Here is a 245145-nt window from a genome sequence, read left to right as displayed (position 1 = left end):
CAGATGGATTAAGTCATGGTTACAAAGTCTGCATCCCAGTTTCAAGAAGCAGGAATACGCATTCATCGCAAAATTATAAATACTTCACACGGCTATAGTCTATGTTTGTTTCTTCGTTGTTTAACTTGGCACTCAGCATTATCCCAGCTAAATGGCGACGGTCTGTAAAATAATCCAGTCTGGACCAGACAATCCAGTGATCTACAGCATTAGCATCGATCTGCGCAATTGGGAATTGATGACATCTGTCAACCAAGTTAGTGGGTCTGTACATGTAGAAGCACCTTTATGGATTGATAGTCATACGAGTATTAAAATATTTAGGAAGAATGGTATGTTTCCTCATTTGTAGCACCCTGGAAGAAAGCCGAAAATGGTATACATTCGTGAAAAATAGACTGCGTAAAGACACACAATACTAAACAAGTATTTTATTTCATCAAAACACACATCAACTGTTTTCGGTTGTTAATTTCGTTTACTACATCACAAACCGACATTTTAGCACCACCTCCTTCACATGAAGTCCACTGAAATCTTGATAAAGCATATGCACAGCGAAATAATCTTTGAAATCAAAAGATAACCCGAGTTGCAAGATTTATAATTGATAAGAATCACGTACGAGCAATGAATCATATCCTTGAAATATATTATGATATAAAAGTAGAAAATAAAACCATTATATGTATTAGTTTGCTGTTGAACACTACTCTCGGCAAGGCTCAGCTCTTTGAGGGGTCCGGGTTCATTTCCCTATATAGGTACAAAGTGTTAAGCCCATTCCTAATGTTCCCAGCCTTAATGTTGCTGGGATGTTGCTAAAGACGGCGTTATACTGAACTGATAAAAAGAACAGTAATTATAAACGACTAGTTGTGTTTATGTTACCATATCGACCAGGCTGGTGCGGGAATGGATGCATCGTGTAATGAGTATAATTAATTCGTGTCTCAACAGACTGTAATCATGTCATATCTATTTTTAACAGGGGACTGAATGTTCAGTACAAAAATACATGTGTACATATTAGGACGTGCGGACAAGACGCCAACCTGGATTTCGGGGCAGACACTCGTTTCTTATATTACCCATTTGGACATGGGTATAAATATCAACAGCATATGTGCATCGATTTTAGCATTTGTGATCCCATGACGTATATCAACCATGTCAGCGAGCCTGAACATCCGGTACCGTTAGTCGCCCTTACAAGCGCTGGTTACAGAACTGGGTGCCGTTGTTCAAAACAACCATAGCGCTAAGACTACCTTTTGTCTACATTAAAGGTATTGGTGTGAAGGTAATTGTAGATGGGATGGATAAGAAAACGTTTAAAAGTGATAGAATTTGAAGGAAATTTCAAACTGTTATTGACCAGTGGCAGTCTAAGTAAACTTATCCTCAGTACTTTTCGTTACGAAATACACTGAGACTAAGTTTACTTAGACTGTGACCAGTGGAAGAACAGTGCAACTGGTCTTCAGAAACACATGCTTGTCATAAGGTGCAACTAACGGGATCGGGTGGTAAGGCTCGATGACTTGGTTGACACATGTCATCGTGTCCCACTGTATTGTCAGACTGGATTATTACATACTGTCGTTATATATATATAGCTGGAAAATTGCTGAGTGCAACGTTAAACAACCAACCAATCAAACATTGATGTTCATTGTTACTGGGCACTATTCTGTCTTGCATCATGCTCTTTAAGCTGACTTAGTTCCAACACCAGACTGGCTTGTCAAGGAACAGACATGCCTTGGGAATCTACATTTCTCTGAATTAAAAACAATACATGATACCGTTTACCTTAGGAAAGAAAGGAAGAAAAAAAACATACTTGACTCTACGAGTTGTTTTTTTTCTGTAATTGCTCCTCTTTGAGAACTGATTTACCGAAAGCTTTCAGATGGTGTTATTTTACAGAAATATCATTTCAACCAAATGAACCAATGCTGAAATTCGTAAACACAAACTTCATCCACAAAATCAGTATTGTTCGAAATTACATGCGTACCATATAATCCCTACATACAGCATAAAATACGTTCATAATCTTATAATCCTGGAAGGATTTATGTGTGAGGGCCACTACCCTTCGAAGGTTTTGAGCATGCATAAGTTGTCTCCCCTTAATCAAAGAGCGTGACGAACCGTCCACCCGTGTGCGAGAAGGCAGGTTGAGAACGAACTACCTGCAGTTGATCAGATTCGTGTTGGCAGGGTTTTGCTAGCTGCAAGTTCACAGCGCGTGAGTCTGACAGGTAACATTAACACCTGTGGTTGATTACAGACGCTTCTTGCCTGATTCCAAGTTCCGTGCCTTTTTCCCATCGAGGTTGTTTGGGCCATGACAACCCGCTACTTGAATAGATAATGCCGATTTCGATTGCCTTGCACTAAACACCGTGCATGTGTTCACTGAGGTATGTCGTAGTTTATCGAACGATCGATTTTGTTTGGACAGTTTTAAAATGATGATTACATTATGTTTTAGATTTGACAATGGTTCTTTTCGTGAAATCTCAGCTGGCAATATAGAATCCGTAGCTGTGAAAACGTTTCACCAAAATTACTTACACATCAGTAACTTGCCAATGTAAACCAACCTTGTCAGTCTTCAGATGATTAATGAATTATTAATCATGTGGTTGCTGTTTACTATGAATAATGTATTTATATGTACCTATATAATATCATCGAGGGTTTAACTGGAATATGTGTAGCCTAGCAAGCTTGTGGCATTTGAAAGGCAAAGTCGCTCTCATGTTACCAGAACGGATTTTGCCTGACATTGCCTACTGCTTGTTAATTTTAAGTCAGTCCACATATCCAATAACAGTGCTTATAATGACTGATCGAGATTCTACTCATACAGTTTTTTCTATACTTGGAGCTGATAATTTTTGTAAGGCCAGTAAGAAACCATTTAGAATCCCACTGTGAGTTCTTTTTATGAACTTCTTCATACAAAAGGCACATGTTCAGTTCCTCTTGTGGAGAGACAGTTTGAACGCCTTTTGAGACTCTTTCATCATGTTTTTATTGGGATATTTCTTGTTCCATATATTATTGTTTTTTAAATATTTCATTTCTTGCATAATTTCAAAAGAAGAAATTGTTGTTTTTGCTGCACTCAACAGTGTTCAAGCTATATGGTGAGGGTCTGTAAATATCTGAGTCTGGATCAGACAATCCAGTGATCAGCATCAATGGCATTGATCTATGCAACTGGGTTATAAAGACATATGTCCCAACCAGGTCAGCAAGTCGATCAACCAATCTTGTCAGTCACTTTTAAAACAACCACAGGTTTCTGAAGACCAGTTCCAACACGGATCTGCACCGATATTTATGTTATGTGCTTGTGGAGATCTGGGATAGTATAGAACATCAGCCAACCATACATATCATAAATGGTGCTGAACTCTTTCATCAGGCTGGTCACCGTCACTGACTTGATAAATGTGTGCCATATGCATTGTGTCCCTATTGCATAGATCTATGCTCATGATTTTAATCATTGGACTATTTGGTCCAGAATCATTTGTTAACAGACCATCATTACATACCTGGAATATTGCTGAGTGCGACTTTAAACAACAAACAAACACCATGTTAAGTAGAAGCATTCACACTCACTCTTGTGAAGTAAATTATTTTCCTGATTATAGTTTCTGATATAATTTATGTCAACAATATGTTTCATTGTTCAATAACTGTTGTATTATTTAATTGCTGAAAAAGAGTGAAGTAAATTTGTGTTACTTTGTACCAGCTTTTAACATTTGTTTATACTTTTAGCTTCAGTATATATGAAGATAATGAGACGATAGTGTTACAGACTTGCAACATAGTGAAACCGTCTGCCTAGCAACAAAAAAATCTCCTGGCTATCTTATATGAAAATAAATGTCATTTAAAGTTTGCAATAATGTTCTAAATAGTTGCAGCAAGACAGCTCCAACAAATCTTAAATGATTTAAAAACAAAAAGTAGGAAAACTACTGAACCATTTTTGTAAAATCCATACCCAGTCTGTGTCCAGTCTGTGTCATGTACACCTGCAAGTACAGTGCGTGAACAACAGCTGTCCCTCAGCTAGCAAAACTGTAGTTGTACTAAAAGTTCCAAAGTGACTTGACCCGTGAAGGTCCCGGGGTAGAAAAGGTCTTCAGCAACCCATGCTTGCCATAAAAAGCGACTATGCTTGTAAGAAGCGACTAACGGGATCAGGTGGTCAGGCTCGCTGACTTGGTTGACACATGTCATCGGTTCCCAATTGTGGAGATAGATGCTCATGTTGTTGATCACTGGATTGTCTGGTCCAGACTCGATTATTTACAGACCGCCGCTATATATCTGAAATATTGCTGTGTGTGACGTAAAACTAAATTCACTGACTCACTCCTAAGTGACTTACTGGGACCCTTGATTGTTTACCAGTGATCTGCTGCAGCAAACGTCTTTGTTGATTTAAGCCGCAAGAAATGATGGCCCCCATCTGCTGATCGATTGAATCATAAAAAACAACAGGATTAGTATCAGCAGATCTAAATATTTATTTGCAATATGGTATACAGTAGTGATACTTTTGTTAAAAAAATTGGAGGAATTATTAACTTTCTTGTCATTTAGCTGGTGTAATTTAAAATGGTCCTGGCTTCCAGCCCACCTTGCCAGCAGTATTTTGAGTCCGTGCATGTCACACATACATATTAATTTATTCAGGGAGCAAGTGAGTGACTTCAGTTTTATGCCTCGCTCAGCAATGTCACAGCTATATGATGGTTGTCTGAATAATGGAGTCTATACCAGACAATCCAGTGATCAAAAGTATGAGCACTGATCTATGCAGTTTGGATAGGATGATGTGTCAACTATGTCATCGAGTCTGACCACCCAATCCTGTTAGTTGCCTCTTACGACAAGCATGGTCACCTTTTATGGCCTTTTATGGCAAGCATGGTTTGCTGAAGGCCTATTCTGATCACCTAATCCTGTTAGTCTCTTCTTACGACATAAAAATTAAAATCTTCTGATTCTTTCATGCCCTGTATGATTTGGAACTATGACAGAATCTGTAATTGCTTATGAAAAATTACTAAAAGCAAACATTTGCTTCAGGTAAGCCTTATGCATAGCTCAACTATTTCTAGTTAATCAGTTAATTAAATTATTATGCTTATAGAAAACACATTAAAAGCACCTCCATTCAAATGTCAGTGAAAACATATTGAATGTAATATATTAAAGATTTTAATCTATTGAATTTGTGAAGAAAACATGACGTTTGGTCGGAATTATTAAATAAATGCCTGTAGCTGCATTAAGTCGTCATCATTATCACAACTACAGTAGTGTGTGAAGCTTCTGATGACAGCCCACGTGGATAATACAAAGTATTTCTAAACAAGCCAGCCACACCTTTGCTTTGGATTAGAGAGCTCAGAGTTCTCCAATTAAATAGCAGAGATAGAGATAAGGAGACTAACTGATGTCTACTAATGAGATCAATAGCTAGTGTTTATTGTGCTTTATAACTAACCCTTTCACTTGTAGCATTCCTTCAAAATGTTTAGTAATCCTTTCAGCTGTAGCATTCATTAACAGCGTTTACTAACCCCTTCAGTTGTAGCATTCATTGACAGCGTTTACTAACCCTTTCAGTTGTAGCATTCATTGACAGCGTTTACTAACCCTTTCAGTTGTAGCATTCATTAACAGTGTTTGCTAACCCTTTCAGTTGTAGCATTCATTGACAGCGTTTACTAACCCTTTCAGCTGTAGGATTCATTAACAGCGTTTACTAACCCTTTCAGCTGTAGCATTCATTGACAGTGTTTACTAAATCTTTCAGCTGTAGCATTCATTGACAGCATTCACTAACCCTTTCGGTTGTAGCATTCATTAACAGCGTTTACTAAATCTTTCAGCTGTAGCATTCATTGACAGTGTTTACTAACCCTTCCAGCTGTAGCATTCATTGACAGCATTCACTAACCCTTTCAGCAGTAGCATTCATTGACAGCGTTTACTGAATCTTTCAGCTGTAGCATTCATTGACAGCGTTTTCTAAATCATTCAGCTGTAGCATTCATTGACAGTGTTTACTAACCCTTCCAGCTGTAGCATTCATTGACAGCATTCACTAACCCTTTCAGCAGTAGCATTCATTGACAGCGTTTACTGAATCTTTCAGCTGTAGCATTCATTGACAGCGTTTACTAAATCATTCAGCTGTAGCATTCATTGACAGCGTTTACTAACCCTTCCAGCTGTAGCATTCATTGACAGCATTCACTAACCCTTTCAGCTGTAGCATTCATTGACAGCGTTTACTAAATCTTTCAGCTGTAGCATTCATTGACAGCGTTTACTAAATCTTTCAGCTGTAGCATTCATGGACAGCGTTTACTGAATCTTTCAGCTGTAGCATTCATTGACAGCGTTTACTAAATCTTTCAGTTGTAGCATTCATTGACAGCGTTTACTAACCCTTTCAGTTGTAGCATTCATTGACAGCGTTTACTAACCCTTTCAGTTGTAGCATTCATTAACAGTGTTTGCTAACCCTTTCAGTTGTAGCATTCATTGACAGCGTTTACTAACCCTTTCAGCTGTAGGATTCATTAACAGTGTTTACTAACCCTTTCAGCTGTAGCATTCATTGACAGTGTTTACTAAATCTTTCAGCTGTAGCATTCATTGACAGCATTCACTAACCCTTTCAGCTGTAGCATTCATTAACAGCGTTTACTAAATCTTTCAGCTGTAGCATTCATTGACAGTGTTTACTAACCCTTTCAGCTGTAGCATTCATTGACAGCATTCACTAACCCTTTCAGCAGTAGCATTCATTGACAGCGTTTACTGAATCTTTCAGCTGTAGCATTCATTGACAGCGTTTACTAAATCATTCAGCTGTAGCATTCATTGACAGCGTTTACTAACCCTTCCAGCTGTAGCATTCATTGACAGCATTCACTAACCCTTTCAGCTGTAGCATTCATTGACAGCGTTTACTAAATCTTTCAGCTGTAGCATTCATTGACAGCGTTTACTAAATCTTTCAGCTGTAGCATTGATTGACAGCGTTTACTAACCCTTTCAGCTGTAGCATTCATTGACAGCGTTTACTAAATCTTTCAGCTGTAGCATTCATTGACAGCATTTACTAACCCTTTCAGCTGTAGCATTCATTGACAGCGTTTACTAACCCTTTCAGCTGTAGCATTCATTGACAGCGTTTACTACCCCTTTCAGTTGTAGCATTCATTGACAGCGTTTACTAACCCTTTCAGCTGTAGCATTCATTGACAGCATTCACTAATCCTTTCAGCTGTAGCATTCATTGACAGCGTTTACTAACCCTTTCAGTTGTAGCATTCATTGACAGCGTTTACTAACCCTTTCAGCTGTAGCATTCATTGACAGCGTTTACTAACCCTTTCAGCTGTAGCATTCATTGACAGCATTCACTAACCCTTTCAGCTGTAGCATTCATTGACAGCGTTTACTAACCCTTTCAGCTGTAGCATTCATTGACAGTGTTTACTAACCCTTCCAGCTGTAGCATTCATTGACAGCATTCACTAACCCTTTCAGCAGTAGCATTCATTGACAGCGTTTACTAAATCATTCAGCTGTAGCATTCATTGACAGCGTTTACTAACCCTTCCAGCTGTAGCATTCATTGACAGCATTCACTAACCCTTTCAGCTGTAGCATTCATTGACAGCGTTTACTAAATCTTTCAGCTGTAGCATTCATTGACAGTGTTTACTAAATCTTTCAGCTGTAGCATTCATTGACAGCGTTTACTAAATCTTTCAGCTGTAGCATTCATTGACAGCGTTTACTAAATCTTTCAGCTGTAGCATTCATTAACAGCATTTACTAACCCTTTCAGCTGTAGGATTCATTGACAGCGTTTACTAACCCTTTCAGCTGTAGCATTCATTAACAGCGTTTACTACCCCTTTCAGCTGTAGCATTCATTGACAGCATTCACTAACCCTTTCGGTTGTAGCATTCATTGACAGCGTTTACTAAATCTTTTAGCTGTAGCATTCATTAACAGCATTTACTAACCCTTTCAGCTGTAGCATTCATTGACAGCATTCACTAACCCTTTCAGCTGTAGCATTCATTGACAGCGTTTACTAAATCTTTCAACAGTAGCATTCATTGACAGCGTTTACTAAATCTTTCAGCTGTAGCATTCATTGACAGCGTTTACTAACCCTTTCAGCTGTAGCATTCATTGACAGGATTCACTAACCCTTTCAGCTGTAGCATTCATTGACAGCGTTTACTAACCCTTTCAGTTGTAGCATTCATTAACAGTGTTTGCTAACCCTTTCAGTTGTAGCATTGATTGACAGCGTTTACTAACCCTTTCAGCTGTAGGATTCATTAACAGCGTTTACTAACCCTTTCAGCTGTAGCATTCATTGACAGTGTTTACTAAATCTTTCAGCTGTAGCATTCATTGACAGCATTCACTAACCCTTTCAGCTGTAGCATTCATTAACAGCGTTTACTAAATCTTTCAGCTGTAGCATTCATTGACAGTGTTTACTAACCCTTCCAGCTGTAGCATTCATTGACAGCATTCACTAACCCTTTCAGCAGTAGCATTCATTGACAGCGTTTACTGAATCTTTCAGCTGTAGCATTCATTGACAGCGTTTACTAAATCATTCAGCTGTAGCATTCATTGACAGCGTTTACTAACCCTTCCAGCTGTAGCATTCATTGACAGCATTCACTAACCCTTTCAGCTGTAGCATTCATTAACAGCGTTTACTAAATCTTTCAGCTGTAGCATTCATTGACAGTGTTTACTAACCCTTCCAGCTGTAGCATTCATTGACAGCATTCACTAACCCTTTCAGCAGTAGCATTCATTGACAGCGTTTACTGAATCTTTCAGCTGTAGCATTCATTGACAGCGTTTACTAAATCTTTCAGCTGTAGCATTCATTGACAGCGTTTACTAAATCTTTCAGCTGTAGCATTCATGGACAGCGTTTACTGAATCTTTCAGCTGTAGCATTCATTGACAGCGTTTACTAAATCTTTCAGTTGTAGCATTCATTGACAGCGTTTACTAACCCTTTCAGTTGTAGCATTCATTGACAGCGTTTACTAACCCTTTCAGTTGTAGCATTCATTAACAGTGTTTGCTAACCCTTTCAGTTGTAGCATTCATTGACAGCGTTTACTAACCCTTTCAGCTGTAGGATTCATTAACAGTGTTTACTAAGTCTTTCAGCTGTAGCATTCATTGACAGTGTTTACTAAATCTTTCAGCTGTAGCATTCATTGACAGCATTCACTAACCCTTTCAGCTGTAGCATTCATTAACAGCGTTTACTAAATCTTTCAGCTGTAGCATTCATTGAGAGTGTTTACTAACCCTTCCAGCTGTAGCATTCATTGACAGCATTCACTAACCCTTTCAGCAGTAGCATTCATTGACAGCGTTTACTGAATCTTTCAGCTGTAGCATTCATTGACAGTGTTTACTAAATCATTCAGCTGTAGCATTCATTGACAGCGTTTACTAACCCTTCCAGCTGTAGCATTCATTGACAGCATTCACTAACCCTTTCAGCTGTAGCATTCATTGACAGCGTTTACTAAATTATTTCAGCTGTAGCATTCATTGACAGCGTTTACTAAATCTTTCAGCTGTAGCATTCATTGACAGCGTTTACTGAATCTTTCAGCTGTAGCATTCATTGACAGCGTTTACTAAATCTTTCAGCTGTAGCATTCATTGACAGCATTTACTAAGCCTTTCAGCTGTAGCATTCATTGACAGCGTTTACTAACCCTTTCAGCTGTAGCATTCATTGACAGCGTTTACTACCCCTTTCAGTTGTAGCATTCATTGACAGCGTTTACTAACCCTTTCAGCTGTAGCATTCATTGACAGCATTCACTAATCCTTTCAGCTGTAGCATTCATTGACAGCGTTTACTAACCCTTTCAGCTGTAGCATTCATTGACAGCGTTTACTAACCCTTTCAGCTGTAGCATTCATTGACAGCGTTTACTAACCCTTTCAGCTGTAGCATTCATTGACAGCATTCACTAACCCTTTCAGCTGTAGCATTCATTGACAGCATTTACTAAATCTTTCAGCTGTAGCATTCATTAACAGCATTTACTAACCCTTTCAGCTGTAGCATTCATTGACAGCGTTTACTAACCCTTTCAGCTGTAGCATTCATTAACAGCGTTTACTACCCCTTTCAGCTGTAGCATTCATTGACAGGATTCACTAACCCTTTCGGTTGTAGCATTCTTTGACAGCGTTTACTAAATCTTTTAGCTGTAGCATTCATTAACAGCATTTACTAACCCTTTCAGCTGTAGCATTCATTGACAGCATTCACTAACCCTTTCAGCTGTAGCATTCATTGACAGCGTTTACTAAATCTTTCAACAGTAGCATTCATTGACAGCGTTTACTAAATCTTTGAGCTGTAGCATTGATTGACAGCGTTTACTAACCCTTTCAGCTGTAGCATTCATTGACAGCATTCACTAACCCTTTCAGCTGTAGCATTCATTGACAGCGTTTACTACCCCTTTCAGCTGTAGCATTCATTGACAGCATTCACTGACCCTTTCGGTTGTAGCATTCATTGACAGCGTTTACTAAGTCTTTTAGCTGTAGCATTCATTAACAGCATTTACTAACCCTTTCAGCTGTAGCATTCATTGACAGCGTTCACTAACCCTTTCAGCTGTAGCATTCATTGACAGCGTTTACTAAATCTTTCAACAGTAGCATTCATTGACAGCGTTTACTAAATCTTTGAGCTGTAGCATTCATTGACAGCGTTTACTAACCCTTTCAGCTGTAGCATTCATTGACAGCATTCACTAACCCTTTCAGCTGTAGCATTCATTGACAGCGTTTACTAAATCTTTCAACAGTAGCATTCATTGACAGCGTTTACTAAATCTTTGAGCTGTAGCATTGATTGACAGCGTTTACTAACCCTTTCAGCTGTAGCATTCATTGACAGCATTCACTAACCCTTTCAGCTGTAGCATTCATTGACAGCGTTTACTACCCCTTTCAGCTGTAGCATTCATTGACAGCGTTTACTAACCCTTTCAGTTGTAGCAGGAGTCTTAGTTTTCATTATTAATCTCACTTATATCATTCCCTTGGCGGTGACTAAGGGATCACTGGATTGTGTGGTCCATAACTGATTATTTACTGTCCTGTAGCTGTAATGATGCTGAGTGCAGTGTAAAACTAAACTGACTCACTCGTTCAGTCGGCTCAAGTGTGAAACTGCTCATGTGGGTTTTAGTGTTAACTAACTCACTCTACTGTGAAAGTATTTGAGGCATGTTTTGATATACTTACGTATCCTAAGGAATTTATGATATATTTTTATCCAGAATGATGTCAGTCACCAACTTTCTCATCATGTTTGCAAATTGCATCGATATCTAAATCAGAATTGTCCATCACCACCATTTGTAGTATGAATACAGCTTTAGATAAAAAGTACTATCTCATCTCAGAGCACTTGGCAAACATGTCAATGAATGTCTGATTAGGTTTTAGCTTAAGTGAAAAAAGCCCCAAATATAATGAAATTTGTACTTATTTAACCAAATATAGCAAAATACACAGACAAATATAATGTATATATTTGAAAATGTTTTAAAGCTTTATTTATAAGCAATAACATTTCATGATTTTACAATGTCAAGTGGATACAAATACCAGGGTGATAGGGTTGAAAATGTTAGTATGTAATAGCATTACCACAGTTGTCATAAGTGTTAAAGACTGTATATAAAGGTAGGAATGATTATTGCATTAAACAGGTATGCCAGAAATATACTAGGAGCGAAATATTTATCACGATACATAGTGACAGAACAGCTTATTGAATATACAGGTATACCGGAAATACATGGCAGTCCTACAAGCAATAGAAGAAACATTGCATCAAGTTATATGGTTCCAAGTACATTGTCACCTTTCACAAAGCAGTCTCAGCATTAAGACCTTCATTGACAGTTCAGGTGTTGGGGAACAAGTCCACAGATACAATACACTTGAGTTGGTCTACCCAAACACGATGTTTTGACTTCAGATACATTCTAACCAGACATCTGGACAAGCAATCACCAGAAGTTGCCAGTCAACATTTTTTGACAGTGGATACGTCATGACATGTTAGCTATGACGAGGCTAAGGACAGAGATGAACTAACTCCCAATGTTGTATTCAAATCACAACATCATATTCATAACTACAGGCAAGGTTTTTCTATGTTGCATGCTGTGATTTCATGCAGATAAAATATTAAGTCCATTATAAATGGGTTTAGTAGATAAGTTGGTAAAACTCATATATTTCACTCTCTTTCTATGAATAGTTATTATTAGTTTTAACTATATGTTACTATTATTACTAATTTTAACTGGAATTATTGCTAATTTCAACTGTTATCAGTCGGCTGCTTAAAAATAATTAAATGTTTCTCTGGCACCTTTTTTTCAAAAGTGATGAGGGTGGTAGGACTTTATTTTTATGTTTTGATAGAAAAAGTTATTTTTATTTCTTTTCAATCAGAAATACAGCTTGGGAAGTTTAGCATGTGTAAGAGTTGTACATTCAGTCCCACTCGTTCTTACAGACACTCATTTTTACAGTGGACAATTGGATGGTCGCAACATGGCCAAGTCATAATTATATTTTTTAAATGATGATAAAAAATTGTTATGCACACAAATAAAAGTGATGCGCTGATGGACGAGAAATATCTGTTTTTCTGTTTAACCTTACTAATTCATTATCAGTTCATGATGTAGTTAAACAAAAATTATATTAGATAAAAAGTTAAGTGAGATAAAATATAATCAGACTATCTGATAAGCATGTTTTGAAAGTTTACAAGGACAACCCAGCACTCACTTACTGAGTATTTGCTGCAATGGTTTAAATACATCTCTATCCATGAGCTGACTTTGCTGAAAAAGTGTATCAGTGTACTGCTTACAATGTTCTTGGTTTTCAGTCCATACCTCAAAATACAGTACTCACCGGGTATGTCACTTTATGTATGTGCAAGACGAATGTGTTTTGGCAGAATATTGGTACAAGATATAATTCTGATACAGTGCCTTATTTATATCAAATGCAAAGCACATGCTTAAGTTTTTTCAGGGTGCATGTATTTTGTGACAGTTGTTGAAATGAAAAACTATCGATGCATCAATAGTATGTGTGGCTGTCAATAGTTTAGTGATTGACATCCGTTGATAAATGTGCTGCACCAAATACAGGATGTTTGGCATGTTGAGTTTATGTTTTAACTGTTTATTTAATCTGGATTTCTTGTCAGTTATCAAAAGAGATTGAAACTACTTCAAGTTGCTTTTATTTTATATAAACTCTACATTCATTTGGGAAATGACTTCAAATGAGACAAATCAAGGAGAAAAAAAAATACTATTGCAGTAATGTTCTAATAGTATGTCACAATAGACTGTCGCCATCACAATGATATTCGTCAATAGGTTATCACTATGGCAGTAGTTGTCTTCCCTTGAAAAGTCACCCCTAGGTACTCGTAATGAAATAGAACTGATGATCAACGTTTCTTGATAGTGTGGGGCGTTGGTTGAGTGGCATATTTAGGAGTTGGAACTTGGGAGTCATATAGAATAAGTGTATATTGATGACAACTTCTTTAATACTAGAACTCGACGTTTCGATACAGGTTCATGTATCGTTTTCAAGTTTTCATTTACACTTGAAAACGATATAAGAACCTGAATCAAAACATCGTATTAAAGTTGTGGGGGGCGGTGGGGTAGCCTAGTGGTTAACACGTTCGCTTGTCATGCCGAAGACCTGGGTTCGATTCCCCACACGGGTACAATGAGTGAAGCCCATTTCCTGGTGTAAAACTAAACTAACTCACTCACTCACTCACTCACTTCTTGACTGTGTTGCAATGTTTTGGCGCACATTGTAACATTGTCATTATCCAGGACACCCCGACACTACTGCAGTGTTTAATTTAACACAATGAAAGCATACAATCAGAAGTGATCCATGAAGGTCCCGGGGCTGAATAGGCCTTCAGCAACCCATGCTTTCCATGAAAGACGACTATGTTTGTCGTAAGAGGTGACTAACGTGATCTGGTGGTTAAGCTCACTGGCTTGGTTGGCACATGTCATCGGTTCCCAATAGTGCAGATTGATGCTCATGCTGATGATCACTGGATTGTCTGGTCTAGACTTGATTATTTAGAGACCACCGCCATATAGCTGGAATATTGCAGAGAGCGGCGTAAAACTAGACTCACTCCCTCACTCACTACAATCAAAAGTAGAAAAGATGTGTTTATGTCCTCAAGGCCATCTCATAACTCATCACATGACTTTTGTATCCATACAAAGCCATAATTGTGTTTGGCCATCCTATGCCTACATAACAAGAAAAATTACATTTGATTACTTTGGACATTTCCCCAAATATTTGAATAGCATGAAAATGAATTTTCAAAGTGTCTCAGAATAAATACAAATTTGTGAGTTGTTATCCCCAGTTTCTTGTCTTGTCAGCAAATTTGTTATCTCCAGTTTCTTGTCTTGTCAGCAAATTTGTTATCCCCAGTTTTTTGTCTCGTCTCATGTTGTGGGTTTCTATCAAGTTTGTCGGAGCCTGACATCATCATATTGCTCTTAAACATTGATTGTAACGGAAAGCAAGTGCTAGAAATTTGATGTACATTTTGTTTGATTGTGTGAAAAAAGCAAGTCTTGGTATGGTTAAACACTTGATATTCCAAGGTAGAATTGCTCTCCAGTATTCTAAATTTGTCATAAGAAAAGATCTGGTGATCAGGTTCAATGACTTGGTTGATTGTGATTCAGTATTACTGTAGATGAGCCCCCAGCAGGCCTTACTTGTGCTGTATGACCATCAGAAATTCTGCAATGATGTATAGTCTGTTTGCAGTGAAAACATACCAGTGAATTTCACTTTAAACAAAAAGTAAATCAAATAGCGTGAAATGGAGATTGCAAATCCTCATAGTTTTACCCTGCCCAAACTACCTCTACTAAGACCAAAGGGGACAGGATCAGAATTGGATGAGACGCTGTGACCTGGCTCATGGTGTCAAAGATCATTGTTCTGGTTTTGAATCTTTGGTTTGTGTCGTCCACTTTTGATCTTAAGGGCCAGTATGGCATGCTCACTCAGATACTGTACCACCATATGGTGCCAAACTTGACTCACACACTCAGTGTCAATATCACATCACTTTGTTCAATCATTGGGGAAGAAATGTTTCTCACTGTTAATGGTGCAAACTTCATTCACTCACATTATTTATTCATTTACGACTGAAGAAGCATGCCTGACATGGTTTCGTATTTCAATCTGTTGATCGGCAGATTTGTATGACCCACAAAGCCCATGAATGGATAGATCCATCGATGTTGAATCAATTTGTGTTCCCCCTCGGTGAAGGCATCGTCAGCATCGTCAGCATCATGGTGGTTAATGAGCAACATGCACGTCTCCCATTGATCTATTCGTAAAGAAAGCATGGTTTTGTTATAGAGGGGCAGTGTGCCTTGACTTTGGCTGTATCTCGGCTGACGTGGATTTGGCACAATGTCAGCCTAACATATGATGGTTGTCGATCGTGGAGTGCCAGGTAGGAGGTTCAGTTGTTCTGCATCGCTGCTGATGTATTTATGTATGGAGACAGGAGTGTCAGGTGTATTGCCAGGTAGATACAGCAGGATATAAATAGAACAATGTCAAGACCTGGTTTGCACTTATTGCTGTGGTTGTGTTGGATGGAACAAGTCAGATTTGGTACCTAGTGTGTTTCCTAGTGTGTATGATCATCCAACTGACTATTGAGGTATAGATGGGCCAGCTCGTACCATGATGGTGGGATACCATGTCAGCATCTAGTTAAACGGGACTGTTGTCACCATGTTCATACTGAGCCCAAGGGAGACTGTTGTCTTCACATTATATTGAGTTAAACTGGTGAGTTTAGTTTTATGTTGCTTTTTAGAAATATTCAAACAATATCACAGGTGGTGAAGGCTTTAACCACTAGGTTACCCCACGACCCCACATTGAGTTAAAGGCCGACTGTTGTCTTCATATAAGCATTGAGTTAAAGGGAGACTTGCCTTCACTTCCACAGCAAGTGTTGTCTTCACATTCACATCGAATTAAAGGAGACTGTTGTCTTCTTATTCGCATAAAGTAAAAGGTAGATTTTTGTCTTCATATTCATGGTGAATTAAAGGGAAATTGTTGTCTTCACATTTGCAGTGAGTTAAAAGGAAACTGCTGTCTTCACATTTACAGGGACTTAAAGGGGGCTGTTGTCTTCACATTTACATGTAGTTAAAGGAGGACTGTTGTCTTTATGGTCACCATATCAAGTTAAAGCAGGAATGTTGTCTTCAAGGTAGTACCATTCAAAAACAGTGATCCTAGCACAGTTGTTGTTTTAAGCCTGTGGCATATGTTTATAGGATATATGTGTTGATCACTGGATTGTCTGGTCCAGACTTCCAGTCCCCAGCCCTGAGGCTAGCTACCATATAATTTATTCCAAAAGAATTATGTATATATATTCCAGTGTTACATTAAAAACCTCACAAGAATTAAGGATGCATTGCATTGAATCAACACTCACCCTCTAAAAGCCAAACATTATTTTAGGTGAATTCCATAGAGTTCTTTGTTTGGAAGCTGTTCACCTCAAAGTTTCAGGTATTGATTTCAGGCAAGTAGCAACAAGTCTTTTATTGCATCAGTAGAAGCTAGAGTGAGTGCATATGCCCAGTATATACTAAATGGACCAAAATGTTGTCGAAAACATATGGCATATGTTAATATATGGAGAAGATGAAAATATTAATGCATTTACAGTCTGTTTGATTCCATTTGAGACTGATGAATTGCTCACTAATACAAAATCTAAAAATTGCACTTTTTGCTATTTTGTACGACTGGGCCTCTTGCTGGTAGAACAGCCAGGTAATCAGCAAAGATGTTGCTGAAGATGGAGTCATCTCAAAAGTCTTTATCTGGTTACCACTTGAGATGTTCAGTGGGAGTCAGTGTTGCCACTTTCAGAAGACGTTGTTGTCCGAATTGGTGTCGCTGTCGTCAGAGTCTACCCTGATGACGTCTACCTTAGCGTTGTGTGATAATCTCAGTGTTTCAGGTACTGCAATCACGAATATCTGGTTTGCTGAGCAAATCACACGTGTCAATTTCACACCTGCACCTTGCCCACCTGGCTGTTCTACCAGCAAGAGGCCCCCCTCGTAAAGTATAGCGAAAGGTGACAAGAAAGTTGTGATCGTTTGTTAAAATTTTTTTATTCGGGTGTCCCAAATTATGAGACACATCATAAGAGTTGGTCTGCCGATTTCATGTGGCTGTGCAAAATTTGGTTTTGTTGCAATTATTATATTTTGTGTTAGTGAGCAATTCATCGGTCTCAAATGGAATCAAACGGACTGTAGCTAAAACAAAATGTATTAAGTCCATGTATACATTATACAGGCAGTTTGCACACAGTTGGAGAGTGTTTGGTGTATATTTATACTATTTTCAGCCCCAGTGTGAGATGTTTTATTTTGTAACTCTGTGTGTGTATGACGGGTGGAGATCTTCCTGTACTGCACCCTATTCCAATACCGACAACCACTGGATATGACAGCTGATTGCTAACATTGACGCATGGTGGTAGGAATCTGTTTCACCAGTTCTAATGTACCCATAAGTCATGGGTAGTGATGTATGTCCACTTCTACCTGTCTCCTTCCCTGAAGAACTATCGCAATCAATATTTATGATGTGAGTGACCTTTTCTGTTTCATGGCAATGCATTAGGACTATGGGGCCAGGACATACATAGCTCAGAAAATGGGTTGTTTAGTTTTTATCAAGGGTCAATTGCACGGGTAGTGATAATTCACTCTGTCACAGTACATACACATAGGTCATTGCTCCATGCTTTCTGCTAGTGATCTTACGTTAAACATGAATGTCAGTTTCTGACTGATTGAGACCCCAAATACCCTCACGCCTATTCTTGGTGCCCCAGCTATGATATTGTTGAAATATTGCACAATGTTTAGTGAAACAATGCTCACTCACACATTCTAATATACCCTCAAGCACATTTCTGATGTCCCCTGCCATGATATTGTTGGAATATTGCTAAAAATATTGGAGTAAACCTGTATTCTCTCACTCACTCTAATATACCCCTGTAACATGTAAGGTACATGTCTTATGTCCCCTCTTGACTGCCAAACTGCTGCATTACATTGCTACACACTTCAGTTTTCTATTGTGATCTGATAATGTGACATGACCTTCTGATGTTAAGAACATTTTCATAATGAAATGGGTCTTAGAGTACTAATAAGGAGTGTGGAATATTGTCTACCATTCCCTTGGTGACGCAGCTTGATGTGTGCTCTGTCTTTTAATATTCTCCCTTCTTGGGGGCTGTAAATTTAACTAACACTAGAAAGCGTAATTCACTACCCCCTTTAGCCTTTACTTGAATATATGTGAATTGGATGGACAATACAATGATTGATATCATGAGCACATGTTGATGTGCAATGATCTCAGTCATATGGTCTGCATCATGTTTGATGTCTGGAAAACAGTATACTGTATTGAAAACGATTGTATGTCCCAGCAAATTTTTGGTATTGGCTGAAAGTAGGATGTAACCTCACTACTTGCAAATCTTTGAGAAGCCCATGGTTGTGTTTGCAGCATTAATACGGGTTTGTAGTTGCTCACTCTCTTGTAAGTGATACCACTAGTTTGTCTGACCCAGACGCATACGCAGACGTGACACAACTCTAAAAGTCAAGGGCAAGGGTACATAAAATGGAGTCAGTGATATGATGGATCGTCACTTCTAACATCAAAAAGTGTGTGGTTATGAAAGGACAATTGAGTAGCCAAGTGGTTGAAGTGTTCTCTCGTGATCATTGCCTGAAGACATGGGTTTGATTGTGATTTAGACAATAGACGATTGTAACATATGTGATATTAGACTTTATCAGCACACCTCTTATATTGGTACCAGAGCTCAGATTAGACTAACAGTTGTCAGCTACCTTCTTGTGGAAGCCGTGATGGCTGAGTGGGTTAGATGTCTGACTTTGTGTGCTGGCGATATAAGTATTTATTATATGAGAATCTGTGCTTCTAAAAGTATGATACATGTTACTGTTAAATGCAGATTTGAACCTAGCTCACTCACTCACTCACATCAGGGGGTTTCAGTAGGGTAGCCTAGTGATTAAGGCTTCCACTCATTACTCTGAGGACCTGGGTTAATTCCCCACATGGGCACAATGTATGAAGCCATTTCTGGTGTCAATGACCATTATATTGCTGAAAGATTGCTAAAAGTGGCTCAAAACCAAACTCACTCACTCACAAACAACAGGCAGGCGCTACAAAGCTGTAACAGCTTTGTTACAGGGCAAGTGTTCTCATTCAGGAGCTCATTTTGTGGAAAACCATCAATACAAACATCAAAAACCGCTTGACACAAGCTACCAGTGATAGAACTCCCCAATATATATTATATGTAGTGATTATTACCTCAAGTGCTAGTGTGTAAAACCCGTGAGGTATGAAGACGATGATCAACATAAGCACCTGTATCATGAGTTTACGAAGTGACAACCCAGGAATCTACACACTTGCGTTATTGACACAGTCCATATTAGCTAGGTCGGTGACACTTGTAGTGATATAAGAGTTTATGTGAGCGACAAGTGTTTGCTTACATCCTTGCCGCTTGGTTAGTGTCGAGTACGACCTGAGAAGCAGTCCGGGACCTGGTCTCATTTTGAAGGTATGGCTCAAGTGGTGAGGGTAAACGTGTCAGGCCAGCCAAAGCATCTATCTGTTTCTCATTGCCAAAGTATCGGTTAGGTGGCCTAGCAGTTAATGTGTTTGCAGTTCATGTTCTAGGCCTGGTTTTTATTCCCAACATGGGTACAATGTGTGAAGCCCATTTGTGTCCCTAGTTGAAGTGATATTGCTGGAATATTGGGGATGCCTTGATACATTGAGGCATCGATACTTTTTCTAAGATGATTATGTTATCGATACATTCAAAATTGATTATAATTATAAAATATTAATGTAACTAAATTTACACAGTAATGCCATGAAAATAGGTATCATGATATGTATTAAATCGTCATATGGTTATCGTGACACGTAACGATTCATGAAGCTTACGTATTTTGACATCCCAACTAACTCACTCACTCACTCACCCACCCATGTACTCACTCACCCACCCATGTACTCACTCACTTACACAGCTTCACTTCAGAGCTTCTCACTTTTGGCTGAGGGAAATTTGAAAACTGAGCTTGTTTGAAACTACACTTGAGAGAAATAAACACTTTGGGTTGTATTCTTCAAGGTTCACATTGCCTGGAATTGTCTTTTAGAAGAACTAATGCACAAAATTAGTCAAGGGATGCCCATGTCTTCCATGTTTCTTCAGTTCCCAATCATGCAGACTGATGCTCATGCTGTTGATCACTGAATTGTCTGGGCCAGACTTGATTATTTACAGATCACTACCATATGCTTGCTCACTCACTCACTCACTCACTCACTCACTCACTCACTCACTCACTCACTCACTCACTCACTCACTCACTCACTCACTCACTTCCATAATTACCTAAAATATTACCAAAAAGGCTATTAACACAAACTCAGTGACTCAAATTGAGGCTAAAGTTTCAAGTTAAGATAAGATATAAACATGCTGAAAGGCAACTGGCAACAAAGATTGTTCTCTTGAATATTCATTAAAAATGTCTGGCGGGCATTAAACAGTTAAACACAATGTGAACAATTTTCTTTCTACCTGTGAGATGAACATTTCAACTAATAAGCATGAGCGTAGCATTCAGACACCTTTGCTGTGTATCTCATTTGTTACTAGTAGCCAAGATGTCTGTAAGCCGTAGGCTCAGCTCAAAGGTAGCTAATAGGACAGTCCGTACCAAAATGGTTCACCTTGTCCAAACTTTTTAAATGCTCTGATATATACATAAAAACGTCACAGTATTTAGAAAGCAAAACTTTATGAATGCCTAACACATAAAGACATATATTTGTAGACCAAACAGACAGTTATTGTCAGTGGGATAGGTCTGTTCAATAAACCGCTATGCCCTGCAATGCCAATATGTAAGTACATATAGCAAGTTTATTTCCTATTCAGGGATAGTAAATAGCCTCTATTATAAGTATGAATCTCATTGCTATCTTGCCGATATCGCTCAGTAACATCAATAATAAATCAGTTTCTTTCAGGTTACATTAAGTTGAGATATAGGAGGGGAGGTTTATATAGCTTGAGTCAAACTGACATTGTCATTGACATGGGAGATTTCAATGTGTGCCTCTCTGATGTTATGATCATATTCAGGTCGTACATTGTCCATAACTAGTACATATTTCACATATATTGAAATTAATAATGACATATAAGCACATATACAGGTTAGAAAAGGGTAGATTAAGAGTTGTTGATAAGAAACTTATTATTAGTGTAGATTAAATGAAACAGTCATAAATACTTTATAAATGAAACTATTATTAGTTACTGGCTTATAGTTCTGTGAAAATCCAGGTTAGAATTGATCTTAGGTATCCCATGCTGGTTGTAATAGGCGACTATGGGTTTAGGTGGTCAGGCTCGCGGACATATATGCCATTAGTCCTATCCTAAGGACAGAGGTACATGCTCATGCTATTGATCATTGGGTTGTCTGGTCCAGACTCCATTATTTACAGATTGCCGCATTATTGCTGGAATATTGCTGAGTGCTGCATAAATCTAAACTGTCTCACTATTAGCTAAAGTTTATCAGCCTTACTGCACATTAACCTAAATTTACAAGGATCAAGACTTACTGATGTGTAGTGTCAGAAAGCCACATTTGTTTAGTTGAAGAGCAAATAATTGGATGTCTAATTTTGAGTTATACCCGTTGCCCATTAAAGGTCATGGACCTAGTATTGTATTTCAAGAGTTTCTTTCTTTGGAATGGAGAATATATATCAGGTCATGGCCATGCTTCTTTCACCTACCACTTTATCGCTTGTGTTTATCAAAGTAAGAATGGAATACTTATTTGCAATGCTATAAATGGTTGTGTTTACGTTCTATAATGTTTAGGTGGACAAAAACATATGCTATAAATTGTTATAAATGCTGTATGTTTTTTCTCTTGGAACTGTGTATGTATGCATGCATGTTTTGTCAGAAACTGACTGAAATGTTTGATCAGTTTGTTTAAGAAGTTGATTTAGATATTATATTCGTTTTGCATTTGTAACATTGTGTTCATTTATTTCATTCTCGGATTGTGTTTCTTTCTGGCTGACCTGAAAAATGCCATATGTGTCATGGACAACAGAATAACAATTAAAAGTTAACAAATTCCAAAAAGACAGATTGTGAGAACATATAGCTTTCATTTTTCACAACAGCCTTTGTGATTTCAGGTTTGTACAAACCTGTAAATGAAATAGTTTAACCCCTGAAACGTAGATGAATATTGCACAGACCCTCATTTCTATGCCTACAATTACGTCATGGAGATGCACCGCTCTGATTGGTTGAAATTTCGTTTGAGGCTGAGAATTGTGCACTGTTGAAAAAAAGGTCGATTTAAGTTAATTAAAGGTTGAAGTGAGTAGTTTTAATGATGGGGTTTCATTTATAGCGATGTCCGCAAGTGATTTTGTATTTGTACCCTACTAGAGTATATGTGATCTTTAAAAGTTAACAAATTCCAAGAAGACAGAGAATGTGACAGTAATATTTTCATGTCCCTTCAGTAGTGTAACAGTCTTATGAAAAATGATAATATTCAAATGCTACAACTGATTTGTTTTACAACAACCAGAAACCGATTGCCCAGCATAATAGATTTTGTTGGAGAGTAATTGTCTTTGGGATGGGGGTGTTTCTGTTGATGACTTAATATACAAGTATTTATGACACAAGAACAGAATAAGAGATGATATTGCACTGCAGAAATGACATACATTCCTGTGTTTATCACACCTACTCAGTGTTTGACACTGTATCAGATTACTAGAATGCTGATAGTGACATACACCTCTCACATTCATAAACATCGACACAAATACATTCCTGTGTAATCCTAGCAGGAATGTATCTCAGGCGTCCTCTATTCTTCAACTATTTCTGTCCCCATGTACATTTCATGCCTCTCATGCCTTGTACATCTCACGGGTAGTATACTTCATACCATGTAAATTTCACACCTTGTACATTTCATAGTAAGTGCGTTTTATACCGTGTACATTTCATACCTTATATTTCTCACAGACTGTACAGTTCATGCCTGTACATTTCATACCTGTACATTTCAAGACTAAGTTCATGCCTTGTATCTCTCACTGCTATAATATTTCTTCTACATCTCATAGTCTGTACATTTCATAGTAAGTACATTTTATGCCATGTATATTTCATACCTTGTATTTCTCACAGACTTTAGAGTTCATTTTCTTGTACATTTCATACCTTGTTATGTTGGTTATAAGATTAATATGACTGTTTTCATGGAAAATGTGTAACCATGTATGGCATAGTGTTGTCAATAACAGCGGCTAGACTGTATATTACAGACAGCTTCCACATCAGCTGTATATCTGGTGGTGGCCATGGATAGCACGCACATGGATTTCAGACATCAGTTGTGAATTGTGTGCTTGTGAGACAGGTGATAATGTCATTATCAGAGGCATGGTGTCTTCAGCTGGTTTTCACGTGTGTGAAGCTAAGCTGAGCCATCATATCTACTGGCAAGCTGGAGAGTTGTTCCAGTTGATCAATTAATTGATGATATACTGGTTGTGGTGTCTAAACTAGGACTCCATTGTGAAATCTGTGGTTGTCTGTAAGACATTAGATATCTGGAAATCTCTGGCAAAACATTATATGTGCAGCATAAAATACTTCATTTATCCAGAAGTCTGGCGTCCTGACCCGGAAACTGAAATTCAGGAAAAGGAAAATACATTCTAAGTATTGTGTCCCACTTACCGAACAAGCATGCTTGATGATGCTTCTTTTAGTGGCATTTTAGAAGTTAGTGTGATGAAGATGAAGACTACTGTGGATAGACAACTATTTTCTTGCAGTGTATGTGATGTGTGGTCTAGATTCTAACACCATTATCAAGCAAAAAATGCAAAACATATGCACAAGGAGAAAAATATGCATGGCGCGGAGTTTATACAATAGAGGAGGTTGATGTATGAACTCACATCCCTGCCATGCCGGAGATAAGAATTGAACCGTGCCATTTCAACCTTAGCTGTGCCATTTGTGCGATGGCAATAATAATTTCGATCCCTGTTCACCATCCACACTTAGGCATCTGATCTTGTAACCTATTTTCTTAGTTGTATTCAAAATCGTATTCAGTATTGCTTTCATTTTTTGGGGTAAAATCATAACTGATAACCAACTCACAGTTCTTTACTCCAACCATCTGCACATGACTGACATTTTGAGTGAGTGAATTCAGTTTTATGCTGCCTTAGGCAATATTCCAGCAACATCTTGATGGGGACACCAGACACAGGCCTCACCGACTTACATTTAGAAGAAAACAAACCTTATTTGATAAATGGATGAAGTATCTTAAATGTTTCCTAAACGGTAATAACTTATAGTTGTTGATATTTCGTTGAAATATAGTAAAGTTCACTGCAACTAAAATAACATGATCATATGGAATATATTATTCTTGATATAAAATTAGCTTGTATAAATGGACATTAAAACTACTTTGACAAAGATTGGGTTAAGGGTTATCATCTAGAAAGACAGAAAAAATTTGCTTCCTACACTGATCTCATGTGGGGAATCTAACCCGGGTCTTCGACGTGACATCACAGGACGCTTTAACAACAAGGTTACCACTGCCCTGTTATACAGATTGTAGGACATGCCTCAAAGAATATTTTTTTGCCTCTGTCATGTTATCAGATAAACACATTATTTAGATCACCGATGTTACAGCACCAAAGATATTGAGTGGCTTAAAACATGCAAAAATGAGTTAAACCCTTAGATAAACACAATCCTGGGGCCTGAATTATCTCCCCTGATCTCCTAGTGGGTCATTGTTCTGGAATTGCTGCAAGGCAAACTTAGAGTGTTTTGCACTCCATGAGATTTTATCAACATAGTATATTCACAGCACAAATACCAACGTGGGATTTGTTCTACAGATTAGCTAAGTTAATCCACTTGAAACCTGGCCAATTTACGCCCTATGATGTAGGCCTATCAGCTGCCATGTAATTTCATAACGTGTTGACTTGACTGGGTGGAGAGCTAGATCTTTGGAAATCCACAAAGGGCACCAATAAAGTATGTATGTAGCAATGTTCCTAATGAAGAACAACCTAAGTGGTTGGCTGGTATGTGTAGAAAGTTTCTTCCATGGTGTCTCTCCTGGGTTGTATATGCTGTTCTTTGCTCTTCTTTGCAAAGATGTAGTGCATATTCCATGCTAAGATATCTCATAAACTCACCTCCTTCCATGCTAAGATATGCCATAGTATCAACTCCCTCCATGCTAAGATATCTCATGGTGTCAATTCCTTCTGTGCTAAGATATCTCATGGTATCAACTCCCCTCCATGCTATGATATCTCATTGTGTGAATTCCTTCCATGCTAAGATATGTCATGGTATCAACTCCCTCCATGCTAAGATATCTCATGGTGTCAATTCCTTCCATGCTAAGAGTAAGATATCTTATATTATCAACTTGATCTGTGATACAACATCTCATGGTATTAATTCTTTCCATGCTGAGATATCTCATTGTGTCTAATCCTTCCAAGTTAAGATCTCTCATGTTATCACCTCCTTCCATGATAAAATGTCTTATGTTGTCACCTCCCTCCATACTAAGATGTCTCATCTTCTCACCCCACTTCCATTACAAGCTGTCACATAGCATCACCTCCTTCTATACAAAGGTGTCTCATGTTATCACCAGGTTCCATGTTACGATATCTAATAGCATCACCTCCTTCCAAATTAAGATGTGTCACAGTGTCACCTCCCTCCAAACTAAGATGTCTCATAGTGTCACCTCCCTCCTAAAGAAGATGTTTCATAGTGTCACCTCCCTCCAAACTAAGATGTCTCATAGTGTCACCTCCCTCCAAAAGAAGATGTCTCATAGTGTCACCTCCCTCCAAACTAAGATGTCTCACCTTCCTCCAACTAAGATGTCTCATGTTGTCACTTCATTCCAAACTAAGATGTCTCATAGTGTCACCTCCCTCTAAACTAAGATGTCTTTTAAAAGCCATTTACGTCCAAGTTAAGATGTCTGATGTTATCAATGCCTCTATACAAAGATGTCTCAGGTTATTTCATGCCCTTTTTGCCACACTAAGATGTCTCAAACTGCCCTGTACCTCAAAGAAATGTCTCTTGCTGACTCATTGATGCATTATTGCTAAAAGTATTATCACACACTCTCCAGTGGAATAACATCAGACCTGTATAAACATTTGGGTCTTTGCTGCAGTCACCAGGCCAAATATTCACCTTTTAGTAAGATTTAGGCAAGAAATTATTTCCATTAACCCATGCTTGTTGTAGGAGCTGACTGTCAGGATCAGGATGACTGACACATCATCGTATCCCAGTTGCGTAGACTGATGCTCGTGGTGTTGATCACTGGATTGTCTGATCCAAACGACCCGTACAGGTCCCGGGGTCGAATAGGCCTTGAGCAACCCCTGCTTGCCATTAAAGGCGACTCAGCTTGTCATAAGAGGCGACTAACGGCATCGGGTGGTCAGACTCGCTGACTTTGTTGACACGTCATCGGTTCCCAATTACGCAGATCGATGCTCATGTTGTTGATCACTGGATTGTCTGGTCCAGACTCGATTATTTACAGACCGCTGCCATATAGCTGGAATATTGCTGAGTGTGGCGTAAAACTAAAACTCACTCACTCACTCACTGATCCAAACTCTGTTATTTACAGACTGCAACCTAGCTAGGATATTGCTGAGTGTGGTGTAAAACTAAACTCACTCACTCATCAGGCACAGAGCAGGTCCTGATAAATCCAGCTAATACTAATAGCAGTACCAATTACAAGTCGGGTGCAGTGTTGCAGATAAGCCCCACAAGCCATGTGTTGGGGACTGAACCTCCTTACACAACCCAGCTATGTACTTGCCTAAATATTATTGCATGTTAAATGGAATGGACTTATATTCAGTTTATGAAGATCTCTTTGATATGTAAGATTGTATCAACAGGAGAAATACATTGCAACTGATGAAGAAGATCAACCATCCGTGACTGGCTCGGATATCGATTCTGTTAGAATTATGCAAGCTGACTGTTCCATTGCCATTATGTAAGCACAGAGCATGACATGTCAGTGCAGCAGCAAGACGGTAGTAGCTGGTGAGTTCTTATTGGAAGTATAAGTCTATTTTTGTGCTGACTTGTTCACTAAACACGGCACTAAAGAATGTCAAGTTAAAGGCATGTTTTGTAGGTGAATTGAAATGTACTTGCATGGTTGCTGTGAAGAGGGAAAGCACTTGGTGGCTTGTTACTTTTGAAAGAGCTTTTTTGCCTGTCTCGATACATTTATCGAGGAAAGGAATTGAAAGGAATTCCTTGATCAGTTTTTAGACAACATGATATTATCGGCAAGATTGTCTGATGATCAGTTTAATTTAAAACTGAGGTAGTTATTTTAGTATTTTCTTGAACAAATAACAATTCCAACATACATCAATCATATAGAAAAATGCTTGCATTATCAATCACTTGATTGTCTGGTCATGATTACCGGTAACATAAATGAATATTGCTGAATGTAAATTTAAGAGACATCAAATTCCAAAGTGCTTAATTTCCCAAAAGCCTACATAACTTGAAGCTTTCTACTTGTAATGAATAATGATCCATGATATGGTTCTAATAGGAAGAAATCATGCCTATAACAAATGTTCGATTCCCTACAAGTAAAATACGTGAAGCCCATCACAGGAGTCCTCCGCCATAATGGAATATTGCTGGAATATTGCTGAAAGTGGTGTAAAACTAAACTCATCCACCCACTCATATAGGGAAAACCTCCTCATTGCTTCAAATAGTGTTTCCGTCATTCGTCTTAGGTTAGAAAGTCCTACAGAGAACAGTGTCGACTTATGCCATATACACTATCAACTGCCTCTTTAAAGTGATATATCGTGGTCCGCCTTGTCAATATACCCATTCATGATCATAGTTGTACACACATACAAATGTCGTATGTCAAATAAGTCTTTATGACATGGATTCCTGATTTGTTCATGCTGAGTTGCATTCCTTCACGGGTTTAGGAAGTTGGAATCCTGTTTACTTGGTTTGAATGTAAGGTTTAGTGCACGCTTTTCAATGAAAAATGTCAGTGTTGGGTAGGTGCCAGATTGACTTGACTGACTGGTTGTACACTTTGAAAGAAGGTATAAATACACATGACTGACTTGAGAATACGGGGGTGGAACAGTATAGGTTGTAGGATGCTTACACCTGATTAACTTATGAAGTTTGTCATTTCTGAATATCTTTGTGAAGATGGGATCATGTTTGAGTTAGGTGAGTATGATGGACTTGATTGATACGAACAGGATGGTTTGATATTCACTGTTCAGGGGATAGACAGCACCTTGATGGTGAGAGACCTTGAACCCATAGAGTGGGTACCCAGGAAGATCTGGGTTAGGATTGATCTTCAGAAACCCATGCTTGTGCTGTAAAAGCCAGCTAACAGGATCAGGTGGTCAGGCTTGCTGAGTTGGTTTGCTCATGTCGTACCCCATTTGCGTAGATCGATGTTCGTGCTGATGATCCCTGGATTGTCTGGCCCAGATGCGATTTTTTGCAGACTAGAATTCTCCTCAACTGCAGGCTTCACTGATGAATTGTGGGATGGTCAGGTAGTCTAGTGTCATGCTGGAGCCCATGTGATGTCATTCCTGTTTCTGCTCGCTCACTCACTCACCGTGAAATATCATGGCAGGGGAATTGAGCCAAGCATCCTTCTGTCCACTAGACTCCCCCTCCCAGTCTTCACTTGAAAAATCATCAATAATAATAACTTGCTGTGACCAGTTTTGTGTACAGATATCTGTTTCATGATCTTTAAAGCAGTCTTCCATGCCATGTTTGTAAATAGTTGACAGCTACAAAGCTATTTGTAGACATAGCAGCTGTATCTGTTGCGCTCCATAACCCCTATCCCACAACAACCAAGTATGCAGGGGTATTATTTCTTCTCTCAGGTAGAAGAATTCCCTTCACCAAGCACAAAGTGATATGTATGCATATTCTGAGCCTAAGCTTCAGTCTGCCGAGGGTGAGGCTAGGTTAGTCTGTCATACAAACAAATCCAAGAAAGCCCATGCAAGTCTAGATTATGTGGCAAGACCGGATTCCCACAATTTCAGCCTGAAGGCTCCTTTTCATCATATTTTGTTTTGTATTATGAACTGTTTTTCTGCAAAATATGTTCACTTTAGAGACTAGTTGTTAGTCTGTCTAAGCTTGGTGTGCTTGTGTATCAGTCGTGCAAAGTATTGTGTATCTGAGTATCAAGTGTCACTTATGAAGATCCCAATTAGAACTGATCTTCGATAACCCATTCTTGTCTTAAAAGGTTACAAACGGGATCGGGGGTCATGCTTGCTGACTTGGTTGACACATGTCATTGTTCCCAATTGTGTAAATCAATGGTCATGGTGTTGATCACTAGATTGTCAGGTCCAGATGCGATTATTTACAGACTGCTACCATATAGCAGGATTATTGCCAAGTGTGGCATTAAACAACAAACCAATAGTTTAATCACATCAATCAAATGAAGTCTATAGACCTGTATGTAGCAAAAATGTATTTTGTACAAAATGGTGGTACATTAACAAGAGGCAGAAGGTGCAATTAAGGCACAATTAATTCATAATAAGGAAGATTACAAAGAATGGCATCTTAAATATATTACTCATGTAATTGCAAGGTTTCAGTTTTAGAAGTCAAAGTAAACTTAGCCCCAGTGTTATTCGTTACACTCCTACACTGGGTTTAACAAAACCTAGTAGGAGGTTGCGTCAGGCAACCTTTGAGCGACCTATGACCGTCCAATCGAATGCGATACGGCTAAACAGATTAAACTGATCAGACAATGGCTACTGTTTAGGGTTTGATGGGACTTACAAAATACACCGGTCACTGACAAGTGATCTCTCAAGAAACCAAAATTCTCATAAAACACTGGTATTTGACCTGCTGTATTTTCCTTTTTTGATTTGTGCTGACATATTGCCGCAAGCTGACATCCTTGAATATTGCCTGAAACACCATTTTCAGCAACTGTTTATGCACTATTGTGCATTGCCTGTATGTGATCATGGGGAAAATAGCACTTGGAATCATTCGGCAAACCTTTGAATTTGCAAAAGTTCAAAAGGTGCAAATGTCCAGTTTTGGGATTTGGTGCCTAATGTGCTCTGATTGGTCAAACTCAAAAGTTAACGGACGCAACCTCCTATTATGTTTTGTTAGACCCCGTGTAATGAATAACACTGGGGTTAAGTTTACTTAGACTGTGTTTGAAGTTTGCAGTAATCTTTCAAGATACTGAGTCCAAAATGTTGTGACAGCCTGTCTTCCTGAACCATGTCTTATTTAGGTCTTTGTTGTCATAAGAAGGTGAATCATCAGGTTTTCTGTCAGCTCAAATGATGGGCTCGCTTTGTGGTATACGCTGATGATTGCTATCCCCAAACCCATTGTACATACAATATGTGAAGATTTCTGGTGCTCTCTGCTATCATGCTGTTTGAATACTGCAAAACATGTCTCTCACACTTGAAGATGAAACAGGACCTCATGATGGGACTACCTGCATCTTCCTGTAGTGTTTTCCTGGATGAGGGGGTAACTGAGTGGTTAGAGCATCTGCTTGTTCTGCGAAAGATCCAGGCTTGATTTCCCATATGGCTACAGTGTGTGAAGCTCATTTCTGGTGCCTTCTGTCATGGTATAGCTGGAATATCACTAAAAGTGAGTGAAAACCAAACTCTCCCTCCCTCTAGTGTTTTCTGTATCAGCATGAGAATGATATTTTATTTGTGGCTCACATGGTATGAATTTATACATCATGTCAAAGACCCTGCCCTGTTTCCCCATGGGTACGATGTGTGAAGTCTGATTCTGCTGTCACCTGCTGTGATATTGCAAGAATAGTGTTAAAAGTGGTGTAAAACAATGCTCACTCACTCCCCTTCCTGATGTGGTATTGCTGTGTAAAGGTTCTGTCAATATAAGCTGGTCAGCTCCAGAGCATTTTCTCTAGTTCACTGTTACAATCAGCTTGTTACAATCAAAATCTGCTTCTTGCATGTACAATAATGTAAATTAACTCTGTTTGGATAATGGCACTTCATTAAGCCTATTATGACTGTGCTGCACTTGACCCTGTCCAGCTGACATTAGGTGATGGATGGTGTATAGTTTATAGAGCAGTGCTCACAGTTGAAGCTGACTGGACAAGGAAGTACCTGATTGTTTGAGGAGTCACAGGTACCCTTTGTCTTAAGACAGTAACAAGGTCTTAATTTCGGGTCAATACATTTACTATTGCAATATGGATCATAATCATATAACAACAGTTGCTGGAGTTAAACATACTGGCATGATCATAGAAAATTTATAGCTGCAGGTCATGGATAGAGGCAATCTTTATAAATCCATAAGAGGTTCTTGTTCAACAGGCAGTATATGTTTCCAGTGCACCAGGCATTGCACAGTTCAAGCAGACTTTGAACAGTTTTAGTTCAGCAGGCAGCTGACAGTTCTTATGCACCAGGCCATACACAGTTCAAGTGTGTCAGGCTTTTGACAGGTCTAGTCCAGCAGGCAGTGGACTGTCTTAGTGTGTCAGTCCATACACAGTTCAAATGTGTCAGGCTAAAATTGGACAGGTCTAGTTCAACAAGCAGTAGACTGTGGTAGTGCACCTGTATACACACAGTTTAAGTGTGACAGACTTTGGACAGGTCTAGTTCAACAAGCAGTGGACTGTGGTAGTGCACCTGTATACACACAGTTCAAGTGTGTCAGACTTTGGACAGGTCTAGTTTGACAAGCAGTGGACTGTGGTAGTGCACCTGTATACACACAGTTCAAGTATGTCAGACTTTGGACAGGTCTAGTTTGACAAGCAGTGGACTGTGGTAGTGCACCTGTATACACACAGTTCAAGTGTGTCAGACTTTGGACAGGTCTAGTTCAACAAGCAGTGGACTGTGGTAGTGCACCTGTATACACACAGTTCAAGTGTGTCAGACTTTGGACAGGTCTAGTTTGACAAGCAGTGGACTGTGGTAGTGCACCTGTATACACACAGTTCAAGTATGTCAGACTTTGGACAGGTCTAGTTTGACAAGCAGTGGACTTTGGTAGTGCACCAGTCCATACACAGTTCAAGTGTGCCAGGGTTGTACAGGTCTAGTTCAACAGGAAGTGGAATGTTGTAGAGCATTGGGCCATACACAGTTCAAGTGTGTCAGGGTTTGGACAGGTCTAGTGCAAGAGGAAGTGGAATGTTCTAGGTCATCAGACCATACACAGTTCAAGTGTGTCAGGGTTTGGAAAGGTCCTGTTCAACAGGGAGTGGAATGTTGTAGAGCATTGGGCCATACACAGTTCAAGTGTGTCAGGGTTTGGACAGTTGCAGTTCAGCAGAAAGCGGACAGAATCTGTGCCCCAGGTCATGCAGTGTTTCACTCCATCAAAGCGTGGACTATTCCAGTTAATCATTTATGTGATCATTCATAGAGAAAGTTGGCATTATAAAACATCAACAACCCCATGGAGACACAAGGAATAGAATGAGTCCCCAACTGGTCGTGAAAGAACCAAATAGATCAGTGCATGGGGCTTGACGACCTGGCTGGTTAGATACCCTGACATTGCACAATGTCAAGTAATATCACTCTCTCATCGTCTGGTGCTATTAACAGACTACTGCCATGCATGAATATGGTGCAGATTGTGGCCTTTAGCTTCAAAGTAAACAGCCATCACAGCAACTCACACCTACAAAACCACAGCCACAAACTATAAAGGTTAATGGCCAATAAATGATTACTGACTTGTGTTTATTCCATACCATTTCAACAAAGTAATTAGTTCATTTCGATCCATTCTTGACATGGTTTGCCTGCTAAATCAGATCAGATCTGATCAGATCACCTGGAAGGTGCATGTAGACCATCATCAATCCCAGATTCTTTGAAGATCAAAGGACCACCTGTCAATAATGTCGCAGTTCCTCTGAGGCCGTTTATTCTTATTATCACATAAGGCCACACCGACACTAATACAGTGGCTTCCCATGCTGTTAACACAGACGAGGGCTGTTGACATATAGTGGTATATAAATACATAGCATTCCTCCTACAAAGGTATGGGCTTCAGCTGTCTGATCAGCTGCTTGATTGACAGATATTGACCAGAATGTATGATCAGGACAATCTGTTGTTGGATGGCGAAGGTGGAGGCTCATGGTGATATTGATTGCATGAAATTGACGACTTGTGGGAAAGTGATGAATGTGATTGATTCTGTTATTGACAAAGGTAGGTTTATATTTCAGTATTGACATGGGTGGTATATTTTGTTATTTACATGGGGTAGTGTATATTTGACTATTGGCCTGTGTTTATGAGTATATTTAGCTTTTGACATGCAGTTGTGTGTATATTTAATTGTACCATGGGTTAAGACTTTTGTAATGAGGTGGCTTGTATAATATGTTTTGTTGCTGACAAAGATTGTTTGAAGTTGTTATGTATATGTTGGTGTATTTTATTTTTGCAGAAGAAAGAGCATAATATATTCATAGCTATATGTTTGTAATATTGATGTTGGTTTGTGTATTGATAATTGTGAACATGTGTTAAATTTGTGTGTATATTTTGATAATGACTTGGATTTGTAGGATACATTTTGATATTGACTTCATAAAGTTTGTGATAAACATTTTGATATTGACATTATAAGTTTTGTGATATATGTATTGTTTGATATTGACATTATAAGATTTGTGATATACATTTTGATTTTGACATTATCTTAAGTTTGTGATATACATTCAGTGTTGATATGAAAGGTTTTTGGTATTCAATTTACTATTGACATTATAAGGTTTGTGATAAACATTTTGATACTGACATTATAAGATTTGTGATACATAGTTTTTACTGACATTTAAGGTTTGTGATAAACATTTTGTTATTGACATTATAAGATTTGTGATACATAGTTTTTACTGACATTTAAGGTTTGTGACAAACATTTTGATATTGACATTATAAGATTTGTGATTCATAGTTTTTACTGACATTTAAGGTTTGTGACAAACATTTTGATATTGGCATTATAAGGTTTGTGATACATACGTTTCACTGACATTTAAGGTTTGTGATAAACATTTTGCTAGTGAGATTATAATCATTGTGGTATACATTTTAATATTGATGTTTCGTGTGTGTTCGTTACATACATGTGTGTATATTTAGAAAATGATGAATGTACAGTTGCCCACATGGGTACAATATAAGTTGTTCAGTGGTCGTTATAGGGCCATGGCCTGAGGTCATGTACCCTTGAGGTTTGTTTATGTTCCCCGAGCCCGCAGGCACCTAGGTTCGGGTCCTGAGGTGGGCACATTTGTGTAGTATCGTCGGATAACATACATTCATCCACATTGTCTTAGTTCATCCAGCTCTTCACTGGGTACCTGTGAGGATATGCTGGCAATATGAGTGTTTAGTTCATACTGCCTAACAGGCAGCATGGCTGTTTGATCCCCAGGGAGTTGAAAAAGTATCTGAATGTACAATAGTGTCCTATGATCGGTGATAGTAATGTACGTAGCACCATGAGCAGGCAACATGCCTGGATATGAGCTCCATGTAATTTCTGTTACAATTATATGTTGCTGTGACAGCGAAATGTTGGAATAGAGTCCATGGCCTTAGAGTGATGCAGGTCTCAGATTTTACCACTGTCTGAAACCCACAAGCACATGATTTATTAATTCAGTGTTAAGCAGCTGTATGGTATGGTTTATCAAGCTGACATTGGAAACACACTAGCACGTACACGTTGGTACTGCTTGCTATGAAGTGAATATGACATCAACAAATAATAGTGAGTGAGGGAGTTTAGTTTCACATCACCCTTAGGAATATTCCAGCAATATCACAGCAAGGGACACCAGAAAACGGCAACCATGTGGAGAATCAAACCCGATGTCCGGAATGTTCATCATGACCAGCTAATGCTTTTACCATAAGCCTACCCTGTTTAAATGCCCCTGTACATACCAACAGACATTAGGATAGGATATATGGCTAGGTGTTGAAATGCCTGATTGATTGCTAAGTACAAGAAATGTATGTTCCAACATTCATAAGTCATTCAGAGTTTAAAGACCCAGCATAAGATTAACATCAGCAGGATCAAATGTGTGCCACTAGACATAAATCTTGTAAACTTGCCAAGAATGGCCAGTTCTGATTTGACCACAACTTTGCACGCCACTGGACAAAGGTACCCTGTATTTTGTAGCTATACAGATGATTGGTATGATTGTGTATACATAAACTGTAGTTATACATACGAGGGAAATGGTTTATGTCAGTATTAGTAGAACCATGGTATTTTGCCTTTGGTTTAGTATACCTTAATAAAATAAAAACATTTTGGTATATTTTTGGTTTGCGTACCATTAAACCTTTTCTAAAATGTATAGGAAATTGAATCGTTTTGTCAAAATCCATGCATTTCTTTGCTTGATTATGGCCACTACTTTCCTGAAGTAAGTTGTCTTGTACCAAACTGATGGCCTTGTACCATGAAACATACCTTACCATGGTATTGGGTACCTGTGAGGATATGCTGGCAATATGAGTGTTTAGTTCATACTGCCTAACAGGCAGCATGGCTGTTTGATCCCCAGGGAGTTGAAAAAGTATCTGAATGTACAATAGTGTTCTATGATCGGTGATAGTAATGTACCATGTAGCACCATGAGCAGGCAATATGCCTGGATATGAGCTCCATGTAATTTCTGTTACAATTATATGTTGCTGTGACAGCGAAATGTTGGAATAGAGTCCATGGCCTTAGAGTGATGCAGGTCTCAGATTTTACCACCGTTTGAAACCCACAAGCACATGATTTATTAATTCAGTGTTAAGCAGCTGTATGGTATGGTTTATCAAGCTGGCATTGGAAACACACTAGCACGTACACGTTGGTACTGCTTGCTATGAAGTGAATATGACATCAACAAATAATAGTGAGTGAGGGAGTTTAGTTTCACATCACCCTTAGGAATATTCCAGCAATATCACAGCAAGGGACACCAGAAAACGGCAACCATGTGGAGAATCAAACACGATGTCCGGAATGTTCATCATGACCAGCTAATGCTTTTACCATAAGCCTACCCTGTTTAAATGCCCCTGTACATACCAACAGACATTAGGATATATGGCTAGGTGTTGAAATGCCTGATTGATTGCTAAGTAAAGTACAAGAAATGTATGTTCCAACATTCATAAGTCATTCAGAGTTTAAAGATCCAGCATAAGATTAACATCAGCAGGATCAAATGTGTGCCACTAGACATAAATCTTGTAAACTTGCCAAGAATGGCCAGTTCTGATTTGACCACAACTTTGCACGCCACTGGACAAAGGTACCCTGTATTTTGTAGCTATACAGATGATTGGTATGATTGTGTATACATAAACTGTAGTTATACATACGAGGGAAATGGTTTATGTCAGTATTAGTAGAACCATGGTATTTTGCCTTCGGTTTAGTATACCTTAATAAAATAGAAACATTTTGGTATATTTTTGGTTTGCGTACCATTAAACCTTTTCTAAAATGTATAGGATCGTTTTGTCAAAATCCATGCATTTCTTTGCTTGATTATGGCCACTATTTTCCTGAAGTAAGTTGTCTTGTACCAAACTGATGGCCTTGTACCATGAAACATACCTTACCATGATATTGGGTACTGTTACCCCCCATTATATGCTCAGTGCCCATTGCAAATAGACAAATCTTAGAGAACTTTTTCATTAAGTACATTGGTGTGTGTCTTAGGCATGGTCAATTTGTGTTTTTCTTTAAAGCAGTTGATTAACCTTTATGATCCGATTGGTATGTTCTTGAAGTCATTGTCATGTTTTTTCTGAAAATAATGGACATTGCAGTAGGAATTTTTTTTCATATAGGTCCATGGCTATTTATCGATGATATCTTATTTTTGATATTTTCTTAAATTTATTCCCTTGACCACTTGTATGATGGTAAAAAAATAGCTCTGACTAAATTGGTTGGTCCACTCAGTTTGGATATGATGACATGTGTCCACCATGCTTGTGAGCCAGACCTCCCTATCCCTATATTTGTGCCTTTTATGAAAAGCATGGGTTGCTAAAGACCAAGTTCAGTTCAGATTGAAGATATTGTTAAAAGGAATACTTCTGGTTCATGATTCATGGAATTATGACAGGCCAAGTAGCTGGAGCATAGGACAGGGGTTTCAGTTTTTAAATTGTTTCCAAACTCCACTGGACACAGGCCTAGTATACTTTCAAAATCCATTTGACCAAATACTGATTTCACTTGACCTCAGTTAACATTTGGGTTTCTCTTGCAGATAATCTTTATCAGTTTTAAACAACAGAAAATCATCATCTAAATACATATATCAAAACATTTCAGCAGTTTGGCACTATTCTACCACAGTAAACGTTAATGTTTACTTGACGACCAGAGAGTTCTACTTGACTCATGCACTGGGTAATAGTTTTTTTGACTTATGAATAGGATCAGTGTCTATTTGAAGTGTGTGTTAAACATTTAGAAGTCTAAAGAACATAGATTCATGCATGAACAAGTCGTCATGATAGTATAAAGTCAAATTTCTTAGTCAGTTTTGAGCTGGTGCAGGGGCCAGAAGAAGTGATGTCCATGGAAATGACAAAAAGCTTGTTAACCATAACAAAAGTCATGTATTCAGTGTCTGTGCTGTTCAGATAGGAGCAAGTCATGTAGTCAGTGTCTGTGCTGTTCAGATAGGAGCAAGTCATGTATTCAGCGTCTGTGGTGTTCAGATAGGAGCAAGTCATGTATTGAGCGTCTGTGCTGTTCAGATAGGAGCAAGTCATGTATTCAGTGTTTGAGCTGTTCAGATAGGAGCAAGTCATGTATTCAGTGTCTGAGCTGTTCAGATAGGAGCAAGTCATGTATTCAGTGTTTGAGCTGTTCAGATAGGAGCAAGTCATGTATTCAGTGTTTGAGCTGTTCAGATAGGAGCAAGTCATGTATTCAGTGTCTGAGCTGTTCAGATAGGAGCAAGTCATGTATTCAGTGTCTGAGCTGTTCAGATAGGAGCAAGTCATGTATTCAATGTCTATGCTGTTCAGATAGGAGCAAGTCATGTATTCAGTGTCTGAGCTGTTCAGATAGGAGCAAGTCATGTATTCAGTGTCTGAGCTGTTCAGATAGGAGCAAGTCATGTATTCAGTGTTTGAGCTGTTCAGATAGGAGCAAGTCATGTATTCAGTGTTTGAGCTGTTCAGATAGGAGCAAGTCATGTATTCAGTGTCTGAGCTGTTCAGATAGGAGCAAGTCATGTATTCAATGTCTATGCTGTTCAGATAGGAGCAAGTCATGTATTCAGTGTCTGAGCTGTTCAGATAGGAGCAAGTCATGTATTCAGTGTTTGAGCTGTTCAGATAGGAGCAAGTCATGTATTCAGTGTCTGAGCTGTTCAGATAGGAGCAAGTCATGTATTCAATGTCTATGCTGTTCAGATAGGAGCAAGTCATGTATTCAGTGTCTGAGCTGTTCAGATAGGAGCAAGTCATGTATTCAGTGTCTGAGCTGTTCAGATAGGAGCAAGTCATGTATTCAATGTCTATGCTGTTCAGATAGGAGCAAGTCATGTATTCAGTGTTTGAGCTGTTCAGATAGGAGCAAGTCATGTATTCAGTGTTTGAGCTGTTCAGATAGGAGCAAGTCATGTATTCAGTGTCTGAGCTGTTCAGATAGGAGCAAGTCATGTATTCAGTGTCTGAGCTGTTCAGATAGGAGCAAGTCATGTATTCAATGTCTATGCTGTTCAGATAGGAGCAAGTCATGTATTCAGTGTCTGAGCTGTTCAGATAGGAGCAAGTCATGTATTCAATGTCTATGCTGTTCAGATAGGAGCAAGTCATGTATTCAGTGTCTGAGCTGTTCAGATAGGAGCAAGTCATGTATTCAGTGTCTGAGCTGTTCAGATAGGAGCAAGTCATGTATTCAATGTCTATGCTGTTCAGATAGGAGCAAGTCATGTATTCAGTGTCTGAGCTGTTCAGATAGGAGCAAGTCATGTATTCAATGTCTATGCTGTTCAGATAGGAGCAAGTCATGTATTCAGTGTCTGAGCTGTTCAGATAGGAGCATGAGGCAGTAGGGTAACCAAGTGGCTAAATGGATGATGTTCATGATGCTGAACACACAGGTTTGATTTCCACATTGGTGCAGTGTGTGAAGCCCACTTCTGGTGTCCCCAGCTGTGATGTTGCTGGAATATTGCAACGTAAAAACATTCTCACTCACTCAGGAGCATAGCAAATGTTATTTTATAGCTTGCTTATATGCACATTTTCTTTGCATCTGTATGTTAAAAATAAAAAAATACTTATATGCTAAAACATGATTTCTTTGTGGTGTTACTTGAGAAAATCGATTGATTGATACAAGAAAACACAAGTACTTTTGGTAGATCATGAAATTATAATTCTGAAATTAGGACTTATAATTATAACTCAAAGGTCAGCCATTTTGCATTATAATGTCAGGGTCAGTTGGGTATTTGTCATTTTGTTGTAAGTGTTTCTTTGTTGTGAAGGGTGGTGGAGTAGCCTTGTGGTTAAGGTGTTTACTCATCACACTGAAGGCCTGGGCTTGATTCCCCACATAGGTACAGTGTGTGAAGCCCAATTCTTGTGTCCCCTGCTGTGATATTTGCTAAAAGCAGCATGAAACTTAACTCACTCACTCACTCTTTATCATGAGTGGAAACAATGATTATGGGTTTGAATCTTAGATTTCACCTTATTATGTTTTTTTGGTTTCTAAGGCACTAAACGTGTGAACTTCACTGATGTGGCAGTCCTGCTTTACTTCTGACTTTCAAACTGACATGCTGTGATGCTACTGAAAAGTACTGAACCAAAAAAGAAACACATTTTAAAAAAAATTGAAATCTCATGAAAGTAAGTGTTCATGCTTATATTGTCTATTTAAAAACTTGACAAAAAGCCAGAGTTGTGTTTCTTTTGCTGTTCAGTATACTTACTAGGAGGACTTCAAACCTGAACATACTTACTCACTCATTGTCATGTACCATATTTTCCAGATGTGGAAGATCTTACCAGAATGTTGACCTCCTGAAGTCCCAGTATCTGCTACAAGAAGATGGGTTAAAATGTGTGGGAGCAATAACTGAATCACAGCTCTTTCCATCTCACTGCCATCAAATATGGCTGTGAATGACAAACAACACCTGTTCAACAGAAAGGTTCCAAAACAGAAAATCCAAAAGACTTGAAAAGTCATCAACTGCAGTAATGGTTTAAGTCTTACCAACTCTTTGAATGTTCCGTCCAAGGTTATTCCGTCCATAGAGCCAGATTGTACTTCCTGGATCCTTTGACCTTCTGACCTTTTGACCTTCTGTGATGCTATGTAAACCCTAATCCTAGAAATGGAATCAAGATCAAATTCAAGAGAAGTACCCAAACATCCATCAACAATGACATCTGAAAAGATGTTGTCCAAATCCCTGTCCTTGGAGTCCTCCATCCCAAGTATGGAAAAGCCTCTCCTCACACGTGGAGATGCTGTGTATGCTTCTGATTCAGAAGATGACATCAGTGAGGAAAACTTACCTGATCCAAAGTTGTTGTTTCGGAGGAACAGTGATGTGAGGAAGTGTGTCAGTGTTCGGAAACCTTTACGGAATGATTCCAAAAATGCTCTTCAAAACAGAGAAGCTTTTAGGAGACAGAGAAGGTTTTCAAGTCCAGTCAACTCCTTTGATTTAAACAAATCCTTCAATTTTGGGTCTGATTATCCTAAAGACAAATTGGAAAGTGCTAAAGGTGTTCCAGGGGTCATTGAGGGCAAAACTCTCAGTGCTCAAGGAGAGAAACAGGCAGATGTGAAAAAGACACATGTGTCTGCTGATTCCATTGTGACAGTTAAACAGAACAAAGACTCTGTACCTGGGAAGACGATACCAGTTGGACCAACTCCAGACTCTCCAGGAGACCTTGTAAAAAAAGCGGAAATTCCTATCTTTCCTAACCAGGTGGAAAATGGTAAAAGAATGTCCCGTGTTGAAGTGCTTCTGAGTAACAGCTTGTTTAAGAAACATTTATCAAATCATGCTGATATTTTACAAAAACATACCTTGTCAAGGCAGTATGGTTTGCGAAAAACTGTGTCGAACATTGATATTTCTTGTTTACAACTTGGTCAGTCTATTCTGTCCAGTGTTGACAATCAAATGCAAGATTCTGAAAAACTGGAATCTGGAAAGGAGAGCACAGATTCCAAAAATGATGCCAATTCCCCAAGTGCTGTTCTCTCACGGCGATTGACAAAGCAAATGCGAAGGACATCTATGTCAAGTCTAGACATATCCACAATTGGAGATTTTCTTAGTTCATCACAGCCAAATTTCAAAGAAGGACCCAGTAAGAGGAAAAAAGTTAACATCCCAACATTTGAAGAATTTCGTAAACTTCGAAGCTTTGTCTCCAATAATCGGCGAGGAGGTGCACAAATATCCGAGCCACAAAACCTCTTGTCTTCCATAACTGGTGATGATGTTTCTGGTGCTGAGAGTGTACGAGGGTTGGATACGATAACAGAGGACGATCCATCTGAACAAGAGCAAGACCAGAACAAGTCTATGTCAAATCTTGCCAAAACGTTAGCTCAAATGAAACTGAATAAAAGTGTGCCAGTTGCCGTGAGTAATGAAAGTTGTGACAAAAACATGGAAGAGAAAGTGTCCCAAAGTGATATGAATTGTGATATAAGGACTTCGAGAGATGAGAAAGAGTTGACAGAAGAGTCTTTGAAATCTCAGGTACTTGTTTCATCAGGGATGCCAGCTTGTGCAATACAGGGAGGTAACTCTGGGGATACTAACCTGTTGGATTACCAGGATGTGCAATTGGATGAAGATGTCTTTTTGGAGGTGAGATAGAGCTCAATATCCCTTGCTTGTTGAGGTTTTTGGAAGTGGTTTAGGTAGTCAAGCAGATAGACTGTTAACTCATCATGCCAAAGTCTTGGGTTTGATTCCCCACATGGATGCAATGTGCCAAACCCATTTCTAATGTCCTTTGTATTGATATATATGAAAATTTGGTAAAATTTGCTTGATATGACACCTTGAATGTTTGAAAGGTTTTGTTGAAATTCCTCTGATAGTTCTAAGTAATGTGTGTATTTATGTTTGTATTATTTTCAAATGTGTACTAGATCTGTACTAGAAGCTGAGTATAAAAATGATATGTATGTAATACATTTAAGAATGATAATCATCATGATGAGATGCTAGATACTTAAGCCGTAAACTGATCAGTGTGTATCATGTACCTGCCTTGAAGGCTAAACACATTGTAAATGCATGCAAACATTATAAGTGTTATTGTATCTATATTGTATTTTCAAAGAGTAATTCAAATCAGTGGCAGAAAACTTACTGAATACTGGTTGAAGCAGCCTTCTAATCACCATGCATCTGCTTCCACTGTCTGCCCAACTTAAAATCATTGATGATATCTCAAAAATATAATGCTGAAACATTGTTGTTATCACTGGTTATGTTATACAAAATATCTATTTTCTGACTAGTTCCTCATTATGACAGATCTGTGTTATTTGTCCAATTACAATCAATTAATTAATCATTTGCCAGTATTCCAGGAATTTATCCATAAAGGTCTGGGTTAAAATTGATCTTCAGTAACGTATGCTTGTTTTAAGAGGCGGCTAACGGGATCAGGTGGTCAGGCTTGCTGACTTGGTTGACACATGTTATTGCATCCCAATTGTGCAGATCAGTGCTCATGCTGTTGATCACTGGACTTTCTGGTACAAACTCCATTTACAGACTGTCGTCATTTAGCTGGAATATTGCTAAGTGCAACATAAAACTCAACTCACTCACTTACCCACTTACTTTAAGGAAGTGTATTTTTGCGATGTGACTTATTGTACATTCTTATCCCTACTTCATATAATTCCTGGGTATGGTTGTTTGTAGACAGAAATGGCAGTCTGTGGAGTAGTCTATGGATTTTTGCTTAGTTTTATTAATTTCAGTAGGTAAAGGTTGCTTTTCAGTGTATGAAATAAGATATTGTAAAGAAAACAATGGACATATAAGGTGGTGAACAACAGTACTAATAAGTCTTCATGATTATGTGTACTGTAGACTTCTTGAAATCCATAAAGGGTCGACTGGGTCAGCTGATGGTTAAAGTCTTTGCTCACCGTGACGAGGATTGAGTTCGATTCCTCACATGGTTACAATGTTTTGAGCTAAATAACATTCAAATGTCTGATTTCCATTCCATTCTAAATATGGAGCACCTTTAGAAACCAGCTCCAAAACTTCTTGTTAGGATGTTAACCTTAACCCTAACCCTAACTTAACCCTAATGATCTTCAATTATGTAAAAGAGTATTATGACAGGTCAAAGTTTGTCGTTCTGTGTTGTAAAGGCAGGCCTTAAATATTTTGAGTTAACGAGTTTAGTTTTATGCCGCACTATATTCCAGCTATATAGTGGCAGTGAGTAAATAATCGAACCTGGACCAGACGATACAGTGATCATCGATCTGTACATTTGTCAACCAAGTCAGCAAGTCTGACCACCCAATACGGTTAGTTACCTCTTACGACAAGCAGAAGTTGTCTTTTGTGGCCAGCTTGGGTTGCTGAAGACCTATTCTACACAGGATCTTCGTGGGTCTGAAAAATATTTTGGCAAAGTTTTGGATTTACAATTTGAAATCAGAGGAAAATGACATTCTTGAATATGAAACAGATGGCTAAGAGTTAGATTGGCTGCACTTCCCCATGGCCATGTGATTTATTTTGTTCTCATTTGAGCCAGAGGTAGATTATTTTGACTGATGAAGTCATTTCATACATTCAGAAGATTCAGCTGTCTTTGCTTTGCTTTACAGAACACAGATGCAATAGACCTTGCACAATCATTTTCAAGGAGGCAGCAATCACAAGTCAAAAAGCAGTCACAAGCAGGAAAGCAATCGCAAGAAGAGAAACAGTCTCAGAAGGGGAATTTTCAATCAGGGATACAGTCAGATTCAAGGGAACAGTCACAATCTCGGACACAGTCATTTGAAATCATATTAGCCAATAAGGATGTGAGGAGTAAAGTCAAGCCAGAAAAACACACGGAAAATGTAAGTAGCACAATGCTGTGAAATGTCAGGTCATCTGTTTGGTTATAGGGTTCCAGAAGAACTAGAGAAGTCCTTAGTTCTCTGTGCATTGTTGGAAGAGTTGTGAGGATATCATGTATGATGTGTCAATGGCTCTGAAACTGTGCCTCTTTCATCGATCATCATCTCAACCATGGTTTGTCTGGGCCAGACTTAATTGCAGACCCTGGTGTAACTGACATATTGTGTCTGGTCTAGAATACCACTGTCACTCACACTCAGTCACACTCAGTGATTCTTTAAGGCGCGCTGGTTAAAAAATGTTTGTTCGTTCCTCCAGAGACCTTGGTAGTAGTCATGTGAAGTAATGCTGCATTTTATTGTCTATAACGTCACTTCACTTAAATTTTATTCATAGTTCTGTGCTGCTTTACTGTGACAGATGTTTGATAAAATTCTGATGTGCAAAGCCCATTTCTGGTGTTTCTCACCCTGATTTTGCTGGATAATTGCTAAAAGCAGTGTAAAACCAAACAAACTTGCACTCCCCTTCTACGAAAGACTATTTGTGCTTTGTTATTTTAGTGTTGTACACTCATGCACCAGTGATGTGATTCTTCACAGTTTGTTGGACTGGAAATGGTTTCCCAATCTTGACAATGCTTCATACTGCCTTATATGATACTGCCTTTTAACAAAGCTATTTGTGGACAAGTGTTTCCCATATGAGGAGTGCCCTTAATGTCTTAAAATGTTTCAAATGATCCTGGGATTGATGTTTTACTGGGAAATCAAAGCAACAGTACAATGTTTGTATGGCCAATGTGAAAAGGGAGGGTACTGGCTGATGATGATTTAGTACAAGAACAGATGCTGTATACTACATGCATACTGTTTGATGATTTGTTGACTAATGACTTCCTCTCCAAGATCCGGGATGTTTACTCAGGGTATAAATCACAGCTTGTCATTGTCCACGTCCTAGTTGTCAGCCAGGTGATATGTGACTGGTCTGCAGCAACCGTGCTTGTCATAAGAGGTTAAGACATTGTTGTCATCATTTCCCAATTGTGTAGGGTGATGCTTGTGATATTTATCACTAGATTGTCTGGACCAGACTAAGTTAATTTCAGAACGCTGCCATATAGCTGGAACATTGTTAATTGTGTCACTAAACAAACAAACAAGCAAGCAAACAAACAAAAAACAGCAGTAACTGGACAGTGCTTATTCAAAGAATTTTTCTGTTCCTGTTTTTGCTAGGATAAAACCACTCCAGTTAGAGTGAGTGAGTTGGGTTATACATTGCGTGTCAGTATTCCAGTAATATCATGATGAAGGACACCAGAAACAGGCTTCACGCATTGTACCATTTAGGGTATGAAACACGGGTCTTTGACGTGACAAGTCAACACTTTAACCACAAGACTACCCAACCACCCCCACTCCAGTTAGTTTGTAGTTTCATTGATATTAGTATGAGTTCAGGGAAACAATTTCTTATATCTAACACCCTCTAAATGTAGGGCATTATACATTATACAGCTCCAGATAATTTTTCCCTGGCATATTTACTCCCTGGCCCATACATTTTGTATACTCTCACTAGTTTACAGAATTTAGAACTTTTACAAAGAGATTCTTATCTTTATTGGGTAATTAGCACTTTTAAATATATAAATGTAAATGCTTCTCAATAAATCCTTATGCATTTTTGTACTTCAAGATTTGTAATTAATTGAGTAAATGTGATTTTTCTTGAGTAAAATATCTGGAGCTCTGATTATATGAGGAAGAATACTTGTAAGATTTATGGAAAAACAGAAAAAAAGTTGTGTGATTAAGAAATCAAGTACAGCTTTAATGTTTTGAGGATTGGTTTGTTTTGTGGAGGATGTTCTCAAAAGCTTTGCTACAAGTCATTAAGCTTTTACAGACATTGACAGCTTCGTGAACATTTTATGACAGGTCTTGGGTCGTCTTGGGGATTAATAAAAAGATTGTTGTTTTGGTGGGAATAAAGTCATTGTTTCATAAAGTGCAGAATGGAGAGAAATGAATGTCATGTACATGATCTGGTGACTTGAATGTCTCAAGTGTTGATCCTGTGACACTATGTCATGGATTAATTTATGAATGTATCCCGACAGTCGACTAGGGCGGACAGTTACGTCAGGTCACCTGACACCTGCACATGGGGCAAGGAACGTGGCAGTCATGTCACAACCCCTGCGCCACTGACGCAATACCTTCATGTTCGATAAACATTATTGAAGGCTTTGTGGGAAGCGTACAGTTCCAAGTCAGACGTCACTGGCTGGGTATTATTATTGATGTTTCGCAATTAACTGTCAATCTGGTTGGACAAAAAAAATAATAAGGTTTTCAGCAGTTTATTCTGGATTTTGATTTTTTTATCCTGTTGAAAGTGTGTATTAATTGTTTTTGGAATGTAACTTTTGTAGGATGTTGGTCTTGAAATTGAGTTTTGCTCTTGCTGATGGTGTAGGCGATGTTTTAGCACATTGAGTTGTTTTCTTCCCTTATCTGTTAAAGGTATTTGATGGGTACATCTGTACTCATGCACAAGTTGGATTGAGATGGATTAAGGATAGGACTTGATTCACGGACACCTGTAACTGTACGTCCTCCATCCTTCAGCATGTGCTTCCATGGTAGAATAACCCTGCCTCATAGAAGTGGTGGTGTTAGGTCTTGTCCATAGAGCTCATGTCACAGATCAGTTGAAGTTATGCATCTTCAGGTGCAGGGGAGTCCTTGGATGAGTGGCTCATTTGGTAGCTTGACACTTGAGAGTTTCAAGGACCTCAGTGTTGCCACACAATGAAACACTTGTAATACATGTGGTTTCACCTTAGGCAAATGAGCCTGTTCAAAATTGCCTCTGTTCACCAAGCAGAAAATGGGTACCCGGTGGGCCACACAGAAGGCTTGGGTTATCCAGGGTAATAATCTGCTAGTATTTGGGGCATTCACTAGTATGTGGAAACAGGCTGTTTGACAGTTGCCGTGACACATCCTGATGAAGTATATAGATATATGTGACAATTGCTGTCATATGTCCTTATCAAATCCAGAGATTGGTGTGACATTCGTCGTGACAATTGCTACGACACATCCTGATGAAGTATATAGATATATGTGACAATTGCTGTCATATGTCCTGATAAAATCCAGAGATTGGTGTGACATTCGTCGTGACAATTGCTACGACACATCCTGATGAAGTATATAGATATATGTGACAATTGCTGTCATATGTCCTTATCAAATCCAGAGATTGGTGTGACATTCGTCGTGACAATTGCTACGACACATCCTGATGAAGTATATAGATATATGTGACAATTGCTGTCATATGTCCTGATAAAATCCAGAGATTGGTGTGACATTCGTCGTGACAATTGCTACGACACATCCTGATGAAGTATATAGATATATGTGACAATTGCTGTCATATGTCCTTATCAAATCCAGAGATTGGTGTGACATTCGTCGTGACAATTGCTACGACACATCCTGATGAAGTATATAGATATATGTGACAATTGCTGTCATATGTCCTGATAAAATCCAGAGATTGGTGTGACATTCGTCGTGACAATTGCTACGACACATCCTGATGAAGTATATAGATATATGTGACAATTGCTGTCATATGTCCTTATCAAATCCAGAGATTGGTGTGACATTCGTCGTGACAATTGCTACGACACATCCTGATGAAGTATATAGATATATGTGACAATTGCTGTCATATGTCCTGATAAAATCCAGAGATTGGTGTGACATTCGTCGTGACAATTGCTACGACACATCCTGATGAAGTATATAGATATATGTGACAATTGCTGTCATATGTCCTTATCAAATCCAGAGATTGGTGTGACATTCGTCGTGACAATTGCTACGACACATCCTGATGAAGTATATAGATATATGTGACAATTGCTGTCATATGTCCTGATAAAATCCAGAGATTGGTGTGACATTCGTCGTGACAATTGCTACGACACACCCCAGTGTGTGACAACTGTTAGGACACACCCTGATGAAGTAAACATATCTGTGTGACAATTGTTATGACACATCCTGATGAAGTATATAGATCTGTGTGACAATTGGCCTGATATACGCTGATGAAGTCATAAGATTTGTGTGGTAATTGTATCGTGACATGCCCCTTTGAAGTCAGTGTGACAACTGTATATTGACACACCCTGATCAAGTCAATATGTGTGACACTTGTCATGACATGCCCTGATGAAGTCAGTAGATCTATGTGACAAATGTCATGAAATGCCCTGATGGATTCAATGCACCAATGTGACAATTGTCATGACTTGCCCTGATGGAGTCAATACACCAGTGTGACAATTGTCAAGACATGCCCCGATGGATTCAGGTGCACCGGTGTGACAATTGTCATGACTTGCCCTGATGGAGTCAATACACCAGTGTGACAATTGTCATGACTTGCCCCGATGGATTTAATACACCAGTGTGACAGTTGTCATGACTTGCCCTGATGGAGTCAGTACACCAGTGTGACAATTGTCATGACTTGCCCCGATGGATTCAGTGCACCAGTATGACAATTGTTTTTTCATGCACATATGTTGTTAATAGTCAAGACGTCACTTGGCCTGTGTGACGATTGTCGTGACATACAGTCTGCATGATGATTCAGTTTTATCATGTAAATCCATCCTGTCAAAGTTATTTGGGTGGCCTATTTAATCACCATCCCATCAATAATGATTTGCAGTTAACACCATACACTGTCTTCTCCTGCGTGATCACAGTCGTGTGATGCCCGCAGGTTTCTATCTAAAATAGTCTTCCATGGGTTCACCAGAAGTGTAGTGGGTTGATCAGATAATAACAGAAAGATGTATTTTATCAGTGTACATGATTCCGATAAGATTTCATGATAACAGAAGGTAACTACAAAGATATTGGTCTGAAATGTAGATGTAAGTGCGTCATTGATGAACACGAATGGGACTTTTCAAATCTGGGTTGGAAGCACATAAGCATAAGCCCTGACAAGTAATATTACAAGCAGACGACGTAAATCTTTTGTTGCACGAAAAGATGCATGTGATCTACATAGCGGCTACTGTAGTAATACTGTTGGATTGATTTGGACTCACGTGTGTACTGGTTCATTACTATATGTAGCAGTGTACTGATCTGACACATCTGGCCCAGTTCTTTAAGATGGTTCAATACAGGCATGGGGCTAGATTTTCGAAGCTCTCTTAGTGTTAAGATAGTCGTGGTGCCATAGATTAACATTAACTTACGACTATCTTAGCACTAAGAGAGCTTAAAAAATCTAGTTCCTGGTAGCTGTGACTTTGAGGCTTGTTAGCTCTGTAAGTGTACCCATGGGTTTTAATAAAGTGGTTATCACCACAAGCTTTCATCAGTGAGTGAGTTACCTTTATGCTGCATCACAAAACCAGACATGGATTTCACACACTGTACCCATGTGGGGAATCAAGCCAAGGTTTTTGATGTGACAAACGATACAGCATCACTGTATGCATTTAGGATAAGGTGATGTGGTAATCAAGTCAGTGAACCTGACTTCATCTCACTGCCTTTTTGGTGTAGTGTTAAGAGTTGTGAGTGGAAGCTCACGGGTTCGATCACTAGCCAGGTCATACCTAAAAACAACATTAAATCATGGTACTTGTTGGTCCCTGCCTGCTGCTTGGCAGTAATGGGTACAACAAGGACTGGCTGGCTCGGAGTTAGTATAATGTGTCTGAGTGTGGTGTGCATGCTTAACTGGTATATTATTGAGCTGGCGTAATAGATATACGATGGAAGCTGTCTAAACCGGCACTGATTGGAACTGAAGGAATAATCCAGTTTAGACAAGGTGCTGAATTGCAGAGCTGATGGTAAATGTACAGCCATGAATCGGGCTTAGATTGTATGCTGGTATTGACAGCTTGCTGGATTGGACAGATGCCGGTTTTGACAGCATCCACTGTACTTGGGTCTGGGCTAGTACAAGCAGCCATACATACACATGCATACACGTAATCATATGAGTGAAATATTCTGAAGTACAACATTAAACCCCATTTCACCTCATGTCGCCTCTGCATCACATTTCATTCCTGAAAAATACTTGTCTTATTTCTTTTTTCAGGTGCAGTCAGTGTTACGATCTACTTCTGATGTCTCCATGTTATCTGAGGGACACAAGAAGCGGCGGGAGAGAAGACAGCGCCCCTACAAGAGTGAGCCTTTTGCTGAAGCCGAAACCTTTGGGAGTATGACCCCTGGCTACAGACATGGTAAGGTGCTACTGATGCTGGGAATGGTCTTCCCAATAACTTAGCGCCCGCTCGTGCGTCAACGGCACCATTATCCGTAAGTCAGTGTTAGACATGATTGTGAAGATCTTGGCCCTTATTCTTGAAATAGTACGTCCATAGCCCCAAGAATTCTTAACTTTGGTCGTAGCTGATGTGTGAAGAATGGGCTTGAAGGGTTACAGATTTATTGAGAATAGCTAGCTTGGGTTAGAACTGATCTTCAACTAGGCTGAGTTAGAATTGATCTTCAGCAATTCATACAGTGGAATCTGGTCAGACTCGCTGAAATGGTTGACCTGTGGCATTATTGAGCATTGTACAGATTGATGCTCATGCTGTTGAGCAGTGGATTGCCTTGTCCAGACCTGCTACCGTATAGCTGAAGTATTACTTAACACTCTGATTGCCACCACAAGTATACCCGCAGTGTCGCAGTGTTTGACTCTGTTAGGAATGAGTTACCTCTTAGCTACATCAATGGTACAGTCACCCCTCACCATAACGCGGGTCTTGGGGTCCTGCGCTATTAGACATCCGCGTTATAGTACCTATTACATGATGTGGAACAAAGGCCAAGTGAGATCGTATTTTCCAAGGACATAACAAAACTGCTATTTCGTGAATTGTGTCCAGTCAAAAATATAGCATATCGTTGAAGGTGAAAATAAACAAACTTTGAAAATGAAAACTTATATATGTAGGGGAAAATTGCAACCAAAAATCACTAGACATGATAATTTAATTGTTGTTCCTGTTATGCTACCTGTTATCAAAGACGTATATTCACGTGAATATACATCTTTGCTGTTTTTCAACTAAGCCGGAAATAGCGATCAGCTGTGCACAGATGTTTTGGTCCAACGTACCGGTGATTCATGTGAAAACGATCCCATAATATTACATCAAAGAACTTCTATTCCATTATCAGAATATTTTACATATGAAGCAGTTACTGTAACATTATTTTACATTGCTATCTGGCTAGTATATAATGCATGTTTTCTGCAACCATATTTAATATAACAATGAACACATGTCATTGCCAATCTGGATACGTTTTAAGTAGGAGACAGTTTGACAAGTCACCGCCGACTTCCTGCGGTACTTGCAACTCTGATTGTAAAAAAACCCAAAATGTTGGCCATTTAGTTGTTGAAAATGATTTCAATGAATAAATAACGTGGGTCTCGGACTGTAATCTGTTTGTGATTGCTAAGAATAACATGAAATTGGTGCTATCGCGGTAGGCGCAAAAAACGGACCCTCAACAATGTGGTGAGAGGAAGTTGTATGCGTATGGAATGAGGTAATGCCACTCTCTTACGGTGTTTCGGTTGTTGTTGTCAACAATTTTAATAAATAAAATTTGGATTGAATTCAATCAAATAAAATGTGGTTTCTGACACCACACGTTTTGGGATGAATGTGTTTTACCGAGCTAGAGCATGGTGTGTTGCATTATAGCACACATTATAAGTACTCGCCGTAACTCGACTGATGGCGTATCTTGTCTTTCATAAGTTACTGCTACGATGTTGGTATGATTATTATTGAGAAAACCCTGCATGATCTAAGCAACTGAAACACAATGAATATGTACGATAAACACTGTCAGTTGCCATCTGCACTGAATTTCACTAGTTCACGTAATTTATAAGAGCGCAGCAGTGGATTTGCTGATGAACTAATTTCGGGAAGGGGTGTGATTGCAGTTCAACCTTTTTTATGGGAGCCACGGATTACCCCGCAGTTTAACTGAATCCGCAGTATCACGAAGCGCGTTATAGCGAGGGACGGCTTTATTTTTAAAAAAGTTTCACATGTTGGCAAACAAGCATGAGAAACAATCATCTCTGGCAGAAACAAAGAACACCAGGAGTTGTTTCGTTTTTGTGCCTAGTTTGCCAACACGTGAAACTAGTTTTATAATACCCACCTTTGCCGCTAAGGGATAACTCGTAGTGGTTAATTTGACCCAAATTACGAGTAAACTTGTGATTATAAGGCAGGCAGCATGTTATACAACAAACAAATGTTGTTAACTCATTAAGGCTGAGAGATACATATGTGCGGTAAATTGATTCGCTTCTCATAGCAAGAGCCGCATATGGGGTGAATAAAAACACTGCTCATGGTCGTCTGCAGAAAGCACCTCTCATTCAGCAAGGGACTCACATGTGCATTTTACATTTTAAATTCGTACTGTATGTGTTATTTCAATCAGTTTGATAGTACTGATCAAAGATGACATTTTCTTACGAGAGAGGTTACCGTCTGTGTTAATCAGAAGAAGTATTAAAGTGTTTTGATAGCACTTGCTAGGAATGTCATAGGCTTATACAGGTAAATGAACATGTGTCTCCGAGAAAGGGGATTATGAGATGTTGTTACAGGAGGTAAGTGTTTCTTACTTGTCATTGGGAGTGAATACGAAAATACTATTTTTGCACATTGATTGAATTAACAGTGACAAGATTACTGAGCCTTCTTCTAAATTAAATCATTCATCCATTCGTTGTAATAGTTTATGTAATGAATCGTAGACATAAATAGCAATAATGTATTAGACCCATGTTTATATAGATTTGAAATGAACCACGTTACTAATTTAGACCTATCTCAGTTGTGACTATTGATTTTTCATAATTCTAAAGTTAATAATAATACATAATTGAATGTGAAGTGATAACTCTTGCATCAACTCAAAATATATATATTACACATAAACCATACAAAGATAACTACTGAAGCATTTTGTGCAAGTTGTTGAAAGTTTTATGTTGATTTGAAATGTGACTTTTCAATGCACTTTACATAAGCATTGTATAAGAAACATTTGTATTTGACCTCTGTAATTATCCAGTGTAATTATCACGTGTATCAGATCCATCGTCAATAAAAGGAGGATAATGTATCAATTACGGAATTGATACACATATGTATAATCGTTCAATCAGACAATTGTAATGAAATACTTGAACACCTCTTTCAACCTCAAAATAAGAGCCTGTGGCAGAGTGCATGTCCAGTTAAAGTTCTGTCCTGTGACAAGTGTAAAACAAGCTAATGTGTTGTTGTATCATTGGACAAGGTATTTTATGGAGTCACGCCTATTATGAATCGCGTGTCCATCTTCATGAATATTTGGGGGGATTCACCTCAAACGTATACATTATGATAAATCAGTGTCACTTTTTGAATTCTATAATACATGTACTTCAGTTAGGATATTCATTCGTAACAATGTGCAGATTATATTTAAATGTTCAGCGAGCCATTATATTTGATATACTAGTAGTATGCGCAAAATGTATATGCAAATAAATACTATCTCTACTCAATTGTTGAATTGGGTTATCCGAGGTAATAATGATCGTATTGTAGTGCTCTGAGTGCTTTAAGGAAAAATAAACTCATCAAAGAGCTTGTTAGTCGTGTGTGTACATTTCATGCATCCTTACAATTATGTCTGTCCATGATGCACAAACTTTTTCGGGATAGCTAGAGTTGTTAAAGCCGAAATCCAGCATATCGATTGGTGAACGATCTGGCAAATGATCAGTCTGTATCCAAGCTGTCTAGTGACCAAACATGCTCTCCAGAAATTTAGCCCACACCCCATCACCAGCCATTTCTTCTGTGACAGGCATCTCTTGATGCGATTGGTCATAGATAAAACAAATCAGTCACTACACTGAACAGTTGAGATACAAAATGTTCTATTCGGGAACTTTGAAGATGCCCCATCCCATGATCCTTTGTCTTATTTATGTGCAAGAAAAAGTAGTATACAATATATATACATGCATGTTCGTATTATAATGTATATTTTCTGCGTTAAATCTAGATGAACCAAAGTGACAAAATTTGAATCTGCTCCATATAAGTCACAGACTAGCTTTAATTAGTACTATACACTAGCAATGTATCAGCGAAAACGCTTCTTTCACAGAAGATTATTAAATTCCTCTTTACTGCCACTGACATAGATGTTTTGTAACCTCACACAATGATATGAGAGGGACGAATTGTTTAAGTATGTCTCATGTCTTACATGCAAAGAATACATATATGTATGTTAAGAAAATACATACGTAAACGCCACCAAAGGTCTACATGAGAAAGTGCAATAAATTAATGTAAAACGTTACATATGATATGTATTCACACCTGCTTTCTTTGAACACATATCTTTACAACACAGTTAAACAGTTAAACAATCAGGACTTGCTCGTATGTCGAGACAGTTTCCTGTAATCTCCGAAACCTGCCAGGGATATCAGGCGTAAGTAGCCCTAATTAGTCTTGCCACAGCTCGCCAGGCAATCAGCATGGGGTTCCAGGTGTTGAGCACTGAAGTGGCTCTTGGCCTTAATGAGTTAAACATCATTGCTACAGGATGATTTAAGTATTACAATCCACAATATTACTGTTGTTTCTTTGTGACAAAAATGTGGCCCCAAGCTGAAACCTGAACCATTTGTCCTCAAGTCTGTTAATGAACTTTACATTTTCTTTGTGCATATTTTATGGAATATGACAATACAAATGGGCTCTTTACAGTACAAATGGGGTGTTATTATTTGATTATTCCAGTAAATATCTTTGCTTGCGTCATGACCATTAATTTGATGACATCATCATATATTTGACTTATTTTTTCCATCAATTAAGTTTGGTAATATACTCAAAACTGCAAAAGCCCTCATTTTGCAGGCCTTCTGTTGATTTGTGCAATTCTTACATTAGTGTGAAAATGATATTTGGGATTCATCACAAAGCTACTTACATGGGAAATATCAATCGCATCAGGTCAAAATACTGATTTTCTAAGACATTGTTAATATTGTTAATATTACCCTTATTTCAATACATTTGCAGTGAATCATCCATATTGTAAATGTCATACAAATTGGATGGATTTGAAATATACTTTTTTCTCTTAAAGTTTGAATACAGTTTCTCTGCCAAACTTATATTGCTACACATATGTTGAATATTGTTAAGACAATTTTGGTTTTGTGACAGTGATTTTATGTATTAGTATTTTGAATTGATACCACCAGCTATGATTCAGAATGAAGACCTTTTCTAAAAATATTAGCTGCTGAGGTGGTGTGTCCATTAAATACTCTTTTTAAAAAAGAAGTGAACTGAAACTTGATTTGATTTACCTAAATGAAATATATTTTTGGGTGTCATCTCTGACTGTGAGTATATAATCTCACACATTTGAGAACAACACCGTAACAACTTGACAGAGGTTGACACTCTACTGTTTTTGTTGTTTGTTAAACGCTGCCCTCGGCAATATTCCAGCGATGTGGCAGCAGTTTGTAAATATTCGTGTCTGGACCAGACAATCCAGTGATAAACAGCATGAGTATCAGTCTATGTAAATGGCATGCGATGACATGTGTCACTGAAGTCAGCAAGTCTGATCACCTGTTCCTGTTACTTGCCTGTTATGACAAGCAGGTTGCTAAAGACAAATTCTACCAAGGATCTTGATGGATGGGGATACTCTACAGGTGAAGCCATAGTGTCTAATAGGTGCTGATGACAGTGGACACAAAAAATGTAATTCAGGAGGAAGTTGGTAGAGACGGACAAATTAACACAGATTGGTAATGTGTAAAAGGAAGATGAGGATAATTTGCACTAGTTGGTAATAGAGAAAAACAATTGGAAGTTGTATTGATAACCCAGATGGATTGCAACACAAATAATTAAATTATGTCCTGGATGCTACACAGATATATTTCATCTCTAGACAGATATCTCTCTCTTTTAGGAGGGTGGTGGGTAGTCTAGTGATTAAAGCGTTTGCTTGTCACTCCAAAGACCATGATTCAGTTCCCTACATGGGTACGATGTGTGAAACTCATTTCTGTGTCTCAGCCATGATGTTGCTGGAATATTTCTGGAACAAACGGCATAAAACCAAACTCGTTTACTCACTCACACTCTTTTTTTTGGTGTATGTTATTTCCAACGCACCCATTTCTGTATAAATATCCCACCCTGTCAGTCCTGTATGGTCTAGATTAATCAGTTTGCCCATCAAGCAGAATTTGGACACTCACATGCTTTGAGTGAGCGAGTTTAGTTTTACGCCGCAATATTCCAGCCATATGGCAGCGGTCTGTAAATAATCGAGTCTGGACCAGACAATCCAGTGACCAACAACATTAGCAATGATATGTGCAACTGGGAACCAATGATATCCGTCAACCAAGTATGATCACTCCGATCCTGTTGGTCGCCTCTTACAACAAGCCTAGTCACCTTTTATGGCAAGCATGGGTTGCTGAAGGCCTATTCTACCCTGGAACCTTAAGGGCTCCATATGCTTTAAAAATAAGAATGTACTTAAGTTAGAAAAATTATGTTTTCATAATATTTATATCATATAAACTCTCCAGAAAGCATCTAAATTATTCCTTGATGCTCTTTCAGACTCATAGGAAGTACTCATATCAGCAGCGTTTGAAATAACTGTTGATACCAACAGTGATTGTTATGATATGAAATATTGTGATGCATCCCTAAATGGGCCCCTTTGAGTTAATGATGTTCGCGCATGCGTAGTGTATGGTTCCGTCATTAAAAGTTATCTAAACAAGAAGCACGTTGTTGGTCATCTGTCCCGGTATTATTACACTGGTGTCAGAAGTAAAAAGAAGATTAACATCGCCAATTAGCAAACTCACATTCGGGTTTGCTAACTTTCAAAGGGTTTGAAGTGTTTCGCCGATATTGCCTCTGCTTTGTAGGTGCACTACTGTGCGATCTACGCGAGATTTCGCTGCCGGGCGGTTCAGCTTACCACTGAAAAATCGTTTGACATTTTATGTGCTATAATCTTCGCCCCATAGTTTTTCTAAGCTTTGGCATTGAAGAGATATAGTTTTTCGTTGTGTATTGCTGGTTGTTGAGCCCGCGTAACTTCGCGCATCAACTGGCCTAGTCCTGTTTTGTCGTCTGCTAGCCGATCGTTTTGTCCACTCTCTGTGTTGTTGCCTATTGAAACATGTGTCCTTGTCTAGTTTTTTGAGTGTATTTTCTGATGATTTTGCATAAACCTTACATGACACATAACCTTTCATTCAGATTTCTCAGATTTTCGCTTAGTATCATTAATTTCTGGCAAGGCGTCTGTGCTGTTGAACATCTGTCATCACAGTATCCGGCCAGACGGGCGTGTTTGTTTCTGCACATCCATGCTATTGCCCATTGATTTGACAGGTTGCCTTGTCATATTGTGCCAAACTTGCTGGTAAGGTTGTTTCTGTTTGTAATTCCATCAGCTAGGCTTATGTAATATGTTATTATGTGATAGTTGGCACGATCTAGCTGTTTTAGTTAAAGTTGACCTACTTTAGTCACAGAATTTCACTTCTGCAACTGGATGTGTTTGTTTCTGCACCTTCATTCTTAAACCTGAGGAGGCTGGATTTTGACTTAATTACTGTGCCTCAGAAGTTCCACCGTAGTGGACACTGGGATTCACTGCGAATCCTTCAATAACTGTAAAGAGTTGTTTAAGGTGTGATTCACTGCGAATCACATGACAAGCTGAATGAGTGAGCGAGAGTTAGTGAAATTCATAGAAAGACACCCATTGAATGTGCCGGATTCGTCCTCTCCATTTATTCCAGTTCTTGTATCAGATAGTAAAGGACTGTATTTGAAAACTGCTGGTCCACTCAAGTGTTTAAATTTGCAATTTGTATGTGTGAGAGGGGGGACAACTGCAGATCTGGTTAGATGTCTTCGTCAAGAGTTGAGGCAAATCGTGGACACCTTTGAAAAACAACCTTATGTTTATTGGTGGACAGGAACCTGCGATATAACTGAGAAACTCCATGGTCGACTGCAAATAAGAAATTCAGAGAGAGAGACATGGCACAATTTTCGTAGAAAACTGAAGGAGGCTAGAGACATCATACTGGCCCTGGACGGAAGAATTAAAGTCATTGGAATTCCCACGTATTCCTTTTCTGCATACTGTGCAAGTGCACATCTGAAACATCCAGAAAGTGCAAATCTTCACGAGTTGGACCTTGAAGTTCAACATCAAGTTCATGAACTAAACATATACATTGAACATTTCAATAAGAAGCTAGGACGCTCCACACTGAAATTTGATGCAGATCTCTTAAAAACAAAACCAGGAAAGAGTCGTTACAATTTTAATCTTCTTCGTGACGGCATTCATCCAGGAGAACTTTTGTCAAGAAAGTGGCTTCACAAACTACAGTTGGACATTGTGAACGATTTATTCAGGGATAGAAGTTCTTCTGTCCTATCCATTGCTGCCGATCCTCAGGAAGTACTTGCCTTACGGTAACAGTCATGGACATGGGAGAGCCAGGGGGAGCTGAGGGAACTCATAAAATTAAAGATTCCAAGAACCAAGAGGATGCACAAGCATCCCTACAAGGAATGTTGGAGCTTGGTCAACAGACTGCCACATTAGTTGGGCTGATTAATGACCAGAGGCAGCAAATAAACGACCTACTTAGTATGAACAAAAGGCTGGTTTCGGAGTCGCAGAGAGACAGAGATCGCGACAGAGATTGTTTCACTTCGACACCGTATAGGGATCCTGAAAGTGAACGTGAGAACATGATGGCATCTTATGAGGACTCAAGCCCATTCGGAGAAGACCGGCGAAGGCAAGATTTTAGCAGGCAGGCACGGACTCTTCAAAATAACAGACACACTTTTGATAGATCCATGGGAAATTCACATGGGAACAATAGTTCCTTCTTTCAGGATACTCAACGCCCGAAAATGGCTTGCTTTGATGGAACCGATGATTGGGAAGGATTTATTTTACCATTTGAGCGAATGAGCCGTCGAAATGGGTGGTCAGATATCGAACGTCTGGATCGACTCCATAGCTGTCTAAGGAAGTCTGCAGCAAAGTTTGCCTATACCTTACCAGAAGAAGTTTTGGAGGATTACCATAAACTGAAAGAACAGTTGAAAGGGAGATTTGGAAGGGATGAACCACCTTCAACTTTAAGGAAGAAGTTGTCTGAACTTCGACAAAAGAATGAAACAATTGATGAATTCGCAGAATCTGTTAGGCGTCTGGCTGCAAAAGCATTCCCCTCCGTGCCATTAGCAATGCAAGAAGAATTGGCTGCAGAGGCCTTCCTAAAAGGAATTAGCAACACACGTATTGCATTTGAGGTTATGAATAAAGAACCAAAGTCTGTCTCGGAAGCTTTAGAACTAGTAACAACCCTTGAGCACAATTATAAAGCCACAGTAGGACGGGACTCAGAGGGAAAACAAAGTAGACGAGTGTCTTGGGACACCGCAAGCACAGGGGAGAAAGCGGTTACTACCTTAACTGAGAATAAATTCGAGGAAGTGATGAAACGAATGGAGAAAAGCATTTCAGACCTCACACTGGCTATAAAAGGAAAGATCCACGATGAGCAGATTGAAAGGGAGAAGTCAAAGGACTTAAGGTGCTACAAATGTAATCAGTCTGGACATTTCCAACGAGACTGCCACTTAAGCAGGTCACCCAGTCCTAGTCCAGCACGAAGGCGCTGGTCACCATCTCCAAACTACCGCAGGTCTAGGAGCAATAGTCCTGTCGAAAGCCCTTCAAAAATCAAAAGGCTGTCAGGCAACGGGAGTACCATGCTAGTTGATGTCACAGTGAATGGGAAAATATGCTCAGCTGTCGTGGATACTGGAGCTGATTGTACAGTGCTTTCTCAATCATTTGCAAAGAAACTCGGTCTTCAGCCAGGTAGTGAAGAAGTACAACTCTTAAATGCCCAAACAGGTAGGAGCATGACCGCTATTGGAGGTATGACCACTTTGATCAAGCTTGGATCTGAAGAGGTGGAGTGGCAGGTTTGCATTGCACCTATTAGTGACACGATGTTAATAGGAATGGATCTTCTTCGGCACCTGAATGCGATAGTTCTGACCAGAGATGGAGACTTGGTGATAAATGGGTCAAGAGTTGAAGGGAAGTCGCGGGGAGAAGGAACAGAATTTCGAGCAGCAAGAGTTAAGCTAGTAGCAAATGAAATCATCCCACCTAGATGCGAAAAAGTTGTTTTGGGAAGGATAACAGATCCTAGTCCATCAACTCTAGGTGTTCTTGATCCGAGTGATCTGCAAGATGATGTCCATGCTGGGTCAAGTCTGGTGTATATGGACAATGTGATACCAGTGCGAGTACTAAATGTAGCAGAGAAGGATGTAAAATTATCGAAGGGAACACTGCTTGGTAAGATAACTGAAGCAGAACAAATTTCATCAAGCAGCAAGCTCAGTGGAACAGTAAGAAGAGTGGAAACATCAGCACCCAAACAAAAACTGCCCCAGCTTCTGGATGACCTGTTCCAGAAAGCATCAGCTGATCTGACCACAGTCGAAGCGAAGCAATTCAGAAGTCTCCTCTTGAAGCATCACGAGGTCTTTGCAAAGGACGACATGGATCTAGGAACCTTTTCAGAGGTTAAACACACAATTGAAACAGGGTCAGCTACTCCAATACGCCAGCCTGTACGCAGGACACCAATTGGATTCCAAGAAGAAGAACGAGCGCACTTACAGCTTCTGCTGGACTCCGGTGTCGTTGAACCATCCAGGTCAGAATGGGCATCCCCTGTGGTCCTTGTGAGAAAAAAAGATGGAGGAGTAAGGTGGTGTATCGATTATAGGAAGCTGAATGACAGGACAGTCAAGGACGCGTACCCTCTGCCTAAAATCGAGGAGTGCCTGGACACACTTGGACAAGCAACCTTATTCTCCACCTTGGATCTTCAAAGTGGGTATCACCAAATAGAACTTGCCAGTGAAGACAAGAACAAAACAGCCTTCATCACAAAGTTTGGCCTATACCAATACACTCGCATGCCTTTTGGTCTGTGTTCAGCTCCGAGCACTTTTCAGCGTGCAATGGAACTAGTTTTTCAAGGCATTCAATGGGAATATGTGTTGATATATTTGGACGACATCATTGTCATCAGTGGCAGTGTTTTAGAACACATTCAACGTCTGGATGAGGTCCTTACCAGATTGAACAGGGTTGGATTGAAGCTGAAGCCAAGAAAATGCCACCTCATGCAAACTAGAGTGTTGTTCCTCGGACACGTGATCAGCTCTTCAGGGGTTGAAACAAACCCGGAGCTTACCAAAACTATCAGATCGTGGCCGGAACCTACCCGTGAGAAAGAGCTCTCTGCATTCTTGGGCCTAACCAACTATTACAGGAAATTTATAAAAGGTTATGCCAACATTGCCCAGCCATTGTATAATCTCCTAAAGAAAGGGACCAAGTTCATTTGGAATAGCACAGCACAAGCTGCTTTCGAAGAACTTCGAGAAAAACTGACCAACCCTCCAGTCCTGGCATTCCCTAAGTCAGAAGGCACCTTCATCCTTGATACAGATGCATCAAATGATGCGATAGGTGCAGTGTTATCCCAGGTACAAGAAAATGAATGCAAGGTGATAGCCTATGCCAGCAGGACACTTGGAACAACACAGCGGCGATACTGTGTAACAAGACGGGAATTACTAGCGGTGGTAGCATTCATCCACTATTTCCGCCACTATCTCCTTGGACGTGAGTTTTTGTTGCGAACTGACCATGCAAGCTTGGCCTGGCTATTTCGATTCAAATCACCAGAAGGTCAACTTGCCAGGTGGCTAGAGGAATTGAGCCAATATCAGTTCATAATAGAACATAGAAAGGGCACTAACCATTCCAATGCAGATGCACTGTCACGCCAAAAAACATCAGTGGGTTCATGCAACTGCTACGATATTGGCACTAAACTGGTAGATTTACCATGTGGCGGATGCAATCATTGCCAGAAGAGACACACAGAATGGGAAAAATTTCAGGAAGATGTAGACGACATAGTCCCTTTGGCCATAAGACATGTCGAACTAAGGGAATCTAAAGACACTGAAGAAAAGACAGATGGGTTCAATTCTCTCACAGTAGAGGAGATCAAGAAAGAACAAAAGAAGGATCCAGATCTCCAGGAAGTGTACCATTGGCTTACCACCGGTACAGTGGTGCCACAAGAAATGATGTTCAGTGAGAGTCCAGCACTGCGCAGATATTGGCTATTCCGGAATCAGCTGAAGCTCCGCGATGATATCATTTACTACCAATGGGAAGGTTCTAGTGCACATGATTGGTCACTGCGGCTGATTGTGCCAGAAACACTGAAGAAGAGAGTCCTTAGTGTGAACCATGATGCCCTTTATGCAGGCCACCCAGGAAGCAGTAGAATGCTTGAACGGTTAAAGCTGCGATACTATTGGCACAATATGGCTGATGATGTGGAACAGTATGTTCTCAAATGTGCAACCTGCTGTGCTCAGAAGAAAAGTTGCAAGGCAGCAAGAGCCCCCCTGAAATCATACCAGGCTGGCACTCCCATGGACAGAATCCACATTGACATTCTCGGTCCTTTTCCAAAATCGGAAAGTGGCAACAAGTACATTCTGGTTCTAACTGACCAATTCTCCAAGTGGGCTGAAGCCTATGCGATTTCTGATCAAGAGGCAAAGACAACTGCACAGAAAGTTGTGGAAGAGTTCATTTGTAGATTTGGGACACCGGGAGAAATACATACCGATCAAGGGAAAAACTTTGACAGCAAGCTGTTTCGGGAAACCTGCACTCTGCTCCAAGTTTCAAAGACCAGGACCACTCCGTACTATCCGGCTTCAAATGGGGCAGTAGAAAGACTCAATAGGACTGTACTACAAATGATCCGCTGCTTTGTGAACACGGGTCAAACAAACTGGGATGCCTACCTACCTCTGCTGATGGCAGCATATCGTAGCACACCACATTCTTCTACTCGCATGACGCCGAACTTAGTCATGCTTGGCCGCGAGGTGAGCACCCCTTTTGATGTCCAGTCAGGCGACTTAATAGATTTCACTAACCTGCCGGACTATGTACAGGAACTACAAGCCAAAATGAAACTTGTGCACAGCGAAACTAGGAAAAACCTCAAGAGAGCCTGTAAGAGGCAAAAGCGCCTGTTTGATTTAAGAGTCAACAAGTCTCAATATGCCGTTGGGGATGTTGTGATGATCATTGACACAGCTAGAAAGAAAGGGAAGTCCCCTAAGTTACAACCGCAGTGGATTGGGCCCTGCCTTGTCACAAAGAGATTTGGTGATGTCTTGTTCGAAGTTCGTTGCCAGAAGAAATCGCGGGTTGTTCACCACAACAAACTGAAGTCCTGTTTGGCTGAGACCCTTCCTACCTGGCTGACCCGATGCAGGAGAAAGCTTACTGACCAAGGTACACTGGAGGATACTGTGGTAGAGGAGTACCAGTGTCCGACAACCCCAGAATTGAACTCAGACCAGGAGTCACTGCGACTTCCTGTGCCTGGAGTTTTAGAGAGAGCATCAAGACAGAGGCATGCAAACATCGAAAAGGAGGAGACATCCACAGAGCCGGAACTACATCCTTTGACCATGGAGTCATCCAGCAGTGAAGATGCAGAGGATCCGACAGGCGAGTTGGAAGTCCAGTCACAGCGACTGACTTTCCCAAAGAAAACCATGACTGATCAGTTGTCAACAGCTACCTACAGAACTGATGGTCGTCCGAAACGAATCACAAAGCCACCAGTGAAATTGAACCTGTGAAATGACTTTCTCTTACAAAAAAAAAAAGGGGGATAGTGTGATGCATCCCTAAATGGGCCCCTTTGAGTTAATGATGTTCGCGCATGCGTAGTGTATGGTTCCGTCATTAAAAGTTATCTAAACAAGAAGCACGTTGTTGGTCATCTGTCCCGGTATTATTACAATATAAAAAAAACAACTAATTCTTGCATTATTGGTCAGTAAAACGTTTATTGGATAATATTCTCACCAAACATACATTTTACATCAGAGATGGTAACTGCCAGTTGTCTTGTAATCTAAGCTGCCGGGATTAGGAACCCATCATGGGAGCTCGGCTTACTTAAGAAACATGCCATTTGCACAATGATTTTACGTTACAGGTTAGGGTCTCAGCTTATCTTTGCTCGTCATGTCGAAATCCCAGGTTCAATTCGCCACATGGGTACAATGTGTGAAGCCCATTTTCTGGTGTCCGCTGTGATGTTGCTGGAATAATGCTAAAAAGCGGCGTGAAACTAACCTCACTCACTCACTCTGCTTATCTACAGTGATATAAGGTAGATCATCAATTCTGATTATGGTAGATAATGTGGTGACATGCAAGTACTGCTAAAACTGAGCAATTAAGCAGTTCCAGTAGTAGGAAATATGACATGGTTGATCCAAAGACAATATTAGTTACACTGTGTGTATGGGACAAGAAGACTTTTGTAAATTCTGTATTTCCTAAGGCTGTGGAATTTACAAGGGCTTTACAGTCCCATACACCCTTCCAGAACACTCTGTGACAAATTTATTACACTTAAGATCTTTTAATTTAGCTTATCTTTAAACAACAACATTGAACCTTAGAATGAGATGAAACACATATTGCCATGATTTTTCCTGAATGGCCATAAAGAGAGATAACTCGGGATGGCTTAGTTTGCGATAAAAATGATTGAAATTGAGGTTTTGTAAATGAGAAGTGAAATACAGAAAGATATTATTTTGGGGATGTAATTATTGACATAAATAATAAGAAGTTATGGCAACAAGTTTATTGTTCTGTTAAACTCATAACTGAATACGCCAGCTCTACTTTTTCAAAGCAAACAGGCTTTTAACCGCCACAGTGCATCTGAGGACAAGGTCATTTGTACGACCCAGTGTCATGTGACATTTTTTGACAAATCTGCTGACATGGTTTTGCATGCTAATAGCCAATCAAAATTCGATAAATATATCTGAAGGGTAAGAATGTTCTGTAAACACTCTGTACTTATAGGGCACTTTAATATGGCCGCAAGTAATCCTATCATACATCTTTAAAATATTTCAGTCTCTACTATAAACAATATAAATATCAAGGTCCTATGGATATGTGATAGTCTCATGATCATCCTACCTGAAGTTCGTCTGAAGGACATGTTCGTGATCAGATATACGGAGATTGAAAGAACTTGGCCTATGACACAGTCAGATTCTGTTATTGTACGATTTCACTGACCTTGTATGTTTTCACCCACCCAGAAATGTGAGACAAGACATGAAAATGGTGCCACACGTCATAACATTTTCTGTCATGTATTCACGGCATGACAATGTGGCATGTCAACCTTGTTTCTTATTTATTGACAACCAAGGAAGCCTTTGTAAATTGGTCAGTGTTTCAGATTGTCTTCTGTGATTGTATGGGCTTTCAGCGAGACTTTTGTGATATACTACCCATGAAAAGTTTAGATGCTTTGCTATAAATGTAGCAACTTACTTCAGTCAACTGTTCGAAACTAGATTTTGCAAAATATTCCATACTGTTTAAAGTTATTGTTAACACATGAACTGATGTATTGTAAACAAATCTGGCTGTGCCTTTCTCTGCACTCCTCCCTCGTAATGAACAGTGAACTGTGTCAGTACTTTAATGATAGTTTGTTAAACAACTTTCTTATTATGAGGACTAAACTTCTGCCAAAACCTCACAGAGTTGGTATGATACTCTGATTATGATCAGCGTTTCACCGAGCATGTTATGTTTTTCAGTTTTCGAGCTAGACAGCAATTCATCAGTCCACTTTTGAGCCAAACAGACTATAAACATATGAGTTTTCTCACAAAACATTTTGGTCAAGTCCTGTTTTATTACAACCATCCCCTAAGTCAATGATTCTATCCCTTTCTCTGCACCATGGCTTTAAAATGTACCAGAAACCCGACTGCCCACAATACTCCGGAAATTGTAATTACCATCTTTGGCTTGGCAATGACAGCAGGAAAAATGTAACTTTTCAATAATTGTAATTAAACTCAATGATCAAACACATCCGACACATCCGAAGAAATTATCTTTCCACACCCAAAATACACTTGAGACTAATCACTGCTGCAGGATGTTAAAAAAATTCAACTATACTGAACATCATTGAAAACGCACCACCTGTAAATTTTGAAATAAGGCAATAGAATCTTTTGGAAATGGAAAATTAATGGTGGGAATTTTGATAATAACACACTAGATCGTAAATAACGCTCTACAGTAAAAAACGGATCGTTCGAACACATCATCGAACACATCACATGAAAACAACAAAATTCATGCACATCACACACGAAGGGCACAAATTGCATGCAGAAAGCATGCTGTTCAGGGGTATAAATGACCTTCGGCACAAAACCGTTCTCATTTTCGCAGTACTTTCGTAAGTAAAGTTTTTTCGCCATGCCAAGATTGTCACCAGAGGAACGAGAACAGGCCTTGGGTATGTTGCAGGTCGGCGCTTCAAGCAGAAACATTGCACGACGATTTGGGTGTCATCATTCGACCATTCTGAGGCTTGCTAACAGATACCAACAAACAGGAACCAGCAGGGACCGGCAACGCCCAGGTCAGGCACGTGTTACCACCCCTCGTCAAGATCGAGACATTGTACGGCGCCATATTCGGGATCGAACCTTGCCCGCTGCCAGAACCGCCAACGCTGTCCAGGGTCGACGTGGTTTGATCAGCGCTTCCACCGTCCGACGCCGTCTCCGTGCGGCAGGGTTACGTTGTCGACGCCCTTACGTTGGACCCATCCTGACTGACAGGCATCGCCGTGAACGCCGACAATGGGCTGAACAGCATCGTGTGTGGTTGTTACGACGTTGGCATGGTGTGGTGTTCTCCGACGAGTCGCGTTTTCACTTGCGAAATGCTGACGGGCGTCTACGGGTATGGCGTCGACGGGGTGAACGTTATCATCAGGATTGTGTTGTGCAAACCGATCGGTGGGGTGGAGGCAGCATTATGGTGTGGGGAGGGATAAGTTATCACCACAGAACCGATTGTTTGTCGTGGCAGAGTGAATGCCGTTTACTACCGTGACAGCATTCTTCAGAACAACGTCGTTCCCTTCTTTCACCAGCATCAAGATCTGCACACATTTCAACATGACAATGCACGAGCCCACACTGCACGTGTTTCGATACAGTATCTGGCTAACAACAACATTCCTCTACTTCATTGGCCTGCATTGTCACCAGATTTGTCACCCATCGAACACTTGTGGGATTACATCGGCCAACGCCTCACACGTCGTCCGCAGATCAACAACCTTGGGGAACTCGACAATGCCTTGCAACAAGAGTGGAATGCAGTGCCTCAGGACTTTATTCAGAGACTTATCCGTTCAATGAGGAGACGTTGCACAGCTTGTGTTGCTGCTAACGGGGGTACCACGGAATGGTACTTTAGATGCCACGATATTCAAATATGCAACGTGAACGTCCCGTTGGCATGATGCAAGCGAGAAGATCAGTTATTGACGCTGCAAAAGCAATGGGATGCAGCTGTCATACTGTGTATGACTTGCAAGGTTGTTTACAACAAACTGGCACCACTCCTGATTGCACAAGGTCGGGATGCCCACGTGTGAACCACTAGCAGAAGACCGTCAAATTGTCTTACTTCACCTACGTGACAGATATCTGCCTGCTACATGAACCAGGACCATGATGTCCTCACAGACCATTTAAAATCGGTTGCTGGCTGCCAATCTCCATTCTCAATGTCCATATCGTGGGCCAATATGGACGCCTTTCCATCAACGTTAATGTCTGCTGTAGGCCCAACATCACCAATGATGGACCCAGAGAGACTGGAATCGAGTCATCTTTAGCGTTGAATCCAGGTTTACCCTCAGATTTGCTGATACAGGCATAGAGTCTGGAGACGACGTTGTGAATGGTATGCCAAATGTTGTGTACAGGAAGTCGACAGGTTCGGGGGTGGAAGTTGCATGAAGGGGGGTGCTTTCTGTTCCCTACATCTCGTCATCTGTGGAAGCCTCAAAGCTGCTGCTTAACGCCACCAGGTGCTCACCCCAGAACTCATTCCTTTCATGGCAGCTCATGGCCCAGATCTACAGTTCCAGCATGATAATGCTCAGCCGTATACCATGATGTTGACATGAAATTTCCTTCAAAACGCTGGAATCAATGTCATGGACTGGCCATCGAGGTCCCCTGACCTTAATCCAATAGAGCATGTTTGGGATGCACTTACGAGAAGGCTTTGTGGTCTTAGGAACCAACCTCAGAATTTGCAGGAACTTGGCGCTGCCTTGCAAGAACAATGGCACAGAATCCCCAACCACGTGTTCACAAGCCTCGGGCAGTCGATGAGGAGATGGTGTTTGGCAGTGGTGAATGCACGGGGCGGCCATACACAATACTGAACTGAGAAATTTTGAATTTTTATTCTTGTGACTAGACATTCTGTATACCCATGTTTTGGAATGGTGGTGTAGCCTAATGGAACTAATTGTGGCACTGTCAGTGTATTGAATATATCACACAGATCTCAGCAATGAAATAATAACAATTTAACCATCTTACCATCTCTTGTCCATTTATAGTGCCCTGAAGAAAGAATGTCAAGTTTCTTTTTTGACTCAGTATATCTGTACGCACATAAGCATAGGTCATGGTTGTAAAAGTGACAGAACTAAATGCTTAAAACTGTGGTCAGTTTTGAATATTGGATGGATCTGCTTTTATAAACATAAACATCTTGCACTATTTCAGCCAATATAGTTTAGCTGAACCCATAGCTGGCTGGTCACATTGCAGTGTATTAAGCATGTTTATACAGCAAACTGACTTTTGGTGGTATTTAATTTGTTGTATACTATTTCAAAAGAAGGTAAATGTTACACTTCATTCATGAATCAATGGTGCATGTCATTGTACCCTATTTCATTAATTGATGCTCATGACATCAATCACCAGACTGGCACTTGACCCAGTTATATATAGCTATGATGTAGTTTGAACATAACCAAAGGCAAGAAAGAAAAACTGCTGTGTTATCAAAAATGTTTTATGACTTCTAGTACACACTGTGTGTACACGTGAATGTGGAAAGGTTGGTCACAGGCTGTTGTCAAAGTGACAACCCGACCTGTGTCATTGCCAAATGATGTACTACTTACTGTAAAAAATTAACGACTTTAAAATTGTTAAAATTTAAACACGCACACTGACAATGTGACTGTTTGAAGAGCACACGTTTTATATCCACGTGACAAACAGGACATGGAGTGCTTTGACATGTTATCCTCTTTGGTGGTTGGCATATTGTGAATCAATTAGTCTCAGCTTTCTTCTGAAGCTTAGTTCATGCTGGATTCTTTGCAACAGACCACGCTGAGTCAGGCAATCAAATAACCAGTCAAATGATTGTAGCTGATGAACTAGTTTTTCAGCATCTTCGTTTTACTGAAAAGTGCAGAACAAGTATAAAAAAATTATTGATAAGGTTCTGTTTTGAGAGTTTTGTTTATGAGGCATTTTCAATATATTTTGTGCAATTGAATTCCAGACAAATTTTACTGTCATTCAGACATTCTTTTTGATACATTTTTGGAAAAAAACAATTATGTATGGGTGTTTCATTTGTTCATTCACACACAAACATTAAGACTCATTTTTAGTGTGTATCTTAAAGACTCCTTTTATTCTTTTGTGTCTTTCAGAGAAAAAGTTCAGAAAAGTGTTTAGTTGTAGTTATCTCTGAAAATATGTGATCATTTAGTTAGTGAGTTTAGATTTAGAGAGTTCGGTTCTACGTTCCTTTTAACAATATTCAAGCAGTATCTTGGAGTAGGACACAAGAAAAAGGCTTTACTCATTTTTCCCATGTGGGGAATCTAACCTCGGTCTTCGGCGTGATGAGTGAATGCTTTAACCGCTAGGCTACCCTACCTCCCCTAGCACTTCATCAGAGAATGTTTAACACAGGAATGTTAAAGTGCAGCATATGAAAATATGTCCAATGCTTTAACAACGAGGCTACAACATTTATTATCTTACTTTCATGTAAAATATGTTAATTTCATTAGTGAATGATGCTATAACAAGTTTCCATGTCATCCTTGAGTGTGATAACTGGAAAATTAGAGTCATCAGATGATGACAAATCCCCCTAGCACCCCCATATTGGAAAAAAACCCAAATCATCTGACAGTTACTTAAAGTCCAGCTTGATGTTTATTAGACTAAGTCAAAATTGTTTCCATAGAAATCATGAAAAATATAAATGCCCAAAACCTTTAAATAGCAAAAGGCACCACTTCAGGATCTCACTCGCATATCTGCAAGTTTTGCTGAAAGATATTAAGAAATTTTCGAGTTATGCTCCAGAAACAAAGCCCAACCCTCCCTTTTGAGAATAACTGTGAATCATTTTGATGGAAACCAGGAAAAAGTAAAAAATGTATACAATCAGCAGTAAGCATAATTCACTTCTTCAAGATCTGATTCACATATCTGCCAAGTTTAGCTGAAACATAGTAAGAAATTTTCAAGTTGTGCTCTAAAAATGAAGCCCATCTCTCCCTTTTGAGACAAACTTTGAGTCGGTTCATGGAAACCAAGAAAAATAAAAATGACAAAAATCAGTAAATAGCAAAACGCACCACTTCAAAGTCTGTCTCACATATCTGCAAAGTCTTGTTGAAAGATATTGAATGGTTTTCAAGTTATACTCCGGAAATGAAGCCAACCCCCCTCCTTTCCATGGAAACTGATAAAAATAAAAATGACAAAAATCTGTAAATGGCCAGAGGCACTAATTGAGGTTCTGTTTGTTATATCAACCAATTTTTGTGGAAAAAATATTAAACGGTTTGGGAGTTTGCTCTGAAAACAAATGGAAGGACGGATAAGGCGTTGACTATATCCCCCTGCATTAAATGCAGGGGAACAAAAAAAATACTACTCATAGCCATGGTAACTGCCAAACTCTCCTGCCGAGAAGCTGTATCGCTAGCAATCATATGATGTCATAATTTGATGTATGCAGTGCCTGGTCTTGGAAAACTATTTGATAAGTTGTTTTTGAGTTCACTATAAGAGGATATATTTCACCGACTTTCACTGCTTTATTTAAACTATCTTAAATATTAAATCTTTTGCACACTTAACTTCAACATAATTAACAGTTTTATGCTTTTCAGAATTCCTTCACTGATTTTAGAAATCCAGTTGAGAGACAGAAGCTATTTTGTTTACATGTCATATAGTCGGCTGCGATCTTCAAAACAAATGATATTTTTACCGTCTAACAATTGGCAGTAAGATAAATACGTTGTATGTTTCTCCCTTGGGTAATACGGTCTGATATATGCCTTTTTGTAGCAGTGTTATCCCTTGCCTACTGGCTTAGGTGACACTGCTACAAAGTGGCGTACATCAGACTGTGTTACCTTGAGAGAAGTACACAGCATAGTATACCATTTTCAAGTTATTGTTGTATGTGTCTCTGTGTCGTAGGTGGGCGTGGACCCCTCCAGTCTACTCCTCAGAAAGATGTACTCTCACTGCCAGGAAGTGTGTCTGGCTTATCAGACACACCCAGCTACCCTAGTCTGGAGGAGCTTCAGGAAGGGGATGCAACCGAGGTAGGAGTAAGTTCTTCATAGATTTTGTATCTGAGTGCTCCATGTTCATTTCATAAACCAATATGTTGAAAGATCTGCAACATGTACATTTAAAAATGGAAATGTTTTTTACTAAAAAAGGTATTTAGAAGAGAAATAGGTACATTTATATAGTTTCTTTAGCACTGTCATCTTTTATGATAAACTGTGTGAAGTTACTGAGTTCTCATTCATATGAATGTTGTTTATAACATCGTTTCACTCACTCACTCACTCACTCACTCACTCACTCACTCACTCACTCACTCACTCACTCACTGCATCTACCCATGGAAATCTGAGTTAGATTGATCATGTTTATCGTAAGAGGTGCCTAACAGGATCATGGGTCAGGCTCACTGACATGGTTGACTCATGCCATAGTTTCCCTGTTGTGTGGAACGATGCTCATGCTGTTGGTCACTAGATTGTCTGCTCCAGATTCAGTAATTCACAGGCCAATGCCATGTAGCTGGAATATTGCTGACTGTCGCGTAAAATGCACGACCCACACATGCACACAGGCACACACTCACTCACCCAAACTATCCCCCAACCCCCCATCCACTCACTCACTGCTGGCTTGATCTTTCAGCTTGAGAGTGACACCTCCTCTGAAGGGACATCCAAGACACGAAGCAATGTCAGCACTACCAGCAATGACAGTGGGGTAATAGGTGGCGCTGATGGGTCACATGACCTCTCGTTTGAAATCTCTGTTGACAGCCCAAATAGCAGCCTCAACAATCTGTTTCCCAGATTTGACCGTGCTAGCATTTATTCAGACAATGAAGTGAAGAAGAAACAACGACACTCAAGTAGTCCACAGGCTGGTGAGACTGAGGTAGGTCAAGGTCATTGAATGTCAAGGTCATTGAATGTCAAGATTGACCAGACGAGTATGACGAGCATGGGGTTCTGAAGACCAGTTCTAACCCAGATCTTTTCCGACATTTAAAATAAAGGAGGTATGTTAACCATTAACCATACTTTGATTTATGTGTCTGAATCAAAGTGAGACACATGCATACCCAGCTTAGAGTTGGTCTCCAGCAACCTATGCTTGTTGCAAGAGTGGACTGAGTGGTCAGGGTCACTGGATGAGCACTCACACTGACACGTCATTGTATTCCATTTGCATAGATTGATGCTCATGATGTTGATCACTGGATTGGCTGGTCCAGATAATCAGCAGACCGCCATCATATAGCTTGAATATTTTGGAGTGTGGTATTAAACAACAAACCAGTGAATCAATGATTTTGCTTCATTTCTACACCAAATCACACTGCATGTGTTGGAGGTAATTAAGTCACAAGGTTTTCACACAAAACTCTAACTGATTATATAGATACAGACATGACCTGTAAAGTTTTTGGGGATTCAGCCTTGGCAACCATTATTTTACACAGATCATATGGGACTGCTGGTTTATATAGCCTTTACCTTTTACCAAGTATAATTTCTATTGTAAATCTGTCATGAATGAACATTTCCTATGAATATTTATATATTTTCAGAGTATATTGCAAATCTGTAATAAAATGCTTCAAAGAAATGTTGATTTCTGTATAATGAGATGTATATACAAAGTATTTTCATTTAAAATCTCAAATATTGGGTCAAAGTGATCTGTTGAAGCATACAAGAGGGATTCTACAGAATATTGTTTCTGTGAGTACTTGGGAGGAAACTGAACATAATAAATCATTGATCACTGAAGTGAGGAACATTTTTATAATTATAGCAATAATATCAGACATCCTCAAAAGTTTTACAGTCACCACATCCTGATGATTCACTAAAGTGAAGTTTAAACAACTCATGGTACAATAATGTGTATAATCTTGAATTGTAATCCTTCTAATTTGTTGGATAACAGAAAAGGACCATACATTTTGTTAGTACAAGATGAATCATTAAATTTATAGGGTAAAGTGACTTTGTTATCCACAGTCATTGAACAAAAGCACCTAGACTTAGTCTTATCATTCATGATATTTCCTTGTATAGGGACTAATGATCTTTGAGACAGTCTTCAAGGAGACCGAAAATACGTCTGATATGTAAACATCCACATGTAAATCAGTGATGAAAAGGAAGTTATCAAAGCAACCAATGAGAGGGGATGTTATGATTTTTCAATTTACATCCAACCACAATTCATGTTTCAAAGAGGAATATAACACAATCTGTCTCGCTGCTGCTTCTGCATGGTGGTAGAAGAGCACTTGATGCAAGGCATCCAGGAGTGTGTTCATAAATTTTCAAGACTTCCATCCTCTCTTTTTAGAGAAAGGAATATTTCTGTTTAATGCTTTGGATGATGAGATATCCTCCCTTCCCTACATGTGTCTCTTTTATTCTTGTCCTATTAAATGTTACACTCTTAAGTGCAGATCATTGCATGTTTTTATGAAATTTTCAAGATCACATTGTAGGATTTTACATCAATAGAAGGTCAAGGTCCCCTTGGTGTTTTCCTGATTCAAAAACGTTCCCAGCACTGCTTAGATAGAAATTTTGGTCCTCGGAGGTCAAGGTCACTGTACTGTTTTCAGATTGAAAAGATTCCCAGCAGTTCTTAAATAGACTAGGTTTTTAGATCCTCACAGTCAGGTCAGGTCACCTTGCTGTTTTCAAATAAAAAGCACTCCCAAAAGTGCTTAAAAAAGCAGGTGACATCTATTCAACCCAAAATAGGCAGTAATTCATCCACAAAGAGTTTAAGATGATAAAACATGAATGAAAATACAAGGTTTGCCATAGCGACAAGGAATATCTCTTGATACTGACATTAAGAGACAGCCATGACAATTAGACAAACATTCTGAGCCAGTTCTTGACTGAGTTTTTGAAAGGGCTTGAAATGTTAGGAATCAATATGGATGTGAACATTGCATCAATATTGTTTAATTCACTGGGAACAATGTTTCACTGTTGTGGTGTATCAGACATGTAGCCACTGTAAGTCACATTCGTGATGTACAGATTATGTCTGTTGTAAGTCAAGGCTGTGATATATCAGACATGTCTGTTGTAAGTCAGGGCTGTGATATATGTCATGTGTCTGTTGAACATGACTGTTCTATATAGTCAGGGCTCTCATTTAAAGGAAATGTCACTAAATACAGAGGTTACTCTTACAAAATACCATGGTTATAAAGTGCAGGATACATTTAAACTTTCAAATGTCATTAATTCTGAAAGATGCCATTCTGTTAGATACTCTCTCAAACATTTCAAAAAGGTATGACACATATAAATTTGTGCCAGTGTCAAGCTGACTTGACTGTGGCGTGGGACATCATGACACTGCTCCTACTCAATCACATGTTTTTGTCAACATTTTAAATATCGACGATGGATTTTGAATGCGACTGACCAATATAGGAGTTACTCTGGATAGTTGCGCATAGCATGCACATTGACAGCATCATGTGGTAATGTAAAACCGGGCAGCAGTAGACAGATTGTGATATTGGCTTGTCTAGCTATCAATGGCCAGTAACTCATAGCAAATGAAACTAATCTCCCCATCATCGTAGATTTTTCAGCTGGTGCAAGTGTAATTTTGATGGGCAGTTATAATTCTGTGTGGGCTCTTTTAAAAGCATAGCTGTTTTGGGAGTTTGTGAATGACGAGTGTGCGTTGTTAGTTACGAAGCTTACAATCACATTAATGTCTTGTCGCAGCTGTTTGTTTGCGTTATGGTTGTCGTCTGACCTTGGATTCATGATTCTTGATCACGGAAGTCTGGGGGTGTTCATTACCAGCATGGATGATCTGTGTTGTACAGTGCTAACCAGGTAGATAATCTGATGGCCCTGGGACAGTTGCCAACCTCTCAATACAATTCTTTGTCTTAGAGACCTTTTGATAGGCCGACACAACGGGCATCATCTCTTTCATCACTCTTATTTAGTACCCAAGTACTCAAAGCTTATCTCCCCACAAAGACCCAAGTACCCAATGTTTGTCTCCCTCTGAGGAACCCAGTATCCTGTTTGTCTTGCCATAAGGACCCCAGTACTCAGTGTTTGTCTCCCCATGAGGACCCCAGCACCCTATGTTTGTCTCCCCATGAGGACCCAAGTACCCAATGTTTGTCTCCACATGACGACCCAGCACCCTATGTTTGTCTACCCACAAGGATCCCAGCACCTTATGTATCTCCCCATGAGGATCCCAGCACCCTATGTTTGTCTCCCCATGAGGACCCCAGTACCCATTGTTTGTCTCCCCATGAGGACCCCAGCACCCTATGTTTGTTTCCCCATGAGAACCCCAACACCCTATGTTTGTCTCCCCATGAGGACCCCAGCACCCTATGTTTGTCTCCCCATGAGGACTCCAGTGGCCAATGTTTGTCTCCCTCTGAGGAACCCATCACCCATGAAATGAAGCATTGTAATGCACCACATAATTCTGTTGAATTTCTTGATGTCAGTTATCCTCTCAATACAATGACCCACTTTTTTTTTTTAATCATGATCATATTTCAAGCAGCATTTATTCAAACCCAATCACTCCTCGATTAAGGCTTTGTTAATGTTGTTTGATAAAGTAATATCATTTCTTAAAGCAGTGTTGTTTAACAAAGAAAGTTTCTCTTTGTTCCCTGATGTTATGACGTGTTTGATGTTGCTTGATATCCTGTAAACACTCTATGGCCATTACGTCTGACTCATCAGACCACAACATCTCAGTATGTCTGAAATTACACATCTTCACACAATGCACAACTATTTATAGGAAAAGTACCATCCAGACCTCTGAGGACTTTGATGTTGCGTTCAGCAGGTGTTTAGGCATGGCATACGTTTAACCTGCGTTCCACGTTAATGAACATATCATGTTTTGTTGGGGGATAGATTGATCATATCCTGTCACTGTTTGAAGTGTGCCATTAAGACCAAGTCAGTATATAGATTACTAACCTATTTTTATTTGATTACCACTGCAATAACTGCTGGAGTTATGTCATGGTGACTGGACAGTCGAAACAAAACCCGATTCTGGGAAACATAATTTGAGGGGTTTCTTTGATGGATTTGTTTGATACTCATAAAGCATTCTATATATGTGTGTCCTTTATGTCCATGGTTTGGGTTTGTTGTTTTGTTTTGTGTGTTGCCATGGTGTTAAGCACACGAGATGTAGCTGATTTATGTTAGAAATTTGAGCAGTACATCGTCCATGGTCACGTGGTAAGGTCATCTGGCATCATGGGATGTTGATTTATGGTTCAGTGAAGTGACAGTATAGATGTGCTGGTATTGTGGGAATCTGGAAAACCATTGTTTGATAGCATGAGCACTGATTATGCTTTCACAATAGGCAGATTAAATGTTCGGGCTGTTTTGTCAACAGTTCTCACAGGCAGACAAACTTTGGTTGCTGGTTTCCTCAAGGAGGCGGCAAAGATTGGATGCTAGGGTCCTCATGGGGAGACAACCATTAGGTGTTTGGGCCCTCATGGACAGGCAAACATTGGGTGCTGGGGTCCTTGTGGGGAGACAAACATTGAGTGCGGGCTTCATAAAGGAGGAAACAAACATTATGTGCTGGATTCATAAGGGAGGAGGCAAACATTGGGTGCTGGGTTCCTAAAGGACGAGACAAACATTGGGTGCTGGGTTCATAAAGGAGGAATCAAACATTGGGTGCCGGGTTCATAAAGGAGACAAACATTGGGTGCTGGGTTCATAAAGGAGGAGACAAACATTGGGTGCTGGGGTCTTGATGAGGAGGCAAACATTGGGTGCAAGGGCCCTCATGGAGAGACAAACAGTGTTAACTCGTCAAGACAAATGTGTCATTCACTCAAAATGTATTAAATATCTGCAAAACTGAAATCTTTGAAGCAGAGGTGACCTGATGGTTCTAGCTTTCTTATAATCCTATCAAAGATCACCACTCTGGTCCACTAACAGAGGGAGTGGCACCATAACATTCAGTAATGAGCCGATAAACTTGGTACGTGATCTCTACTAAGATGATGTAGAGTGGGGGGAAACAGACTGTCATGCAGAGGACAGAAGATGGCTTGTTTTGATGCAATCTCCATGTTAATTGATTGCTGGGCTAATTGACGCAATTCCGTTCTTGAAGAGCTTTGTTGATGCTACAGCACTGATCATGTACCTTGGGCATCAGAGTTGATGTTTGGCTGGAGAGGCTTTCAAGTTATTACCATTGAAGCCATCATGTGTGTTGACTAGGACCACTGGATTTGGTTTTATTTTTCTGGATGTATTGATCTTAACAGAATTACAAATGGATTAAAATTATTTTTTTCTTTCTTTCGTTAGAATCTCATAAATACAATTTACAAGTGTGTATGGGAGTGTATTGGAGATTATAGGGCACAGATGAAGTCATGAATGATATTGCGCAGATGAAATAATGAATAATATGGCATATATGAAGTACTGAATAATACGGCATAGATGAAGTCATGAATGATATGGTGCAGATGAAGTCATGAATGATATGGTGCAGATGAAGTCATGAATGATATGGCATAGATGAAGTAATGAATGATATGGCATAGATGAAGTCATGAATAATATGGCATAGATGAAGTAATGAATAATATGGCATAGATGAAGTAATGAATGATATGGCATAGATGAAGTAATGAATGATATGGCATAGATGAAGTAATGAATGATATGGCATAGATGAAGTCATGAATAATATGGCATAGATGAAGTAATGAATGATATGGCATATATGAAGTACTGAATAATACGGCATAGATGAAGTCATGAATGATATGGTGCAGATGAAGTCATGAATGATATGGTGCAGATGAAGTCATGAATGATATGGTGCAGATGAAGTCATGAATGATATGGTGCAGATGAAGTCATGAATGATATGGTGCAGATGAAGTAATGAATGATATGGCATAGATGAAGTAATGAATGATATGGCATAGATGAAGTCATGAATGATATGGTGCAGATGAAGTCATGAATGATATGGTGCAGATGAAGTCATGAATGATATGGTGCAGATGAAGTAATGAATGATATGGCATAGATGAAGTCATGAATGATATGGTGCAGATGAAGTAATGAATGATATGGCATAGATGAAGTAATGAATGATATGGCATAGATGAAGTCATGAATAATATGGCATAGATGAAGTAATGAATGATATGGCATAGATGAAGTAATGAATGATATGGCATAGATGAAGTAATGAATAATATGGTGCAGATGAAATCATGGATGATGTGGCATAGATCATTAAGGATAGGGCATAGATCAAACCCTGAAAGCTAGGACATAGATAAAATCATGAATGATAGAGCATAGATCAAATCCTGAAAGCTAGGACATAGATAAAATCATGAATGATAGAGCATAGATCAAATCCTGAACGCTAGGACATAGATAAAATCATGAATGATAGAGCATAGATCAAATCCTGAACGCTAGGACATAGATCAAATCCTGAACACTAGGACATAGATAAAATCATGAATGATAGAGCATAGATCAAATCATTAAGGATAGATCAAATAATTAATGATATGGCACAGATGAAGTAAATTCGGATGTGGCATATATTATCATGAAAGAGAGGTCATGATGTGACAAAGATCAAATGATAAAAGATAGGGCATGGAACAAATCATGAATGATGTCGTGTAGATCAAATCATGAATGATATTGCATAGATCACATGATGAATGAAATAGCATTAATCAAATCATGAATGATAGTACATGGATCCTACAAAAGAAAAATAAATCTTCATGTTCACAGTATAGGCTTCAAAACGCAAAGCTGTGGTTACTACAAAAATCAAATACCTTTTGGAGATGCATTTTGTACAGGAAAGATGACAACTTCACAAAGAAAATAATATGCCTTGGATGTAATCTTTTAGGAATATAATGAGTTTTGAAATTTGCTTAGCCATCTTATTTTGGGTGCACACTTCATGTTAGCTTACAAACCTTCTGTGCTTTTGTTCAGTGCCTGTCACATGTTGAAGTGAAAATTTACAATGTACAACAATGTATAAGTAAGTTTCATTGATAGACTATTGTTTGGCATTTCTTTAATTCAGATAACAAGCCCATTCTAAACCTGTGCTGCTTCATTCAGTCTAATAGGTTCTTGTTTTGTTTGTACAGTAATAGAACCATCCTAGATCTATCTCCTGTTGTCTCACGGTGTGTGTTTGGTTCCAAATCCAATTTAGCTAGGTTATATCTACAGGTAATGTAGGTGCACAGTGAAAAGAGTGTATGTTTATCTGCCAGTTAGATCAAGTTCTATGATAAAGCATTGCTTCCATTAACTAGTGGAGGAAGGGGGTTGAGGATGGCAGTGGGGTCCAATGGCTGTTATCTGGTTCTATCAAGGGAATAAAATCACAGACAGACAGACAGACAAACATTATTCAGAACTCAGCAGAAATTGAGCATGGTTAAGCATGCTCATCCACCTCTTACCATGGTAGACCATGGTAGACCATGGTCACTGCAAAGACAAGAACGTTTTTAAGCCACATATTACCTTCTTATACTGTACAGAGAGGTTATACTCACGCTAATATCCTACCCAATCTGTGTGTGTGGAGGAAACAAAAATAGTTGAAAAAATGTAATGCATGTATTTTGTTTTCAACTTTCTCATTTAGTTACCAAGTTAATGAGCAATTTGAGTTGAGTGAGAGGTGAAATTTTGTTCTTGACACAAAGTTTCCAGATCTGTGTTAAATGATCAGAATATTTACCAGCTGATTTTCTTTAATGGCACAAAATAACAATCAGGATGAATGGTTTTCCAAATACCCATGATGAAATGTCCTACATTGTAGTTCCATGCTTTTAGTCCCTGTTTCAAGATACACAAAATATCCAAATAATCCCTTTATTGATATTAACGGTCAGATATAGGACTCTCTTGACATAATAATTTAATATGAGTGAAAATTGAAATGTTCCAATAATGTACAGAGTGTAATTAACTTACAGTTGTCAGGTTCGAGTTCAGAGTGACACTTGACGTCATATTATCTCAAGAAATGGGGATATAATTGTTTGACATGTGTTGAATTACACTTTTGTTGTTGCACTGCTTCCTGATTAACACTAATACAGGGATTGTACGGTATATGACGTCAAGAAAATATGATTGAGAAATTCATCAAAAGCATTTGAAATTATGTTTCTTGCCACTGTGGGTGGACATTTTTCTGCCGGAACAAGGCAAAGAATTTCAGGGTAAATATTGCACAAGTTAATTTCCCTTAATTAGAGACTGTTCATAATATGTGATAAAATATCGATGGTTGTGTATTTGTGATGTTATCTGTGACAAATAACTGACCTATTCAATCATCTATGTAGGGTGATGAGGTAGCCTAGTGGTGGAAGTGTTTGCATGTCATGCTGAAGATCCGGGTTTGATTGCTCTCATGCTTTGCCTATTTGATGTAGCTGATTGTTTATGAAGATCTGGGTTCGATTGCTCTCATGCTTTGCCTATTTCATGTAGCTGATTGTTTATGTCTCCACCTGATATTGCTGGAATATTGGTAAAAGTGGCATAGAACCAATCTGCCCCAGCTGAAATGGCACCATGGTTGACCACATTTGGTAAATGGCACCACAGTTTACCATGGTAACCATGGTCTGTGAACCATGGTTTACCATGGTTTACCATAGTATACCATGGTGTTTTATATGCTGTAAGTGGTCACTCCCCCAGTATTCTGCCATCAACTTGGCATATAGTCTGTTCCATAGTAATTTTAGACAACAGAGACCAACTTTGTCTGCTTGAAGGTTCTGATGACTATATGACATACCATGCAAAGACCTGTTTTGCCTTTGTTCATGGTGTAGAACATGATCCTTTACACAAGAAAGTTTTATCGGAGAAAATGGGGTGGAGGGGTAGTCTAGTACTTAAAGCATTTGCTCTTCACACCAAAGACCTGGGTTCAATTCCCCACATCTGTACAATGTGTGAAGCCCATTTTTGGTGTCCCCTGCTGTGAATATTGCTAAAAGCAGCATAAAACCTCAATTACTCATTCCAAGAAAATGACTTGCCAGCTTTTGATTCAAAGTATTGAGAGACCATTCTTTCATGATGAACAAAATAAAGTTTAACGGAAATGTTGAAATAAAGTTTAATGGCAAGGTTATGTTTGTGTGTGATCTTTCAAAACTGACAATTGAAACTATGAGTAGAATCAAGTCTCTTACTCTTAAAATAGAAAATAATGCCATTAGTGCAGGTCAGAAATGGGGTTGAAGAATTTTTGTGAATTTTAGAATATCATTTTCATTGAATACAGCACTTTTAACACTTAGTGTACCAAGGTGAAAATGGTCCCGAGCACTTGGTTGTCTGTTTTTTAAAAGTGGTGAAATTAGAGTTAAAATTAGCACTCATGGCCTGAGCCTTTGATAAATTTTGTCATAGATGGTTGTTGATGTCACTTCCTCTTCCTTGTTGGAATCATGTTATAAATTCATGACTGAACTGTCATTAGTTACTTGTACATTGTAAACCTCCAGGACATTACATGGTGCCGTGAGAGGGTTACCATGGATACGAATATCATGGTACTCAAAACTCACTGGAAATGTAATTTGTTTTGATAACATTTGATGATCGTGATAAACAATCTTCCGCCATGAAATCCTTGAGGACCATCTGATTGTGTTCATTCGATAAATTGTATCCGGCTACATGTGTTTGTTTCTCTTATTGTTTGTAATAAGGAAATATGCCTTCATGCAATTCATGCATCTGAGATAAAAAGGATACAGTTTAAATATTACTGATAGCTGACTCATGGTTTTGTGGTCATGCTTTTACATGTTGATTAAAATGTGCATTGCCTGTTTTCTGCGTTAGAACATTTTCAAACATACTTAGGCCAAATTAAAGCAATATCTTATGGGTCTGATTGCACATCTTTAATGTTAAGGGATGTTTTTGGACATTTTTTTTAGAGGTAAAGTACAAGCTAATAGGGCATTTATCAATGTGTTATTTTTTGTTCAATCAAACTTCTGGTCGTCATGTTGACTTTCCAATTAGAATGATTGATGTCCTTCAGTGCCTTGAAAAAACAATAGTATCTGAAAGCTTATTTTATCAATACCACTACAAAATTCAAGAATTCATGGGGTGGTTGGGTAATTGAAACCACGACATTTCTAAGCCTTAACCAAAAAATGATAATTTTAAAATAAATTACTATTCATTTTGACTTTAAGTAAAATGGTAGATCAGAAATTTAATTGTGCTTGAAACGTTTTTTACTTTACTTTTTACTGAAACTTAGGAAACTTCAACATGAATGTAAGTTGTGAATCAGGTCTGTTTTATTGTCAGTGCGAGAGAGTACATTTTTGTCTATTTCTAGCAAAGAGATAATAATCAGAATACCATGATAGATATATTGAAGTTCTGTTGTGACCACTAGTCTACCCCACCACCCCCCGATTCTCTATTTGCGGACAGTGTGTGAAGCTCATTCCATGATATTGCTGGAAAATTGCTAAAAGTGGCACTCACTCACTCACTCACTCACTCGCAATAGACACGCTGCTACTTGGAATCCCTGCTGCCAGTCTCAGAGTCCATTGTGTGATGTAGGCTTGGGTGAATCAATACAATGCAGCCTTAGACCAGAGAGAAATCCACAATGGTCTGAGGCAAAGATTTACCTGATATTTTTATCAATGAAGTCCCCTGTGGGCTAGGGACATTGCATGATTGTCATCTATAAGAAGCGGATTGTATATGGAATTAATTGAGAACAGTGCTAAGGTACATTGATTGAGCTAAATTTAAGCAGTCTTTCAGCTTCCCAAATAGATGATGGAATTTATTTGTAGTGTTCTAAACATAATAATCTGATAGATGATGAGAATTATCTATTTTAGTGAGTTTTAATACATTCTTTTCTTACTTATTTATCAAATAAGAATTGCTTCTTTGAGCCAGTATTGCCTGTTTTTAACATTACAGTGGGTCAGTGGGGTAGCCTAGTGGTTAAAGCCATGAAATTGCTGGAATATTGCTAAAATCAGTGTAAAACCCACTCACTCACTCTTACCATCAAAACGTCACAATACCAGTTTGGACAAAATCTGACCTCAACCACTCAAGCCCAGAACTGCCTGGCCCACCCTTGTTTCTGTTCTAGAAGCCTCCATATAGCTTGAATATAACCAGCTGTCAATTGAAGCAACATTCACTTTCTAACCAAAGATCAGAGGTGTGACTGTCAGAAATGTTTGTTTATGAAGTCAGTGATACAATAATCTCAGTGAAAATATTGTTTTGTTGAAGGTCCCATGCTGTTCTGCCCATCATTACCTAGGACTGTGGGCCATGCAAATAGTTCAACTCACAAATCATTCTGTTAACAGATTCTACGGCCAATTTATGATATTGCGAAATGTTTGTAAGAGCTCATAGCATCCGTAAACATTGGTTAAGGGATTGACAAATTGGTTGGCTGACCAAATATTAGTTGTCAATGAGACATTGTTGGCTTAGGTCAGGGGATATTGATGTTTTCTCACCATTATCTATCACTAGCCGAAGAAACAGGCCTTACCCTCACCAGTCGGGATGTGTATTGATTTGTGCCTGATTCTTGCTTGATTGGTACTTAGATGATAATCTAGGATTTGTATTTGAATGCTTGCAAATCGTTATCCATAGTGTTCAATCAGCACGTGCACTATAGAGCAGATATTCACGTGTGGAATAAATGGAAGAGATATTCTTTTGTGTTAGGCTTTTATGGGTCCATTGTGAGATTTTCTTGTCATGTAGAATTTTAGAAAATTGTTTGTTTCTGATAAGTGCATAAATCAATGCTTTGGTTCAATCTGAGTTTTTTCTTTGAAAATGTTGGGCGATGAATATGGGTTGAGCATTGATCTTCACTCATGCTTGTTGTAAGAGACGTCTAACGAGATCAAGTGGTCCAGACTTGATTATTGACAGACCGCTGCCATATAGCTAGAATATTGCTGAGTGGTGTAGAACTAAATTCACTCACTCACTATGTGGTGCAATAGTCCAGTGTATATATTCTAGCAATATCATGGCAGGGGACAACAGAAATGAACTTCACACATTGTACCCACGTAGGGAATCAAACTCGGGTCTTTGGTGTGACTTTAGCGACCAGTTTACCCATTCGGCTACACCTCTGCCCCTATATAGCACTCATGGACACACACATCTAAATGTTTCTGGGATGTGTAGGACTAACAGTGGATGTGTGTGTGTGTGTGTGGATGGGGGTTGGTGGGTGTTTGGGTGAGTGAGTGAGTGAGTGAGAGAGTGAGTGAGAGAGTGAGTGAGGTAGGGGACAAAAGGAACCGTGTGGTCACTTGCCCAACATTGAATGAATATTCTATCTCACAGTCCCTGTACCACTGTCCAATCAGCCATTTCTGCAGTGCCTAAGCCTTAAATGAAGCAAGTCTAGATTTGCTCAGATATAGGTTCTGAATCTCTCATCTTACTGAAGAAATTTTTACTATAAAGGGAACTATTTGTTTCTTTCAAAGCCATACATATTCAGAGACGAAGCTTAAGTCAACAATTATGTTAGGGGGGTTTGCTGTTTTAAACAGATCTTGTTCTTGTGTTAAAAACATCATCCTTGTTTAGTGTTTTTTTGTCCTCAGAAAACCTAAAGGCAGGAGTGAAAAAAAAAAAAAATAAAATCACCAATCAAAGTAATATTTGTTCTAAATAAGTAATGTATTTCACTTTTAGCAGTTATTGAAGTGTGTATGGGGAAAAGAACAGTCTAAAAATTATTTTTCTTGTAAGTTTACATTTTTGGCCAATAGATCCATTAAGATGTACTTTTTTGAGTGGGTATAATTCAGTTTTTTTGTAATTCTTGAAAAAATATGGCATGTGGATCTGTAAAACAAGAAATGTAATTGGTCAGGTCTGACTACAAGTAAATAGTTTTAATGATTCAGATTTCAATCATTGCATCCCCCCATAGAATTTTTTATCACAACTTATTGAATTTTTTTCTCAATTTGTATGCATTTTACTCATAATGTTAGGCCTACAGCAAGACATTTCCTTTCATGAATACAATTATTTTCTTAAATTGAATTTTGTATTTTAAATTTCTTTAAAAATTTAAGTAATAGTAAAGTATTTTTTGCAAACTTGATCGTTTTTATTCCAATAAATCAACTCATGCTTATTCCTATAACTCAAAAAATCAACACAAGTGCCAAGGATTTCGTAACTCTGCAGTGAACAGACGTCAATTTCTCAATGAAAGCACTTGATACAGAGAAATTAGATGAAGTGTGTCTACAGCCCCTTCATCTGCAGAGTCAATAGCAACAGGCCCAGCACGCGTAGTCCGTTGACTGCACCAATCAGAAAATCAGCTGATTGTTGCGACTATAGAAACCCAAGGTACCAGTGGCATGTGTTCCCAAGCAGATCGGCACCTGACGTCATTAGGATCACGATCTGGATGCTAGGCAGTGCGCTGCTGCCAGGTGGCAACAAGAACTCTGTCAATACTGACTCACTTCGTGGAGACCAGGGACAGAGAACAGAAACATTCTCTCCGATTCTTGGTAGGGGACCTGACAATCTGTTTCCATATTCTATCATGGGGATTATGGTAACTGCCAAAGATATGGTGAGGACGTTCTTTCGTTTTCATGTTTTTTCATATTGTTTTCTGTGAATTCCATCTTGTTTAGGTTTTAGATAAGGTTTCTGTTTAAATAGATATACAATCAATGTATTTTATGATTCAATTTTATTAATGTTTAGTAATGATTTTTATTACAGTAGAAATACAATGAATGTATTTTATGATTCAATTTTGTTAGACAATGTTTTTTTTTGTTAAGATAGACACACAATTGGTGCCAATTAGTTTTTACCTGCAAAACTTTTGTTGTCTTTATAGATGCTTATTTTGATAATGAGAAATGTTAAGTAACAATTAGTAATTATGTCTAGTAATGATTTTTTTTGTAATAATTGATTTTTGTTGATTAATATATGAAGAAATGAATAGTTATGAACTACTTCAGTTTAAGTGTGACAAATGATCAAATGTTTTCTTAGCATGTATTGTCAATTTAATTAATTTTAGATCCCAAAAATCAGTTAAATTCAGATTCATCCTTAAATGAGGTAGGGTTTAAAATATGGGATGTATATATATGTTTGTTTAAATTGTCACTGAAAACGAATCTTGTAAATGTCTGTTTTATGAGAAGAAAATGTAAAAAATAACATTTTGTCAATGTTATGTAAAGGAAATAAATTTGACAAACTTCAGAGACAATTAGGTTTAAGAAACATGTATTCAGTGGCAGATATTTTTTGTTGTTGAATATTTATTATGGTTGAAATCTTTTTAAAAAGATGAAGACATACAAAATCAATGTATATATTTAGACTATATTACTAATTGTACTGACTATGCTTGTCGGAAGAGGCAACTAATGGGATCGGGTGGTCAGCCTCACATGTCATCAGTTCCCAGTTGCACAGATTGATGCTCATGCTGTTGATCACTGGATTGTCTAGTCCAGACTGGATTATTTACTGACAGCTACCATATAGCTGGAATATTGTTGAGTACAGTGTAAAAATAAACTCACTCACTCTACTCTACTCTACTCTACTCTACTCTACTCTACTCTACTCTACTCTACTCTACTCTACTCTACTCTACTCTACTCTACTCTACTCTACTCTACTCTACTCTACTCTACTCTACTCTATCGTGTACAGAGTATTCCAATACCCATAAGTGCTTATTACATTCATATACGCAGATGTTACAGCTCTTATTTACATAAGGCATGTCAAGGTTGATTATGGAACTTTTTATACAAGAGGGACCATAACAATGTTTCAATTATCAGGTATTATTGGCTCTTACTAATAGCGCAGCAGGTGTTTTAGTTAGCATAGTTCTTTTGGCTCAAAGGAAATTTAAGTAGCAGGGGGTCATTCTGTCCTTTGCTCTACCTGCTTGCAAGATGAGTTCAATTAAGGTGTTTTCAATTATTCAAACAAGCAACCTTAAAATAGATCTTTCTTTACAGCACCGACTGTGATTCAGCCATTCTTGTAACATCAACAGACTTGTTGGAGTTCTAGGGAGCATTAAAAAAAACAGGACTTAACATCACAGTTTGTGATATATGATCACTACTGCTTTCAGCTCATGAATTTAAATGAAACGTTTTGTTGTGGAATGATTGTGGAGTCTGATAATGAGATTTGTTTGAACTTAGGAGTCTTGATAATATGTCATTTTTGTGTGTTTTTTTTCTGACGCTGAATTAGTTCTTTGGGTGTTGAGCAGTCAAGTGACCCCAGAGCGAGTCTGGCTCATTGTCTCAATATGAGCACTGACTGGTAGACCAGGTGTTATTGCTGAGTTTCATAAAGACATCTGGTTATTTTTGTTCGTTGTTCAACACGGCACTTCGCAATATTCCAGCTAAGTGGTGGTGAAGAAGCGTGTCTGCACCAGACAATCCAGTGATCAACTTCATGAGCATCAGTTGCATCAGACCAAAGCTCATTATGTTGATCACTGGATTGTCTGGTCCAGACTGGATTCTTCATTGATATATAGTTGGAATATTGTGGTAAACAACAAACAAACATGATCTGATGTTTTTATGAAAATGAACCTGTTTATTCAGAATTACTTTAGAGTATTTCCTCCCTCCCCAAGCATGTAATTTATGATAATTAAGGGAAAAGGGTACAGTGTGTAGTCCAGTGTCTAAGATGTCTGTTTGTCAACTCGTTTGATTCCCTACATGGGTGCAGTGGTTGAAACGCTAAACATCAAACTAAATGTGGTTGGCCTACCATAGCAATGGGGTTGTGGGGTAGCATAGTGGTTAAAGCATTCACTCATCATTCACTATCACTACAGCAGTGTAAATACACAGCTAGTTTACTCATTCTTTAGTGAACACTTTTTGTTTTGGGCAAATAGTTTATCAGGAACGAACTTTGATGAATTTGAAAGGACAGATGTGAAGATCTGATCTTGTGAGGCAGTGTGTGTTCATCTCTTGAGAGTGTCTAGTGTGTGAAAGACTTGTGTAAGGCTGTGCCTGAAGGCTGTCTCGACATTCTCTGTGATATACGGGGCCTGACAGCAGGATACGATGATGACATTCTATAACACTCATTGGCAGGGATTGTATTGGTTGTGGATGTATGCATGTTGGGCTCCTGCTGGGGATGGTGATGTTGTTGTTGATGATGGTAAATGATAACAGTGATGTTGCTTATGGTAGTGGTTGTGGCTGTAATGATGATGATGATGATGATGATGATGATGTGATAATATGATTGTTGTGTTGGTCCACCTCTAAATGCTGATGAAAGACATCGGCAATGACAATTTTGATAATGATGATGGAGATGTTGCTTTGATATGATTATGATGATTGCGGTGGTGTTGGTGTTGGTGATGATGATGATGATGATGATGATGATGATGATGATGATGATATTGATGATGATGATGATGATGATGCCGACCTTAGTAATAAAGACGATGAGTCACGCACTTGCCATACAGCCCGTCTACATTTCTCAGTGGTTCATTATCAGTCAGTGCTGCACATCAATCAAACTGCCCTCAAGTCAAGAAAACACTCCAGAAGAATCTCCTGTTTTTTCAGTCTCACAGTGAACATTCACTGACAACCAGTCTGTCCATGTCCGACATATTGATTCATTTCACTAACCTTGCTTCAAGTTTTCCATTCATTAAATCCATCGGGAGTTGACTCACACCAACTGAAATGATATATTCCAGTTGAATAGGTTTCCTAGACACAGTTCAGCTGGCTTTACTACTTGTGGAAGAACAGGAAATCGTATGTCTTGGGGTAATCATTTGGAGGTAAAGACTTTCAGGAAGGGACATGTCTGTTAAGGAAAGTTGGGTGCATAGATGATGCTGGTATTTTTAGATTGACTTCACCTTTCTGGTTCAAATCTTGCAATCGATGATTCCACAATGTATGTAACACAGATCTTAAAGAAAATGTAAGACCCTTTTTGGAGTTATTCCCTAATGAAATTAATTAAGAATGATTTAAGTGTTTTTATCAGACTGCACTTACAATGAAGTTTAACAAGGAATCAAAGATCAATACAACTGGACTGTTATTTAACCAACAAACAAAAATTCTATTGTAATGATTATATTTGAAAGTATTATACTGTATTGTCATAAGTGTCATTGTAACTATAACCCAAAATAGTTAAACGATGGAGGGTTTAAGGGAAAATAAATAATTAAAAAAACAAACAATATGTACATTCTGTCGAGGCCAAAGTGTTGACATAAATCAGCAGTTAGGGTTAATATATAATTCTAGAATTATATTTTTCTATTTAAATTTTTGAAAGAATAATTGCTTCAGCTGAAGCAGGACATTTGAGTGGGACATTGAGAGAGGACATTTTAGTGGAACACTGAAGCAGGGCATTTGAGTGGGACATTGAAAAATGACTTTTAGTGGGATATTGAAGCAGGACCTTTGAGTCGGACATTGAGAGACATTGAACCAGGGCATTTGAGTGGGACTTTGGAAAAGAATAATTTTCATTTGAATGGGACGTTGAAACAGGACATTTGACTGGGACATTGAAGCAGGACATTTGAGCTGGATGTTGAAAAAGGGCAACTGAGTAGGACACTGAAGTTAGGAAGTAAACGCCTTCATATGCATTGTACCTGTTTTCCATGACTTAGAAGACGATCTGGGCCTTACTAGATTTTGTCAAAGCTAAGTGCCATTCCTTAACATTAACTTACTACAACTATCTTAGCACTAAGATCAAGGGCTTTGAAAATCTAGGCTTAGGACAAGAGTGATTCATAATTCTGCTTTCTTTTAATACTCCCAGAAGTTGAACAGAAAATTCCAAAGCCTGACAAATTTGTCTGAAATAGGATTACAGTGAATAGTATGGTGAAAACAATGTTTATGAAGTCAGATTGCAATCAATCATATGATTTCATTGGTCGGTTGCAATCCTACTGCCTCTGAGGACAGAACAGCTCTTGGCTGATGCTGGATGACTTCAGTCAGATTCTGGGCTCTGGTCCAGGTTGTATTTAGACCACCTCATCTATTTCAGGTGTCTAATGCTAAGCTTTGCCTGGCAATATGACATGTACGATTGGACAGGAATGGTTGCCATTATCAAATCAATTTCAGTCTCTTTATGAGGTTTTGATTGCAATATAATCTGCCTACATGGCCAAAGATGCCCGGAAACATTGAAGGAAAGTGGAGGTAGTTTGATAGGACAGCAAGACAGAAATAGTAATCAAATCATCAAGTTAAAATGATGGCGGAACGTTTGTCTGGTCAGGTGACCTTGGCCTGCATTCATCTATCTGAAATGGATGCAATTATTGTAAGTGCAGAAAGTTGCAAATCGTTTGGATGTATTTATTCAATAGATGTGCCTCCCCAAAGGAAATTCTGCTACAGTAATGATATACATGATGCCAGGCTTGTAAACGTGACTTACTGGGGATGAGAGATCTTACCATTGCTTGCTGAATCACTCTGGGCTTTGGCCCCATATTATGAGGCAACTGACCCAGTCGACTGACCTAGGCAATTTGACTACCATGCCTAAAATGCATTTCTTTAGATTGCCTCTTCAAATGATAATCCTAATTACTTGTTAATCAATCGGGGCATTCATTGGGCCCTAATGCTTATACCATCTGAAGATCCAAGTTCGATTCCCCATATGACTACAATGTGTGAAGCCCATTTCTGTCTCCTGCTATGATATTGCTGGAATAGTGCTAGAAACAACATAAACTATACTGCTAAATTTTCACTCAAGGTCTGTGTTGCAATTTCTAAACCAAGGCAGGTAAAAGATTTTGAATTCAGTGGATTTGGATGACTTATGATTTAGGGGGAAACAACTATTATGGGATAGTGATGCTCTGTGCAGTCTATTGAAACATACCATTGCGATAGTGATAGTCTATTGAAACATACCATTGCGATAGTTACTAAATAGTCTATTGAAACATACCATTGCGATAGTGATAGTCTATTGAAACATACCATTGCGATAGTGATAGTCTATTGAAACATACCATTGCGATAGTGATAGTCTATTGAAACATACCATTGCGATAGTTACTAAATAGTCTATTGAAACATGGCAATAGTCTGTAATTATAGTCGAATGTCTTATTGCAATAGTGATAGTCTATTGCAACCAACTGTTTAAATGCTGTTGCAGTAGTTTTATCTTCTTGAATTGTCTAATTTTAAGTTATTACCCAATGCTAAGTAATAACCCTGTCTTGATTATCCCTTTGGTTTAAAGGGAAAACAGGTTTGAAAATTATGTCATTGGACCATAAGTGATGACAGGAGGTGTTAAAAAATGCACGAGTCTCTAAATAAATCCCTAAAGGAAACACTTACAGTTACACAAGAAGGTGGATTCAGAGTCATGAGACTGAGCGTAAAATCCTTGGCTTAGATTTTTGAATCTGTCTTAGCACTCAGATGGTCGTAAATTGATTTTAATGTATGGCATTTATGACTATATTAGTGCTAAGAAAGCTGAAAAAATCAAGGCCATGATTGATTATTATGGTTAAAAAATTACAAGGACACAATGTTCAGTGAATGATTTGTTTGTCACAATGATCAACCTTGTGGCTGTCAATAGGTTGGACCCACCATAACTCTTGGTGCTAAAAGGTTCAGATATGATGTGACAAGCAAATGTGGTCAGCTCAAACTCGGTCAGAGAACAGCCATATGAATTGTCACAGATCTGGTCAGTGACAGCAACAGAGTGCTTGATGCTGTGATAATTGATTAGAATACTCTATGTGACATCAGAAGTACAGCAGGACATGCAGAAGTGTATTCCTTGTACTCAGTATAATTACAAGGTCATGGCAAATAGATAAAGGATTATAATCTTTAGAAATGAGGTCATTTGTCTTGACTAATAGCCTACTTGATATTTTTAAGTGAAATTCATCTCCAGTGGTTATATAAAAATAAAAATAAAAATATTACATTTATTTTCAACCTTAATGTTATGGGTGTGTAACAGAAATTCTCTGAAATTGGATAGCACACATCACATGCTGGGTTGTGTTGTCAAAGTAGTGTATTTCCAGGATGGTCATAATTCTATATGTCAGGAATAGGTTTTGATATTTCTAGGTAGAATTAAGCTGAACTGCTTGTATAAAATTTCGGATTAAGTGTGTTTGTTTCAGCCTTTACATAAGAGTTGGAAAACCACGCTGAAACTTGATACCACACATCACAAGCTAGATGTTGTTGTCAAACGACATTCTTTAAGTTCCATATTTCAGGTATAGACTGCCAGAAATCGTATCGCTGAGACAGTATTCTGTTACGGACTCTGATGACTGTATAATCACCGGGCACATTTCTAAGAATTACTGGAATATCAAAGGGTCACATGCTATGGCAACTGATTGTATTCCCTGTAACACTGGCCCCATCATGGCTTCACATTTCTCACCTCGGCTCTGATTTGGTGAAAACACTAATAACACAAAGGAGCTTTAGGTTTCACCTTGTTGGATTGGTCTTTGGCACTAGTAACAGTTTGTGACTAGGCTATTTCAAGATACTTTTGATAGCTCAGGTTTTGTCCTTGATCACACTGTGTTCTTAACCTCTGAACCTTTATACTATCAGCTAACGTATGTGGGTCTTTTGAAAAGGACTTATTTAGACGTGTGTTTGGGACTTTTCAAGTTATTCAAATAACACTTATATTTTCTGCATGTATGTTGATGACAGTAATATATGCGTCAGTTACAAGCCAAGGAATATAGTTGTATTGGTTTAAAGATCAACAGTGTGAAGAAATTGTGAGGAGAGAGTTTAGCCCTTTTAATGGTTTAACAATCTGAAAATATTCTTAATTAGGTGTTAAAACTGATTTGTGGATATAAAGGTTTTGTAACGTTTAGCTAAAATCAATAAAAGATATATGTCCCTCCAAATTTCATTTTTCATCAGTCAAATGTACAAAATCATTCATATTTATAACACACCTTTCAAATCCTCTATGTACACATAATGCTATTTGATTATTGTTGTAATCATTCTCAGTATATCATACATAGATATTTATTGGAGAGCAAAGTTTTATTAATTGTTTTAAAATTGAAAACACGATTTTTCATAGATTAGGGGATGACATTACAATTGTAATCCCATTCACCAAACATATTCCAGCAAAATCTTCATGCATCTAAGTCAATAAGGAGGAAGGGATGAAAGACCTAATTAGGCTTCTGATTTCATTTGAGTTAGGAAGCAGCTGGGTTTGCCTAATGGATCATAATTCCCAGCAGGTTAAGTAATCACAACAATAGAGGAAATGAAGACTGGCATGAAACCGATTGTTGGAAGCAGCATTTGAAATCTAATGAATTAACGCAATTTGAAAGATTATCGCTGAGTCCCATTTTAACATTCACATACAGAATCATATTGAAAAATTCTACTTGTTTATTCTTAAGATATAAATGTTCTAAGGTTATTATTAAATTGTTTTGTGGAAAATGTGTTAGAAATGAAGCATTACAACTTAATGTTATGTGAATATCACATTGTGTGATTGAATGTTATGTGAATATCACATTGTGTGATTGAATGTTATGTGAATGTCACAGAATGTGTGATTAAATGTTATGTGAATGTGACATTGTATGGTGATCTGTTATGTGAATATCACATTGTGTGATTGAATGTTATGTGAATGTCACATTGTGTGATTGAATGTTATGTGAATGTGACATTGTGTGATTGAATGTTATGTGAATGTCACAGAATGTGTGATTAAATGTTATGTGAATGTGACATTGTATGGTGATCTGTTATGTGAATATCACATTGTGTGATTGAATGTTATGTGAATGTCACAGAATGTGTGATTAAATGTTATGTGAATGTGACATTGTATGGTGATCTGTTATGTGAATATCACATTGTGTGATTGAATGTTATGTGAATGTCACATTGTGTGATTGAATGTTATGTGAATGTGACATTGTGTGATTGAATGTTATGTGAATGTCACAGAATGTGTGATTAAATGTTATGTGAATGTGACATTGTATGGTGATCTGTTATGTGAATATCACATTGTGTGATTGAATGTTATGTGAATGTCACAGAATGTGTGATTAAATGTTATGTGAATGTCACATTGTGTTGTGATATGTTATTTGAATGTCACATTGTGTGATGAAATGTTATGTGAATATCACATTATGTGATCAAATCTTATGTCAGTTCCACATTGTGTGATGAACTGTTATGTAAATGTCACATGTATGATTAAATGTTATGTAAATGTCTCATTGTGTGATCAAATGTGATGTGAACATCACACAATACATGTAATGCTATAATGTGACTATCACTTGTGTAGATCTCCCATTATTATTATGTTGCGTAAGTCGCGCAAATGCTTCTGGCAGTTTTGAACATTTACAAGACGTGAATCAACTCATCAAATCAGTCGGGCATTAAGGCTGCAGCATTGTATTAATTCTAATGGGATTTCCAAGACAGTATTGCAACATTACTACCATGATATCCCTGCCATTTATTTCATTTCCGCTGAGTCATCCTTATCAAAACCATTGCCATTGGCGCTTTTCTTTGACTTCCTCCCCTGTCAGAGCAGTGTCAAAGATAATCATGTAAAAAATTAGGGCAAAGACAGTGCCTTATGAAGATCGTTGACCCATTTCCTGTCTTGCCTCTAAGTATGTCTCGTAATTATCTGCTGGAATTGTTTCATAAATGTAGAATTTGTAAAGGTACAACTGTGTTGACTGTATAGAGTTTATGTTATTAAACATGTGACTGTATAGGGACTATGTTATTTAACATGTGACTGTATAGAGGTTATGTTATTTAACATGTGACTGTATAGGGACTATGTTATTTAACATGTGACTGTATAGAGGTTATGTTATTTAACATGTGACTGTATAGGGACTATGTTATTAAACATGTGACTGTATAGGGACTATGTTATTTAACATGTGACTGTATAGGGACTATGTTATGAAACGTGACTGCTGAGTGTTTTGTCCATGATGGCAATTGTTCTTTAAGATGAAACAAATTATAATGGTTGTAAAAGGTCTGTGTTTCTTGGAAATTACCATGAAAACAGTTCTTTGAAGAGTTTCTCAATAGAACTTAGGAGGCTAATTATGATTTGGTTCAAATCTAAATAGAGCATTTCTCAACAAACGTTTTTGTTTGAGGTAAGGGTCAAGTGTGTGACTTCAGTTTCTTTTTTCACCAAAATCTTTGGAAAGGTTGAGGTAAAGTAACCTTTGAATATCAGGCTCTCAGTCACATTAAAATGAAGAAAAAACATTAAGTGTAGATGTGATAGTCTCTCCGTACTGGATTACTCTGCCTTTGCAGCATAAACCTGGTAATGTCTAAAGAGACTGGGTATTATAATGAGACTAGAATGGTGCTTAAATGCTGGGCATTATAAGATTTGTGCCGTTGTGGCATGATGAAGATTGGGCATTATAAAACCTGTGGCATTGTGGCATTATGAATGTTGAGCATTATAAAATTTGTGGCATTGTGTCAACTAATGTATTATAAAACTGATAGCATTAGAAAATTTATAGCAGTGTGGCAGTTGTGGCGTAAGAAAATGTATGGCAATATGTCATCAGAGGCATTTTAACAAGTTTAGCATTAGAAAACTTGTAGTGTAGTAGTTGTGGTATTTTAAAACCTGTAAATATTGAGCATGATAAAAATTGTACCATTGTGTGAAAAGTGAAGTGGAAAACACTATCCAGAACATAATAACATTTGTAGCGGGAATTGATTGGTCAACATCTAACATGAATGGAAAAAAAAACTAACAATTTTTTCAAGTCATGTTGCATTCAGTACACTAGAGTGAAATCGTCTGTTAGGCAAACCATAAAAAGCGACTATACTTGTCGTAAGAGGCAACTAACGGGATCGGGTGGTCAGACTCGCTGACGTTGTTGACACATGTCATCAGTTCTCAGTTGCGCAGATCGATGCTTATGTAGTTGATCACTGGATTGTTTGGTCCAGGCTCTTTATTATTTACAGACCACCGCCATATAGCTGGAATGTTGTTGAGTGTGGCATAAAACTAAACTCAGTCACGCACTCACTCTGTTAGGCAAAAGCATTCTGTTAGCACACTAAGTTTCTCAGTAACAGGATAGGATGTTTCCAAACCATGTCTCTGGATTCTGCTTCCAATTGGACATTACAGTTCTGACATCGTCTGTCTCCAGCCACAGATCAGGGTCATTTAGAATGGTAAAAAATGTCCAGGTTCTGAAAGTCTGGGAAGAACTCCTGAACTCGAGGTGTATAGAATGTATGTCGCATGTGTAACCGATGTCTTACAACCATGGTTTCCGGGAAATGTCATTCTCTGCGGAAGTCATTTTTTTTCTGAAACAGAAGTGACAGTTCAGGAAGCTGAATTCTTTCTAATAGCTTACTATTATCTATGACCTCAGTAAATAGTAACTTTTATGTCATGGATTACTGTAAGAGACTTCTGGCTTTATTGATACACAAAGCAGCTATATAGTTTCCAACTGAGGTATCCATGGAGATCCGGGTTGGTACTGAGTTTTGTTAGTGTAACAGGTGACTAACTGGATCAGGTGGTCAGACTTGGTTGATTCACGTTATCGTTTCCTAGTTGTGATCGATACTCATGATGCTGTCATTGGATTGTCTGATCCAGATATGATTATTTACAAACACCTTTCACTGAGTGTTAAATAATTAACAAACATACAAGACTGCTGATGCTAAATTTAATATTGATGATTTTTGTGATGGTAGTGATGACAATGGTAGGATGATGATGATGATGATGATGATGATGAGGAGGAGGAGGAGGACCTGTTCTACTGATTAATTCAGTGATGGATAAATGGTTCCAGCACTGCATGGCGCTGATGACATAAAACTTCTTAATCAGGGAATATTTCTGATAACCAGTGTCACTTGACTCGGCATGGAGTAGAATTAGGTATTGGTAAAGGAAATGATAGATTAATTCTGAAGTCATACATCAACTGTCATGCCTTAACTCTTCCATCAGAGGAAATTTTGACAATGCAAGGTAAAGTTTTAGTAGCAAATCCTTCCTTCCACAGCTCGTTCATTGGCAGTTCTCTGACCAATATGTAACAATGATGATTTTTAGAGTTGGTCTTCAGTGACCCATGCTTGTCATTAGTGGTGACCAATGGGATCAGGTGGTCAAACTCAATGACTTGGTTGACCCATGTCCATCAGTTCCCAAATGTGAGATTGATGCTCATGATGTTGATCACTGGATTGCCTCGTCCAGACTCAATTATACAGGTAATATCATGCGCAACTCAGATACATTGGGCTGAGCATGACATTTTCTTCCAAACTGACATGATTTCGACATTTTAGACATGGCAGCCTTTGAGACTTTGGATTTGGAAGGATGAAGTGGAACTGGAAATAAAGCATAGATTTCAAATGAATAGGCTGAGAGGATAAATTTGTTCAAAATGAATTTATATTGTCAGTCAAATGTATCTGGGATGGTGGGGTAGCCTAGTGGTTAAAGCATCCCCTCATCACACACGCCAAAAGACCCGGGTTCAATTTCTCACAGGGGTCCAGTGTGTGGTGTATCCTACCGTGATATCGCTGGTATATTGCTAAATGCAGCAAAAACTAAACTCAGTCACTGAAATGTATCTGCTAGTGCTATACGTATTACCAGATTAATGTTGGAATTTCTGCAAATATACAACATTTATCTCTGAATTCCATGTTTTGCGTCAGATTTGTTTATATTGGTCTGTTTGCCTTACCTCCATGAAAATCTGTGTCTTCTGTTTAGAGGTCTCTGTCTGGGTAGACAGTAATTATGCAGGCTTGTAAGGAAGCGGTCACTTTTTTTCACGTTGGATGACCAAACACGTGACAAGGACATGTTTTCCGTGGTCGATACTGACGTCAATTGTTCAAGGTTGTGAGCAGCAATTATTTTGTATCTACAACAGTGGATGATTTCCTAAGCTTGCTATGTAATGTTTGGATTTGTGGACATGATTAATGAGATGCTGCTTCACCTCTGATCTTACAGGCCTTTATGTAAATCTTTTTGCTATCCTCCCAGAATAGGGAATAACTGCGTGATTTCTTTGGATGAAAACAGAAACTTTGAGATAGGTGATCATGTGAGTCTAATATTTGTGGTGAGTCTAATATTAGTGCTGAACAGGAGAAGTGCTAATTAGGCTTTGACTTCTGCTTGAGAGCGGATCCAGCCCAGACTGGTTGGAGTCCCTAAAAAGGAGGTAACTCTAACCCAAATATTTCATTACACTTGAAGACAAATTTGATGGTATATTGAACAGCAAAGAATGCAACCTATAAAAAAATGAGATCTCAAGAAAATGTTCATTTTTATGTCTTCTATTTAAAAACTTGAGAAAATACCCCCAGAGTTGCATTTCTTTTGCTGTTCAGTATATTTTCACAACATCTTGCACAGTTCATCATTACAGGATAGTTATAATGGTAGAGACCTGAAAGCCATTTTCATCACAACATATCAAAGAGATAAATACTTTCTTTGGAGCATTTTGTTGCAATTGCACAAACCTTAGACATCATAAATCTCTGTGCAAACTAATAAATACGTTTTTCGTTTTGGATTTGAGGCATCTCTAAACCAGGCTTTTAAGTCAAGAATGTGTGAACATGGTCACTGACTCTACTGGGGTTGAAGACAGTGCCCCTTTGCTCTCTTCCTCTAATCCTCGGTCTTAATGTCTCTGATCAGCTGACTGAAAATGATAGTATTTTCCTTCTGTTTTCCAGAATATTCCTTGCCCTGACTGCAACCCCCGAGCGATGCCTGTCCTGCTGGCCCCGAATGAACATGTGCCTCCCCCATGCCCCTGTTGCCTCAACATGCGCAGCGAGAGGAGGGAGACAATACAGGAAATAGTGGAGACTGAAATCAGCTATGGAAGAGATCTGAAGATTCTCAGAGATGTATGTCCTGATATTTTTCCACTGATTAAATTGATGATGATGATGATGATGATGATGATGATGATGATGATGATGATGATGATGATGATTGTACACATATATTTAGAATATTGACCCTGATGATGTCTGTTTCCAGGAGTTCTACACACCAATGAAGCAGAATGCCATGCTGACAAGTGACCAGCTAGACGTGGTGTTTGCCAACCTGCATGAGCTGATCCAGGTTAACGAGCAGTTCCTACACAAACTGCAGAACGAGGTGGCCACTGCTGCCAACAACAACGAGGAGGTAGGAATATCACCAACACCATAATAATTTGAAGAAGAAGTCCCAATTCAGTGTGACACAGGTCTTACCTGATCGAAGAATATTGTTGGTGCTCACAAACTAGTCATAAAATATAGAATTCAAACTCACAACTAGCAGATCTTGTGGGTTAGTAGGTTTAGTTTTATACTATGAACAGTTTGTTGTAGTTTCAACCAAGACAACATCATTGGTTCAAATTAGATGATAACACTACTCTGTTCTTTATCATTCATATAAAACTGCTAAATGTATTTAAGAAGTGAATGATTAGCTGCAAATTTCGGATTTGAACACCATATTTAGAATTTCCTGACACACTTTTTGGACACAAGTGAATTGATGAGCCACAGATGCTTAGGCCAATAATTACTACAATCACAAGTGGAAGTAATGCCTTGTTACATGCTGAGAAATGTACTTTAACATTTGTGACATTGATTATCCATTCAGTGACAATAAACAACAGACTGATTACTATTTCTGTTATCCTTACAGGTGAAATCTTTTTCCATACTGGGAGTTAATTCCAATTTACTAACAAACAAGAAATAGGGAAACTACTTATGTAAAGCTGGTTATATAAGACCCAGATGTCTGGTGTAATGGTTTTCATCTTATATAATCCTCTGGATAGGATCTCATTAGTAGACTCTTCATTGTACAGAACTGTGTCGCCCGCTCCTAACCATTTATACTGTGTTTAGCATGCAAATCCCACAGGTTGCTTTCTCTTGCCCATTCTATCCATGGTGTGCCATGGTTTCATTTTCTGGCTGGCTGTTAGCAAGACTAACTAACTTAGCTGTGTGAAGTGAATCTGATTGGCTTCTGTCTGCTGTAATTCATCTATGATTTTCTTTCAGCCATACACTATGTCAGGAATTTGTCCACACATTTTAAGGTCATTCACATATAAATCAGGGCGGAGGGATGCTCTTGTGGTACAGCATTCTCTTGTCATGTGGAAAACATAGTTTAAAACCCCACATGGGTGCTATGTGTAAAGCCCATTTCTGGTGTCCCTGGCGTGATATTGCTGGAATATTGCTAAGAGCAGCGTAAAACGCAACTAACTCACTCTCTGAAAAAGGTGGATAGGCTGTTACCACACAATCATCATACAGTGGTTGGGTACCCGGTAGGATGAGACTGAATGCAGAACCTTAAAACACCAAGGAGGGTGTTATGAATGAAAAAATGAATGTACATTCATCCACTGAGTGAAATACACGTGCATTATGTGTACAGACGTTATTATCATAGCTGATCAGTCAATCAAGTCCCTGTTTCACAAAGCTCTCAGATGCTTGAGATCTCTGAAGTTTTTGTGTAGCATTCATACTTCCCATACTGTAGCACTGACTTATGATAGTTGTAGCACTACGAGAGCTTTGTGAAATGGGCACTTTGACAAACATGAAATTTCATGAGTTCTGCCAAAAGAGAAATCTTGTACACTGAAATATGAAGTGGTAAAGATTTCAGGTTTAGAAAATGAAATAAGTATCACCCATGCAATGTGCCCAGTTGTCAAGAGAGTGAGTGACTCAGGCCTTCCTCGGAGCTGCTGTGTAGTATGTTAATACTATGGCACTGAATTGATAACAGTAATTGGATTGTCGCCTACTTTACTTATCTATTTCAAACACTGACCTAGCTGTGAGAAACTGGGACTGTCACACAGTATATTTAGAGGTCTTTAATGGCAACATTAACGTTGGTAATCATAAAATTACAGGGGCATAGGTTAGAAAGTCATTTACGGTGTCACAATTTGCTGTGCAGAGTCAGAGCCCTTAGGGGTATCTGCATCCAATGATCATGAAGTGGGTATTTATATAATGCTTCAAGCTTTAGTTCATCATGTCTCAAGACGCAGTTTCATATTACTCCATGTAGGTAGAATGTGTGAGACCTAATTCTAGTGCCCTCTGATATCTCTTTTATTAAATAAGCGTAAACCTTCGCTTTACCTGCTCAAGTAGTTCCAGCTAAGTTTCAAAGCTATTACGTCATGAGGTGTGAAAAATATGTCAGTATTGCCTTGCATTATGATAGCATTAAAAAGCAGTCATCATTAACTGATGACATCAGAGAGAGTGATTTACAGAGCATGGTCTTATGCCGCTTTCAGCAGTGTTTCAGCAGTGTTTCAGCAATGTTTCTGCAATGTTTCTGCAATACCATGGTGGTGATACCAGAATTAAGCTTACACAGTTTGCTTATGTGGAAAATGGAACCCGCGTCTTCAGCACGGCAAGCGATTGCTTTAACCACTAGGCTAGACATCGGGAGCAGAAAAATATCCATGTTGTGTTTTCGCAGTGTAATGGAAACTAAAAAACAATTACCGCTCTGCACGAATCATATTTTATTAAATATAACTGGTTGTTGTTTTGCTGTGTTTACATGTCATTATAGACAGGTTTGGCAGATCTGTTTTTGTAAATGTATGGAAGGGACAATGATTTCATTGATTTGAATCTGATTGGTAGAGGAGAATAACAAGGTCGTGTAATGGACACTTAGTCTTAGAATAATGGGTTGGAGTAATGAAGCATGTGGTTTGGGCTTAATGACTCTTAATGTCGCTTTGAACGGTGTTTCAGCTGAATCACAGCTTGTCAGCTTAATGTTAGACCACCGCTTAATCAGAGTGACATATAATTTTGATAAATACAAACAATTCCTTTTAAATTGAAAAAGGAACTCCAGTGAGAAGGGAGATTTAGAACTTGAAGAAATCTAGACTTCATTTAGGGCTTTAGCAGTGCATAAAGAACTTGGCGGAAGGGAAAACGATGTGGTTCAGGGATGATGAGACAGACTAGCTTGATTTGGAAGGACAAGGTGTGATTCAAGTCTTATCCTGACATCTCTTTGGTGATGACATTCTTAACACTGGCAAATTGGACTTAAAAATGTTGATCAAAGACTCCTGTCACATGTAAGGGACACAACTCTGTGCAGTGCCTTTCAGGACCATATGACAACAGACAACCATTTACATTCTTTGAGAGGCTTTTTAAAAGCTGTATAGGTGAAAGAAATCTGAGTTCTGTGGATAGTAGACTTCTTAAAGGGGCACTGATGCGGAGCACTTTCCGTGGACTGGTGTAAACTTTTGTTATTGTTTTTCTCCCGTGAGTACCCGGATGATATCCCAGAATTCGTAACTGGTTCGTGACCTCTGCTGCGCAGTCCGTAAGCGCAATTGATAGTTTAATAATAGACAGATCAACTGAGGTGAAGTCATTTGTACTTCATTACAAATGTATTATGAAAACAAATGAAACACTTTGAAGGTTAATCATCTGCCAGTGGTAGAAATGGTAAAAAACTATTAGGACGGAAAAATAACGAAGCCAATGTACGTCTCTATATTTTGTCTCATAACCCTAATTAGTTTATTGTCATATTTGTATGATTCTGAAAATTAATAAAAGAACACACGATTTGCTTATACTCATAGTAAATTTCTAACATAACAGCAACATTTATACATTGTATAGATTGCCAATGTGGATCCTATTTCACACACATACGCGATCTAGTGTGTTTTTTCTGTCATACAGATTCTGCTGAATGCTACAACAAATAAATTAAAACAAAATGCAAATAATGAATGTAAAACGGACTAATTTTATAGCAACAATGTCAGGCTACTATACCTTGTTCAGGAATGTATCCATCAATATCCATATAAAAGAAATCGTATTCCATTCATCTGCAGCTGGTAAATAATCCTGCTCTGCGTCGCGTGTCTTACAACTGTCTCATTTGCGAAAAAGTAACACATCGTTTCACGTCTTTCGTTGGTGAAAACTAGATAAACCTCTCATTGGTCTCCCAAGATAGCACACCTGGCAACTAATTGTATGATGTCCACAATTCTAAGTAATTTAGTTGACCAATATTGAGCAATCAATCAATCAACGCAAGGGTGGTTAATTCTTTGAAGGGAGGATGTTGTTTTTGCACTCACACTTTACGACAGGGTGTAGTCATCTACACACACTGCCTTTTGACAAATCCGCTAGAAGATAAAAGTAATTAATCAATCAGTGTGTTATCGGTTAATCCTTTGATCGATGTTTGTTTTTGTAACTCAGCTGATAAACCCTCTTGCATCACTTACATGCACATATTACATAACATACAATACATTTGCCATTACAGACCTTAATTTATAATGTTGAGTATTTACTCCAGACAGGAGAAATGCCAAATGGGAACCTTTGTTGAGTAACCGAAGTGGTGTCGCTACTAATTATACCTGTTATAAATTCATGAATTGACCATCAAGAGAATGATGACAAATAACACGTGTAGGTTTACACCATCAAACGTGAGTTACAGCAAGGAAGATGTAATCTCTGTGTCGCATGCAGCCTGAAAACACTTATGGGCCGAAACTGTTTTGAGGATACCAACGGAATTTCGTTACATAAGGAATACACACAGGCATTTGCTGTGTACTTTGGTAAATAAGTGAAATAAGTTTTTTTTTACGTAAGACAATTTTCAGATTTCTCTACCAAAGCCAAGGTCATTGTTTTTTTGTTTATGAATTCAAATAAATCAACTGTGTGTTTTATTATCATAAATAATAAACCATTGTAGCTACCATAGCTACCAAAATTTACGTATGCTATTTGCTATCACAGCTCAACCAACACTAAAAACTACCTAAATATAAAGCTTTGCAATCTTCCGTACTGAAACAAATGGCTTGCTACGTGCCTGTAGACATCATATTTTCATGTAACATGATTAAATATCGAGGTTAAAAACACAGAAATAGGATCAAATTGGATCAGTAAGTATACCATCCAAGCATCCGAAAAGAACTACACTGCTGGGATATATGGTTACGATCAGACAAGGAATACCATGGATATTTTTAAACAAATGGCATGTGATGGGCATCCGGCCTCCTGACTGTTTAAGTGAAGAAATTTTGCTAATATGGACAGGAGCCCAGTTCCTTTGTCTGTCACGGTCGAAGGAGTGGGCGCTGACCAATTTGCGGTCTGCTTTCGTAATTAGACCGTTGGCGAGAAGCATTATTCGCTCCGCATCAGTGCCCCTTTAATTGCAATAAGTGTGACGTTTTGGTGTAGGTACTAATGTCGTTATCAAGCAAGTTAGTACCTGCACTAAAATGAAGACGTTTACTATCCATAGAACTTGGTTTTCCTTGACCACATTTTACTTGAATTAGATGAATTCCTTGATTTGAATGCAGTTGTTATGTAGACAAGCTTACATGATTTGAACCGTCAGGAGTCATGGCCATTTAGACTTTTAATAGGGTGAGTAGATAAGATTTATCCTGTAGTTATAGTAGGAGGTAGTGAATATGATTTTGTGCATTTTGGAAATATGCAAAGTCAGCTGACTTAGGTCAGGTTCAAACATTACATTTGGATTAAATAGATAGGAATATTCATGATGTCCCCATCTTTTACAATCAGTTTCAATAAATTGGAAGAGGGATATATTTGACATCCTTGTCTCCATCAGTGTTATATCAACAGCATTCACTCCCAGAATGATATTTCATACATTGAAATGTCGCGTTCGATCGACATCCAAAGAAGCTTCATATGGGATGTCAGGAAATCACCAATAACAAGACTCGCAGGAAATTGGCAGTAACATAACATGCTATATATAGATATGCCAAGGTCCTCAAAAGCTTCCGATTTATTGATTCTGATTTGTTGTGATGATATTCTAAGCTGTATCCGAACTATTTATAGTATCCCCTGGGGATTTATATAAGTTTCATGAATGATGGGATACAGGGGACAGATGTACTGAAATTATTCATTGCGGGCTGGTAGACTACTGAGGGCGTCTCAGGAGACAAATCAATTTGTCCAGTAAATACGACTAGAAGAGAATGCACCAAATGAATCTCATCAGGATAGGTTTTCTAATTTACATGCATCAGTTGTTTGTGTCTTGGGCATGGGAAATCTTACTTGTAATGGGACTAGAACATGACATGGACATGTTAATGTGAGACATGACAAATAGTCATGACAAATATACTGGGGAAAAGAATGTTTGAGAGATATTGGGCATGTATACGCAACACATGCAGGACATAACCAGGACACATGTAGGACACATGCAGGAAGTGTTCAAGACACATTCAAAACGCATGTAGAACATAGCTGGCAAGACACATGCAGGAAGTGTTCAAGACATGCCTGGCAAGACACATTGTCAAACATACAGGACATATGCCAGACACATATAGGACACATATAAGACACCAGGCATCAAACATACAGGACACATGCCAGATGCATACAGGACAAATGCAAGACACAGGCATCAAGCATGTAGCACACATGCAAGACACAGGCATGAAACATACAGGACACTTGAAAGACACACACAGGATCTATGCAAGACACAGACATCAAACATACAGGACAAATGCAATACACAGGCATCAAACATGTAGCACACATGCAACACACAGGCATCAAACATGTAACACACATGCAACACAGTCATGAAACATACAGGACACATGCCAGACACACACAGTACACATGCAAGACACATGCATCAAACATACAGGACACATGCTAGATGCATGGGGCACACATGCAAGACATAGGCATCAAACATACAGGACACATGCCAGACGCATGCGGGAAACAAACAGGACATATGCCAGACACATGCAGAACACATGCAAGACATGCATGAAACATACAGGATGCCTGCAACACACTAGGCATGAAACATACAGGACACATGCAAGACACTTCTTGAGTCAGTACTTCAGATAATAGGTTGAATAAAACTGACAGACATTAAACAACAACAAACAGAAAAAGGATAAATATTTCACAAATTATCACTAATGACACTATCTGTGACAGCAGGTGACAGCTGTCCATCACTCCACAGCAACATCAGGGTGAGTCAGTGTAGGTGTAAAGTGCCCCACACTGGTAAGGGTGCATGTTGTTGACTGGGAGAATGAAGGATTAGATGGGTACAATCTGATATATATTGACTGAGAAGTATTACTGGAAACTGTGATAAGTGAAGGAAGCTCTGTCATCAGCAGTCTGAGCTGATTGAGTGGGGCTTAAACAAGATAAGTTGTAGTAATTCCACATCAGTCTGGATTATAAAGGGCCTGGTTGCAGTGTGTCACTGTATCTTGGGTGGAGTCAGGATTAGACAAGATTAAGGAAGAAACAGATAGGCTCACTTAGATGGATTGATTGATGTGTTTGCCACGTAAATATGTTTTTGTAAAATTTATATGGAAATAGAAATTTGGTGTGCACATTATATTTGAGCTCACCTTTTTGTGAACACTATTTCATGGTGATTCATAAACACATGCTCTGGCATCGTATCACAATTACTGGATTGTCGGGTTCCAACTCACCAAACAATGTCTTTTAGCTCTAATACTGATGAAACAAATATTGGCTCATGATATAGACAGAATTGTGCAGTCAACCCTGCTGTTGGCAGACATTTCTTATTAATATTGAAAGGGTTTTGTGACTTCTATTTACAACATGAAGGGAAGGTTTTCTGCATGTTATACTTGTTACTTAGCAGATCTATAACAGTAAACATCGGATAATTGCTACAAGTGTTTCTGTTGGGAAGGTTTCCCGTGGATATCCTTAAGGGATCTAAATGTTCTTTTTTTTTGTAAAATCTAACGTCAATGTCTGGACTTTTCATAGGGATTAATCATGGCTTACTCAGGTGCTCATATTCATCTTCAAGTCTGAGCATTAGAAATAAACACCAAATGAAAAGCCTTCCAATTTTTTAGACCATAAATAAAACATGTCATGGCCTTGTAGATACCAATAAGTGTAATTGGGAGATGTGAGGAAACAATCATATTGATTTCTGAAGGAATGTTATTTTTGTACAAGATTATAAATAACGGTAGTGTGTGCAAGGTCGTTTAAAAATAGCAGTTGATAGTGTCAACATTGTGAGTGGAAACCACTGATGACCACTTCTAGTTGTGTAGACCATATAATGAGTACATACATTAAACTGTCATACAGAATCGGAGTCGTCATGATGTTACCTGGCAGACTGATTTTCAGCAGATTCTTTCAGTAGCAGGCAAACAAAATGAAGTTACATGGCTTAAATTTAGACTAGCTATGTCTGCCAGTTTGCTGGAGCCTTTCCCTGTTTTTCCACTGTGACATCATCATTGGACGTGAAGAAATTGAAGGTTGAATGGAACTGGTGACAGTAATTTTGTTTGTTTCAGAACCTCTCCAGTGTGTGTATCGGAAACCTGTTTGTGGAGTCCTCCAGCATGTTTCTAGCATTTGAAAACTACTGTGTCAACCAGGTAGGTTTGGGATACAGGATATGTTTGCTTGATGTTTTTGTTTTCCTGTTTGAATCTGCAGTTAAGATGAATTTATGGACTAGGTTCTTAACCTGTACTCAAAGTTAATGAAAGGAAAATGTTTCCAGTGGTTAGATCAGTGACTTTGTTCATAGTAAGTCATTGTATACATGCCAAAGGCATGGTATATTGCTCATAACATCAAGCACTGGTTGAAATGCAGTTATTTACTAATACTGACCAATTTTCATTGTTCAGTATAATGGATGAGACTGCATCTATGGTGTAGTGCTTAGAGCTGAAGAGTGAGGGTCTGGGTTCAATGCGCATCATATCAAAAGGTGTTAAAATTAGGTTTGTCCCTGCCTGATGCTTGGCGTTAACGGGCACAAGAACTGGTTGACTCTGAGTCAGTTGAATGTGTCTGAGTGGGGTGTTCATGCTTAACTGTGGCATGGTATCTCAGTGATAGCACTGTAAACCAGATTAAGTCTGGACATCCAATGTAGTGTATGTAAAGACTATATAGATATATGTGTACTTCTGAACTGAATAAAAGTATGTATACAAAAAAGTCTGGGCTAGTACAAACAACCTCATTTCACCTCACCTAAAAATGAATGAAGGTTGCCACTTACAAGCTTTACTGACTGTGTGATGAGGAGTCAGATTTGTATCCTCCTATTCCAGGGCCAGGCCTCTCAGTCCTTGGAGCAGATTGAGAAGGAGAAGGAACTTCTTCACACCTTCCTCCAGGTCATGCAGCGTGACAACTTCCTTCTGAGACGTATGCATCTCAAGTCCTTCCTCATGGTCCCAGTCCAGAGGATCATGAAGTAAGTTCTCTCTTCACATGAAGGACAAGTGAATCTTTCCCTGCAAATCTTTAGGTTAAAGTACATTTTAGAATTTGAGGCAGGTGTTAGAAGTGATCCTATGATTGTGTGTCAGGGCAGAACCTGTTTGAGCAGCTAGTGTGGTAGTAAGGAATGGCCGAGGGATAGTAAGGAATGGCTGATGGATAATAAGGAATGACTGAGTTATAGTAAGGAATGGCTGAGGGATAGTAAGGAATGGCCATGGGATAGTAAGGAATGGTCGAGGGATAGTAAGGAATGGCTGATGGATAATAAGGAATGACTGAGTTATATTAAGGAATGGCTGAGGGATAGTAAGGAATGGCCATGGGATAGTAAGGAATGGTCGAGGGATAGTAAGGAATGGTCGAGGGATAATAAGGAATGGCTGAGGGATAGTAGGGAATGGTCGAGTGATAGCAAGGAATGACTGAGGGATAGTAGGGAATGGCTGAGGGATAGTAAGGAATGACTGGGGGATAGTAAGAAATGGCTGAGGGATAGTAAGGAATGGCTGAGGGATAGTAAAGAATGGCTGAGGGATAGTAAGAAATGCCGAATGACTGAGGGATAGTAAGGAATGGCTGGGGGATAGTAAGGGAAGAGTGAGTGATAATAAGGAATGGCTGAGGAATAGTAAGGAATGGCTGAAGAATAGTAAAGAATGACTGAGGGATAGTTAAGAATGGCTGAGGGATAGTTAGGAATGGCCAAGGGATAGTAAGGAATAGCTGAGGGATTGTACAGAATGGCTGAGGGATGGTAAGGAGGGATAGTAAGGAATGGCTGAGGGATAGTAAGGAATGGCCATGGGATAGTAAGGAATGGTCGAGGGATAGTAAGGAATGGTCGAGGGATAATAAGGAATGGCTGAGGGATAGTAGGGAATGGTCGAGTGATAGCAAGGAATGACTGAGGGATAGTAGGGAATGGCTGAGGGATAGTAAGGAATGACTGGGGGATAGTAAGAAATGGCTGAGGGATAGTAAGGAATGGCTGAGGGATAGTAAAGAATGGCTGAGGGATAGTAAGAAATGCCGAATGACTGAGGGATAGTAAGGAATGGCTGGGGGATAGTAAGGGAAGAGTGAGTGATAATAAGGAATGGCTGAGGAATAGTAAGGAATGGCTGAAGAATAGTAAAGAATGACTGAGGGATAGTTAAGAATGGCTGAGGGATAGTTAGGAATGGCCAAGGGATAGTAAGGAATAGCTGAGGGATTGTACAGAATGGCTGAGGGATGGTAAGGAGGGATAGTAAGGAATGGCTGAGGGATAGTAAGGAATGGCAGATGGATAGTAAGGAATGGCTGAAGGATAGTAATGAATGGTAGTAAGGAATGGCTGAGGGATAGTAAGGAATGCCAAATGGCCGAGGGATAATGAAGAATGCTGAATGGCTGAGGGAGAGTAAGGAATGGCTGAATGATGGTAGGAATGGCTGAGGGATTGTAAGGAATGGCTGAAGGATAGTAAAGAATGGCTGAGAGTAAGAAATGGCTGAAGGATAGGAAAGAATGACTGAGGGATAATAGGAATGGCTGAGGGAATGGCCATCTTTTAGTGAGGAATGACTGACTGACAGTAAAGAATGGCTGATAGATCATTAGGAAACTGACAAGCCATGTTATTCCTGTATTGAGCTAAAATGGCAAAACTGATAAAACTCATTCCAAAATTGATTTCACTAACGGCATCACGGTTTGGCATCACGGTTACCAAAACTGTGGACTCCATCTAAAAATTGTTGGCCTCTGGATGTAGTGCATTAATTGTATGAGTAAAATGGTTTGTATGGAATCATTTGAAGGTTTGTGTGTGTTCATAGTTTGTGTGACGTTGTTGCAGGTACCCTCTCCTCCTCAGCCGCCTGTACAAGTCCACTCCGTCTCTCCACTCTGACAAGGAAGATATCAAGATAGCCCAGGGCAAGATTGAAGACATTCTAGAGCACATTAATGCGGTGAGGATTTGAGCATTACTTCATTAACTAGTTCAGAGCTTGACGTCAGAAACAGTGTGAAAAAACAAATCATTTGCACTAACATTTTACAGACAGTTCACTGAAACCCCAGGAAACAATGTTCTTTTTTGAAAAATCTATAATTTAATCAGTTTTGTTTGTAGGCTTCTTCGATCCAGTTTGTTATGACAATAGACATATTTCGTTTCCAATGGATATGGTTGACGTCAATGATCCTTTTGACAGGTGAGGCAATAAAACATTTTGCGTTTTTCTTTGCCAGGCAATAAAATATTGTTGTGTGTGTGTTTTTTCATAGAAAACCAAGTTGACAGGATCTGGCAGTTTCCGAATCAAGAGGAAGCGTTCCCAGTCTCGCAGATACAGCCTTACTGAGAAGATTGAAGTCAACAGGGTACGTTATTTCAAGGCAATTTTGACTTGAGTCTTTAGAATTAATTTGAATTTAAATTTAGATATTGCTTTACCTGTTTTTGGAAATGGATGGATGTCAAAATATGAACAGATATTTCACTGATACAAATAACCCAATGTGCTGCTTCATTTATTTGATATGGTTCCACCCCACATGGGTACAATATGTGAGGCCCATTTACTGGTGTCCCCTGCAGTGATCTCGCTGGAATATTGCTAAAAGCGGTGTAAAACCAAACTCACTCACTCACTCACTGATATGGTTCCAGGGCTGTATAAACTGTTATTCATTCAGGTCGCCCTGGAGGTCCTTGGTTGGAACAAGAAGGAGGCAAATGACCTGATCACAAGCCGCTTGCTGTACGCAACACCCACAGATCACACCTGGGCTGCCAAGAGGTGTAAGAATCTCAAGTTCACAACCATACATGGAGTCCTTCTTACCCTTGGCCAGGTATGCTATAATGCAGTTGTATCCTCAGTGCTTCATCATAGCATTGTCCATTAGTGCTGAGATACTGAATTAGCTCCCAGTATTATGGTCATAGGAGCAGACGCATATTGGAATAGGGAGATCTGTGGTAAAATAATTTGCTAAATGGCCAGTTGATACGTAATTTAAAACCAATTTTGTAAGACTTCATACTTGATAAGTTCTGCGATGTTGCTGAGATATTGCTGAAAAGCAGTTAACCCTACTCACAATAATCTGGTGCAATTTGAGGAAGACAGTCTTAGTCTTGATTAATGAATTACAATAACTTTGGGGCTAATACGGATTTTGCCAACAGGGCTCTGTTGTTTGAGCGAGCAATTCATTCAGCTTGTTAAATGTCATGATGGTTCAGACTTGACTCTGATCTGTGAGTGCTGAACTGAAGGTGCGTTATCAGAAAGACAAGGATAGATGTATTTAAACATGTTATAAAAACCTAGCTGGGGGTTTCTCATGAGAAGTGGAGGTTTGATAATGTGTAAACCAACACAGTTCATACATTCTAGAAAGTGTGCTGTGTTGAAGTTTTGGAGTTGTATTCTTACGACTAAGAAGGCTTGGTTACAGGCTGGTTTAACAAGATTAGAAATGACTGGGGCCTGGACTCAATGTGCATTCTGGTTTAACATGTATGATCTTTTTGTGCAGGCAAAACATGAGAGACGAGATCGTGAACACAACTTGGTGTTCCCAAGGCCGAGCTTTGTCCAGCAAGCTGCTGTGGTGCTCATCAGAGAGAAGAATGGGAAATACCAGCCTGTCAGGGTGAGTGATAGTTGCCAGCTTTCTTCTCATGAGCTGTATCCATTCTTCTTGTCAACTGTACCATTCTCCTGATCAGCTCTACGTGTTCTTCTCATCAGCTGAATCGTTCTTCTCATCAGCCATACCATTCTTCTCATCAGCTGTACTTGTTCTCATCAGCTGCATCGTTCTTCTCATCAGCTGTACCATTCTTCTCATCAGCCGTACCATCTTCTCATCAGCCGTACTGTTCTTCTCATCAGCTGTACTGTTCTTCTCATCAGCTGTACTGTTCTTCTCATCAGCTGTTCCATTGACAGATTCAATGCAGTAAAATAAAACCGGGCATTCACTAGAAGGGCTGAATACCTAGGTTCAGTTCCCCACATGCGTACAATGGTGAAGAGAATTTCTGGTGTTCCTCGCCGGTCCTTACTGAAATATTGCTAAAAGCAGAGTAAATCTAAACTCACCCTCTCTATCTTCGACATGGACTACATGATATTGATGCTTATGTTTTCATTGCAGGACCCTCTGATGTTGGACAAATGTGTGGTGACAGTTGACCAGGACTTTGATGAAGTATTTGAACTCCACGAGTGGGGAAGAGAGGCTTTGGTCTTCAAGGTAAGGCTGTCTACATGTACTTCTTTGCTGGTTTGACAATAATCATTAAGTGATTGTGTTAGTATAGCTACTTCATGGTGTCCATTAAATCTGGACCAATGCAAATCAGTGACTAGAACTTGAGTAATTAATGATCTGTATGAACAGAGATAGAGCCTGACCACCTGGTATTATTTTGTAGACTTTAGCATACAACAATTGAGTCTGAACTTGTCCAGGGAAATCTGGCAATTTTTTTATCACATTATCTGTTATTGAGTGATTTAGATTGGTGTTAGGCTGCTTGTAGGTATTCACATCTATACCTTTGATGGTATGAGTGGATACATGCATGTACAAGCTACACTGTCACAGCAATGGAAAAGGAAGAAAATGGGGACATGATGATGATGATGATGATGATGATGATGATGATGATGATGATGATGATGATGATGGTGGTGGTGGTGATAATGATGGTGGTGGTGGTGATAATGATGATGATGATGATGATGATGATGATGATGGTGGTGGTGGTGATAATGATGATGATGATGATGATGGTGATGATGATGATGGTGGTGGTGGTGATGATGATGATGATGATGATGATGGTGATGGTGATGGTGATGATGATGATGGTGGTGGTGGTGATGATGATGATGATGATGATGGTGATGATGATGATGGTGGTGGTGGTGATAATGATGATGATGATGATGATGATGATGATGATGATGATGATGGTGGTGGTGGTGATAATGATGATGATGATGATGATGATGATGATGATGATGATGATGATGGTGGTGGTGGTGATAATGATGGTGGTGGTGGTGATAATGATGATGATGATGATGATGGTGATGATGATGGTGGTGGTGGTGATAATGATGATGATGATGATGATGATGATGATGATGATGGTGGTGGTGGTGGTGGTGGTGATGATGATGATGATGATGATGATGATGATGATGATGATGATGATGATGATGATGATGATGATGATGGTGGTGGTGATAATGATGGTGGTGGTGGTGATAATGATGATGATGATGATGATGGTGATGATGATGATGGTGGTGGTGGTGATAATGATGATGATGATGATGATGATGATGATGGTGATGGTGATGGTGATGATGATGATGGTGGTGGTGGTGATAATGATGATGATGATGATGATGGTGATGATGATGATGGTGGTGGTGGTGATAATGATGATGATGATGATGATGATGATGATGATGATGATGATATCCACTTTCAGGCAGAGGAAGGAAGCAACACAAGACTTTGGGTGCAGCACCTGAAGCAGCAGACCCGAGACCTTGGTCAGTGGAGAAGGCGGCGGAATGCTCTGCCAAATATCATGTTCAAGAACACTGTATGACACGTCAGGGCCTGACCCCAGAAGGGGTGTTATACTCACACATGGTTGTCATATCAACATCCTACCCCAGCGATGTCTTCATCCTGATTGTAACTCGGTCAGCACTTGGACACAGCCCTTGCGTCATCTGTCCCGATTTTGTGGTGTTGACTGTGGCCTAACATGGCCAGTGAGATATGTTGGAGAAGAGTCTTGTGAGAGTTGCCTGCCAAGGTATTGCACAAGAGAGCACAGCAGAGTTTAGCCAGCTCTCTAACTGGACATACTGGAAGAAGCCTCAAGCAGAGAGAAGGAACAGGCACAGGGGAGGTTACTCCTGAACTTATTTGAAGAACTACCAGAACTGGTTGCAAGTTGTAAGGGAGGTAACTTGTCCCAGGTGTAAAGAAAATATTTTTATTTGAATAGAGTACTGTTTTTGCCATGTGTCTTGCAAAATGTCTATCTAAGTTGAACTTACGAGAATAGTACAAGGCATGAATAAATTTTGCTAGCACATGTTGATGTTTGTTTGATGGTAGGGGAGATAACTCTCAGTCTTTGTTAGTTCATTGAGATGGATTACAGGAAATATAGATCATTTTGTGACAAAAAATGTTTTAAGTGATTATGATGACATTTAAATGATACATTTGAATCTGTGAGAACTAGAGATAGTACTATCCATTCTATTTTGGGTTACAACAATTAATCTGTTATATGGTAAAACAATAGCTGAGAATACTTAGGATGTATTTAGTAAGGATAAAGAAATTGTGTGTGTCAGTGGGTGTGAAAAGTTTTTTATTGAAAAAGTTTTCTGTAACATTTCTTTTTTTCAAAAAGTGCTGCAAAAGTGTTATTGTTATGGTTTGATTTCTAATTTTCAAAGGAACGATGACTTGTGAATGACCTCCAGATACATGTTTGCAAGATCCATTTCAAGGTCATCAGCAAAATTTTAAATTTGTAAAACTGTAGGCATTTGAAATTTATATATTATGTGAAGTTTGACATAGCAATTTTATCTAAAGAAACCCTGTGAAAAAAATTAGAGTTTTAAGAGTGTTTGATAAATTCGACTTTCTAAAATACTGTTTGGACTCAGTGAATGTGGTTATAACCAAAGTCCAAATTAATCCTTGTTAATGAAAGACGCTTATTGATACTTATAACTTTAAAATATGATTACATATCAGAATTAAATGTGATCTTGGGATCTATTTTAAGAGGTTAAAGGTTAAAAAAGAATTTTTAATGGTAAGGTATAGTTCTGTTTGTACCAATGAATGCTTGAATAATGATTGATTCATGACAACTAATTCAGAGTGAAAAGAAATATAGATTACTTTTGAGAAAAAATATGAGTATTTTTATTGTCAGCATATGGTTAAAACTCTTTGTGTGCATGAGCAACTGGATAGTGGTTGTGTGGCACTACTTGCTCTTTTAGTCATGGTCACCGGACAACTGAATCATTTGTGATGATTTGTTTATAGCTTGTATATAGAACATCAGTTGTTAGACTTAAAGCATTTCGAACTGGTGTCTAAAATTTCTATGCACCTAATGAAATTATCAAAAAATAATTTGAACATTTTCTAAATGTCAGTATTTTGAACTGTGTGGCAAGATGATGATGATGATGATGATGATGATGATGATGATGATGATGATGATGAAGTCCTGGTTTCTCGCCACTGTTTCCCAATATCTAGTCGCACCTGTGCTTGCACATTCCAAAGAAAAACATGTACAAATGTATATTTTCATCAAGTATATATTCTTGAACACACTACTGTGATAATATTGTGTATGTCAGATCTGTATGAAAATGTGTCATTTATATTTTGATAGTAAGCTTTGAAATTGTACATTCATTTATTTATGTTCATCATGTTATGAGCGAAATGGGTCTCACCTAGATTTTCTAGGATGTCAGATTGTGATACTGTTATTTAAAACAGACATTTGATTTTTTTTAATGGAAGACATGGCAGAGAAATTCACTCATTCTTTCTTTGATAATTTGTTGACTGATTTTGAAAAATAATTGTATGGTGTCATATCGACTGAGTACCTTCATGTATTTGATGTATTCTACTATGGCCAGACCAAATTTGTTTCTTCTTTCATGGATCCACCAGTCTTCATTTTTTTCAGGAATAATAATAATATAAAAATAAAAAATAATTTCCCCACTTAAAAAATAAAGTCAGAATATTTTTATTGGTTAAAAATGTGAACTTAAAAATTGAACAGAATTTTTAAAAATTATTTCTTGCCCCATATAAACTTTATAAATTGCCCAAAGAATAATGGTTTTAGTTATATATTTAAAGGAATATTGCTTTGACTGGGGATTTTTGTTGTTCCCTCCAGCCTTATGGTGTTCTCAGAACAAAAATCTGTAAAACAAGAAATAAAATTGGTCTGGCCTTAATGACTGAGTGCTATTTGTTGTTTCTGTACAGTATTGAATGAATAGAAACGACCTTGTTTTTAAAGGTCACTTGAAAGGTCAAGGTCACATGTTATCACTGCATGTAATTAACTGGATAACAACTCCTGGTAATTCCATGAAACTAACATATAGAGTCAAATTCCAATGAATCGAATGCCAGTGTCTTGAATATTATGTGTAACTCAAAGTACCTGTCAGTCCTGACCATTTTTTCCACCATCGTAGACGTACCTATGTCTCGAATACATAGATAAGTCGAATTTAGTACTTGGTCCCCATAACTCAAGTTGGCTGCCACAGTGTTTCCAATGATTTCAAAAGGTTATGAAGACAGTTGAAACGTGCTTTCAGATCTGTGAATTGTATAAGTTTACATCTAAGTTTTCGATTTTCGAACTGATGTGAAAGTAGCTACTTCGTCATTTGCCGACTTTGATCATTTTTCGTAATTTGGTGTCTTCGTGATTGTTCACTTTAGATTGCTGAGTGTTGTTTGTTTAGACATGATTCAGTGTTTGGCAAGTTAGTAATCATAAGTACTTCTTGTGATATTATAAGCAATATTTGAAACATGGGAAAACAAAATGCTAAATATCCTGAAAGGGAATATCAAGAAGACAGTATTTCTAGTGTGTGTACTTGTCAACTTAAAATGTGTGCATTTATTTATTTGATAAAATGGTTTTATAAATAGAGTGTTTAATATGTAAATACACTGGAATTTTATTTAAAAGGAAAAAAAGCACCTGAAAATTGTTCAGGAAATCTTTACTTGCAAGGTCTCTTCTTGAACAATCCATGAAAAACAGCACACAATACCTGTCTCCAAAACATATAAAAACATATAACAAAGGAAAACTTTTTCAAGTGGTAATTCTGATAAAAGTTCAGTTCATAAGATGTTTTATTGTGAATACCATATAGAACTTGATATATATGTTTTGATCTTTGGTCTCCAATTTGGAAGATTATTTGATGTGTTTCAAAAGTGTTACAAACAGTATTTTTACTCAAAGACTTGAACTAATACTGGTAAAATACAAAACAATGGTCCTGAAAAGAACAACTAATATAGCTGTATACTCTTGGTAATGCATGACATAGGTTATACTAATAAAGACTTGATAAATAAGGTGCAAATTGATTTACTCGTGAAGATAAATTGGAAATAATGCAAGTAATGTAATATACTCAACTAAATAAGTTAAGGACCCCACTGTTTAAAATTTAAATATTTTATGGTTGTAATAGGAACTATCAGATAATTTAAATTAAATTATTAAATCTGTAAATTTTTTCATAATTGGGGTGGCCTTGACTTTTGTGGTGAGTGTATGTTAAGATATAATACAGATAAAGTGTGCATCAGTTCACCAGACGAACCAGGTAATAGCTTTGAGCTAATAATAGTGTGTGTTTTCCCTCATTCCAACATCATAGCTTTTGACTGACTGCTTGTTTTTTTAATCTTCGATCCACACTTCTGTCAGCATAACCACACATTGATGGTTGTTCTAAAGTGGTCCAAGTCAATGACATCCGCCACTTCATTCCGCTTTGGTGTTCTGTTCCACATGAAGCTGATACGCCACCATAAACCTGATGGGCAACCATAATACTGAAAAACTTCGGCTTTAAAACTTAGGCTTTAATCTAAACATAAGTCAGTCAATACACCTACGTGTATTGAATATGAGTTCAGGCCCCAATGTCTCGAAATGTCACAGCTTTCACTTAAGTTAGAGACTTTTCTCAAATTTGAAAAAAACGGAGGAAGATGCATCTCCCATAATTTAGTAGACAGTCAGAGTTTGGTAGATTTTGAATTATTTAAAATTGTCAAATTCAGTTTGAAATTTGAGCAAAAATTTGATTTATTTTTTTTAGAAATCAGGGCCAGGTCTCATATGAAACAGAAAAAAGTCAGGTTAGGCCATTCTGAATTAATCATTAAGTTTTCATCCTTGTTCAGCTCACTACAAGCAGTCCAGTGTACTTAATGGAAGTTTCAAATGTACATAGAAAGCTGTCATCTGTGTTTATTTTGTCTTTACCTGCAGACTACAACCACATAGTCCCATGCTTCGTCAATGTTTTGTGATTTCCTGGAACATCATGTTAAAACTGGCACTACTCTCATGCCCAAAACCACATATTTTTGAAAAGGTGGATGAAAATCTGATCATTTTTGTGCACTCCCAGATAAGAAACACCTGCAACTTATTCATTTTCCTTTGTTTGCCTAACTGTGCCGCATGTGCATGTAATTTGATAGTGATCTCATTGTAAATACAAACATCATTCTAGAATTTGTTATTCTTTTACAGTTTCCTTCTGCTAGTATTTATCATTATTATTCCATTAATTGTACAAATAGTGTAAAAATGATACTTGAAATGTTTGTCTAAGAGCAGGCATCAATAAATGTATAAATACCTACCTATCACGTTGTTATTTGTGTTCATGCGTAATGCAGTATTCACCTGTTTCGGTGGTCTGCAGTTTATGTAATCTGTACTTGTCAAACCAGTGGGCGATGTTATGAGCAACAACCCAAGCCAGAGGCTACACTGACATATATTCATTCATTTCACCCAGCCACACCACCTAATCTGTTTAGTTGCCAGGGGCAATAAGTATACTTTCTTGCGACCTGTTGCTCAGAATTTGCTGTTGGAGTAGCTTAACAGCCAGCTATAGTGGTGATGATAGAAATACACCCAAGCTTACCTGCAATAATAACAACAATAATTATAATGGATTTTAAGAAGTGCTTAATATCCCTCATGGAGATACTCAGTGGCGCTGTGACTATATTAGGGAAGGAATGGTTCACATAGCTTTTACTGAAAGGCAGATGAGTCTTTAGCTTGGTGTCTGACATATCTGCAGGTCAACTGTCGAAATGTGTAAGTTCTAAAATACTGGTTGCATTATCCAAGACGTGACATTTGTAATGGAAATTGTTTAGTTTAGGTATTCTGTCTCCAAGCTGCATTATGTCCCCTTCGACCCAGCCTTTTCTGAAGTAAGTCTAGATTTCCTTTCAAGGAAATTGTTTGTTTCTGTGAAAATTAGATATTTTCAGGGACTAAGGACTTGTCTGCAGGTAAGGGTGGGCTTACCAATATTGGCGAACATTTCAGTGTCTTCAGCTTGTCATTGTATTTTTCAGACTCCTCACATTGCTCAAACAAAACTATCTGAGTTTGGGAATGACTGTCATCCTATCCTAAATGCGTAGAACGATGCTCAGGATGTTGATCACTGGATTGTCTGGTCAAGATTCGATTATTTACAGACCGTCGCCATATAGCTGGAATATCGCTAAGTGCGGCGTGAAACTTAACTCATTCAAGTAATCGCCAGTGAAATAGCAACGACCGAGGTACGATTTATATTTTACGAGCACTTCATCGTGTTCACCCTGCATGGGCGCTTCGCTTGAATCCATTTGAAAGGAATCATTGTGTTCTGTAGCTTTATTCCCGTACATCAAAGGATTTAACGGTATTAAAACCAAATATCGTCTTCCGGAATGTTTTGTTTATCCCACTACCCATACTGAGGTAACTGAGAAGAGCCGAATGAAGATCGTAATGATTCGAAATGAAGATTTAGAAATCTTCGCCGCGCATCTTGAACAAATGGCACTGAGAGAAGTAAGTTGTAGTCGGGTCACTCATGGAATATTTGGGACTTCTTTTTCAGTAATCAAATGCTCTGGCCATTCGTATTCACTCGTCCCTTTCCGTAATCAGACTGGGCTCATCCTGGAATAACACGGCTCCGCTGTCAATGAGACACGCGCGTCCTAAACGCCTACATATGACGTAAAACTACACTCCGGCGCAGCAGAGAACATATAACAAATCTACTATACGGTCTCTCGGAGCAGTGATGATTGAGCATGGTCGCATGTAACACTGGGAAGGAGAGTGGTAAAACCAATGAGACGAAAGCCTTTATGACGTCACCTCATTATGACGTTATTCGCTGACGACGAGTTTGTTGTCAACACAAGCAGTTGATGGAGAGGCGGCTTCCAAGTGAAAGGTTCTGTGCTGTTCATTCAGAAGATACAGGTATTTGAATTATCATTTTTCTGTTTCTGGAAGGCATTGTTTGAGATGAATCCGCCTTGACGTTAATATATTAGTGTGTGGCGCTAATCCTTTGGAACGCCCCAAAGGAAAATTCGGTACCTTGTGCGGCAGATTTTGTTCAGTGGTCACGACTGCATGTGTCCAAAGCTTAGATCAAAACGTTACATTGTGTCCTGCGCGATTATTTAACCTTTGTTTATACCTATACACACCTATCAAAATATACAACATTGGAACCAAAATTCTCCAATTCCTCGTCAGTGCACAAGTATAGGGACCAATTCCTTGTATCATATACAGTAATTAGCCATAAGTGAGTCATTATTCGTGAAATTACCATAGACTTGCATGTTAATTAACTCTTGCAAGAATAATTTTCATGAATTTAGTTTCGGTCGAATTGCTTTCAATACTTATCTGCCAGCTGGGAAAACATCTCAGCTATATACACATAATTTCCGTTCACTTTTCCGATGAATATTACGAAAACTGCAACAATATAAACAACGTATATGAACCCGAAGTGTGCTGCTCGCTGTATATTAGGCCATCTCTTGTTTTCCCAGAATAACCGCATTTGAGGTTTATGTTTTAGAGGGAAGGTTTGACTTTTCGCTAAAAAGACCTCTTCCCAGGTTTTACTTTTCGTTAGAAGACCGCTTCCCGGGTTTTACTTTGCCTAACTTTATATGAACATCAGCATTCAAATGACACGTGAGTTTTTTAAAAATAAGTTGAAACACATTGTCTACCAAAACCTCGGAGGCGTGTTTTCTTCTATACATATTAGACATACCGACCAGATGGATGCCTATTGGATAGATTTACTGTATGTTGTACTAATGCTACTTAATCAGGTGTCATTCCATAACTTATCAACTGAAAGATGAAAGAAAATTATGTACACGTAGCTGAAGATGATTTCCAAGATGTTTGCAAAATATCAAAATAAAAGTGCAGTTTACCCGAAATTTCACTAATGATGACTCACTTATGGCCAACTACTGTACCTGAGATGTGTATTAAGTTAGATTTCTAAATGCCCTGTACCTGCGTAAAGATACCTCCGCTAAACAATATGAGGCGGTGGTTCAAGTGTTGGCTCGTCACACCGAAGACCTGGGTTCGATTCCCCATATGTGAGCAACATGTGAAGCCCATTTCTGGTGTATCATATGTTCATATGTTTGGAATATTGCCAAAAGCGGCGTTATTTCCTGATACGTGTACATGTTACCAAATTTACCCGCCACGTTTATTAGCATAACCACACCCTATGGACTCCTTTCATCTTTCAGAGCAGTGAAAAAAACATACCCCAAATCCGAAGTTGACACATTTCAAGACATTCCTCTCCATATCTTAACTGAGAAAAACGACACTTTCAAACATGTCAGCCATACTTGACCGCAACATTGACCTGTCCAAGTATCGCCTGAAGGACCGCGTGCTCACGTGCACCATATGTCTTGAGCTGTTTAACGATCCAAAGATTCTACCCTGCTTCCACACTTTCTGCAAGGGCTGTCTGTGGAGTCATGTACTCAACACAGTCAAGACGCAACGCTTCCCCTGCCCCCTCTGCCGCACCGAGATCCGCCTCCCCGAGGGTGGGGTCGACCACTTCCAAGGAAACTTCTACATCCAAGAGTTCACTGACCTCATTAAACAGGAATCCAAGGTCAAGGTCAAAAATGAGAAAAATGGCGGCAACTCTGGGACAGACGTCAGCACTTCTGGAGAAAAGCCACATCCCAGCTCCATATCCTACAAAGATTTGTACTGCCCGACCCATGCATACAAAAAGGAGTGGGTGGTGTCGTACTGCAAAAGGTGCAGGGTGCCCATATGCGTGCAGTGCAAGATGCACGAACACTCGGGCCACGAGTGGGAGAGTTTGGCGGTGGTTGTGGGCGAAGCTCAGCGACAACTCAACACGCTTGATGCCAAGGTGAAGCGCTACCAGAAGGTCCTCAGAGAGCAGGGAGAGGATAGACGTAGATACATGGACAACTTCTGTTCTCAGGTCAACTCCGTCAGCAACCAGATCAAGACGTGCGCCGAAGACATCAAACACAAGGTTGACAGCAGGTAATTTCTTTGTTAGAATTCATCTTTCCATATTTCCATATACATTCTAAAGACGTCGATCTTGCAATGGAAATGAAAATATGTGAGAAAAGGTACATTTACATTATGCTAATACTATACATGTACTATGAAAAGGAGTCCAGATTTCTGTGGAATGTGGATGTGGGTGCAGGTGCGGGTGCGGGTGCGGGTGCGGGTGCGGGTGCGGGTGCGGGTGCGGATGCGGGTGTGGGTGTTTGTGTGGGTATGCATATGTGGATGTGGATGTAGGTGTGAATGCGAATGCGGATGTTGATGTCGATGTGTGTGTGTGTGTGTGTGTGTGTGTGTGTGCTTTTGGGTGTGGTTGTGGGTGTTCCTGTGGTTGTGAGTGTGGGTGTGTTGTCATTTCACGACACCTCCCTCACCATACTCCCCATCATAAATGTCCAGTCCCTAATGCGTGTTGGAGGTCAGTATCTATGATTTGTTGCAGGTGCGAGTCATTGTTGCTACTACTGGACCATCTGAAGGTGACCGAGACAAGCAAGGTGGAATCTCACGAACTCCAAGTACGAACCTGCATGAGCGGTTTAGGGGAGGTCACCCAGGGACTAGAACACATGATGAAGGGGTCTGGCGTCCTTGACCTTCTAGCAAACAAGACTCACCTTCAGGAGAAAGCAGACGACACTGTGAGGAGCATCCCGGGATTCATAGACAAAGTCAGCGTTGTCTACGATCGTAAAAATCCTGATGGCTTGTCTCAAAAGATTGAGAGTGCTTTGGGCTATCTCAGCACGGAAAAGGATTTGAGTGGAGGAGATGATAGGGAGGCTGTCCTGGACTCAAATACAACCTCTGGCCTTATCACTGGACAGCCTGAGGAGAATGTCCAGCAACCTGTTCTAGATCAGTTCAACGCGTCGAGCGGGAGACCCGGACTGATACAGAGAGCTGTGTTTAAAGTAAGACCAAACAACGCAGGCATAAGGTTTATTGTCCCAGTCCCAGGCACAGGGGCTGTGATTGGATACGATTCAAGTCCTCGACATCTGGACATCGTGGACGAGTGCGGGAACAAGATCCAGACCTTCGATGCCGTGCCAAACACAACCTGCGCGCTACTTCTGGGCCAAACCAACCTGGCATTGTGCACATCTACCCCGCGACAACTGAGCCAGAGACGACTGCCGCAGTTCAGCCCCATTTCGTATCGCACCAGCGAACTGCCCATCATCCCGACAGGTCTAGCTGTCAGGAACCCCCGCGAGCTAATCATCTGTGGCAAGGAGAAGGCGGGCATTGGAACAGGAATATACAGATACAGGTACATACAGCGTTTATTTTATACTGAGGGAACACGTGACCTGTGATCCTTTATTTGTTTCTCTCCGTATACCCAGAAACACTACTAGCGTAATATCTCAAAATGGCCACTACAACTGCGCCATCTTTTTCATATCACCCGAAATTTAAAACCTGGACTGACGGTAAGTGAATTATTCTGTTAATCGCATATAAAATCTTGAAATATGACATTATTGACAAGTATTTTACAACAACTGGGAATGTAACCAACGGGACACTTAGGGATTTTCTATATCACTACTACCTTTTTAAAGTTACATTTAACCGAGTGTCTGCGGAGATCTGGCACTAATATTCCTAAAACAATTATCTCGTGTTTCTTAATTCATGTAACACATCATCCTTCCATTCATTTCAGCCTGGAGACGAAACAAATTCTCTGTGTGTACGCAAATGGCGACCTCCACATTCTGAAAGCGCCATCTAGCGTCGTAGTCACTCAAGATGGCGATGCAGAGATTTTCGTCGTCTCTGACCCAAAACGCAAGGCCGTATTTTTCTTCGATATAGCAGGGAACCTCTTGAATACTTTCCCTACTCAGCGCTGCAGCTTCTGCCCAGAAGGTCTATGCTGCGACGTGCAGGGCAACGTCCTCGTCGCGGACAAGGGAAATAACTCTGTCGTGCTTCTGTCTCCCATGGGCGTGTTCATGCAGGAACTGACGAGAGGCGTTAATCCACGGGCGCTCAGTTTTGACGGGTCAGGGAGACTATGGTTAGGGGAGTCTGAAGGGACTATCACTATCTTTGATTATGTGATGTAGATTGATGGGGTTACTGAAGGAGGCAATATATATTTTATACCGTTATAAAAGTATTTCATAGATGATTGAAAACTAGAAACGTCATATTTAGCTCCTTATTTTTGTAGGCACATTTTCATAAAATATTTATGGTCTGTATAAGTTTTAGGATGTGTTTTTTCCTACTAAAATGTATGATATAACATTTATAATTGATGTCTAACTTTGTCGTTAAGAGAGACCATTTAAACACAGTGAAACATGTCTAATATACATATACTATAATATACAAACTCTACTATGAATTATTCAAGAAATAAATTGTGTATTTAATTATAGACATGTTTGTTTTCATCCTGCTTGTAACCCGATTCCCTGAGATTTGGCTGATTTCTAGCCAAATCATCGTCACCACTCGCCCCTTTCCGTAACCTCCAAGAAGACTCCTCCCATTCGTAACTACTCGTCTCTTTCCGTGACCTACAAGATGGCTTGCCAGAATGACACGAGTAGCTACGAAAGTCGTCCCCACTCGATGCTTGCTATGTGCGAAAATACGACATACCAGTCGGAACGCGCGTAATGAGTGCAGTCCTCTGATAAAAATAATCAGGCTATTTAAATCGTTAAAAATCATGGTAATGATGTATCGTGATATTGAAAGTAGTAAGAACTAACAGACTTGTGTTGTCTAATGTGAAGTTTTTGATCAGAATCAAGCGATTGATGGTGAGAGGTTTCAATACACGCGCGTTTGTTTGTTGACACAACGGCTCTGGTCCAGCAGAGTGTTTTTCTGAGTTGTAGCGATTGTAGGTGCGCTTTCAACAGTAGTAGGACCTGTAATAATAAATCGTTTCAAAACAATAATGTTATATCTGTACTAACTAATCAACAGTAATCTTTAACACTGAGTATATGTTTCACATCTGGAAATAGTCTGTTTTTTCTCATTCATATATTTTTCAGAGAATTCAGTCAAAATTCCACTTGGATTATGACAGCATGGTTATACGAATGTTCAGTTTGAGAAATATTCTAAAGTCATTTTGGAGTGTCTGCTTTGAGATTAATGTAGCTTGTTTTTTTAAAAAAAATAAATTATTTTTTGCGTATTCAATAAAGGAATTCTCATTTGTAATTATTAAACCCTTTCCAGAAATATAATTGGAAATATAAGGTGTCCGAATATGTCTTGAACAAATGTGTTTTGCTCCTTTTAGGTGTATCAAGGATGTTTAATTTTTTTAAATAAGTACGCAAAAACAAAAGCAGTAACACAATGTGCGAGTCCTTCAGTCATATTTAGTAGCATTTGAATCAAACAGGAATCGTGCCTGCTTGAAGTAGTTCTGATGTTCCTACGCCAATATGAGAAAGGGGCCACGAGTCACCATTGGGCTTGTCCAGGAATAACACCAGTTGGTCACGAATGGGCCACGAGTCACCATTGGGCTTGTCCAGGAATAACACCAGTTGGTCACGAATGGGGCACGAGCCACTACTCGCGTTGTCCCGGAATAAGACGAGTTGGTCACGAATGCTCGCCAACTGTGATCGGCGCGGACACATCATAAATGTCCCGCTTCGTTGGCTACATTAAAATATGTAATATGTAATATGTAGGTGTATGTAACGTATTTGAGTGAAACCTTATAATGAACCCCAAATGTTCACCGAGTTAATGTGGCTGTCACATCCTTATAGGGTACCCATTCACAGCTGGGTGGACTATGACAAATAGTTACAGCACTTTGTCCAAGTTTACTGGACGTTGCTGTACCCTCAACTTGATGTTTGCACTTATTCAAGTGGACCCGTGAAGGTCCCGGGGTAGAATAGGCCTTCATCAACCCATGTGTGCCATAAAAGGCGACTATGTTTGTCGTAAGAGGCGACTAATGGGATTGGGTGGTCAGGCATGCTGACTTGGTTGACACATGTCATCGGTTCCCATTTGTGCAGATCGATGCTCATGTTGTTGATCACTGTAATGTCTGATGCAGACTCGATTATTTACAGGCCGCCGCGAGATAGCTGGAATATTGCTGAATGCGGCGTAAACCTAAACCCACTCACTCACTTATTCATGTGGCCACCACATGGTCATTTACCAACGGATTCGTGTGTTCTCCTAGTTGTGCAGGGGTTTGTGTACTGTACACGATAGCGGTTGTGACACCACTGTAAGAGTCTGCGCACACAGTTGACTCCAAGGTTTTTACACCACGTCAAAGGTTGGCTCGATCCCGTCACCTCGGGGTTTCAATGCTCTTACGACAGTTGACAATCCTAAATTTGGTGTTAAAGTCATGCCTAGCTTACTGAGACTCAGCTCAACAAAGTTATTGGTCATTTGGAGGCTGGGGAGTCTCAGTTTGTGGAGTCTCAGTAAGAATGTGTCACCATAGCAAGACTTTGGCATCGCTACCAGCAGCAAGGGTCAACACGTGATCACCCCAGGTCAGGTCGACCCCGTGTGACCACGCCCACTCAGGACAATTTTATTCGGCTTCGACATTTGCGGAACAGGTTCACCACAGCGTCCTCCACAACATCGGTAGTGCCAGGACCCAGAACAATTTCTGATCAGACTGAGGAACCGCTCATGTGAGGTTGGTACTCGTTCCAGGAGACCTTTGCGAGGACCTGTCCTCAACGTCGACAACAACGCAGACATGTGGCCAACATCTCCCATGGCCATTGCAAAGGTTGAGGACTGTTATCTTCAGTGATGAGGCGCGTAACATGCTGCGACGTCCCGACAGATGAGCACGCGAATATCGGCGTCGTAACGAATGCTACGCTGCAAACTGTGTACAGGAAGTGGACAGATTTGGTGATGGAAGTGTCATGGTTTGGTCTGGCATCTCATACAATGGCAGGACAGATCTCATTCAGGTCCAGGGCAATTACCGTGATGAAATCATCCTGCCTCATGTCCTTCCTTTCATGAACGTCATTTTTCAGCGTGATAACGCTCGGCCGCATACAGCAAGAATAACCAGGGATTTCCTTGCCCAGTACAACGTTCAGGTTCTTGATTGGCCCTCACGATCACCGGATCTTAACCCTGTTGAACATTTGTGGGACGAATTGGATTGTCGTGTGCGAAAGCGTGACCCTCAGCCACAGACGGTGCCTGCACTGTTTGTGGCCTTGAGGGAAGAGTATTAACTCATTCCCAGGCACTTCATCCGGAATCTGGTCCAGTCTATGTGACGCCGATGTCAAGCAACCACTGATGCTAATGGTGGCCACACAAGTTACGGACTGCTCTGCAACCTTGACCTTGGACCACTTGTCATTTGTGATGTACAGTTTCTTGCAGCATTGGACCATTAATGTTCATTCAGGTTTTCTTCACGACTGTCCCGTATTACTGAAACTTAAGTGTAATTGATAACAATTTTCAGCTATGCGTTTCTTTCTGCGAGTAGTATATTTTGCAGATATAAACTGTTTATAAAACAAAGTCACAAACATGAATGATAATGAGGGTGCTCGGAGACCTTCTTTTTCAACTGCAGAAATCTAGACTTGCCGCATGTTCTAGACGCACGTGGGCTTTTGTGGATACATTTGTTTCAGACTAGACAGACTGTATGACAGACGAGTCATTTTGTGTCATTTTAGTTTCGACGTGTGGATGGTGGTGCTCAAGTAGTCTGTTTCGTCTGCAGCCCTGATACCATTCAACCACAGATTTGGTTTGGATTCCATACGTATATCTTCATGGCGATCCCTTGATGGGTCCCGCTAGCTGCCGACCAGAACATAACCCCAAGACGACACCGACAAAGATAAATTTTAATCACATATATAAATTAAACTTTTTAATCAATTTACAAGTGTGTGAATGCAAATATACACACTGGGTTTCAAGAAACAACGACTTACTAGACTCCTAATTCTTCCAACACAACTGTGACGTTATCTAACTTGTAAAAACAATGGCCAAGCGAATCAGTACAACAGCTTCTTTTTTTTCAAAACGAAAAAAAAAAGTAACTAAATTCCCCCCAAACAATGTCTAACAAAGGTTTGTAATGAATTTGAGATAGGGACAAGACACAAAGATACATAATATTTCAATTTGAAATTTGTACGTTTGAGAGACTGAATCAATAATATCACAGTATAATAAGACCATAAAACAGAAAAAACATATATACCGATATTTTCAAATACTTCTCAAGATCGTTTTTTCCAGCAGATATATTACCGGCCAAACCAAACGTTCCCTAGATCGTTTATACTGGTATGTTTTATAATATTTTATTATTTTTCAAAAGTCGAATTTGATATAACAGAGATATAACAATCAGTTTGAGAACGGAAAACTGTCTGAGAAGAAAAGACAATAAATGTCATTTCTTAACGTAATCGACGTTCCTACCTTCTAAAACAACATGCAGATGTTCAGCTCCACTAACTAAACTGAAAGGGCCTCAAAACTGTCAGAGAGTAAAATCATTATGCGAATAGAACACCACATGTTCCGTGACATTATACAAAAGAAGACATGGAGTATCACCACCAAGAAGTTTCCCAGAATTCACTGTTAACTCTACACCTAATTTGAGCTGTCAGAGTCAATATTAGAGGCTGCATGAGTGAGTGAGTTGGTTTAGATCCGTCTTGAACAGTTCAGTTAAACTAGGCATACAAGCTTGGACGAACGGACCAACGGTTGCCGTTTTTCACTTGAAACAAAGACAATTGGTATTGTGTTGACAGACTAAAACCATTCGAACCTACGATCAGCAGTTTTTAAAGGATACCATATGAAGCAGCTTTGTACAGCGAAAACAGTGCTGTCTAGGTCAAACATGTGCCACTGGCGACCATGATAATGATGCTGGTGGGATATTATTGTTGCTGCAAAAGTACCGGATATCTCCTAGTAAGCGCCCGGACCCATATTGTTTCCAATAGAGTTCCAGATCCGTGGCTTTGGGGCTTAGTGTGATTATTAGTCAGCTGCTTTACCCACGGCGCTTATTAGACGTAATACGGTATCTAAAGTATTGATGATTCAACGGGAATGACATAGAAGACATGCATAGCATTATGATTATCGTACAAAGACACAAGAATACACGCATTTGTAACAACATCCAAAACAACTATAACACTGACGCTTGGATACACAGGCAGACTTTAGAAGAGGTACTATGTACCAACATGGTTTGTTCATTTCCATTTCGGTTGAGTGAGTGAGTCTAGACTGACGCCACCTTTCAGCAATATCACGGATGTGGGGGGAGGGGCTAGAAATGGACTCCACGCATTATTCATGTGTGGAGAATCAAACGCGGGTCTTAATGAACACGTCAGTGAACACCTTAACCACTAAGTTACCCCACGTCCCACTTTGCCAAGTGTTACAGTTGTATCACAATATACCACTTTACGTTGAAGTATAGACCCAAACAGACACAGACTATAGACGTATACCACAAACACATGTACTGTGTTTACAGAACAAGGATAACATTTTCGACGAATCTGAAATTAGAAGCAACGACCATGGACAGGTTCGTCATACGACGAAGGGAGGTAACTCTGTAAGCGATTTGCGGCGCCGTAGACAACCGAACGACCCGCCTTCATATTTTGGGAGCCAAATCAATGTACATGTAATACCACAAAACAAACAAGTGGACTGAAGTTCTTATATACATATTAACACTTCAAGCATAATGGTCAGAGTTCTACATCCTGATAAGCTAAATATAGAGCAAATACGCTATCTAATACTGTCTGAACATACATAGCACCTTAAAGATTAACAATGAAAAACGGCACTTGAGTGAGGCGCCAAATATACATAGAATCTGAACATTGTTTGGAATTAGAATTAGTACAGGATATACCTGGAACTTCGCGTGTCTTTGAAATTAGTAGAGACGCCATTTTCAAATGACGCGCCCAAGCAACTTCAGCTGCGATTGGTGCTCTGCAGATTTTTCGACCAATGGCATGCGAGGTTACTTCATCCTGACACGTGATCACGTGAGGTTATCTGAAGTAATATCGGAAGTAGCTTGGGAGGTGCGTTTTTTCAGTCTTCATCCCTGTAAAGAAAATTCACAGTAATGTTACATTCCTATTCAACGATACATACAGTAAGAAAATCAGATGCTTAAAAAGGGAAGATAAGTTAATGTCTTATACTTCATAGTACATTACTTCAAGGCGGTTATTATAACGTTATAAAATTGTTTCATGTAACGCAGTCTGTTTGTTACTTTGTATATGGAATATTTAATTGCATGTCGAAATTAGTACTACGTAAAAACTAGAAAAAAATCCCAAATAAAGAATATAACTCTGAAGTTTAGTAAAGTATCACTGGAAGCTGTGGAGGCATCTTTAAACATAAGTAGGTAAGGTACTCATGAATCTTGAAACACAAAACAAAATATTTGCATTATCAAAGATCATAGCACAAACTGATCAGCACATATCGCATACATGATCAAATATCCTCTAGGCAAACCAATTCAATGCCTCCACTTCTAAACGCAACAGCATTATGGCAAGCAGATTAATAGCAGGGAACGCATTCGTTTGCTAATGTAAATTCTCCATTCGACCTTTCAGTGAGCGAATCATTTATACTGAAAATGTTCAACGCGGAAACGAGCAAAACATGAATTCATATGAATAATAACTTAAAAGATCTAAGGCATACTCTTCAGTACTTGGTTCATGGATGTGTAGGAAACATCACAAATGTAAGTTTCATATTCGTTTCGCCGTGTATACGTATATCAAATTAATTGGTTTATATCTTATTTCATTATTTTAATTTCATTTGAAAGAATTATTACACAATTTTCTAACAAGTTTAATAAACCAAGCATGAAAAATACAGCCTAACGGTGAACTGGAACAAATAAATTTCAAATTAAGAATCAACGTCAACGTCATCAGCATGCGACGTTACCACGGCGATGGAGCTCACTGTGGTGGTGGTGGATGGTCGTGGCGTCCACTGAAACACGCCTAACTGCATGAACAGGTGGGAAATCGGAAATCAAAGTCAACGTGATCCGTATATCTTTGGCGTATCAAAAAGCTTAAATAGGCGATTATGAAGCTGGGTTAAAGCGACCTTGAATAATCATCCTCCGTGAATAAAAGCAAGTGTACAGTACAGGTACCCAACACAAACAAATCGTCAAAAAACAAACAAACCGGACAAAACAAATACTGGAACGCACACAAAACAGATTCTGATTTTCTGTACAGTGTACACATTGATGTATATTTATCACAGGAGTAAGCCGGAATAGACCCATTTTGCAAGCAACAGAAAGATACACAGTACTTAAACATTGGCCACTTGATATACAACAAACTTTATGTTTCCTAGATCAAAGCGTAACTAGAGTGAGCGACTTTAGTTTTACGCCGCACTCTGCGCACTCCAGATACATGGCGGAGGTCGGTAAATAATCGAGTCTGAACCAGACAATTGAGTGATCAACAACATGAGCATCGATCTACGAAATTGGGATATGTGTGTCAATCAAGTCGGTAAGCCTGACCACCCGATCCCGTTAGTCGCTTCTAACGACAAGCACGGGTTGCCAGAGACCAATTCACGATGATAAATATTTTAGAATTTCCTGATTAGACGTCCTGTTTGCACGCTCGTTAACCTGACGTCTGAATGTCGCAATTAGTGGTGGAAGAAAGACCATCTACTCTAACGCATTTTTCATCTTGGCACAAGACTCCAGACGCAAGACACAAGACACAAGACACAAGACAAAAGCCACGTGCCATTCCCCACACACATACTAGTACAACTTACATGTATATAATCGATTGTCAGGCAATATATAAACCTGCCCAGCGGCAACATAGACTTTGGTTTGGTGTTGGATGACGTCTACAATTACGTTTATCGACCTTGACCTTTGGTGGCGACATCGAGTTTGATTTGGTGTTTGATGCCGTCTAAAATTACGTTAAACCTTTTGTGGCGACATATACTTTGATTGCGTGTTGGATAACGTTTAAAATTAAGTTCATCAACCTTGACCTTTGACGGCGACATGATTCTGTGTTGGATGACGCCTAAAATTAAGTATTTCGACATAGTCAGCGATTAACGTTTACGAAAATATCAAGACTAGCCATATTATTTTTGACGTGAGGTATTAAATGCTCCCACGCAATAAATGTCATTATAATAGGCTAGGCATAAACATACATGACGTCAACAAACACTTTACATAGCCAACAAGATAATGAATACAAGTGCATTTAAAAAAGCAAATATATACATGTAAATACATACAAGAAAAATGTTGCAAGGTTTCATAATGAATGTCAAAGGCAAAAACCTTCACCACAACCCTATCTACCATGTGAGCTGTTATGCATGTGTATAAGGACATAGCTCATCCACTAGGAAATCGCTATCTACAGCCATGTGCGTCTATTTCTACTTATATACCTTGCTATCAAAAAGTTATTCTTTGCTACGATTCCTCATCAATGTATATTAATCGACTTTCTAAGTCTTCTACAAGGTGTTTGTCAGTTGGAATTAATCTGTCACTATATAAATGACACAAATGGGTTTAGAATAGCGACTAGACACTAAAGCATTGGCAACTCACGACTGGCCGATTTTGCGCAGCTCTTATCAAGGCATTTCAACATCATTCGTATTTTCACATACGATTTTCCATTATAGGACTCAATGCGCCTGCCCTAGGAAAGAATTCGGGATATGGAATAATGTGAGTTAGAGAATAATCGAGTTTGGTCCAGAAAATCCAGTGATCAACAGCATGAGCATCGATCTGCGTACTTGGGAACCGATGACATGTGTCAACCAAGTCAGCAAGCCTGACCACCCAATCCCATTAGTCGCCTCTTACGACAAGCACGGGTTACTAAAGATCTACTGTTACACGGTTCTTCACAGGTATATGGAATGACTTATATAATTAAGGTAGGCAAAATGCACCATTGGTACAGAGGTGATTGTACCATTTCGTATAATTTGGCTAAATGAAATGATCTGTTCACACAAACCTGTTTGATACACACATCTGCTGGACATCAATCGTTAAAAATAGTCCCGATGTAGATTTTTTGCAAAAATGCATTTACAATTAAAATATTGTAATCAAAGTAATCGAGATCAAGTTCAAGACCAAAATCGTTTCAAGCCACTATGATTTAAATAAAAGCTAATACCTATATATATCTGGGTTAAGCTTATTCAAATATCCACAATTTTTGCTTCTTTAATATCTTCATTGATACTAGAAAAAATATGGTCATTAAAGTTTAATTAAACATTCAAGTATTTTTACATTGATATGTCAGAAATTAATGCATTTTATTACCAAGCAGAACAGCTTCCTAAAAGCTGAATACTATAAGCCTGCAGAAATACCCCATGCACTTTACACCGTGTACCGATGTGGGGATTCGAACCCAATATGTTGGCGCGACAGGCCCCCTTCATGTAAGTTAACCATTATAACATGCTATAAACTATGCTATGTAACATCATAAACACTGAAAAGTATTGGGGATACTTTCAGGTATAACAATGTTGATTGTATTGTCAATATGCTACCATGACATAAATTAATGGTTTACATTTCATGTCAACTTCATTCACTTCAAATATACTTTTAGCTTTATGACACATATTTACTTCGTGGGTTTATTTAACATGGCAAACAGAGCGCAGGTCTCATCACACAAACAACAAACACAAACTCCAGACACAAACGACAACTTGCCTTCTCTGTATCGGCCTTGCCCCACGTCCGTTATGGTTCAACAAACAACGACTAATTGACAATTAATGCGAGCAGAAATTAATGCGCACAATACGAGGGAGTTACACTTGCATCATTAAAATGACGCACAAAAAATATATATAAAAAATATAAATTAATAATTATATTTAAGAATTAATGACGAACAGAGCATTCATTGCACTAAAATCTCGTTTTTGTGGCTAGATCGCGAGTCTCGCATTATTTCCCTGGTGCATTAATTTCGTGACTTATACAACCAGAGAAAAGTCTGTTGTTACAGGTGGTAAATACATTTTAATATATGTTCGAATAATCTAAGACAGGAATTCGTTCTATGCATTATGATCTAATGTTTATCCGAAGACCAAACTTTCGAAGCGATAGGAAATCCGCCTGAAGCTAGGAAATGTACACGACAGGTAATCTGATGCTTATACGGTGAAATCTGTCCAAACCGGCCTCTGATCATTCCGGTAAGCTGTCAACACCGGCATAAAATCTCAGTCCCATTTGTGGATTTTACATACATCATCAGCTCTCCAATCCGGCACGTCATCTAAAATGGATTATTTCTTCAGTCCCGATGAGTGCCGGTTTAGACAGCTTCCACTGTATATGATATTTGCAGTTTGTGTTTTGGTTGAACGATCTCTTAGAAAATATGGCCGTCGGAATACTAAGGACAGTAATATATTCATATTATAAGGGCGGCCATATTTGAATCTTTTCTTACCCATCTTAACCTCCGTTGACAGAAACGTCCTCTGAAACCTCGTCTACACCGACATGTCTGCGGGGCTATGCACCGACCGCCGTGGCGACATCGAGGCCAACACAACGCTGCAAGTAGAATTTAATGTCGACTGATGGGTGTGGTCGAAAGTAAAACCAAAATTGAAAATGAAATCTATGTCCGAAGCATCTCTACATTTAAATCACAGTCGTGTTCTCTCCTTTATAGTAATACATGATTCTTTATTCATCAAAACTAGCGAAGATCCGGGTTGTAATTGGTCCTCAGTAAGTCATGCATGTCCAAAGCGGCGATCGGGTGGTCAGGCTTGCTGACTTGGTTGACGCATGTCATCGGTTCCCAGTTGCGCAGATCGATGATCATGCCGTCGATTGTCTGGATCAGACTCGATTTTAGTCCAGTAGAAATCGACATGAAGATGGCCTGGACATTTAGTATAATAAGCAAATTTGTGCCTTAAAATGATTTATAGGTTCCCGTGATGCTGAGAAAAACAACCCAACCAAAATCAACCTTGGGCAAAACAAGTTATGACCACTTGATAGTGTACCTCAATGATGTGCTGAGATTTCTTAAACATAACATCAGTTGTATGACCAATGTTATCTCAGTTACCTCCCTTCTTAGAAACAGCCAAAATGCCCCCACATGACAATTTCCCCAAGGTTGATATTGGTTGGGTTATCAATGATCAACAAGTACCCAATTTGGGTTCATTCAGTTATAAAAATTGCGATTTTCACTAAATGTAATTTTCTTTAAATTATTTATCAATTTTCCCATCTTCATGAGGCTTTTTCCCCCAAATGACAATTTCCCTAAGGCTGCCTTTTCTTTGTGTTCATAAAACTATTTGTTTTCCTGAATGTAATTCGTCTTTAAAACATTTGACAATTTTCTCATCATTTCTTTCAACGGATTTTGCCCCCAAATGACAATTCGCCTAAAGTTGATATTGGTTACGTTTTCCTTGACCGACAAGTACCCCATTTGGGTTGATTTAGTTATAAAACTGGTTTGTCTGAAGTTCTGAACATAATTATTTTTGTGAGGATTTTGCCCCAAAAAGACATTTTCCCCAAGGTTGATATTGGTTGGGTTTTTCATGGTCAACAAGTATCCCATTTGATTTCCTTTAGTTATAAAATCTGTTTATTTTATTAGATGTAATTATTTGTAAAAAGTATTTACCAATTTTCCCATCTTTTTGTGAGGATTTTGGCCCAAAATGACAATTTCCCCAAGGCTGATACTGCTTGTTATACTAAATGTCCAGGTTTCATGCAATTTCTACTGGACTATATTAAATTTTACATACTGCAGACATATAGCTGGAATAGTGCCGAGTGCGGCGTAAAACTAAACTCGTTTACAACTTTTGGAAGCATTTGATATGGAATGTGTGTTTTCTATATCACATGGATACGGCTGACTCACGTTTCTGACAGCTGGCACCAGCGTAGCCCCGCCTACACACGCAGATGTCTGGCTTGAAGCACACTCCTCCATTTTGGCATGGCAGATGACACACGGCTGACGGAAGAGGGGATGTTGTATTATAGACATGTTCACAATAACAACCCACAATTTACCTGTGTCAATAACTGTAATATGAGAAGAGCATATTCCTATTTCGTCACCGTTCACTTGAAAACGTCGTATTCTTTACATTACAGCAGCTAAATTGCCTAAATTTCTCCCCCCTTTATTCAAAGACCGAATGCAATGTACAAACTATTTATCAGTATGTCAGCTCGTTGTATTTGACATCTTAAATATTATACCCGATATCATTACATATCTCATGGTATGTATGATATAAGACGATTACAATCACTGTCACAAAAGCTTAATGATGCCATTTGGGTTGAAGATATAAATAAATGTATCCAATATATCACAACATGATTTTATGATATCCTTAGCTTTGTTAATCTGATATCTTGAATATATGTTTTCACTATTGCAATTTACTATAATTTACAGTCAAAGTCAACAAATTAATGGTATTGGCAGACGTATTGACGTTATTACTGTGTGACGTCATGCTAAAGGTATTCTGTAGACAGTACACAGTTCTTCCGCAGCCTCTTATTCAAACCGGTTTCGCTTTGAAACCATAAAAAATAACCGAAATACGTTGTTTTGTCAATTTGATACACGGAAGACGTGGGTAATAAATAAAATACCACACTCAGTCTGATTGCATACGAATAATACGAAAGTCGTGACCTTCCCATGGTATCTGGTACCATGGAGAGGACAGACGTTTCGTATAGTTCATATCTAATAGGACCTCTATGTAGTACACTATTTGCATGACATCGCACTGTAATGACGTCAATACCTGGGTAACACGATGCATGTCAGTTGCCGTCGTCTCGTAGAGTCCCCTACAGTAAAATACTCCCCATCTCCTGGTTTGTAGTTGCTTCACTCAGCTAACATCACAGGTAGGGTAAGTTTCTCGACGGATATAATGTCACAGTTCTACCATCGGTTATCCAATCAAATCGTTAAACACAGGTCAAGTCGTTACGACACAGGTCAACGCGATGCGACCCTAGTGTGACGTACGACATTAGTATGAAATTATCCATACGTTGACCACGTGGGTAATCAACAAACAAATAAACAGTGTATGACATAATTACCATAAGGACATACATCACACATTGCACTGTTACCTTTGTCACACCGTCTCCCGGTCCAACCCGAGGGACAGGAACACCGGTCCGGACCCACACATTTCGCTCCGTTCATACACTTCGGGCGACAGGAAGCTAGGCAAGGGAAGACAACCGAATACAATCAGGAAATGACGTCATCTAAGGAGACTTCAAGAGGGACGCGTTAACTCGGGTTTGATGAAAGGTAAAAGGAAATAGTGGGATCTGACATGATTTAAATGATGTAATGTAAAATGAGATTGTGGTAACTGACATGATTTAACATGCTTTAGAGGGCTCGCACGAAGAAAATGATGAGCATTGGAAAAGAGTGTTAGTTACAAGCTGAATATGAACTGCTAATATGCTTCCATCACAAAGATGTTAGGACACGATTTATAGAGTAGAGATACTACCACCTTTACAACATCTTCATAAGAAGGTACGACAACAGTACAGAACAGGCACGCTAAAGCAGGGCGTATTTTAAGAACACCCGTTCAGCAGAATTTGCAAGAGTCGCAGGCGCTAAATGTACGCTTAGATGGCCTTCGGAAAGGGGAGACAGTCAGACTGACTGCCGTGAACACATATACCATTTCTGATGAAAATCACTCTTTTTCATTACAGAAGTAAGCTCTTAAACATATCCATCTCATTGATGGAAAAATAACACACTCTGTACTTTAAACCAGAGGCCACATAATAGACCGAATTTTGACAAAAGTGGCATCGGATCTTCCTCAAGGGGAGATAACTGAACAAAGTGTTCAAGGTTCATAAATGTTACTGGCACAGACGACTGATAGCAGACCCACCTCGTTCACACCTCTCCCCTGTGTAACCGTATCCACATTTGCATACGTTAAACCGTTTACATTTGCCACCATGGAGGCACGGCGGAATACAGATGGCTGGGGAAGAGAAATTATCATGACATCTGTTTTATCGTTAATTATTCTGATATGGACATGGACATCAACATCTACAGATCATAGGCATATTGGTTTTATTTAAGGAATATCAACATTTTATTTTGCTCAGTATGGAGTACTGCAAGGAGCATGTTTTCATTCCTGTGTGTTGGCAATCCTAAACTTTGAAGCGATGCCTCAGTGTATAACGTATTAGGCTAAAGCATCCGAGGAGAGTGAAATATCCTTACAGTATTCCATAGTTGAGAGATGGAAGTATCATACTAATGCTCCTTACACTGATTCATAATATTTATCAATATGATCATATAGCTAACATTTAAGGTATAACCTATTTTACCATTGTAAATTAATCTTCGAGAAGCACAAAATAATAATTTTGGAACACGATCAGGAAATGAAACTGCATCTGACATGGTAATTAAATAACTGTGAAATAGATATAACATGTTATTTTTTATTTTACTTTTCTGAGTACCAAGTACCCCACCCGTGTATACAATAGGGGGAACGTTCTGGGCCCTGTTTAACAAAGCTGTCTTTTGCGTAAAGGCTATAGTAAATCAGCTGTTTAGCCAGAGACACCGATAATCATAGTACTAAGCCGGTTTCAGAGAGCACAACCAAAATGTTCACAGAGCTATAAAAGGCCCGGAGGAGCTGTTTTTATTTCAAATTTCAGTATTTTGTGCAATCCTGCAAAAATATGCAGAGATAAAGAGTCTTTACTGCGAAAACCGAATTTCTAAACAATACAAATTCGTGTAGATACATTTGTATTTAACAACAGGTATTTTTGCTTCAATTTTTACTTGACTGAATTTGTGTCATAGGACAAGGGCAGAAGACCTTGGAAATGCCTTCCAAATAAACCTCTCGAACCCTAATACACACACACGCGCACACACACACGCAAGAACTTTCATAAATGCTCTTTATCTCTCATGGAATGAGTAACCGATATGGACACCCGGTGCTCTTCAGAACGTGTACGCATAAAGTAAATATTTTCTGCTTGGCCCACAGTTGTACTTGACAGGGAAGATATTTTCCTGTGTTGGTATTTGAGTTTAGTATCATGAAACATGATACCGTAAGTATGATATCGTGACATCAACCGAAACGCGACCACGTTACGTTGCATCCCCTACAGTATACAAGGTGAAGGTCACATGAAACAGTAGGTAGGCCAAGGAACAAACATGGCTGCCTTTGAATTTGGGTGCCTGCTTAAGCCCTCTGCATTACGATCGAAATAGCGTAAAGATCATATTTGTCCCTTGTCCTTGCCAAAATAAGGCATTTTGAGACTCAAACAGCACATAACATGTTAAAACACGAACGCTCAAAACCGTATACCTTCCTGACAATAGCGACCGGAATATCCTGGCGGGCATGCGCACTCGTGTGGTCTTATGCACGTGCCTCCGTTAAAACATGGCGGGTAACACATGGGAATTTCACAATATTGTCCCTTCCAGCCCTTCTCACATCGACATCTCTCAGGCCCAATACAGACTCCGCCATTTTGACAAGGCCTTCGACATGCCACTGTAGAAATCAGAATAGACTTGATGGTCAAGTTATACACCTGGAAAAAAGTTGAGCACCACCCCTTTTTCCTTGTAATATTTTTCTAATTTCCTTGAATGTGGCCGGTATGCAGGTTGTACATTGATACATATCTGGGGATCGCAGACACCTGATGATAAGCTAATAGCAACAAGGTTGTAATGCAAATAAAAAAAGAAAAGGAAAGAAAAAGAAAGAATAGCGTATGAAAGGGTAGCTAATATCTGTTTTCATGGAACGGTTTCAGAATATGTCAGTGCAAATTTTCTTTTGGTTCTGTAATTCTAGATGAATCAGTTTGGAAACAACCACGAAATACTACATTAGAAAGGAGAAAGATTACTTTTGTAATTAAATTATGCTCCGAAACTGAATTAAGTGAATGAGTACCGGTGCTCAAATGTTTACCAGGGGCTGTCAACAAGCCTGTCAAGTCACGTGTTAATTCTATATAAAGAGGTACACAGGCTACAGTTTACATCACACGGCAGCCATATTTGTCGAAAACATGCAGGTATAGATGTAGCATGATGAAATTGAATAGACACAAAATATAGAACACAGAAAACAAAATCAAACGAAAATCAAAGTCCCATAGCATAGAAGGGAATGTCTGTACTATATCAGTGATTACTTCAAGGGTTTGTGTACATTACTAGTACTGTCTCCCATCACGCGTGAATACAGACGGTTGAGTTTTCTTGTAATTATTTTTAAGAATCCAATCGAGCGACTGCCTGAGGACACTTTGACCAATGAGCGATGCGATCACATAACAGACGTTTCTCGTCTGCTCTACACATTGCGTCAGTGCTAGACAATAGTAGGGATCAAATGAAGTCGATGCATGGAGCTAAGACAGTACACGTTCCTTAGTTCCTAACATCTCATTTCGTTTCGTGCTTCGCGGGACCTAAGCATTTCCGGTGACAAACGACGTTTCATAACCTTTTCTAAAGGTCTCATGGGTGTTCGTCGAAAGTAAGCAACGTATAATCCTTACAGGAATAACAACCGTCCGATCTAAACATGGTAAGAGTTCCTCACGTTCCCCATCCCCAAATGAACCATCTATTACGACTGTCATAGTCATCAGCTGTGACAGTCAAGCACGGTTGTACACTTAGTTCGATCAAGTCATATCTGGCATCATATCAAGTCCATATCTTGTCACCGGAAATCCTTCCCGGAAGTAGGCTGGGCCCTGTCTCACATATCGCACGTTGGTGAGCGCAAAGGGAGCCGGGTACCAGTCTAGTACAGGAAGTAGCGCCGCACGAGACGAGGTAGACGCGTGTCGCTGCTTCATCTACAAGCTGCCACGTGTATTCACGCGCAATGCAGGACCGCAGAGTACACCAACCCGAGAAGGTCTGACGATGGTACTACATTGGCCTACTGTAGCAACAAGCATGGGCGTGTTTTATGAATGAAAATCGATTGGCCTTGGATGTAATCTTTCATATTGAAAGTAAGTGTCTTCAAATTGAGATGACAACCGTCATGTTATTTACTAACGCACTACAAACCTGCCGTGCGAAGTCTGATAGAATACCATTTGTGGGAAGTGTAATAGTCTAACTAAACATTTCGGAGAATGTCGAGACATCATGTTCCATGTAGTTTGAAATTAGAGATACGTTTAACACCGGGAGTAAAACGAAAAGAAACAAAACACAAACAGCAGCTGCAACAAAATGAGAACAAAAAGATGAAAATGACTCCCCGTCCCGAAATCACATTTCCCCCTACCATCTGAACTTACGTACCTTGTGTATGCATAACAGTTATATACTACACACGATGAAGATACTTTCAAATGAATGTTTTGTCATTGAGCCTGGTTGACAAAGCAAAGCAAATGAGCGTTAGCTTCAGGTGGCGCGCTTCTCGTTCACCCCAAAGAGTGGAAGAAGGAGCGAGTTTTATGCTGTTCTCAGCAATATTTCAGCCATACTGTCACAAGGGGGCCCAAGGAAATGATTTTCCCCAAGGTGCCCATTTTGAGAATCGAACAAGGGCTTTCAATGTGAGCAAGTAAAAATGAAACATGGAAAGCGACTTGCTAACACAGATATGGGTGACAATTTCATATATTACGAGCGCTTCCAGGACCTTATCACACGCAACCTGTAAAAGGGTGAGTGAGTTTTACGCCGGAGTCAGCAATATTCCAGCTATATGGCAGCGGTCTGTATATAATCAAGTCAAGATCAGAAAATCCAGTGATCAACAACATGAGCATAGATCTGCGCAACTGGGAACCGATGACATGTCAACCAAGTCAGCGAGCCTGACCACCCGATCCCTTTAGTCGCCTCTTACGACAAGCATACCAGCGTGGTCGCCTTTTATGGCAAGCATGGGTAGCTGAAGGCCTACTTTAACCCGGACCTTCACGGGTCGTTAAAAGGAAATGTTCAACTTGTTACAAGTAATGCACATTTTGGTCGACTGTTGAACATTTGCTGGCTATGTAATATAAGTGGGAGGACCCACTTGCACAGAGTGATTTAAGCGATACTATGGACGTAGTATGATACACTATCATAGACTCAAACCGGTCTTAGCGCTAAGATCGCTTTGTGCAAGTGGGCCCTGGTCTCTGTGTTACGGAAGTATATGTCTGTATTCTTTGCAAAATGTCATTGATGAAGATGAAGAAAACAAAGACGTAGAGGTACAAACTCTTCAGTACTCACATAGTTCACACCTTGGCCCTGTAAAACCGTATGGGCACAGACATCTGTTCCTGGTGTAGCATCGGCCGCCATTCTGACATTCAGGGGTGCAAACACCTGGAATTAAAAAAACCCCACAGGCATGTATTCCGGATGATCATGATGAACAATTCACATCTGAGCCCAGATTTTCGAAGCTCTCGTAGCACTAGGATAGTCGTAAGTGCCATATATTGACATTAACTTTCGACTAACTTAGCACTAGGGGAGCTTCGAAAATCAAGGCCCAGTATCATTACATGGTTTTTCAAAAGAGGTGGGCAAATGGTAATCGTATAAACTCTGGTTTGAAAAGGATATTCCATTCTCCTTGCTCTGTTTTGGACCTTAAGTGTGCTGTATCTCGGCAAGTGTCAGACGTTTTGTTAATGTTTCTAATCAGGCTTTCAAATATAAAGTTCCTTTTGCCGGCCAGCTTACACACCATTCTGGGTAAACCTATCTGAATAGTCTTGCGATCTCCATAATCCGGCATGTATTTCCTGTGTGTACAACATTTGGTTATAATATGCGAACTCTTTTATTGTGTAATGAAATGAAACAGAAACCCATGTGACGATCGAGATGAACGCGTTACCAATACTCCGATTGACGGGTTACTGACACCCAGATTACTGATACCCAGAATAACCCGTTACGGGTTAGTGATAACCAGATTAACGTGTTACTGATACCCAGATAGCCGTGTTATTAGTACCCCGATTAAAAGGGTACCGATGCCCATATTAACCTGTTACTGATACCCAGATTAACGCGTTACTGATACAAAGACTGACACGTTGTTTCGCACAGTGTTTTGACTTACTCTGCTCGCACTGGTCGCCCGTGTACCCAGAGAAACACCGACACTTGTTAGGTTCGTAGCACACACCGCCATTCCGGCAGTATGGAATACACACGGCTGTAAACAAACAATAACAAGCATGAAATCCTGGCAGTACCACGTGACGTCACGCGTATTAAACACTGGCTCACTACGATATAAGACAGAGTTTAAGAGTTTGAGGTGAATACTGATTTCAGTTCAGTATGTGAAATGCATTTTCCTGCATTGTCTCAAATTGCAGTAAAAACTCAAACTTATGTCAAAACTCAGACTTAAATTTGTTTCGAGAAATCCGGGCCAGATGTTTTCTGCAATAGTTTTACATTCCAATTTACTTGGGCAATAAAGATGTATAAAGCTCAAGGTCTTGTTGCTTGAGTTACGTCTACGTCTAGATGTTGTAGCCAGTGCAACCAAGTCCCTGTATCTATACTGAACAGCAAAACAAACGCAAGTTTCGAAAACATAAAATCTAATAAAAGTACGAGTTCATGTAATTTGATAAAAAGCAGGAATTGCGTCTCTTTTGCTGTTCAGTATATGGACGCATGGCCATCACTTGCAGTAAAACACTGTTGTGTCGAACTTGGATGAGTCGACCTTACGCTCCTCTCAAAGTAATAACTTGGCCCCTATGTATTCCTTAGTTGGTCGTATTTTCCGGTTGTGTTTAGCATCGGTTATATAGAAATACTTTGGCCCTTCAGCTTCGACATGTCTGTAAATGGTGATCTGTATGACATTTTAAAGGACGCATAGCTTTGAAATAGATTCGGTAACTCGAGTTCACAGGTAAAGATTTTGTTTTAAATCGACTGCCTGCTACTTAATGTCCTTTAATTATTTCACAGAGCAACTTTGGGGGATTGAATAAATTTGCTTATGCTGCCAGTTTTCTCAAGCCACGCGTCTCTTAAATACTTCGAGTACTTATCATTTATTACTATTATATGCGTTTGGTATTTATTGCCGCAGTGACCTGCAAAGACATTCAGTAAAACTATAGTCTGCTGTCTGAAGTGTCTATGCACCATATATACACATGAGCATTAATTAAGCACCACCAAAACTAATTGTCGATTTGAACAAAAAGGGATGAAAACAGAAGTCAACCAGTTGTATCTAAATACACGTGGAGTTAGCATGAAATTCACGTGCTGACACAAACGCATGCTTTTCATGCTAAACTTCTGTCATGGAACAAGCGACTGAGGGGTATAAAAAGGTGAAATGAAGTATTCTCATTGCTTTCTTATCGATGCCTTAATAAGTGAACAGTGCTGAAATGAACCTTTTGGACATGCCGAGGCGTAGGCTTTCCGAAAATACCAGATGGCAGATTATTCGTATGCATGAAGTTGGTTTGTCCTGTCGCAGCATTGGGTCCAGATTGAATATCAGTCACGCTGTCATTAGTCGCCTTGTAAGGCCACTGGTTAACGTCAAGGGTCGTCCACGATCAGGAAGGCCGAGAAAGACCACTCCCCGTGATGACCGTGACCTAGGTCGCCTAGTGAGGCGCAGGTCCATGACCAACGCCAAAGATCTCAGATAACAATGGAGAGTGGGTGTTCGTCTCTCAACCAGCACCGACCCATGGAGGCTCAGGTCCGCACGTCGTCCAGTCAGACGTCCCTTACTGATAGACACAAGGCTCAACGTTTGGCGTGGCGTAATTAACGACAAAACCACAATCTGAGGACATGCCGCAGGATCCCTTGGTCCGATGAAAGCCGTTTTCTTCTTCGTGTAGGAGTAATGAGGCTTATCAACAGCGGATGATCCATGCAGCTGAACCCTTTGGAGGTGGCTCTGTAATGGTGTGGGGGTGTATTTCCTATGACTGTAAGCTGAATCTTATCACCATTCATGGGACACTCAATGGTCTGAGATACCAACAGGAAATACTGGAAGCTGCTGTTGTTCCGCATTTTGATAACCACCCCCTCGCCAGTTGGCCAGTATTTATAGACGATAATGCTATGCCCCATCGTTCCAGAGCTGTTATCTCATACTTGCAGAACAACGCCGTTGACAGATTACCTTGGCCTGCGAGAAGCCCTGACCTCAACCCAATTGAGCTTTTAAGGGGTCATCTGGGACGTCAACTTCAAGTAAGGGATCCACCTGTTCAAAGTCTGCAGGAATTAGCCCAGAGTATTCATGACGAGTGGCAGAGGATTCCAGCGAGGCGCATTCGGCGTTTGATTTCTAGCATGAAGAGGAGGGTTGCGGCAGGTATCCGCGCGAGGGAAGGATACACCAAATACTGTTGTCACCATTACTGTTGGCTTAGGATTGAACAGTGAACGTTTTTTGAGACCTTTGTGTACGTTGGACCACAGACATTGTCTGTGTGACCATAGTTTTGGACATGATTATTGATAACGTTTTTAGTGACCCCATATAACCGTGAATAAATTACAGCCGAAAGTAGCAGCAGTGTTGGTAGTTGATGGATTGACATTATAGATGGCTCAGTTTTTGTGTTTAACACAATCTTATGGCATGAAAATGGGTGGTGCTTAATTAATGCTCATGTGTATATTACTAAAAAGTTGCTTTATACAGAGTTAAGAAAGAAACAGATTGTACTCACGGAGATGACACCTTCTCCCAGTATACCCTTTTGGACACTCGCACCTGTTGGGACCAACACACTGACGACGTCCTCTACAGGCAGGCTCACAGACAGCTGCACATACAGAGACACAATCGTTGAGATATGAAAGGTACCTAACGATAAACCCACTGGGAGCTTTGCTGACCCAACAGACTCTCAGTAGCATATCATTTGAGCTTTCTCTGTACCTTCTATTCATTAGTCAAACTGGTGGTGAAAGCGCTGGTGTGGGCTAGTGATGTATGTAGGTTGCATGTTGTTTTAGGCTATCCACCTTTGTATGGGTTAGTATTCTTAGTTCCAATCTGGATTTAAGTCAGATTAGCTATGCCATGACCACCTTTAAGTATTTCTCAATTACTTTCTCTGAAGGGGATTATCACTTGTGAGAGCAGGGAGAACTCATATTGTACTCGCAAATCAGAAAAAAAAGAAATAACTGCTGATGTATTTTATAAAAGAAAAAGGTCGAAAGATGAGAAAAAGTCGTTTTGACCATTTTTCATGTGGCAATTTAGTGTAATGTCTGCAGTGTCACACACTGCGATAATTGCAGGTACCAGAGATGCTGTGAATAATATTCGTCATGGCTACATGGTTTCAGCTAGCATTTACGAGCATTTCAGCTTGTATAATTTTCTGGATCATACTGAGTAACAATTTTGGATTTATTTTCTGATTTAGGATGCAGTCCCGACAACATCGGAAGCTTCGAATTGAGATTCTTAAAATCCACGTACTAAGGAAAGCACACGCATGACTTACGTTCACAAACACTTCCGTTTCCTCTGTATCCGTCTGGGCATGGGCCGCACGTGTACCCGGGGTAATAATCTATCTCCACACAATCGGCGACGGGGGAGCACACATCCTTGTCACACGCCAACACGTCTGTGAATAGTGTAGTAAGGGTTGCATCAATTGTTGTAATAGTGTCAGGTTAAGCATTAATGAAGACTGTTTGCTTGTTTGTTTGTTGTTTGAGCCTCGACAAGACAATCCAGTGATCAGCATCATAAGCATCGGGCTATACAAATCGGATATGATGATATATGTCAAGCAATTCAGCGAGCCTGATCATGGCCACCTGATTCCGTTGGTTACCTCTTACGACAAACGTGAAATATTGAAGATCAATTCTAACCCGGATCTTCATGGGTCGGTAACGAAAAGACCAAGTAAAGCCCTAAAGTCGCTTAAGATACTTTGTCAATGCCTATTTATTTTTATAGATATTTACTTGTTCTCCCACATCTTTTGCCGTCACCCCTGAAGAACCTTGGACAATCTCCACATGAATACCCGATATCTGGAGCCGGGTGGTCCGTGCACACAACCCCAGGGAAACAAGGTTGTTGTGCGCATGCATCCAATTCTGAAACAGAAAATAAACGATTGGTTTACATTGATAATACAACGAATGCAATTCAAGATTAAGAAAAAAAGGCGTATTTTTCAAGAACTTTAACGCCTTACCCCCGCAGGTCTTCCCGTCTCCAGTGAGTCCAGGGGGACAGGGCCCGCAAGAGAAAACGCTGCCCCTCCCAGAGCAGGTGACACCTGGGAAACATGGCTCTGTAGCGCAGATGTCGTCTATCACTTCACAGGAAAACCCTGGGAATATGAAAAGGAAATGTCCTTGTCTATGAACTAAATTCACGCAGTGCCCGTGCATAAACTTGCCGATCAGACTGCTGTTTTCGTTTAAAAATTTAATACCATTTGTTACAGTCCCATTTTAATATCTGACTACGCGTTTGTACGTTCCAGAATAGTCTTGATATTGATAAAATGTGATGGTTCCTGATAATATTACGGAGATTTTGTGTAAAGAAGGTACTGGAAATTCAGGAAAAACCCGTTTCGACTTGATACCTCGTGGTATCCATTAACATAATATGAAAAGCAAAGATGTTCGATGGGCGACTTCACAACTAGGAATACAGGGCAAATTTTATGGGTAAAAACTTCTTCATTTTATCCATAAAGTTTGTCCTGTATTACTACGCCAATCTCTAAATACCTTTGAGGAATCACATCACAACTAGCGTACAAAAGAAACGCCACCAAATATTGTACTGGTCTAGAACAAAATCAAGCTGGTTAGCTTTTATACTCTAATTTGTTAGAGTAACATTGGCACATTTTCCGTTAGGTTCGTGTCAATTCTTTTTTCCCCACAAAAGTTCAAATGTTCACTGGGAATAGACATGTTGTGTTCCAGATATGTATTTTTATTTTGACAATACACAGTCGTTATATTTTGGTGGCGTTTCTTTTGGACACTAGTGTATATTAGGTGATGTAAACATATGAGAGTATTACATAATTTATAACGCAAGAGTCTTATAGTTCAAACGTGAACTATCGACAAAACGCAACTTGCAATGACTGCACGAAAGAAAGCCAAAACCTCTCTATTTCGAGAAACTTTAGGGGCGTTTCCGTTGCTTCATTCGAAACATTATTCTTAAAACAAAAATAGACAGCGAGTTGCAATCTCCACTGACGTGAAACCCACGTTGGCCAAAAGTTTGACTGGACACTTCATGTTTTGTGTTGATAGAGCAACTGCACGCACCTTTATAACCTGGATCACAGATGCACGTGTAACTGTTGACCTCGTCGATGCAGTTGCCGTTCACACAAGGATTGGAGGCGCACTCGTTCACGTTTATCTGACACCTTTTTCCTAAAAAATAAAACTTGTTACGCATTCCTTTTGTCATAACGTTTGGGCTATATTGTGCTAACAACAACTGCTTAGTGTGGTGGGCTAGTGATCCAGCGACCTTTTACCGGCATCAAGCCCAAGCTCTTTCAGTGTTGTGACAGCCCCTAGCGTACAGTACACAACCTGTATATTTATAAGAGACCACGAATCCGTTGGTAAATGGCCAGATGGTGGCCACATGAATACGTGCAAGCACCTAGTTGAGTGCAAGTTGAGGATACAGCAACGCACAGTAAAGCTTGGACAAAGTACTGTGACTATGTGTTCCATTCCATCCAGTTGTAAGGATGGGGGAACCTGGCGACTGCAAGCGTTGTATAACCCACACTGTATGGAGATTGAAAATACGATGTGCCGTTGAGAATGACATCCCATGATCGAGGGTAAAAGGAGCTTTGAGCATCCGTGTAGATAAGATGGTCTATAGAGCTGCACAAAAACCCATAAAATGATACTAATCTAATTTTGAACAGTTACCTTGAACGTGATCTCAATAACGACCTTGTGAATAACCTTGACCTTGTCCAACAACCACATTGTGAAGAACCTTGAACTTGACCAGAATACAACGACTTTGTGAATAACCTCGAACTTGACACCAATAACGACGTAGTGAATTACCTTGACTTTAATCCACCAACGACCTTGATAATAACCTTGAATTTGAAACCACAGCAACGACCTTGAGACTGACCTGTGTAACCTGGAGGGCATACGCAGCTGTAGTCGATGTCCTTGTTCCTGAGGAAAGTGTGGTTGACACAGGCACCGCCGTTGAGGCACTCGCATGTCAAGACAACCACCTGAAAACAATTTAAAGAAAATAATGCGTATATGTAATCCTAATTTTGTGAATGGGGGAAATTTAGGATCTTGTTCACGCTGGTTTCAATGACTACAGACTAAGCTGCGCCGTGCTGGCTTCATGGCCATGATGGGAGATGGCCATACTATCAACCACAGGTTTACATTTTTTATGGTCCAACCCCATTACAGGCAGTCTAGGTCTAGCTGGTTCATATCAATGGATGCTAGCATGATCATAATGTTCAGGCTACCCATCGAACTTATTGCTATGGAAGTGGACCGAGGTCTTTCACTGCTCTCAGGGGATCCTCATTTATGATGGCGGTTACAACCAACACGACGTTTTTTTATCCATAAAACGTATTGAACAGCATGCACGGGAGAAAATGACTTGTTTGTCATGGCTTGCCTACCAGAAGGCCACGCAACAACATTTCCTAAAATACCTCCCTTTGGTTTGCCAGGAAATTATGCCTGCATCATTTCAGAATTTCCACCCACATTATGCGGACATGTGGTGATAACTATATACCTGAAATACTTTTCACAGCTGTGTTGATCATTTTAAAAAAAAAAACCAAACAAACAAAACACGCGTCTTGATACCAGTATTCCAGCAATATGAACATGTTCTGTTGATAAACGTCTTGTAAATTTCGGGTTACCTCGAGTGTGGTCTGCGACGTTTTGTTGCAGATGTCTGTTGCTGTAATCTCGAACACCTCCATCGCCGGGCCGCCATCGACCGTGTTTGTTTCTGAGCGCCAATGGAAGTAGCCGTCAGCAGTGATGTAAGCATCAGGGCGGTTAATTCTGTAGACTACCTTTGACCCCTCAGGGTCAGTGGCCTTGATGTGTACCCTGGCCTGTTGACCAGCGAATATAACTGTTGGCATTTCGGGACCTTGGAACTCAGGAGGGTAGTTGTCTGGAATGGTTAAGAATTTCAAACTGACCGTAGGAAACACAATTTATGTACAGCGATGAGTCTACATGCAGTATCTGTTTTGACGTTCTTACGTGCTGTCCGACAACCGTGACATTCACATGTTGGAGGAAATTCTGCTTCACATGACGTACCTTAGACCATGTGTCCGATCCATTGATACTGATATTAAACAACTTACAAAATGTCGTTCATATACTCCGTGGGTGTTTTTTTGTGTGCATTATTTTACGCGTACATTCATGACGTAAAAAACATTCATTGAAAAAGAAAGTCTTTTCTTAGTTACATTTGACAAACAGTCTGTGATAATAGTTACCGAGCACTCTTTCTGATTCTCATGACGTATTTACATTTGTCGACAAGTCTGAAGCGATGCATTTATCTTTGGCAACCAGCCACTTTGTTTGTGATGACGCACCTATCATGACGTACCCATCTTGCATGACCCAACTCTTATGACATACATTATTTAGATAGCTGTCTCTTATGAGGATCTTATACCTGTTTGTATAGCTGGCAGACACTTTTGACGTACCTGTTGTTGGCGACCAGGCTGTCTGTCTGAGTCCTACAACACACTGCTGGCAGGGGTCGTTGGGGTTAAAGGCCATAGCGGAGTGACACTCGTAGTCGATAAAACACGACCCAGGCTGAATGGAAGACATGATAATGTTCTCAATGAAAATGTTGAAAAAAGTGAAGAAATACACGTGACTGTGTTTTTACGCTGTTTTTAGCAATAATCTAGCAATTTCCTGGCTGTGGAGACCAGAAATGTGCTTCACATCTTCGGCGTGACCAGCGAACGCTTTAACCACTAGGCTACCCAACCAAATATATGACATGATTTTGTACGCTTTGCATTAGTACAAGGGCCTTGTTGGATATGATGCTGATACTCGTATTTTCAGCCATTGTTTCATAGCAACAAGAGCCAACAATCGGCATCTCACCTTGACCTTACATCCTTGACGTCCGTCTACGCCGCAGTCCCTGCAAACGGAGTCGTGAAGGGTCAAGGTTTTCGATGAGACAGTCTCCCCGTCGCTGTTCACAGCCTGTTAAATATAATCAACCGAACAGTCAACACATTTAATGTTTTGGTTTTCTCATGGAACAAAATCAGAGCCAAAACTATTCCAAAAGAAGAAAAATGTATGGAAAATAATAATCCTATAATATAGTAAACGCTTAAATTGACAAAGGATACGTTTTACATATTATAGCAGACTGGCACGTAAATAAGGAAATATACCTCAATAACCAGTGTCTCTATGGGTAAATCCGAGACAAACAGTTGGCGGAGGGACTCTATTGGCGGAAGAACACATTTTAGCATGCCGTCAGTGTCACTTCCGCTCTGTGTTACAATGGGTGCTGTCAGTGGCTGCTTGTGCCCATCCAGGAGCTGGAAAAGGGGCGAGGAACAGAAAATAGTCAGATAACCCATAAGGATTAAAGGTAATTTTGTATTTATCAAGTGGCATTCACAAATGGAATGCCTGTATTTGATGTGTAAGATCACAGGAAAACATACAAAGGTTACTCAATTACTATTAAGAATCTGCCTTGCGTTTAACAAAAGGTATATCACTCCAAATCTTTAAGGTCTGCTGAATACTTTCATTTAGCAAATTCTGTCATGGCCCTGATTTGTTTTTGAGTAGTATATATTATTAGTATGTTGTTTCAAACAACAAACATCAATATCAAAACTAAGTCTTTGGCGTATCTGTACCCAATAACTGACTGCAGATGTTTCTGTATTTGTGGTAAAAACATAAAATAATACAAGAGGACAAAGCTCCAAGGGCATAAGGCAAAAACAGCGTAGGACATTATTGGAGAAGGACAGAATTTCGAGAGGTTAACGCAAGTATGAGCATCAGGGTAACCCTGTTCTTGCTACTATCACGTGACAACTGAATAACTCTCGGTTCATTTCCGGAATACGAGTAGACACATGAGAATACTCTTCTTCAAGACACTCGTTTCAATGTGGAATCCCACATTTATTTTTAATGTACATTTCTTATATTCACTAGCTGTGTTTGATAGTGATGCTGATACTGACAGAACAAACAGCGTAGATGCCATTTAAAGTTACTCACTGCGACAGGGGTGACTGTACACTGTAGACGATCCGAGGACGCTGGGACGACCATTGAAACCACCGAGCAGTCGGTGTTGCGAGTGTCGCAAAGCTCAAACGTCTCCGTCGTCGTGGGTATTAGTGTAGTTGTGGTAGTTGTTGTTGTTGTAGTTGTGGTGGTAGTGGTTGTTGTTGTAGTTGTAGTTGTACTTGGTGTTGTTGTTGTGGTCGTCGTCGTAGTTGTTGTAGTTGTAGTTATTTCTACAGAAACGTAAATTTCAAACATGAAATTGCTTTTAGTAGTATAAGAGCAATATGACGACCAAATGGGTATCGCACATTGTACCCATGTGGGTAATCAAACTCGGTTTTTCGGCGTGACGAGCGAACGCTTTAACAACAAGGCTGCCCCACCGCACCCTTATCTGTTATGAATGTCTCTACCAATTCCTCGGCCAGCATCATAATTATTGGTGGAGGTGTGCAGACTTGTCTGCTTCGTGAAAGTTTTGAATAGTTTCGACTCTGCTTATCAACTATAGCGACTTGTTACAGTGATATTGAGAGATAATTTTCCTTGAATATAAGACTGGTATTTGAAGGCTTAAACTAATCAAATAAAACACGCTTATAATAAGATAAACAATACCTTCAAGGCACGATCTCCCTCTGTAGCCCTGCTCACACACACAACCGGATCTGGTGCAGTTGCCATGGTTACAACCCTCCGGACAGTTGAAGGCATTGACCAGATCCGCAGGCCATTGTGGCAAAGCGTCGCCTGGATACAGGAACCCGTGGATCTCTCGCAGAATAATAGCTTCGCAAAGGTTTTCCAACAGCGGCATACCATACTGAGCCCAAGATATATCGTCCTTTATCAGAATGTCCGTCATGCAATAATCGTAGGCAAGTTGTAATTTTTCACCAAGATATTCACCACATGCCGATGCTAATGGATTATCAAACAAGGTTTTTGCGCATACGTTACTGGCTTCCGCTTCCGTAATGCCCGATTTGGACGGCCAATCAAGAGCCACTTCCGGGTCACCGATCTCCGTGTTGTAATCTGGAGCAAAGTAATACCCTTCACTGACGGCGATCGGAGATCCGTAGCTTTCGTCAATTTCAAAGGTTGGTATATTTTCCAACTGTCTCTTCTTCCTGTTTGACTGGCGCTGAGGGAGGCCAGGAAGGGAGGTGTCATAACCTTGACCTTGTCTGTCAATGTCATGGTCACTGTCGTGAACGACTTCCGGAAACTGGGCTTTGAAGAGGGCAAGGGTGCTTTCTTCAGAGGTATGGATTGTCGGGACGATGTCTTTGAAGGTTGAGGTGAGGGGACAGATTTCTCCTTGTTTGTTTGGGGAGCAATCACACTGTGCTTTGATTAGAGGAAATTCAGATTGCACTGGGGGCAGGTCGAAGAGACTCTCCCCAGGATTGATTCTGTTAATAGAACAGTTTTTCTCTGTTATTGACTTGGCAGGAGGCATGACATACACAATGAACTCAGATGTGACGATTGTCACATTTACACATTCAATTGTCGACTAAAGTGAACATACTACCATAACTGCCTCCATCAACCGTTTTCACAGTTAAAATCAGGTGAAGATCCGGGTTAAAATTGATCTTCAGTAACCCATACTTGTCGCAAGAGGCGACTGACGGGATAGAGTTACCAGACTTGCTCACTTGTTTGACACATGTCATCGTATCTCATTTGTGAGATCAATACTCATGCTGCTGATCACTGGATTGTCTGGTCCAGACTCGATCGTTTACAGATCACCGGTATATAGCTGCGTAAACCTGAACTCACTAATACAAGTTAGATATTTGTCGTTTGGACGCCGAAACTCGTTCTGCATTCATTGCACTACCAATTTAATTATTAATACATATTTTCCCTGTCCAAGCTTTATCGCTGTGCTTAAACGAGTGTGAAGAAAACAATCCAGGGATCGATTGTGTGAACATTCAGATAATTTGCACCAGTTCACGGGGATTGAGGCAGATGCGGAACGTTGTAAATTACATCATGGGAGGTGAAGAATGAGTGACTATGGTTTTACGCCGCTTCTAGAAATATTCCAGCAATATTACCCCTGGTGACACCAGACAAGGGCTTCACACATTCTACCCATGTGGGGAATCGAACCCGGGTCGTCGGCGTGACGAGTGAACACTTTAAACACCAGGCTATCCCACTGCCTTTGAAGTGAAGAAACTTATTTTCGCATATGTCTCATGCAGTAACTAAGGTCTTGTTTTTGCGTGTTCTAAGAAGTCAGCAATATATCATTGCGGCCTGTAAACAATGGAATCTGGGTAAGACAAACCAGTGGTTGATATTATGATAAGAAATAGAGAGTTAGGGACCGTATTATGAAAAACAGTCTCAACTAGGGCATCCATGGGGCTTGATGTACCTCCAGAGTTTCACGAACTGAAGCGATGCCTCGTAGTCTCCCGCAGCTTTGATGATGTTGCCGTTGCCATCGTGGAAGTCGTTGTTCGAGTCGTCGTCAAAGGATCCACACAGACCCCGGCTTCGACGGATTTCCTGTCCTGGCAGCATGATGACGACGGACATACCCCACACCTCCATGTTGATTCTTACCCGAAATCCATCTGCGAACAGCACCTGGTGGAACAGGAGTCAACACAATCAGATTTGTTTGTTTCGTTTGTTGTTTTGACGACACACACAGACACACACAGACAGAAAGACAGACACACAGAGAGAGAGACACAGACACAGACACACACAGACACACACAGACACACACACACAGAAGCAGTCAGGCTGACACGGGATTCGATGGATTCGAATCAGCGGACTGTAGTGGATGTTGTCCAGGAGTTCATTTCTTTTAATGACAGAACTACTCTGGACTTTTCTCATGAGAGCGCATCTCATCATTAGAGTCTGGACCAGAGTCTGAACCAGAGTCATGAGCATCGATCTACGCAACTGGGAACCGATGGCATGTGTCAACAACTTCCTTGAGCCTGACCACCCGATCCTGTTAGTCGCCTTTGACGACAAGCATGGCTTAATGAAAACCATTTCTAGCCCGGGTCTTCAGGGGTACAACACGAGAAGAGTTAAATATTTGGTCAATCTAATTAAGACCTGTGTAACGTGACCTTTATGGTGGAGCCACCTGTGTAGGACAATAGGACAAAAAGACGTGAGTTGCCGTTATGGGAACCCTGTGCAAACGTTGACCGCATAAGCTAAGAGATACATTTTTAGCGTTTCTAGCCAGTGAGATCTTAGTTTCTTAAACAATGCAAATTCATTTCATGGCCATCTCGAATCGGAAATTTACATCTCAGACAAATAATTTGTCCCTAAATCTAAATATACCAACGACAAATTTGGGTGTAGATGCCATGCCACTGGGAAACGACACGACATGTAAAATATCCCAAACAATATATATCCAAGGCTGTATTTCTCTACATTCGAAACTTAATGGTAATATTTTTTTGTTTTTGATATGAAGAAATCAGATACGCTTATCTGAATGCTGCATTCTCTCCTAATGCATGTAGAGGCCTTAGTTCTGCTTCACTGCTGAGAAAGTTTCCCTCTTTCTCGTGGAGATGCCCTGAGACGAACTCAGAGGACAATGGTATCAGAATAACATGATTTTAATGAAATGGATATGTTTGGGAACTCGAATTTTCTAACTTTCAACTTCACAAGGACATTTCTAGGATTCCAAACAAAGGGCTCTTGAAAGGCGGGCATTGGGTGTCATCACTTCTGCTCAAAGTAGAGATGTTTCTTAAATTCACATTTTGTTTAAATTTCAGAGATATATTTTAGGCATTGTACTTCACGATTCTTTCAAGTAAAACGGTTGATCGTTCATGGATATATGCTGAGGGTAGAAATAAGGGATTACATGAAAGTACAAGCGTTTCTTTATTTTCTTCCAGGTTTCTCCACAAGTTGTGTGATACAAGGCTTAACCGGACCTTCACGGGTCGGGTCAGTATTGTAGTTGTGCATACGAAATGAGCTTTGTCGTTTCTGTTTAGGGGCGCAGCTGTATATAGTGAGGTTCAGTGTGTGGTTGTAGACAGGTAAATGGTACTTACCGTCAGCACCCTGTCGTCGCGGGAGGTGTAGATCTTGATGTCCTCGCTGACGGCGTGTAGTGGGAAGGTGACCTTTGCCCTGCCGTTAGGACTGTGCCCGTCACACATGTCCACGGTCGCCATGTCCCCCAAGTGTTTGATGACCACCCCGCACACGCAGTACCCTCCTTTGCCGCCACAGTCCCACACTCGGCCGTGCACCTGGGGCATGGAGAGGTACATGTACTCGTAGATAGATAGGTATTAATTGCGATGTGCGTGTGCGTGTGCGTGTGCGTGTGCGTGTGCATTTACGTGTGCGTGCTTTTCTATATATATGGCAATGATTTTAGGAAACGAATATCAGAATCTTCTCCAAGCAAAAAGCTTTAAGCCGGTAGCATGCTCGCAGCAAGACGCGGAAATAACAATCGCTCTTTTAGAGTGAGCAAGTTTGGTTTTAGCAGTTAACAATATTCCAACAATATCACGGTTGGGGACACCAGAAATTGGCTTCACATACTATACCCTTGAAGGGAATCGAACCATTAGACTACCCCGCCGTCCGCTGCTACTTAAACTTGCAGCGGCAGTCATTTGTATTAATACCGCATTAGTGAAAGGCGCTAATAGCAAACACGACGTTATTATTAAGTAGTCGTTGTATATAATGATGGTATCTATGTAACGCCAACAATGTATTTGAGCATCGCTGACAATGCTTCATATCAAGAAAATCATTATCTTGTGGATGAGGCATGCTTTTACGCCCAGGTAAGTAGTAAGAGTACACTCAGCGTCACAAATCATGACCATGCTTTTGGGTTCGAACCTGGACCGTCATCGCAGTGAGTGAAGGCAGTAACCGCTTGGCTACCCCACCACACAGGGTATTATCAGAACGATTCTTTTCAACACAAAGTGAGCGAGTATGGTTTTATGCCACTTTTAGCAATATTCCAGCAATACCACGGCGGGGGCACCAGAAATTGGCTTCACATATTGTACAAATGTGGGGAATCGAACCCGGGTCTTCGGCGTGACGAGCCAACACTTTAACCACTTTGCTACCCCACCGCCCTTCCCGACACAAAACCATGATGTATATGACAAATGGTTATACAGAGTTTAAGAATTTTACTAATACACGATGTTGTGGTTATTTTCCTCTGGTACCTCTGGTCTGAAAATAAGTCACCTATCGTTTTGTTCCAGATATATGGCGGCGGTCTGTAAATAATGGAGTCTGGACCAGACAATCCAGTGATAATCAGCAAGAGCATCGATCTACGCAACTGGACAAAATGGCACGTGTCAACGGAATCTGACCACGCGAACCCGTTATTTGCATCTTACGACAAGCATGGCGTACTGAAGATCAGTTCTAACCGGGATTGTCACCGATGATTCTGAAATATAGCGTTCACAAGCAATGTCATGTACCGCATGGTCTTACCTTGGACTCCTTTTCAGTGTTTGAATAGAAAACATATGTTCCTCGCTGGTATAGGTTGTAGTACCTGAAACAAAGTCACTTGACATAAATCATCAAAATATTTGACATGCCGTCATTATATATGCAACAATATATAGAAATATAGAATACAGAAATTTGTTATTAATTCATCTGCATTAGATTACAGTAGCAACATACTTACCACACTGTGATAATTTCTTACAATTCCAGCTAACACTTATAAAGTCATGAATTTGTGTAATGGTGTTGATGCCAATGCTACATTAATGACGGACCTAAATGTTGCTAATGTCTCTCTGACACTAATATCCTCTTTTTGTTTCTGCTTTTTGTAAAGATAACATACAGATAGGGGCGGTGTCATATTTTTCATATTTTTCACATTAAGTAACCATTGACACATATAATAAATATTCTGGTTTTGTCTGTTTAAAATTATTATCAGTAATCAATGATGTGTGTACTTTTCAATGTAGATGCTTATTCTCGTTGGACTCAAATAGTCACATAACATTTTAAGACAAAGATCACGTACTTTCCATCAAACGTCGTTACATGAGGGTCGTTGAAGATGAAGCATTCAGCAAATGGAACGTCGTCGATCCTGACCTGACGTAAAAAGTGTACATGTCAGCCCAAATAACGTCTCAGCGGATGTGTCACTTAAAGAGGTGGACAGAAAGTCTGTAAGTTGTGCCATTGTTTCCATTCAATGTTGGTTAATATCCTGTTGAAGTTTATATTTCCTTTGCTCATTTGTCTAAGTAACGAAATGACACTAATTAAGTTTTGTTATGAAATAATAAGTTCATGCGGATACAAAAAGTGAAACCTTACATTAAACTTGCTTCAAGAACATAATGAACATACCTAATGGCAATGGCACATTTTAAGAAGATACGTTATATCTTATTTATTTTTATAATGTTATGTATTAGACATGTTGATTTTATTATGGATCATTTATGCCGGGAAGTGCAGAATACGAAAATTGACAATTAACTTATCATCTCATGACAAATGGATCTTATCTCAATCGATGCTTATTAAGTCAATCACAGGATTGGTCCAGAGTCTGCTATTTACAGAACGGTGTAATATTGCTGGATGCAGCTTTGAACAACAAACATCAGTAACGGACCGACCATTCGATATTCCGGCAGAGGGCCAAGCAAGGAATATCTTGAGTAAGTACTTTGTTCCATAAACTACAGAATAAATAATGCTAGCCAGTGTTGAAGATCGATACCTGTGTGTCCAGTGAAATGGACTGCCAAACGTTCTGGCCGAAGTCGTTGACCACTGCAGCAATGGTTGCCCCCGTTCCACTGGGCGTGTCCTGGAGGTTGGGGATGAGGCGCATCTGTATCACCTGCTGGTCACACACTCCGTCGCTGCAGTTTTTGCTCATGAACTCGAAGTAGCATGTAGACAGTCTAAGACGGGGCATCTCCAGACCAACTTGAACAGCAAAGAGTTGAGATTTAGGAATCCGATCCATTAGACAATATTTAGGTTAAGTTCTTAATTTAAGAGTGAAATACGTGCCAGATCTTGGACATTTACAGCTGGAACCTACGGACATTGGGTGTCTATGGAAATTCTAGAATCATCATCCGACACTATTTGGGATTCGAACTCACGATCATATAGCACGTATAAAGATCACTCTTCTTCACAACTAATTGCAGCCCCTCTGATGAGTGAACTCTGAACCCGTTTGCTTTGATCTGATCTACATTACGTTGTGTGGTATTCTAAATATTGAAGCAGTTTCCCCTCCGTGTCATAGATGTAGCTGTGTTACTGCTGATAAAACATCCACCCACTGCAAGAAGTGTCTGAGCGTTAAAAATGCAGGCGCAACAGGCCCAGGGAACCACACTGTGGTACAACAAGGACGTATATTTGCCGTATGAATGAACATCAGTATGTTGGCAAGGACGTCATTTGCCATCATGTTCAAACGCTTTGACCACTGGGCTACCGCATTCACTTGGCACGTACTTTGTCCAAAGACAAGGAGACTGACGGCCAGCTTGCACTCCTGTTTGGGTGTGTCAGGTGAGCACACGATGGGCACGGTTGATACGATGGAGATGTTGTAGTTCCTGCCGTCCTCCCTGACAACGTGATCGTGATCCTTTATCTGAAGAAAAAAATGCATCAATGCAGCAAGGAAACAGTAAAAAATAAATTTTCATAAAGAAAAACAGATGAACCGGAAGTATTTCAATCTATCCATTTGAATTCGATATTTACACTTTTAATACTTTTGATTACCTTTAAGACAGAATTCAACAATGTTTGAAAGTGAAAACAGTTTCCTGAAATTCCTTCTTGTCTTGGCTAAGCATATTTTCTTCAATTTCTTTATGCTCTCATTGAAAGGCTTATTCTGATACAGGTTCGACAGCGCTTTGAGCCAGTCACTGCGATGTATAACCTCATTTACACGTAATGTTTTAACGAACACCTGGTGTCGTCACTGATTTCAACGATCCATTCATATAACTGAAATTGCTATTTCCCCCTTTACTTCAAACGGAATTTGTGTCTGAGGATAGTCTAGACTGGCGATTCTTTTCGACTGACGTTACGGTGGTCAGTCTTACACACCCTGAAAGAAAAACCTTCAGAGTGTCACGCAAAGGTATGCTGGGCACATTTCCATTTTACATTGTGGGACAACTGATCAAAAACAATCTTTGGAAAGTATTTTTATTTCAATACATTAATGCCCAGCGTTTTTCAATTCGTGTCAGATCGGCGTTTATTTGTTTTGTCTGATATGCTCCAAGAGGCACCGGGCGTGATTATGAAGAAAATCAGGCAATGCTGAAACAAATTATCCTAAGTATTGTTTACCTTTAATCCTAGGAAATACGGTTCACTCTGGACTTCGACATTGGTGTCTCCACGTCTGGCTCCATTCCCAAGACTCACAGTGCAAATAACCTGCAACAATACCATTCCTGAATGTGCGTTTTCGGTATTTTGAATGCAATATGCCAGTGTCCCTGCGACAACCACTGTGATGGACAATTACAAGTGCTGAACCAAGTCACCGATACTGACCACCCAATCCATCCTAGAGTGAGAGAGTGAGTGAGTGAGTGAGTGAGTGAGTGAGTGAATGAGTGTAGTTTTACGCCACTCTTATCAATATCCCAGCAGTATTACAGCAGGGGACATCAGAAATGGGCTTCCATATTTAACCTCGTAGTTATTCGAACCTGGGTTTTCGGAGTGACGAGCCTACGCTTTAACCACTAGGCTACCCCATCGCCCAGACGATGAACAAGGCTAATCCTGTCAGGGTGACCGCGGTGTTCTTTGAACTGATGGTTAAGCATATGACTCCCTGTGTGACAATAAGTTCCACAACGACATAAAAAGCATTGGAAACAAAGATTGGTATGTGTGTTAAAAATTACTCTTTTTCAGAAACTTGATATATTCTACAAGGACGAGGACTGTCTGTCTTTGACTGGCATTCAAAGCATATTCAACGAGCAGTCAATGCACAAGGAGTATTGGGAGATATGTCTACATGATTAGAAAGACACTTATATTTGGGGTTCATGCCCATTATATATCCAAAGAAAATTTTGCCAATAAAATTTAGTTTTAAGGGACTTGGATCATACTACCTTTACGTATGTTTTTCTACTTCATAATACACAGAAACTGGGCACAGTCTGTGGGTCATATTTCCGTTAAGGTTTGGATGGTGTACTCAGTGCTCAAAGTAATATACTTCGTTATCATTAACTGCTTCATTGATGTGCAGCTTTGAAATATAACTTTAGTGACTTGAATTCAAGTTTCAAGGTCAGCCATATTTCTTGAGTGCAGTTCCCCTTTAGGTAAGAAGAACTTACGGACTCCCCTATGCGAGCTTCGTGACCAAGTCTGATTGTTTGACTGTGGAGAGCCTGGCCCCCTTTCACGATAAGTTCCTGGCCGTAATTCGTGGTCTTGTACCACAAGTAGCTGAACGTAACCCCTGGTAGATCTTTGTAGGGAAGTTCAAGGAGACAGGTCAAGGTCGCCACGTTGTCCTTGACCTCAACCTTGATGACAGGCTGGTGATATTCGAGGGCATCCACCAACACTGAATCAAAACGTAAACGTGTCACTTCATTCTGTTAAGTTAAACTCTTTTTCAGAGGTGCTTGCTGCACTAAACAATCTGAACGCCAGAACAAACAAACTTTACTTTGACATTTGTAATCTTTACTGTTGATAAATATACCCTTGGCCATAAATATAGTCTCATGCGCTCATACAAATCAAGAAAGATTTCATATAACAAGAATACATGTCATAAACACAAACTTATAGAAGTGTGACCATATGTATGAATTTAAATACACAATGCTTAAAGGCATATATACTAATGGCACAAATGGCTATATAAATATGCTGGAATATTTCAAGCTTACAAAAGACCAATGTAAATGCTGCTTGAAGCTCCAAGTAAGAAGAAAACTGTACTTTCAAGACGTCATAAATAATCAATGCATATCAGACACATTTTGCAACACGAATTTGAAAGTAAACTTTCAAATGTCTGTGAATAAGCCCTTAAACTTTTTTCAGCGTAATTTTTTAACCTTAAATGTACCTATATATAGTCTCCTTACCAACACATTGCTGTAGGACCTCGTCAAACACCTGTCCTTGTTTACAGTTGTGTAGGGCGAGGACAGGCTGAGGACCTGGAACATGGAACAAGCAATCGCTGGTTAACGGAAAGAACATCGGTAAATGCTTAGAGCTGTGTTGGTTCCGGGGGGTAACGTTATAAACGGGGGTATTCAAATATGATAACAGTATCTGTCAAAATCCAAACGTACTCTTCCACTGAAATGCGTTGAGTGTTACTTAGCGGTTCGGTTCCTAAAGAGACATGCTATGGAGTGAATATTGTTTACTGACGCATTTTATATGTCTATGAGGAAGAAACTAACAGTTACGAACGATGTCAAAACAGCAGTCAGCGCACTGCAACCACATCATCGTTTTTCTAAGCTCCTAGTAGAAATATTCAGTAAACTACCTTTATGACGAAGCCCCTTATAACGAACTCACGGATATAACGAACTGCTTTTCCAGGCCATGGGAAACTGTTATATACTTAAGCAGAAATGCATGTCCGTGACTACGGTTATTACGAACTAGCTTTAGTCCCTTTGGGTTCGTTATAAACATACATATTGTACTACTCTGGGAGTTTTCTCCCTTTACGTAACTGCAGAACGTGTGGGTGGACTAGCTCTTGGCAATATTCCAATTTTTTAATTTCATCCCCAAAACGTTTGATCCAATTTCTGTGATGAATCATAGAGTTTATTTATTTGGTATTAAAACTGTTCCTACACCAGATGTATCTTAGTAACGTCCAGGTTGCTAAAAGAAAGCTGTAAAACAAATATACCAAAATGTAAGGTATATATTGGTTTTACAAGACTGATACAAGCAAATGAAGCAGCTAGGGAGGTAACAGATGATGAAGAGAAATTAAGTGAAAATGTGAGAATTTATTCCATAGTTTTGGGAACGTTTCATCTGTATGGACATGTATTATATACATGTATTACTTTTTCCATATGCATTGGAGTTTGACAGAGATATGCTCGCAAAATGGAATACCTCCTACTTTGGAATGGTATATTATAGGAAACACAATTCTTTCATTATTTTAACATAATTCAAAATGTTCACATTTGTTCATTGAATATATCCTTGTCAAATGACGTTGCATAATGATTACAAAGAAAGGTCCTAAAGTCAAGCACAGGTGACTAAGTACAGGTGACTAAGCACAGGTAACTTAACACAGGTGACTAAGTACAAGTGACAGCACAGGTGACCAAAAACGATCATTGCCGTTGCACTGAGTGCTGACGCCCACGGAAGATCTTCAGCAGCTTGCAATAAATTTCATAACGTTTGACAGGACCACCGGGTTTTATTTTCACCACAAAATTTCACACACCCTTTAACGCCAGAACGTTACACCATGTCGCCATACCTCGGTGTAAATTATGCGATGATCCCTTCAGCAAAAATATCCGACACGCCTAACGAAGCAGAAGCCTCACCTGTACAAGTATGCCCACAGAAAAGATAACGGTGGTGGAGGTTTGGGTGCGAAATGGATCTTTCACCTGTTTACTGTACTGACTTTCACGTAATAACGTCACGTGGTGCCGTCAAATTGGTGTGTTGTTTTAATGGCATAATTAGCTCCCGAACGGGGAAGTGTGGAATTACCATTTCTTTTGAACGTTCTGATGTATTTATTCAACTTAAAGACGTTTATGAAAACCGCGTACATCTGTCGTCGAATGTCAGAATTACAGACCGTGTGTGCTGCGTAGTTTGTTTGACGTAAATTATAGCATAAAACGTCAACGCTAGAGAATAGCCAGTCTCGATCATCAACAGAAGCAGATTCAGTCTGGCGTTAAAGGCGAAACAGTCATGAAAAGTCTGACATGTTAAAAAAGCTGGTTGGTTTAACACCGACACAGCAATACTCCACCTATACGGTGGCGGATCGTCAGTAATGGAGTCTGGACCAGACAATCAAGTGATCAACAGCAAAAGCATCGATCTACGCCACAGGGATTCACTGATACGTGTCAACCAAGTCAGCGAGTAGACGGGGACAGGACCCCTTTGGTCGCCTCTGCCGGCAAGCATGGGTTGTTTAAGACCAAGTCAAACACGAATCTTCCACTGAAAATGAATGATGACACAAGATGTCTGCGAAACAGGTCCTCTCTCCGCATAAGTTAATGAGGCAAGGCACGTTATTAAATGTTTAACTTTAAAACGCCATAGTTCCACGACCCGTGAAGATCCGGGTTTTAGGTCTTCAGCAACCCATGTTTGCCATAAAAGACGACTACGCTTGTCGTAAGAGGCAACTAACGGGATAGGGTGGTCAGACTCGATGACTTGGTTGACACGTCATCAGTTCCAAAATGCGCAGATCGACGATCATGCTGTTAAACAATGGATTGTCTGGTCCAAACTCGATCATTTACAGACCGCCGCCATATAGGTGGACTATTACTGAATGTGGCGTAAAACTCAACTCACTTACTCATACAACTCATGCATAGTTCCACATTGATAAAAACCAGATTGAGGATTGACAAGCAAACACTTGTCATAAAATGTGATTAGAATAGTGTGTGGGTAGTCATGTTCTCGACATGCTGATTGCGTGTCATTATGCCCGCAGCTTGCTTCCGGTACCTGACTGCGTGACTACGTCCTGAAATTGGAAGCTTTTCCCAGTCCATAGCTATCGTACTTGGATTACATGTATTGGTAACTGCAGTGCTACATGCTTCAGAGAGAATATGTTCGTTTTGCCTTAGTTTCGGGCCCGTGAAGGTCCGGGTTTCAATATTGGCTTCTTTAATCCATTGTTTATCTCTGAAGTGTTTCATAAAAAACTAAAAACAAATATAAAAAATGCTAATGCGCTATGACGTCAAAAGCATATATCACTGTAGAAGCATATTACTTACCTAAACATGTTCTGGAGCCTTCGTCATAAACCTCCCCGCTTTTACATATAGGCGTTGGCGCTGAAATAAAATTGCTGTGTAGCAATTGAGACTTGCATGAGTGTAATTTTCACCCCTAACGCTGGCTGAAACACACTGTTCGTGAGAACTCATAACAGCGAAGCTTAAAATCGCACTATGAGATTTTCTATCCTATTTAAATATATACTTACCATTACACTTTTTATTTTTAATGTCATAGGTTTCTCCTTTTTTACACGTAACTTTATGATCTGCAAACAGAAATAAATATAAGAACACAACTTAGCACCATCTGTCTATCAATACCCTTATCGAATATTATAATTAATTATTATTCTTGGTAGCTAAAGTAATAATTCAACATCGGTAATTTCATGTTGATATATTTGATATTCATAAATGTATTTCAAGTTAAAGTGTTTAGGCAACTATTTTTCATTGGGCATGATAACCCCATCAGTCATTTTGAAAATAATTCTGTTTCAAAACAGATTTAAAACAATAATTTTTTTCAAGTCATCAATTATTGTTTCGGATAATCACAAACTTGTTTCTCCACATAGAGTTTCTTTAAAAAATTCTTTTTCTATAAACTCCCAGCAACACCTTCCTATATTGGTATATACTACGCCATCTATGTTCTCGTGGTGTTTACATCATACTTACAGTCTAAACAATATGCTATATCACATCCAAGTGAAGATTGAAGTCTATACAAAAAGAAATCTTCACAATTATGCACATGAACCTCAAATGCATAGAAACAACAGTCTGGCTCTTCCCCCGGTGTGGACCATGAAGCGCATGCGCGACCGGAAACTTGTTTTCCTGGTTCCGGTAAACCATTTTCGAGATCCAACCAGATCGGTGCTTGTGTTCCACATCTGTTTGTCTGCAATAAAAACGGAGGTGATAATCGTAAGGTTATGTATTCCCACTTTAAAAAATAAATTAAAAAAATCATCGCTGCTTGGCTGAAAACGACACTATCTTGGTGGTGGAGTAAAACGTTAATAGCTCTGAATTGTCTCATAACTGACAAGTTACTTACCAAATTGACGGATTAAAGGACAAACAAATCCTTAAATACCAATTTATACTCAACCAAAAAAGTTAAGGACAACCCCAATAATCAATACTGAAGTTTAATATGAATCATAATATGAACTAACAAATTCTTTAATATTGAAAATTTGAGTGTCCTTAACGGGTTTTGTTGTGTATATTTTCTCATCGTCACCTGATCTTCTACTGCTGCTGTATCCGTGTGCCACCGAATCGTACTACATCAAAATGTATACCTTTCCTTTCTAGCGAACCTGTGGGTGAGAAGCCCGTATTGGAAACATAGGATCCACCGTATGTGGGAGGTCGAATTCCAGGTCCGTCATTGGCTATCCAACGGTGGAGGAAATTTTACTGAGTCATGTGACATCGGTAGACCAACTCTGGTGATTCGTCTCATATGTTTGGACAGCCAAACAGAAACGTTGTTTAAAAAGCGATCATTACTTTATTGTCACTTTTCGCTTTTTTAAAATGAGCGAAGACCAATGGCTGGTAGAACAGACAGATGTGCGCGTTACTTGTGTGAAACTGAACTTTCACTACACAGGCCTGTTGATTGTCTGGCACGATTACTACCAGCAAGAGGTCACCCCTCGTAAAACAGACCGAAACGTGACAACGTATACGTATACGTAATGGTCGGTCGTTAAACAACATTTTAACTGGATGTACAAAATTGTGAGACAAATCACCAGAAGTGGTCTGCGGATTTAGTTGGTTGGTTTTGTTGTAATTATTAGATTTTGTACTAGTGAGCAATTCGTTGTTCTCAAATGAATGTGTGTAACGTGTTTAAGAAACTGGTCAGCTGATATCACATTTCTGAAACCTCGTTGTTTCCAATATTATCTTGACTTCCGCTCGTTAGATTTGTTCTGAAACAACTCGTTGTAAATGTATCTGACAGACACTGATGTGGCATGATAATAAATACACTTTCACGAACCCTAGATCTCTGGATGCTAATATGATATCCGATCACTACCTGGCCTCACAGACAAACCGCATCTAAAATATCATATAGCCATGTCGTTTTGGGAGCGACCTATACAGATTTGATACGTGTTGGGTCGCTCCTACAACACACTGAAAGGTGACACCGGGATATATGTCTTAGTAAAACACAGGTTGTCCATCATGTCCAGTTCCTTATTGTTCTTGGTACATCTGAACACAGATGACTTAGCCATCAGGAACAAATTATTCCTTTTAAACCCACATCCCCAGAACACCAAATGACCTCAAACCATTATCCACAAAAATATGGGTATACAAAGAAATGAAATGTTATGAAATCTGACGATTAGTTGATAATGAGAATGATAAGCGGGTGTCAAAAGTGAGAATGTTATTATCTTGATACGGCTATGCATGGATTGCACTAGATTCTCATTAGAATTTTAGACAACGTTGCAAATATAGCCTTTTCCAAATCCTTAACGTTCTATTCAACCACACCTGGTAAATATTAGTTCAAAAGATTTACGGAGATGTTTGACAAAATTCCGTTGTACATGATTGCAATTTACTTCGTATAGATACCCCAAAGACTATGAAGGTCGTTTTGCAGTTCCTGCGTGACTGAACCAGAAGATGGATTCCATATTACATTGGCATGTCCTCTTTACAGCGAGTAATGTGTTAGATATTTATCTAAATAGTATCGTAATTACCATACGGACTCTTGAGACTTTTTATCTTTCTTAAAAAAGTGTTTGTAATTCGATCGAAACAAAAAGTTCTGTCAACACATAATCATAACTATTAAGGTAATAAAATCTATATTCTTAGAGTGTCTGTTGACTAATTGTTTTACACAAGTTGGACTGCTGGCATCATGGCCAAAGCCTAGAAACGTCTGAACAACGTTTTTAATTTGGGGGCAAAGATCCAGTATATTTTGTTTAGCCGGTATTGTTGCTGAATAACGCGTGTCAGCGAGATATATATTTCCTCACCACTGTTTAACGCTTGGAATGAAGGGAACACACTTTTGTTTATGCTCGGCTTACTGTAAACATTTTAACGATTCACAGTGTCAGACTTATTACCTCCTGACGGAAAACCTTTAGATAAAGTTTGAGATACAGTTTAAAATGTGTTTTAGTTTCGTTTGTCGTGAACAGAAAAAGGAGATCCTTTGGCATGGTATCCACGTCTCAGACAGTTGACATAGCGTGCCTTCCTTCAAGAACACGTGTCGATGTGTGGCCTTCTACAGAACCTGCAAATTTTCAGATAGCAAGAATACCGATTTCCTTTTTTCCTTTTGGTTTCATTTCAAATGACGGCATAGCTTTTAACTATCGCCAGGTTCCAAATGCTGTTTAGGGATTACATACTGCAACAAGTTCCAAAAGAACAGAAAACTGTGTGCGCTGTTCAACGTTGGGGGCAATTTTGGTGTTTTCCGTTCCTGATCATATACCACTCTTGTGCAAGAAGGTGCGCTGAGGTATTTCACAATTTGGTAATGGTAAGCCGTTGTTCTATTTTCAGCCAAGACAATCCTTAGAGCGTGTTAATACTCATCAACGGAAGACACTTTTTAGACTTTGACAACCTTGGAACCTTTGATCAAGTATTCTGTTGAGTTTTGAGAGAAGACTATCCTCAGCCAAATATGTGACATTTTTCAGTGTGTCATCCTTAACTGTTCTCGCAGCTTTGAATGTTTTCAACTAAAATATGTTCCATGCTATGGCAAAAATAGCGATTTGGTCCCATATAATTAGGTTTGGGGAAGAAGCCTAAAATTGAAAACAGCGTAATTTGTAAGAGTAAATGCCCTCTGTAACTGCTTTTGATATTCGATTTAACTGATCGAGTCGTCAAGCTCGATGACTTATTTGCCATTGTATCGACGACATGGAGGACGCTCGTATCAATCACGCTTGATGACTTGGTTGACACATGTCATCCGTTCCCAACTGCGTAGATCGATGCTCATGTTGCTGATCACTGGATTGTCTGGTCCAGACTGGATTATTTACAGACCGCCGCCATATAGCTGGGATATTGCTGAGTGAGGCGTAAAACAAAACTCACTCACTCTGGTCTAAACTGTGTCATGTCTTACCCCCTTTTCATTAGGCTGAAATGTTGTTTAGTGCAACAATCACACACAGAACAGTGCCATCACCTTCTAGTCATACTTCACATATACGTATTTACATCATAGACAGATGCCACAGCATCTTCTACTTCTACCCTGAAATATGCTTTGATAGTATAAGCTCTGAAGTGCGTGATCATGAGATAATGTCACAAATATGCCGCCCTCCCACCTAAAGCTGAGAGTGTCTCTGTATTTCTCATCCCCTCCCACGAGACGCAGTTGGAGGTCAGAGTGATACTCCGTCATACGTAAGCCCACATACATCCGCATTCTTCAGAGTTGTGTGTGTCAGGAGCCGTCGGATGTCCGTGATGGTGGCGATGCACTCCTCATCCCTGTGACAAGGCTCAATGTGTAGATCTTGTTCTAATCTAAGGCTGACACGCATTTTGGTATCTTAATGATACCATGGTAAGCTTGTTTAGAGAAGTATCTTGAAGGCATCATGCCACTTTTATCTGGTATTTCAGTTCCATCGTGGCAGTCTCGGTTCGGCAGCCTCCTGGTTAAAGCGTAAGTTCATCGTGTTGAAGGCCCGAGTTCGATTCCCCCAAATCAAACTGATTTCCAACATGGTTATGACATACGACGTTCCTTTGGTGTTCCTAGACGTGGTCTTGCTGTACTGTAACTAACAGGGGGCGATGGGGTGGCCTAGTGGTTAAAGCGTTCGCTCGTCACGCCGAAGACCCGGGTTCGATTCCCCACATGGGTACAACGAGTGAGGCCCATTTTCTGGTGTCCCCCGCCATGATATTGCTGGAATATTGCTAAAAGCGGCGCAAAACTAAACTCACTCACTCATACCACTGCTGTTGGTACTGTATCCTCTGATTCTGAAACTATATAATCCTGGATGTTCCGTTTGTGAACAGTTGCTACAAGATGGCATGACCTGCGTCTTAACCATTGTGAGTGAGTCAGTATGGTTTTATTCCGTTTTACCCATATCCCAGAGGCTTAGTCATAAGGTAAAACAAAGGTAAACTGTCTTAGTTGTGACATGATCAGCTAATAGTTGGTTCGAACCTTAGTTAGACCTGAACATGATCTCGCCAGGCATTTCTTTGCATGTTTCAGAGAAATGATAAATGTTTGCAGTCGGTGTCTGTCACTTCCGACTTTGAGATGTAAAACCATTCACGCAAGACAAATTGTCTTTGAGAACGGCTAGGCCTACTCTGGTACCTTTGGTCATCATTGGCACCTTCCCCGTACAGTGAGACTGTATGATGGCCCAGGTACCTAACTCATTCACCATGGTGATGCACAGCAGTCAAATCTAAGGTCATTAGGCAATATTCCAGCTATATGACGGCAGTGTGTAAATATTCGAGTCTGGGTCCGACAATCCAGTGATCAACAGCATGAGCATAGTCTACGCAATTGAGATACGATGACATGTGTCAAGTATGGTTTACTGAAGACCAATTCTAACTCAGATCTTCACGGGTGTACTTTATCATAATGTCTTATATCCTAATGGTCACTTACCTGAACACACTTGCTGGCCATGACGGCGTTAGACCCATTGACCATGAATCTGTACCAGCCTATGTCCAGCCCGATGTCGCACAACTTGTCCCCCTTCTCGTCGGTGACGTAGTTGATATATCGGCGGTAGTCGTCAATGACGCGATACCGACCTTCATGGCACGGGTCTGTGAACCAGGAAATGCAAACATCAGCAACACCATTTTGAGATCTATGGCCTGTTAAAGGAATCTATCCAACTATATCCAAAGGTTAGAAGACCCACAGTACCACGTGATATAATTGCGTCAACCTTGTCCACTTCAGAACAAACTAGTGTTCGATTATCTACTTATAGGTAGTTGTGCAAGACAATAGCACATAAAGTTTAGCTACGGTTCAAATTTTGTTTTTAAATGACTATTTTCGATATGCAGCATGGAAACAACAGACACATAAAAGTTAGACTTTGATTTTGTTTACGACGTATTTCTGACGAATTTGTATATGTGTATAAGTTTGGTCCAATTATGGCTGGAAAACATGTAGATGCATGTATAGATATAAAATGTATAATTTTCCATAGTTAGGTCTGGCTGCCACAAAAGCCAGTCCATTTTCTACACGATCGAATCCTTAATGGTAAAAAACACGCATTTGCTCCTTCCTGGTCTAATCAAACGCGTATTGGCAAATATAGTTCATATACTGAACAGCAAGAGAAACACAAATTTCAAAAATAAAGAAGTCTCATAAAATTAAGAGTTTCTAGATTATGTCTTTCATTTGAAAGCTTGACCAAACAAAAGCCAGAGTTGCTTTTCTTTTTCTGTACAGTATATATCCCCCCATCATCGTTGTCGGATTTACAGTGATTCCTATCACTAAACATTGTTAATATCAGTTTGAAATTGCATTAGTAGTGTTCTATCCTATGAAGGTGAACTTTTTACATGTACTACTCTGAGTCTATTCATAATAACGAGCTGACGAATATGGACGTTTTTACTGAAAGTATGGAATGTCAATCAAGACAGCCACAAATCAACAAACAAATCTTGTGAAGAAACCAGAGCACACCATGCTCTGTATCCAGGACGTCAGGCAGGTCAATTACATGTTCCCGAAGTGAGTTCACCGGCATATCAGCAGTTACAGAAACTAACAGTGCCTATCGAGAAAACACGTGCCACCTGTCATCCGTCAGATGTCATACTTTCCTTTTTGTTTTTTCAAAAAGAAGCAGCACAGAAAGTCAAGAAGGGGAAACACTCACTTGCGCATATCGAAAAGTAATTGCTTGTTAAAAATACAACTGATAGGCTTAAGTCTTGACTCAAAAATATCATCACAACAATCCAGCTGAGAACGATGTGCATTTCACTCTCAGTGAAATGTACATGCTGTAGATGCAATATGTACCTGTCAGTCAAAATCAGGCACGTAGCTACCATTATGAAAAGGCCGGGGGTAACACATGATTGTTGCAAAAAAGGTTGGACAAACCTCAATACAATCTAAATATAAATGAGTTTAGTTTTACGCCGCACGTGGTAATACTCCAGCTACATGGCGGTCTAAATATAACGCTTTGCAACCTATCGGGCTTACACGAAAAAAAAACTGGCTTGCTACTCGCCTGAAAATGTTTCATAACAAATGCGAAGGATTTTCAATAATCACTCTTACGTAAGAGTGACTGCGCAGCAGTTTTCATAGCATGTACATTTCACTGAGAGTGAAATGTTTCCCCATGGATATTGACGAGAGTCTTTGAACCCGCTGGGCGTTGTTTCTGAAAGTTTATAGAATGCCTAATGCAGATGCCTTGACGTGTTTAATGAAATATGATATCAACGGAACATCTGTGGGAGGAACTTAATGGTTGTCCTCGTATGGTCATTGGATAACGTCCCACATATACTTCGCCATATTGCATGCATCATTTAACCAGCGTCGCTAATTCTTTGATATTTTTAATGCAAAACAGAATTTATCATACTGGACATGTTGGGCGTTAGATAAATAATATTTGTTACTCATGGGAAAAATGTGAAATCGACATGCCATGTGTTAGATTTATGCTCCAGTGAGCGGATGTTAGTGTACGTGCATGTAATGCATGTCATGAGTCTGCCAACACCGGTGGAAGGCACCGTGTCTCATAACCAGAAATGAGAGGCAAATATCCGCATTCGTGTATACTTAATTTGATAGAAAAGTGTATCCGTGTGCTAGCGTTTTTGAAGTGCCATTCATGAGTCTTCACAAACAAATTGTTAAAAAAGCACACTGCGGTTAAAATGTTTCTACACTTTTCAAAAAAAGTAACGCAAGAGCAAACTATCATTGAAGATTTTGGTCTTTTCGTTTAGAAGGAAATCAACAAAAATCAACGGTACAGTGCTGAAAGTTTGTACTGCAATACACTGGTATCCCGTGCGCATTTCACCCAGAATGACAGTCATCATAGTCATCACTGCTCTCCACGAGATGGCGCTGATGTCAGTACTTAGTTTAACCACCTATTACTGTACGTCACCTATTTGGCACCCATATTAAGATACCCATTTTGGGAATCGAACCCGGGCAAGCGAATGCTTAACCACTAAGCTACCCCACAGTCCCTTATCCTATACGAACAGCAGTTGTACAGTGGTGATATGGTAAAGATAGGAGCCATATATATATATTCATTTTAAAGCAGCGTTCTTCCAAGCGAAATGCTCTTTCAGTAACTCACTCAGTCACTCCTTTATTTAGTCTTTCACTCAATCACTCATGGACACGACGATCCGCCCCATCACCCTTTCACTGATTAACTATACAACTCTTTCAAAATTCATAACCAACTCACTCGCATGCAAGTTCACTCATTATCTGATGAGTGAGTGAGTGAGTTTAGTTTTATGCTGCTCTTAGCACAGTTCCAGCGATGTTACGAAGGCGGACACCAGAAGTAGGTTTAACATATTGTACCCATGTGGGGAATCGAACCCGTCTTCCGGGAAGACACCAGGTGTCCCGTGCACTCAAAGGGACGCAACTCTGCGCATTTTACGTCGTCTTGGACGATTAGGCCACCCGAAGTCCTACTCTCGTGTATAGTGTCTTTCACAATTGATGTTGTAATGAACAGTCCCTTTGATCAGCCTACAGAAATTCCAATGATCACAATCACCACATCTCCTACATTACATACACCTAATCATCGACTACTAATGGCCAGATTTCCCTAGACAGACGGAGGTGAAAGTGGGTCAAGAGGCAGCCTGTTTACCCGGGCCACTTACTGGTGGCGAGTCTTTATACTGTACTTAGTGTGGCATGTGGGCGCGTCCTTGACAACTGTAATAAAAAAATCGAGCCAGGTTAGTCGTCGAGAGTTGTTGATTTTTACACAGGTGAACGAACTTCGAGGAACACCTTGACGGGGGCGCTGATTTATCGGGATTGCTATTCGGGTTCGTATTTACAACCCGCCAACTGTAATCTGTTTTTACACGTAACATATTTTTTTTTCATGATCGAGTGTCTTTAGATAAAATATATTGCTCAAATGAAAGTTTCCGTATTTCCCCCACCACAGGTTTCCCCCCAAGAAGACCCTTGAAGATCTGGATTAGAATTGATATTAAGGACCCTATGTCGTAAAATGCGACTGACGGGATCGGGTGGTCAGACTCTCTGACTTGGCTAACACATGTCATCGTATCCCAGTATGATGATCACTGGATTGTCTGGTCCAGACTCGATTCTTTACAGACCACCGATATATAGCTGGAATATTCCTGAGTGTGGTGTAAAACTAAACTCAGTCCCTCCGCTAACGGGATCGGATGATCCAATTTGTTGAACCACGTCTTTGGTTGCCAATTACGCCGATCGATGCTCATGCTGTTGATCCTTGGATTGTCTGGTACACACACGACAATTTACACGCCGCCACATGACTGGAACATTGCTGGGAGGGGCGTAAAATTCAAGTCACCCACTCACTCTAATGCCAGAATCTCTAAGCAAGCAGACCACAGCGCCCTTTAGGGGAAGTACGGTATATAGACTTATTGGTTTAAACCCAATCACCAGAGTGTTACGTGAAGCTGATAAGATGTAAAAGTTACTTTCAAGCTTGTTTTAATGCAAACACTCTCGAACGGATAACCTTAAAAATCCACACCAAACATGAACACTGTGTTTGTGTTCTCATTCGCTTTTTCATACCCAGTTAATACCGGGTTACGTACTTTTAGTACCTTTCCAAGATCAAAACTGAAATCATATTTACACAAATCTTAAACATCAATGACAAAGAAAGCGAGAGGTGGGTGCACATAATGACCGGCATATGATCTCACTATCAACATGAAACAGCCCATTGAGAGTGAAAAAGCAGTTTCCTATATTTAAGATCTACTAGAGCATTAAATATTAAATCTACTGATCAGTTTTATTGCAACAATATTAGTATGTTAGTGAATTTAATGAAATAAGTCATATGATTAAATAAGTTAAACATCCCATGATCGCGCATGTTGAAGAAACTGTCAAACACAATTTTCTTACATTTTACGATCTACTAGTGCAGGAAATATAAAATTTACTAGTGTTTTTCATAGTAACGCTGTCAGTATGTTAATGATTTTATTGAAGTAAATCATCACATCAAATAAGTAAAATCAAACATCTGAAGAGAGAGCATCTGGAAGACGTTGTCAGTCCACACTTCGCTCCACTCCACAAACACGCACCCGCCCATCTTTGAAAGGCGAACTTTGTCCCAAAGACTGTTCAAGGCGCCTTTTAACCAAACTCATTCACTTTCTCCTCAATACCTCAATCTGGACTGGGGTAGACTAGTGGTTAGCTCGCTCGCGCGTCACATTAAAGACGGGGTTTCATTCCCCACAGGTACATCGTATGAAGACCATTCTGGTGTTCCTCGAAGGGATATTTTAATGATAACTGGCCACTTGTATAGCGCTGAGCTCCACGCCGCAAGGACATGCTCTAAACGGATTCAAAATTATAAACAATATTATCCCGGTTAACCCAAGCTCCGTGTGAGGTGCTAGAAGGTTAATAGTCATAATGGTTTATACTGTCGGGTACCCACTTTCTGCTGGGTAGAAAATACTTGTTCAAACAAACTCACTTGTCAAGTGTCATGCAGCGCTGTAATGACGCATAGAACAACCGATGGATTGCAATGAGTCTCCGATAGCAATTGATCGATAGTTGGAACGAAAAACTACCGATTCATGGTATGGGTGACTATCGATAGTTTAGCAATTGACTTGCGTTGATAATGCGCAGACCAAAATACAGGAAGTACCAGCTTCGTTCACTGTGATTTAGAGTTGTCCGCCCCTACTAAATGGCTTTAAGCACAACATACTACTTGGGGTTTCAAATTGTGAATAACAATAAGTTTATGTTTTAACTGTTTACTTGATCTGGTCTGGGTTTCAAGTTTCTTGTCAGTTATTGAACGAGACTGAAACTACTTTATCTTGTTTTTGTTTCATATAAAACGCCCAACGTTGCATAAAATTCACCTGATTTGTGACATGCCTTCTGTGCACAAGATCCCAAAACCACTTATTGCTGGTATGCTACTTCAGGCCTTAAATGGACCATCAACCATATACTCACTCACGGAGCCTGAGCTGAAAACGGACAACAGAGTACCCGTCACCGTGCATTCTCTCACTTTACGTTTTATCTCTCTGCTCCACCACATCACGTGTGTAATTTCCCCATCTTAATTGTTAAACAGCGCGCTGTAATGAGAATCACATCCATGGTTGACACCTTTAAATCCCAGTCTGACATATATAGAAACAAAGGCTCTCCTGTGTGAGCATATCATATAGTGGACTTACTGGTTTTGGAACTGAAAAACGTAGACTCTCTTAAACAGGTTACGGTACGACTGGCTGAATGATCTCGAGTGGCAGAGATAAACTTGCAAGGTCAGGAAAATACTTAGCCCTTTTCTTCCGCTGATTGACTTCAGGGTAAATTCGTGTGATCGTTTCGGAAATGTATACCAATGTGTATGTTCTTAATTATGGTTTGTGTTTGTTGAAACGTGTTTATTCTTGCGGATGAGTAAACATAATTCAGTTTGGAATGTCCCGGTGTAAAGCTTGTACTGTTGTTTTGATACGGTTGACTTGTTACGTTTGGTGTGAAGCGGCTTTGGCAGTAGATCAGATCTATCATCGCGTTTCAGCTTAAAACGATCAGAAAACTGCAGGTCTTAGAGTTTTACTTATTTGGTAAATCCATAAGCATGCTAATGGAGTTGATGATAAGATTCTGTGCACAGTTTAGAGACTTAGTTGTAGCAGGAATATTGCGTAGTGTGGCGAACAAACAAACAAACAAACAAATAAACAAACAAACAAAGACCTGTTGGTTAAGGGTTAGAATTGGCCTGCCGTAAAATCAGTAACCCATGCTTGCAAAAAGACGACTAACGGGATCGGGAGGTCAGATTCTCTGACTTGGTCGACGCATGACATCGTATCCCAAATGCGTATGCTCCGATGCTCATGCTGTTTATCATTGGGTTGTCTGGACTAGACTCAGTTATATACAGACCGCCTTCATGAAGCTGGAACTTTGTGCAGAATTAACAACAAATGTTCCCCAACAAAATTCTTCGCTTCTCACATTGTCGATATGGGTTCGATTCCAACATGGATCATATGGAGGTCGGGAGTTCGGACCCTATGATGTCATACCAAGAGACGTTTACTAAATGATGCTTATTGTCGCCCTGCCTAGCACTCGTTAGTAAGTTGGCAAAACAAGGACCTGGGGTCCGACCCACAAAAAGTTCGTAGCACTATGATATTCGCAAGCCTATGACAAAGTATAGAGTTACGACAAGTTGTAACGTTACGAACACTTTGAAAGTCGGGATCCTGGTCGACTTTCAGTCAGGGTACTGTGATTGTGAGAGGTGTTCACCGGCAAATGCTGCTCCGCATCTTAGGTATTTGCTCTAGCTGGATTCAGACAAGGAGAGTGCATGTGCATGCAAGTTTCTATATAATTGTAAAAATCGTGAAAGCGACGTTAACCTCCTTAACCTCACCACCTGTGGAGCCTAACACCACCGACACACATATATCCCTCTAATAGTAAGTAAATCACGTTCTGCAACGTCTAGTGCAATGCCCAAGCGGGGTGCGCAGTCCACATGTGTAGGAATGCATGAACATGCCCCTCTGTCAACTCGTTTTTCTTCAGTCATGCTCAGAGATCACAAGGGGTACATATTAAATAATTTTGGTCGCTCGAAACTAATATGAGCCTGTATCAAAGGAATGTTAAACTTGATATGGTTAATACGACTTGATAATAACTTTCCACACAACAATCAACAAGATTGACAGGTAATTTTTCATGTCCATATCGCTGTCACTCAAACTATGACACGGGCACCTGATATTAACACGCCTGTATTTGAAGCGACTGTCCGGTAGACAAGTCTCGGTCTTCAGGCAGAAGATTGTACCTTGGTGAAAAACACAACAGCGTAGGTGACCGAGATTATACACTGGGTAAACACAAGTTTGAGTGTCACGTCTGCCCGAACGGTAAAAACGATGAAGCGGAATATCACAATAACGTACTTGCAATCTGTTCGTTAAGTTATTGGTGTTTTGAAATAAATGATATTTTGCAGCAAATCGCTGTTTACTGTTGCTAAAAAGTATCCTTTAACTCACGTGTAACGATACTGGTAACTAGGTCAATAACGTAAAATCTCACGTGCAGACCTCTGGAAGGTCATAGCAGTAGTTCGGTCAAGTATGAATGATCACGACGTTTAAAGTGAACATTCTTGATCACACACACAAGTAGATATGCAACGACCCGTGAAGATCCGGGTTAGACCTGATCTTCAGTAACCCATGAGGTAAGAGGATCGGGTGGTCAGGCTCGCTGTTGACTCAAGTTTTTTTACAGACCGATGCCATATAAACTACCGGTCAAAATAAACTCCTCACTTTTAAATTAACGTTTTCGCAATTATAAAAGAGTATTTTTTTCAGTAAACATTCATTCACCAAAACACATGTGTTCGAGTAGCAAGGCATAAGTTCGTGAGTGAATTTCCTGCCATCAACAATTCCAAAAGCAGCATAAATGGACTTTGCTGAAAATACCCGAGCACAATTGCTGGACAAATACACATGTGGAACAGAGGACTATCGAGAGAGACATCACAGAAATGTAACCGTTCTCAAGCCGAAATAGGGGCCTCACAACGTCATATTGCAAAATTCTTCAATAGCATCCAAGCAACCATCAGCAACTTGTTGAGCCGTTACCAACAGACAGGCCAGACACAAGACCGTCCAAGAACGGGTACACAAAGGGTATACCACGCCGGCTGAAGACCGCTACATCTGGACAATACACCTGCGGAACAGCTTCGTCACGTCGACGGTAACGACGGCGATGGCCATGGGTCACCCCATCTGCAGACGAACCGTACTACGCTGACTCCACATGGATGGTTCATCGTCCCTTTCGTGGGACCCGTCAACACTATCAACGGCAGTTACAGAGGGTTTGGAGAGAGTTCTTTATACAAACCAGTTTCGATTTCATGATGGGCGAGTTCGTGTTTACAGACGTACGGGTGGGTGGGCGACTGGCGCCAAACTTTGTCCAAGTGGTGCACCATTTTGGGATTTGTGGTCAGCAGAGAAGACGACTTTTCCATCATGGAAATTTGACTGCTCTGTGGTACAGAGACGATATCTTGAGACCAGTGGTGTTACTATTTTTGCGTCAACAGCCAGTGGATTTGATCTTGCAACAGGACAATGCACGTCTACCAGGTAAGAAACTACCTTAACAACGTGAACATCGACGTATTGAGCTGGACAACACGATCTTCCGATATGAATCCGACAGAGCATCTCTGGGATCATCTTGACAGACAGCTGAGACAACGATAACCTCAACCAGCAAATCGACAGCAGCTCGAACAAGTTCTCTTAGATCTGTGGCACAGAATTCCTGCTGTCAACATCATCGGGCGAATAACGTCATCTGTGAGTACACGTGTTTTGGCATGATAGATTCAAGGGATCCACTGTCTTAATATGGCTTGAATATTGCTCTTTGTGATCTAAAAACAATCCACATGAAATCAAAGCATGAAAATCAATTTTCTTTTCCCCGGTTCTGGGCAAGTTTGAAACATTGATTAAAAACGGCTTAAAATAACATTCACTCCACGTGACGAAGATAATCTGAAACATCCATTTCAACCGACTGTTATGCCAACTCGCCAACCCACTCACTCGCCCAACAGGTAGTTCTGTCAGTGGAGACACTTATTTTTCTGTTGGGACGATACGCTTCAAAGGAAGTAGCACAAATACCAAGAATGCAGAATTCTGCAAATTCAACGTTTTTTTTTCGGAGGACGTCGTTAATTCTCTATAACTGTTCTAATACTCAGCCAGATGTTACGACTAACCGTTAATCCTTTGTTTTCGCCAATGGGAACTATTTGAGGAGCAGCTCTTACTGAGGCCGGGGGAAACTCCATCTGCCTATAGCGACAGCACCGTTAGCATTGTTCAGCCACATGCGAGGTACATTTATGTACGCCATGAACACGTAGAAACAGAGATCGGTCACAATGTAATATATAGATCTATCACTACATTTACGCTCATGTCATAAAATCATTATCCTTGGGGAGGTGGACAGTTTATGAAAAGAGACGGATTGGGTAGTTGTGAGTGAGCATTTAGCATTATATGAGCATTGTCACAGCGGGAGACACCAGAACATAACCTTTACACACTGGACCCATGTGGGGAATCGAACCCGGGTCTTCGGAGTGACGAGTGAACCATTCCGGAGGGGTTCGGGAGGGGGCAAAAATTTCTCTATTTTCCCAAGGTGTCCCCCGCCGTGATATTGCTGGTGTAATGCTGAAAAAGGTGTAAAACTAAACTAACTCACTCAGTCATACTACAAGATATATACATGAGCAAGTCAGTCAGTACTTAATGAACGGCCAGTATTAACATACGTACTACGAGTGTGCATAATTAAACGCATTCTGGAACGAGTAAATCAGGCGTGTAACCCATCCATTCCGTCAGCATACGCCAAACCGGTTTGGTTACTCTATATATACAGCGCGCACGCAACACGCAGGGCCAGTTTACAGAACTCAAGTCTTGAATCGATGTTTCATTCACAATTTTGATGGCACCCTCGAGTTGCCTTACTGTCTGGGTCAGAAAGGTCCACAACATAGCACTGTCGTTTCGCAGTAACCTTGGACTGTCTGGGGATCAGCTATTGTTGCAAGAAGGCATTGAATAGATACTCGGTTTTCTTTATCCTATCCCTAACCGACCAATATCCATATCTAGGGTTGAGTTGGGTACGAAGGACCATGTGGCGTCTTCGAGGGAAAATATTTTGGGCGGATAAAAAAATTTAATGCATGATATGAAAAGAATCACACAGGCTGAAATAAAATATGGCATTGGTGGAATGTTCGCGAATTGGCAAATAATGCCTTGTCGATGTTTATGTAAGACCTACAAACCACACACGCATACAAACTACATAATAAAATCATTGTTCATTTTTCTATATAGAAGACAGGAAATGTTCACGACAAACCTGATTTTGATGATCTCTCAACTTAATCCTGCAGATGAAAGAGTCCCTTCATTTATCTTTCTTATGTGAAGAGCAAGATGTCAAACCGTGACTTGATGCTGATAATGGCGTCGATTCTTTATGCTTGAAGAAACGCCAGGTAAACTATGAGTGATGCTTTGTCCTGTGCTGATTGTGTCTAGATAGCACCATGGAGCTTAATGGACAACAGTTATATGTTTTGTTGTCTCTTCCAGGCGCAATAAGGATGTTACACATTCATCGAGGAGCCGCTTAAGAGGACGTAATGCTTGAAGAAGTAGTATGTATGACCTTTTAATGGTATGACGGCGATGAAAGCATGTTATTGACAAAGACACAGTTAATGGTGTGCGCATCAACGAACGTCTGGGTAACAGCATGTCAACACAAATTCGTCAATGCGTTGTACATGATGCATTAAATAGCCGTAAAACGTTAAGGACCTTCGAGAATATACCCCTTTATGGAGCATAATTCACGAGTAAACGGTTTCAGTACGCTCACGCACATACCATGACTTTAAACTGATATAGAAATTCTAAAGCTAAAATGTAAATTCTGAATACATATCAAAGTGATCAAAAGTACTGACTTATAGTATTCTTTGTAACATGTCGCGAATCAAATGCATGCCTAATCCTTAAAAAGAATCCATTTGTCTCAGTGGTTTCATTCGCACCTGTGCCCATGAAGATCAGGGTTAGAATGCATCTTCGACAACCCATGCTCGTCGTTAGAGGCGACTAACGGGATCGGGTGGTCAGGCTGACTTGGTGGACACATCTTATCAGTTAATAAATGCTCATGCTGTTGATCACTGGATTTTCTTGTCTATGTTCTACTATTAACAGATCACCACCATATAGCTGGGACATTGTGTGGCGTAACACTTACCTCACTCAAACATTCCCACTTGGCTCCCCCCCCCCCCCCCCCCCAAAAAAAAAAAAAAAAAAGCACCTACAACACCTTTGAAATAAATGTTTGATTACCTGACTTGTGTGCTTAAACACGAAGACACAAGCCTCAGATTTCTGCTGTTCTATATTGTTTTAAGTGAAGCCGATATTCGTTCAGAATGGCATCACTAGAGAGCTTTTCTAAGTAGAGAATAGTCAACAATACCATTAACTACACACAAAATCACAGCTTCACATTGCATTATTTGAACATTATAACTTGTGTCGCTCAAACACTGTGAGGATGAATTTAGCTCATAAGCTGATGCATATTTTATACGATAAAAATGATATCAGTGTTTTATCGAACTTTAACAGCATCACATACTTTCATGATAGGATCAAAGTTTGTCTTGAAAGTCATCCGCAGTGACGCATACAAATGTCATGGCAATGTTGGTGTTATTATATGGCATCACTCAATACACGATATACAAATGATGAAAAACGACACTAGTGTTTTATCAAACATTAACAGGCAGCATCACACACTTTCGTGAAAACATCTACGTCAACGTGTGCATCGTTCGTGAAAAAAGGTCATCATCCATTGCTTACGCCATCACTAAGATGATAATAATTATCATCAGAGAAAGTATAGCAGTGTTTTATCAAACGGTAACAGACAGCATGACACATTTTCATAACAAGATTTATGTCCACGTATTTTGGGGTTTTTTTGTGACAAAATAGTCCCCGCAGACAGGTTAATACCATCTAATATCATGTTTCATTTCCACACTACCCAACAGATTTATACACTGTTTGAAGTTGCCAAGAAGCCTGGCTTGTTGATGGGGGTTATCGTGAGTCGGGGATGAGGCAGCATTAGGATGTATAGCGTTTCCCCGCGGTACACAGACCTCCTTGTTCGGAGTATATCTTCAGAGCTTGTAGGATCCATCGACCAGCTCCAGTAGGTCTTCCCGTCTAATCTCCATGGACAAAGATCACCACAGATAGTCATTATAGCGTTGCGTAATTCAAAACGTACGGGAAAATTATTCATGAGATATATCTGTCTGGTAACATTTATCACAAGAAGCGTCAGCGTTGGTGTAATTTGAATAAAATAAATGGAATTTAGATTTAAATAATGGTTTTAGAGATTTAACTTAACTTCTTCAATGCTAAGGTCAGTGATCTCTTCTTTTCTTCTTTTAGAGCGAGGGAGTGTTTTGTTGGGAATGTGTCTGTGTCAAGAAGTCTAACACATATGTTAATACCAGTTTGTTTTTCTTCCAGCCTCAGGAAAAATATAAATGGAGAAACAATGGGTAAACCAGTTAAAAATGTACAGTAGTTATGAAAATATTTACTGCACAAGGCGATTTATCTTATTAAAAATTAATGGGAGTACAAAATACTCTCAAGCCGTACAGATGATAATTAGATATCAAGCCGTACAGATGATAATTAGATATCAAGTACTCGTCTGGTCTTCAGCAAACGCAAGCTTGCCGTAAAAAAGAGACAAACTGGATCGGGTGGCTAGACTCGCTGACCTGGTTGACAGTATGTCAACCATAACTCTGGGAAATTGGCGGTTTTAAACAAACACACAAACAAACAAACGTATATATGAAGCGTTTTCGTCCTGTGTGGACTGAGAGTCAAAATAGAACGCCATATCGTGTGTGTCGTATGGGACGATTAAACGATTAGAGGGACACATGTTGTTATTCCCGTTGTTTAACGCTGCTATATGTCAGCAATTTGAAGACAATGGAGTATGTACCAGACGACTAGTGATCAACATCATGAGCATCGAATTATGCAACTGGAACGATGACATCTCTCAACTACGTAATGAGCTTGACCACCCGTTTAGTCGCATTTATAACCAACATACGTAGTTCGGAATGTATATTCTTACATGGAATGGGTAATCGGTGCCTCATGCGGAATCAATTATAGAAAGGACCAATTTCATTGCACCGGGAAAGCATAACAAGTTGCTCATAATAGTACCCATCGGTATATTATTTACAGATATATTTTATACACCTGTAATATTGATGACTGCAGTGTTCAAAACAAAGACACAAACAAACAGTCTTTTAAACCTATAGGTAAGCCGAAAATTTAATGGTCAAATATTTTTCAAAATACAATACTATTTTATGAACTCTCCTCCTCTGTTTCACTGTCCAGATACCGCCTTATCTTCCTGCCTGACTAACCCTTCCTGCAATGCTAAAGCCCCTAATGAAGCAAGTCTAGATTTCATCAGGTTCACGTTTCCTTACTAACTTAGGCACCTTTTCAATTTAAATCTGGTTATTTGTTACTAAAGAAATTATATATACTCAGGGAACATCCGTCATTTTAGAACACTCGAAACTCATGTCAAGTAAATGAACCACGATAAAGGTGATTGAAAGTCTAAACGTGTCATCATTGTTATCAGTAGAAGAATACGCAGGTTATCAGAATAAGCTCCAGTAACAAAGACCGGAGACGGATACGCAAACCCGAGGAATTCCAATAGAAAGTGAGAAATAGAACTTATTAAGACTTAACCGTAGCCGTAGTTTACGACCCAATAACGCACTAAGCTCGTAATAACCTCAAATTCCTAACTGCAGGATGTTTGGAATAGTTGCTATTTATTTATGTCATACATTGTCGAAAGAGGCCGCTAGATAAACGAAACAGTGTCAACAGCAGACCGTCCAAGTTTGAAGATCATTCTGACAGCATAAACAAATGTAACATGTGCTAAAACAGTTTTAAAAATCAAACAAAAATAATATTTTCATCACGGGAGCCTCGGCCAACTTAAACAATTTACAAAGACAATACTGATAAATGTGATAAATATACTGTGGAACGTGTCACGTTGTAAAACTGAGTGAGGACGCAATCCTTGGAATCATAGTAACCAAAATATGTTGGTGTTTTTCAATGTTGGTTAGATAAAGTGTTACACGGTGGTGTGTTCATGTAAGGCCGATCACTGTCATCCATATCTCATACGTGATTCAGGCATGTTCATAATCTAGTGCCGCTCGCCCACTTGATTCTGTTTTGTGGAGATATTTGCTTTTATTAACATGAAACTGTAAACTGTTATTGTTTTCTCGTGTGGCAAATATGCAATATAACGCTTCACTGTTATGATTCTATTGCATGGTATTGTTTAAAATAACGCTTCGATTTTATCAATCTCTTGCATGGCATTGATTTAATAGAAACCACACTTTTATGATTCCCTAGTGTGTCAGCGTATTAATAGACATATTCGCTGTTATGATTCTCTCACATATGGCAGTGAGTGAGTGAGTTTAGTTTTACGCCGCGCTCAGGAAAATTCCAGCTATATGGTGGCGGTCTGTAAATAATCGAGTGTGGAATAGACAATCCAGTGATCAACAACATGAACACCGATCTGCTCAATTGGGAACCGATGACATGGGTCAAGCAAGTCAGCGAGCCTGACCACCCGATCCCGTTAGTCGCCTCTTACAACAAGCATAGTCGCCTTTTATGGCAGTCATGGGTTGCTGAAGGCCTATTCTACCCCGGTCCTTCATGGGTCTACATATGTTTAATAGAAAAAAAAATCATTATAACCATCAGATCGCACTATTTCGTTTTGAAATGCGATATAGTTCACTGGCACGATGTCATCAGGCTGCAGTATGTTAACATAAAAGGTTCAATATAATTATACCGATTAATTTACAAATATTCGCTGTTCTGTATCTCTCCGTATAGGAGTGTTAACGTCAAACTTATTCACCCACACAGTGATGAACATCGTTAATCAACTAAAATCATGTTTTGAAAAACTGACAGACGGTACTCGTGTGGGAAAACAAGTTTACACTTTACACTTATTGTATCATTCGGGATTTAAAATGCATTCACCGCTTTACAACATGAATGTGTACAGAATTACGTTACTGAAATGAGACTTGGTCGTCGCGTACAAATAGGGGTTGACAAGTACAATGTCTAGCATCAAATATATGTTTATGGTACTCTATAAATATCTTATTGTCAATTTCAGCTGTTGTATAACTGAACTCTCAGTACGCTCATTGACGAAATTCGTAGCCACATGCAAAAAAATCCATTCAAAACATAACCGGATTTTAGATGCGTAGTCAGACAATGTATGTTCAAGGAGCATGCCATTGAGGATAATGATGTTTCGAGATAATAACATAGCTTGTTTACATCAAAACGTTGTATACCCCTTACATCTTTTAATTATATACATATTACATATGATAATCTCCTTAGAGATGTATTTCATTTCAACATTTAGAATAGATAAAAGTTTACTAAGGTTCGTTTTTTCATTGCTTTTTAGTAGTGGAATGGAATGGTTTGTCACATTTTCTCTTAATTTCTCTTCATCATCTGTTTCCTTCTTCCTTCGTACTTTTTTTTAAAAAACGGTATATGTTTTAAGAACATATGTTATACAATTTAACTTTTGCCCTAAAGATTGCCTTCGGAATGTGCATCTATTGCGCTTATGGACATCATCTACAATGTACAGTTACATGGATACAAGAATGTACAGTTATCTAGATACAAGAATGTACAGTTACATGGATACAAGAATGTACAGTTATCCAGATACAAGAATTTACACTTACTCGGATACAAGAATGTACAGTTATCCAGATACAAGAATTTACACTTACTCGGACACAAGAATGTACAGTTATCCAGATACAAGAATTTACACTTACTCGGATACAAGAATTATGTCTTTCTCCATGGTTGTATCTCTAGTTTTATGAACACAGACAAACTTCTGTGTTTCTTGATGGACAGTCACCGGGTTCTTAAACTGCCATCAGACTGCCATTGATGTCGACCTCTGACAGACTAGAAGCATATTTAAACCAAACCTAAGCTGCCAGTTAAATAAAATTTCTAAAACCCTTTTCACATCAAACAGACATCTCTGCTAAAATCGTCTAATGGTCGATCGTCCAGTTCCGCCTGTATCGTCAGCTTGTGGCTATGATACACTGTCAAAATAGTCACGACACCCGGTGTCAGTCAAACGGTGCATATATCCTGCCACGTCAGTAGTACCCGTCATGCAAGGATGGAACCTGTGGTACAACACACCTAGGGAACTGCATCGACCGTCATACTGTGTCACTGATGCATCAAACTGTAATATAACTTTTTGAAAACAACACAAACTATCCAACATAAAATCCCTGCAAAACACAGAATACCCAACTGTCCTTAGCCACGTATTTTCGTTAATTCGTAGATGAACCAGACCTCTTGTTTAACATTTCACGTACACCTTCCAGTGTTTGAACCTAATCCATCTAAGTCAGTCATGGTAAACTATACGTTAGACAGAGTACATCAAACTGCAGCTCTCTTTGCGGAACCACTTATTTGAGTTTCTGCATTTCAGAGGATGTAAGCTACAGTGCCTAAATGTCGGCAAGGGAGATAAAAACACAGTTAACCATATGTCTTCAATGCAATGCTTAACTGCAAAACCACGTTACACCTTCAACTCTTAGATACTGCGCCAGAGCAACAGGCACCTGTGTTGTTAAGATCTTATTTCACCGTTGTCATGTACGTTTCAGAAACTTCGTTGACAGTTTTATTGGATCAGAGACCAAGGAAGACAGACATGCCACGCCGATGCTAGATATGCTGCTGATACAGAGAAGATGAAGGGACTGACTTCTGACTTAATTCATACATTGTCACAGTACTCGAGGTTGAAGAACGGGAGTGGTAAAACACTCGACACAACACGTGTGTAGTGCCGGGGCAAACTGTAGAAATATATAGTTTCAATATATCCTTTTCAAAGACGTAGCTGCATTATAAATCAGGGCCGCTTCCATTCTCTTTCTGTAATCTTGACATCATCATTGCAAGACTGGGTTGTTGCAGTATAAATCACTGATGTTTCCATTCTGTTTCTGTAATCTAGACATCGTCTTTGTCAGATGGCAACAAGATTTGTTTGTTTGTTTGTTTGTTGCTTTATGTCACAACATTCCACCCACATCTCTGAGAAATCGACATAAACCTGAACAGGACTACCTCTTTGGTAAACGGAAGGAGATGCAGTCACCATGGACACATGGACCAGCTAATGATGTCTTACAAGAAGCATACCCGTGAAGGTCCAGGGGTAGAATGGGCCTTCAGCAAATGCGGCTATACTTGTTGTAAGAGATGACGAACGGGATCGGGTGGCCAGTCTCGCTGACTTGGTTGACACATGTCATTGGATCCCATTTGCGCAGATCGATGCTCATGCTGTTGATCAGAGGACAGACTGGTCTAGACTTGATTACTTACAGACCGCTCCATATAGCGGAAATATTACTCAGTGCGGCGTAAAACTCAACTGGCTCACTACAATAGGCAATAGTCTTCGCAATGTCCATTTCAACCTATGCCCCATCGAGAAGAAGACGAATTAGTGTAGGGAGTTTCCTTGTAGAAATATACTGAGGGAAACAAATAAGGGAGCACCACTTCATGGCAGTGTTCCTTTATCTATTCTCAGATTTCCTCCCACAGCGCTATTCAAAGCTGGTGATGGAACTGGAAAATATTAAAGGAAACCTTGAATTTACCTGTGTTCCTTTATTTATTTCTCTGAGTATATAATCTAATGCTTATGTATTGCATGACACCGTATTCCACACGCTTGGGTTGTTACTCACAATATCAACCACTGTGTCCAAAAAATTGCAGTTTGCCCGGTAAACGTCAAACAAAACTAAAACATTTTTATGGTATGTCATACATACTCGATGTTCGCCAATGTTTCACTCATTTCGTAAGACCGAGACACATGTGTAATGCTTATTTTCTTGCGCTAACATCTAGTAGATGGTCTTTAGATTGGTAACAGTCAAATATTTTGCGCGTTCTTGCAACTTAAAAACACGCCGGTATAAATATATACCCAAACGGTGACTACTTTATTTACAAATCATCGTATTCCGCAATTTTCAAGGGAATACAAACACAACAGTTGTTATTTTTCAACACACCCACTCTAAGTGGATCCGTAATGGACCCAGTAATCGGTATACTACGATCAGTGTTGTGTCTGATGCTTAAACATCTATTCATTCGCTACTTATGTGACGCTGCTGTTGAAATTATCAATGATTTATCACCGCGTGATTTGTATAGTCACCACTGGCATGTGATGCGGCAATACTTTGACAAACAGTAACGGACGTTTACCCCGTTCGTACTTACAACCAACACATGGGTCTGTTTATTGAAGACTGTGTCTAACTAGATGACTTACGCAGATAAGTGATGCATTGCACCTATAAAGATGGTAGTGAGATAAACAGTCTCAACGTGGTACTGTAGGGACTGCCAGCAACTGCATGTAGCGATGGTTTCGTGTTGAAAGAGTGTAGGTATATACTTCGATGCAAGGTAATTTTGAATAATGACAATATCCCAGTGAATGAAGAGTCCATACACGTGTATATATTAAAGTGACAATAACAGATGTTCGCGAAAAGGTTAGCGTAACGTGCCCGATGACACGCGTCACAAACACATGCAAAGTCAAATCAACCGTTTTGTAGTGAAAAATAATACCATGGTCATCCCATTGAATATAGTTTTTGTCACATTTCCAGAGGACTTCACAAGAAATTGTATAAAAACATTTCAGCACTTGAAAACGTTTATTAGATGCAGAATGTTTTTTTTAAAAAATCATTCTACAGGACAAAAATCCCCAAATGTGTTATGATTTCAATTTCCCGGCACATTTCCATTGCTGATTTGGCGCGAAACCCCACACATTTTTCACGCGTGATTAGACTGTCAAACAAAAATTACTGACTGAGTTAATTACAGCCAGTAACGCCAACAGAAAAGGTGACGTGTAAACGCCATCGAGCTGATAGGTGAGAGACAATTTCACTGTCACCTAGATGTGTAATAATTTGAATTTGTTTGATGTCACTGACTCACCACATACTGCAGAATATGTCAACATGTGACCTTTTGTTAACCTGCATATGAAGAACGGCAATAAGGCACCAATACAAAGGTCAGACCCCATATCTAAAGGAAACTGGGGATCCAGCAATCTGCTGATTCCAGCGAATGTTTTTTGCTCTTGCGATACAGACAACTCACTGTTGCACAGAAATTATCTACATACGATTTAACGTGTTTATACGAATTTCACGCTGAAACAGACGGGATGTTTTTTTTCACATCATGAAGTGGCATTTTCTGTTAGATTACATGGTTTCAGGACTTGGACTGACATTTCTGTTGTCTGGATGTTGTCGGTCTTTAGACTCACGAGTGGACTTTGGCATACTTTACGAGAACCCCGAGCTTCTTTAAATTCTGGAATTCAGCGATTGTTGGTTTGATTTGTTGTTTAACGCCACTCTCAGAAATCTTGCAGCTATGTGGCAAACGTCTGTAAACAATCGAGTCTTGACCAGACAACCCAGTGATCAACAACACGAGCATCGATCAACGTAAATGGGATACGATGAAAATATTTCTCAATCATGATAACAAATAGCGACATATAGGTATAACTATTTTAGAGATGCCATTGATTCCTAAGATCAAATTGATAGTTTTATGACTGCACATACCCTAATAATGAACATGACAGGATTAAAAAATACTTATCTTACTTTGGCACTATATTGCATAGAGCTATTTCGGTGATATTAATGTGCTCACCAGGAGACACAAACAGTGCTCCTAGATAACCGACACTTCCTTAACGTTTCCTTAACTGCGTCTTGTCTCCTAACGCAATACAGCTGATTAAATACAGCCGCCAGCCTGATTAATTCAACACACACATCGTTAAAGCACCTTGTAACTGGCTATACTTATGACGCACGTAGCATATACAGCGTATACACATAGATGCAATATATTTATACTGACAGTCAGTGTCTCATGAAGTATGTCCCAATTACTCATTGGAATGCAACAAGGAGATCTTCTGTCTCCATTTGTATTTGTTATATAGTTATATTTTATGACATGATAATCAAGTTCGCATGATGCTTATTTACGTAACGTTCTACATTCAGTCATAAAATCTGCTTTTCACATTTAAGTTTGGTCGATGCGCATGAGTGAGTGAGGAAAAGTTTGATTGTGAGTGCAGTCACAACAGGAATGTTTAGATGTGGTATTTCATCCTTGGCTAGTTAGAAATGACCCATGAAAATGACACCTCGATTTGCCTCAATTCTCATGTTGCTAAGACCAACACAAACGTAGTTGTGCAGTGCTTCTTTCCTCTTTTGTCTTAAGTCCAGCGACACGGAGAAAAGCTTCTGCGTTTGATAACGCAGACATATGTTAGCATGACATAATTAAATGATGATTTTGAGCACCAAAACGTATTCAAAAGGAGACTTAAAGGTTGAAAAACAACAACTTAAGCGTTGGTTTTATTTCAGCCGTGTAATTTTGGGAAAGAAAAGACCCCCTGTTCAGAAGCGATGGAGGAAAGATTAGTCATGTAGTTCAAAAGGATCCATTATTTGTTTGTTAGGTTGTGCCACCGTTTTATCTCTTCAGACTATTAGCTGTAAGGTTACATCATTAACAGCTAAGGGAGTCGACTGTAGGCAAAGTATCCGAAAAGCGTCAGCACAAGTGGTTCGTACTAAAGACGATTTTTAATTTTAAAATTTCAAACACTGTTGGATACTGCCCAAAAGAAGGATGTCTTACACTAAATATTAATGACGAAACACATTCCACGTAGTGAGTACTGCGCATGCCAGTCGTTATAATGGCATGAGAAAGCGTAAATACACCATGTACGTATTTGGTTTCCCACAGGCTTTGGTGACAATATAGCATGTCGAGATTCTTGAGAGGCATTTAGAAGTTGGTGGATATGCAAGACGAGTATATGGATGGCATATTCTTCTTTAATGTACAACACGACGTGTCTGAGCTACTTCTTGTCACTTCTTCTTTATTGGGGTGTCATTCAACTTATTCACTCAGGTTGTGTGACCTGGTGTCGTCATCGAGTGCATTTTCATTTATTGATATACATGTACATTTCACAGGTATTTTGATTCTTATTTGTAGATAATCAATGTTGTTTATTCTGGCGTTGATGTTCCATTTTCTGTAGGCAAACACAGGCTTGTATTGAGTGAATGAATTTAGTTTTACGCAGCGTTCGGCAATAGTCCAGCAATACCATGGCGGTTAATACCAGAAATGGGCCTAACAGATGGCTTCCAAGCGGAAAATCGAACCTGGGTGTTTGGGTCACGATAGCACGTTTTAACCAGTGTTAACAATGTAGCAACCGTACCATTTGGTTAATCGTGGTTCTAAAATTGGACCATAAGTGAGCAGTAACTTACTGTATGTAAACAAACACTGTGATGTTAATGACCCTATGTTCTTTATGTCCTGTCGACCTACATACAAAACGGAACACACAGGGCAACTGGTGCACCTTACCAGTGTCATGGTAGCATATGCCATGACGTGCAGTCTGCATGACACTAATGAGCCTGCACTAACGATGCATTGTGCATGTTTCTATATCGATAACAATGTTAACATGTAATTTGATTGTAATTTATATAATTCTCGGGGGATTTTAGTGCAATTATTCTGATAGACTAAAAAACCTGACATTTCGTCGATATTATGAATATTTTTAGAACCGGTTTGGGGCGTTTTGAAATGTCATGTTTAATGTTCTAATATGTGAGGTAGCAAGTGGATGAATATTCCATTTCACGTTATTGCACATGTGTGGGAACATATTTTTTGCTTCCGTGATGATGCAGTGAATGAGTGAGTTTGTTTAGTTTTACGCCACTTTTAGCATCATTCCAGCGATATCAGGGCGGGGACACCAGAAATGGGCTTCACACATTGTATTCAAATGGGGAATCGTACCCTGATCTTAGGTGTGCCCAGCGAACACTTTAACCATTAGGCTATCCCATCACTCCTTTATGATTCGGGAAAACACCGTTCATGAATCATCTCGTGTAATTTTGAGGAAATATTTGGTATTTGAAATAGACAGTTGAATGTACACATGAACTCCATGCTATTTAAGAATTAAAACCTATGGACATTTAAAAATGTTTTGAACAAATGCCATATCAGTCCATCTTTAATAAACTAAATGTTTCTCTAGGAATTTTTCAAGTTTATGAAAATTTAACTTGTTACACAGTGATGATGTTTTTCAAATGACGAAAATGCCTCTCAGCTGGAAACACTCACCAGAACATGGATCCTTAATGAGAAACAATTGAAAAAGTTATGTAAGGCACTACTTATTAAAACACAAATCTTTTTATCAGCATATCAGTAGCATTTAACACCATCAAATGTATTTATTTCACATGCAAAGCCTTCTTTATAGGAAGTCCTACGACACCTGATACCAACACAAGAGAGTATTATAAAGACATGCATGTGAAAAACAATTATTTTACGCGTGCCTTTTGGGCCGTCGCGTGATAAATTTACTCATGTTGGCCGTAAATTCGTTTGGGGCGTTTGAAGGTTACTAGGTCTCTCTTTCGTTAAAGAACCTGGTTACAGAACCTTCAGCTTCGTATACGTATTCGTGACGAGCTTTGTCGCGTATATTTTCAAAGATCAGTTCGTGTGCTGGGAACAGGGCACGTAAGTAAGACACGGCACTTCGTACACTTCTTAGAACGTGCACCTGGTTCTGTCTAGTACTGTCATATTTGGCGTTGGCGCAATTTTGAACCAGAGCTGGTTCTTGAATAAACCCATGTCACCGAGAATCTGGTACCGGAAGTAAGCTGAGCCCCGTCTCGCATATCTCAGGCTGGCGTGCGCAAAGAGAGCCGAGAACCTGGAGTAGCGCTTCGGGAGACTGCTGGCCCTTGGACACGAATATTGTTTCAAGATGCAGTTTTAATTAAGATAAACTCCACGTTGTAATCTGTTATTTGCTTTTGAGTACATAAACTACCAGGCAATAAATAGAGAATGTTTTATCGCGTTTAATGATTTTCTGTTTTAGTTTTATGTACATCGGTTGCGAGATTAGTGTTTGTTTACTGATGCATGGTAACATGGCAGGTTCCATGGAACGTGTATAGGATAATGGCGTCATAACATTATACCCACAGGAGTGCATATGAGTGCATGGTAGAGCACGGGGGTTCATTTACGTTTAACAAACACCTTGCTCGTTCCTTTTCAGTCATCTATTCATGAAATTGCATATGAAAAAGTGAAGTGTGCACCTGGGCGCCTATAACCGTCCGGGCGTGATCGCAGTGCTGGTGCAATGGAAACTGTAGAAAACAGAGGCCAATCACAGGCCCTCGTGTCATCACGAGGATTAAAGATTTTTTATATAAATATATAAACATTTTGAGATGACCCCCGACTTGAAACGCTTCACAGTACAATATATCTAGGCAAGGCCGGACACTTCGGTGTCGCTACGCTACCATCGCATGAAGTCAATTAAAACTTCATCTAAACATAATCATCTAAACATAATCATGGGTGATTGACCTACCGATCACCTCTCATGACACCTACCAGTTCTTTATAGTTATTTCAAAAAGTCGACTGAAAGCCGATTTTGACCCTCAACTGAACGATCTTGACACAAATGGCGGACGATAGCAAGGATGATAAGGCCACACAAAGGAGGTGTGGCATCTCATTGGTCGACGCTTGCTGTCGCCCGCTATTTGTGTCAGTTTAGCTATAATATTAACGGTAACGCTATTTATCAGGGTATTAATGAAAGACCTCAGGCCTCTGCAAATGATAATGCCCTAAAAAAGCGTTACCGTTATATAAGATCGGTTAGCGTAGATACAGCCACAGTCAGTAGAAAAAAAGTGAGTGGGTTAATTTTAAGACGCTTTAAATTATATCCCAGCAAGATCGATGCAGGGGCACCCGAAAGGGGCTTCACACTGCTCCTAGGAAAATAGATGATGAGTCTGTTTTAGCCACGTAAACAACGAAAACTTCGAGATTGATCCAATGTCTACAGATTGTAGTTACAACCATCGGTTGACCCTCTGATAGTCGATGTTTCGAGAAAAAAGCCCCAAGAGAACGCAAGGACATACAATAAAAACGTGAAATAGAATTCTGATGAAGTCCCCATACACAAATGTGGTGTCGGATCCCATCGTCAGTGCACGGAGTATGTAAAAACAATCTCCAGGTTCAGACATTACTTTGGAACTGTGGAAGTCGTTCTCGAAGGTATGTTTTCAATTCCCAATTACTTGTTTTCCTGTCGTGTGCAGTTCCTCTGAGCCATACTGCCAGAACGTGTTCGCTCGATTCTTAGACTGGCATCATGATGTAAGATATGATGTTGTTTTCATCAACAATAACAAAGTGGAATAGCCTGTCTCTCTGGAACGCCCTCTTAAAACTACAGGGTGCAAAGACCGCAGTGTTTGAAGTGGAACCAGCTCGCAGTCTTACCTGTTGTTGTCTACAGATATGACTCGTTTCCTCGCTTTAGGAGCTGGTTTTTCAACTTATTCATTTTTAACGTTTTCTGTTGTTGAAATGTGGAGTTTTTGCAACTGTGAACAAGAGGATATTTCATTTACTTCTTGACTAATTATCTTAGCGCCATTCTGTTAACACAGCACATTATTGCTTTTACCTGTATATTTATCATCTGTTGCCATCCTTCACACAAGATCTTTTGTCGTATAACTGTTGAATTGCAGTCAGACTTATGCTCTTTTCCATAGACGCGTGTTTGCCGTTTGCCCCACTTAGAAATATTCCATCTTTCTGACGGCGGACTGTAATTAATCTAATCTGGACCAGACAATCCTATGATTGATTTCGTTAGCGTCGATCTTCGCAACTGGGATACGATGACCAAATCAGCGCGCCTGACTACCAAATCCCTTTAGTCGCCTTCCGCGACATGCAATAAGTTATAAAGATCAATTATAACACCCAAATGGATTTTCAACTTTTTTTTAAAGAGGGCCAATATAGTTAAATTCTTTTCAGGGGTTAGATAGAGTTGTTAAAACTGAATATTTAAAAATTGACAATAAATATTGGAAAATTGAATCACGGAAGAAGTAGACCTAGAAACGATGCATAAGACATGCATGCCCTTTGACTGCACTTTTATTGAGTTGAAACATTCCATATGTTTCACTGGACACATCTGATATTAGACATCAATGGACAGTTCTTGACGCAACAGTGTCAGCCGCATCTGTAATTTCCAAACTATTTCGACAGCAAAATACCCCAGTATGGTCTCAAGGCGAAGTTCTATGTATAGGATTTGCGGTAATTAGGAATATATTCAGACGAAGTGTTTCCTATTAATTCCAATGAGATCGCGAATAGTTCGTGAACAACAAGCCTGGTGAGAGAAGACATCCCCAGGGCGGCCCTGTTAACTGATTGCGCACATGTGAAGAAATGTCTTGCTTGATGGCGTTTTCTACTTATGTTGTGCGAAGAAACAATTTGCGGCTGCTAGTCTGATCGAGAAGTCCACTTCATGTCTGAAGCAAATGAACAGTTTGTTTCATAACATAGGTTAGTCGTTTAATCCCTATATAATATGGAACATATTTCCATTTAATAGACCTTCAAGTTTCCTATGTAACTGTACATCAGCTTAAAACGTGTGTGAGCACTGACACAAGACTGGCTAATGCAAACTGATGCGGAACCATATTAATGGTAGATACAAATTGAATTAATTACGAGGGTTGGCTGAAAAGTTCTAAGCCTCACTGTGAAAAAAAGTTACAAAGTCCACGTTTGTAATTTATTTTTCTACATAGTCCCCTTCCAAGTTCACACACTTTTGCCAGCGATGCTGAAAGGCCCGAATCCCGGTCAGGAAAAAAAATCAGTCACAGTGGAAATGACGTCATCATTACTTGCAAAATGGCGATGGGCGAGTTCCTTTTTCATTTTGGGGAACAGGTGGAAGTCAGAAGGAGCCAAATCAGGTGAATAAGGAGGATGGTCAATGAGTTCAAAGCCACAATTGACAAGGATTGTTGACATGGCCACCACCGATTAGTGAACAGGCGCATTGTCTTGGCGGAAGAGGACACCTTTAGCGATCATCCCTCGTCGTTTGGCTTTGATTGCTTCTCGCAACTGGTTCAGTAGATCAGCATAGTATCTGCCGTTGATAGTTTGACCTTTTTCAAGATAATCAATGAACAGAATACCCCTGAAATCCCAAAAGACTGATGCCATCACCTTTCCAGCTGAAGGAACAGACTTGGCTTTCTTCGGAGCTGGTGAATCAGGATGCTTCCACTGTTTTGACTGTAGTTTTGTTTCTGGTTGAAAGTGATGTATCCAGGTCTCACCCATGGTTACAAATCATGCCACAAAATCATCGGGATCTGCTTCAAAACGACGCAAATTGTCAAGGGACGTCTGGAACCTGACACGTTTCTGTTCTGCTGTCAAGAGCTTTGGCACCCATCTTGCAGTAACTTTAGTCATTCCTAATTCGTTGGTGATAATATGCTCAACCCTCTCATGAGAGATGCCCACTACACTAGTAATATGTCGAGTAGTCAATCGTCGATCATCCATCAACATATCGAGCACTCGCGTGATGTTTTCTGGAGTGGTTGCTTTTGAAGGCCTTCCTGAGCGTGGGTCATCATCAGGGCTTTGTCTGCCACGCTTAAATTCTGCAGCCCACTTCTTTACTGTGGAAAATGAAGGAGCATCATCCCCTAGAGTGGAGACCATGTCAGCATGTATCTGTGTTGGGGACATCCCTTTCTTTTGCAAGTACTTGATGTCTGCCCTGTATTCAGTCTTGTCCATTTCTGATGATTTCAGAGGGTAGGTTTACCAAAAAAGATGTAGTTGAGATAAAACTATTAGTACGTTTGTAGTTCTTGTGTCTATGATTCACTAAATGATTGTCCTCATTGGTGGCAAACACCTGTCTCTACCTGGTGGGGAAAAAAGCACTCAGGCTGAGAACTTTTCAGCCAACCCTCGTACATCCTGATGAGGACATGTCCCACATCTTGTGAAGTGAGTTAGTGACTGAGTGAGGTAGGCTTTACGTTGCTTTTAGCAATATTCCAGCAATATCACGGCGGGGCTTCACGCTTTGTACCCATGAGGAGAATCAAACCCGGACTTTCGGTGTGACGAGCGAACGCTTTAACCACTAGACTACCCCATCTCGCCTTGTTCTGTTGGTGTGGTTAGATAGCTCATAGCTTATATCTTGACGATGCCTTAACTTAAATCGACGTTAAACCCATTCATGTGCTCACTGACTATACTGATAAAGCGTTGATCCACGCAATTGGGATACACCAACATGCATCAACGAGGTCATTTAATAGACGCTTGGACGTGCAGCGAGCCCGATTTTTGTATCAAACAGACACGCAGAGAAGTGCGCCATACTGACTTATCGGTGTCCTTTTGACGTCACATCAGCAATATTTCAGCCATGTGGTGACGAGATGTCCTTTGAAGTGATTAACATCAGTTATCATTGTGTTGATAGTATGGGATCGTCATCAAGTACTTACCATGTGTGAAATACACGTAAGATGCGCAAAATAAATATATGAAAATCCTTCTAAATTTAATGTATTATATGAAAAGTGCTTGTAAGAGTGTTTAATATAATTGGTTAATTTATGAGTAGATGGACGAACAAGGGTATGTGTTTGTGTGATGATGTAATGAAAATACACACAGCAAAAAACACATCATCTTGCCGGTCGTAAAGTTCCCAGATTTAGTTCCCCACTGCCATTATTTCACAAATTGTCTTTCACATTGGCAAACGTAACTGCTGCGCTAGGCCGACTTGCTAGAAAGGTCTGAAACCGACAAATTTACCCGATTGTCGGTCTGGCAGTACCTCCCCGCGATACCGTTAGTCGCCTCTTACGACATGCTGGATTGTTGAGGACTGATTCTTACCCAAATCTTCTTGGAATCAAAGGTTATTCAGTAAATAATGTAAGAAATATTTACAAAGATAACGGTAATACAGAAAGGAAATGCCAAAACAAGAGCTAATAAGAAGCAGCGGTAATATCATACCCGAAATGTGCACTAATTATCCATGACTAATAAACATGTCACACCAGGAATCTGCCGAACCTGCTCATCTTGCCAAAACAACAATTAACAAGAGCTATGCATCGGCCGAGCATGTCGCTATGAGGTCATGACAGTATCACGGCGTGTGGAAAGTGCGACAAATATTTGATGCACTTCCTAAGGAAATATACATACAGGTCAAACGACGTTAGCTATTGAGCTGTAGGCGCATCATCTCGACACGGACTCTGCTTGATTCCCATTCAGTGAGTGAGTGAGTTTTAGTTTTACGCCGCTTTTAGCCACATTCCCACAATATCACAGCAGGGGCACCAGAAATGGGCTTCACATATTGTAGCCATGTGAAGCATGCATCGTACTTGAGTCTTCGGCATGACGAGCGAACGCTTTAACTGTTATATTAGGGTGCCCCATTGGACTGATCCCATTCAGAGTTGCCTACCCTGCACGTCTGTACGGCGCGTCGGGGCGGTTTAATTTTTAAGCGTCCGCTTGTCACGCTGAAGGTCTAGGTTTGATTTCGCACAGGGGTACAATGTGTAAAGTCCATTTTTGGTGTCCACCGCCATGATATTGCTGGACTATACCTGAAAATGGCGTAAAACTATATTCATTCATTGTATATGTACAGGATGGTCATGCTTTCCCCCCGTTTTTGCTAAAATGTGGTGTCTTAGGCAATCATAAGTTACAGAAGTCCTTGATAGGATGAAAAAACCCTGAAATGAGGAATATTTTGAATGTTTTTCTTGTCGGTGGGTACTATAGTTGTGAAGATTTCAAGGAAGGCTATTCTTCTGTAAAACCATTTACGCAAACAAACAGTTTTGGTATAGATTGAAAGGTATTGTGATCTACTCTTTGAAAAAGGATTTAGTTTCTCGATTCTGCGCACGAAGGGAATTGTACTGTCAAACTAAAGTCCAGATGTTTGCGATAAGGGTTTGAATCTCGCGTCAAGTAATCAAAGTGTTTCTAGTCACAACAATCAAGGACCACCATCTTCAAGTGACCTTGATTCAATCTCTTGCGATTCTTCCTGACCTCGAGGGGATGTTTACTTTGACCAGTACTGTATATGTCCGGCTAGAAACACTATTTTCAGATTGCGAACGTTTATGAGAAAGGCTGCACCCGGAGAGAGGATCAGGGGTTCGGGTTCTATTTTCGGGCGCACCATACCAAAGACATGAAACTATAGTACTTGTTGGTCCCTGTCTGGCGCTCGGCACTAACTGGTACAACGAAGACTGGTGCGCTCGGAGTCGGCATAATGTGTCTGAGTGGGGTATTCATGCTTAACTGCGGAACCAGTACAAGCAGCCACACACATAGCATGCACGTCGTTATATGAACGAAATAATCTTAAATTAGACGTTGAACCCAGTTTCGCCGACATTATGAGAAAGGCAACAAGAAAATTGCGTTGCAATTTAAAACTCCTTATATTTATTCACATTCCTCTGGCAAAAAAATCGTAAAAAACTTCAATGATTGTTTTTGTTGATCATTTACGGCATGGATATTTTAGAGCAGATTTTGATGCTGATTTTTACAGGACGTGTGATAATTTTCATGAGGATATCAAATCTCTAGGGAATGCTTTACGTTAAAGTGAAAAGAAAACCAAACCAACTTAAAACGCCTTGAAATTCAGTAAAGGTGTCTTTCTAAAAAAAGAGAAATGGATTTATTTTTATTTCAGAGTATGTGTTTTGCTTTGCTGTTTTTTTCTCACAAATTTGTTACTTAACTGGAATACATCAAATTGCCTTCAAAGGCTTGCTTCCAGAAGAACCCTCGAAATTTAAAACCCTTTACGTCGTCTGTTAAAATACTGAAAACAAGTTTTAATTAAATATTTCCTAAACAAAAAACCATATTTCCAGAGTTTTAGGTTTGCAGTCATTAAAGAGTTTTCAATACAGCAAAGTCGGTTGCAGATAGATTTGTGTCGTCAGTCAAACATGATAACCAGTGGCGCTAGAATGATCTGCAAAACATTATTTCTAGTACTTGTGTTGGGTGGAATTTATCCGGGATTCGAACGCGCATATATGGAGAATCAAGCACTGATCTCCTAGGAGATGTTAGTTGATCTCGCCAAAGCCATATCTCTGTGGAAGCCGGTTTGGGATGATAAAAGTGTTCAGCTCTAAGACCCTTCGCTTGGCATTCCTCACATCTACTCATTACCGCACAGGTGAAAGGTATGTGTGGGCTCAGCACGATGAAACCATTATCTGGTTGTTGTGTGCACAGCCTGCCGTGCTGAGTCCGATCCACAAAGCTTTCGTAAAGTTACGACCTGTCGTAACTCTCTTGTTTACCATTGGCATACGAACGTAGTATTGATGCTATAAATACTTTGTGGGTGGTGTTATGTATGCACAGAAACGTGTCCATATATCTGTTCCCGCAAACTTGTTTGGTGGCACATCATAAAGACATTAAGTTTACAACGCCAATTAATGTCAAAAATAACTTGATGAGCCTAGGAACTGTGAGTAAACAAGTCGTATATATGTTGTCGTATCCTCCAGTTTAACCAAATAGCTTTAAGGAATTATTTCTTCCGTATGATGAACTAGTAATGTGAGAATCTGTGAAATTTTATACTGTATTTTTTCAAATTTAATTGTCTATGACATGGAGGGCCATAGGCTTAAATAAACGATACCCGTATTGTATAGTATAGGCTAAACAAAAGATTCATATTTCATCTGTATTCTTGAAGACATACTTGAAGTATAATGTGGCGTATTTTAAATCTTGATAGTTTGTGGTTGTCATTGAGAAATCCTTGTACTGAAGGTCGCATTAAATATTAATTTGGTATGTGTTGTTATTTTACGCCACATTCAGAATTATTTTCAGCTATATGACGGCGGGTATAAATAATCAACTCGGACAGTCCAGTTATTGACATCATAAATATTAATTTGAATACAATGACATTCGTCAACCAATCAGCTACTCGGACCACCCGACCCCGTTAACTGCATCTTTCGACAAGCTAGGGCTGCTGAAGATCACATCTAACTGGGATCTTCAAGGGCCAAACTTACGAATGACCTGCAACCTGCTGTTTTTATGACAGTGCTATTGACAGTATTTCCCCCTATAACCCTCCTATCTGTTGTTTATCACGTGTGGACCTGTTAATCAGGTCGCCCTTGTACCAAAAAGACTGGACAAACGACTACCAAGTGCAACTGGCTTTCCGTTGATGAGAACCTAATGGTTGTATTACTTCCACCAGCCGCCCCCATCAGGAACCCGACTCTTGTCTGTCCATGTGACCTTTCTCGAGGAAACCATCAACACAATCATTGCTCATGTATCTATTCTTGGAGGCATGAATGCAGCTGAGCATGTTTGATTGTTCTCAAGTCGGGACTTGGAGGCCATCAATGTCTTTGATGTCTGTGTTCATGGTCGCTGATAGTGGTAAAAGGTCGTTTTGGAAATTGCGCATATGTAGTGCTGGTCATTGATGGATTAGGCAGCTGGTTGGGATGTGGTATCCTTGAAACAAACGTGCATGTTGTTGTTTCGAATACAGGGCATTGTACGTATTACAAAATATATATCAAATGCTATAGATGTCAAGATTGCACGCAATGATACTGGGTAGTTTAAGCGCTTGTCAACTTTCGACTTTAATCCTTGCTTCTATTGACTTAAAACACAGCATTGCTCCCCGTATTGCTACTGGTGGTGCTAGACTAAGGATGGACACTAGGGACAAGGTAGACAAAAACAACACAGATTTGAAAGAGCCGAGAAAGAAACCAGGCCTACAGGCTAGATAAAGCTCGATGGAAACTAGTGTAGACGCAGTATTGCTTTGACAGGACACAGGCTAGACGGTGACTATATGGAAACCGGTTACACGTGTTCGGTGATTAGACCTCAAATGGGCAAATTTTAGACGCTGACTGATCACAGGTTACAGTCTAGACAAGTAAACCTAAAGACTATTCTCCATCAACTTCCATTCATTATTACTAAAATACACACCCTAAAACTTCATCCTGACATCAAAGGGATGACGACGAACATCTCCTGTCTGTTTCTTACCAAACGATTCGCGGGATATTTTTTACGTCATCTTCAATTCCGAACGACAACGATGGCTAATTAAACGCTGGCTTGTTACCTTTAAGATCTGGCTTTCATTTCCGACATAAACCACTCGAGCAAGGTCGAGAGCGTGTTCCAGGTTTCCTCGGCGCGCCAGTAGTTAAAGGTGACAAAACTGTTAAACACTCTCACGCAGTTCACAATATGTACACACATACATCGTTTGTATATTTGCAATTTTCTCCACGGAATACGTAACCGTAAAACACTAACCATACATTAAGCCCTCTGAATGTCAACAATAATCATAGATGCCTGTCAGTCTAACTTGACTGTCTGATGAACCTTACGTACCTTTCGGTTTGTGCTTTCAACGCTGAAATGCTCAAGGCCGAAATGTACATCACTAGAGACGGCTTGACATCATAGCAAGGAACTGCTGTGATGGAGTAAAAAGGGAAAAGAATTCCATCTAACTTGAGAATCTTGTTTTGCATTCCAGTTACCCAAGTAACCGACGTCAAAGTCAATCATCGTTCTGTATGCCCAACCTGGTTGTTTGTGTCAGACTCAGGTAAGAGTGAGTGAGTGAGTGAGTGAGTGAGTGAGTGAGTGAGTGAGTGAGTGAGAGTGAATGTGTGAGTTTTTAGCACTGTTTAGGCAATATCACGTTCAGGACACCAGGAATGGGATTCACACATTGCACCTTCGGCGTGACGAACAGCCTTATATCAGCTGTGAGAAACACAACCACTGTCACATATCCCATCACGTTCGGAAACCAGAAGGGGGAATCACATAGTGCACTAATGTAAGGATTCGAACCTGGACCTTCGTCGTGACGAGCGAACGCTGTAACCCTTTGGCTACCCATCAGCCTTATCTGAGGTGGGTGAAACACATCATTGTCATTACTTTACGGGATTTGGACAAACAACGTTCCTCCATCGCCAGTTAACAGACACTACCACTTTGTGATGTTACAACAATCAAATCCAGACTATCCTAAGAGTCAAATTCCAATTAGTGTTCAAAATAGCTGTGAAATTAAATTAAAATAATGGATCACTTAGTTGTGACACACGGTGTTCACAAAAGGGACAAGCATGTCCTCTTATACCAGTGCCGACCCGTGAAGATCCGGGTTAGAATTGATCTTCAGTAACCCATGCTTGTAAGAGGCGACTCAGGGGATCGGGTGGTCAGGTTCTCTGACGTGGCTCAGACATGTCATCGTTTCCCAGGGCAGATCGATGCTCATGCTGTTGATTACTGGATTGTCTGGTCCAGACTCCACTATTTACAGACCGCCGCCATCTATAGCTGGGATATTGCTGTGTGCGGCGTAAAACTAAAATCACACAAACTGATGTAAGCAGCAGACATGTTGTCTTGTTTTGGATAAAAAGCTGCATGACTTTGTTGTGTAAACAATATACTTGTGCGGAGTTGAAAACATTCACTCTCTTGCTCACTATAAGATGAACATCTCTCCCCAAATCCACCACAGGGAACTGAAGTCTTTATTCCCCCATAAAGCGAGTACGTTTGGACCATTTAAAAAGGGAACAAACCATTTTTTTCTTCCTTCCTCTCCTTCAAACCCACCACATTGCATACACCAGCTTGTCTTTGTATATCACAATACGTGCTCTAACCTAATCCTGTTTGAGTTTACGTTACGGAACATGCACAATAATTAAACTGCCAAAGCGTGCCCAGACAGTTAAAGACCGTGTCGATATCAGAACAAACTTGACTAAGAGGAATAAAACCCTTTTTAACTCTGACCCTGATATATCTATTTGTATGCACAGGAACACATGCCGAGGCCATCTAAGATTTGAGTCACAGATTACATTATATTTCTTTCTAGCTTTCTATTCATATATTTATGCAGAATAAAAATATCTTTATAACAGGTTTATTCTATGTGCAGCAGAAAGGAAATCACGAAAACACATGGTGTGGTGTACAGCATGCGAACTATGCCGTTTTGACAATGTGGGACAAACGAAATTGTGTTTGATATGACACTCAACGCTATGATTGGGACTAAATCTTTGTCTTGACAAGCTCAAGTCCTGGGTTTGATTCCGGAAACCTTTCCTTGCTAATCTGGTAAAGAGGCTGCGTTATTGCTAAAACAAACAGACCCGTTAAGGTCCCGGGGTAGAATAGGCCTTCAGCAACCCAGGCTTGCCATAAAAGGCGACTATGCTTGTCGTAAGAGGCGACTAACGGGATCTGGTGGTCAGGCTCGCTGATTTGGTTGACACATGTCATCGTATCCTAGGTGCGTAGATCGATGCTCATGCTGGTCACTGGAATGTCTGGTCCAGAGTACTTACAGATCTCCACCATGTAGCTGAAATATTATTGAGTGAGGCGTAAAACTAAACTCATTTGCTCCACGGCTATATGTCTTCATAGAATGATTCAACTGCAAAAGCTCTAATAAAACAAAAGAAAAAACACCAACTTCAAATGTTTTACGGGATGTTTACTCCCCCTGTCTCAGTCATACCACATTCTTTAAAAGAAATTGCTGTATGTTTTTTAAGTTGATTTGTGACTGCTTAATTTTCGAATCAACATAAACACTCGTCTTGAAAGGTTTTTCACATACGATTTCTGACAAGTGTATGAAATACCTTCAACCGTCTCCTCAAAATAGTTAGCTGTAAAACACCACAAATGCCTCCGCGTTATCCTGTCTCGCACTACCGACGTTTAAGCGTGCCGTTCCCGCGCCGTATTGTATTTGTGTACATTCCCGATCTTCCAACATGTGCAGGTTGTTATGTTTCTGACATCAGGATTTACTGTTACTAGGTCTTGTGGTGCAATAATAGACCTACATTTTGCTTAAAGGAGAGGATATTGTTCTACGCCGCATTTAGAACATCTCCGATTTATCGCCATACATAGGTTTCACGAATTGTGTCCATACTGGAAATCGAACCTGGACCTTTTACTATAGCAGTGTTGTTAGTTTCATGGTTCTCGTCTCTTAAGTAGGTAAGAGAACGTAAGTGAACATGCTACTTTCAGTATCAGCTTACAAAATTCGTATGTAAAGCGCAACTTACGCCAACGTAAGAGAATAACTATTTTCGACTGCCAGATTCCACAAATTCCACATATTCCACTCTAAATAGATTTGAAAATCATACGAATGGACAACTGAAAAATAGCGATAACACCTAGGTTCCGGCTCAGTAGCTTTGTGAATAGCAACTCAAGTCTTAGACTTAGCTAATATAAGTCATGTTTCAAAACCATACGTATTGACTTCGGAAAAATCTTAGTTTCGTTTTGAATACCGTCCCAGACTTCCGAAAAAGGGTAGGTACCCCCACCTTACACGTAGCGTCAGCCACCTACACAGCAACAGCACTTATCCTACTGAGCGACTTTGTTATGTCATGAACCAGACAGTGAGGTGATGGGAGAGAACATGTACCGAAACGACAGCCCAGTCACGGCAGATGAACCTGAATAGTTACGTTCGTTTAGCAACTTTAAACAAACAACCATCTCCAGATGGAAACAAATTCCCCTGGCGTAAAGGCAAAACAGAAGCGACGTTTATATGAAGAGATCACTGAAAATAAGTGACACCAGGTGTTCGCTCCAGTAAGTAACAATACCTGTATTTGTAAAAATACGTCGAAAGATGGCTTGGTGTTTAAAGAAGGTTTAAGCTGTTGGCTTGGTGACTATGGCGAGGGCATGACGAAGGACATCAGTTTCCTCATTTGCACGACCTAAATGTTTCGCAAAACGCCCAAAATGTGTAGCAACAACATAATTGTAGGAAACCATTATCCATAAAATAGGTCATACCAAATAACGATTTTTATGTGCCAATGATGTAAATATGACAATGTGAAACACCTAATCAATCATGTCCATGTTAACAAGGTTCTGCCAAATACCGCATGCGACCTTTCACCAAGTGTCAGCTTAGTTCAGGTCCATGATGAAATTAACCTTTGTAGAGAGGATGTGCCGTGAGTAGTGCTGAATGTCACGGTAGATGGACACACAACACAAGACAGACAGGTGCTCGGTGGTATGTGTCTCATGAGATTGTGTGGCATGTAAATGATATGTAACGAGAAGTAGATCATCTTGTTGTCACGTTCAAAGTACTCTGTTTCAGAGGGTATTAGAGTGACATAGAGAAGCAGATCATCTAGTTGTCACATTCAATGCACTCTGTTTCAGAGGATATCAGAGTGACATAGCGAGAAATAGATCATCTGGTTGTCACATTCAAAGTGCTCTGTTTCGGAGGTTATTAGACACTGTGGATGAAACACATATTTTGAATTATCTTTCTATCTCTTGTTTTTTTCTTTATTTGTCTCTCTCTCTCTCTCTCTCTCTCTCTCTCTCTCTCTCTCTCTCGCTCTCTTATTTTAGACATTTATGGAATCCATCTACCCGCCCACCTGTTACCATCTATCGGTCCATCATCTTCGCAGCCAGGTAATAATGACAAATAATGAGTATCACCATCAACACTCTAAGGTGTTGGTATTAACGGCTAAAATACATGCAGTTAATACTGATACAGAAAATTCAGCCCCGGCTACAAACATGTGTTTGACACCCGTCAATTCCTTTACCAGCTATCAATCCATCCACCCATCAATCCATCAGCCCAGCACACACCAAACCCCTTGTTCGACTAGCATCTGTCTATTAATTCATTCATCCGCCAGTCTTTTCACTGACTGAGCTTGCCTTATTCAATACAACATATGTCAATCCCCTTATCATTTACAGGCCACATCAGTCCAGCGTTCATCCATAATTCCATCCGTCTTCTATATTCCCATTCTCCTTAAAAAAAACCCTCCACGTTGTCAACACATTACATTCTGAAACGAACCCTACAAAACCATAGTAATGTCAATTGTCGCTGTTCGTTCTTTTTGATCCGAGTTTGATCCACATTTTCGAATTTCTTACGTCCAAGTTGTGTCACTGCTAAGAGGTTTAACATTAAAACGCAGCATTCAATATCCTTACCGTACTTACCCCCTCCGCCCACTCAGATTATACGTATACTACTCAACATAAGTTAAGGGAAGCGAGGTGCAACTCTCACCAGCCATGACATGTGAATATCAGTAATGTGACAGCTATGTATTTTTTCATTTCCATCAAGTTGTGTATATGTACATAGCCTTCTGTTCAGCTCCAACCCAAAACTTCTGACATGCCAAATAAACCCAGCAGGCAGCTTCGCACCCTGTGTTAGTTGAGTCAACATTTGTCCAGATTTATCTCATTACATCTAAACTTCTATCGTTGACAACAAAATAAATATTTAGAAAGAGGCATTTCTATATATCCCGAAATCTTTCTGTCAACATAAACCAGTACATTTGTGTCAGATTACACCCATCTCCTGCATATAAAATAAACACCCGCCATACACATGCTGTTCCACGTCTACAGCTGTAACCGACTACAGCACTGGGGAGATTCATTGTTGTGTAACAGCCCCGGTGTGTGGTGGCTCCCGACTGATACGAGGGCGATAAGGAATGATACGTCTCTTTCTTCATTTTCTGTCAGTAAGGTTAAAGATAAGATGAAAAATTTGTAAACTTGATAGTGAAACAGGTTCATGTTTTAAGATCAGTGAGTTTAGTTTTGCGGCGCTTTTAGGAATATTTCAGCAATCTTAAGTTTGGGAAAGGCAGAAATGGGCTTTGCATATTGTACACCTGTGGGTGAATGGAACTCGGGACTTCGGCGTGACTGGCGAACACTTTACCCACCGCCCTACCACAATTCGTAGTCCTGAGTTACGTCCCCTATGTGTATCCGGATCTAAGCATAAAAACAATCAGTATGTACAGGAAACATTTGTTTTAAAGCGGCCTCAAAGAACATGAGAATGTAGGCATAAACTTAAAGGCGCCATTGGGGAAGACATACGCTTGTGTTCAAAAGCATCCTCGACTCATGATCTCAATATTGTAGCAAAACACTTCAAGCTTGTGTTTCGGCAACTGTTTCAACATAGTGATGTTATTAAGAACGTTTGTGTGGTTGGTTTCAGCTAAATCCAGTTTTTATGAGCATTCAATTTGGTCTTGCTGTTAAATGCATGTTCACGAGATATCTGGATGGTTCAGTTCTTGAAAATCGCCATAGTCAACAATTGGCAGATCAACGAATCAGAGTCTTGGAGTAATCGCATATTTTCAGAGAATGGATTAGTGAGTGAAAAGTTTTAAGCCGCACTCAGCAACATCCAGCTATATTTGACGGCGACCTGTAAATAATAGAGTCTGGAGCAGTGATCAACAGTATAAGCATCAACCTGCGCAAATGGGATACGATATGTGTCAACCATGGCAGCGAACCCGACCGACCGAACCCGTTATTGGCCTCGTAGGAGAAGAATTGGTTATGGAAGACTAATTATAACCCGGATCTTCACAGGTTTCATGTTTCAGTATACGTCTCAGACAGTAATCCGACTGAACTTGGGGTTTATACGTGGTGAACAGTGGAAGCTACGTTTCATCTGAGTAGCGACCCGTGAAGGTCCGGGGTAGAATAGGCTTTCAGCAACCCATGCTTGCCATAAAAGGCGACTCTGCTTGTCCTAAGAGGCAACTGATGGGATCGAGTGGTCAGGCTCCGTGCCTTAGTTGGCACATGTCATCGTATCCCAGGTGCGTAGATCGATGCTCATACTGTCAATCACTGGACTGTCTGGTCCAGACTCGACTATTTACAGATCGCCTCCATGTAGCTGGACTATTGCTGAGTGTGGTGTAAAACTAAACTCACTCACTCACTCATCCGAGTAGCACCTGTCAGTCGTTCCATTAATCAGACAATAAATAAAAACAATAAACCAGTTTAAGCCAGGATTGCCTACGTTCCGGAAATGAAGCTAAATTTAAATTATATTTTAAACAAAAGATTAGTTCAGCCTTACAGTATACGTTTGACTATGTGAGATCTATATTCGTACGTATGTAGTTGTCAGCCATTTCATGGTTTGAAGGTGTGACGTCAGCTACTCTATGATTTAATTATAAAGACACAACAGATCGTCTAAAAATATCCTGAAATATTCAGGAAATAGTCTGCATGGAAAGTGAACAGATCCATGCTCATAGCGTAAGTCACTCGAGTGTCTGGTCCAGGCTCGATCATCACAGACAATCGTCTGAACATTTCTTCCAAGCGGGTCTCTATTTGCGTTTAAGGAGGTTCGTCAAGGTATTCTGGCTATACTAATCAGTATAATTCCAGTAACTGGAAGTCACTGTAGGTTTCGGGTGGTTTTTCACATATCAATTGTACATATCAGGATATCTATGTTATGAATCATATCTACGGAAATATGTTTCAACCGCACTACACTCCACGATTCATACAGTTCATACAGTTTATTTCACCACCACTGAAGATCAGACTTGCTAAGATGTTTAATCAATCTTTCCAAAGACTGTCTTCAAAGAGCAACGAAGAAACCAACTTAAATGTCTGAAGGTTCTGATGAGCAATTTCAGAGTGTTCCCAAAATAGCTATTATATTTGTAAGCATGTGTGTTTTGCTGTAATTATACAGTTGAGTTACAGCGGGTTTGAGGTAAAGTCAAGAAAAAAAGAAATAATGCAGCTTTCGAAAATAGTGAACGCATCACGAATTGGACATCTACAGGTCTGAGAAGATGATTTGGAATGCTTTCTTACACGTGTTAAGGAGTGCATTTATATGTTTGAAAACACTTAGAAATGTTTAACGGAATTTCATCTGTGTACCGGTAAAAATTAAAAGTTTTAAACTGATGCTGGTATGTATTTTTCTGAATACAACGTTTTTAACGTTTTATTGTTGTACAACCACCGTAGCTGCTAAATGAGTAACCATTAGTACAGGATATGTGTACTGGCTGTAGGTCATACATACTACATAGTGCCGCATTGGGATGGTCTGGTTGAATCACCATGGTCTTGCTGTATTCTGTAGCTAGAGAAGACCTAAGACACATTATTGGTAGTATTGTAGCCAAGTCCATTTCTTTAACTACCGAACGAGAATCACAATCCGAGCGCACGCCTACCAATTTATGTACGCAGAAGCTGAGAGTGAAACTCCGCACCCAGCCTGTTGCTCTTGGATCCAGTCTCTATAGAGATGCATGACGTCATACAAAGATGCCATCAGGAGAATGATCAGTGATGACATTGAATGAGGCAGGATTGTTTGAAGTATGGCAAATATCAAGCAACATTACGTCATACGTGTCTTGCACATGAATCTTGTGAGGAATCGAACCCAGATCTTCGGTCCGAGCAAACGCTTTAACCATATGGCTACCCAGCTGCCTCCGCTAATAACAAGTAACAGACGTATTTAATAATGAGTGAGTGCATATGGTTTTACACCGCTTTTAGAAATATCCAACAATACCAGGCTGGGGACACTTGAAATAGATTTTACACCTTACCCATGTGGGGAAGCGAACCTGGGTCTTTGGCGGGACAAGGGAACGCTTTAACGACAAGGCTTTGATTTGATAGAAGCATACAAAAACTTTTAAATGATGTTATGTTCATCGAAATGTATTTAGAATTCTGGCTTGACATCTTTCAGTGATAACAGGAAGGCAAAGTCATCAAAATATCCCACAACGGCAAATTATTCTTCATGAATATGTCTACTAATTATGATTACAGCATGTCAATGTTTTGGTGTGCATATAAGCAGAGTGGTAGGAGAGTATTGTAAGGTTTTACAGTTTTTCCTGAAAAAGAACACTACGACCAAATTCAGTCGAGGTCGAACTTGTTGCCATGGAAACGCAAAAAATATATTATTCAGACATCCAAACAAACCAATAGGCACCACTATACCACCAGACCTATCTATATGCCAAGTTTGATGAAGAAATAGTAGTGAACGGTTTTGAAGTTATGCTCCGGACAAGTTTCCATGTTGCCATGGAAACCACAAAAAAAATACCTTTCACACACGTACATTTTTTTTCAAATTTGATTTGGGAGATCTGCTCTGGACAAGATAACATCATCGAAGCCATAGCCTAAGTCATGTTTCGTTGTTGCGGGGGATAAAATTTATAAGACCGCAAAAAATATCCTCGCTTATGACACGCTTATGATTAATAAAAAAAACAGCATCAAAATGGCATGTTATCGTATCCAACAGTGCAGATCAATGTTCAAGATGTGAATCACTGGACTAGCTGGTCCAGAGAGATTATTTACGTATTGCCGTTATACAACGGAGATATTGCTGAGGCAATGTTAACCAAAAACAATCACTTACACGTATACACCTCATTGTCCACAAACTCATCCATCTCGATGTTGTAGTCAGACAACATCAGTAAAACATATCTTTGCAAACATCCGGGACCTAGGTTATCACTTTACCCAGTCTTGCACCTTCAAATTGATCAATCAGCTCTGGGGGAGCTGTTTCACATCCATAAACACGTCTGGTTGAGTATAGACACACATGACGTACTCTCGTTATCGTGAAATTACGTTTACGTGTTTAGACACTTAAACCTGTTGAGGCACAATATAAACAGACAGCCTCTTTCATAACGGATTGAGCAACAGTTGCGTGCGCGTGTGCAGCGCCAAAAGCTACTGCTTCACGCGGCTCGCCGACCTGTATGTATTTCCAGGTAAGGTCCATGTAACAAGTGCATGTCGTGTGAGGTAGCTGAATGCATGAGTGAGTGAGTTGTTTTTTTACGTCGCTTATCACGACGAGGGACTCTAGAAATGGACTTCACACATCGTATTCATTAGGGGAATCGAACCGGGCCTTATTTCAATAGCAATATTCGAGTAATATCACGGCGGGGGACACCAGAAACGAACTTCACACATTGCGAACGCTTTAACCACCGGGCTGCCCCACCACCCCGCTAAATGCATGGGGTGGTTAGACTCAGTGTACATGGTCAATTGTAAATCATCTTATACCATTATGCGTGTATTACACCCGCTATTGAACTGTCTCCTCTAGACTCGATTATTCACAGACATACCCCGTGTGGCTGAAATTTTGCCGAGTCAGGTCTTTTAAACAATGATAAATAAGCATGAAAACAAACACAGGACTAGAAGTGGAACAAGTCTTCAGTGCCCACTCGAAATCCAATGAAAACATAACCATAACAAAAAACGCTTGGTACCGTACATCATCTAAAGAATGTGTTGTGTTCCCAGACGCTACCGGCGTATCGAGAGTTTTCGAATCTCACCCCGAGCAATCCCTATACCTAATATTCAAATTATTTTATGCCCAAAAGTTAAATGCATGGTTTTGAAAGACACAATCATTTAAGCCAAACCTACAGCAGTAGAGATTTGAGTCATGTTGAGTCATGACATGTTATACACCAAGTCTCTCTCTCTCTCTCTCTCTCTCTTTCTCCCTCCCTCCCTCTCTCTCTCTCTCTCTCTCTCTGGGATATGTTGCGTCACACAAGATACCATTCCGCCTCATGGTATACACCTTTCTAGTACAGTCCGTTTGTTGACACTTGCTGGTAATCAGCAAGATAATGTAGCGAGACTTCAGTTTCATACTTGTAACTCGCACACTGTTCTACCAGCATGTGCGAAACGACAGCGAAAATTGACAACAAAAGTATATTATGATCGTTTGTTAAATAACTTTTGTATTTGGGTGTTCAAATTTATGAGACAAATTATCAGAGTTGGCCTTTCGATTTCGTGTGACTGTGCACAATTTAGTTTTGTTGCAATTATTTGATTTTGTGTTAGCAATCCATCGGCCTCAAATGAAACCAAACTAACTGTAGAAGCCACCACTACCATGGCACTGTCAGAAAGCGTGATTCATGATCTATAAAAACGAGCACTTCCGGAATGCATTTTGAGAGCAAAATGCGTTTCCCTGCATGTGCACTAACGTTAGCAATGGGTGTAAACCTGAGCAACAAGACGTGAACATCCTGGCCAACATACTCTCCGAGGTGTAAATACCCGTCCCGTATCTGTAGGTATTGTCCGCTAAAAGCAGAGCACTTTGTGCGGTTCTGACGATATCATAATTTGAGATGGCATAAGTTATATTTAAACAGTTTGGGTGTCTTGATAGCCATCAGTTGCTCTCGGATGGTTGAAGAAAACGGTTGAAGGAGACATTTATGTTTAAGTATACTATGATATGGTGTGATGACTGTACTTAATGTCATTACTGCCATTAGATTTGCCATTAGCAGTATCATTAACGTCATGGACAAGAGGCCATCTTCAGAATATATCCAGTAAATATATGTAGTAACATAATCATTTTTAATAATCTGTGAGGGAGTTTAGTTTTATGCCGCTTTTTAGCAAAAATCCAGCAATACCACGGCGGGGGACATCAGAAATGGGCTTCAGGCATTGTACCTATGTGGGGAATCGAACCTGGGTCATCAGCGTGAGGAGAGAACGTTTTAAACGCTTAGCAGTGATCAGTTTAAATCCATACGCTCACGTCTGCTAAGGAATCAGTATTGAATAGGATTACGGTCAGGTTAGAGTGGCATTCCTTTACAAAGAAAATTTGAACAGCCGCACGCTCTAGAGCTATGGCAATCTAAAATTGCCAAATCATTCTCGACGTGGGTAAGACCTAATAATGTTTTTTTTGGAGTCTAGGAGGCAGAGGTGCGGTATAGTAGGCTAGTGTTTAAAGGGTTTGCTCGTTATGCTGAAGACCCGGGAGATAGAGGTTAGGCTTGTGGCTTAACATCGGTGTGCGACAAGGAAGTCCTTTTTATCATCGACTCTTTGAAACTTTGTGGAACCAAATTTCCAAGAGTAGAATTTCATTAACAAAAACACTTCCATTTACCGAACTCATACTATGTCCTAAGGGTGTTTTCATAAGCATTTTTTTTGTCTTTTCGGTCTGAAATTGTGTCCATTCGCGAAACATATTCTCACTGGATATCAAGAGTTGTACCATAGTTCATCATCTTGGTTGTCACCCTGCATGCAGAGTCGGTGATGGAGACCACAAACTATGTATTGTGCAGCTGTGGAATGCTCTTTTCGTGTCAAGTAGTTCCTCAAGAACGATTGACATGCACGGCATGTTTTCATATCGTAAACCGATTCTGACGACATAGATTGTTGATTTGGTTTTGGGTGTGTGAAGTTCTGGAAATATAAATGACGAGTGCGAACTTTTTACGGATGGCATCAACATATTTTCCAGCGGTTTAGAAATGAAGCGTTGAAACTAGAGTTTATCTTTCAAGTTTCAAGGTATATTAGTTTTACCATGGGATTAAGAACAATTCCCAATTCTATTTAGAACGATGCCTAAACGTATGGCATTTGTTGGAATACGGTTGGTCAAGATACTAAGATCAACATTGTCTCAGTTCACTCAGCTGTAAAATGAGTAACCCTGAAGACTGTGCTGGCAATGCAAGTGTTTAGTTCATTGCCTACCTGGCAACATTTCAGTGTGATCCCCAGGGAGTTGAAAGAGTATGGGAAACTACATTTTATGGTAGTGTCCTGTGACCGGGAATAGTATTGTACGGTGAGTGAACGAGTGAGTTTAGTTTTACACCGCACTCAGCAATATTCCAGCTATACGGCTGCGGTCTGTAAATAATCAAGACTGGACCAGACACTCCAGTGTTCAACAACATCAGCATCGATCAGCGCATTGGGGAACCGATGACATGTGTCAATCAAGCCTGGGAGCCTGACCACCCGATCCCGTTAATCACCTCTTACGACAAGCATAGTCACCTTTTATGGCAAGCTTGGGTTGCTGTGATCAACATTATCAGCCTCTATCTTCTCAATTAGCATACGATGACATACGTAAACCAAGCAAACGAGCCAGAACACCCTGTTATTCGCCTTTTACGACAAGCAGGGGTTGCGAAAGGCCAATTCTAACAAGGATATCCAAAGGTATCGAATTTGCTGACTTTGTGCGCTGAATTCTTGTCCTGGATTGGGACTCAAGCAAAAAAGAATGACGTGTTATGCATTTGGCTTGAGAACTGGTGACATCATGAAGAGGAAAAATGAAAATGAAGGCTGTCGACCTGAGTAACTTTTCCTTATATAAAATGAACGACGAAAACCTTGCTCACGAACCAAGTATCATGTTCACGTCACATCCTGGGTGTGAAAAGATGAACATACTTGAGAGTGATTATCGCTGGTCTGTAGACAGGGAAGTGTGGACACATTTGATATAAAACATCCACAGAGACGGGAGTGGGTTGGTTTTGTAATATTCCAGAAACATATTGACAGAGGTCGAAAGAAACTGGTTTGTCACACTGTACCCAGGTTAGATGCTTGTAAGGGGTAACTAAGGTTATCGTGTGGTAACTTGGTTGACACATGTCATTGTATCCCAATGGCGTAGATCGATGCACATGCTGTTGATCATTGGATTGTCTGGTCCAGATTCGATTATTTATGGACCGTCGCCATACAGCTGGAAAACTGCGGCGCAAAACTAAACCCACTCACTCGTTATACCTTTTCATTATCACTCAACCCTTTCCATTCGTCTTGTCACAAAATGAAGAAGTGGAAAGGGTAGTTTATCATGCCTCCTCATTACCTCGCGGAATGTAATCCATCCATCCATTCATACAGTGCAACATTTCATAGAGATTTCAAGTCTAAATTAGAAAGAACATTGCAGAAAACTCACACAATTACCCTGCTACTAAATCACATGGAATTAAATTTAATTTTTTCCTTAAGAATTATAGAAAGTCAAATTAGAAAATTGGAGTAAACCATTTCAACAATGGCGAGACTTCACGATTATTCTATCTGACTTGTCGTAAATCTGGAAGAGACCACACACATAACTGTTCATCAAACCGTGTACGACGAGATGAGTGTCTATTGTAGTCTGTCAAAAGATGACATGATAGCCTATTTGTGTTGGCGGTCTTCATTCAGTGATGGACATAATACATATATTTTCCAATTTCAACCTGAAAGGTGTTTATCAACATTAGCCGCCTAACTCTAATCCTGGGCATAATAAGCCAAGGAACAGCCTTGAATTAAACATTGAATGAAAGATGTAAAATCGCTAAAAAGATCTCCTTTCGCGATAAAACGTTTAATTGAACGAAAACGCACTTTTACTTTAAGAAAGTCGTCCTTTCAAATGTTTCACACATTGGCGGAAGTATATCACAATCAACAGAGGAAGTTTAGCTTTGAGTTACAAATATAATTACTGGTGAATTAATATACGCCAATTATATAAAGATTTGAGACCCGTTATGTCTGAGACGACGTAACTAGATACATCTTTATGACGTAATAATACTTAGGAAGCACATTCCGTTAAATGAAAAGTAACACGTTATTTTTGAATGTATGAACTAGGGGCAGCTATGTGCAAACATTGTGTGCATCTTTATGATGTAATAATACCCAGGAAGCATATTCCGTTAAATGAAAAGTGACAATTTATTTTTGAATGTATGAACTAGGGGCAGCTATGTGCAAACAGTGTGTGCCTGGTTGGTTCAATAAAGAGTCCAATTAGGATGTATATTTTCTTGTTTCAAACAGACACGTATCTGCCCAGGAGATCAGCCTGGTGTCGGGAAACATTAACTAGTTAAGTGAACATCTGGTATTGTGTGAGTTTATGGCTTATCTCTGAAGGCCATTACCTTCTCGGCAGGGAGTATTGTCTCAGTAAATATATCTCGGTATAGCTGACAGGCACCGCCCGAAGGAAAAATAAAATGAATTGCAAAGAATCGCAAACTTTTTCAAGTTTCCTTCCAAAAAATCACACTTCTTTCAAGGTTTCCGGAGTTTAAAACGAAGCATAAGTTAAGGCTGGTTTTGGGTGCATGTATGTGTACGTCGGTTGACGACGCGGTGGGAGAGCCTAGTGGTTAAAGCGTTCGCTCCTGACGTCACACACGTCATGCTGGACGTTCACGTAGCCCTGGAAAGATTTCTAGTATGATCAACTGATCAATTAAATGAATCATAGTATGGCTTCTTCATGAACATTACGTGCAGAGTTGTCTCTCTTAGGTACGCAAGGAACCTATGATTGGAAGTTCGAATCCCGTTTAGCTCTGACTTGTTTTCTTGATTTATCAGGGTCATGCCGAGTTAATGTGTTTCATCGAGTTAGTAACTGTCTAACGCTTGCATCTCAATGAGCGTTAATGCCACACGAGACTCCGGCTTTGAACAACATGCACTCAGCTGGTTTTGAAAATCTGCAGTAAGGGTTATGCTTGATATTCGTTATACAATAACAGATGATACTGGATTTTCACCATTAAATGTTAAAATAATACATTCTTATGCGCTAACGTTTCTCAAACGTAAATGCAAAAGTAGATCGATGCTCATGCTGTTGATCACTGGAATGTCTGGTCCAGACTCGATTTTTTACAGACCATATAGCTGTAACATTGCTTGGTGTGGCGTTAAAGAAAAATCATGAAATTCCAGAATTAAAAAAATCTCAGGGTTCTCGTAATGTCCTAAAACCTTGTAACCTACCAGATAAACTCCCACTTAATGATGTAGAAACACAAACAAACATACACGCACAACATCGCATGTAGATACTTTTTGTACAGTGAGCTGTCTGTTCCTCAAAAGCAAAAAAAACCACGCTGACCTGGAATCAGCGGATCCTGATTGCGGATCCCCAAGTTTCCTAGAGATATGAGGTCTGGCCTGTGTATTGGTGCCTTTGTATCGCTGAAAGATTGCTGAGTCCGGCGTAAAACTAAACTCACTCACAGTGCCATCATGTTTCAAACGATACAATACATTTTGATGCTCACAAGTCACAATAAGTTCAACTTAACATCAACCATGCCCTTAAACCCTCTCCCGTTTGCTGCCAGATGCAGCCAATCTGCGATGACTTGAATGCAGTAACATTCCACCCAACCCCTATTCGCTGACTGGGTTGACACATCTCATCGTATTCCAGCTGCGTATACGGATGGGTGGTCTAGTCCAGACTCGATTTTTTACAGATCACCTTAACATAGCTGGAATATTTCTAAGTGCGGCGTAAAACTAAACTCGCTCACTCCTTTTCCCCTGTCCCCAACGACCACGATCACCACCAGACACTACAGAAAGATATACTCCTTGCTGAAGTAAAAAACACGTGAAAGCATTATTTATCACTGGCTAATGTTTACTTATGTGGAATGATCGATTTATAGATACTTGATCTCGACATGTTTAAATGTGGTCTACATTTTGAACTCTAGGAAGTCAATATTCATCGGATTATATTGTTTTGCAGTAAATAACAAACCTCGGGGTAGTACTATACTTTCACATTAGACAGGATGTATTTTAATGATATCGGGGGAGGTAGGGGGAAGTGTGGGGTGGGGTCCGGGGACACCCACTATGAGTAAGCGAGTGAGTTTAGTTTCACGCCGCGTTTCGCAATATTCGTGCAATGTCACGGCGGTAACACCAGACACGGGCTCTACGCGTTGTACCCATGTTTGATTCGAACCCGGGTCATATGCGTTACGAGCGAACGCTTTAACCATTAGGCTATCACACCAGCCCCATTCTCAATGAAGGCATACATACCGAGATGCAGCAGTTGGGATAGCATGTGTATGGTGAATACCCTCAGTGAACTCGAAACGTTCTACAAAACGTTCTATATGTTCCATAAAAGTATGTCGTAAGATCGCATATATATCAAACTGTTACGTTCATACTTGTCTCGACAAGATGGACGCAAAGTTTGCTCTAATAACACTACAGGGGGACTTTTGGATAAATGACCCGTGCGTAAATTACGTGTACAAATTAAACAAACAAGCCGCTATGTGTCACAGTGCTCCTGAAGACCCATGCTTCAAAATGCAGTCTTCGTTTGAAAATAATGACCCATAAACATGTATCATTTTATCTCGGAACAGATTCCATACATAGGAATTAAGATGATACAGTCTACAATAAAAGCAGAGAATGCAAGATTAAGGAACAAAATAAACATAAAAAGATTAATGTTATCATTATGTTTACTAAAAAATTAACGAGAATAAAGAAGCAACCAACCCTATGTTAAATAAACAAGCAAATGACACGTCACTAAAAATAATTTGTGACCAGTGGGTGACGCTTATTGGAAAAAAGACGGTATAGTCTCCATTACTCTTTGCGGCTTTCGCGGCGATTCGCGACACCGAGGTTTGTACTTGAAACGTGTCTTTAGTGGCAATTGATATTTTTCAAACGTGGCTCTCCCGGGCGCACATCTGTTCAGAAGATGTGAGACTCAATGACTTTAATTATCCTCATTCTAATTGGTCAATAGTTAGCAGAAAAGAAGCGAAAACGATTATCTAGTGATCTGAACTTCACTTTTTGACCGCGCGTGTGCCTTGTAATTACGGGGTCAATCAAACCACTTTGAGCACTTGGGACATTTTGACACCGACAACGATTAAAATCTGTTATTCAAAAGTCAAGTGTTTTAACATGCTATATCCAATTAAAATTTAAACTTGATCATAACGATAATTATACACGAAATGGCTCAAATTAACACTGTTAAGTACATTAGTTTGGTACAGCGTTACGATCAAAGAGTTGTTTGTAGGTTAGTAATTACGAAAGGAAATTCTTCCTGTCGGCGACATAGTTGGTGAAAGGCTCCCCAGCACGCAGTGAAGAGTTACGACACTTAGTCAGGCAGGATCCGCTCGACATGCTTTTGCATCAAAGACTCGCTCTACTAATTCGTGAACAGTCAGCACCCGACTCTATCTAATTACTTTCCCAGCATGGTAAACGATGCATGTCTTCCGTTACTTTTTAATTCCCCCTATTAATCGGAGCCATACACAGATATTGTTAAACACGACGTTAAACACGACTCACTCACTCATCTGTCACGTATTTCGATACAGGATATACAAACAGTCAACAAAGGCGGCAAGAGGTGGGCGCCCCAGAGACCACCAATACGACATTATGAGTTTCAAACATTCAATAATCCTGTTTAGAAATCAACTCCCTCTATTCTGTGGTACAAATACGTCGCTGTACCATGTCACCGTCTTATTACAAATCTACATATACATATCACGTTTTATCAAACGAGGAGTACCTTTGAACACAAAATGACTCCAACAATCATTCGCATAAGAAAAGTAGTGTTACGATCCCCGGACCTATATAAATTATATCAAAATATACTCGCACCTGTTTTGTAGCAATTTGAAAAAAACACCCGCATATGCACAAGATTTGTAGCAGTGAAACTACACACTTGTTCCAGTCTCTTTCGCATATTTTTATTATAATCTGACTATTGAATCTAAGATACGGATACTATAGTCTTGAAGAACGACCAAGGTCTATGGATAGTCAGCTTCTTTGTTGCAACGAGTGCGACGTTCCGGCGTAGGTACTAACACCGTTTTGAAGCAGGTGTTTAGTTTTGATTTTAAGCTGATAACATACATGACACTGCCCTCACAATTTTAACCAGAATGTTTTCGAATATACTCACAATAGTGCAATTGTGTTATAAGGTAAAATGAAATTTTCTTTCTCGGTGAAGCTGATACAATTGCTCAGTTGTGGGACGAAGGTCGATAATAATTGTTCATGAATACGGCCACAATCAAGTCTAGACCTTAGATGAACTAAGCTCTGTTGGAGGAAAGTAGACGACAAAGGTAGTCTCGTCTCTCGTGGACCGGAATGGTGGTATTGAGGGTTTATTCATAAATCTTTTCTTGGTTAGATAAGGAGCTGTGTGTGCCGTGTTACGGAGCATGAAACGAGCGTGTATCAGCTTTAGACATATCTCAAGTTGATCAATGTTAGGTTGTCCAGCGTGATAGATTTTACAACCTATATCGTAGGAAATAAAACACGCCTTCGCTATTCAGTAGCCCCTTCTACAGTTGTAGTACTTGAGTAGGTCTAAAGCCGGAGCCACTCTGTCGATGCCTAGCAATCTTTCTCCAATATAAAGCACAAAATTATGCACACTCACACTCTTCTTCTGTATACAAATCTCATGTATTTGCCTGTATGCTGTGTCCCATTCATCTCATAAGGGCTATCCGTTTTGTAAATCATGAATTTTCTTTCACCATGCCTAACTACTTGGAAACATGCTAAGCCACAACTTGTGCAGTGTTATTACAAAATAAGACACGCCGTAGTCTGGTAAATATTCGGTAAATTTGAAACACTCTACTGCACATAATAAAATTATTATTCTTTCCGATTTGGTATACATCAAGGGGCTCTCTTGAAACACTGCCTCTTTATTTTTGAAGGTTCATCTGCGTTGAACCCAACCGAAATCCACGTAAAACCTGTTAACGATATTTTAAAAAATGAAATATGACAAGGTGGGTGTCATTTGGAATGTCAGTGGGTGAGCTGTCCCCGTATTCATGGCCGTAGCCTTGGAAAAGAACAAGGTATTCCGGTGATACAGGCAGCACGCTCGGCTATCAACAGAGAGAATATCTTTCACACCTGAGTTTGTTTCTCGTATAACAATCATTCAGGGTTATTCAAATTGCATGACTGTGTTAATATTAGTGTCAGATTATTATATTTATTAATATTATGAGCAAAAATGCGACCAAACGGTGTGTGAGGTCATCCAGTGAACAAATTCACCGAGTCTGACCACCAGATCCTCTTGAGAACGGCATGCCATTCTCCCCAGTGGAAATATAATCGACTGTTGGCAAACAATAACTGCCAGTGTAGTTCCTAGTCTCACAGTCCCTGAACCATAATCTTTATTTTTCCCTTCAACCCATTCCTTATACTAATGCAAAATCCAGAAATGAAGCAAGTCTAGACCATCCTTGGGTTCAGGAATCTCCTATCTCACCGGGGCTTCTTTTCAATTTAAATAGCGGTCTTTTTATCTGCTAAATTACACCTCAGAGACCAATCCTCAGCTTATGCAGGTTCGTGCATGTCAAACCTTCATCTCTAACACGCATTTCAAATTCCTACTTTGCAACATTAGAAATCTGCAAATATGATAATACGCCTACAATATTCAAAAGCCAGAGACTTGAGGTTTTCTTAGAAGCACCGGGGCATAAACATGGAAAACGGATGTTTCAGACTATTTCGGGAACAGCTATGTTCACTCAGACGCATGAACGTCTTCAATATAGGTATCAGTATTGTTAGACATGGAGTCGAACAAGTTGCGATTTCTAGTGGGGAAAGTCCCTTGTGCCTCATGCTTGCTCCAAGCATGACTGAAGAAGGAACAGGGTGGCCAGGTTTTGTGAAATTGTGGACTTCGTGTCATTATCCCGCTGTTAAATCGTAGCTCATGCGCTCGGTCACTGGCTTTCCGTTTCAGACTCCAGGTTATTTATAGGCTGCCAAAATCGCCTTGGGCCTCTTTTTGTGATGGTCGGTGAACGCCAAACTCAGCAATATTTCAGCTATATGACGGCGGTCTGTAAATAATCCAGGCTGGACAAGACAATCCAGTGACTGATAACATGAACATCGATTTAAGCAACTGGGATACGATTACCTGTGGCAGCCAAGTCAGCGAGCCGATCCCGTTAATCGCCACTTAAGATAACAATGGGTAGCCCATGATCATTTCTAACCTTTGCAGACAGTGAGTTAATTAACGCTTACTGTTTCCATCAAGTGGTATTTCTGTAATGTAATGTATGCAGAGAACGCACAGATCTCACATGGTGACATTACATACCTATTACAGATTCATGGTGTTATATAATTAGGTGTACTTATAAAACAGATCATGAGAGTGCCATTTTGTCACACACCAAATGAGATCCGTAGAGACATCAAATTGCTATTGTGTTGGTTCAGTCATATTGGATAACTATTTCAGGTGGTTAAAAGTATCCAAAATACATTGAAACTTTGTTTGAAAAAAACACACAAAACTGTGTAACATACAACGTCGACGTCAAAGGATGAAAAATATTGACGATGCAGTTACAGCTGCAAAATATTCATTGCTGCCTGCATGACTACACTAATAGGAGGAAGAACATCGCCATCCGTGGTGTAGTGGTTACAGCGTCCACCGGAGAGGGGAAGGTCACGGGTTCGATCCCCGGCCTCGTCTATCCTAAAAGATGTTAAGATATGGTACTTGTTGGCCCATGCCTGGCGCTCGGCATTAATGGGTACAACAAGGTCTTATCGGCTCTGAGTCTGTATGTTGTGTCTGAGTGGGGTATTCATGCTTAGCTGCAGAATGGTATCTCAGTCCTCTAGCACCATAAAACCATTTGAAGTCAGGGCAAGTACAAGCAGCCATACATACACATGCATGTACGTTGTCATATGAGCGAAATACTAAAAACAATTTCACCTCACCGCACATCAACATAGATTATCATAGTGAGGAACGTGACGCATGCGCGATAATTACTTTATTATACTTAATGAATGTCAATATGCAGTCAACAACATATGTGAAGCTCCACATATCTCCATAATCGTTGTTTACTTGTCCCTTGGAGTGTGATTGTAAGATATTCTGGAAAACATGTCAAAGGATAATTCATTTCACATTTGGATCACATAATAATCATGATCATTTATATAGCGCCAGCTACCACGCACTTGTGCATGCTCAAAGCGCTCACATTATTACTTTGTCCCAACGGGTACCCATTTTCTGCTGGGTGAACAGAGGCAAGTTTGAACAAACTCACTTGCCGAAGGTGAGACCACATGTATCACAAGTATGTGACAGGACTGAAGTCTGAGAAACGCTCATTAGTCAAGATGCCAAATACGGTCAACATCCAAAGAGTCTTCAGGTTCAACTTTGCGTACCTTCAACAGACTTGTGACCTGAGCTCTATGCACAGGACCACACACCCTATCATGCTATCAAACTATCCGTGGATTTCCGTGGATTTAACGAATGCACACTACTGAAATAGCCTTTCATTGAAACTATTACTTGATGATGGGTCTGAGTAGACGAGGATTATTTGTCCACATAGCCTGGTTAAGAGAATATAGATGGTTTAAAGTCACATCCTGTGTTTAAAAATTCATGCTCCACAGATACCATGCATCCTCTTTCAGTGGTTGAATTTAGTCTTACGCCGCTTTTAGCAAGATTCCAGTCACTTTCCTGCGGCCGACACCAGAAGTGGGCTTCACGCATTGCACTCATGTGGGGATTCGAACCCGGGTCTTCGGTGTAAACGCCTTGACAACTAGGCTACCGCACCTTCTTTCAGAACTATTTTTAGGGCTGCCAAAATACCGGTCGCGTGGCAAAATTATTCGTTCATAACTACAATGAAAACTCATACAGAGGAACATGTGCTCTAGAATCCGTAAAAACCCTTTGAAAGAAATTCCCCTCTAATCTGTAACAAATATAATTTTGAACCACCTGTCTTCTTTTTGGCACAAGCAAAGGGTTTGAACAATTCTGCCCCTCTTATCTGCAAGATATGGGTTGGAAAAATCCATAACTTTGGCAACACATCTTGAATTTGAAACATTTCTCCCCAGCCCATTGTCTGCACCATAGTATTCATTTGACACAACGCTACATCTTCCTGTTCACTTGAAATATTTCCCACACAGTATGTACGCCAAACTGTCCTGATCCTTATCTGAACCAATGGTTGAATTTACCCTTCCGTCTTGTCTGCAAAAAGCAGTAACTTCGACTCAACTCTCCTTCCTATCTTTCTGTTCTTTCACAAAGTATAGGTTCGATACAATCTACACTGTACTATGTGAGTGAATGAGCTGGGTTCACCCCCTGCATACTCAGTTTATACCAGCTATATGACAGGGATCTGTAAATACTCGAATCTGGACCAGGCAATCCAGAGATCAACATCATGAGCATCGATCTTTCGATCTACGAGTTGGGATACAATGTGAACCAAATCAGAAAGCCTGACCGCCCGATCCCGTTTGTCGCCTCTTAAGACAAGCATGGATTAGTGAAGATCAATTCTAAGCCGTTCTCAATTCTATGACCGATGGAATCAGCGAATACAGAAGCTGATGATTCTCATTGAGTCGTGTTTCAAATTTACGTACACTGGAATAGGAAAATAACACTCCCTTATGCGGAATGAATGATCGTTCTTCTTTACTCGTGGTATATACAGAGGATACTAAACGACCTTCCGTGTAATACCATTTTTATTAAAAGAGTTAATGATTTGATACGAGTTAATAAAAATGATATTTCACGGAAGCGAGTTTAGTATTCTGTTTATTACTCGCCAACACAAATTGACAGAAACTGCCACGAAATTCCATACAGTGTGAGGACTCTCAGCTTTCCGCGAGTCAAGCAAGGTCTAGTAAACTTGCGACATAGGCATCAGCATTGTGACGTCACAACTTTGAACCATTTTGACGTCATACGTCAAGCGGTATAACACTAGTGCAATATTGCCGTAAAAATATTACACTGCAGTATCTTCAGCGGGCGAGTAATAAAGAAACACCTTACAAACACAGATATGTGGTGATATACATGTATAAGAGAATTCGTGGTGATATATGACGGAATTCAAACAATAATACAGCCCATGAACGTTTTTTCTGTGACACTGAACATTCAAAAATGAAGGTAGATAAATTGATAAGGATCATAGGTCATCTTGCGGTTAAACAACCATTTAAGTGATGTTAGGCTGTCACTCCAGAAAGTAAATTTAATATGTAGGTTTTCTTCGACCTCGGTGCATAATACCTCATCTTGCATGTTACTTGCAAGATGGCCTTAGAGTGAACCGATGTTTAGCACCAGGTATAATTAGGCTGACGTTTAAGGGTGTTTCACTGTCAGAGAGTGTTTATATGACGACTTTCATAGGGTCAATTGTCTATACAAGGAGGCAGTTGGCTTCACGGGGAGTTCTTCATTATTGAAACAATTTTCTGCAGGGCTATCACTCGATGATAGCAACACGGAGATATGTTTATCTGTGCATGGTGGTGTTCTCTTGCCGAATGAATCTGTGTGTGTTGCACTGAGAGGATTGTAAGCAGGCAGTAAAAACGTAGATTGCAAGGAAAATGCGTGTGTTCTTGGGTTTCTGTGACTGGTAGTCATATGTTTGTGATCAATGTCATCAACTGGAACATTTAGTTGGAAATAGTAGAACCCTACACGTGTGCTGGGGAATGCCCGTAGTGAAATGGCAATTGACCTTCATTGAAATACATAGGCAGCTTCGACTTCAGGGATATCTGGAACTTTGCGTGACCTCCGGATAACGCAAAATGTACGTGATATCTGGTTGATAACAGGAATTGGAAGTGAAAATATGTATACCTCGAATTGCACGTAGTGTGATTTCAGGCAATGCGCGTACTGTACGCGATATCTGGGATAACATGGTGTCGTAAGGGATGAACTGAACTGTAACTGACCTCGAGAATAACAAGGTAATTTAAGGGGGAAAATTATCTGTGATTAACCTAAGGGATAACACGGTAACTTAGGGGATAACATGAACCAAAATTGACGTTTGGCATAACACGGTGACTTAAGGAACATAATGAACTGTAATGGACCTAAGGGATAACGCGGTGGCTTGAGGGATGAAATGAACTGTAATCGACCTAAGGGATAACACGGTAAGTGATCTGAGAGGGTAACAGGAACAACAAGTCACTTGGGGATAACATGAACTTTGTCTTTAGGGATAACATGACCTGTAGGTATTTAGTTTATATTTCTGAACTGACCTACTATCACTTTTACTGCGCAAACCCTTGCTCGTGATTTTCTGCTTAAACTTCTGTATATCTACCTCATATATCTACAAGGCACTGTTCGAATACTACTTGGAGTGACGGGAAGCGTAGTGGTAAAAGCATTTAACTCGTCATGCTGAAGACCCGGGTTCAATGAGTCAAGCCGAACTCTGGTATCTCCCGTCACAATATTCCTGGAATATTTCTACAAGAGGAGTAAAGCCACGGTCACTTACTCACTCGAACACTGATTGCGGCTTCAAACAGCATTCACTCACCCAGACTCTCACCAAATTGAGATTGACAGTGTTATTACCATCAAACCATTCGCGGCTTAAGAAGATCTTCGAATCATTTCCCACAAAGACTTCATTCTGAACACAAACAACTCGGGACAAAGTGGTTATAATCGCGTCCTCAGCGTGTCCTCCCCTACTTGGCGTTCTTTCCTTCCAATCAGTCGTTGCCAATTTTACCAAGCTGTGAAATACACTATCCCTTTTTGTCCCGGCTCAACCCATCCCCTGGCTACTGCATCTTCATCACCATGGGGGCACTGACAGCCCTGTCACAGCACGGTGCTGCGTAATTAAAGCATCAGCTAACCCCTCGCTGTCACACCTCATTATATATTTTAAATCTCTCTTCATTGTTTCCACTCTCCACCTCTTACACAAGCCTCTCTCGCTTCATGTGTAAAATAATTTATTCGGGTCCTCCTGAGCACCTGTCATTAAGAACTTATTTCTAAATCCACCCTTCCCTTGCCGCTTTGTACCCAACAGTCTTCGAATCCTTGAAGATGTCGCACGTGTTACTTAGCATCTCGTTCTCTACACATATCACTTTGATGGCGGTGGAGCAGCCTCGGTTAAAGCCATCACCGCTACGTCGAAGTTTAAGAGCCCCAAAACGTAAACAGATATACAAACGTCATTGCAGGAATCGACATAAATATACTAAACAGCAAGTGAAACGCAACCCTGGCTTTTTGTCAGTTTTTATACAGACGGTATAAACATGATTGCATGAGAGTTCGTTTTTCCGAAAATTGCGTTTCCTTACGTGTTCACTATACTTCGAGACAAGCAGTTCAACACAACGGGGCTTGGCTGTATCGCCTGGTTTCTGCCATGGGTCCTTTCCGCCCATCTCATGCCAAAAACAGTCATCATGATAACCTACAACTCAAGTTCCTCCTACATATTCCCCACTTAGAGCTGTTCATGACAGAAATTACTGGGAGGAAGTAACATTGACGTAGGTCAAGGACATCAAGAGAGACCATCCACCCTTTACCGTCTCACCCCAACATCCAAGCATTCCCAACAAGACTGTCTGCATGCATCGATCCCCTCTGACCTGGATTCGTCTTGACGTATGTACTAGCTATCTCACGTGCATGCACCATGAATGGAGCAGACGATACGGAATGATACAGCCATGTGTGGTGCACTGGTGTCATAAATCGGTCGGTTGCATATAATGGATGTCAGTGGAGCAGGGAAACAGTGGCTATTTAAGTTGCTTTGGGGCAAAGAAGTCAGCGAAGAAAGCGAAAGACTATGCCCAGTAGAAACTTCTGATAGGAGGTGAATTTAAAAAAAAACTCTTTCAATGTTTAGTGAAACAACGCTGACTCTAAGCTGCAGGGACCTACAGAAATACGTGGAATTCGGAAAATACAAAGGTACCAATCTTTTACAATGAAACAAGCGGACGTTCTACTCGTCAAAGTTCGACACAACACTCTTGGATTACATTTCCATTTTCCGTGAGCATCGGTAGCTTACGTTTTCTTGATTTAGAACACTTATTTCATAATGAGAGCCACGGTAAGGTAGAAGTTCGAGTTCGATATCTCAACTGAGCGATGCATTTGTTTATTCCCCTCAACACAATACTGCTGGAATATTGCTAAATAGTGTGCAAAATAATAGTTGCAAACTTTTTCACTATAACAGCGTGAGCAAGTCATGACATTTAATTAAATCAATAATATCTAGATCATATAGTTTCTGAGTAAAACTAATACCCAGCAGGTCATCATACGTCGTCATTTTCGTCATGTTTGTCACCGTTTTCCTCTGAATCGATGCCCTTACTGTATGTCACCTCATACGGTTGACTCACAACTCGACTGTGCAACATGCTGGAGCTATATGCCAGACTGCGGCATCTAACATCATTCATTCACTGTGATTTCTAAGGCCTCAGTAAATCTTTCAAAATGTTTCTACAGTAGACACGTGGATGGTGTTCTTAAATCGGCTCACAAAAGATCGCAATGACGACAGGTGTTTTCCCAATGTGCAAGCAAACGCTTGACGCGTCTTTGCGTGTATTACTTACAGATGTCTTCAATGGAACAGGATAGGCGCAACGTCAGGGGCAATACTGGGTATCATAACCTTTTCATAGTGGTTCATAAACTGCCAGATTCGTACAATGGGCTCTGATTTCATTGCATCTTTCTTTTGAAATTGAAAGATTTTTTTTCAGCATTTGCAGTAACGCTTTTTCTGAAGTCACTCGAGGCCACGCAATTAGTCAAACTTATAATGGCAACTCTTACCAGTAAATGGCACCTACAAGTAAAAAATCATCCAACCGCATCAGAGCGTACGTAAACCTAATTTCCCATGGAGAAAGATGAGACCCATTGACAGCAGCATCCAGAATCCTAAAGGGCGTATGTATGACGCAGTCCGCACAGCATTCCAAATCAAACATCTTTCAATGAACACATACGGGATAACAAGGACAGTAATTCCATTACTGCCACAAATAATTGCTATGAAGGTGGTCCTTTCAAGCAGTAAGTGGAGCATGACGACTCTGTTACCGGCAAATCAAGGACGTCAGTCCGGTAGTATACTTGGTACACAGTCAGAGTGTTCTTCATCATCCTCTTCTAGATGCAGTAGAGGTGACACTTGAATATATAGCACAGCGTAATCATTTTCTTTGTGTTGAACCATAAAGCGTGTGATGCTCATCCTGTGATACAGAGGTAGGGTGCATGGTCAGGGCCTTAAAATACTTCCAGCTGATAAATACGCACTCGGTGCAGCTGCACCAGATCGGGTGCAGATATAGCCACATGTAGGAACGAGCAAATAATTAGTCAAAGGGTCAGGTATATGCAAAGACTGTTAACAGCCAGCATACGAAAGATTTGGTCTCTCTCTCTCTCTCTCTGTCTGTCTCTCTCTCTGTGTGTGTGTGTGTGTTTGTGTGTGATTGAGTGCATGCGTGCGTATATGTGCCTGTGCCCGTGTGTGCGTGTGCGTGTGCGTGTGCGTGTGCGTGTTGTTGGGAAGGGTTACTTCCTGGCGTTGAAATAGGGAAGCCGGGAACTGACTGTTTTTTTAAAGATTAAATATGAATAAAATCATAGTTTCCCCACAATTTATTTTGGACCCACAACACCATGCAGAGAGTCAAATCACCAAATAAATATATTATGGAAGTTTGAAAATGAAGAACGCTTCGTCATTGGTTTCGAGAATTAACCTTTCAGTAAGATATAGCACCGCATGCATCCATACTTCTGAGTCAAATTATATCGTTGGAAATGTGCAAATTAAGGAACTATAATAAGTTATGCTTCTACCACATACAACAATTTCAAAACATAAACTACGTTTCTGATATACTGCCCTGGCGTTTCGTTAAAGAGAAACCCCGGAAGTCCGGAAATCCAGCAATACGAGCGACTACTTTTAATCCAATCATGTCTCTATCTATTTAAGGAAGCATCTGAGAAATCATTTGTGAATCAGGAAACTATGTTCATCTGCATAATTTGATAGAAGCGACAAAACCATATCCACATCCATAAGAAATATCTGAAAGCAGAGTCAATTGTACCATATGATACGCTTGCAATTGGATTATCAGCATTTTGCTGCATACAGCAGAAAATGTATGTATGTTACACATGTTGCGTGTTTAATAGATATCCCTTCTTTGATAAACGGATATCAGCTCTTTACACACTGGAAATTGGATTTTTAGGAGCTGAGTTGAGGTGGACAATTACCGCTCCAGTCAAGACAGCGACACTCATACAAGGGAACGTCAGCGTCTACCTACCTGTCGCTGTTTGTTTAGTGAGTTTAGTTTTTCGCCGCACTCACCAATATTTTAGCTACATGGCAGAGTGTATTAGTTCTAATAGTTCCAGCGTCCTGAGATACCATGCTGGTATAACACCATACCAGTTCAACGATGATGTCCCACTCAGACACGCATACTGACATTGAGTCGTACCCGCGAAGATCTGAGTTAGGGCAATGATTGTCAAACAATGATTGTCGTAAATGTTGTCTAACTGGATCGCTTACTTGGTTCGCTTACTTGGTTCACACGTCATTATATCCCACTTATGTAGACTGATGCTCACGCTGTTGATCACTGGATTGTCTGATCAAGACTCGATTATTTACAGACCACCATGTAGATGGAATGTTGCTGAGTGCAGCGTTAAACAACCAGTGAACCAGAGGGCCCCTTTTCACAAAGCTCTCGTGCGAATAGGATCACGTAAGTTTTCCTGCAGCGTTCGTACCGCGTGTTACAATATTGGGATTACGAGTTAGTTACGAGATCCTTGGCATACGACAACTTTGTGAGTCGACAGGTGCTTTTTTCCCACAACGAGTCTTAAGCAGAGTACCATAAAATACAACCATGTAACTGCGCCATGGATCGAACCACCGACATACACTCTCTGCAGATGCTCTATCTACTGGGCCATGGAGGCACACATGATAAAAAGAATGACCACGAGGGCGTTTCGATTACGTTTCATTTTAATGTTTTAGTGAGTCGGGTTTTACGTCGCTTTTAGCAATATCACACTAGGGACACCAGAAAAGGGATTCATCTTAGACGTGACATTTAACCGCTGGGCTGTGTATGTGAGACTAGTAGGGAAGAAAGGCATAATTATCACACGTAGAAGACATTTATGAATTTGATTAAACCCTTTTGCCCCGACATGATATAAGCCAACCAAATTTTATAAAGGATGTTCGGGATTCGAGCCCCCGGATCTGGATCCAGGTCCAATAACATAGACGCTCCTACCTAAAGCCTACATCTAGAAAGACATGTACAAGACACCTATTGTCACTGAGGTAATTAATGCCATCCAAATATGGTTATGGTTGTGGTGACGTGCGTTAATATGGTTCACAATCATCATCAAAGTTGGTTAGAACACAGAACATATGCATTTGTATACAAAATCATTTTAGCACATTATTTCAACAAACACATCTTTCATACACATGTAGAGAAGTAATAAACTTAAAGAGTTGACATCAAAACATCTCTCATCAAGGGATACATTTCATCCGACTATCAAAGTGTTCATTAATTATTCGTGCTTGTATTCTTCTAGATAACAATGAAGTCGGAAGATATCGTGAACAATTAGCTCCAAGTGTACTAACAGTAACCAAATATTCGAGAGGAATTCCTTTCTACTTTCTGCTTGAAGCTTTGAGGTCGCGTTCCCTGCCCAGTTACATCAGCAAGCTGTTTGAACATACTTGAAAATGTCAGTTTATGTACATTTAGTTGAAGAAAGAAAATAGGATATCAAGTTCGAATCTGTTTATGCAATTCATTCTCATATCGTGGGAAAATATACTTCACAGTAATTTTCCTTTACATCGACGTTACAGTGACCGAGAGAAAAACTTCGAGACTACCTGTCTTCGAGATGTTGGTATTCGTCTTTAATACGATATTCACTCCTGATGGAAATTTGAAATGATGTAGCTACCGTTGAAGTTAATAGTTAAGGATGTCTTAAGAATTTTTATTCAAACAGTTGAAGCATTTGGACAAGAAGTTAGTTTTAATAATTTGAAACAGTAGCTGGTACTGGAGTTCTTTAAAGGCTTAAATACGAACATGATTACTTACTAAGGTAACGGGGAGTGTTCTGCATGGTTGATAACATGCCCCCCCCCTCTCACCCCCCCCCCCCCCCCCCCCCCAACACACACACACCCTCCCATATGGACCACAACAATTTTAATAGGTCGCTGTTTCCGAAACTTGTGTGACAGTTAACTGAACAAAAATGTATTATAGGAACAATGTGTCTGTATCTTGAGGGACAGTTACACAGTAGTTAAGGATGGCAGTTTTCACACTGATGAAGACATTTGCTCCTCGTGTGATTTTTCGACATTTGTCGCAGGAATGGAAAACACATCTGAATCCGTTCACGTCAGCGTTTTTCTGAGACGTTTTTTCCTACGAAAACAGTCACTCGATGCACGGCGTACCGACTGTTGAGTAGGACAAATTCATTAAACACTTGCACGAGTGTTTTCATCCTGTGTAGTGCATGTTTAGAGGGAACAACAAAGAACGAAGGGTTGTAAGCTAGTGCATGTCCTAGTTTGGGTTAAGAAACGTGTCCTTAGTAAATAATAGACTCTGGTTGTGTTGTGATTGTGTACATAAGTCATCAATAGCTACCTACCTTTTTTAGCTGCGGCATAAGTAATCCAGATTGATCCAAGAGTCACACAAAATAAACAAGTGAGCGTATTCCTTTTCATATTTCACAAATGTTCACAATCACACAGTATCACAATAACTTTCCAAACTTTGCGATTCCTCTTCCCAGTTCACAATACAGGTAGAATGCAAAAAAGTAAATCCTGAAAACGAGGCTGTCTGTCGTCTGCTTCAAATTTCGAGTCCGGCGATTCATTCGCCATTATCACCCTGAAGCTAGTGATCCCTGTGGAGTGGTAGCTGGTAGACACACTAGTTGTACCTCCGACGGTTTATAAGTGCACCACCGTGTGAATAGACCCACTCGATATGCTAGACTAACTGGTTTGACGTGATAAACCAACAAGAGTTACGGTTCTTGATTCAATATCCCGCCAGAGGCTGACGATCACAATTATCGTCTGCTATGATCATCTCGCCCGTCATTAACCAGAACGCGAGATTTGGCTGCGGTGGGCGTGTTTAGACGGTCTTTCCACGTGGGCTTCGACACGAGTATGCAGACTTTACCTTGCAGTGAGCATGGAGCCAATTTGCTTGGAAATGTAAAATATCCTTGCTTGTTGCTCTTTCTGCTCTAATGGCATATAGTATGTCAATGTCTAAAGGGAATACACCGAAAGGGAAGAATCCCTTGGAATCTCATCATGGTTCAAGATTTCTTCTTTCCTACCATTAGGATTCACACCGAGGGTAATAACTTCTTTCTGCTGTTCTGTCAACCAAATTCTTTTAAGAGATGATTTTGTTTAACAGTCGTAACAATTATCATAATCTGTCTCCGGTAATGATTTAATGTATAGTCTTTGCATTCCTTGTTGAACACCTGTTTTTAAACACATATATTTTGTTAGACATTATGGTACCTGACTCTTGTGTGTAAAAGGGCGGTGGGGCAGCCTGGTTTTAAACCGAAGAAGACCCGAAGACCCGAAGACCCGAGTTCTATTCCTCTCATGGGTATGATGTGTGAAACCCATTTCTGGTGTCTCCCGAAAGAATATTACTAGAATATTGCTAAACGTGACGTAAAACTAAACTCATTCATTCGTTTTATGTAATAACAAGAACAGAAGGGGCACGGGAGGCCACTCAGTCCTAGGAGAGCTTAACAGTCGGTTTGACTTTTATTTCTCATCGGGGCGTTGGAGTAGTCTAGTGGTTAAAGCGTTCGCTCGTTCCCGCATGGGTAAAATGCGTGAATCCCATTTCTGGTGTTCCCCGCCTTGACATTTCTGGAATATTGCTAAAAGCGGCGTAAAAGTAAATTCACTCACACATTTAATCCATACATTCACTTTATTCCTCGATCACCCCACTCTGGTGGAGCCAAAATAGAACCCAAATAACAGACAAACAGTTTTATTCTGTAAAAGGCCAATGGCCCATAATACAATCAAATGCATGATCACGTATCACATGAATAGTACACAATAATGTATAAAAATACTTACTTCTGCTTTTAATTCTCATTTGTACATTGTAAGAAACATTCTTATGCGATTCTTGCATAAGATGTATAAAGTTGTTTGTCGTCGGAGGCTGACGTAATTTATTTCACAATTTTATCTCGAGCATCAGAGAAACATTCACAAATATTCACAAATAGCGAGTAGACGGTGACCTCACAGTAATAGAATGATATCTTTTAACTCCTTGAAATAGTTACGAATTTCATACTAATCCAGGAAGTTTATGGTTACAGCTATCCATTTCATATTAAACTATTTTGTAATGAAGTTGCACAGTAAAAAGTAATGATCAATGGTTTGTGTGTTTGTGAAAATGAATCACAATACACATTATCTAAAAACGATGTCGGAAATACCGACTTCGAATACACTTTGCGGACCAAATTTTGCGAGGATTAAAGATTTTTAAAAATATATTTAAGAATTGAGATGACCCCATCTCTATGTAACATATGCCATATTTGAGAATGTGTAATCAGGACCTCTGTTTCGAAATGCATCACATTACAATACATGCCCTGTTGTGATGTATTTGAGTTGGGGGATAATCTCAAAAGCAATCTTTTTTCTTCTTTCTTCCCTCGGAAAGACACGATGGCCTGGGCCTGTGTTTGGTAACTGTACGTTTAACAGTGCATGTCCTGTCCTTAAAAAACCAAGCAGAATGTTTCGCAATGAGAGTTTTCAGAATTCCTGTTTTAATGCCCTTATTATTTTTTTAATGGCATTCTCCCATAACACGATTTACGTGATTCAGATGAACGATCGTCTTTGATTTAGATTAAACACTTAGATTTACAAATTTAATTCGCCATATCAAATAACGTTTTAAAATATGCATGAACAAATACATGTATGCTCGTAACAGTGCGCCATGCATTGGTGGATGTTGTGGTGTGCTCCTGTAAGTCGGTGGCGGTGTGCCATGCATTAGTGGATGTTGTGGTGTACTCATGTATGCCGGTGGTGGTGCGCTATGCATTGGTGGATGTTGTGGTGTACTCATGTATGCCAGTGGCGTTGTGTCATGCATTGGTGGATGTGATGGTGGTGGCTCATGTATGCCGTTGATGGTGCCCCATTCATTGGTGAATGTTGTTGTGTACTCATGTATGCTGGTGGCAGTGCCCAATGCATTGGTGGATGTTGTGGTGTGCTCATGTATACCGGTGGCGGTGTGTCATGCATTGGTGGATGTTGTGGTGTACTCATGCAAGCCGGCGGCGGTGAGCCAAGCATTCGTGGATGGTGTGGTGTGCTCATGCATGCCAGTGGCGATGCGCCATGCATTGGTGGATGAGATGGTGGTAACTCATGTATCAGGGAGGTGGTGCCCCATGCATTGGTGGATGTTGTGGTGTGCTCATGTATGCCGGTGGCGTTGCACGATGCATTGGTGGATGTTGTGGTGTATTCATGCATACCGGTGGCGGTGCGCCATGCATTGGTGGATGTTGCGGTGTGCTCATGTATGCCTTTGGCGGTGCGCCATGCATTGGTGGATGTGATGGTGGTGTCTCATGTATGAGGGTGGTGGTGCCCCATGCATTGGTGGATGTTGTGGTGTACTCATGTATGTCAGTAGTGGTGTGCCATGCATTGGTGGATGTGATGGTTATGTCTCATGTATGCTTGTGGTGGTGCACCATGTATTGGTGGATGTTGCGGTGTCCACATGTATGTCGGTGGAGGTGTGCCATGCATTGGTGGATGTGATGGTGGTGTCTCATGTATAAGGATGGCGGTGCTCCATGCATTGGTGGATGTGATGATGGTGTCTCATGTATGCCGGTGGTGGTGCAACATGCATTGGTGGATGTTTTGGTGTACTCATGTATGCCGGTGACGGTGCACCATGAATTCATGGATGTTTTGGTGTACTCATGTATGTCTTGGTGGTGTGCCATGCATTGATGGATCTGATGGAGGTGTCTCATGTATGAGGGTGGTGGTGCCCCATGCATTGGTGGATGTTGTGGTGTACTCATGTATGCCGAGGGTGGTGCCCCATGCATTGGTGGATGCTGTGGTGTACTCATGTATGCCGTTGGCGGTGTGCCACGCACTGGTGGATGTGATGGTGGTGGTTTATATATGCCTGTGGTGGTGCCCCATGCATTGGTGGATGTTGTGGTGTATTCATGGATGCCGGTGGGGTGCACGATCCATTGGTGGATGTTGTGGTGTACTCATGTATGCCGGGGACGGTGCGCCATGCATTGGTGGATGTTGTGGTATACTCATGTATAAGGGTGGTGGTGCTCCATGCATTGGTGGATGTGATGATGGTGTCTCATGTATGCCGGTGGTGGTGCAACATGCATTGGTGGATGTTGTGGTGTACTCATGAATGCTGGTAGTGGTGCCCCATGCACTGGTGGATGGTGTGGTGTACTCATATATGCCGGTGACAGTGCGCCATGCATTGGTGGATGTTTCTGGTGTACTCATGTATGTTTTGGTGGAGTGCCATGCACTGATCGATCTGATGGTGGTGTCTCATGTATGAGGGTGCTTGTGCCCCATGCATTCGAGGATGTTGTGGTGTACTCATGTATGCCGGTGGTGGTGTGCCATGCATTGCTCCATGTGTTGGTGGTGGTTCATGTATGCCGGTGGCGGTGTGCCATGCATTAGTGGATGTGATGGTGGTGTCTCATGTATGAGGGTGGTGGTGCCCCATGCATTGGTGGATGTTGTAGTGTACTCATGTATGTCAGTAGTGGTGTGTCATGCATTGGTGGATGTGATGGTTATGTCTCATGTATGCTTGTGTTGGTGCACCATGCATTGGTGGATATTGTTATGTACTCATGTATGCCGGTGGTGGAGCCCCATGCATTGGTGGATGTTGTGGTGTACTTATGTATGCCAGTGGCAGTGTGCCATACATTGGTGGATGTGATGGTGGTGTCTCATGTGTGAGGGTGCTGGTGCAGGATGCATTGGTGGATGTTTTGGTGTACTCATGTATCCCAGAGGTGGTGCCCCATGCATTCGTGGATGTTGTGGTGTACTCATGTATGCCAGTGGCGGTGCACAATGCATTGGTGTACTCATGCATAGCCTTTCGCCGAAAACACAAATCAAATCAAAGACCAAATAGATGAATATTTCAAGTGGGGTCCGTCTATCGCGATTCCTCTGGAGGATCAGGTTAATGATCGGATCATTTTCCTGGCGTACTGTTATCCAAATAATTCCCGAATTACTATTCTAGCTTTTATTCCACAAAATGGATCCTTCCTCGCTTAAGAATCTTAGCAAGAAATCTATTACCAGCTGAAATATTCTCAAACTGTTTTTTACAAACCCTACACGCACTTCTGGAGGGGGTGGGGTGTTTCACAAATGACTCAGTGTAATTGTATCTTCTGTTATAGTGTGCCAACAGGCTAAAAACATTGTTTTTGACAACATGTTTATGACAAGGAAATCAGTTTTAAAGTGTCAGAAAGTGGAAATTGTTTTTTTTCTTTCAACAACAGGACGATTGTGTGAAGACTTGATTTGACTTGTCAGTTCTGGAATCTGCCAGCGATTGATCATGTTCGTGCACTAAATGATGCGTGAACCTTCAGCCGAAACGCCCAGTCATCGTAAGGAAAGGGTCATCACCTCATTTACCCTAGCTCCTTGGCTATTTAATAGAAACATTACCATTTGGATATTGTTGGAATTTATTTGAAGAAGACTGTGCATCGCCATTAACACCATTCGTGGTATATGGGATTCTATAAGTATGAGAAATAAAATAATGCAGGTTTGTCAAATAACCCAGGGTAGAAAGAATACCATTGCAGTACACCTCTTAAATATGATCGTCACGATATGGCTGAGATATTGCCGATGTGACGTTAAACATTAACTCACTCACTCAAAACTTACTCTTCAATATGAAGCGCTTCATGAAGACGAAACATTTTCATCCTAATCGTTGTCTTTATCCTAAGCATTTAATCACATGATCTATTTCAAATTTAAATGAGTTTTTCTGATATTTTCATAATGTCTAAAGGTTTGATGGTTGCATAATTATTTTGACTATCTCTATGGTACGCTTAGATATTTTACCCAGTCATGAAGACCTTGAGTTGAGTTGGTCTTTCGCAACCGATGCTTGTCGTAAGAGGCGACCAATGGGGTCTGTATGTCATCATTCTCCCTATTGCGGAGATCGATGCTCATACTGTTGATCACTGGATCCAAATAAACAAACAAACAAACCATATCAGGGATGGCCGAGGTAGGGTAGGTTGCCTTTGAAATTTACCCGCCCAATTTTCGTGTTTTGGCACTTCCATTGCAGATATGGAGATATTATTCTTACATTTTGTCTACATAATTTCCAGAAAACATTGAAGGGCACGTATTTCCAAGTGACCGAAGGCGCCGTATTTCGTTCGTTCGAATCTTTATCTTTTCCCCGATAATATTTCAATGTCAGTGGATAAGACTATGTTGTAATCACCGTCACGACTGGTGGATTTGTCTGATAACTGTAATGTCTGACAAATGGGATTGTCTAACTTATAGGAGTTTACTCCCGCTGATAGATTTTTGTGTCTGTTTAACATCCTGAGAGTGATTTATAATTAGGCACTAATTACCCAAACAATTACTGGTTAGGCTATTCACTCTGTGTATTTCGGTAAAGATGCCTCTCGTTACTCTGTGCGATGAGTGTTCTGCTGGAGTGTTCAGAGTAATTACCCTAATTAGATCATTAAGCGGGGCGTGTTTTGAGCTGTTATTGTTGGTACTTTTCTTCCACTTGTTTGAAAAAGCTCAAATGTTGTCTTCATAAAATTGAATTAACCACCTTCCTTTGACTTTGAATGTCAAGTTTTTTCTTCCCACTGGTTTCCTGGTTTAGGTATTGTCACATCATATCCTCCTGATATTTCACTAATGTGGAACACCCCTACACCACCTCTAAATTGAAACTAACAAAAGTACACTGGGCGAAATAATTGAAGGATTGTTTAAAGTTACTAAAACACTCACTCACTCACTCCCTGTAAAGGGTAATATGACCTAGACACTGTGTACGATGACATTCTGAAGCATCCAGGCCCCAAAATGTAAAACCTATTCCAAATTTCAAAAACAGGTTATATACGACCAGGTTTTAAAAGATAAGTTAATGAGCATGCACAGCGGAACTTTCTGGAATGTCATTCGTTAAAATAGCAAAATAACAGTGTATGAAACTTCTAAAAAAAGACAAGAAGCCCACAGGGCTGATAACCGAAAAAATGTTGCCGGCCCTGTTCACATGTAACCAGC

At 39.8% G+C, this 245145-nt stretch overlaps 3 protein-coding genes across 6 annotated transcripts; 2 read left to right on the top strand and 1 right to left on the bottom strand.

Moving 5' to 3' along the window:
• Nucleotides 1-2153: 2153 nt before the first annotated feature.
• Nucleotides 2154-118540, top strand: LOC137297969 (uncharacterized). Its single transcript, XM_067829975.1, has 16 exons — nt 2154-2270; nt 40711-42561; nt 44565-44804; nt 50974-51121; nt 72587-72714; nt 73328-73576; nt 100764-100940; nt 101077-101229; nt 109541-109624; nt 110315-110460; nt 112330-112444; nt 112764-112859; nt 113175-113333; nt 114024-114140; nt 114648-114746; nt 115999-118540. Exons 2-16 carry the CDS (start codon nt 41059-41061, stop codon nt 116119-116121), a joined length of 3537 nt encoding a protein of 1178 aa, XP_067686076.1. The 5' UTR covers nt 2154-2270; nt 40711-41058; the 3' UTR covers nt 116122-118540.
• A 5520-nt stretch (nt 118541-124060) lies between these two features.
• LOC137299165 (tripartite motif-containing protein 3-like) lies at nt 124061-126875 on the top strand. The gene is made up of 3 exons (XM_067831718.1): nt 124061-124761; nt 125237-126070; nt 126470-126875. Exons 1-3 carry the CDS (start codon nt 124061-124063, stop codon nt 126873-126875), a joined length of 1941 nt encoding a protein of 646 aa, XP_067687819.1.
• A 3775-nt stretch (nt 126876-130650) lies between these two features.
• Nucleotides 130651-238709, bottom strand: LOC137299012 (von Willebrand factor D and EGF domain-containing protein-like). Of its 4 annotated transcripts, none has more exons than XM_067831474.1 (35): nt 238347-238709; nt 174192-174358; nt 169178-169403; nt 168703-168762; nt 168491-168550; nt 165587-165661; nt 164822-165054; nt 163806-163895; nt 162945-163086; nt 162187-162398; nt 161473-161546; nt 160917-160980; nt 159482-159682; nt 157798-158012; nt 156012-156811; nt 155382-155623; nt 154526-154678; nt 154224-154328; nt 153806-153920; nt 152987-153249; nt 152209-152317; nt 151362-151472; nt 150257-150394; nt 150021-150155; nt 149546-149671; nt 148757-148852; nt 146137-146232; nt 145293-145388; nt 142378-142569; nt 140902-140997; nt 140102-140197; nt 138852-138947; nt 137394-137500; nt 135497-135590; nt 130651-132934 (listed from the first exon to the last, which is right to left on the bottom strand). In XM_067831474.1, the coding sequence occupies exons 1-35, from the start codon at nt 238423-238425 to the stop codon at nt 132879-132881; spliced, it is 5220 nt and encodes a 1739-aa protein (XP_067687575.1). In that variant the 5' UTR covers nt 238426-238709; the 3' UTR covers nt 130651-132878. The 4 variants fall into 4 exon arrangements, with proteins under 4 accessions (XP_067687575.1, XP_067687576.1, XP_067687577.1 ...); XM_067831475.1 differs by lacking the exon at nt 135497-135590 and adding an exon at nt 133810-133857; XM_067831476.1 differs by lacking the exon at nt 135497-135590.
• Nucleotides 238710-245145: the final 6436 nt, after the last annotated feature.

This window comes from Haliotis asinina, chromosome 10 (genome assembly GCF_037392515.1).
Source record: "Haliotis asinina isolate JCU_RB_2024 chromosome 10, JCU_Hal_asi_v2, whole genome shotgun sequence".
Taxonomy (NCBI): domain Eukaryota; kingdom Metazoa; phylum Mollusca; class Gastropoda; order Lepetellida; family Haliotidae; genus Haliotis; species Haliotis asinina.
This window is presented reverse-complemented; position numbering and strand designations above follow the sequence as displayed.

What these genes read in the sequence shown, in the direction of transcription:
- LOC137297969 (XM_067829975.1), top strand. Translation starts at nt 41,059, where the DNA reads ATGGAATCAAGATCAAATTCAAGAGAAGTACCCAAACATCCATCAACA. An exon ending in CACAGGCTGGTGAGACTGAG is followed by an intron (nt 73,577 to 100,763) that starts GTAGGTCAAGGT and finishes TCTGTTTTCCAG; the next exon opens with AATATTCCTTGCCCTGACTG. An exon ending in GAGAGGCTTTGGTCTTCAAG is followed by an intron (nt 114,747 to 115,998) that starts GTAAGGCTGTCT and finishes ATCCACTTTCAG; the next exon opens with GCAGAGGAAGGAAGCAACAC.
- LOC137299165 (XM_067831718.1), top strand. Translation starts at nt 124,061, where the DNA reads ATGTCAGCCATACTTGACCGCAACATTGACCTGTCCAAGTATCGCCTG. An exon ending in AAACACAAGGTTGACAGCAG is followed by an intron (nt 124,762 to 125,236) that starts GTAATTTCTTTG and finishes GATTTGTTGCAG; the next exon opens with GTGCGAGTCATTGTTGCTAC. An exon ending in ACAGGAATATACAGATACAG is followed by an intron (nt 126,071 to 126,469) that starts GTACATACAGCG and finishes CATTCATTTCAG; the next exon opens with CCTGGAGACGAAACAAATTC.
- LOC137299012 (XM_067831474.1), bottom strand. Translation starts at nt 238,425, where the DNA reads ATGAAAAGGAATACGCTCACTTGTTTATTTTGTGTGACTCTTGGATCA. An exon ending in TGGCCAGCAAGTGTGTTCAG is followed by an intron (nt 169,404 to 174,191) that starts GTAAGTGACCAT and finishes TTTTTATTGCAG; the next exon opens with ACAAACAGATGTGGAACACA. An exon ending in ACACTGAAAAGGAGTCCAAG is followed by an intron (nt 159,683 to 160,916) that starts GTAAGACCATGC and finishes TCCATGCCCCAG; the next exon opens with GTGCACGGCCGAGTGTGGGA.